Raw genomic sequence first — 252,595 nt, forward strand, 5'->3', positions numbered from 1 at the left:
TCCCAACCCGGTCGGAGGCTGAGGCCTGTGAAAGTTGGAGCACGAAGAGCTCGGGTTAGAGAATAAAGCACCCGGCAGGGCCTGGTTGACTGAACTGAAGAACTCTGAGGGAACACTTGTGATGCTAGGGGTCATAACTGCAAGCGCTGGCTTCCGGGACCTCGCAATTTTGAAGGCTTACCTGCAGCTGGGACCCTTCAGGGCGGTCTGGGAGCGGGGAGGTCTCCACCAATTGGATCGGGCCCGTTCCCCGCGAGCGACCAATAGGCGCGTGAGGGCGGGCCTTTCCCGGGGTGGGCGGTCCCCGGAGGGCACTGGATCTGGTGCACGGCCTCGGGCTCCAGGAGAAGACGCTGCGATGACCGCCCTGAGCGGTAGCGAGCCAGTGGAGGCGGACAGGTAAGGGAGGCGTCCCGGAGCTCCGGGTTCCGGAGGCTACGGTGAGGGGCAGGGCGGCTCTGGGAGCGCCGCGCCTGGGTGCCTTCTGCCTGCGGGCTGGGTACTTCCCAACTGCAGAAATTTCGGCTCCGGGCAAGCCGCGCAGAGGGGACCCTGCGCCTCCGCCAGACTGAGGTGTGCGAGTCCGGTGCGACGTGTCCGAGGGTCAGTCTTGGTGGCTTCAGGCGAGCGGAAGGCACGCTCCTGGGGTCACCTCTGGTCAGCCACCCCCGCGGTCCATTCATTCGTGTTTTCATTCATTTCTCACCATGACGACCCTCCTGTCCCGCTTCCCCGGTCCCGGTTGTCTCCACACCGGGTCTGGTGCTCCCCTGTGGGCCCCTGCAAAATCAGCTTCTCTCCTCTTCCAGTGGGATCTACTCTAGGGGCACACTCAGCTGCCTCGGAGGCAATGTGGAGCTGTCCCAGCACGACTCGGCCGCACCCGCGCGCCAGGCCCGGGCGGGCTGGGGCTGGTCTCCAAAACCAGAGAGCCCGTTCAAAGTCAACTTGGGAGGAAAGGAAAGTTCTTGCAAGTAGTGGAGAGTAAGAGGGAGCCGGTAGAGAAGACAGGAGGCAGCATGGCAGATGACATCAAGAATGGGAGCTGGGAGTGTAGTGTTTACCTAACGTACATAAGGCCGTGGATTTGGACCTCAGCACCGCATATACACGTTGGTGATACACAACTACAATCCCAGCACCATATCCAAGATGGTGCATGTTTGCTAGCTCCTGGGAAGCTTACATGAGCTGAGACTCAGGGCCATCTTGGACCACATAATGATTTCAGGTCCAGCCCTGGGGAGTTAGGGAATTTAACTTTGGAAGTAGTGTGGATGAGATTATTTGGGGGAAAATGCAGCCCACTGATGAAACTAAATTCTTACTCCCGCCCAGTCACAAGCCTGCCCAATTGTACATCCCTGGCCATCCAGGATGGATTGAGGTGGGGCAAATGTGATCTTGTTCCCACATCAACCTTGGTACATAGGGGTGGGGGGGTCCAGCCTTTCAGTCCTCTGAGGGGGTGGGTTGTCGAGCTGTTATCAGCTCTTGTCTCTGTGTTTGCCTGTCTTTTCAACATACATAGCTGGTTGTGCAAAGGTGCCCTTCTACTCCTAAAGCCGTAAAGACAAAGGTATTGCCAGAAGAGATGGGTATCTCTTACCCTGTGTACTGCTCCTCAGTCTCCTCATAGGGCCTCATAGGCCAGGACTGGAGCATAGGACACTCCTCTTAGGGTAAAAGGCCATTAAGAGTGTTCTCTGTGGGCTCTTAATGGCTGACCAGAGGTGACCCCAGGAGCGTCAGGAGACTGGCTGTTCCTGAGCACTCAAGAGCTTTCTGCTGGGGCCAAAGAGAAGTTTTTCTCATCTTCCCAGAAAGTAAGAAGTTTCTTAAGTAGTCTGGAGAGGTCAGCCTGAGCCCCATCCAGGACTTACTGTTGGTGCTTTTTAAAAAATTTCTGCGCTCAGGTTGGTCCTCAACTTTATTTGGTACTAGAAGTGCCTGTATGCTAATTCATTCACTGGGGATGTTCTGGTGACCCCGCTAGGGGTGAGGACAGAGTATTCAGGATGGTTTATGCCTGCTAGCCTCCAGGGAACTAGCTCTCCCTAGATCTGCTAGTGCCTGTCAAGGTGACTCCACCCAGCCCTTAAGCTGGCTAAGCTGTTGCTTTGGCTGTTGAGAGACATGTTCCCTATTTATAAGACTGTCGTGAACAGCTTCACCCCGAGTCACAGATGAAGTCAAATGCTTTTCCCATTTTGCTGCAACTTGGAACAAATCACTTCTGTCTCTTTACCATAAAATAAGAAGAGATGTGACTTTGGCCCCCTAAAGGCCACTGCTCCACACAGTGGTTCTAACTAACGAGTTTCCACTTCTGGAGGTGTCTTGGTTCTTTTCCTATTTTTCCCTTTGCTGTGATATGTCTTGGAAGCTCATCAAATCACGAAGGGTGTAGCGTTCCACTTCTGTGTCTAGTATCTGAGTCTAGATACTGGAAAATGGTGGTTTCATCCTTCTCTGAGAAAAGGAGAGTTTCCCTTAATTCTGTAACCATCTTTGATGCAGTTATGACCTTGAGAGAGGTCAGGCTTGGCCTCTGTACCTCTTCATGTAGACTGTAGGACATCACTCTCGGCTTCTATCCGCTAGCCTGTAAGCTATGATTAATCCTCCTGTTTACTTATGTAGGGAGGATGGGGATTAGGACACATAGCCCCAAGAATGAGTTTCCTGGGGCTGGGGGGATGGCACAGTACATAGCAATGTTACAGCTTAAACTCGAGGGCCTGAGTTCCAGCAGGTGTGGCCACTTGTACGTGTAACCCCAGCACTACAGGAAGGAGAGACCGAGGCTGACTGCCAGCCTCGCTCCCAGAGACCCCATGTCAAGGGAATGAAGAGAATGGTAGAACAGGACACCAGAGGTCCTCTGGTCTCCTTGGTGTCCCCTACAGAGTTCCTGCCTGTGAGTTATTCTCAAGCGCATAGGCTTCAAAGGGACAAACTCTTTCCCCTTCCCTCTTCCTCCCACATCTGCACATTTTTGTTATTTGAGAAATACTTGTTTAGAATTTAGACTTAGTTTAAATAACTTGTAGTAACTGAATTGACCTTTGTTTTTTTTTTCTTTTAAGATTTATTTTATGTATATGAGTACACTGTAACTGTCTTCAGACACACCAAAGAGGTCATCAGATCTTAATTGCTGAGCCATCTCTCCACCCCCTGAAACCTTTAAATCCGTAATTAGTTAATTAAATCTAAATTAGTATTTCCTCAATGATATTTAAAATTACATTAGGCTATCTCCCAACCAACCTATCTACCTCTCTTGCAGCTCCAGGGCTTGGCTCCAGGGCCTGGCAAATACACTACCATTAAGCCACATCCCCAACTCTTTCAGAGTTGTTTAAGAAAGTATATTTTATTATTCATTATTGATTTTTCAGATAGGACCTTATGTCGCCATGGCTAGTCTCATACTTCATATGGAGCTAAAAATAACCTTGAGCTTTTTTTTTTTTTTTTTAAGAATTTTTGGGCTGGACAGATGGCTCAGTGGTTAAGAGCACTGACTGCTCTTCCAGAGGTCCTGAGTTCAAATCCCAGCAACCACGTGGTGGCTCACAACCATCTGTGATGAGATCTGGTGCCCTCTTCTGGTGTGTCTGAAAACAGCTACAGTGTACTCATTAATACAAAAAAAAATTTTTTAAGATTTTTATTTATTTTATGTATGTAAGTACACTGCTGCTGTCTTCAGACACACCAGAAGAGGGCATCAGGTCTCATTACAGATGGCGGTGAGCCACCATGTGGTTGCTGGGATTTGAACTCAGGACCTCTGGAAGAGCAGTCGGTGTTCTTAACCACTGAGCCATCTCTCCAGCCAAACTTTTCTTTTTTCTTTTTAAGTGTAAATAAAAAGCACTTAAAGAATTGGTTTAAATCTTGAGTGAATTGCTTTCCTTCTTCATGTGCTGACACAGCCTATCAAAGGCTTATCAAATAGTTGTCAAAACCCCTTCTGGTATTTCATTTCATCAGCTCCCTTTTTCTCTGACTGTGGGTCAGTGGCAGCCTTGGCTTGCCTGGACAAATGACTGTCTTTGGTCATAAGACTGTTCCTCTATATTTTCAACTATGTCTGAATTAACCAGAATGACTCAAGGCTTTGCCAGTGATCACCCAGGCCACAGAAAACACTATTTACAATATTGTCATTATCGGGCCTTTTTGCTTCTTTTTGGTGGTGCCGGAGAATTTGAATCAGGGACTCATACACACTCAGCAGTCATTCACTCAACTACTAAACTGCATCCCAAGCTCCAAAAATAACTTTTGAACCTTGAAGGGCTACTCAGAAACTTGATTTCATGGTAAGTCAGTGACATTCAGAATTACAAGGCTTCCTTTGTTACTAAAGAAATTGAGATTTTTTTTTTTGTGTTTAATTTTGTTTTTTAATTTTTATTTAAGAGTGTGTGTATATGAGAGAGAGATGGGGAGGGAAGACAGACAGACAGACAGACACATGCACACAGAGGTGGGTATCACTTATCTCTGTAGCCCAGGTTGTCCTGAAATGGATTTTTATGGGGATCCTCTTGTCTCAGCCACCCAAACACTGAGATTACAGATGTGAGTCACAATGCCTTCCTCCCACTCTGGGGGTGGTGGTTAAAATCAATAGTGCCGATAAGTTTGCTCAGAGTACTAGCTGTTGTTCCAGAGGCCTCAGGCTTGCTCCCAGCACCAAAGCGGTGGCTCACAACCATCTGTAACTCCAGTTGCAGAAGATCTGACACCATCTTCTTGCGTCTACAGGCACCAGGCTTGCAAGGAGTGCATAGACAGACAAACATACATACAAGCAAAACTTCTCAGACCCCTGGAAGACAGATCTAGATCTCTGGTCAAATAGGAAGGGTATTCTACACTTCAGGGGGAAAAAAACCAATGTTTGGTTCTATCTCTTTGGGTCATGTGAATAACCCCTGATGATTATGTCATCTAGACTCATTCCATTATGGACCAAAAGGATCATAAATCTAATTCTGCAAGTCTTTATTTGCCAGGTGGATTCTTTTCTTTCAAAGAAGCATCCCTCTATGGGTATCTGGCTGCTCTTGGGATAGCTACTACTGGGCAGACACAATTAATACTAGGCTCTCTCTCTTGATTCACTAGTTTTCAGGGGCTGGAGATATGGCTCAGTGGTAAAAGCACTGGCTGCTCTTCCAGAGGTCCTGAGTTCAATTCCCAGCAACCACATGATGGCTCAGAACCATCTGTATCTCCAGTTCCAGGGGATCAGACACCCTCACACAGACATACGTGCAGGTAAAGCACTAATTCACATAATATAAAAATAAACAAATCGGGCTGGAGAAATGGCTCAGCAGTTAAGAGCACTGACTGCTCTCCCAGAGGTCCTGAGTTCAAATCCCAGCAACTACATGGTGGCTCACAACCATCTGTAATAAGACCTGATGCCCTCTTCTGATGTGTCTGAAAATAGCTACAGTGTACTTATATATAATAAATAAATAAATCTTAAAAATAGACAAATCATTAAAATAAATAAAATCTCAAAAAATTATCTACTACTTTTCAAAATTATGAGATGGGTCTCTAGTGGTCACCAGTGATTTGTATTATTTTGGCCTCATAGATTTCAGCAAAGTGGGTATGTAGTCCACTGTAAGTAGCATTCTGATTGATATATTGTAGTCCACTGTAAGTAGCATTCTGATTGATATATTGTAGTCCACTGTAAGTAGCATTCTGATTGATATATTGTAGTCCACTGTAAGTAGCATTCTGATTGATATTCAGACTTTCAAGGCTGTGGATGAGACTTTTGGGCCATGACTATAGTTTTGATGCCTCCCTCTGTGTTTTCGAGTAGGATCAGATGGTTTAGGTTTATTTGTGCATTTCCTTCTTTGGATTTAGAATCAGCCACACGCTGTTCCTTTTCCTAGGAAGGGCACTCAGAGACCACAGTTGAAGCCAAGTGTTTAGTCTTAGTATTTAGTTGTTTGTCATAATCAGTTTTGGGGGCCTGCATTTGAATCCATTTTACTGATGATGAGGTTTGAGGATACTTTGTCCTAGAATTCACTGCACTACAACCTGTGTCTGTCCCAGAGGGGTGTGGTTTACATCAGACCAGCGGTCCTCAGCCTGGGGGTCGGGACCCATTTGGTGGTCAACAAGCTCTTTCACGGGGGTCACACATCAGATGTCCTGCAGATCAGATATTTGCATTTTCACTCATAACAGTAGCAAAATTACAGTTATGAAGTAGCAAAGACCATAAGTATATGGCCGGGGGGGGGGGTCACCACAAGAAGAGGAACTGAATTGAAGGGCGGCAGCATTAGAAAGGTTGAGATCCACTGTGTTAGCCTGTCACCTGGGGTCTGTACTGTGGGAAGAGACCTTGGAGGAGCAGAAAGTGAGAAGGCTATGTGGTGGGGGTGGGGTATGGCCTTGACTGCACCCATCAGACTAGGAATGATTACGTGTAGTCAGAGAATGAGCAGAATGACCGGGCTGTTGTGGGTGAGGGGTCACTAGGGAATGTTCCGTGTGGGTTTTAGGATCATGGCTGAGGTCACGTGCCTGAGGATGAAACGATTGAACAGGACCATGTTTTGTTTTAAATCCAACTCCCATCTTCCTACTCACTTCTTTTGCTTTTGCGTTAGTTCTGCAGATTGTATCTGGGGTCTCATAGTCGGCCACAATTCTTACCACTCATCTGTGTCCATGCCCTGAGCTGTGTGCGTGTGTGCAACACACACGCGCACACACACACATGATCCCAGCACTCAGGAGGCAGAGGCAGGCAGATCTTTGAGTTGGAGACTAGCCTGGTCTACAGAGTGAGTTCCAGGACAGCCAGGACTACAGAGAGAAACCCTCAAACAAAAGGGGAGGGGAGCAGGGAGAGAGAGGATTTGGGGTTGCTTTGTTTTTCGTTCCTTTTTTTTTTTTTTAAATGTCATCTCTAGGTAGTCAGTAATGCCATACAAGTAATCCAAGTTTTCAGAGGAATCTGGGTCTGAGGTCCTACTCTACAAGATTCCCCTCCGATCTCCCACTCACCATCTGTTAGACATTAGCTGGGTCTTTGTCAGAGATCCCCGCTGCCTGGAGCTGACAGAGTGCTCACCGAAAGGCATCTTCTTCAGAGTGCCTCCAGCTCAGACGATCTCAGATGATTCAGAATCAGCTCTGAGAACTTCCTCTGTCTTCTTAAGGTGTGAAGTTCATTTTACTTAAGTTTTTGCAGTGCTCAGGATAAACCTAAGACATTGCACAAGCTAGACAAACACTCTACTGTTAAGCTACACCCCCAGGTCTTAGGGTTCTGCGGCTGCGGCGAAATACCATGACCAAAAATAACTTGGAGAGGAGAGGATTTGTTTTAGCTCACAGCTCTCAGGTCCTGCTCCACCACTGGGGGAAGTGTGGGCAGGAACGCAAGGCAGAAACCTAGAGACAGGAGCTGAGGCAGAAACCGTGGAGGAACGCTGCTGACTGGCTTGCTCCTCATAGCTGGCTCAGCCTGCTTAGTTAAGGTAGACTCACCTAAAAGGGCCTGGGCCCTCCCGCCTCAATCACTAATTAAGAAAGTCCTTGGCTGGAGATATGGCTCAGTGGTTAAGAGCACTGACTGCTCTTCCGAAGGTCCCAAGTTCAATTCCTAGTAACTAACTACATGGTGGTTCACAACCATCTGATATGGGATCCGATGCCTTCTTTGGCTGTGTCTTATGGAGGCAATTTTTTCAGTCATGACTCCCTCTCAGATAGCTCTGGCTCTGGAGCTTGTCTAAAGTAAAGCAGACAGACAAACGCGAAACAGCAACAAACTAGGACACCAGATTAAAGTTTATTATTGCTTATGTATTTTGAAACAGTGTTTCTCTCCATACTCCAGGCTGTCCTGGAACTTACTCTGCATGCCAGGCTGACTTTGAACAGGCAGATATCCACCTGCCTCTGCCTCCCAAGTGCTGGGATAAAAGGCATAGGACACCAACTGTCTGTCTGTGTGTGTGTGTGTGTGTGTGTGTGTGTGTGTGTGTGTGTGTATGGAAGGTGTGCACTTGTACGTAGGTGTTTTCAAAGACTAGAGACATTGGATCCCTTGAGCTGGTGTTAGAGGTGTGAATGATCAAACTGACATGGGGACTCAGGCCTGAAATCCACCGCTTCAGCCCAAAGTTAATTCTTCTTTTTTTTAAAGGATTTTATTTATTTATATAAGTACACCGTAGCTGTCTTCAGACACACCAGAAGAGAGCATCAGATCTCATTACAGATGGTTGTGAGCCACCATGTGGTTTCTGGGATTTGAACTCAGGACCTCTGGAACAGCAATCAGTGCTCTTAACCACTGAGCCATCTCTCCAGCCCAGTTTAACATTTCTTATGCAACTAAAAACTTTATTATTGTAGCTGGGAACTTGGAGCGGCTGGAGGTGGGCAGAGGCAGATGGATCTCTGTGAGTTTGAGGCCAGCCTGGTCTACAGAGCAAGTTCCAGGACAGCCATCGCTACTACACAAAGAAACCCTGTCTCAAAAAACCAAAAGGGGGTGCTTTCGTATTGTAAAGCTATATATAGGTGTATGTGTGTCTGCATATATATTTGTGTCTGCCCAAAGTAGGGCAGAAGTGTATGCTCCCTTGGGGCTGGTGTTGCAGACAGTTGTGAGCCACCATATGGGTATTGGGAATAAAATATGGGTCCTCTGGCAGATCAGCTAGTGTGCAGAACCACTAAGCCACCCCTGCAGCACCTTATACAGTTAAATCTATGTTTTCTATTTTGTACCTTACTCGGGAAACTCTTCTGATATTAAAAAAAAGTTTTTATTTTATTCTAATTCTTTATAAATTTAGACTTACAGGTATTTGGCTGGGTGTGATGATGTGTGCCTGTAAATCCCAGCACTCAGAAAGCTGATGCAGGAGGATTGACATGAGTTCAGGACCCTGTCTCATTTAACCAAAAAGTTAGAGATATGCAGATGTTTACTGTGCCTGGGGTATAGTTTTGTGAGTGGTGTGAGATAGTCCATGTCCTTTCACACTCATTAGACAATTTGTTTTCTCTTCCTCAAAATATTTTTCATTATACACTCAGAATTCTTATATCCAGAGTTCACTTGCTGGCCTCTCTGTTTCTCATTGATCTATTACTCTTTTTGTGAATAACACCTTTGTAATTTGTTCTAACATTTTGCTAGGTGAAGCCTCCATATTTTCTTTTCAAATTTTTTTTGTCTGTTTTCAAACATATAGTCTTCCAGATCAAATAAAATATACGACCATTTAGAGTCAACTTAGAAGAGTTTACTTCTACCCCAACCCTCCAGTTATATAACCTAGGTGGGACTCTAACTTAGCCTCACGATCCTCCTGCCTCAGCCTCATGAATGCTGTGACCACCACACCCAGCTATAGGTTTTTTTGTTGCTCTTGTCACAGTTAGAATAGTAATAAAATCTTAGGGTTAGGGATGTAGTTGGGGGGGGGATGGTAGAATCCTTGCCTAGTGTGTACTAAGCATCCCTCAGTGGGCTCGGGGCATTTCTTACGGTGTTATACATGGTCTAGATGGTCAAGGTGTTACAGTTTCTCTGTCTCTCTCTGTGCCTGTGCCTACTTGCTCTTGCTTACTTGATTCAGAGGTCAAGTGTCTGCCTCAATTGCTCTCAGCATTAAATTAAACCCCTCATTCTTGCATGACAAGTGTTCTTGCCCAACTCGGCCCTCTCACCAACCCCCTGGGTTTTTCTTATGTCAAATAACAGTTTCTTTTAAGTAGATAAATCTTTATAATCCCCACCTTTGTACAATATCTACAGCCTCCAAGGGTTGAATTAACAGCGGTGAGAACTGGCGCTCCCTAGGAGTTTTTATCAATTACGTAGTCTTGGGTGCTCCCTGGGGAAGAGGCCCCTGGACCCAGAAAGCTGCTCAAGGCTGATCTTTGGTCAGGAATCTGCCTGGGGAGCCACGTTGTCGCGAGCCTGCGGCAGGGTGTGGACTCCAGCCCTGCCAGGGGTGTGCACAGTTGCGGCCAGCTGCCAGCTCTGGTCCTGGGCACCACTCCAGGAGCCCAGCGCGGGCTCAGCATCCCTGGAAGCCGGTTGGTGGGGGCGCTGCTCCTTGCCTTCACGTCAGGTCTCCCGATTGTGCTACCAGCTCAGCAGCTGGCAGAGGGCCGGGCCGCGCCATACTGACGCGATCCTTGTCGCTGCCGGCGCCGCCTTGGGAACCGCTAAGTGTGGTACTGGAATTCTGGGTGTGGCTGCCACCAGGGACCGAGGGACCTTGGTCTTTCTGGTCCTTTCCAGGGAAGGTTTAGCCAAGAAACTGGTTGATGCGTCCTTGGGGTGGAGGAGCTGCAGGTGAGATTGGCTAAAGGGTGGGTGCGATGCGCAGTGAGGCAGCACTTGGTCTCCAAAGAACGCGCTCAACAACCTTTTAGGACCAGAGGAAAAGTGTGTAGCCCTGCCCAGCCGCCGCAGCCACGCCATCTCTTACTGGAAGTGAGGAGAGGCAATCATCCCAGGCTGTTGTGGTACTGAGCTGGCTGGTGGCCCGGTTTCCTCACATGTGGTCAGAGGCTCACTGTCCCTCCCAGTCACCAGTCTGGGAGGAAGGAAGGAGGAGCCAGGCCCATCACAGCACCAAAGTGTCCTTGCTAAGGTTACCCATCCACACCCACGTGTCCAAACTCAAGGTCTGTCCTCCACTTTTGCTATTTATTACTCAGCCTCAGCAAACCTCCGCACTGTTTGGCCTGATGCTCACCCAGTCCTCCTTCGGAAATGCTTCCTTGTTTTCACAGCAACCTCCACACCTGAAATTTTATATTTTCCTATTTGTTTTGTCTTGTTTTTCCAGACAGTGTTTCTCTGTGTAGCCATGGCTGTTCTGGAACTCACACGGTAGACCAGGCTGGCCTCGAACTCAGAGATCTCTCCTGTCCCTGCCTCCTGAGCGCCAGGATTAAAGGCAACTGACACCGCCCATTTCTTAGGCCACTATTTATAACCTAATTTGGGGGGGGGGACTACCCTTCTCTTTTTCTTCTACGCAATCTGTAAGCCCTGGATCTTCCTTCTTTCCTCCTTTTTGCCACTTTTACATTGAGATAGAATTCATACACCATAAAATTCATGTTGGTTTGCTTTTTTATTCAGTGCTAGAGATGCAATTAGGGCCGTATACATGCTATGTACTGCACAGAGACCTGCGGCCTGCCCAGTTCAGTGATGTTTATAATGTTCATACAGTTGTGTGACCAAGACCACTGTTTAATTCCAGAATATTTGCCCTGCAAAGAAGCTTAATGTATCCTTAGATGTCACTACCGGTTTGCCCATTCCCTGCCCCCCAGGAACTACCAGTCTGCTTTTTGTCTGGGTATTGATCTGCCTGTTTTGCATTTTTTTTTTTACATATGTAACCATAGATTAAGTGGTCTTGTGTGCCTGGCTTCTTTCATTAACAGTATTGTAAAGACCCTTTTATGGGGGCTGGAGAGATGGCTCAGTAGTTTAGAGCATCCAGGTTGGGTTCCCAGCCCTGCTTCAGTTGGCTTCCAACTACCTGTGACTCCATCCAGCTCCAGGGGATCTGACATTCTCTTCCGGCCTCTGCAGTCAACCACCGCTTCCTACACCGCTGCGTGAGTTTTTCAAAACAGATCCATTTCAGATTAGCGCATGTCAGTGCTTTGTTTGTTGGGTCTTTTTCTTGATAGTTAAAGAGAAATATTTTGTTTATCTGTTCGGCATTTGGGCTGTTTTCATCTTCCTGCTTGGCTTTTCTGAATAATGTTGCTGTGAGAATTTATGCTTGGCATTCTGTGCGGACACGCACTTTTGTTTATTGTTTTATTATTTTAATTATTTAACTGGGGGCCGAAGAGATGTCTGTGTGTGAGAATGTGCACGTGAAGTACCCACCGAGGCCTAGAGATTTTCCAGGAGCTGGAGTTGCAGGTGCTGGTGAACTGTCTTCCAGGGGGCATGGAGTGGCATGCTTTGTGGCTTCGACTCTCTTTCCCTGGTGATGAATGTTGTCAATGGCCTTTTTACACACTTCCTGGACAGTTAGTATCTTCTCTTGAGAAATGTTGCTTCAAATATGTGCCATTCTTTAATAGAACTATCTGTCTTTTTATTGAGTTGTTAGGGTTCTTTTTTAAATTGTCAAGTTAGATGTAGTAGCATATTCACTTGGGAGGCAGAGCAAGCTGATTTCTGTGAGACATCTCGAAACCCTTCCTCAAAATGAATGAATGAATGAATGAATGAATGCAGTATGATTTATGAAATCTATATAACATAAAACTTAGCATCTTAACCATTTTAAAGATACAGTTTAGTGTTAAGATCCAGCATGGCGGTTTAACAAGTCTAATTCAATCCCTGGAAACCACATGGTGGAAAGAAAGAACCAACTGTCTGAAGTTATGTTCTGACCTCCATGGGCACATAGGCACCCACAACCGTACACATAAATAATTTAATAAAATAAATTCATCTTAAAAAAACAAAGTCAATAGTATTCTTCCTTCTTTCAAATCCCTTCTCGGGTTACCCATTGCTTGTAGGTAGTAACTCACACTGAGGCTCACAGGGTCTGTATCATCCAGCTGTGGCCACCTCTGGCCTTACCACTCACCACCTTACTGCTCAGCAGTACAGCTCACAGAGCCTCTGTTATGTGCCTCATACAGTCCCACACCTCTAACCTCCTGCCCTTTGACCTCTAATGACCCCTCTGCAGCCACCATCTGGTGAACATCCAATAGAGATCAGCTGCAGGGTCTTTGTTGCTTTGGAAGAGTCGCCCTTGCCGGTCTACAGGTGAGCCACACCCCCTGATAGAATTTCTCCTGACTCCAGTGATTTTCCTCAGGGCATGCATTATAGACTTATAATTATGTACTGGTTTATGTAAATATTTGTTTTATGTCTGCCTCTCTGAGCAGGCGTGTTGCGGGTAGTACCTTGCCTTTCTTTCCTGGAACACACAGCACTTGCCCAAAGTGGAACAGCAAGCATTCATTTTTCAGTTGGTATCTGTAGAAAGAAGGCAGAAGGGAGGGGAGCTGGCAGTCCCCTGAGCACACTGCCAGCCCTTTTGGGACAGGAATCCTTCTAACAGAGGGCAGGGTAGGTCACCTAGCTTCCTGGTGTCTGCGTTTTACCTCCTAAGTGGAGACTTTCTTGTCCCAGAAAGCAGCAGTGGCAGAGGTTGTGGTTCCTGGCTTGCCTCCCTGTCTCTCCCAGGACCCTAGGCCCTCACAGTTGCCTATGGTTCTGAGCAGAATCTGGTGCATCCACAGGGCCATGGGGATTCTGAGATGGGCATCCTCAGATGCTAGAGTGGCTTCTGCTGGACAGTATCCATGGGTAAACAGCTAACTTGTCATTGAAGACTAGCCACACCCCTGGCAGCTTGAGTGGGGGGATCTGTGTGGCCAAGGTTGTCTGTGTACCTCCCTTCAGAAGAGTAACCACTGGGAGTACAGGGGTGTTCTGTTTCTGACTGAATGCAAGTCTGTTTTTAGACCTGAATGACCAGCTTCTTGTGTGGAGATGGCCAGGGCCCAAGGAGCCTGCCAAAAAAAAGTGGTCTGTCATCGGGTCCAGGAGGGCCAGCTTAACAGATGCTGCCCAGGGCTTGTTGCCAGCCAGGCAGTTTGCAGAACCCACTACCTGCCCTGATGTGGCCCAGGCTCTGTAGGAAAGCCTGGGTGTCCCATAAGGGGAGCTCCTGGATTTCGCCTGTTTGTCCCTGTCTCCCTAGTGACTGTTTTCACTCTGCAGACATTTGTGCTCTATGCAGGACAGAAACAGCAATGGCTGTCCGAAAACTTCCTGTAGAGGAGGGAAGGACAGTGAAGATGGCTTCTGGGCGTGGCTAGGTCCAAGGGAGTTGTGTCTGTCCTGGTCAGCAGATGGGAGCCCATTGCTGGTGCAGCCTAGGAACCAGAATGCCTTTTCTGCAGGCTCTTGCTTTCTTGTGTCATAGGCCAAAGAGAAGATTTAGGCATTCAAGGCAAGCATGGGGCTTTGTGGGTGCACATGAGGCACAGTTGTATTCCTATGTTGTTAATTCTGTGGGGAGGGAGCCATACCTTTATGTGTCCTTTAAGGAGTGTGGTGGGACCTGGGGCTACAGCTCTCACTGTGCTGATAAGGGATTAGAAGCCCAAAGGCCCCCCCACCCCCTTCAGATTGCACTTTGACCCCTTCCAGATCATCATACAGCACCTAAGCAAGAGGATTTCATGTACTTTTATTTTGTAGAGGCTCTGAAACAGTAACAGAGGCTTAAGGTTCAACCAGAGACTGCTGTCACCTTAGGCTTCTGTCTGTATCTTTTAAAAAAATATGTATTATATATAAGCGCACTGTTGCTGTCTTTGGACACACCAGAAGAGGGCATTAGATCTCACTACAGATGGTTGTGAGCCACCAGGTGGTTGATGAGAATTGAACTCAGGACCTCTGAAAGAGCAGTCAGTGCTCTTAAATGCTAAGCCATCTCTCCAGCCTTATGTCTCTATCTTGAAAGCCCTCCATTTCTGAACAAACTGCACACAGAAAGGAGCCCTTCAGCTGGGAGTGTTTGTTTAGCCCTTGGAGTATTATTGAGCACTTACTTTATACATGAAACTGGGCAAGTCCCTGGAATGTGAGAGACTTGAGTGGTGAGACTCAGCTTAGACATGGTTACATAAGCAGGCCACGCAGCCCAGGACGTCTCAGGGCAGGATGGAGGTCACCTCTACCCCTGGACGCAGGTGCAGCTTAGGGAGGAGAGGTGCTAAAGGACAGGGCCAAGATGGCAGAGCACAGCCAGGCTATGGCTGAGAGGAGCAGCTTATCAGCCGCCCCCTCTTCTCCAGGGCAAGGCCATCTGAACACCCTGCTGTGACCTCTGTTTCACAAGGAACTATATTCCCTCCCTCGACAGGCTGAGAGCCCAGACTTGGGTTTGGAGGTCAGGACACAGGAGAAAAGAGTTTGGACCACTAGGGGTGGTCCAGTCACCCAAGCAATGAAGAACTTGGGGGCAGGGCAGATCTGGGCTGAAGTAAGAGACACAGGCAAATAAATATTTTGGCTGCCACAGTAAGAAGATGGAGTCAGCCTTGCTCTCAGTTCTCACTGTGTAGGAAGACAGGTTTCTGAGCTCCCTGAAGGGAGGAGAAAGTCCTGATAGGGTTAGAATCCATTCTTGTTCTGCTCTCTCCTAGACTGGAGGTCTAGCCTGTGACCCGCCGGGTCTGTACTCTGTAGTCTCTTGCTTAGCTCTAGATCTTCCTATAGATCATCTGCACAGCCCACCATTGGACTCACTGGAGAGGGAACGTGAGGGGTTACTACCTCTCTGCTCTCAGGAAGCTCCTGGCCAAGTGCAGATGGCGTTGCTTGGGTCTGGAGTATACACGTGCTTTGGCTGCTGTGTTGTGATCTTTCTATAGTCTCCAGATGAAGATCCTCTGCCCACCACCTACCTGTTTCATCTCAAAGCTTCCCTAACCAATAAAAGGAAACCGTCCATTCCTAGTCTAGGTGGCTCAGACCCGTCTCTGGGCAGAGCTTGTGACTTGACAGTGTGACAAGTGCAGCTCTTCTGAGACACTTTCCAGGGTTGCTGAGTTGGGGCGATGGGACCTGGCAAGGGACCTCCTGCCCCACTGCACCAGTGTGAAGTTTATCTGTGGGATTCTCCAGTCTCTGTCCCCTCCCGCTTCTAGTCAGCAGGCGGGCTTAGCCATTTTCTTAATACAACATGTTGTCTAGGTGTGGCCTCAAGATAGCAACCACAGGGGGCTGGAGGGATGGCTCAGCGGTGCATCGGCTGCTCTTCCAGAGGTCCTGAGTTCAATTGCTGGCAACCACATGATGGCTCACAACCATCTGTAATGGGATTTGATTCCCTCTTCTGGTGTGTCTGAAGAGAGTGACAGTGTGCTCGCATACATAAAATAAACAAATACATCTTTAAAAAGAAAAGATAGCAACTACAAAATTATTTTTGCACAAGAAAGAAACCCTTTTTATCCTCACATTTTAGCATATTAGTAACTCTATATGTGTTGTCCTTTTTGTCCTCAGGGGACTCTTGCCAGCCAAATAATTTTGTGTTATTCTTCCAATGATGCCAAACTAGCTTGTGCCACATGATAAAAGCCAACCTGTAACTCTTTCTTGGCAGAACACAGGAAATGGGCTTCATGACCTTAGCAGACAAGGGAGCCACCACATTGTCTGGTTGCAATGTGCCTGAAACTTGGTATGGTCAGGACCCTAGATTCTTGGTCCAGGCAGGCCAATTAGCCTTTGAAAGAAGGAGACATGTTCTTCCTGTGCGCCCTTGTTTAGAGGACAAGGTGGGCAGGATTCTTCCAGTGGCATCTTAACTCTGGCTGCCAATTTTAGTTCACCTTGGAGCATTTGAAAGCCAGAAGCTTGTTACCTGCCTTGTGACCCAGCAATGCTGCTGCTGAGTGCTTACCCACAGGAGTGGATGACTTGTGTGCACAAGGCTGGCACCAGAGTTTTCCTTGCTTTCATAACAAGCCAAACCTGGAAACTGCCCAAGCCTGTCACTAGTAAAAGGGAAACAATAGTCATGGTATATCCATACAATGGGATTGCTAGTGAAAATTTACTTTACGGATACAATCCAACCTGTGCCAGAGACAGAACTCCTTGGAAGAGTACCAGCCTGACACATTAGCACAAGGTTTTGTGTTCAGTCCCTAACAGTGTATGAACTGGGCATGGTGGCATTGGCCTGTAATCCTAGCATGTGGAAGATGGGGTAGGGAAGATCAGAAGTTCAAGGTCATCCTCAGCTACATAGCAAGTTCCAAGCCAACACGGGCTACAGGAGACTGTCTCAAAAAACAAAACCAAAAATTTGAGACCCAACCAGATACACACAGCACTGTGGGTGTGCCTTTTGGTCTCTCAAATGCACTGGGAGACTGATGATGTGGTCCCACTCTGCCAGACAGGAAGCACGGGCAGTCAGTCACCTGTCAGACGTCAGGGTGATGCCTCTTCCTGGCATGGTAGGGGCAAAGCCAGAAGGCGCAGGAAGGGGATCTGGGCTGGTGTCCAGGTGTGATGTTTAAATGTGTCGATCTGCAGATGGTGATTCACACCTTCTATCCTCCTGCTCCGGAGACAGAGGCAGGTGTGTATCTCTGTGAGTTCAGAGCCAGCCTGATTTAGTTGGCGAGATCCAGACAGCCACAGCAATAAAGAAAGACCCTATCTCGGGGGGTTGGGGGGAGGGAGGGAGGAAGGAAGGGAGGGAGGGAGAGAAGAAGGAAGGAAGGAAGGAAGGAAGGAAGGGAAAGTAAAGTACTGGACAATACAACTCTTACCTTGTCCTACCTTGTTTGAGGCAGGCTCTTTCTTTTCTTTCCCTTTCTTTTTAAAATTTATTTAATTTTTATTTTCACTTTTGTGCTCTACCGCTGTTGTGAGCCAGGCCAGCTGGTCCTCAAGCTACAGATGGTCTCTTGTCTCGGGCTCTCCCAGCTTGGTTCTCAGAGCACTGAAGTGACAGTAAGCTCTGCTTGGGCCCCGGGGATTTGAACTCAGATCCTCATGCTTGAGTGGCAAATGCTTTACTCACTGGGCTATCTTCCCAGGCACATTTATTTTTTAAACATAACTCAGACTGTCCTCAAACATACTATATATTGTAGGATGGCTTTGACCAAGGCTCACTCAGTGTTGGCTTTGGAAGTTCTACCCTGGCCAGAAGTCTACCCAGCTTCCTGTCCCATGTGGCTGCTTCCACATCTTTTGGGTTTGTCTTGTCAGAGGCCCGCATGGTGATGTGGCCTGTGTCTGAGGAGAGCAGTGTTGTTGACAGTTCTCTCCTTGGAGACCACAGAGGCTTAGTGTCTTGGCTGGCTATGAAGGTGGCATTGGCACTGGGCCTTGCTTTGAGAAGAGTTGGAAGCACCCACAAGGAGCTCCGCTATCTCAGAAGTCCACAAGAAGTCAACCTGGGAGAGTGTAGGTACCTTCCTAGGGGAGAAGTCACCCAGGGGACCACTCCCGTGGGAGCTGTAGGACCCTGCTACTTCCAGGGTTCAGATGAGACCTAGAGGGAGAGAGCTCTGCTCTGAGGTTGGGAAGGCCTAAGGCTGGGAAGGGGCTAGTAAACTTGGGGGGCTTTGTCAAGGGGCACAGCCAGGCCTGGAGGAGTGCAGCCTAGTACAATGGAGGCTACAGGACTTGCCTGTGTTTTCAGCACAATAGATATGTCATATGGTCTTGTGATGGCCCTCTTCTCCGAATTCCCTTCTTCTCCTCCCATTCCTTCTTGATAGGTTATTTCTCCACTGGTGAAATGAGTCAGTTCAAATCAGATTAGATTTTATTAAATGCAGGTTTATTAGGAAGCTGCTCTCAGGCGAGTTCACTGGCCCCGAGAGGCCAGGGACGTTAACCGGGAGAGAGATGTGGGGGGCGGCGGGGAGAAAGAGAGAAAGGGCGTATGTACAGAGAGAAAGTGAAGGAGAGAGAGGGAGAGGGACCAAAATGTTTGGATTCTATAGGGAAGGGCTTCCTGGGGAACAGCAGTGCAGCCCCTGGCTGGGTAGTTCACCCGTTAGGCGTAGGGTGAGCCAGGTAGGGACTGAGGGATGCTGGGAGAACCTGGTTTGTAAACTATGCACCTCAGCCCTTTGTCCCAGGGTCTGAAACCAAACACTTCTTTTCCTTCCTTTTTTCCTCCCTCTCCTCTTCCTACCTGTCTCCTTTCTCTCTCCTTCCTGTCTCCCCCTTATTCTCTCTTCTCTTTCCTATTTTAGAGACAGCCTCTTATATCCCGGCTGGCCTGCGTAGACAGGATGACCATGAATCCTGATCCTGATGCCTCCTCCCATCTCCCAAGTACAGGATTGCAGACGTGTGCACCACACCTGGTTGTCACACACTTTATGCTTCTATGTGGCATCTGTGTCCCTCTTGATCAGTCAGTCAAGGGAGGTTGTGAGTCCCTGGTGCTAGGCCAGGACTACCTGCCTCCCCCACAAACCAGGGCTCCTGAAAAGAAGGATCCAGTGTGAGTAAGCTTGCCAGCTTCAGTTGTTCCTCTGTCCATCTGCCCATCTCTCCTCCTTTTCCACTAGACATCACTTATTTCTGACTTATTCTTCCTACTTTATCCTCTGCTTCTCTTCCCTCTTTTGTGGTCAAGAAGCATTCATATTCTGTGTGTGTGTGTGTGTGTGTGTATTGTGTGTGTGTGTATGTGTGTGTGTGTGTATGTGCGTGCCCTCTCTTCCTTCAGCACTGAGTGTTGATGTGTGAGAGATGCAAAGCCTGGAGTCACCTGTGGAAGGAAGACCTTAAACAGAGCAGGGGCAGGAGCACAGAGAGGAGAGGGAGCCAGTGAGGGAAATGGGAGAGGTGCACACATTCCACAAAGGGGGTGGGGTGGGGAGGCATTGAAACTCAAAGAAGACCAGGAACTCTCCAGGTAGATGAGCAGGGGAAGAAAGCTCCACTGAGGGGCTCTGTCAAGGAATGTGAGTGCCTGAGGTAAACTCTAATTCCAGCATGACGAGGCAGAGACAGGTGGGTGGGTGTCTCTGAGATCCAGCTTGGTCTACATCTATCCGGGGACAACCCGGGCTTCACAGCCCGTCTCAAAACAAAACTGCATAGAGGGGGTGGAGAGAAACTGGAGACAGGAGAGTGGATCACTGGTGAGAAAGGCTGGGGCAGAGCTGGGCTGCAGATGACTAGAGAGAGCTGAGGAGAGTGAGGGTGAGGCCAGAGCCGCTCGGCCAGAAGAGGTTGCCAGAGTTCAAGGGGGAGGGGGGATGGCAATAGTGGCCTTGCCTGATGTATCTTCTATGGCGAAATAGACATTGCAATTAAGAGGCGGTCAGGCTTTCAGAACCACGGTGGGGGCGGGGAAGGTTGGTGAGGAAGGATTCTGGATGCAGCTAACTGTGGAGGGGTCGAACCCTCATGTGGACACTGGAGCCCAGGAGGAAATGAGTTGTCCAGGTTAGAGATGTAGATTTGGGAGTGTCTGTCCCTGGAGGATATTGACCCACGGGTCCTGTCTGTGATGTCTGTGGGGGGCAGTTAGACTTGAATCCCTGCTCCCGACTCCCTGGCCTTTCTTTCCTCTTACACCATTACTTCTTGGACTCTCCCTTTGCTACTGCCCAGCCCACTCTGTTGCCCATGGTAGACCCCAGACCAGGAGCAGTGATAACCTCAGTGGTTATCCAGGAAGGCAGGCAGGCAGGCAGGGAGGGAGGGGGCAGAGCAGTTCTGTATCCTCCAAGGACTCCAGAGCTGCTGCAGACCCCTGCTGTGCCCCTCCCCTAGGCTCAGCTCTGGAGAGGACCTTGTTTTGAGTTTTCTAGTTCCTGGTCCTCCTTTTACTGTTGAAAGATGTTGCCATTTCCCCATTCCATCCCTTTCATTATTGTGGTTTTGAATGAAGAAATGCAGTTCGGGCTCAGTGGTTAGGAGCATGCCCCGCTCTTGCAGAGGACCTGGGTTTGTTACCCAGCGCTCATGTCAGGCAGCTGGGTCACATGTAGCTGTAGATCCAGGGAATCCACCATCTCTGGCTGCGGAGAGCACACACTGTAATAATGCATTACATACTTAGGTATACGTATCTACACATGAAATAGAAATGAGTTTTTAAATATATAAAAATGACAGATTTCAGGATCCTACACCCTAATCTTAACTCCACATTTGGAACACAGGGTTGGGATGGGGACTGAAGGTAGTAGGCATTACTTATGACCTGTGGGCTATTCGAAACTGCTTTCAGGAAAAATCGGTGGCAGAGGCGTGGGCACCAGCTGCAAGCAGAGTAGGCAGAGAGGGCTGAGCACCACGTTCCTAATGTGCCTTTCTGATCCTCTGGGTCAAAGTCCAAGTAGCTATCAGGCGCCCCAAGGCCTGACTGGACTTTGTATGGCAATTAATTTTTATTAATTTGTTTATTTTGTGTATTTATGTGCACATGCAATTCACTTATATAACACACACATCATGCTTAAGATTAAGAAAATGGGTAAAGGAAGGACTTGAATAGAACTCTCCTCCTCCCCCTCCTCTTTCACCTCTTTGAAAGAGTTCACATTATGGAGTTCAGGCTGACCTCAAACTCACGACCTCCTATAGGCCACTACCAACTGAACCGCAAACTCAGCCCCTCTTAGGGAATTCTTTGTTTGTTTGTTTGTTTGTAGACAGGGTTTCTTTGTGTAGTAGCAATGGCTGTCCTGGAACTACTCTGTAGACTAGGCTGGCCTTGAACTCACAGAGATGCACCTGCTTCTGCCTCCTGAGTGTTGGGATCCAAGGTGTGTGCTAGCACTCCATAGCAATTAGGGAGTTTTGTAACGAATGGATGAGTTCACTCATTTATAAATGCTTTATTCTTAGCACATTCTCTACAGCAAACACACAAAGAAGGAAAACAAACCTCTGTGAAGTGGAAACTGATAAAACCAGACACAACCAGCCAGAAACTAACCTTAGGACTTGAGGGTCGAATCACCAATACAACCTGTCACTTCATTCCGTACATATAGTCATGTCCCATCTCACTACAGAGAAATATTCTGAGAATTGCCTCTTGAGTAGATTCTGCTGTTGTGCAAACATGGCGGAGTATGCCTATAACATCACTGGGTGGGGTGATCTTGAGGAGCTAGATATGAGTTGCCTATCACGGGCTGAAACGGCATGCAGTGTATACCTATATATGGTGATGCATGTGTCAAACCCTTTGTGAGGTTGAGTACAGAGGTCACCGGGTCACATGTGACTAGGGCAATTTTATGAGTGAGGTTGCCTGTACCTTTACAAGGTAACCTGTCCCTCGTTGGGGTTAAGTTTCCTGACATGTGTTGTGGTTGGAAGATGTCAGAGTGGAAAAACTCCAAGGGTCCAGGGAGACAATGGGCTAAGTCTGTAATGTTAGAGAAGTCAAGATTTTTGTTTGCATGGCAGTCACACACACATGTGGAAGCCAAAGATCAGCCTTGAGTGGTGGTCCTGAGGAGCTGGCCTTGCTTTTTTGAGACAGTCTTTCATGGGCCTGGAGCTTTCCTAGTAGGTTTGGCTGGCTTCCCACTGCGCCCACTGCCTACCTCTGCTTCCCCAGTCCAGGGTTACAGTGTGTGCCCCATGCCTGTTGTTTGTAGGTGGGTTCTCAGATTTGATTTTGCATGGAAATACTTTAGAGACTGAGCTCTCTCTCCAGCCTGAAAAAAGGGAGCTTTAGTCCAGTCATGGCACGGAGAGGAACTGAGCCGTCGGGATTCTCAGGCTCTGGCTGTTTAATCTGGCCATTTACACGCAGCAGGACCGACACACAGGACCTTGCTACGCATTCTAGATGTAGCCACCTTTCTTCCTTAAGAATTCAGTTGGGGCTATGCTGAAAGCTCAGGCTTTACTGAGGAAAAGCAGGAAGGGCAGGGATCCTAGTCTATGGAACTGCTGGGTGGAGGTGGGACCTCAGAGGCTGGGGGGGGGGGGCACCTACCCAGGGGAAGGACATTTTCTTCCACCTGAGTTGAGACATTTTTGAAATAGTTTGGCTGTTATGGCTGAGGCACTCCAGCTGTCTGAAGGTGACTAAGGCCATCACTTCCTAGTCTAGGGCAGCCCTACCCATCCCAGCTACACTCCCGGGTGGGCAGACTGGAATCCACCTTCCATATCTCTAATATTTGATGAAGGAGCCTGTGCACTGCAGCCTTTCTTGGAACCCGGTAATTTACAGTAGCTGCCGGGCACCTTTGAGGCTTTTACTTTCAGCCTGAACACAGTCTGTCCTTCCTCCAGGCTGGGGCGAGAGGCTCCGCTCTGCCTGGACTAGCAGTTGCCTAGGAGTTGGAAGGTTGGCACACTGATTTTCCTCCTGGACCAGGCATTAACTGAGCTTTAGGTTTCTAGGCAAATGTGCTATGGGAAACACCCATCGGTGACAAAATGACAAAATGCAAATGAAGATGACACAGTTTTTGCCTATCAGGTTGGCAGAGGTGAGAAAAGCCTAATATACCCAGAGTAGTGTTGATGTGGAGAAATGAGTTCCCTCTGACTGCCAGTCACTTGGTTAACAGGAACAGGGTTTGAAGGTGTCTCCACTTTACCCTGTGTATCAAAGGGAGGGGCCAGAGCAGCCACCCTGGACACAGTGGGGCTAATAGGAAAAGATGCCTCAAATTTCCCTTTCCAACATGGGCACATTTCCTTCTAGCAAGCAACAAATGCATGGGAAGATGGCGCCTCTGAAGAGCCATGTGTCCTGCATGGAGAAACCAGGAAAGGTCCAGGAGCCCCCAGACCATAGGTGAGGCCCCAGCCCTATCAGTGATAAGTCCAGACTGGGAAGGGTGGGAATTGTCAGGATATAACCAAGGGGACCTTAAGGGGCTGAGAAGATGCCTCAGTCACCAAAGTACTTGCCTGTCCAAGAAAGAAGACCTGAATTCAATCCCAGCACCCATGTGAAAAGAAAAAGGCAGGTTATGCTTCTATGTGCTTGTGATCCTGGTGCTGGGGAGGAGAAACAGGCTTACTGGACAGCCAGTCTAGCCTAATTGGACTGGTGAGAGATAGATGCCTCAAAAGAGGTGGATGGCTTTTCTAAGGTCAAACACACACACACACACACACACACACACATACACACAAAAGTATATACACACACACACACACAAGTATATATACACACACTCACACAACAACAGTCACACACACACGAGTATAAATACATACACTCACACACACAACACACACACACACACAAAAGTATATATATACACTCACACACAACACTAACACACAAGTATATATACACACATTCACACACACAACACACATACACACACAAAAGTATATATACATGCACTCACACACACAATACTCACACACATACAAGTATATATACACACATTCACACACACATACACACACATACACACACAAAAGTATATATACACATACAAGCATACACACATACACAGCATACAATGAGAGAGTCAGGCAGGATTCTTTAGCATGCCTTTGTAGGTGGGACAGACTGCTGAGGCCTCTTCCTCCCACCCTCCAGCCTGTCCCTGTGGACCTAGCAGGGGCTTCTCAAGTTACTAGTCTCCAACCTGCCCACCTGTCCTTGGGCCAACCTGGCCAGGGCAAAGCTTTGTATCTCATCGAGTTCTTTCCTGATTGGTAGCCTCAGTAAGTCAGTTGAGTGTCTCAGTGAGGAACTGCAGGCTGCCCAAGGAGGCTTCAAGGAGAGCAGATTTGTCCAGACCATGGCCCTAAAGCTGAGTCTAATGTTTTCATCTTGAATACCCCCAAACTGTGCTCCCTGAATCCACACTGTTTGTGCCTCTGGATACTCCTTGGCTAGAGAGATTGGAGTGTCTTTGCTACTCAGCATCTTGGGAGACTGGTGCTCGTGCCAAGCATACCTTTGTGGGTGTGGCACTCAGTCTGCTTGAGAAGGGGCCTTATGAGGCCCTTCCCAGAGAGGAGCCGTGTGCTTGCAGTTCTTATCAGTTTACTGTGTTTCTTAGAGAAGGGCCTTAGTCTCCAATCTCTGCTCCAATCTCCTGGGTCAAAGCCAGGGCAGAATTAGTACTGAGGACTCATTGGCAGGACTCAAGGGTTTCTTGTGCCTGGAAAGGAATGTCTCCTTTGCAGTCTACACTGGTCAGAAGGCTCAAAAGGTGAAGAGATAAAGAAGTTTGGCCGGGAAGGGGTAAGTGTGTGTGCTGCTCACTGAGGGGAGCGCCCTGGGATGCCCAAACTCACGGTTGGCCCCTTGGCCACAAGCCTGTTACAGCAGGAACCCAGGGGACCTGAGTGCCCTTGCCTTGGTGGGGATAATGTGTCCCCTCTAGCCACTGGCGCCCTGCCAGGACTCAACATTAACAGGTGATGAGCTAGGTAAACTTCATACCTGTTTACCAGAGGCTTCAGACAAAGTGGGGGGGGGGCATTATCTCCTGGTGGCTGGGTCTCTAGCCTCACAGAGCTGGGGCTTTACATTTGCAGACTCTACTGAATAAGTACAACCAGCAATACCACAAGCTGTTTAAAGATATCCCCGTGGAGGAGACGGTTCTCAAAGGTGAGCTGTTTCCAGCACATGATTGGTGAGCACCCAGGTCACCTACTTGGGATACCTTTATGCTTAATTTGTTACAGGGACAATTTAGATGCACTCGGTCCTTTCTTTCTTCAAAAGCTTGAGGAATCGGGGTGGTTTGGGATGTGGAGTTGAGTTATGCAGGTTTGCTTGACAAAAGGTGAGCCTGCCATCTTTCTGTTCCCCTCAAATCAGTGAGTGTTGTCCCCTGCCCAGGCCTCTCCCTGATCACAGAAGGACATTTGCACAAGCTAGACCCCCTTCTCAGGGCAGGGTAAAGCCTCATCCGGAGGTAACAGAAATCCACTGCTAGAGACCTGGGCTGGAAGTCGTTCAGACCTCGTGGGTACTGGAGAAAGAGAAAACATCTAGCAGTCTGGTGTGATAGGGTGGGACACTCGGGATTCTCAGAGGGGTCCTTTGAGTGCTTGTGGATAGATTGTTTGGGATGGGGACAGGAGAGGTTGAGGACAGGTGAAATGGTGGGTTCTCTGGGGTAACCTTATTCATGGCTGTCATTTCTCCTGTGACTTCCTAGTGTGTTCCTGTGCCCTTCAGAGAGACTTCCTCATCCACGGTCGGCTCTACATCTCGCACAACTGGCTTTGCTTCCATGCCAGCCTCTTTGGCAAGGATATCAAGGTAGTAATGAGCAGTAAGGGTTGCTGTTACTCAGGAAGGCCCCTGCCCTGGACCAGGGAAGGGACAGTCTTTTGTCCTGTGGGCATGCCTCAAGCCATTCCTGTCCCTCTGTGTGCTCAGCACATGGTGAGGTTTCTCACTGGTTGGATGAGCAGTATTGAGGTATCTCATCCCATGTTCAGAGAAGTCATTGTTCTGAAACACAGGCCTGATCTTGACCTGTTGTAGTAAATACTAAAAAAAAAAAAGGTTTCTCTCTTTATCGGCCCTCAGGTCTCACTCCTCAGGCCCAACCCTGATACGGAACCTCGAGAACCTCTGGCGCCCGGTCTGAGCCGCCACCACGGCCCAACTTGTCTGCACAATTCCCTTCCCTGGCAGTTTTCTACTGCCTGTTCTCTGCCTCTGTCCTGGGGCATTTCTGTACCCCAAAATCCCACATATATTCAACTCTACAACCCGATAGCTTTTTACACAGGTTTATGTATTCAACTCTCAATCCACAAACCCTCTACACAACAAGATTATCTCAAATAGACAAAGATACAAACTACCCTTCTATATGAGATATTAGACCTATAAAATCCTTAATGTTCATAGCTATTTAATGCCAATCAATCCCACCTGGGTCTGGCTGGTTCTTGGGAACCTCCATCTTGCCACAATCTTTACCCTCTGTCCTCTGACCTTGTCACTAGCTTTCCTTTATTTTACTAATTAAAATGGAAAGGTTCCGTTGGAGTCATGTGACTAGGCAGCCTTCTTGGGGAAGTGGAATTACCATTAAAATACAAACAGCTTCAGGACAATCTACATTGACTATACAGCTAAGTTATGGTAGCTTCAACTATCTCAGAAATGTTTTCAGAGTCCAAGGGTAGTGTCATTTTAAAGGGGGAGTCACTAAAAGCCAGCTCAGGGGACTTGGAATCTGAAGCAGTGACTTATAAAGGTTGGCAAGGAGGGAGAGATAGTTGGAAGGGCACCCTGAATGAGAAACTGAAAGGTCTAGGTGCCCTCTGCTACCACATACAAACATGGCTTCACCAGGGTGAGCATTATTGGCTGATTTCTAGCTGTGGAGATCCAGTAGAGAGAGCTAAGGGTCTGTGTTCTTATGAGGTAAGTCCTAAGAGAAGCTTGCCTCTCTCTCTCTCTCTCTCTCTCTCTCTCTCTCTCTCTCTCTCTCTCTCTCTCTCTCTCTCTCAGGTGGTCATTCCTGTGGTATCTGTGCAGTTGATTAAAAAACACAAGATGGCACGGCTCCTTCCCAACGGACTGGCTATCACCACAAACACCAGCCAGAAGGTCTGTGAGTCTCTGGGCTAACATCTGTCCTTTCCCCATCCCCCAAACCCCCATAGCTCCAGAAATTCAGGGCCTGATACTGGCCTTCTCCCAGCCCCTCACTTGTCTCTGCCAGGTAGCTTTTCAGCAGATGTTTCAGGATAATGAGCTAGGAGAAACATTCCTCGGGGCTTACCCCCCAACCCATGGAATAAGAAGTCCCATCCTCACCCTTGTGCTTTCTGTTTTCTCTTCATGTCCTAGTATGTCTTTGTATCTCTGCTTTCCCGGGACAGTGTATATGATATGCTGAGGAGGGTCTGCACTCACCTACAGGTATGGAACCCAGAGGCCAGGTTGAGCTAGGAGACTGCACCCAGGTCTTGGGAGAAGACAGTTAGGGGAGATTAGCCTGTCTCTCTATCTCTATCCTGTGGAATGCGAGCCAGTTGGGGGGCGGGAAGAGGACCAAATAGGGCTCAGAGCGCCAGAGGATGTATTTGGACTGTGCATCACTGAGCATCTTTTACTTTGCCCTTGTGTGTGTTCATATGAACATTTGCCCTCACCTATGCCTTCTTAGTGTATGGATAAACAGGAACATATGGCTGCTTTTCAATATGTCCTCTGGCCAAGGTGAAGACGGAAAAGTAGGGATGACGCAGGGGCATAGGAAATGAGTTAGCTGCCCGGGGTTCGCCCCTCTACAGTGGTACAAAATACCCCCTAACTATCCACCATACACAAACTGCTGTGACCTGGGCTTTGCCTGAAACCAGGCAGCTTATTTACATGGGCCTCCCTGTGTTTGATCTTGCCTGTTCCCTTTTCTCCCCAGCCTTCCAGCAAGAAGAGTCTGAGTATAAGGAAATATACGGAGGAAGCTGAGTTCAAGTCCTCGGTGAGAGCTCAGGCTGGGAGCAAGGGCCTAAGAGTGAGCGGGTCTTCAAAACTTTGGGACCACTATGAAGAATTAGGGCACCATGTTTTAGAGTCAGTGACCACAGTGTGCTAGAGGGTGTCCTAGACTACATGCCATGTGGACCACATGGGTCCTTAGCAGACTAGCTCTCTCTGAACCAAAGCCTGTCCTGAACACTAGCCAGGTTGAATCCCATACAGAATGGACGCAGAGCCAGTTTTCCATTCTTTCTTTTGGTGGAGGAAAGAGGACCCTCAAAGCCACAGACACATCCTTAGAGAGGAACTCCAAGGCCAGAGGCTACAGATGTGGCTCAATGGTTAATAGCATTCAGTGGTTAAGAGCGGTTGCTGCTCTTGCAGAGGACCTGAGTTCAATTCCCAGCATCTATAACCATCTGTAACTCCAACTCTAGGGGATCCAACACCCTCTTTCTGCTTCTCCTAAGCTAGCTGAATACATGTGGTTACACAAACATACAAGCAGACAATGCCCCACAAAACCATTTTAAAGGAACCTCAAGGCTGTTACTGACAACCCAGACTCCCAGCTCACTGACACTCCAGCAGTTTCCTCTGGGAGCTGAGGCCCTGGAGGAGGGAAAGCTGAGTTTGAGGGCAGAGATGGGGTGACAGAGGCCTCAAGGTGTTTGGCACCTCTTCAGTAACTATTAAGCATTTAGCCAAGCATGGAGCATACAGAACACCACGCAACGGGTAGAAGGCGATGTTCTCTGTTGTACTGATAGGAACTGTAAGTCACCTCTGCCAAGGTCAGTGACTGGTTCACAGTTAAGAGCCTGGATGTACTGTCCGGGGCCATCGTGAACTCAGATCTGAGCATGTAGCAGATTGTCTGACCTGACATAACCACTGTACTGCTTCACTGTGGACTTCAAAGATGTTGTTTTGGAGGAGGGGTTCTTATTTTCTTTGGTGGTTTAACTATGCTAGTTGCCCATGATTATAGGAGGAACTCTAATAAAACTCAGTGGATCAAAAACAACAATGAAAATATAGCAAACATGAAAGTTGGAGGGGGACTAGTTGGAAAGACAAAAAGGATTGTCTGGTTGGGAAGGAAAGTCTTAAGAGAAGGTAATGGGATTCATCTGGTCATGATGCATTGTATATTTGTTTGAAATTATTATTTTTAAGATTTATTTATTCATTTTATGTATGTGAGCATACTGTCACTGTCTTCAGACACACCATGAGAGGGCATTGGATCCCATTACAGATGATTGTGAGCCACCATGTGGTTGCTTGGAATTGAACTCAGGACCTCTGGAAGAGCAGCCAGTGCTCTTAGCCACTGAGCCATCTCTCCAACCCATGTTTGAAATAATTTTAAGTGATACAAAATTCAGCCAAATGTCATTTTAGTAATAATACTGAACAATATAATTACAGTTATTAATATGTAAAAGTTTTGTTTGTTTGTTTTTTGCAGAGGGAGGCCACAACCAGAGAGTAGCTAGGAGAGATGTGTTGTTGCTATATTCTACCCCTGAGTAGGCTTCTGGATCGGGACTAGCTGGGGAAAACATTGATAACCCTGGAGTGGGCTCCGTAGGAAAGAGACACTCACGTCCTGTCTTCTCTGCAGGATGTCCTTATCCCTGAGATGAAGTGGAGAAAAGCATGCTCAGCCTCCCTCTCCCTGTCACTCTCAGACAACATCTCTTGTGTCTCTCGGATACCCACAGACTCCACAGATAGTGGCTTCTCCTCCATGAAGCCTCCAGGGTCTGGTGAGTTCAGGATCTTGTCTGTGGCAACTGCTTGCAGAGGCTTAACCCTTTCTCTTCTATGCAAAGGGCCCAGTGTGGCTAGCCAGGCTTCTGAGACCTGTTTCTTTCTTTGTCCAAATCCATATGGAAAATCCAAGAGCTTCAGCACATGAAGGGAGGGGGAGGTGCCCCACTCTGGCTGGGGTCCCTCACACCCCAGGAAGATGACTAGCTGCTCTTCCATTGCAGAGGCCGTCTGTGAGAACAATGCACTGGAGGAAGAGCCCACCACGGACCAGGAATTGAGGCTGTGGGACTCCAGGCTCCTCAAAGTCATCTTTGTGATGTAGGTGTTTACACTGGGTGGGAATTAGGTGTTTGAAATCAGGGGTTAGCGGGTGGAGTGGTTATTACGTAGACCCAAGGGAATGTCCCAAGTCAACTTCAAGCTCTTGGGTGGTTTCTGAAGGTCTCAAGGCTCATCCTTCCAGCTTTATTTCTGAGTTCCTGTATTTAGAATTCAGGCAGTGTAAACTGTTGAGAAAAGGACCAGTTGCCTCCCTGGCTTGGGGAGAGAAGGGGTTAACAGAATTAAGGAGCCCATCAGATCAGGGAAACACACTTCTCTCACTGCCTACTCTCAGGACAGTTTTCAGGACTCCTGGCTTGTCTACATCCCTCTCCTGTTTTATTTCTATTTTTTAACATGTATATGCATATGATGTATACATGTTCAAATGTATGCGAGTGCATGTCTATGCATGTACACATGAAAGCCATAGGTTAACATTAGGTGTCTTTACTGACTGCTCTTCAACTTACGTATTGAGACAGGGTTTCTCATTTGAATCAGCAAGGGAGAAGGAGAGAGACTATGGTTATTCCCAAAGTCGTCCAGGGTCAGAGAGAGTAGCCGGAGGGATGAGCCTGATTTGCAGAAGAGAGCATCCCGTGCTTCTGGAAATCAGGTGAAAAAGCCAAAGGATTCCTAGAGTTATGGAGGGGGCCTGGTCTGGGACACCCACAAGATATCAGCCAGGCCTTCCTTCCAGCAATTTGTGGTGGGTGCAGTTCAGTAGAGAGTTGGCAAGAGCCTCTGCTCTTGATTTTGGCAGATAGTAAAGAGGGCAGGAGAGAAGGAAGGCAGATAAAAGACCCAAATTCATTTACTTTGGCGGACTAAAAACTCAGAAGTTTCAACTTGAGATTGGTGGCTGTTAAACCCTAGCAAGCTTGGCAAGAGGCCATGTGCTCAGTGGTATGGGTCTCGGACAAGATTGAGGTGGGTAAGGGGAGATTGGAAAGGTCACCCGGGGGGGGGGGGCTGGGATGTGGGATCCCAAAACTCCTTCCTGGTTTTGGCACTGAATGTTAGATGGCGTTGATGGAGATGATATGGGAGAAGGGGGTAGGAGATGGGCACCTCCAAAATAGAGTTCTTTAATCAGAGCAGCTAAAGGGCCTCAGGCTCTGTGGAAGTGAGACTGTGTGGTGTGGGGGTTTGGGGGCTGAATAGGATAGAAAAGGGAGACTTTGGGGATGGAAGAATCTTTCAGGTCAGTTTCCCTGCAGTCTGGAAGCGGCCGACACTAGTGGGTTTAGTATGTGGTACTCAGAAGTTTCCACAGGTGTTGAATCAACTTTCCTATCCAGACCTTCTCAGTCCACCCAAGGATTTTAGGTAGTTAACCCTTCATCATCCATTTCTGTCTCTGCCGCTAGGTTTGATTTATGACATTGGCCCCTCTAGGAGAATGGGTCTGCTGCCTTAGAAATATCTTCATGGCCTCTGGAAGGAGGGTAGGAAGAACCTGAGTGGCTAGGAAGAGGGCAAGTAGGATAAAAGCTTTGGTTTTCTGGCTATGGCTTCCTCCATGGCTCTGCTGAAGGGTCCTGAATTCCTGCTCACTGTAAGGGCATTTCTGAGAAGACAAGCCTTAGGCTGTAAGAAGGATATGGCCAGGGTCTGCCTGTTCAGTGAGCAGGAGCAAAGGACTCTTTAAACTCTCCAATTTGAGGATCAGGATAGTTCTGGTGCTATTTCTGGCATGCCTCTGGAGACCGATGCCCTTTCTTCTAGAGAAAGGTCCAACTCCTAGCCAGGTCTGTGATGTACATGGCTCTAACATGAGGCTAAGGCAGGAGGATCATGGATTTGAGGTCAGTCTGGACCACTTAGAAAGTTCCAGGCCAGGCTGAGCTGTATATTCAGACCATCTCAAAACTAAACTAAGCTAAACTAAAACAGTAGCTGGAGTTGTGACTCAGTCATAGAGTGTTGGCCGATCCTGCATAAAACCCTGGGTCTGGTCCCCGGCACTGTATAAACAGACAAGATTGCACGTGGCTATAATCCTAGCAGCTGGGAGGTGGAAGCAGAAGGCTCAGTATTTCAAGGCCATCTTTGACTATGTATCCTGTCTGGGGTCAGCCTGGGGTCAGCCTGGGCCGTGTGCAACCTTGTCTCAACAAAACAAAATTGGGCTGGAGAGATGGCTCAGCAGTTAAGTCTGCACAGGAGTTCTGCCTCCTTGCAGCCGAATCAGACAGTTCACAACCTCCTGTAACTCCAGGTATAGGTGATCTGATGACGCCCTCTTCTGGCCTCTGTGAGCACACACACAAATACAAGTAAATATTTAAATCAAAACAAAACCAGACAATCAAGAACAGGACAAGAGTTGAGCCCCCGTTGTCCGTTTCTCTAGGATCTGCTTTCTAGTCCTGTCTTCATCCTATCTGGCATTCCGAATCTCCCGGCTGGAACAGCAGCTATGTTCCCTGAACTGGGGCAGCCCACTCCCAAGGGACAGGTAAGGCCCTTTCTCTTCCTAATCTCCCTAATATCTTTGGCCAGGTTGCCACTGATTGAATTTGGCCCTAAGCGGGGTTGGATATGTGTGCAGGGTACACAGACCTCTCTCTGGAACTCTTGAGAGGAGCAGGATCTCCAGGCCTTTCTTCTAATCTAAGCATCTTTCTTGTGTGCAGGTAACAGTCTGGGTCTTCATTCCCACACCTTAACCAAGGATGCTCTAGGTGCTGTCTCCACCAAGGATTCCTGGGGTTTATACTGCAGCTGTGCTGAGACTGAGTATAAAGAACATATTCTAGATCCTTCCTCCAGACCCCTCCCCCAACACTTCTTCCCTCAGTGAGGACCTGAAGTACCTGTTTACAGATTAACTGGCTTCTACAATTTTTGGACTCAAACAAAATGTTAGACTGTTTTTGTGTTTTAACCAGCTGAAGAGTTCTGTACACTAAGCTTCAGCAACCACTTAAGTGGTAGAAAGCATGTTGTTTCATTGTAAGCAATGGTTCTGGCACACTGACAGAGCCCTGGGGGGCCACCTCTGGGGACAAAGGATACCTGGATTGCTGCTTGCTGTCACATGACACACTAGTGAGTGCAGAGGAGTTGGGGAGGGGTTGGAGAAACAGAAGCACAAGCCGCCTCTGTGGGCTCTGCTGTCTCCCAGCACTCCGTGGTCTCACCGTGGCCCCTCAGAGTCTTTGTTCTGGAACCCATGGGACCTTCTCCGCAGGGAGCCAGGCAATGGGACCTCTGAGAAGGTTGGGATGTGGAGAAGAAAGCTCATGGCAGGGCTTATCAAGAGACCAATCTTAGTGTTCTGAGCTGAACTGGGCGACTCTAGGCTGGCCCTGTAAGAGCTATCTAGCTGAATTTGGGAAGATACCACCTGCAGGAGAGGAAGGGTATGGGGATGAGATTGGAGGTCCCAGAACTTCCATTCTGGAGCAGCCCCCTCTTTGGTAGGACAGGGGAACAGGTACTTTGGTATTTGGTAGTAGGTCTATCCCCATTGGTCACAGACATTCCCAAGGTCCTAGACATTAGCAATAGGAAGGCAGGGAATTGGATTTAAGGTCTAGTGGTTGGTATACTTCCTGCATGGCCAACTACACCTGTCAGGGTGGTTTGACTGGGCAGTGGGATCCAGCACTGTTGGGTCCTTCTTGGCAGAGCTCACCCATGCCATGGACCTGCAGTTCATATGTTTTAGGACACTCTGTAGGATTCAAGTAATCGTAGTAAGGTAGAAGTGTCCCAGATGGGATAGGTTCAATGCAGAGACCAAGTAAAGAGATCCCTGACTCCCTTGGTGGTGAGATCGGTGCCACTGATGGTTTTGCCATAGAGAATCTTCCCCATGCACTTTTCTCCTAAGAAGAACTCTTGTTCATCTCCTCAGGACTCTCATCTGCCAAGACGGTGCCTTTGAAGGTTCTAAAAGGGTCTTAGGGATCAAGGAAAGGCTCGGGTGGCGGGTAGAGTGGGGCTGGCAACAGCCACTGTTACCCCCTCTTGTGCTTGAGGTTAAATGGGGAAGAAACCCCAGTGGAAATGATTGCAGGGCTATGGTTGTCTCATTCAGGACAGATCCAAGCAGGACCGGGGAGAGGGACGGTGGGTGAGAACTTCCTGAGCTTACACTGGAGGTCTCGCCATCGTCCCCCTATTCTAGTTCCTGGGATTGAACATGGAGCCCAGCCTTGTATGTTGTTTGTACCAAATCTTTACATCTCAGGTGAAACCCGGTGTCCATTTGATCCTCCTTCTGGGGCCATACTATCAAATACCCGCCCTCCAGTGCCCACCCTCCGATGCCCACCCCCGGTGCCCACCCTCTGGTGCCCACCCTCCAATGCCCACCCTCCGATGCCCACCCTTTTAATGCCCATCCATCCTTTTGTCTTAATCATGCTCCATCAGTCTTTTCCGTCATATTATCATGGAAACAATCCTCTTTGTCCCAGTGTTTTCCTTCCCTGGTTCCTGCTGGGACATGAGAGTACAGACCCATTCTCTGAGCCTTGCAAGGTTGAGCCAGGGTTCATGAGAGGTGCCAACATACAAGTGGCTGTGCCAACATGCTGTGGAAAGCGCATTCTCCAATCAAGGCTGAGAGAGGGCAGGAGGTAGGCTGTAGGGCAGCTCGCTGACTTTGGAGGTAGAGCTTTGAGTGATACGGGCGTGTCCGTGCCTCTGGACGTCCTCTCTCTGCTCCTCCCCGTGCTCCCTTCCTGCTCCCCTGGAGCTGTGTAACAGTTGTGATTGTTCATCATCTGTGAGTATTTATACATTCCTATGCACTGGCTAATGCTCCTCCAGTTCTCTGAGGGTTTGGTTCAACAAGAGTGGGTTGTTCCACTGTGGCATTAGCCTTTGAAATTTTAAAAAATGGGTTAATTCCCAGGTACTGAAAAATGTTTTTTAAAAAATAAAAATTTTGATTTTTCTAGTGTCCTGTGGTGTGGAAGTTCACTGTGTGAGTGTTTGTGTGTGTATGAGTGTGTGTGCATGTGTGTGTGTGTACATGTGTATGTGTGTGTGTGCATGTATGTGTGTGTGAGTGTGTATGTATATGTATGTGTGAGTGTGAGTATATGTGTGTGTATGTGTAAGTATATGTGTGTTAGTGTGTGCATATGTATGTGTATGTGACTGTGTGTGTATGTATATGTGTGTGTGAGTGTGTGTAAGTATGTGTGTGTATGTGAGTGTGTGTATGTGAATGTGTATGTGTGTATATGTGTGTGAGTATGTGTGCATGAGTGCATGTTTGAGGACAGCTTTTGGGTCTTGTTCTTCCGGCACGATCCATCTTGAGACAGGGTCTCTCTTTTTATTGATTCTTTTGAATTTCACATCATACATCCCAACCCCACTTGTTTCCCTATCCCTCTGTATCTGCCTTCTATAATTGCGACCTCCCCACCAAAGAAAAAAGAGAAATGAAGAATTTAACAAATGTCTCCATGGAAACTGCATGTCCCACAGGGTGCCCTTTTGTCCATGCAGCTTTACTTGCAGTGAGTCACTGGTCTGGTTGGAGGCCTCTGGCTTCTGCTGCACCATCAATCCTCACCCGGACTCCTCTCCTGTTGTTGCTCAGATCCGGCAGGACTGACCCCTTCACGTGCTCCAGTGGAATAGAGGCGGGTGGGCCAGCGTGGGTTTCTCAGTGGTTGGACTGAGATGAAGTGGGCTAGATTGGCCCAGTCAGCCCCAGTGGATCCGGTTTCCACCTTCCCAGTGCTACAGCCATAACCGTGTCCCGCCATACCTGGCTTTTGTATGTGGTAGGATAAACTCAGGCTGTCACGTGTGTGGTTAGCACTCCACTGAGCCATCTCTCCAGTCCCAATTGTTTTAAAGATTTATTTATTTATTCTATATGAGTAGACTGTAGCTGTCTTCAGACACACCAGAAGAGGGCATCAGATCCCATTACAGATGGTTGCGAGCCACCATGTGGTTCTGAGATTTGAACTCAGGACCTCTGGAAGAGCAGTCAGTGCTCTCAACCACTGAGCCATCTCTCCAGCCCCAACAGTCCCCATTTTTATCTCAATTTTTATTTATTTTTTTAAATGTTTGCTTGATGTCCATCCATGAACCACATGTATACAGCACCCACAGAGGCCAGAGGAGAGCATTGGGTCCTCCGGAACCAGAGTGACAGAAGGTGTTCAATAGTAGTTGGGACCTGAATCCAAGTCTTCAAGAAGAGCAACCACATATGTAGGCCAAAGACCAATACATTATAAAATCACTTTTTATTTATTTTGGTAGGAGACGACTCAGTAAAGTACCTAATGTGAACATAAGGACCTGAGATCAGTTCCGCAGTAAACGTGAAAGCTGGGCATGCATTTGGTCACCCAGCATGGAGGAGAACAGAGAGAGATACTCTCTGGAGCTCACAGAACAGCCAGCCTGGCCAAATCAATGAACTCTAGGTTTGCAGAGACCATGTTCCAAGGTGGAAGGCTGAAGAGATGGCTCAGGGCTTAAGACTACTTGCTCCTTTTGCAGAGGACCCAGGTTGAGTTCTCAGCCTCCACAACACACAGTTCACAGCCATCTGTATCTAATTCCAGGGTAGCTGATGCCCTCTTTTGGCCTCCAAGAGCACTAGGCACACATATGCTTGTGCTCTGGCTTAAACACACACACACACACACACACACACACACAGGCCAGAACTTGCCACCTGTTTTATCTACAAACGTGTGTGTGTGTGTGTGTGTGTGTGTGTGTGTGTGTGTGTGTATTTGGTGGATGGGGCAGAGCCCAAACAGCCATGATTATTTTTTTTCTCAGCCTTTTTATACCTTCTTAGACAAAAGTTCTTTATAAAGTTATCTCACAGATAAAATGTTACACAAAAGGAAGTTGATACTATGCACAAAGCAGTGTTTCACTCCATAAGCTCACTATACATTCAAAGCAACAGTTTCACACGGCCGGCTTTATCATGTGCACACCTGTGCTCAAGTTGACCTTTTGAAAATGAAAACTTTATTTAAATCTTTTTTTTTTTTTGCAAATTCATGTATATGAATGTGGATGTTCATGGCCATGCGGTATATGGTATACAGAGATCAGGGGACAGCCTCGGGGTCAGATCTTTTATCCCATCTTGTTTGAGACAGTGACAGGGTTGCTTTGTTGTTTTTCTGTCTCTTGTACCAAGCTGGCTGGCCCATAGGCTTCTAGGGATTCTCCTGTCTCTGGGGGCTGGGGGACTGGGGTTGCAGACATCCACACTGCCACGTCTGCCTTTCACAGGGTTCTGATGATCTGTGCTTGCATACCAAGCACTTCTGTCCCCTAAGCCATCTCCCCACCCCTCTTAAAGTGTCCTTTGATCTGGGATCTTTGCCTAGGCTGCCCTTGAACTCTGTCTTCCTGCAGTGACCTCCTGCACGCTGACATTTCGGGTATGTGCTACCATGCCAGCATAACATTTGTAGTTTAATCATAATTTTAAAGTTATGTTATGTGTACATTCTGGGGATGGACCTCCAGTTGACTTGTGCAGTAAGCACTTCACTCTCACTGGACCAAATCAACCTTTCCTCCAACAGTGCACACTTCTAGCAGATACTCACTCGGTAAGTGTTGAATCCACACTGTGTCAACATGCCAAGCACTGGAGCTATAGCAGTGCCCGTGTCAGGTCACATCTGTGTCCTAAAGGGGCTTAACCTCAATTTCACATAAAGATGGAGCTCCACTTACAGGTGAGTTCTAATAAATATGTGCACAGCTGAGTAATGTAGCTTGTGATTGGGCTCCATAGAAGAAAAACTGTGATGTAAGATAAGGAGGGAGCTGGAGAGATGGCTCAGTGGTTAAGAGCACTGACTGCTCTTCCAGAGGTCCTGAGTTCAAATCCCAGCAACCACATGGTGGCTCACAGCCATCTGTAATGGGATCTGATGCCTTCTTCTGGTGTTTCTGAAGACAGCTACAGTGTACTTATATATAACAAACAAACAAACATAAATCTATTTTAAAAAGGAGGAAACTGGCTTCAGACAGGTAATCAAGAAAGTCCTCTAACATGACACATAGCTGGAATAAGAGCCATTTCTGCAAGAGGGCTCAGTGAGTGCAGACGTTGGGAAAGGACATTTATGTTTCAGAAACAGAACTATCTACATGACTCTAGAATTCCAGTTAAGTGGGATGGGGGTAAGAAGAAGAGTTTGAGGGGTTGAGGCTCAGTAGGTAAATGTGCTTGCTGCATAAACCTTAAGAATTTGCATTTGAATTCTGGGACCCATGTGAAGTTGGAAGGAGAGAACTTACTCCACAAAATTGTGCTCTGATCTTCATACATATGCACTCACCCTAATCCCTTGTATCAAGTACACACACTCACAATAATAATAAGTAAATAAAATACTTTACAAAATGAGGCTGGAGGGCTGGGCATATACCTCAGTGGGCAAATCATTTGTCGCACATGTCTGACTACTTGAGTTTGAGCACAGGGAACTGACTCCATAAAGTTGCCCTCTGACCTCCACACACATACCGTGGCATTCATGTGCCTACGCACACACTATACACAACAACAATAATACAACAATAAACAAAACTAAATCTAAAGAGGCTAGCTAGAGAAGTGAACAGCAAAAACAACACGCCTTTCATCCCACCACTCAGGAGGCAGAGGTCTCTGTAAGTTCCATGACAGCCTTTTATGCAGGCTTCTAGGACAGCCAGAACTACACAGAGAAACCCTGTCTCAGACAATCAACAACAACAACAACAAATCAAACCAAACCAAACCAAAAAAACACCACTGTAGGCTTAGATTTTTCAAAAGCTACTTTGATAAGAGTTCTTAAGTGCTTCAGCCTCCTTTCTAGTCCACTGACTGGGGAGAAGAAAGATTAATGGGAAATGGGGAGTATGGACCGACTTAGAAGTAGTTCTTTGGGGCGATTCCAAACACAGACCAGTAGTGGCCGTCCAGTCTGATCAGCAAACACCAAACACAGATCAGTAGCAGCAGCTCGATCCAGAAAACCCGAGGCTCTGCCGAAGCGGCAGGAGTCTGTGGCAGCGACAAGAAGCAGCTGGAATACAACAAGAAGTTTTTTGGTGCTTTCTCTCTACGAAGTCACAACAAGTGAAGATCAGCAGAGACCAGCAAAGTGTTGCGAGGCGAACCGATGAGCATCCTTCACCGTTGGGTTCTATGTATAGTCCTTCCAAACATCACATGTCCCCTCACATGTCTACCTCTGCAACTGAGTCTCCAAAGAAACCGAAAATTTCCACTTCATACCTCCACCACAACAAAACCAACAACAACAAAACCGACCAACCAACCACCACAACAAAACCAACAACAACAAAACCAACCAACCACCACCACCACCACCACCAACAAAACCAACCAACCAACCACCACCACCACCACCAACAAAACCAACCAACCAACCACCACCACCACCACCAACAAAACCAACCAACCAACCACCACCACCACCACCACCAACAAAACCAACCAACCAACCACCACCACCACCAACAACAACAAAACCAACCAACCAACCACCACCACCAACAACAACAAAACCAACCAACCAACCACAACAAAACCAACAACAACAAAACCAACCAACCAACCAACCACCACCACCAACAACAACAACAAAACCAACCAACCAACCACCACCACCAACAACAACAACAAAACCAACCAACCAACCACCACCACCAACAACAACAAAACCAACCAACCAACCAACCACCACCACCACCAACAACAACAAAACCAACCAACCAACCACCACCACCACCACCAACAACAAAACCAACCAACCAACCACCACCACCAACAACAACAACAAAACCAACCAACCAACCACCACCACCAACAACAACAAAACCAACCAACCAACCAACCACCACCACCAACAACAACAAAACCAACCAACCAACCAACCACCACCACCACCAACAACAAAACCAACCAACCAACCAACCACCACCACCACCAACAACAAAACCAACCAACCAACCAACCACCACCACCACCAACAACAACAAAACCAACCAACCAACCACCACCACCACCAACAACAACAACAAAACCAACCAACCAACCACCACCACCACCACCACCAACAAAACCAACCAACCAACCACCACCACCACCACCAACAACAAAACCAACCAACCACCACCACCAACAACAACAACAAAACCAACCAACCAACCACCACCACCAACAACAACAAAACCAACCAATCAACCACCACCAACAACAACAACAAAACCAACCAACCAACCACCACCACCACCACCAACAACAACAACAACAAAACCAACCAACCAACCACCACCAACAACAACAACAAAACCAACCAACCACCACCACCAACAACAACAACAAAACCAACCAACCAACCACCACCACCACCAACAACAACAACAACAAAAACAACAAATAAGCCAATTGGAAAATAGCCAGAGGATTTTTTAGAAAATAGTCAATACCCAATAAAAAACTGGCCAACATTTCTACTCAAGTTAAAACCATGGGGAGGCTGTCACAGTGGTTAGGATGGTGCCGTCAAACAGGAAATTGCAAGTGTTGGTGATGCATGGACTTCTGCTGCACTGATGGGAAGGAGGGTACATGGCTTGTGGCTGGGGTAGAACAGGTGTGGCTTGCTCAAGGCCCTGCACTCCTTCCTGGCACCAAGGGGAGGAAGGCCAAAGCTGCTGTGACTGAGATGAATGATTTTTGCCTGAAGTAAAAAATTATAAATAGATATTGTAGCCATTTCATGTTGGGATACTGTCTTAGTAGGTTTTATTGCTACAAAGAGACACTGTGACCACCATGGCAACTCTCATAAAGGAACACTTTTCACTGTGGTTGGCCTACAGTTTCAGAGGTGTAGTCCATTACCATCTCCGTAGGAAGCATGGCAGTGTGCAGTAGAGAGCTGAGCATTCTTAGATGCTCAAACTAAGACCTCAAAGCCTCCCCTGCCCCATAGTAACACACCTCCTCCAGTAAGGCCACACCTCCTAATAGTGCCTATGGTCAAACATTCAAACACATGAATCTATGGGGCCATTCCTTCTCAAATTAGCACAAATATGTACTCAAAAGAGTTGGAAGTTTGGGGTGGTCGGTTGTTTAGTGGTTGCTGAAGCCAAATGCTTCTTGTGGCTAGAAGAAACATTTGGAGGTAACTGGAAAATATGGCCGAATAGCTGCAGACTTCTGAAGAACCTAGGGAAAGTCCAAGAAACCTGTTCAAACTACACTCCCACTTCTCATCCCAAGAAACAGCAGCATCACAGATAAGGCACACAATCCCATCTTTCTCGGTTTTTGTTGAAATGAACTAATCTTACTAGCAGAAACCACGAGATGAATATCTGTACTAGTGCTTGAGTAGAGGAGACATGGGTCCCAGAGGGAGAGGAATTCTAGTGGAAAGAGCTCTCAGGAGTGAAGGGTGCATCTCAGTCTAGCCAAGATATCACGAGACTAAGAATCCCACCTGAGGTCCCACGCAGTCAGCATGGCCCTCGAAACTGACTACTGTATCCCTCGGACACACACCATGTAGCCAAGTAGATGAGCCCCCCACAGCTGTTCTGCCTCGGAAGTAAGAAGACAGGATGAAGAGAAATTTCTTCCAGGAGGATGGAAGACCACTTCAACACTCCCGCGAGATGGAGAGAGAACGCAAATGCCCCACTAGGTGGCAGCAAAGAGCAACAAGAGGACGTCATTTTCAGCAAAAGTCCCTCCCCGTTTATCTCCTTGCTGGGTGAAATCTGGCCCAGGCTTCTGGTTTGTAATGGAAGAACAGACTCTTCAGGCAGGCGGTGGGGCCATCTCCTCCCAATAGAAATAGCTCAAACCCCTGCCCCCTCATCGCCTCCTGCCTGCCTGCTCCCAGCATGGAGAAAGCGGGGCAAGCACTTTCAAGGAGCCTCTAGATCTTCTAAAGGTTTGGCTGACAAGAAGGCGGGCTGGTTGGTGTGGAGAGCAGGTGTGTCTGAATAGCATGGTGGAGTGCCAAGGGTGGGGAGCTTAGTTTCTACGGACATAGGACCCGGGCTCCCTGCTCCCGTCCACTCTTGTTAATAGCATCCTCTCTTTGGGCACAGAATGAGAGAAATCTGGCTTCAGTTAAGTGTGAACCAAGATGTCAACAGCACCCTCCTACTTTACAGAGGGTGATTTGACATGTGACTTTTGCATATGCTTTGTCCACCAATGGTGTGCGAGAGGGGGAAGCATTTAAGCCTCTGAATCAATAACCAGAGAAACAGGAGTTCTTCCCCTTGCATGACTGATCTCCAGATGAGCAGCACCTGGTGCCCAGCGGGGGCCCTGCTTACTGGGCCCCTTCATGTGAGCAGGGCTCCCTGACTCCCTGGAATGTGTTCCTTCTTGTTTGGCACTCAGCACCTGGCACCCAGCCAAACCTGGAGCTGCTTGGAATGTGATGCCCCCACTTGCTGCTCTCACAGGATCTGGGACAAGGCTCTCTCTTCTGCCTGGGGGAGAGGCCAGGTCTGTGTGACGCCTCATCCCACTGGTGTGACTTCTCCTTTCTAAGGACCTCGAACTCTGCTGTGACTGAACACAGAGGCACTTGGGTGGGGAAAGAGGGGCACACTGCAGAACTGGGTCCCCAGCAGAGCAGGGACTGTGCTATATTGATGTCTTACCCCCTTGGCAGCCTTCTAAATTGGGCTGGAGTGGGCCAAGAGTTACTCACAAGCTGTTCATTAACTTGCTAAATGCAGAAAGGTTGGCTTGGGCACCGCTTTGGGAAAATGTGACACCCACTGCTCCTAGATTCAGTGGAGCATGAAGGCGTATTAATTGGTGTAGGATTTCTGATGGAAGATTTTCTTTGCTGCAAGTTCCAAATAGCAGGCCAATTGGAATGCTATGCTCTCTCCAACACATAGAACTATATGTGAGCGGTTTATTAGCTCCGAATGTATGCTTCTGTAGGGGGTAGGGTACTGACTATCATTTTCTGAACATCTGACAGCACATCACGTCCTATACAAGGCACTTTTATGCCCAGTGTCTCATACGACTCTTCACACAGCCACAAAGCTTTCACATTTGACTGTCAAAACTAAGATTAAGTCTGAGATATGGCATGGCTCCCTTGAGTTTAGTGAGGGGCAAGCTAGAGGCATGAGCTAACTCTGGGACTCATGGGTAAGACTGAGTCAGCGGATGGATGTGCTGCATGTGTGGGCTTCAAAGCCTGGGTGAGATTTGGAGGAGAGTCATGAGCTTGTGGGGTACGGTCGGAAAAGGATGGCGCTGGGAAGGAAGGCAGGTGAGCCCTGCAGAGAGGCCGGTTCCTGCAAGAGCTCCCAGGACCCGATGTTGCAGTGAAGACGAGAGACTTCCTCCAGTCTCTCCAAGCTGCTGGAGTGACTGCAGTTGAGAAATGATGAATAAACTGATGGTTTCAAGAGTCTCACAGAATAGTCTAGATAAATCACATATTGGCCTTTTATCTAGGACCAAATGAAGAGTCTAGATTGTGTCCCAGTGTCAGTAGCACTTGTGTTTTGGGCTGAATAATTCTTCTTTACAGGGGGTTGTCTTGTGTTAAGATGCTTAGGCATATCCTCGGCTTCTGACCACCTGATGCTGACCCCTTACCTCTGATTGTGACAACCCAAACTACCCCTTGACATTGCCAAGGATCTTTTGTAGAAAGGACAAAACTGTCTCCAATTGAAAATCACTAATCTGGATGGGCAGGAGTTAAAGCTTTACCTCAGTACCTATGCAGCAGAGGATAGCATTTTCTGACACCAATGGGAGGAGAGGCCTTGGTCCAGTGAAGGCTTGTTTTCCCAGTGTAGGGGAATGCCAAGGTGCTGAGGTGGGAGAGGGTGGTTGGGAGAGGGAGCACCTTCATGGAAGCAAGGGGAGGGGGAGGAGGGGATGGGATTTCGGGAAAGGGAATAACATCTGAAATGTAAATGCAGAGAATTTCCAATAAAAAAATTGGGAAAAAAAAGCTTTACCTCAGAATATTGACAGGTTTTAAAACTTGTTGCTGTGTGTGTGTGTGTGTGTGGTGCTGGGGAGTGAACCAAGGATCTTGTGCTATACTACTGAATACACCCAGCCCTTGAGGAACAACACCCAGCTCAGCAGGTATTTTCTTAGCACTTTGATCAAGTCTATTGACTTTTGGAATAGCTGATAAAGTAAAATCATTTCCTTGCCACAGAAAATCTGTGGATGCTGAGGAATTTCTGGGCATAAGAGGTTTCAGAAGTAGGTTGTTCTGGACATCAGAACATTTCAGAACATAGAATGTTATGATAGATAAAGTCCTGAAGATAAGAGAGCAGCTGAAAGCAGGATTCACTTCCTACCCAACCTACACCCAGCCCATCTGACGCAAGGGCCACTTTGACTAAGGAATGCCCAAAGTGACCGAAAGTGGAGACAGACGGAATGGGCTGATCTTGCACATGTTCTGAATGTGAGAGCGTCCGTCAGACCAGAGATAGGGCATTGCAGGAGGTAAGTGTGACTTCGTGAGTGTGGGGACAGATTGCAAATGTAGAGTTCCAGGCAGGTGAGATGGCTCAGGGGCAAAGACTACCAAGCCTGAGGGGCTCAGTTAAACCACAGCGACACATGGGTTGGGAGGAGAGAGCCCACTCCTTGAGTTGTCATCTGACCGCACCCCCACTGATTAAAGAAATACACATGAAAAGAAAGGACCGTGATGAACATGCTAATCTCATACAAACATGCTAATCTCACACAAACATGCTAATCTCACACAAACATGCTAATCTCATACAAACATGCTAATCTCACACAAACATGCTAATCTCACACAAGTTCTAGCCGAGTGAGGATGTGAAATGAGCGATGAGCTAGGAAGCCTGCAGGGGAGGACCCAGGAGATGTCTTTCCTGGATTTTTGTTTAGGAGACAGAGTCTCACTATGTAGGACCGACTGGCCTGAATCTCACAGAGGTCTAGCTTCTGCCTCTCAAGTATCTTGTCTTTTATCCTGTAGCTCACCACTGAGTTGTCTCGATTATCTTGGGACTCATGGCAATCCCTCTGCCTCAGTGTCCCAAGTGCTAGCATTACAGTTGTGAGCCACTATACCCTGGCCAGCCATAGGAATCCGTAAGTGGATGACACTGGATGAGCCAAGGGAATGAAGATGTTAATAGATGGACTGATGCTGTGTCACTGACGGCTCATTCAAACGCTGGCTCAGACACTAGGTCCGATGCTAGCCAATTTAGTTCATTTTACTGCTCTGTTTCAACAAATGCTTTTTGTTGCTGTTGTTGAATAGGTTCTTATAGCTTAGATAGTAATGGTGCGCATCTTTAATCCCCACATTCGGGAGGCAGAGGCAGGCAGATCTCTGAGTTTAAGGCTAGCCTGGTCTACACAGTGAGTTCCAGGACAGCCAGATCTACACAGAGAAACCTTGTCTCAAAAAACCAAAATAAATAAGTAAATAAATTGGCTTTTATTCTGTAGCTCAAGCTGTCCTAGAACTCACTGTGTAGCCCAAACTGGCCTCCAAGATGGGATTATAAGAATTACAGGCAGGTGCACTCATGATTATTTTTTAAAATTTGGAATTAACTAAGAAGCTTCCAGTCTGGGACCTCCAATATTTTACTACTCACAGTCAGCGTTTCTTTCTCACCCCTCCCCACCCCTGCCCTCTCTCCCTCTTCCTTTTCTTTGCTTTTTGAGACAAAATTTTGCTACATAGGCCAGACTGTCTTGGGCTTTCACTTCTGTTTCAGTGTCCTACATGCTGGGATCACAGAAATGCAGCACTGCATTCAGCCCTACACGTTATTCCTGAAGGAAGCCCCGGTTCTCAGTCTTCCAAGGCTTTCCAAGGCTGCCTCTGGTTTTCTGGGTCAGACCATGCCTGCCTGTGGTCTCCCCTTCCTTGGCTGTGGCCTTTCTGCTTCATGCTTTCTGCCACTCTTTACCCTCCATCTTCTGAATGGTCCATGGAGTCGAAGTGCAGGAGAGGTTGAGGAGTGTTCAACTCAGGGTCCTTGGGCCACATGCCACCCCTGTGGCAAAGAAAGGCCACGAGTGCAGTTCAATACAAAAGTTGTGAATGTACTTAAGACATTGTGAGATCTGGCAGTTGGAGGTTTATTTGTCATGTGTGTGTGCGTGTGTGATGGTATCTGTGCAGCAGTCAGGAGTAGTGGGCGGCAGGCTCATGGAGTCAGGGTGGTCTCGAGGCCCACTCAGTCTTCAGGCTTGATGAGCAGGCACTTTTGTTTGCTGAGCCATTTAATTTCTCCCTCTTTTTTCTTCAAATCAGTTGCGCAGTTCCCCACTGTGAACTTTGTAAATGATTTCATCACATTGCAATGTCAAAAGGTTGGGCATGCCTGATAGACTTAGCAAAATGCTGCAGCGCGTAGCAGAAAGCTATGCAGATGTCTGACGGGAGGAACTGGACAGCCTCTCTCTACCGTAGTTAGCCATTTCTCAATAGCTGTGCGCTGCGAAGCCCCCACCTTGTCTTCTGCCCTGCTCCTAGGATGTTTTCATCCTCCATGATGGCTTTCTGTTCTAGGCCTCATTCAGTTTCCTTAAGATATCCATTGAAAACTCCAAATTTCTTTTCTTTCATTATTTGTAGGAATTGCTCTGTCTTGTATCCTCCTGGCCCACATATAACTAATCCTTTTTAAAATATATTTTTTTGCTTTACCTTTACATGTATAAGAGACTTCTTTGTTATGTGTGTATTTTACTTGCATGCATATGTGTTCACCATTTACATGTATGATTCCCAAAAAGGTCAGAAGAAGGACCTGATCCTTTGGAACAGACAGTTGTGAGCTGCCATGTGGGAGCTGGGAATCAAACTCAAGCTTCTGTAAGAGCAGCCAGTGCTCTAACCACTGAGTCATCTTTCTAGCCCCTCCTTTTAAAACTAATTAGTTAATTAGTTAATTTTGATTTTCAAGACATGGTTTCTTTGGGTAGCCCTGGCTGTCCTGGAACACCCTCTGTAGATAAGGCTGGGCTTAAACCCAGAGATCCACCTGTCTCTGCCTCCAGTGCTGGGATTAAAGGAGTGTACCCCCACCCTTGGAAACTAGGGAGGCCACATCCAGTTTTTGTTTTTAATAGTATTTTTCCCTCTCTACTGAATAAAACAGTAGCATATGTTGATTAAGAAACATAAATTCTGGTTGAGCTTGGGTCACATACCTATAATCCTAGCACTGGAGGGGAAGGAAGGCAGAATCAGGAGTTCAAGGTCATCCTTCGCTACAGAGTAAGTTTAACGCCATCCTGGGCTGGGCTCCACTAGACAAATTAACTCTCCCTCCTCCCTTGTCCTCTTTTCCAAAAAAAGAATGAAATTGTGCAGGTTGAGTCTGAAGAGACAGCTCAGGGGTTGTGATCACCTGATGCTCTTCCAGAGGACCCTAGCTCAGTTCTCTGCACTCCCAGCAGACAGCTCACAGCTGCCTGGAACCTCAGCTCCAGAGGATTTGATGCTTCTGGCATCTGTGGGCACTGTCCGCCACATGCACACAGCCACACCCACAAACAATTAAAGATAATAAAACATTGTGCAGGTTGAGCCTCTAATTCAAAATCCAACAGGCTCCCAAATCTGACTTTTTGGGCACAGTATGAGGTGAGAAATAAAAAAACCCTAATAGAGCTATCTAACCCTAGCTTCCCTTTCAGGTTAACAGTGACTATCATACAAGAAAATTCATGCCACATCCTCAGAAGTTCCTGGGATGTAGAAGGGACTAAACAAACGTTAGTTATATGAGATGTGAGCCGTGTGTGACAGTGCGCACCAGTGGTTCGACCACTCAGGAGGTGGGAGGGCTGCCTCAGGTTTGAAGACTGTCCTGGCCTATATAGCAAGTTGCAGGTTGACCAGGGTTACATAGTATGTCTCAAAAATAAATAAACAAATATAAAACTTGTTACCGGCAGAGCTATATACAGAGCTCGAGGTAGTTTTATACTATACAATAGTCCATACTGATTTTTAAGATGATTTTGGGTGTCTATATGAAAGAACATAACTTGTACATATACTTTGATGACTTTTTTGCTGGAATTGGGCAAGGACATTGAGACAAGATTTCATGAGGCTGAGACTAGGTCTTGAATTCCTGATCCTCCAGCTTCTATTTCCCAAGATCTGAATTATAGTCAGTGTTTTACCTGCCTTGCTCTGGCATGGTTTTTAACTGACACATAGTAACTATACCTACTTCAGAGTGCTTCTTGTATGTCTGAGCCATACTTTTTTATTCCTTGAGGGAATTTTTTGATTCTTAAATATTTTACCTAACGTATTTTTAAGTATGTGCACCTGGAGAGACTGGAGAACAACTTGTAGGAGCTGTTTTTCTTCTGCCATGTGAATCTCTAAGGTCTGAGCTCAGGTGCAGGACTTGGCAGCCTTTACCCACAGAGCCATCTCCCTGGCCTTGAAGGGGAAACATTGAAAAGAAAGTTACTGAAGGACCGCTATCCCACTGAAATTCCTAAGAGCCTGAAGTCAGAACCAACTAAAAGCCCAACAGCAGGAAAAAACACGGCTTAGAAAATTACTCTATTAGCCTGGTATAAGTAACTCCCTGTTACCTTTAAAATGGTGCTTGCACATGGGTTGGAATTAGGTAAAATGTGAAACACCCGAGAAAGCATAGGCCAGTTGAAAAGTTGTCCATAGCTAGATTGGCCAGTTTGGTGGGTTCCTTATTTTCTGTCAGTTTACTTAAGTTCATCGACTCCTCCCCCCATAACTCGATCTTAAGCAAGCACGCAAAGTCACAAAGATTAGTGTCGCATTTGATTTCTGTGGCTGTGCCACGAGAGGAAGATGGGCTTCCTTTTTCCTTTGATAAATAGCTTCTATATTCTCATTTATCCACTTAGCAAACCGTAAGGAGCAATTTTGGGGTGTCTCTCTTACAACTTAGTAGGAGAGACACAATACTAAAAAAACGATAGGTGGTTTGGACCCACTGAGAGGACTTCCGGTTCTGGGACTAAACAAGGGAAGCAGACTGGTCTGGGGCAGCAGAGAGGATTCACCTGAGGGGGTCATCAGAGGCTGGTGCGCATTTCCCCGCCTGTCTCCCCTCTTCCTATCCTAGGCCTTATGTGTGTTAGGTAGACAAGCACTCGAGCACGGAGCCAAATCAAGTCCTGTGTGAGAGGTTTGGGGGAAAGAATGTGTGTGTTGATAAAAATAAGGGCAGAGGAGTCTAAGGTAAGAATGAGGGTCTGGTGAAGAGGCGAGGCGAGTAGGGGAACCAAATTCTCCAGCGCTCCCTTGAGGGCGCCGGCAGAAGTCAGAGAGGGATAGAGTCTGGGAGCATGAGAGGCCCGGAAGATACTTTAGATGTTCACACTGAGTGGCTGTCTTCTCAGTTTTCTGTCTTTTCCAGACGGGGCGCCATTCTGTTGTCATCTGAACTACAGGCCTGGGGTTCACTGTGGAGAGCAGGCTCAAACTTTCAGTGTCCCTCCCACCTCTGCTTGCCAAGGGCTGGGGTGACAGGTGCTCATCCCCGTACCTGGTGTGAGTGGTTGTTTGCAATGACGCAGAGGGACAGAAACAGACCGAAGAACATGACTTAGAGGATATTGGCACGTAGAATCAACAGAAGTAGAAAGCAGTGGAGTATGTGAGAGAAAAGGTCGAGGATGAATCCAAGGATGCCTCTGGAAACAACGGGAGGTACAGGGTGGACGGGGAAGGATGAGCTGAGCTTTGGGATTTGGTGCACGTGAGGACAACAGGGAATCCCCATGTGAAGATGAGCAGCAGGCACGTGGTTGAACAGGTTGAACCTGGGAGAAGAGTATTTATTGGTCTGATGAGCCAAAATCTGTCATCGCTCTTGGTAGTGTCCAGTGAGAATAGAGCTGTGGTACTAAACTCTGAGAATCTGGCAAGTAAGAAAGTGACAGGAGAAAGAAAACGGGGTCTTGCATCAGTTAAAGGAAGAATGGTTTGATAAGAAGGATTTAATGCTATGTACTCTCTAATAAAATAAGTACAGAGAGGGTCATTTGTGGAGCAACCGTGACAGAATCCAGATTAAAGCGAGTTGAGAATCAGGCGGGAGGAGAGCAGTTACAAAGCCCGGTACAGACTCCTTGGGTGAGGCCCTGGGGAGGAGGAAGTTACCAGCTGGTATTTAGAGGGAGACAAACCTTCATGGATTTTGAAAGAAAGAGTTCACACATTTAAAGCTGTTGGCCAGAACGGAGTGGAGGCCAATGATGCATGTATGAAGGAACTGTTTGCACAGATGGAGAGGGTATCCCTCAGAGGTGGAGACAGACGGTGGGACACAGAAGGCAGAGGTGAGGAGCACACGGGTTGAGGGTGTGAGCAGAGTGCAAGCTGGCTGGGAGAGCAGAGTCTGGGTCAGAACTGCGTCAGAAATCCTGTCTGAGCTTGCTTGGGAAAAGGGCCCGCCCTCCACAGGACTACTAGTTACTAGTATGTGAAGAAGATCCAGAGAGCTGCCCTTCTCTTGTCTTTTAACACAAACAGAAGGATTTAAGAGTAATTTTGTTTTCCAGCATGAAAGAATACCCTTATTGTGGGCACTGAAGACAGCAGCCATGTCTTACACAGACATGCTAACTGCCTCTTACCCAAGAACATTTTTATTTTACTTATAAGAATATATTTTGCCTGTATTTATGTGTACCTTATGTGTGTCTGGTTTCAGCAGACTTCACAGAGTTTCAAATCCTTGGAACTGGAGTTACCAATGGTTGTGAGCCACCATGTATGTGTGCTGGGAATTAAACCTGAGTCCTCTGCAAGAAGAGTAAGTCCTTTCAACCACTGAGCCCTCACTCTGGCCATAAGAACATTCTATTTAAGTACATTTAACACTTCACCTTCCTTAGTGGAAGTTCAGCCTCATGTTGGAACTTGGTGACTAATTTCCTTACATTGTGGAGAATTGCTTTATCTTTGCTTAGTACTGATTTTTTTGACACCTTAAGTCCCCTTCCCGTTTTCAATAGATCATCCAGATGTCTGCTCTTGTTTCATTCTCCATCTTTCATATGTAAGAATATGAAGGGCCATTTAAAATAGGAAGTGCACTGTAGGGCTTTTTCCAGAACATTAGATCAGTACATCGACATCAGGAGTTAGTCCAGAGATGACCTAATGTATAAAACAAAGCCAGTAACTCTTCAGGTTCTGCTGCCTAAAAGTTCCAGGGAAGTTATCGCTGCTTTCTGCAGTGAACCAGCAGAACATGTTCAATTCAGAAAGGAGAGCAGGATTGCATTAGAAAATGTTCAAGCAAGAACTACTTGGTATTGGTTTCTGGGATCAGGGGAGGAAGAGATGCTAGGAGGAGACAGAGGTCGTATGACTGGCATTGCGTTTATTTATTATAAAATGGAAATAAGACCACTTGGAGAAATGTGAGAATAAATGAGATTAGCCAGGAGTGGTGGCATATACTCGGAATCTCATTCCTCCAGAGTTGGAGGTCTGAGGATCTAAAGTAGTTCAAGATGTGACTACCTATCAAGTTGTAAGCCAGCCTGGGCTGAGAGACTGTCTCAATTCCTCTACCCCTGGGGGAAAACAATAAAAAAATGACTATATATCTATAAAACCTTTATAGTGTTATCTAGTACTTTAAAATATAGCAATATGTGCACATTTTTATGGGTACCTAAAGTATTTAACTGCACAACACAGAATGGTCTACAAAGTGAGTTCCAGGGCTACACAGAAAAACTCTTTCTCAAAAAACCCAAACCAAACCAAAACCACAAAATCAAAAAATAAAAAATAGGGCTGAGGTGTAGAGAATACATATATATTACTACTAGCTAATGTTGCATTTAAATATGGTAACTTCTCAATTCCATATTGAGAACCAGGTTAGACATATTCAAATATATTTATGGGGCAGCAAATAGGATATTTGAAATCAAAATACATTAATAGTATTATTAATGTACTTATATTATTAGTATGGTATTATTAGTATTACATTAATGGTGTATGGTCAAGCAGGATATAGCTTATGGACTATCCTAGTATCTAGTGAAATACTACATGTTAGCTCAAAATCTGTTATTTTACAATGTCAACATTTTCAAATGAGGCACTCAAGATTTTCTTACACTTATATATATTGTGAGTGGTTACAAGTGTGCCAAGTGGGAGACAGAGGACTACTTACAAGGAGCTAATTCTCTCATCCTACTAAGTAGGACCTGGGGTCAAATCAGGTTTGATGGCAAGTGTCTTAACCCTCCGGGCTGTCTCACAAAGCCTACTCAACATATTTTAAAAAGACTAACTTGGGGCTTGATTTCAAAAACGTTCTGTATTTGGAAAAAGATTGTATATTTTTATATTTTAAAATAAAGACGATAGTTTAGTTAAAAAAACCAATTCTGAAACAAACAGTGGGGAATTAGAAAAGACTGCTCTCACATGCATTGGTTTTTAAAGGAGACAGGCTAATGTTTAAGTAAACAAGCATACTTTGTGTTATCAGAAAGATCACCTTCCCGGGAGGGCAGATGGTCTAGATCAGCTGCCTAAGTCAACAGTCACTGAAATGACACTGCTTGCTGCTTTTATCTGCACTGGTGGCCCATCTGAACAGTGATACTTGCTGTCCCTGTTCTGTTTCATTGCCAGTTTCTAACATTTTCCTAGGTCTTTAACATTTCATTAGGTCTTTTGGTTTGAAACAGACTAACTTGCATTGACCCTCCTGCCCCCTCCCCCCGGGTTTTGCTTTTCTAACTTGTTTCAGATCCCATACATGGAAGCCGCTTATGCAGCCTGTACTTTTACACTTTTACCATCTTCCCCTTCCTGGCTCCAGGGAACTGAGTAGCCACCTCTGTACTGCTGACTGGAGAAGTTATTTTGGGTCATGAAGGCCAGGGTCAGTGTTAGAGTGGAGAAGTAGCTGAAGTCAGTTTCAGTGGGTGGATCACATCTTTGGGTTTTATATCCCATATGCATTGTTATCGGGGTCTAATTAAAGTGTGTCAACTTTTTGTATAAATTATTTGAAACAACTAAAAAAATGTATCCATAGTTTTCTGGTGGATAGTATTTCTTTTTAGTCTTGGTTCCGTATTTTAAAATTATGGATTAAATTTGAGAAAGGTGACTTTTTCTTCCTTTATATTTAAAAAATAACTGCCTCTGTTTTAGGTCATTAATACAATGGAGATTACCACAACATGACTGAAAACAGTTCTGCTAGATTAATGTCAAAGCTATCGGTACCAAAAGTAGAAACATGTCTGAAATAACAGCTATTCTTGGTTAGTTATCAACTGTGAGTTTTAGAGCCAAAGCATGTTAGATAAAGGCAGGGACTATGTACATGTAAAAGACAAGGCAAAGAAAAGTCATGATCATCTAGAGCTGAGTCATTCACTCACTGAAGGAAATGAGATGCACCACACGCCAGCAGGTGGGTTTTTTTTTTTTTTTGTTTGTTTGTTTTGTGTTTTTAATTGACTGAAACTGAGTTCAAGGCATTCAGCACACCACAGCAGGCGCTCTTCCTCAAAGTTGTGTTCCCAGCCCACAGCCATGGATTTTAATGAAGTTCCATGTACTTAAAGCATTCCAGGAAATAGATAAAGATGAGCTCAAGTCATCTTTATTAAGTATTTGCAGACGGGGAAGCCTCTGCACCAGAGAATGCTCATTTTTATAAATCAAAGGCCCTGAGCGGAGCTGGGTAATGGCCGACTCCCAGCAGGGTGCCTCTGCTATGGCTGTGAAGCAGAGGCGATGCTTCTTCTGCTGTGTTCCTTGCACAAGTCTTCAGATTACACGTTTGCTTCAGAACATCTTTTTCTTTGGAATAAGCCAACAAGGAAGGGAGGCCAAAACGGAAAAGAAGACTCTTATGTGAAACTGTGTAATGAGGTTTCTGTTTGTTTGCTTTGTTTTTAAGGTTTTGGTACGTAAGTTCAAGACATTTTCACAAAATGTACTGCTCTGCTCAAGGTTACAGTGAAACTTCCCATTCAGAGAACGCAGAGGATGACATTCTTTCAGAACAATAAAAAAGCAGGAATAGTAAACTTTCATCTACTAGTGTTTTCCCCTCAGGCACTGAGGCTGTCACCATAGAGAAAGGCAGAAAGACCAGACTTCAGACATCACAAGCATTCTTCAGTAGCTACTTCGCTTTTTTAGCAAGTCTGGCAATTAGATCTTTCCATTCTCCCCTCTTCTTTGTGATGTATGTCGGGGTGAGTAGCTGCAATGGGGACTCTGGCTGTCGTCTAAAGAGATTCTGACACAAGGCCTCGGTGTTACATATCACGTACATCCCACAGTCATAGCTGTTCTGTTGCGCTGGGGCTTTCTCTTCCACAAAGACCAGTTTGTCTGCTTTGCTCCCTAAGAAAGCCTTCAGTTTCTCTGCTACCTGCTTTGCATGGATTGAGTTGCTCCTGCTATGGGAATCATAATGAAAGAAGCTATTTTTATCTTGGAGATAAACCAACAAACTCCAGTGGGTACCTCCGGCTGCCTTGTTAGAGTTATCATTGATGGCTAAAAATACCACTCTTTTGTGGGGAAGATCCAGGGGTTCAAGGAACATGGCAATCTCTGCAGGGCTGCTGGTGCACTTAATGAACTGGGTGACTTCAGGGCTGATGAAGCAGACATGGTCTGAGCAATCATGAAACTGACTGTTGGCAAAGTACTCAAAGGCAAAGCCAATAATGTGGTCATTGAGCCAGCCCGGAGGGTCCAATAGTGAGACGTCTGATTGTCGCAATAAACTGTCCATATAGCTCAAGACCACAGGGTCCATCTTGTGTTGAGCGGGGCTTCTCAGAAATTCCAGAAGCTGTAGGAGAGTCAGAAGACAGTATTTACTTCTGAATGTGATATTGGGTTATAAATAGTAGCTATTCTTACAGGATTGGGGTAAATATGACAGTTTTACACCTTTAATCCCAGCACTTGGGAGGCAGAAGCAGGTGGGTCTCTGAGTTAGAGGCCAGCCTGGTCTACAGAGTTGAGTTCCAGGACAGTTAGGGATACATAGAGAAACCCTGTTTTAAAAAACCAAAATAAATAAAGAAAACAAACAAACAAACAAACAAAAACACTCAAAAAAGTTTAGCTTATGTACTGGACATGAATAATTAAAATGAAAATAATATAATTCAGAGACAATATTGAATTTTAATTTTATATTTAAATATAGAGACTGGTTAGAATTATAACTGATGTTCTGCTAAAATCCATAGCAGTAAACACATTCTAACTCTTACAAATATGTATAGTCAGGCCTGGTGGGTGCATGCCTGTAACCCCTACATTTGGGAGGGAGGGGCAGGAGGATCAGGAGTTTATGGTCAATCTTAGCTACATAGTGAGTCTGAGGTCTGCTTGAACTACCCGAGACTGTCTCAAAATGATAACAATGGACATGAGATCTTGTCCATTGAAGAATAATAGGAAAATGTATGATAACCCCAGCAAATTATCTTTATACTAAAGGTGAATGAAATACTTTCCATTACAGCATTAATTTTAAATTAATGTCTGTCTCCCGAGTGCTGGGATTAAAGGAATGCATCAAATAAGTGCAGAACTCAGAGTTAAAAAGCTATATATCTAATGCTCATGCTTTCAACTAGATGACACCCTAGCTCCAATCAGAAAATCCTACTAGCACTATAAACCAGTTAAAGCACATGGGGGCTGGAAACAAAATACTCACCCATAATTCACTTTTTAAAATAACAGGTTGGTTAACTTAGAGGAAACACCGGCAAGGTGTCTCTGGGATTAATATGCATGTGAACAGCCAAGGCTGTGCTAACAAGGCAAATCTGCAGTGTAGAAGATGGCTTACTTGACCCTACACACTCAACTGAGGCAGTGGTCAACTGCTGTGCACTGACTTGGCCACTCAGCAGTACTTCTAAAACCACAGAGCAGAAAAAGGGTCACACACACACACACACACACACACACACACTCACACAAAGAAAAAGGGTCACAGGCAGATCGAAAGAAAAAAACCAAAGCATAAGAACACAGAATTATGACACCAATCTAACCAATCCTAATCATTAGATCAAGTATTTTTACCATTTGGTTATACTTCAAAAAGCTATACAAGTTTGATATAACCAATTCCATGTAACCAAAACCATACAAAACCATAAACAAAGCTGAGCAGTGGTGGTGTATACCGCTAGCTCACAGCACTTGGTTGGCAAGGCAGGTGGATCTCTGAGTTTGACACCAGCCTGGTCTACGGAACCAGTTCCAGGAAAGCCAGGGCTGCACAGAGAAACCTTGTCTGATAAACCAAACCAAAACCACAAAACGATGTATACAAAAGATATCTTTCAAAAAAATTTTAAAGTAAAATGAGGCGATTAATGATATCAGTATCTTATAAAGTACAATGAGGTGATGACAGGCTTATATACACACAGCATGTGATAAACTGAAAAACTTCAAAAACAACATGAGGCTGCTCATGAGAGACTAAATATAGTTTTGAATACATAGAATGTCATAAATTAAGAGATTAAACATTTTGAGGGCTGGAGAGATGGCTCAGTAGTTAAGAGCACTGACTGCTCGCTCTTCCAGAGGTTCTGAGTTTAATTCCAAGTACAAATTAAGTTTTTATTAAAAAAAAAATAACAGTGCTAGGAGAGCAGCTCAGTGGTAGTTCATTCGCCTGTCATGTGCAAGGCCCTGGGCTCTACACCCAGTGCGAAAGCACGAGAACTGGGGGTGGGGATGAAGAGGAAAGAATAACCAGAGTTCAGACAAACGAGTCTAGAGTGAAGTCAATGAGGCAGAGAACACAGTGGTTCTGGGTAAGCTATGGCTCAAAGCTTTTTGGCAGCTAATCAGAGTTAAGTTAAATATTCACAATGTCCATCAGGTAAAAAGAAAATGCTTACTCAGGAGATGTAACAGTGTCCTTTGTATTAATATCTAATAGTTTTGTTGTCTGTGTTTTGAGCCAGGGTCTAACACTGTAGCCCAGGATGGCCTGGGACTTGCTATGCGGCCTGTGCTGGCTTCTATCTCACAGTGACTGTCTTAGCCTCCTAAGAGTTGACTGTCAGCATGAGCTATCACTTCAGGCTTTTGACATTTTTTTCTCAAGAGATATTCATAAAAGAAAACATGTTATACCATATTTTATATGTTCTTTATGACAGATGTAAAAGTTGAAATAAGATTGATTAGAAAATGATCCTATTAATATTAAGGCTGAAGACAAATGACAGTGGTCAGTTTGTCAGTGCAGGTGGAGCCTAGGTGCTTGGACTTGATATGAGATTATCTGACTATAAAGGGAATGGTTAGTCATATGTGTCAAGTGACACGTCACAGTCTTCCTTTATACCGGAGATTCTCAATCTGTGGGTTGCAACTCATTTGGGAGTTGAATATCAGATATCTTGCATATCAGATACTTATATTACAATTACTAACAACAAAATTATAGTTTTGAAATAGCAAAGAAACAATCTTATGGTTGGGGGTCACCAAACATGAGGAACTGGATTAAAGGGTCACAGCATTAGGAAGGTTGTGAACCACTGTTTTATACCATCAACAACTATAGAATAAGGGTGAATGTCAGGATATACAACCTAGGAAATATCTGAGCTGTTAGCTCTCTACAACCCCAGCTTAGTAGCCAGTTACAGATATAAAAAAGCCTGTAAGACAAGTACCCAAAACAGTTTGCCTCACCTTGGAGGAAGTGATACAAGACTTCACATGGTGTTGGTCTGTCACCACCTACCATCTACATAACTTTTAACCTGTGTCTGTTGACACTCCGTCTATTCCAGTTATACTCTACATACTGGAAAGCATTTTCTCCTATTTATTTACTCACTTACAAGGTTCCATTTAGTCTAACACTGCTCCTAACCTAGGGTGATTCTCCTGAGTGAGTCACCATTATGCTCAGATTTTATTCAAATAGTTTTTGTGGATAGCTCAGTGGGAGAACATTTGCCTAGCATGTACATGGCCCTGTGTCTGATCCCCAGTACCTGAAAGCGGGAAAAGTTTTGTGTTTTTTTCTGAGTTTTAAAATTCACAAATGGGGGTTGGACAGATGGCTCAGCAGTTAAGAGTGCTCACTGTTCTCTTGGGCAGATCACAGAAATCTTTACCTCCAAAGGGTCTGACGCTCACATTTCTGTACCTGTGCACACACACAGAGAGACACACACAGACCTATATAGACACAAATTTTTAAAAATCAAGTATATAGATCAAAGATTGATTTGACTTTACATAGTATGACCATGAAGGTTCAACAGCCTGAATTCCAAATGAAAAACAGAACTAACTAGGCCAAACGCTCTGGCCAGGAAAAGAACTCTAAACTTCCATCTTACATGTTTACAGGTTTGTTCTGTGTCACTGTGTGAAACAGAAATTACTTTCATTAAGTCACAATTTCCTCTTCTTTCAGGTGACACTATTAGTGTACAGCTTTTATCATAGGGTAAATGTCAGTATAAAATGAAGAAATATCAGTGAGATAAAGATTGAGGCATAAGGTTATAATAGATTCCTATTATGTCATCAAAAGTTTTACATCCAGAGATGGGGAGATGGTTCAAAAGTAACTTTAATCCCCAGCAGTCAGGAGGCAGAGGCTGGAGAATCTGAGTTTTAGGCTAATCTGGTCTACAGAGTGAGTTTCAGGGCAGGCAAGGCTACCCAGAGAAACCCTGTCTCAAAAAAAAAAAAAAAAAAAAAAAAGCTCAATCTTTGTTTTTATTTCCCCCAGTATTAGATATTTCCTCTAAATGGAACCCTAAAACATTGGAGATTTGTATAAGGTAGTAGGTGAGTAAAAATTACCAAAGTTCTATACAACTCTCATAACCACAGAGATTAGATTTTATTGAGTCGTATATTTTTAAAATGCTTCACAAACTGGAGAGATTTAATAAGTAGATATTTTTACCTAAGTAAAATACAGAATTCTATTCTGTAAATTTCTTAAAAACACAAAACTATTACAAAGGAAATTTTCTTGTTTTGTTTTGAAACAGGGGTTCTCTGTGTAATCTTGCTCTCTTGGAACTAACTCTGTAGACCAGGCTGGCCTCAGTGTCAGAGATGTATGCCTGCCTCTGTCTCCTGAGTGATGGGATTAAAGGGGTGCTCCACCATGCTGGGCCTTCACTCTTAACTTATTTAAAATTATTATTTAGTGTATGTTTGAGGTTATACATGGCATAGCATATATATGGAAGTCAGGGGAAGACAAATTTTGGAAGTTGGTTCTTCTTTTCACCAAGTGAGACTTTTGTGGATTGAACTCAGTCAGGATTGGAGGCAAGTGCTTTTATCTACCGAGCCATCTTGCTTGCCCTTTGTTATGCTTTGGATCAGGGATACAGACCAGATGATCCTTTGAAATTTATTCTAACACGAACATTTTCTTGCTATTTCATAACTAGAAGTAGCTACCAGTGGCTAAAATAGCCTGGGCCTGTCAGGCCTGGTGGTACAGTACAGACCTCTAATCCCTTCTGGTGCATGGAAGCTGGGCAAGAGGTAAATTAAAGGCCTGCCTTAATTGCAGAGAAAGTTCAAGGCAAGCTTAGGCAGTTTAGCAATTCTAATTTTATATAGCTATTTTATATAGCTATAGGCTTCTTGGAATATGAAAAATTAATGTAGGAACAATTTTACGGGCTGGAGAGATGGCTCAGCAGTTGAGAGCACTGACTGCTCTTCCAGAGGTCCGAAGTTTAAATCCCAGCACCCACACGGTGGCTCACAACCATCTGTAATGAGATCTGATGCCCTCTTCTGGTGTGTCTGAAGACAGCTACAGTGTACTTATATATAATAAATAAATATTTAAAAAAAAGAATTTTATATTTAAGAAAGTAAGATTATGCAGTAAGAAGCCTTTTGTGTGTGTTGTATATAGGAGTGTTTGTATGTGAGTTTTTCATGTCCTGGTATGTGTGTGCTCATTTGTGTGTGTGTAGGTAGAGGGCAGAGGCCAATGTTGGGTGTTTTCCTTAATGGCTGACCACCTACTTTTTAGAGTGGATCTCTAAGCCTAGATTTCCCTGACTTGGCTAGACTGGCTGGCTAGCAAGAACTAGAGACCCTCTTAACTTTGTACCAAGAGGTAGACTATAGTGCCCACCACGCCTGCTGTTGGATGCTGCTGTTAATGATGTGAACTCAGGTACTTGTGTTTCTGTGGCATGTGCTTTACTGAGCAATCGCTCCAGCCCAAATGCCATTCTTTATCAGTTTGAGATGTAAATGGGTCTGTAAGGGTGATGAAGAAGATAAACTTGGACTTCAAATGATTAAAAATGAGTTCTCAGCCGATGTGTGTGGTAGCACATGCCTATAATTCTAACACCGAGGATGCATAGGCAGGAAGATCATGAGTTCAGCTCTAGTCTAGGTTCATGATGACTTACTTCTTTAGCCCCCCAAAAACTTAAAAGTTTCAACTGTGAAAAACCGAAAGTTAAAATATTAAGTTCTAAAAGTATTGCTTATGTTAGTCGCCTTCCTCCTGTTGTGATGAGCCAGCATTCTTATGGAAGAATTTCCTTACGGCATAGTTTCAGGGAGTTAGCTGAGACCTCCGTGCCATGTCATCAGGTGCCAGGACCATGGCAGGGAGCATGGCAACAGGGAGGGAGCATGGTACGGAGCAGTCGCTGAGAGCTATGCGGTATAACCACAGGGAGAGAGAGAGCTAACTGGGAATGACACAGGCTTTTTAAACCCAAAGTCCACCCCCAGAGACATTCCTCCTCCAAGGCCACATTTCCTAACCCTTTTCAAACAGTTTCCCCAACAGGGAACCAAGTATTCAAATATCGAGCCTCTGGGTACCATTCCCATTCAAACCAACACAACAATGATAATTTTCATTCTTGTAGAAGAGGCCTTCCATGTAAGTAAAAAAAACACATAAACCCATAACTATAAAGTAGAATGACAGATATACCTGCAAAAGTGTAAGACAGACATAAAAATATAGCATAAACAAATCTTTAAAGTCAAGTGATAAAGACAGATAATATTTGCCATGTATCTGCAATGTTTATAAGGAAATAACATAATATAAACCATGTATCTGCAATGTTTATAAGGAAATAGTTCTTAAGAAGGAAAAATGAAAAGACAAAAATTAACAAAACAGATCTAAGTTATAAAGATACAATAGAAAGAAAAGATACAATAGAGAAAAAAATAAAATTAAGAAAATGCCAGTAGGCTTTCCATTTTCATCACTGAAGAGAATGGGGTTAAAATACAAGGCCAGGGAGAATGGCTCAGCAGTTAAGAGGTCTGACTGCTCTTCTAGAGGATCTGGGTTTGATTCCCAGTACCTACAATGCAGCTTATAAACTCCAGTTCCAGGGGACCTGACACCCTCTGCTTGCCTCTGTGGGCACCGCATGCACATGGTATATAGACATACAGGCAAAACACCTGTACGCATGAAACAAAAACATACATCTCATTTTTCCTGTTGGGGTGATAGTTTACCCTATGGGGAGAAACATACATACTACCAATAATCTCTACTACAGGGAAAATGTGTAAGGAAACTGTACTGGTGGAGAAATTATAACTCTTTTAGAAAAGAACTTTAAGCAGAAGCTCTTAAACTTTTCAAGTATATACATCCTTAAGACCAGCAATTCTACACTGAAGATTTTCTCCTAGAGAAAGGTTCACCAAAGTAAATAAGAGAATATTTGTAGCTGAGCATAGTGCCCATGCCTGTAATCCCAAATCTGAGGCGATTTAGCAAACTGTTTCAAGACAAAACAGAACAAAAACAAAAGGCTGGGATATAGCACAGTGGTCAAGCATTTGCAAAGCATGCACAGGACACTAAATGCACAAACACACACACACACACATAAAATGCTATGAACCATGAAAGGAATTTTATTCACCACTTGGCATTTTGACTTCAAGAGTACAGTTTATGATTGTCATGCTCTTCCTTGCCTTTAATGTAAACTTAGCATGTATAAAGTACTATTAAATCCTTTGTTGGGGGTCAGAATCTCATGTAGCCCAAACTGGCCTTCAATTTGCAGAGGGGCTTAAGATGACCTTGAACTGACTGTCCTGCTGTACCATTTAGGTGGTAGCATTGTAGTCAGATGCCATCATGCCTGGGTCTTTTTTTCTTTGAGACAGGGTTTCTCCGTTTATTCCTGGTTGCCTTAGACTCTCTAGATAACCAGGCTTACTTTGAATTCATAGAGATTAAAGGTGTGCACCACCATGCCTGGGATATCTTTTAATGTTATTTTTCTGTAAAACTCAAAGCCTGGTAGAGAGGAGGTAACTAATTACTGGAGTTACACAGCACATAGTAGGGCCTCGGTAAATAGCTAATGAATAATAGAAATTATGTTTTTGTGTTAAAATAAGGACTCTAATGGGATCTAGTCATGATATCTAGGACTTTCTGCCTTAGCAATTTGTCTTTAAATGTTAACACTTGGGAGGTAAAGGCAAGAGGATCAGCAATTCAAGGTCAGTTTCAGGTACACAGTGAATTCAAGGCCAGTTTGGGATACAAATGAGACTCTGCCTTACAAACAAACACAACCAGGCTGGAGAGATGGCTCAGTGGTTAAGAGCACTAACTGCTCTTCCAGAGGTCCTGAGTTCAATTCCCAGCACATGGTGGCTCACAACCATCTGTAATGAGAGCTGATACCCTCTTCTGGTGTGTCTGAAGAGAGCTACAGTGTATTCACATACATAAAATAAAATAAATAAAATCTTTAAACAAACACAACCAACTACCAGAAAACAACAACTACAACAAAACCCCCAAATGAACAAAAAAAACACAACACCACCACCAAACCAGACAACCTCCACCAACCAGCCACTTACACAGTATTGGGCCAAGGTTGGATCATATATGGAGTAGGGCTAGCTATTTTGAGTTATTTGGTTGCTAATGTAAAAACACTTGTGAGAAAAAGAGCTAAGGGTAGAATTCCCTAGCCTCTGTTTTGTAGGAACTGAGTTATCAGACCCCACTGAGAGTTTTATTCATTGGCCACCAGAGAAGGTAGGACTTTTGAACCTATAATACATATTCTCAAGGTAATAGCTATAATTGAGACACAACTGAGGGTTTCTCGGTGTCCAAAGTATGATATAACCTTTAGAACAGATAATTATGATATAACCTTTAGAACAGATAATTATGGAAGAGGTAGCCATTTAATTGGAAGCTAGAGAAAGGACCTTACAGAGACTTTTCTGTAAGTAATGAAATTCTTAAAAAGGCTTCACTAACTTTTAGTATTATTTCCAATGTAAGACAGTCTTGTTCCCATCCCCCACCTTCCCAAGGGGACGAACATCGGAACCTCACACTTTACAGAGCTTCAGGTTTTAGTCTTCGTTGAACAGAGAGTCAGTACAAGCAAGTTATGCTAAAGAAGATGGCTTCTCAGAAAACCTGGCTTTGGAAGTTAAGGAACTTTACTTACTGATTGATTAGTCGTTCTGAAACCCCGAATTCACATTTTAACTATACTTAATAAGCACATAATTGGGACTTAAGTAGTAAGTTGGTACACTCATTGGTGTCTGAAGGAGATGGTTATCTGGGCCTTGAGGATCTTTTCGTTAATTAGTTTTACTCCTTTTAGGGGTTGAAAGGATTGGTGAGAGAAGTGTTCTTCCACCTTAGTAAATAACAAGGTTTGGTCTTGCTTCGATTCTGAAACCAGATGAGATCAGGTTTGTGGAGGGCAGTAGGGCTTTAGATGAGAACAAGTGTCTTGACTTCAAGTCCAACATGTATACACACATGTATAGATGTAATCTGATCAAGAAACTTATTCATATCTTTGAGCATGTGGTTAACGTGGTTATTAATCTTTGAGCATGTGGTTATTAATATCTTTGCTTGGCACAAGTACTAGCCATACGGAAGAACTAGTAATACTAAAGGCCGGGCTTACCTCTCGGTCACACAAGATACCAGGTGACGAATACTGGGGATGTGTGTGCTTTTTCCAACCGAGGTTTCGTCTGGTGTTGTTTTGTTTATTTGAGATGGAGTCTCACAACAGCCTCAAGCTCTCTGGGATCCTCCAGCTTTACCCTCTCAAGTGCTGGGAGTACAGATAGATAATACCCTATTGAGCCTCAAGTGTCAATACACTTTTTCACAATTAGTTTATTAGCCAGTCATTTGATTTCTACCTCACCACCCCAGACAGGGTCTTGTATCCCTAGTTGTCTTGAAGTTGCTTTATAGAACAGACTGGTCTTGAACTCAGAGATCCACCTACCTTTGCCTCCTCAGTGCTGGCATCAAGAGTCTTTGCCATGACACCAACTCTATCTTCTCTTTTTGACAACTAAGGCATTATTCTGCATTAACTTTTTCAAATAGAACTGTAATCATATTCTTCCAAAACTTTAACATTTCATTATCTTTCAGATGAAGCAGAAGTTACAGCTTGTCATACGTATTTTCTAACAATGGCTCCAATTTTCCTTCATGGATTATTTTCTAGAATAGCCAAAAGGCTATTGCCGATGAAAAGTTCTGGCTATTAGGGAACAGAAAAGTGACCACGTCTCTATCCTCACCCCAACAATCATCATTCCCAAATTCAGGTCTACTATGCCACATTTTTGCTAAAACTATCACACTGGGGGGTTCTGAATGGGGATCCATAGAGCTGGGTGTGATTACAATTCAATGGTTTTAAGAGCTTGGACTGGGGAAAAAACCTTATTTACAATTCATCCTGGCTCAGAGGTAGCATTTTCTTCAATAATTGTAGGCAATCAATGTAGTATTAACGGTCTTTGTCGCTAAAAATCTGATATTTTCACATCATATTACGTTGCTGCAGGTTATCTCAATATAATTTATATTCATTACTCTTTTCACATTGTATAATTAGGCCTGTTGCTGCATGCTACTTAACGTGCAAAGAAGTACATCTGTAAGTATGCTACATATCTTAAGGTGCTTAAGTACTTAACGTTGGTTTTTTTACTTCTATGTATTTTATTGTATACATTTAAGTGAATTTTCTGAGAGCAGGCTGACAAACCAAACTTCCAAAGGCATCTAGACTGTAAGAGGTTGAGAGATTTTTGCCATTTATATTTTTTAATTGCTTAGAGTAGATAATTTAGGTCCGGTAACAAGGATTTCAAGGCTCCTCATAATATATTCACATTTTATCACCTTCATCTTTTTCCCACCCCTACTCTTCCTCCAAACTAAGCCTTATCAGACAGTGCTCTTATCTGGAGGCAGACAGACAGGTTTTCTGATTAACCCTAGTTAACACATAGCTGCTATGCTTTCCTCAGCGTCACCGTGGACAGCTTTCTGTTAAGTGAATTATTCTTTGTTTAGAAGCCCGTTTTCCCCAATGTTGTGTGACTGTAAGAGGATTGTTTTGAACATCTTTGTATCTTGCTCTTGAGCTAATAAATGAGCAAGACACAATTGTCAAGGCAGAGTGTTGAGGAATGTCGGGGGAGTGGCTGTTGGACATAGAATCTCATAATTGGCTCATCTCTGTTTTGGGGGAGGGGATAAAAATGTAGATGGTTCTTGAGCTCTGCCTGGACATACAGCTTATAAAACTGGGTTCCCAGGAAGAGGAAGGGTCAGTAGCTGAGATGGATCTGATCAGGACTGGAGATGGGAAGCAGAACTGGGAGCCGATGTAAAGAGGATCCGAAAGCTTACGGTCTAAAAACCAAAAGCAAGAGCAAAAAAAGCGCAAAGAAGCTGGGGATAGAGTTCAGAGGTAGAGCACTGCGCGAAGCACTAGGTGCAGACTTCCTGCCCTCCTCTCCCACGCACGTGGAAGCGGCTTTCCTTCTCCCAGTTCTTTCAATATTCTGCTCAAGCTTCTCATCTTATCTTCAATTCTGTGTTGTCAAAGGATTCCAACTTCTAAGCCTGTGAAATCAACTCCCGCAGCTTCTTGTCTGTTCCCACCACTCCTCACGCCATTCCGTGTCCTTTGACGGACTCTACCCTTTTCATCCCAGGTGATTCTAATGGACAGACAAGCTCGTGTTCTCCTGCTGTTCTCCCCCAGCCCTCGCCCCCAAGTCAGGACTAACCCAGAGCCCAGAATCTAGTGGTTGTTCTACTCACTGAGCTAAACTACTCTTTAATCTTTGAGGCAGTTTTCACTATGTATCCCCTGCAGGCCTGAAACTCTATGCAGACCAGGCTGGCTTGCCTCTGCTCCCAAATGTAGACATTAAAGGCGTGTACCACCAGATATGCCTTTTTCCCCCCTTTGGATTGGCTCAGACTGGCTTCCCATTTGGCGATCTAGCTGCCTTCTTTCAGGAGCTAACAGGCCAGCAAACTCAGGCAATCGGTCGTCTTTAAAAACAGCTTTGCACCTGCATCGGGTTTTCTTTCACTCGTTATAGTGAGTTTTACCCCTTGTGATCAAGATTTTGCTATTTACTCCAGGTTGGCCTTAATTAAACTCACTCGCCACATAGTCTGTTTGTTTCAAACGGAAGTCTACCTATGCGGTTTCTACTAGGTGTATTGCCAATCCTCCAGCTTTTTACTCTTCTAGGTCGCTGTCACATGCTTCCGTATGAGCCATTCCCTACTTCTCCCATTTTCTTTCTGACCAGTTACGGCTCACCGGGGTTCTAACACAAGTTCTCCACAGGCCTGAGAGTCATTTGGGAAAAGTCCTCTTTTACAATCAAGGACTCCCAGTTTGTGTTCAGACCATCCCGTGTTATTTTACTGTGTTACAATCGCGGATTCTTTGTTTTCTACATCACAGCGCATCGGACAGCGGAGATTATTCCATTTTCCTCTAATATTTTGGGTTTTACAGCACAGAAACAACTCAGTGAAAAGTCTGTGGAATGAATGGAAAGAAATACTTGGACACGGGGGCGGGAACAATTGGGGGGAGGGGCGTGCGTGTGTGGACAAGGGGCGGCGCTGGGAACCCAGCCACAGAATGGGGAAGGGGCTCCGATACGCTAGTGTCTGCGTGGACCGCAAAACGATCCACAGCTTCCACAAACTGAGACAAACCCAAGTAGGGAGGAGGCTTCTTACCTATTCCTCAGGCCTCACCAACCCAACCAGCCTTCAGGGATCTCTGTACTGGCCAGAAAGTGAGGCCGAAGGTCGTAAACCGAGAGTTTGCCTCTCCGGCTTTACGACGTTCCTATCTCGCAGTAGAGACTCTAACAGAGAGCTCCGCACAGCCGTAAAGTGAGGAAGAAACGGGAAGGCGGAGCCACCGGAGGGTGGAGGAAACTGGGCGTGTCCGCGCAAGCGCACGCAGCCCGCTCCGGCGGCATCACGTGCGGAGGCGGGGCCAGGCGGGGCTGTCCCGGGCTTGGCAGCAGGGGGCGTGGGAGGTAAGTACGCGCGCGCCTGCTCGGCTGATGCTGGAGAGTCGCGCGGGGCGGGGCCGCGTGAGCGGGGTCGGGGGCGCGCAGGCCCAGGCGGACTGGGGACGCGGAGGCAGTTGGCGGTGGCTGTCGGAAAGTCCTGGCAGGACTGGGAGGGACTGCGGCGGAGATACGGGTCCCACGGGCAAAAGCAGAGACCGCGGGTTAGGCGGCCGTTCCAACGCGTGCTCTCTGGGCGGGGTGCGGCGGGGGATGTGCCTGCCCAGGCCGGGCGGAGTCTCTCTGACAGGGCGGGGGATGCGCGGCCGCCGCTCTCTCGGACCCTGAGGCGGCTGGGCCCACCCTCGAGGAACCATCCTACCCTCCGGCGGCAGCGGCCTCTGCTTTCTCCGGCCTGACCCTGGAAACCGAAGGGGGAGGGAGCGGCTACCGCCGAAGAGGAAGGGGCTGTGGTGGCCACCGCGGCGCAGCCAGAGGTAAGACCCGCCCCAGCGCCCAGCGGCCCTGCCGCCTGGCCTGGCCCGGCCCACGTCTCCCGCTCGGCTCTTTGGCTCCCGGAGGGCTGCCCCGCCCCGCCCCGGCGGAGCCGCCCCGCCAGCAGCTCTGCCCCTAAAGCCTGGTGAACGCCGGAGTACTGCCCGGATTCCATCCCCAGACTCTACTCTCCCATACCTTTCATTGGCCAGACACCATTCTGTCCACCAGCGGCCGTGGCGGTTCTGTCACCGGCTCCCTTCCACCTCCTGCTAGAACCCCTTTAGACTCTCTTAAGACTCTTGACTGGGAGCCTCTAGACACCGTTATGTCTGAGCCGATCCTAGTCCGGGAGCCGAGGCCACTACTGGTTTCCAATTCATTGCTACGTCCCAGATCTTTGGATCTCCTACGAATCATCGCTACCCGAGCCTTCATAGGGGTCCAGCCGGGTTTGCTAGGTTTCCCTCCTACCCACACAAGCTTTCAGATAGCCCCAATGTCATTATGCTCTTACCTAGTAGGTCTCTGGTCAGACCTTCAAATCACCGTCAGAGTGCTGGATCGCCTCCCTGCCCTGGTGTAGCTTCTCTAGAAGACCTGTTCTTCTTAAGCAGACCTTGTTACCTGTTTTCTACCCAGTCGGGATCCAGTTGAAAGGAAATTTCCAGGAAAACTTGAAGGGATTATTTACTTAGTCTAGTGTATTCACTCCATTGGGTTTTAAGGAGTCAAGACCGAGACCCGTGTTTGGAGCCTCGGGGCTGGATGCAGAAAGGGAAAGAGAGGAAAAAGTGTGGAAACCCAGAGAGGAGGGCATGTGTGCTGTTACAAGGGCAAACTGCTTGCTCCTCATCTTGTCTCTTCAGTAAAACGAAAGAACCAGTCTAAATCTTGACACTTCTGGGGCTTCTGTAAGGATTAAGTTGCATTACACCAACGAAGATAAGTAACTCTTCATGCAGTATTTGTCTCAACACTTTGTAGATTTATACAGATACATAGGTTTTTAACCAGAGTTTAGGATTTACTGTTTCTGAACTTGTTAGAAAAACAGAATTTATAGCTTCTTAATCCCTGAAAGCTAATGTTTTTAGTAATTTTTACCACCCAGTGCTGCTGTCTTCTCCAAGGACCAAGTATACATGCCATTCAGTACTGAAGTCATTATTAACAGCTTTCTCAGTAGTAATAAAATGTTGAATAAAACGTTTGTTGAAATTGTACTCCTGAGATGTCAAGAAGGAAACATAATGTTAAGTATATAATTTTAATATTTATATAAGGGTTGAGGATAATATTTTTGTAGTTAGTATTTAAGTTTTTTAACATTTTCAGTGTGTACGAGTGTGGGTAATCTAGGGAGAAAAACCAAATTATGTTATAAATACTAATGAGACACAATTTAGAAGTCAAAATGGTTAGAAGAATAGTGTAGTAAAAAGTCTCTCTTCAGTCTCCAGCAATTCATTTTCTATTTTTCAGCTTCTGTAACTGGTATGATGTGACATTTCCAGCGTTTATAAGCTTATAGCTGCTGACATTTTAAAGACACACAAACTATACACAAGTGGTTTCATTTTCACGTAATAGTGCTAAGTCCTAGAGATCATTCAGCAATAGTATTCATGGAAGAGCCTCATTAACTGGTTGGATAGTATTCCTTTTTGATGGACTTGGATTTATTTTTAGTTCTTTTTCTAAAAATTACTGCAAGTTTTTATTCTAAATGTATCAGATATTATATGCATAAGTGATTTTCATGATTTGAAAAAATTCTGATAATTCTATTTGTATTGAACCTATACAAAGAATTGTATCTAAAGTAAAATTCTCATGGACTCTCTTAAGCTACAGCTGTGTGACTAGTTTTGATTGTAATTATATTTATCATATAAATTGTTAAAAGATTTGAAGCAAGGGACCAAATGTTCAGTTTGTATTTTTAAAAGTCACTTTAGAAGCAGATTAAAAAGTAGAATAAAGCTAAAGCCAGAAATATATTAGAAGGGTGATAATTGTTCTGAATTTGGATATTGGTAGTTGACAAGTCTTCGTGGTTTGATGGAAAAGGATACAGAGAGGACAAAACCGTAGACATTGTGCCAGTCTTTCCCCTCATGTGATGTTCCATATGATGAAGAATTTAATTTTTAGTTGTGACATGTTAAATGCTACTAGGTAGATGAATTTGTGGCAGAAATTCATAACATCAAGTTCTATGTCAGTAGTAAATTTTCAAGGCAAAGATGTATAGCTAGAAGGAAAAGATTTCAGGCAGAAACTCATTATTTAAAGCACATAAATATCTAGATTGAGTTTTCTTCAAAAGTTATTAGTAGTGAAAAAAAATCACAATCTACTGTGTTGTTTTTACTACTACTGTTACTATTTTAAAATTTTATTTTTGTTTACTAGAGTATCTGTGTGTGCTTATGTGTATTTGAGTGTGTTGTTTGTGGAGGCCAAAAGAGCATACCCAAATTACCTGAGCTGGAGACAGCTGGACATAGGTTCTGGGAACCTTAGGGTCCTCTACAAGAGCAGGTTGAGCTCTTAACCTCTGAACAACCTCTTCACCACCACTATCATTACATTTTGTAACAGGGTCGAGAGACCCTCAAGCTGACCTCAAAACTCTCTATGTAGCCCAGGCTGGCCTTGAACTCCTTACTTAACTTTAACCTCTGGAATGCTGGGATATCATGAATGTGCTACCATGTCTGTTTAATGGAGTGCTGGGGATTGAACCAAGGACTTTGTATGTACCTAGGCAGATACTTCTTATCAGTTGAGCTATGTCTGCAGTCTTATTATTTTTTGAGATAGTGTTTTCTCATTTAGCTTAGTTGTTCTAGAATTCTCGTTAGCTTTGTTTGGTCTCAAAGTCTTGAGCATATTAAATTCTCAGATTATAGGTGTTACCACAGAGGGCTAATGGCGTTTAAACACTTTTTTCTTTAGTTAATTTAGTAGTATATAGTTTCTGAGGAGATGGTATAAATTAAATGTTTTTGTTTTACTCTGTTTTTTAACTTGATGATGATCTTGATGCGTTGTACATGGCTATTGGTGTGTTTTGAACTCCTGGGCTCAGTTGATCTTGCTTAGGAGACCTAATTGAAGACCTGGAACTGCAGATGTGTGTCATTATGTTCAGCTAAATTTTACATGTTTTAAAAGAAATATAACTATGGTAGAAATTAGTAATATAACCCTGCATCTCTTTAAATCATTTGCAATTATATAGATATTTGTTCAATCTTTAATATTTTCAAAGAAGTGCAGAACGTTTGGGATAAGGTTGACCAAGAATTTTAATATTTTTTCAAATTTGAACGATTGAATTTCTTAGGTATATCAGCAGTTTAAAGAAAACAGTCTTTTCAGATATTTTAAAAATACATCAACTTGAATCAAGCATGGTATTATACGACTTGTAGAACCCTTGTCTTTGCTTTACACCTCTGTAAACCACTTGGTAATAGACCACATACATGCTGTCATATTTTGTAAGTACTCCAATCCAAAAATACAGAACTGTCTCTGTCTCTCTTCCCCACAAAACTAGGAACAGAGTAGACAGAAACTGCAACTCAGTTGATTTTGATTTCTGATGTTGATGAATGGCAATGGCACCTTCCTGTTCTCATGAAGTTTCAGGAACCCATGAAAATCATCTTTTACTCTATTCTGTCTGTCCAGTTTGTCATTATGCCTTGTACCTTCTTTATCATGATAAATATTTTACATCTTTGTTGTTCCTCTTCTCCTGTATTCGCTTTAGTTTAAATGAAATCAAATGCCTTACTTAGGCTTCTGTGATGGGTTCCAAGTGGTCTTGTTTTCTACCTTCTGATGTTGGTTTCACCATATTTTCAAGTATATTCTTTTCTCAGCTGTCAAAATAAGTGTTCTAAAATATTTTAAGACTCATTCAGTTGCAAGGAGGAGACTCAGGTTATCTTAAGTAGTTAAGGAGTGCTTTTGGAAAACAAACATGCACATGTGAGAGGGAACCCAAGAAAAATGAAACAAGTTGACGTAAGAAAAGGACCTGTGAAGTTAGAAGCAGAAGACATTTAACTTTAATTTATGGCAGTGCTGTGAGTAGGACCTAGGATTTGTGCCTGTTACTAGCCACACTAAGACCTACATTTTACGTTAGTTTAGTTGTTGCATTATTATTAGTTTTTACACAATCTTTTCCTCTTCTGTCTTATAGCTTCCATTTATTTCCCATTTCTGTCTTTTGTAACTACCATGCCATTACCATGCCAACACCTTGCTTTCTGATCTTGAGCAAAGTCTTTTGCAGTCTAGGATTTTTTTGATTTGAATGCTCACAAAACAGTTTCTTCGACTCAGTTCTTTTGCTTGCCTTCCCTCCCTCCATTTCTCTTTCCAATGGCTGCTAGCAAGATTGAATGACTATTTCTGGCCATTTGGTATTGGTTATGTAGTATTTGTACATGTGTGCATAGGATAGAACCATGGTTCAAAGTATAGAGTAGGATTCAGGATAGTTCTGTAAAATGGAATGGTCAGCATTGGCGGTACCATTGACCTGGGTAATACCCATAATTGTCCTTCCAGTTGAAAGGTCTACAGGGCTTTCTTGTTGCTTTCAGGGTAGAGTTTGAGCTGTAACATGGGGTGTCATAACTCACATTTTCTCTTGCCTAGTTTGTTTGAGACAGGGTCTGTCCTGAAATTTCTTATGTATACCAGGGTGGTTTTGGAGTCACAGAGATCTGCCTGTCTCTGTGTCCTGAGTGCTGCAATTCTGGATTTTGAGATGTACCCTAGGCTAACCTTGAATATAGACCTGTCCTACCTCAGCCTTTTAAGCTTTTCTTCCTTTGCTGTCTCCCTTGAATTCTTTAATGCATTTTTACTGAATTTAGTTTCCTTGCTTTCATGCTCTGTTTCCTTTCAGCTCTTTCCTTGCTTGGCTAGTTCCTGTTTGACCTCCAGGACTCAGTTCAGGTATATTTTTTTTCCAGGAAACTTTTTAAACTCCTGGGTTAAAGTGTAAGTGTTTTGTCTGAAACAACCTCTGTGGGATTACTTGTCTACTTTCCTTTTTAGGTTTTACTGTTTTTGGTAAAGGGGAAGTATAAGTGCTATAGATAACACAGGCTTTAGATTGTAGGTTCTGTTTATTGTGTGTATGTATGCCTGTGGGCACACATGGGCCTTGTGTAGGTCATGGCACAACTTAAAGGAGTCAGTTCTTTTCTTCCACTATGTAGGTTTCTGGGGTTGGAACTCAGGTCATCAGGCATGGTAGCAAATGAGCCCATCTTACTAACTCTATTTTCTTGTACGTATGTATGTATTCATTTCAAGACAGGGTTAATGAGTAGTGAAAACTATCTTCCAAATCTCAGTGATTTTTTTCATTTTAGTCTCTAGTGCTAGAATTATAGGCTGCATTTACTTGCATACTTTAAATTTCCCATGAAATTACAATATTTTAATAAAGCATTGTAAGTTAAAAATATATTTAACACAACTAAACTGGGTAATACCATCGGTTAGAGACACAGTTCTGCTTTTGTACCATGAAGAAAGCTCAACTGTTAGAAATTGACAACCATCTATCTTTGTATAAATAGTACATAAAAAATAAATGTACAGCTCAGTGAATTTTCATCACATGTAAATATTTATGTAACAGTATTTGGTATCTCAAAACAAAATATTTCTAGAATTCCCCAAACTACCTTATGCCTTCTAATCCTAATCCATTTCATAGAGGATTTAATTTTAAATGTAATAACTCTTAACGTACAGTTTTTCTCTCTGTTTTGTTAGTTAGTTTGTTTTCCAAGACTGGGTTTCTCTGTAGCTCTGACTGTCCTTAAACTGGGTTTGTAGACCAAGTTGGTCTTGAATTCAGAGATTTGACTGACTTTGCCTCCCAAATGCTGGCATTAAATTTTTGATTGCTTGTTTGTTTTTGAGACAAGGTCCACTTGCTTCTGGCTTTTGAGTACTGAGATTACAGATGTATTCCACCACACTCAGCTTTTGAGTATATCTTTAAATAGGCATGGTAAGTGGGAGTTTGATTTTGTACAGAGACCATATATAACTTATATTAAAAAAAAAACACAGTTGCTTTATTTTTATGCAATAGACAATTGAAAATCACATTATACTGAAATAATTGTATAGAAGGTTTGTATTTGGAAGGATTTATTGGAGTAGGGTGGTATAAAAGATTAGATAAATTGAAGTATATTTAGTGAAAGTAACATTAATTTTTGATGGTGGACATAGAATAGGTACAGTAATACAAAGTATTTTCAGAATTGTGTTTGGTGTTTGGGTTTTAATATGAATTATGTTGCTGTGCATTGTCGTCCAGGAGGCAACTGGAGTGTAATTTTCCTCAGAGTGAGGAAAGTACTAGTTCTGTGTCATAGCTAAATTTGGAAAAAAATTGCTTCTTTTTCACTACTAGCAATAATTGTTACTTTTTTAAGCCATAAGGTATATATAGTTCTTTGAATCTCTAGGTGTTCTTTTAAACATACTTTTCTCTCTTTCTGTTAATCTTAAATCCATTTTGTCTAATTAAATAAAAATCTGGGTTTTTTTCTTTTTCTTTCTTTCTTTTTTTTTTTCTTTTTTGAGACAGTGTTTCTTTGTGTAGAAACCTGTCTGTCCTAGAATTGTAACTCAGAGATCCACTGTCCCCCTCCCCAACCCCTAAGCTAAAAGTATGGACTCTTCAACCTAGATTTTCAACAGATTTGGATTCAAATTCCAGTCACATCACTTAACTGAACACATGAGAGGTTCAGGATTTATGTTTATTTCCTGTAGTTGGTAATATTTTTTCCTCACATGGTTTTTAAGGCTTTTCTGTTTTCGGAGGTGGGTTTTTTTTGTTTTTGTTTTTTTGTTTTTCTTTTGTTTTTAGTCCTTGCTATCCTGGAACACACTCTGTAGACTAGGCTGGCCTTGAACTCACAGAGATCCACCTGCTGTGTCTCCTGAGTGCTGGAATTCAAGGTATGGGCCACTACCAATAGGCTGGAAGTGGGGTATTGATAAGTTTTTGGCAAGGCTGTTTACAAACTTCCTGGACCTTAGCAGTTGAGATTACCGGCAAGTGTCACAGAGCTGAATGTGTAAGAGCACGGTGCTATGCATCTCTATTCCCAGCACTTGGCAGAAGGATTGTTGCAGGTTTGAATCAGCCCGGTCTACCCAGTTTGTTCCAGGCTAGCCAGGGCTGCTATGAAGTGAGATTCCTGGTAAAACCGGGGACTTTTCTTGTTATCTCAGTATGTAGTGTTACTGGATATTAGAATGTATTTTGGTGAGGTTATCATTACAGGGTGTATTCAGTTTGGCAATGACAGACATTCCTTAAATCATTGACAGATTTTAGTACTATTGCTGTTTGTAGTGTGTTAAGTATTTGTTTGAGATCAGCTTACTTTTATTGATCATCTGATAGTGGGCTGAATAATCTCTCTTTTTAATGTAAGGAAGTTCACCAGGAGACTGTAGATATCTTTATAAGTGATTCTTTAATCATTATTTTTTTCTGAATGTTTGCAACTTTATTTTCTTTTACTTCAGCCTCCCACCCCACCTTTTAGAATTATAAAATCTGCTCACATTGAAAAGTTAAAAGGAGAGAATTAAAAGGTCGAACATACTTGCAGTCTATATTCAAAGTTAGTACTGTTTGGCTTCCATAGCTTTGTGGTGCTGTGATTTACTGGATTGTTATGTGTGTGTGTATTTTGCTGAATAACTTCTGTTACTTGTTGCTGTTGTTCTTCTGCTCCTCCTCTTCTCCTGCTGTTTTCTTCTTTTTCTTTTCTGGAGACAGGGTTTCTCTATGTAACTGTAGCCATTCTGGAACTCACTCTGTAGACTAGGCTGGCCTTGTACTCAGAGGCTTCAGGCGTGTACCATTACCACCCTGCTGCTAAACTTCTAGAAAGTAAATGACGAATATCCTGACAAATTTGCTTCAGAATACTTTGAAAAATATTTTTAAAAAACCCTTATTTTTGTACATATATATGTGTAGGTAGGTGGGGATGTCAGAGGAAACTTATGGGAGTTGATTTTCTTTTACCATGTGGGGATGGAACTAATGAAGCCTTCCTTTGTTCCAAGCACCTTTATCTACTAAGCCATTTCACTGGCCCAGAAAATATTTGTTAAAAAATAGATATTTTTACATCACTGATAGTTTTACCGTTGCCAATACTTCTCCATAAGTTAATTTACTGTGTTTGTGCTCCATGATGTGCATGTGGAAGTGACTTCCCACTGAGCCATCTTGCAGAATATCCCAGTAAAAAATTTAATTTTTAGTCTGTATTTCAAAATGTCTAGTTTCCAGTTATCCCTTAAAATAAGATCTCAAATTACTATTCACTTGCATTTCATTTATCTTTTACATTTGAGAATAGTTCTTTCTCATAAAGTACTGAAATGTTCTTTTCCCTAAGATACTTTAATTGCTTTGAAAAGAGCAGATCATTTTGAAGATTGGCTTGTTTTCTAGAGTTTTCTAATTGTTTCTTGGTGCGGTTGTATAGTTTGTTCTTTTCTGGTCTTTATTTTGAATTGGAGGCTATTTCTTTTATTGGATATTTTCTTTATTTACATTTCAAATGTTATCCCCTTCGGAATGCCCCTATCCCACCTCCCCTCTCCCTTTATAAGAGTGCTTCCCCCTGTCCCCCACTCCTTCCCATTTCCCAGCCCTGGCTTCCCCTACACTGGTGTATTGAGCCTTCACAGGGCCAAGGGCCTCTCCTCTCATTGAAGAGGGCATCAGATCCTGTTACAGATGGTTGTAAGGAATCTAACTTAGGATCTCTGGAAGAGCAATCAGTGCTCTTAACCACTGAGCTATCGCACCAGCCCCGAGGCTATGTTTTTAAAGACTTTGCTTAATGTGTTAATTTTTTTGGCAAAATCTTTTATAGGTAATGGAATATATCATTTATGATATCTGTATATCGTCTAGGCTGCAGACCATGTATGAAGATAGCTATGACTTCAGTCCAACCAAAAATGTAAACATTTGGAAATTGTCTTAGTCAGGGTTTTTATTCCTGCACAAACATCATGACCAAGAAGCAAGTTGGGGAGGAAAGGGTTTATTCAGCTTACACTTCCACATTGCTGTTCATCACCAGAGGAAGTCAGGACTGGAACTTAAGCAGGTCAGGAAGCAGGAGCTGATGCAGAGGCCATGGAGGGATGTCACTTACTGGCTTGCTTCCCCTGGCTTGCTCAGCCTGCTTTCTTATAGTACTCAGGTCTACCAGCCCAGGGATGGCACCACCCACAATGGGCTGGGCCCTCCCCCTTGATCACTAGTTGAGAAAATGCCTTACAGCTGGATCTCATGAGGCATTTCCTCAACTGAGGTTCCTTTCTCTGTAGTAATTCCAGCTTGTGTCAAGTTGGCACACAAAACTGGCCAGTACAGAAACTTTCTTTAGGAGACTCTACTGAAAGGTTCTCAAGCATGAACTTCGTAGTTGACAGCATTACATAGCAAAACATTGCAGTGTTTTAAGAGGTTGGACAAGGTGGAGTGGTGGTCTATGATGTCAGGTGTCCCACAATTAGTGATACAAGGTTTAAGGTGGTGGTATTTGTTAGGACTTTGTATAAAAATTACTTTTTTTTTTGCTCCCATAATTAATTATGCTAACTTAATGGGAGTTATACTTTGACAGTGTTCTTTAGTGCTTTAATAATTGTCTATTCTTTGTACTTTCAAAATAAAGTACTCATTAAAATTTAAATTTCTTTTTCTTTTGTTAGAGTGTATTTTAGTAATGATATATTTATTGTTTGGATACACAGTACTGTTTATTTTCTTGGTGTGATTGGTGCCAGTTTGATATGTATTAGTGTCTGGTTTTTATTTTAGGATTATTTTTCCTTATTGATTTAATTCTGTTGTTTGAATATGTAAAATAGATGCATAGTACAAAAGAAGAAATTATATGCTAAGATAAACCTGGGAATCTCCTTTATGTATGTAGTATTTTTTTTCTTTCAAATTTTCCATTTATACACCCAAATTAGCATATTGTATGTATTGCTTTGTACTTGATTTAAAAAATATTATTCATTGTGTTTTCTGGAGACCATTTCTTACTGACACATAAAGATTATCTTTATTGTTATTTTTTTTTCTTTTTCTTTTCTGTTACACAGGGTATTTTTACATAGCCCTTGCTGTCCTGGAGCTCATTCTGTAGATCAGGTTGGTCTTGAAATTCAAGAGAGATCCCCCAGTCTCTGCCTCTATCTTAAAGTACACGAATTCTTTTTTTTTCTTTTCAATTTTAATGCACTCCTTTTGTCTTAAATCTTTCAGATTATAGAGTTGAAGCAGTCAGTACATGCCTACTTAGAATATAGTAAAACCTCTCAGATGCACTCTGAATAAGGAGTGAGAGATCAGAAACATACTGTGAAGGGAGAGGGAAGGGAAACAGGATACAAGTGATTCCAACTTTAACATTATGGACTTGGTGTTGGAAATTAGGGAACGAAACCCTTCAGACTCCATTTGTCTTTTACTCTAGTAATCAGCACTTGTGGAGAATGTGAAAAATTACATACTGGTGCCAGTTTTTAAAAAAGTGTATACTAAGTTGGTTGGTAATGGTGTATAGCCTGTTCTACAGAGTGTGTTCCAGAACAGCCAGGGCTAAACAGAGAAACCCCATCCCCTAGCTCAACCCCAAACCAACCAACTAACCAAACCAAAATTGTATACTAAGTATCAGACTAGTTGTATTACTTTAATAAACTATAGTGAGGTGAGGGTGCTGGGGAGATAGTTGTCAGTAAAGTACTTACCATGCAAACTACCTGAGTTTGATTCTCCATTTATGTAACAAAAAATGTGTGCACTTGTAATTCCAGCACTGGAGAGGTGGAGTCATGCAAATTCTCATGGTGTTCTGGCCATGTAGAATACTTTACTGGCCTAATTGACAAGCCTAAGGCCACTAAGAAATCTGTTTTTAAAGCTTTTCTTTTTATTTTTTAAATTACATTTTTTTCTATATATTTTATTATTTTTATTTTGTCTTATTTTTTTGAGACAGTGTCTCACTATGCAGCTCTGGCTGTTCTGGAGATTAATCTGGCCTCGAATTCATAGAGATCCACCTTACTCTGCCTCCTGAGTGCTGAGATTAAAGATGTGTGTGAATATGCTCAGCTGTAAAATATATTTTACTTATTTTTTTCATTCTGAAACACCCTCACATTCTTCCCAGTTTTATTTCCTTTTTTTCAAAAAACTAGCAGGCAAACAAAAACTCAGAGCAAGAAACACACCTCAAGAATGAAAATCAAAAACAGATAAAAGACCAACAAGACAATACTTCAAAACAAATAAAACAATCCCCAAACCAAAAACAAATGAAAAAATCAAAACAAAGCAAAATGAAACAAAAACTCCACAGACATACTATTGAGTTAATTTTATGTTGGCTAACTACTCCTGGGCATAGGTTCTGCCCTGGAGTGTTGGTTGATATATCCACTGACTTTCAGTTGGAGAAAATTGATTTTCCCTTTGCTAGTGGATATCAGCTCCAGATAGCTTCTTCATTATGGGTAGAAGCTATTTTCCCCTTTCAATACTAGGATCCCCATCTGACTTAAACCAATTTAGTGTTCTGTCACACAGCTCAGCCTTGTGAGTTCATATGTGCATCTGTTTATTTTTTTTAAAGATGGGTAGGAGGTAGGTAGTGGTGGTTCATGCCTTTAATTCCAAATCTCAGGAGGTAGAAACTGGTGAGTCTCTGAGTTCAAAGCCAGCCTGGTCTGTAGAATGAGTTTCAGGACATCCAGGACTATACAGTGAAACGCTGTCCCAAAACCTGGAAAAAAGAAGACGGGTAGGATTAGCTCCCCCCAGATTTTGTCTTTTGTTGTTTGACCTTTGATGTCCACATGCATGCACTCTACAAACCTGTACCCGTACACACATGTATATACGTACTCACAAATTATCTTAGTAGTCACGTGCAATTACTTTTTTCCATTCACATATATGTATGTGAATATTTGAGACTGTATGAGAAACATACATGGTTTAAGCATTTTTGATGTATTTATGTGTCATAAATACACCAGCAAATCAAAGTATCCCTTTCCTATCTCTACTTTGTCAATATATGTTCTTTGTAGGAGCTTTTGTCCTAATGTACAAATGTAATCTTGTTTTGTTGCTTCTTTTTTTTATCTTTTTTAGTACAGAATAGAGTTTGTTCAGGTCATGGGGGAGTTAAGAGGGTAGTAGAGGCAGAGAGAGAGAAGAGAGGAATAGAGGAGTAAAAGCCAGCCATGAGCATGTGGAGAGAGGGGGGGAAGGGAAGGGAGAGAGGAGGGGTAAGGGGGAGAGCAAGAAGAGAGAGGAGGGCAAGAGTGAAAGAGAAGCAAGAGTCTTTTTTTCTCTTTCTTGGTGGGAAAGAATGAACTTAAAACTTAAACCCTGTGCTTGATCTCTGGTTGGATACTTTGCTACTGCTACTTCATGGTTTTAAATGCCAGTAGTATATTCTTAAATACTGTATTCTACTTATTTTAAAACATATAAGCCGAATAACTCTGTATATTTTATGTGATAGAATTGAGTTCATCATAGTAATTGCAAAGTTAATTACAGGTTATTGTAGTCATAATTTATTAGATTATTTCATTGTAGCAAATCTGTCCATTAGATTATATTCCAATTGCCATTCTAGTTTTGATGAACATTTGAATTGATTTTAATTTCTTGCTCTTATATAAGACAAATGATAGAATGGTGTGTTTGCTTATATCTAATAATAGCACACTTGCAGATATTTTTGAAAATTTGTGTGAGCATAATTGCTTGATCACAAGAGAAGATAGGTCATAAAGGATGCACAAATTAAAACTTAGATGATGACAAAGAGGTTTTAGTTTTTACTTTTACCAACACAGCATATGAGAATTTTCCTTGGACCAGATCTACCTCAACAGTAGATATTTGTAGATTTAAGTATTTTTGTTAACTGATAGTATCTCATGATTTAAATTATTGAAACTGGGCATCTTTTTTACCCTTTCCTTTTCTTTCCTTTTATCTGTCTATCTTTCTCTGTCTGTTTTTCTTTGTTTCTGTTTTTGTTTTTTTAGATAGTCTTGTGTAGTTCAGGGTGAACTAAAGTTGGCTTTGAACCCTAGATTGGTTTAGAACTCCGGATCCTCCTGCCTCAGCTTCTTGAGTGCTGAGGTACAGGTCTATACCTCATTGTTTGAATTTCTTTTTGTAAATTATGTGTTCAGGTAGTTTACTTAATTTTTTTTCTATTAAGGGTTTTGTCTTTATTTTACATATTGTTAGTAATTGTGTTAGATATTAATTCTTCTATATCTATATAGTTATATCTGAAGCAAGTTATTTGTTTCTGCCCCTCCTCCCAGATAGCTCAGGCTAGCCTCAGACTTCCTGTGTTGTTGAGGATGGCCTTGACTTAAGTAAGATCTTCTGCCTCTACCACTGGAGTCCTTATCTGTCTCTTGTTTCAGATGCTTATTGCCCTGACAAGCTTTATTTTGGTTCTGGAGATCTGAATTTATGAATGTAGTCAATGCTAACCCTCTGAATCACATTTTTGGATCCAGTTAGAAATAGCTATATCTTCAAAATACAACTTTCCAATTATATAAAAGTAATGTCCTTTATATTTTTTAAAATTATAGAATTATAGGTTATCTGGGATTCTTTGGGTTTCATGCAAATTTTATTTCTATTGGGATGAGTATGGTGGCACAGGCCTTTAATCCCAGCACTCAGGGGGCAGAGGCAGGTGGATCTCTGTGAGTTGGAGGTCAGCCTGGTCTAGGACAGCCAGGGTTGGTGTGTGGCTGAGTGTGCAGGGAACAAGAAAGCCAAAAGAGTGTCAGATACTCTTTTGTACTGTATCTTTTGTATCCTCCAAAGTTGTGGTTAGACTGTAAGGCACCTGACCTGGGTGCTGGGAACTGAATTTGGGTTCTCCGCAGGAGCAGCAAGCACTCTTAACTGCTAAGCTATCTGTCCAGCCCTAAATCTTAAAAAATTTGAGAGTCCAATGTTGAAATGTAGTTTTATTTTCTCTTACAAGTTTGTTGGCCTCAAATCTGAGGTAGTCCTCAGTTTCAGCCTCCCAGATGCTGTTTTTGTTTCCTTCCTTCCATCTTTCCTTCCTTCTTCCCATCCTCCCTTCTTGCCTTTTTGCCTTTCTCTCTCTCTCTTTCTCTGTGTCTGCCTCTTTCTTTTATCTGTCTTTCTCTCTTCCTTTCCTTTCCTTGCCTTTCTTTGCCTTGCCTTTGACTTTGCCTTTCCCCCTCCCCTTCCCTTTCCCTTTCCCAGTCTGATATAGTCTTAATTGTTCATTGCTGAGGATCAAACCCAGGGCTTCATTCACACTCTGCAAAATTACCAGTTGAGCTATACTCCCAACCTACTTTACAAGTTTTGAGGAAACATAGTTTAGGGATATATGTGGACTTACCGTCAGTAGCAAAGTCTAGAAAATAAAACACAATACAAGATATGTTTTCCCTAGAGAAAGCCATAATAGAATTTAAAAGATTAAAAATTCTTACTGTAAATAAAATGATAAAAGTTAAATTCTTCATAAAAGAATTAAAGGAGGAAAGGGCGAGCATGGATGGTTAGGGATTTTGTTGTTGTTGTTGGTTTTTGTTGTCTCAAACTCAGATCAGAGATCCTCCCCTTTCTGCCTCTCAAGTTCTGGGATTAAGGTGTGCCCTCCCCCCAGTTTTTTAAATGTCTTTGACATAATAACATATACTAGTAATTTTTAACATAATTAGTTACACAAATTGGTATTTTTTCTTGCATATTTTTGAAATATTGACTGCTACCTGATGCTGTGTTACAACTTCACTATTAAAATAGTCACTGAGGTGACAGCCGCTGCAGTAGGGTCTTTAGTTGTTTGTTTATTATTTTTTTTAAGATTGTTAGCTGAGCGATGGCAATCCTGTTTCTCGTTGTTGCTGAAATGGAGTCATTGGCAACCTAAGAATTAGTAACAAGTACTTGTTCTTTGGGCAGTCACTGTTGAGCAATTTGAAATTTTGTTAGGTGCAGAAATATTTACAGATAAAGATCTACCTTTGATGCTAAAATATGAAAAGGCTATTTACCCTTAAAGATTTATAAAACAAGTTGAAAATTCTCTTCAAATTCTGAAGCCTATATTTAGAATACACTGTAAAGATGGGAGTGTGGAGCACACCTTTAAGGGAAGAAGAGGTAGGTGGGTCTCTGAGTTAGAGGCTGGCATGGTCTATAGAATAAGTTCCAGGACAGCCAGGGATACAAAGAGAAATCCTGTGTTGAAACAAACAAGTAAACAAACACACCACCAACAGAAAAAAGCCCAAAACAAAATACCCAAAAATTTCAAACTAAAAATATTATAAAACCTAGAATGTATAGTCAATATAGAAAGAACTACTTTGTTTCAGATGCAGATTAACATTATGGGTTAGGCTGTCCCTCTTACCCTTTTGTCCTGTTTTGTTCCTTCTGAGTTGGTTTCCCATATTATTTCTGTACTGATATCATGTCCAGTAATTTTATTGCTGTAAAAATCCATGTTTCATCTTTTCATTTTTTTACTTTTTCTTTTTTGGTAACCACTAATCATTTTGATTTCTATAACTGAGGAAACCAAAGTTCCGTTTTGTAAATTCTTAGCTTTGTCAATACAATAATTCAGAAATGGACTCTGAAGAAAGTTCAAGGGCCATTTATTAGTTTTGGAGAAAAACAACAGGGCAGGTAAGTTGAAAATCATAACATTTGCTTTGAGGGAAGTGGAGAGAAAGAAAGTAAGCCTTTTTAGGTGTGGAGTTCAAAAAAGCAGTGAGAAAAAACATAGCATTTGAGAGAAAACATGCTTATACCATGGGTCAGTATCAGAAAAAGAGATAAAAATGGAAAAGCAAAAGCATGCTTTGTGGTAGGTTGTAGACCTGTGTGTTCAGAGGACTCTTGTGGTATAAATGACTGTACCCTGGGTACAGATAATTAGAAATAGAAATAACAGTTTACTAACAAAGAGACAGTACTCCTGAGAACAGGAGTAAAGCCCCCAAAGCCTTTAGGGCTCAAGGAGCCTGACCATTTTCAGGACCTTTCCATAATGTCTGCCTTTTTTACTTTATATATCTGGGCTTTCTTCACACATACTCTGCTAGATGAAGCTCATATAAGAAAGGGTTTCTGCCCACTGGCTTCTTTGTTAATCTTGATGCTGTAGTCTCTAATGTTCACTCCTGCTATATCACCATTGCATTGCCTTTTCATTCATGTTATGTAATTGGGATCATACAGTATATAAATATTTCAGATTGGGTTCTTTCACTTAGCAGTGTATATTTAGAGATACTGTGTGTGTGTCCCACAGGGTTTCTCTGTGTAGCTTTGGCTGGCCTTGAACTCACAGAAAGCCTCCTGCCTCTGCCTCCTGTGTGCTGGGATTAAACCCCAGCACAATAACTGCATCCCCCAAACCCCTAGCAACTGTATCTTTTTATGACTAATTTCTTTTTATCCTGGAATATTCTATGTATTACTACTAGTTTTTGAAGGATACTCCTCTTCCTCCTCCCTCCTCCTTTTCCCTCCTCCTCCTCCTCCCCCCTCCTCCCTTCTTCTGTGGTAGGGATTGTTGAGTCTAGAGTCCTTTAACAGTGCTACTCAATATGTCAGTGAATTATACTTCCAGACTTGCATTTTTTCATTATTCTTTTTTTCTGTTTGAGATGGTCTTGTTATATTGTTTGGGTTCCTTTAGACTTGCTATGTTGTCCATATGCACATTAAACTTCCCACCACAGGTTCCCAGGTAACTGGAATTACAGTTAGTTTCTGTAGGCCCTGTCTTGCTGAGGTATTGATTGGGATTATATTGAATCTATAGATCAATTTGTGTTGTAAGGATACTTATCTTTCTGTATATATCTACATTTGTTGGTATTTAAGAATTTCTTTTAAGAAAGTTTTATAGTTTTCAGTTTGGAGGTTTTCTGTATCTTTTTGATAGTTTTACTGCTAAATACTCTTTAAGATCTTTTGTCAGATACTGCTTTTCAAGTTTCACTTTTCATTGTTAAAAAATTTATTTTTAGTACATAGACTTGTGTCCTTTGAACTCTGAGGATTCATTTGTCAATTTTACATGTTTGTGTTTTCTTTTGGGTCTTTTATATATAACATATAGTCTGAGACTAAAGGTAATTTTTATTTTTCCCTTATGACTTCAGGTTTACTTTCTTTCTTTTCTTTTTTTTTTTTTTGCATCTTGACATGTGTCACCTCTATTAATTACAGTAGTGAATGGAAATCATGAGAGTAGATAACAGCTGTCAGGTTTTTAATATTCTAGTATATTTCTTCTTTCAGATTTAGAATTCTGTTTGACAAAATTTTCTTTCTGTTATTAATGAACTAAAATTCTTTTTTACAATTCATGGATTTTTATGTCTATTTGTATTGATTCTCTTGGCTTTTGTTTGTCTGAAAATAAACATTTTAATCTAAATACATAAAGGATATTTTAAAACTGGGTGGTGGTAGAACACACCTTTAATTCCATCACTCAGGAGGTAGAGGGAGGTGGATCTCTGAGTTGGAGGACTGTCAGAACTACACAGAGAGCATGTCTGGAAAACCAAAAACAGCAACAAAACCCACCAAACTGAAGAAAAGGATACTTTTAAAGTTTAGATTTCTATGTTTGCCAATTGTTTCTTTTAGAAATTTAAGTGTTGTGATGATTTGTATATACTTGGCTCAGGGTGTGGCACTATTAAAAGGTGTGTCCTTGTTGAAGTAGGTGTGTCACTATGTGAGTAGGCTTAAGGCCCCCATTTTAGCTACTTGGAAGCCAGTATTCTGCTAACAGTCTTGAGATAAAGATGTTATCATCTTTATCTCAGCTCATCCTGCACCTTGCCTGCCTGGACCTTGTCGTGTTCCTGCTTTGATACTAGACTGAATCTCTGAACCTGTAAGCCAGCCCCAACTAAATGTTGTTTTGATAAGAGTTGTCTTGGTTTTGGTATCTGTTCACATCAGTATAACCCTAACTAAGACAGATGTTATCTCCTATTTTCTAGCTTCCATTACTTTTTATGTAAAACAGCTGTTAGTATTCTTGTTTCTCTCAAAGTAGTGTGTTGTTTTTCTTTGGATACATTAAATTATATTTAAAATTTTTTTATATGTATGGGTGTTTTGCTTACATGTATTTGTGTATACCACATTTATTCCTGGTGCTTGCAGAGACCAGAAGAAGATATTTGATCCTCTGGAACTGCAAGTACAGACAGGTCTGAGTCTCCATGTGGGTACTGGGAATCAAACTCAGGTCCTCCAGAAGAGCATCCAGGGCTCTTTACTGCTGAGCCATCTCTCAGCTCTCATTTTCTTTTTTAACCTTTGATTTCTCACAGAAAAGTAAAGTTTGCTAATTTGTTTTGTTTTATTTAGCTGAGTTTTGGACCTGTGGGTTTATGTATGAATTTTGGAAAAGTTTTACTTCAGTCTTCTGTGCTGCTCTATTTCCTTTATTGTTCCCTTTCAGTTGGTTTGGAATTGTTTCACTGGGCTGACTCTGATCCTTATTCCTTTTTCTTTTTCTTTCTCTCTCTGTGTTTATTTTAGATACTGTGCATTTATCTTTTTCAATCTGAATTTACAATTTATGTGTATGTATGTGTGTATTAAACCTATTCAGTAACCGTTTTCAGTAATTTTTTCATCTTAAATTTTATTGTTTTTATTTTTTGAGATAGGGTCTCTATGTAGTTCTAGAACTTGCTAAGTAGTGGAACAGGCTCACCTTAAATATTATATATATATATTTTGCTGAGTCTTACTCTTTGGGTCTTTATTTTTTATTTATTTTTTTTTTATTGAAGAACTTTATTTTAAAAAAACAAAGATAAATGTATAAATTTTAAGCATTTTTGCATAAAAGTATACGAATACATTTTTGTCATTGCTTGGCTTTTTTTTTTAATAAGGTTTGATAGTGTGTGTTAAGATCTTACTAGTTACAATGAGCATAAAGTACACATAAAACAGAATGTAACCTGGAATTAGTCAAGGTTTTCTTGGTGTGTAAGGAGTAAACATAATGGTTATTCTTTTCTTTCTTTTATTTTCTTGAACTTTACACAGTCTGAGAGTTGTCTGGGGTGTTCAGAGCTTTCTGGGGTTAGTATTCAATTATCAGTGACTACAATTATGTCTGTTCTTTTGTGACTGGGTTATCTTGCTCAGGATGATATTCTCTAGATGCATCCATTTTCTTAAGAATTTCATAAGGTCATTTTTTTTCTGATAGCTGAGTAGTACTCCATTGTGTAAATGTACCACAATTTTTGTATCCATTCATCTACCGAAGGACATCTGGGTTCTTTCCAGCTTCTGGCTATTATAAATAGAGCTGCTATGAACATTGTGGTGCATGTGTCTTTGTTGTATGTTGGAGCGTCTCTGGGGTAAATGCCCAGAAGTGGAATAACTGGGTCTTCAGGTAGTACTATGTCCAATTTTCTGAGGAGTCGCCAGACTGATTTCCAGAGTGGTTGTACCAGTTTACAACCCCACCAAGAGTGGAGAAGTGTTCCTCTTTCTCCACATCCTCGCTAACATCTGCTCTCATCTGAATTTTTGATCTTGGCCAATCTGGTGTGAGGTGGAATCTCAGGGTTGTTTTGATTTGCATTTCCCTGATGGCTAATGATGTCGAGCACATCCTTAGATGCTTCTCAGCCATTCGATATTCCTCAATTGAGAACTTTTTGTTTAGCTCTGTACCCCATTGGGTCTTTACTTTAAATTTAAACATCTTGGCCAAAATATCTTAAATCATTTCCCCTCCCTACTGGTATATAACATATGTTTTTATGAGATTTTATGAGATTTTAAATGACTTTAAAAATAAAGTCATTCCATTTGAGTAACCAGTGGTTTTGTCTTTTTCTTGTTTCTGCATCACTTTCATGATTCCTTAGGTATATTAATATTATAGGCACTAAGAACACTAAGTGAAATTTCTAACTGCTGCTTCTTGGAAAAAGACATGTTAATTCAGTTAAAAGGGTTTTAAGCTAATGTATTTTTTTCTGACCTGGAATTTAATTATGGGTAGGCTACAACTATAGTTTGGATTTTAATTTATTTTGTGTAGATTCATTTTCCATGTTGTAACAAAATGTGCTATCTAAGTTGAGCTAGTTTCTCTGTATCTTTGCTTTATGTTATACCTCTGTTCTTTGCTTTTCAGTCCAGGACACTTACTTTGTCTTCCTCCTCTGCTCTTTGATTAGTACACAGTGATTTATGTTCCATCCAAGTACTAGCCTGGCCTGACTATGCTTAGCTTCCAAGGTCAGACAGTATGGAATCAGTTTAAGGCTACTGACTGACTGCTGCATTGCAAAGACTTTAGCTTGTGTTGGGGTAGCTTTGCTTCTGAATCTCCTGAATTTCAATCTGTCATGTCATTCTGAGGATTGATTGTTTGCCCTTTTGCTCATCTTGAGTTTAAGAGTTGAATTATACTCTTTGCTGTTTACTTAGAAAGCAGGTATTTCTGCTTGGAATTGAACCTGTTTAAGTTTTTGTTTTTTGTTTATATTTTTTGTTTTTGTATTCTAGCTGTCAGATGAGTTTTACAGTTTTGATTTTATAGTTTATTCAGCCCCCCCTTTTTATTATACTGAGAGATTTTGTTGTGACTTATATTCAGACTAGAATGAAAATTCTCAGTATTTCATTTTATTAGTTTCTTAATTTGTAAAGATTCAGAAGCTATTGTCATGCCCTTAATAACTGATAGATTTGCTGGAATAATGGGGTGGCTTAAGTATTCTGTTTTTTTTTTTTTTCTGATTTCCACAGAAAATGGTTGAAGCTATAGGAGTTTATGATTATTTTTTTTATTGTTATTGAAGTGCAATAATAATGCTTTGTCAAACCTCCCTTTTCATATTTTTTTCTCATGATAATTCAGCTTCTAAATAGTGATATGAAGGAAAGGTTTTTTTTTTTTTTTTGTAATTTTACGATTTACAGAGTATTACTGCAACTAGAAATTTGTATGCAAATAAGTTTTTGTTTATAGCTACTTTTATACTGTATAGGCAGACTGAGTAATTAGGATAGAGACCACATGATCAGCAAAAACATATTTACTGTATGAACTTTATACACACATATACACAAACTTAATGAATTTGAATTAGACTTTGATCAAATAACAGTGAATAGCATTTCAAGTTAATTAAGTGCTTCACATTACAGTTACTGCTTTTTAACCTATCTTCCCAAAAATTTCATGGAGTGTCTTTGAATTATTAAACTGTAATAATGAGTTCTCCCTCTCCCTCTCAGTGTTGTCGTTTCTTGTTTCTTTTGATTAGTACCCAGCTCAGTTCTACTTGTAAAAGTTGTCTAAATAGGGAAGGATTTCTGAATGTAAGGGCTTTGCTTTGAAATCATTGCCATGTCAAGCATTGCTAACTGACCAGTTCTATCTACACTTCCGTGCTCCTGTCAGTGAGTAGCTTTTCCTAATCTGTATTTTCTTTTAGTAGCTTAGTTTGTGCTTATAATCCTCCAAAAGAGTCTCATGATGAGTCCTGTAATTGTTATAGTCATGTACCATTCGTTCCTCCTGGCTTCAGATCAGTTCTGCAGAGGTTATCTACATTATCTACTCACTGTGTTTTAAGGTAGATTCTATTAGACATGAGTAAAAGGATATGTAGGCTCAGTGAACAAATTCACTACAACAGGATATATAAGATGTATTGGTTATAGTGCCAGATGTATTATTTATGATTTTTTTTGTTCATAGATACAGATAATCATGGTGATAGTTAATTGAGATAGTTGTGCTTTTTGACTTATTCTTGTTATAGGATCATATAAATGATTTTTAATTATCCTGGAAATGTATGGGTCTTGGTATAAGTTTTAGAGTCTTTAGTGCTAAAATGATTAATATAAAGTCATACTTGAGCTTTACCCACAACTGTCCCCCCACCCCAACTTTAATCTAGTATCATTCAAGCAATTAGAGTATCTTGGTTATCTGAGCATAGACATTGGTGTGTGTTTGTACATACATGTATGCAGTATCTTGGTTATCTGAGCATACACATTGGTGTGTTTGTACACACAGTGTGTGTGTGTGTGTGTGTATGTGTATTTGTACTTTTGTGTGGAGGCCAGAGATGTTTTCCTCAGTTGTTTTCCACCTAATTTTACTTAAAAGATTTATTTAGCTAAAACACTCTTACATATAAACCAAAATAAAAATATTTCTTATAGCCTGGCAGTGGTGGTGCACACCTTTAATCCCAGCACTCAGAGGCAGAGGCAGGTGGATCTCTTAATTTGAGGTCAGCCTGGTTTACATAGTGAATTCCAGGACAGCCAGAACACAGAGAAACCCTGTCTCAAAAAACAAAAAGGAACAAAACAAAACAATAAAAGATCCAGCTATTTATATTTTGTATGTGTGTGAGAATGATTTGCCTGTGTGAATGTCTGCATATTATTTGTGTGCTCAGTGCACATGAGGGTTATAACGCAGAGGGTGCTAGACTCCTAGAACTGGAGTTCTAGGCCCTTTCTATCCACCATATGGATGCTGGAGCTGAATCTCTGGAAGGGCATCCAGTGCTCTTAATTGCTGAGCCATCTTACCAGCCCCTCTACCTTATTTTTGAGACAGGGTTTTTCACAGAACTTGGAGACCACTATTTTAGTTATGCTGGTTGACTAACAAGGCTCAGGGATCCCCTTTTTCTTACCTTTCTAGTTGGGGGGGGAAACTATAGGTTTTTAAAATATTTGTCTGGGAATCCCAATTCAGATTTTTAGTTTGTAAGGAAAAACACTTAGAACAAGTCATCTTCTCAGTTCCCAACTGAATATTTTTTTTTAAAACTGGCTATCATTATTATCATTTTTAAAAATTAAAGTCTTATGCATATGACTATTTTGCCTGCATGTATGTCTGTGTACCATATACATTCTTGGGTAGCCTGCAGAAGGCAGAATTGTGGATCAGATACTGTACACAGCTGGAGTTACATGTGGTTGTGAGCTGCTCAGTTCTGGGACTTGAACCCTGGTCCCCATGGAAGAACAGTAAGTACTTAATTTGAGGCCATCTCTCTAGGCTCTGTTACAGCTGTGTGAATGGTTGTGCATGCCTGTAATCCTGTACTTGTGAAATGGGGGCAAGAGGATCAGAAATTCAGGACAGTCCATTTGAGATAGTCTGGGATACATGAAACTGCCTTAAAAAATAAACAAAATCAGAAAAACAAAAACAAACACAAAAACCAGAGATGCAGGGACTTTCATTTTATTTATTTTTAATTTTATTTATTTATTTTAAGTATGAATGTAGAAGAGACCATTAGATTTTGTAACAGATGGTTGTGAGCCACCATGTGGTTGCTGGGAATTGAACTCAGGACCTCTGGAAGAACAGCTAGTGCTCTTAACCACTGAGACATCTCTCCAGCCCCAGGACTTTTCTTTTACATTTATTTCTTTAAACATGTATGTGTGTGTGTGTGTGTGTGTGTGTGTGTGTGTGTGCACACTTGCATTCGGGTGCACATGCCCAGAGCTCAGAGGACAACTTAAAGGATCTTTCTACCATCTGGGTCTCATCTTGAGGCATCTTCTTGGTATCTTCTTTTGCATTTAGAAGGGAATCCCAGACTACAAAGTACTGTATAATGTGATCTTTTTGTGTGCCTGTCCTCATGTTTTACTATTCTTCTCCTTGGCTTGAACTACAGTGATTTCATTTTTCAAAAGTTCCAAATTTGTTCTTGATTGAGACATTTTGCCTTCTTTACTTCTTGTAGCTTGAAGTATCTCTCCCAGTTCATATAATTGCCTTGGAGAAACTACGGAATGCCTCTGATAAAGAAAAGAACATGCTTTGATCCACCTGGACTTGAGCTTTGTACAAGGAGATAAGGATTGATTTGCATTCTTCTGCATGCTGACTGCCAGTTGAACCAGCACCATTTGTTGAGGAGCCTGTCCCTTTTTCCATTGAATGTTTTTAGCTCCTTTGTCAAAGATCAAATGACCATAGGTGTGTGGGTTCATTTCTGGTTCTTCAATTCTATTCCATTGATCTACCTGCCTGTCTCTGTACCAATACCATGCAGTTTTTTATCACGATTGGTCTGTATGTAATACAGCTTGAGGTCAGGGATGGTGATTCCCCCAGAAGTTTTTTTATTGCTGAGAATGGTTTTTGCTATCCTGGGTTTTTTTTTTTCTATCATTCCATATGAATTTGCAAATTGCTCTTTCTAACTCTATGAAGAATTGAGTTAGAATTTTGATGGGGATTTCATTGAATCTGTAGAACTTATGGAGCTCAAAGAGAAGGAAGGCCAGAAAGTAGATGCCCCAGTCTTTCTTAGAAGGAAGAACAAAACATTCATGGGAGGAAATAAAGTGACAAATAGAGGAGCAGGGATAGGAGAAAAGATCATCTAGAGACTGCCTCACCTGGGGATATACCCCATATGTGCCCAATAAATGCAAGCACTATTGCTGATGCCAAGTAGTGCTTACTGGCAAGAACTTCATATGAATGCCTCCTCAGAGGCTCTGCCAGAGCCATACTGATACAGAGGAGGATGCTTGCAGCTAACCATCAGACTGAACTCAAGGAATCCAATGAAGGAGCTAGAGAAAGGACTGAATGTGCTGAAAGGGTCTACAATCCCATGGGAAGAACAGGGACTAAAACACCAACCAATGAGTTTGAATGGAAAGACCCATGGCCCGAGGTACATATGCAGCAGAGGATAGCATTTTCTGACATCGATGGGAGGAGAGGCCTTTGGTCCAGTGAAGGCTCATTTTCCCAGTGTAGGGGAATGCCAAAGTGCTGAGGTGGGAGAGGGAGCACCTTCATGGAGGCAATGGGAAGGGAGTGGCAAGAAATGGGATTGTGGAAAAGGGATAACATCTAAAATGTAAATGCAGAAAGTTTCCAATAAAAGAAAAAAAAAGTAAAAAAAAAAAAAAAAAAAAAAAAGAAGCGTGCTGGAGCTCTTTAGTATAGTGATAGGCAAACTGTTGCCCACAAGCCAAACCCTGATCTGATGGCGGCCTATTTACTATTTATCTTTTTCCTTACAGAAAAGGACTTTATGAGATTACTTTGTTAATTTCTTTCCTAGCTTTGTCTGTCACCTTATTCTCCATGCTTTCTTGTTGAGTCTTGGAATGTTGATGGTGTGACAGAATTGAGGGGAAATATATATATGCAGTTGAAGCAGTTGAAAGATCAGAAGAGCAAGTGATAAAAATGATAGTTGATACTTCTTCCAAAATAGACAAAGGTAGTTTGTTAGACAATCAGCTCATATGACTGAACACATCTCATAGTTATATATATTAAAAGTGCAAATGTGAGTCTATAACGTATATCTGTTAAATTGTTGAACTGATTAATAGTATACATATTTGAAAAGTCAGTCCCATTGTGGAAGTTGAAAGATGTCATTCCAAATAAGTGCTATAACATAATGAAGAATACATTTAGTACAACTTTAAAAATTTCATACTTGGGGGCTCGAGAGATGGCTCAGTAGTTAGGAGCACCGACTGCTCTTCCAGAGGTCCTGAGTTCAGTTCTCAGCAATCACATGGTGGCTCACAACCATCTGTAATGGTATCTGATGCCCTCTTCTGGTGTGTCTGAAGATAACTACACATTGTACTCATACACATAAAATAAATAATTCCTTAAAAAAAATTCCGTAGTCTTTCAGTCTATCTTAATACTGTTTCAAAGTCCAAAGTTTAAAATCTCTTCTCAGCAATCTCTTAACTGTAGTCCTTTATAAAAGCAACTCACATGCTTTCTTCATACAGTGACATAGATTGTGTAATATCATTCTAAAGCAGAGACATTGGGAATAGTGGGGAAGTACTCTGTTAAAGCAAGATGGAAACCCAGTGAAACAAACTCCAAATTCTGCAATTCTGTTGCTAAACTTCTCCTCAAGGTTACCTGAAACCCAGACATGCTTCTACCAAAATTCACTCAAAGGAACCAATTAATTTGTTGGGCTTCCTGAAAAAGCCTGGTGAAGGGTTACTTACAGGGGTGTGGGTACTCCTCCCCAAATTTGCCACACCTAAAAAGTCTTTACAGAGCAGGGAGGAAGGCTTTTCTGTAGCTGCCTAGATGGATCCCTTATTCTAGTCTGCCCTAAACTATTATGTACTCTTAACTCCTCCTTCAGGTCATGTGCAGCATTGCCAGGTGGTAGGGAGCAGCTGGATTCAGGAGAAAAAAATTCTCAGGCCTTACTTGATGCCTCTATGCCTGGGTGTGTACTGTTAGCTAGCTCAGCAAGGGGCACAGATGAATTCCTCCCGATGGCTATGACTTGTCTTGGAGGACAGTCATTCACAACATAAACTTCATGTCTGACGTCAGAGAGATGGCACTGCCTTTTTGGTTTTGCTGCTTGTCACAAAGTTCTCTCTCTTGGGTTGTTTCCGTGCCCTGTGTGCATCTCTCCATGACTCTGGTACCTTTGACATCTTGGAGTTTCTGATTTAATCCATGATTTTCACAGCTTCACACAACAGCCTCTCAGGGCCTCAGTTCAGGGTCTCCCCTAGCCATGTGCCTGGCATCAGTGACTTTCTTTAACCATGGAAGAAGATTCTACAACCCCTCTGTATTTCTGTTTCAAAAATAATATTTTATTTTTGTGCATATGAATGTTTTGTTTGCATGTATGTATGTGTGCAGTGTGCATGCCTGGTGCCTGCAGAGGCCAGAAAAGGGCATTGGATTTTCTAGAATTGGAGTTATAGATGGTTTTGAGCCACTGTGTGAGTGTTGGGTACTGAACCCAGGTTCTTTGCGGAAGCAACAAATGCTCTTAACAGCTGAGCCATCTTCTTTTGCTCTCACATATGTTTTGAGGTGTTAATACTCTCTTACCTTCTAATGGACATGCCAGACTTAATAACAAAAACCTCAAATAAAAACAATTCCAAGTTTAGATTGTGTATTAAGTTCTCTGATTAAAAAGTAAGTAAATGGTTAAGAACACTGGCTGGCTTATCTTCCTGAGGTCCTGAGTTCAATTCCCATCAACCACATGGTGTCTCACAACCATCTGTAATGGGAACAGTATGCTTCTGGTGTGTCTGAAGACAGTTGTTGTATACCCGCATACATAAAGTAAATAAATAAATCTTTTTAAAAAGTAAGTAAATCAGGGAAAGGGGTGATACAGATAGTGAAATGCACATTAAAGGATTATTTTGATTAAAAATTGGTTTTCTTTCTTTCTATAGGGCTATTTTAGAATAAGGGTAAGCTTTGTTTTAGGGATTTCTATTTGAGCAGAATCCACAGTGGGTGAAAGTTAAAGGACAGAACTGGGTGGCAGTCCTTGCTTTCCCATTGTCTGAGACAGCGTTTCTTGTTCACTCCTAAGTCTATTGCCAGCTGAGCTTTTGTTGATTGCTGTCTCCAACTCTCCTCTTGCCATAGGAGTGCTGGACTCCAAGTGAGTGTCAGTGTGTCTGCCTTTATGTGGGTCTGGAGGGTCGAAGGCAGGTTCCTTATGCTTGTATGCTAAGAGCTTTTCCACTCATTTCCCCACTTCTAATATTAGGTTTTGAACACCATTTTCCCATAATCATGAATCTAAAATAAGTTCAAAATGTTTAATAGCTCATTCCCCATATTTACAATAGTAGGCAAATCATTTGTATTTTCTTAAACAGTCTTACCTCAATAGTATAGTTTTTTTTTTCTTTAATATTTGTAAGGCTAGAATTAACTAGCCTGTGCTACTGTATCCTACCATATTCTAATTTTTTAAAAGTTGTATACACTTGCCTGGTTTATTTCTTCTGTTTATACTGTACAAAAATGTATGAATTGGCCTACTAACATATGCCAGTAAATATCTGTGATAGGAACTAGAGAAATGCTCATTTAAGCAGTTAAGAGCATTTATTGTTATTTTGGAGAATTCAGGTTTGATTTCTTAGCAGCCACATGACAGCTTCCAACTGTCTGTATTTCCAGTTCTAGAACTGACATCTAGAGGTTTCAGTCCCACATGGTAGTATATATACATACATGCAGGCGTAACCTCAAAAGTTCTTTTAAAAAATAAGATTCCTTGCTAGGAGGTGGTGGTGCATACTTTTAATCCCAGCACTCAAGTCAAAAACAGGTGGATCTGAGTTTGAGGCCAGCGTGGTCTACAGAATGAGTTTCATGACAGCCATTGCTACATGGAGAAGCCCTGTCTAAAATACACAGAGACAGACAGACAGACAGATATACACACCCCTATAATAAAAAATGTATAGAAAGTATGAGAAATATATAAAGAAAAAGATAAAAGGATAAAAAAGATTTTTTTTTCTTGATAGCAAATGCAATATAACAAATCTCTTGATTTTGGGGGCACAGACTTACTGTTGCATTAAAGTCAATTTTAATTTTTAAATAAAATTATAATTTAAGGAAATTGTATTCCCTATCTGCATGTTGCTCCTCCCCTAGCTTCTCGCTCTTCTAAGTCTGGTTAGAGGAACATCATAAGCCAGTTCTAAAACTGTTACTGATTGACCACAGCAACAGTCACCTTATTGTGTGTGTTAGTGTTGTGTGTCCCTGTCCCTTGTCTACCCCCCACCCGCTCCTGTGTGTGTGTTTGTGCGCGTGTGTGCATACACGTAGCCTTGGATATCTTTGATCTGTGATTCTTGTATTTCTACTCCCAAGGTTTTAAAAAGGTATTGCTTTATCACATGTGAATAATTAGTTAAATTTTCTTCCATTTGTATGCATACAAATAATTGTTGAACACTGATCTGAATTACTATAGTAAATCAATTAATTTATTTATTTACTTTATATAATTACTCGAATAAATTTCTATCTTTGCTTAAGCTTAGAATATATTTAGCATTGTACAGTTTTGTGAATTCTGTTGCTTTAAAGCAAAATGTATGATCTCATAAAAAGTATATTCCCATTATGTTTTAAGGAACAGTATTTACTGTCTGTTAAGAAAAATTCCTTTCAATTATAGTAGCAGTTTCCAAAACTAAATTATGTTTCTCAAAGTTTATTTTTTGCAAAGTGAAAATTAGTTTAATATATTTGCTTAAAGTTGTTTTACGACTTCTTTGAGAATTGTTATAATTTTTTTAAAACAGTAGTGACATTACATTAATAAACCATTTGAAATAATTTAGTTACCTTCAAATGCTGCTTTGAAGTTTATTTCACTTACTGTGAATTCATTAGTTTCTGGAACAAAAAGCACCTTAATGGAAGACTGACTTTATCTAAGTTTCATGGTGAAGGAGGCATGGCAGCTGAGAATCTGTTAATAGTGATGAGAGCTTCTAGTACACATGTTAATATCCGGAAGCAGAGGTTTTGGCCAGAAGAGGTTCCTGCCAATGTTACCCACCAGTGATCCACCACCTAACGATTCCACATTCTTTCCAAACAGTGCTGCTGCCTGTGAGCAAGTGAGTGAACCACATGAGCCTGTGGTGGATGTTTCCCATTCAAATTTGTAATTCTAACTCTCACCCCCTTAGGCTCTTAGCTAGCTATCTCATGATGCAAAATACATTTGAATTCATCCTCAGTCAAGTTTTTAGAATACAGATACATCCAGATTATTTGCCAGAACATAATTTGAGTGGTCTCTAGTCCAGTTTCCTACAGTTCTTTTTCCTCTCTGAAACCATGTTTGCACTTCCATTAAAAACAGGAAACAATATTATATATAATTTATAGAAACTTATTCAGGTAATAAACATGTTCAACCTAATACCAACCTCAAGATGGTGGTTTTGTTCCAAACTTGTTGCATTTGAGCCATGGATATATGGCTACCTTTTATTTAACTATTTAGAGGCCCTCTAGGATAAAAGTAGAAATAATTTTTGGTCAGAGGTCTTTGCAAAGTATGTGGTAGCACAAAATTAAGGTAACAGAATTTTTTATGTTTTAGAAAAGAGTATATTAGGGACTAGAGAAATTGCTCAGTGGTCAAGAGTACTTGCTGTCCTGCCAGAGGAACCCAGTTAATTTTCATTACCCAGACTGGTAGTACACAGCTGTTTATGATTCGGTGTTCAAGGGATTCAGTGCTGTCTTCTGAATCCCAGAGGCAGGAGAACCAGGAGCTCAGGGTATCCTTATTAATATACACAGTGATTTCAAGGCTAATTTGGCTGTATGAGATCATGTTTCCAGCAGAATTTTTTAAAAAGCTCCCCCCTTTTATGTTAAAGGATGAAATAAGTAAAACCAGAAAGAATATTCTTGTAGTGCGTGCGTGCGTGCGTGCGTGTTTGTAGGTGAGGACAGAGGTCCAGTTGATGGGAGTCTTCCTTGTCTTTCTCTACCTTATTTTCCATACAGGGTCTGTCAGAACCTGAGCTCACTGATTTGGTTAGAAAGGGTGGAGTCAAGTTGATAATAGTAGATCCAGTAGCATTGAAGGACAGAGTAGGGTTAGAATAAAATTTGTAATAAAATTTGTAATTGTTTGATCTTGTCAACTTGGCTCAACAAGTTAAGGCTATGGTCTTTGAGTCGATCCTGTTAAATCCCCTCTTTTTCTTGACCATGAGGAAGGGAGCAGAGGCCCAAGAATTCACTGAAAATGTTTAAACAGTAGGCTTCTGATTGTTTTCTTTAAAACCTTAATTTCTATTTTCCCCTTCATCTTCTGTTTTAGTGAGTTTCACAAAACATTTGTTTCATTGTGTTACTGTTGAATAGTAAAATAGTGCCACATATTTTTGCATATTGATGTTTCTAAAAAGTATCCTGACATGGACAATAAAACTTAATGTTATATGGTTTCAATGAGACTATTTTCAATACTTATTATGTTCCCTGCCCCTTGGAAAGAAGATCTCAGTAACTCTGGCTGACCACAAAGTTACCAGATACTCAAGGATAGATTAGAACTCTTTAATTGTATTGCCTCTCTACGTGTGCCACCATATTTGGCTTAATACTTGTTCTTATACAGTGAGTTATGGGTTTATGTTCAGAAGGCTGCAGTCAATGTGGTTGTTAAGGTTTTCATTTTTGGATACAGAAAACAATATTCAATGTGACTGCTCATGGTTTCTATCTTTTGTGTTTCAGTTCTTTTGCCAAGAAAATGGTTCGCCCAGTCCTGAACACATACTGTCCTTTCTGATGGGACAAGATCCAATATGAATGTAAGTGATGGAGGAAGACGACGCTTTGAGGATAATGAACACACATTGCGAATATATCCTGGGACAATTTCAGAAGGAACAATTTACTGTCCAATTCCTGCCAGAAAAAACTCCACAGCAGCTGAGGTGATTGACTCCCTTATAAACAGACTTCACCTAGACAAGACAAAATGCTACGTTTTAGCAGAGGTAAAAGAATTTGGTGGAGAAGAATGGATTCTCAATCCAACCGATTGTCCAGTTCAGCGAATGATGTTGTGGCCCCGAATGGCTTTGGAAAATCGCTTGAGTGGAGAGGATTACCGCTTTCTTCTGAGAGAAAAAAACCTTGATGGATCAATTCATTATGGTAGCCTCCAGTCATGGCTACGGGTAACCGAAGAACGACGCAGGATGATGGAGCGGGGCTTTCTTCCACAGCCTCAGCAGAAAGACTTTGATGATTTATGTAGCTTGCCTGATTTGAACGAGAAAACTCTCTTAGAAAACCTAAGGAATCGCTTTAAGCATGAAAAAATTTATACTTATGTTGGCAGTATTCTAATAGCTATTAACCCATTCAAATTTCTTCCTATTTATAACCCCAAATATGTCAAAATGTATGATAACCACCAGTTGGGAAAACTTGAGCCCCACATATATGCTGTGGCAGATGCAGCTTATCATGCTATGCTTCAGCGCAAAAAGAATCAGTGTATTGTGATTTCAGGAGAGAGTGGTTCTGGGAAGACTCAAAGCACAAACTTTCTTATTCACCACCTTACTGCCCTCAGTCAGAAAGGATTTGCCAGTGGAGTAGAACAGATTATTCTTGGAGCTGGACCAGTACTTGAGGTAAGGTATATATAGAAATAATTTTTTCTTTCTTGCCACCCACCCCCAAATCAGACTGGCCCTGAACTTACAGAGATCCACATATCTCTGCCTCCTTAGTGCTGGGATTAAAGTCATGTGCCACCATACTCAACTAGAAATAATTTTCTTAAATTTAAAAGATTGGTAAATCTGAGAATGCAATGAAATTACTAGAATAGACATAATTTTTAGAGACCAAGGGAAGCTCAAAGTAGCAAAAAAACAAAACAAAACAAAACAAAACATGGCGGGTATAATACTAATGATTTATTTTTATAGGATTCTTATAGGAGTTAGGATTGTAGCTCAGTGATAAGAGCAGTATTTGATTTGTGCAAGCCATGGATTCTAATACCAGCACTATCAAAAGAAAACTAAAAAGAGTTTCTTTTGAGTCACTGGAATAGTAGCCTATCTCTTTACAAAGAAGCAGGGCATAATTCTATTTGTATTTGGCTCGACAAAGAAGATGAAAGCTAGAATTTAATATAATGTGATACTTCTGGTAATAACATTTCTCCAGGAAGAGTGATTATTAGTTTGTAACTCCTCTTTGGTTGTTTCATGACTTATACTGTACTATTTTTTACATGGGATTATATAATTCTCCATTTTTTTTGTCGTTATTATTGAATGGGAACGTTTAAAGATACCCACACATATTAATGCTCTCAGGTTTTCCTTTGAAGTTTTGTATGCTCATTGAAGCAGTCTTTTCACCCTTAATCTGATATCAACTTCATTTTCTCTTTTATTTTCAGCTGTCATAAAGCTTCAGATTCAAACACAAGTCTGAGCTCTTTCCTGAGTATATACATATTCCTTGACATTTGCAAACATCTTGCATGCACATGGCTTTCTACATGTATAGCAATCTTTAATACCCTTAAAATTTTTTATATTGTTATTTTATGTATACGAATGAGTGTTTTGTCTGCATGCATGTTTACTTGTGGCCAGAAGAGGGAATTGAATCTCCAGGAGCTGAAGTTCTCAGTGGATATTAGCCTCATTAGAATTGAATCCTGGTTCTTTCAAAGAATAATCAGTGCTTTTAACTGCCAAGTCACCTTTCCAGCCCCTCTTTCATGTCTTTCAAGCCCATATTATACATGTAATTATGAGGTTTCCTCAACCCCTACTTTATTATTACCACTTTAGGTATTTTCAGTGCTTAAACAATTGCCTCTGATTGTTTTATAGAAACAAACATGGTGGTAATGGGTATGGAGAGGCTGTTTTCCGTGAGTGATCAGTAAGTCAGTTTAGATAAAGACAACCTTTAGAAATGAGATTTTTCCTGGGAAATGGTAGACAGGTTAGATCGTGATGACCAGAGCTGTGAAAGAATTTTAGCCTTATTTTAGTGGTATCAGCATTGCTTGCCAGTATCCCCTTACTTGGTATACACTTTGGGTCATGGTACAGAGAACATATAGTTGTTTTATCATCTGTACAGTAAATGGCTTTGTTTTAAATAGATAATTATATTGTCTTAATAGAATTTCATTTATGTACTTATGTATGTACTTATGTTCATTTATGTAGAATGATCAGTTTATATATAATTATTTCTTAGCCTTTTCAGCTTTGCAAAATGCTTTAGTATAAACTTAAGAAATGTGTTAGGAACAAAAACCATGTTTTTGTTTGTTTGTTTGTTGTTTTTGTTTTTCTAGACAGGGTTTGGTTTCTCTGTGTAGCCTTGGTTGACCTGGAACAATCTGTAGATCAGGCTGGCCTCAAACTCAACAGAAATCCATCTGTGTGTGCTTCCTGAGGGCTGGGATTAAAGACATGGGATTGGCAAAGAAATATATTTTCACATTATTAATTTTGTGTATGTATGAGTGTGTTATATGCACATGTGTATGTGGGTGGAGGTACTCGTAGATGTAGAAGTAGAAACGAGACAGCACATTGTTCTGGACTGTCAACTGTCTCTCATCATTCCTTGGAGGTAGGTCTCTCACTAAATCTGCAACTAGTTGAATGGCCAGCAAGTCTCGACCTTTGTCCTCTCTGTCTGCTTACTGTGTTGGCATTACAGGTGTGCATCTTTACACTGGACTTTTTACAGGAGTGTTATAATCTGAATTCACATCACACTTGCACAGCAAGTGCTCTTAAGAGCTGAGCTTTTTTTCTTCAGTCCTGTATAGTAAATTTTAAAGATTGAGATTCATTTTCCTGACTTAGAATAAGGTGAAAATCAATGGGTTTTGTTCAACTTTCCATTCTTCTATTCGAGCTCACATGTGCCTTACTGCGTTTTCATTAGTCTGAAGACTAAAGAATGCTTAAAAATTATTTTTAAATAAAAACAACTTATTTTTACAGGCCTTTGGAAATGCAAAGACAGCTCATAATAACAATTCAAGTCGTTTTGGCAAGTTTATTCAAGTAAACTACCAAGAAACAGGCACTGTACTTGGGTAAGTACTGCTATTTAGAAGCACACACACATGCACACATGCTTGGTACGTATACATGTACATATATTAAAATCTATTTTATTTTCAGTTTATGTATATGCCACATAAATTCAGTGTCCTTGGAGGATAGAAGGGTCATCAGATCCCTTGGAACTGGTGTAACAGATGGTTGTTAGCTGCCTTGTGAGAGCTAGGAATTTTACCCAGATTTTTTGAAAGGGCAGCCAGTGCTCTTAATTGCTGAGTTATTTCTCCAGATCCTGGAGCATATTTGTATTTTAGTTATTACTAGTTTCATAAGCTATGAATTATGACATTGGTATCTGCATAAAATTTTTTTGGTGGACTCAAACTGAGAAAGTTCTAAGACTAATTATAATTCTTAACATATTTATACTTGTTAACTGTTAACAGTTATAAATTTTCAAAAATTTATTTTAAGTTAGAAATGACTTTTTAATTATTTTATTTCTGAAGATATTCACACTTTTCTACATATCCAAATTAGTATTCTCCCAATCAAGGGATTTTCATTTTCTGTGAGTCATCTGATTGTTCTAGCAATGTTCTAGAGTATTCTTTAGACTAGTTTTAGATTCATAGTTGAAGGAAATCCTATGCATAGCTTCCTTTGTTATAAATATCTTGTGTTGTGCTCTGTTTGTTAAAGTTGATGAACAGTGTCCTTGCTGCATTTTTATTAATTGTGAAATCCATAACTTGTATTAAAGTGTGCTCATTTGGTTTTACATTCTTTGGCTTTTAGAAGTGCAGAGATGCTATTTATAGTTTCCGTTTTAGTATGGGCAACATAATTTTACTGTGTTAAAAATCTTTTGTGTTTGGCTTATTCTGCCTTGTTACTGTCCTGGTCTTGGTAACAAGTGATCTTTTGATCTTTTCCTATCTCCATACCATTTTTTTTCAAAATGTAGAGATAGAATCATATTGTATGCAGCCTTTTCAGGTTGGATTCTTTAAGGTAACTGTGTACTAAAGGAGTTTCTATAGCTGTTACTTTTCTTGGTTTAACATTTAATTTTGTGATAATTTTAGAGATGATTACATCTTTGTACTTTTTAGAAGTACTTTTTTGTATATTTGAGTTTATTGTTAAGTATTTTATTGAGTGTGGTTTTTCTCTTGCATTATGGTTTCTTACTGCTTATTGTTTGTGTGGGTGAATCTATTGATTATTATAGTTTTACATCTAGTGTTTTGATATATTGTTTGTACTTTACTGTTTGTCTTGATTGTTCAAGGAATATTATACTTGTAAAAAGAAAAGTAGCTCACTTGGGCCTGGCCTTTGGGTTATATCCCAGTCCCATTCTTGGCCTTAGCTCTCTGTCTCTGGTTCTGCCGAGAATAGGAACAAACTGCTCTAAGCTCCCACTCTGAGCTAAGCCATTCTGCCATGATGGGCTGTCTCCTGAACCATGAGCTAAAATGAAATCTTTCTTTCATAGGTTTTTTTTCTGTTTGGTATCTGCCTCAGCAATGAGAAAATGTAACTAACACAGCCAGCTTTTCAGTGCTATGACAAAATACCAGAGAGAAAAGAGGAAAGATTTTATTTAGGTTCATACTTGCAGAAGTATAAGTCCATGGCTGTGTTGTTTGTGGTTCTGAGGCAGGCAAGAGTATCATTGCTGGGATTGTGGGATAGACCATATGGTGATAATCACATTGTGCCTAGAAAGCAAGCAAAGGAGAGAAAGGTAGAGGAAGATGCCAGTATTCCCTACAAGGGCACACTTTAATTACCTAATTTTCTTCCACCAAGGCTCTCTCCTTCTTACTAGTAGTATAGGCTGCTGGTTCAGTCTTTAGCCTATGGGCCTTTGTAGAGGATATTTAAAAGCCAGGCTATTACAAATACCACTATAATGTTATTTTTCCCTTTTATGTCTATTTCTCCATTAAGTAAAACTCAAGCTAAAGAACTTTTATTGTATTAACTAATTAAACATTGATTTTAATTGTCTTGAGTTTATGTTAATTTTGCATATTAAATTTCATCTAAGTTGTTTTTAGGATCTATATAGATAAACATGTCTTCCTTCTGAGATACATTGATATTGTGCTCTTTTTCTAATATTAAACTATTTTGCATTTCAGGGAAATTTGTCAGTACAAACACACACACACACACACTTGTATATATACCATACATATAAATTATTATTTTTATATTTGATGGTTATTATTATGATTTTTATATCCCTATTAATAAGTAGATGATAGCTTATTTTTTATGCTATTTGAATTATATCTCAGTCTTATGTACTTTTGCATTAAAAAAAAAAGCATACCAAAACTACTGTGTATATAACGTTTTGGCCCATCTGTGAAGAACCTAAAACCAATGTTATGAACAACCACAAAAGTCCACCGGAGATGTTCAATAGCTTTTTCATAGCTCGTTTCTTTTCTCGACTCTTAAGACTTACCAGTTTACAAAGGCTCTGTTGGTACTTTTTCTCTTAAAAGTGGGATTATTTCAAGGAGTTAGGCTTATAGTTGGGTTTCAGAAGAGAATAGTAATAGGTAAAGTCATGTATATTGCTTTTTTTCTTTTTAATCCAGAAGACACTTTATTCAATCAGATTAGCAAATCTAAAAATGTGGATAATTTTCAGCTGGGTAATGATGTTACATACCTTGGAGGCAGAGGCAAGCAGACCTCTGTGACTTTGAGGACAGCCAAAGCTAAACAGAGAAACCTTGACTCAACAGCAACAATTTTCTTAATATATACCACTTATCAAAGTCAAATCAAGACTAAATAATTTTAAAAGACCTATAATCCCTAATGAAATGGAAGAAGTAATTAAAAATTTCCTAACAAAAATAAGTCCATTGCCAGATGGTTTTAAGCTCAGAATTCTGCCAGTCTTTTTTTTTTTTTTATTTAAAACCTTTCTTGTAACACTATTCTTTTTTATCCTTTTTATTAGATACTCAGTATTTACTTTTGAGATGTTATCCCTTTACCCCGCCCCACTCCCATCCCTCAATGTATATTGCTTTTAACTTCAAATGTAATAGTAATCTCCATTGATTAAGATAGTTATGTGAATTAGGAAATAAATGTCCAGTTTCCTTTATTGAAGGAAATGCAGGAGCTTCTATTGATTACGTAAAAAAGGTAAATTTTTTTATAGTGAACAAAAACTGAGTAAACAACATATTTGGGTTGAACATTGTTATTAATTCATGTTTTATTTATTAAGCATAGATTTGTGGGGTGCATTTTGAATATCAAGCATTGTTCTAGATATTGAAGATTTAAAAACCCATGTAAACATGTTTTTTGCCTGTGACGTTTTCGTTGTCTTTTGGGGAAACAGATGCTCATAAGTTGATTATAGTAAATGATAAGTTGATTGAGATATGTTTCTGGAGGTCTTATCTAAAACATCGCTGTTTATGTTGAGTATTAAAAATTTGCCAAGTGGAAGAATTAGGAAATAATTTTATGAAGATACTTTGTTTAAGAAGTCAAATGTATACAAAATAGAGAAAAAACAGAGAAAGGACATCCTAGGTAGATTCAGTAATGATTAAGTCTTACCATATTCAATTCATCTGTCTCTTCTTTTTCTATGCTGGTTTTAAATAGAATCTCAAACACATGTGATGTGCTTTGCGCTTTTGTGAGCAGATAAATGTGTAGGCATAATATGACTACCTCATTCTCTGAATTGATAATTTTTGTTTTAGTAGAACTCATGGATTAGAATAGAAGAAAAAGAGATTTTTCTAGGAAATAGTAAATTTGAGTGATTTAATTTGTAGTAAAATTAGACATGGGCTCATAATCATGGTGATTATGTTACTGATTACTAGTGGATGCTTCTGTTTTATTTTTATTTTTGAAACAGGGTTTCATTGTGTATTTGCTCTTGATATGTTCACCTACTTATTTTACTAGCCATTTGATGACTGAGGATGTTGAGAATTTAACATGGATAAAGCTAATATGTATAACAGTTATAATGGTGAATGTGCTACTGTCACCTGGAAAATCATCCTTATAGATTTCAACTATAAACAAATAAAATCTACATTTATTTAACTTTATTATTTATTTAAATTAATTATTATTTCAACCTATTTTTTTTTTTCACCAGGGCCTATGTTGAAAAATATCTTCTGGAAAAATCCAGACTTGTTTATCAAGAGCATAATGAACGGTATATATTTTTAATTTATACAGTTAGATTTGCAGCATCACACAGATTCCCTTCATTTATTTGTATACTGTGACCCTTAATTCACTGTATATTATGTATAGATTTTATATTTATACTAACTACTCTTTCTTTTTTGGGTAGAATGCTATATTTTTAAATTCAGTTGGAAATTTTTATTGGATATGCAGAATTGTTATTCTTTCTTCTTTCTAGATAAATTTAGGACAGGAAAGTAGTTTTTCAGGTGATAGCTCATTTTCTTGAGCCATCTGTGTAGCAGTACCCAGTAAGATACTCAAATTGATCCCAGCAGTGGGAGGTACGTTCCTTACTGCCTGCCCCAACGTTCTGGGTTTCTGAATGAAAGACACATACACACAGCCTTTATTATATTTTGATAATATAATATTATCCTTAAACAGTTCAATGGTTGGGCCACTTCCTAATGTCCACAAGGCTAATCCACCTCCCTCTGATATTCCCAACTCATTACTTACTAAAATTTATATTACATTTTAGCTGCCCTAGACCCAGTTGGGTAGCTCTCCTGGGACCACTCTTCCCCAGCTTCTACATTGCGACTGTGCTCTTGGTGCTGCACAGGCTCAGAGTCTTGGTTCTCCCTTTCCCAGCATGGCAGATCTCCTCCTTCCTTCTCTTTCCTCTGTCCCTTGCCTGGAAATCCTAAAAGTCCCGCCTCTGTCTTCCTTGCCCAGCCATTTGCAGCTGGCAACTTTATTTACCAATCAAAGTCAACTTGGGGCAGGGTTCTCTCAGTATCTTACATGTGATCGAGTAGATTCTAGTGCAATTTTAGGGACCCAAATTAACGTAATACAAGCTGCCTTAGACCAAACCTGCAATATTCCCTCCTTTTGTCCAGTTAAAAAGACTCTCAGATATAAATTGAGCACAATTATAACAATTATGTAAATTCTATACCTTATAATGTCCAGATTTAAGAAAGCGAACTTTAGCATTTGTTATTCAGTCTGTATGCTTAAAAAGTTCAGGGCTTCACTGATGTTTTTACTGGATCTGTCTGAAAGTCTGGATGAACTGAGGTCATCAGGAATCAGCAGCTATTTCTGAAGTTGTTCTGGGAGCAAGTCTCTGAAAACAGCATCAGGTGAGGCAGAATTAGGCAGGGAGCTGGGACAGCAGGTCTTTTCAGCATCCTCGAGGATGAATCTTGTCAGAGGTACATCTTTGTATTTCATTCTGTAATATATGAATCTTATAACCAGATTTTTAGTGCTATAAAGATATTCGCATGAATTGTGTAAGATGTACAGATCAGTTTTAAGGATGAATTTTTGCTCCTTGTTTGAGCAGCTGAAAGAAACTGTCTTTTTATGACAAAACAAAATAAAAAAATAACTAGAATCAGTCATGTTCATTATATTCTTTGTTCCCAACAGGAACTATCATGTATTCTATTACCTCCTCGCAGGAGCAAGTGAAGAGGAGAGGTTAGCATTCCACCTTAAACAGCCTGAGGAGTATCATTTTCTCAACCAGGTAAGAATTTATGAAACACATTTTGAAATGTAGGGAATAATTAAACTTTAATTACTGAGAAAGTTTTGCCTTTATGTAGACAGTTTAAAAGGTGTGGTATACCTTCCAAATTTAAGGATTATCTACTTCATACAGTCTTAAAAATTATGTTTTATGTGCATTTTGTGTGATTCCCTTAAGAATATTAAGCTGCGTACTTTATTATCATAAAAATGTTATATTCTTTTTGTCATGACTGACTATTACATACCCCAGGATATTAAGTTTAACTATTGATTAGTGCTTATGAATTGCAGAGAGATTGCTTTGAACTTGATTTGCATGTTTTGCATCCTAATGCACATATGTCTGCATGCTATGATACTGGCATAGAGTATCACTGTATGATTTAATAAACAGTCCTCTAAACACTCTATAGGAACCCAGGCATAATGTCTCATCCCTGTAATTCTGTCGTTTGGGAAGCTGGTTGATGCTATAGGATTACCATGCTTGCTCTGCGTAATGAGTTCCAGGGCTGCTTGTGCTCCATTGTCATTTCTTATGGTAAAAACAAAACAAAATAGAACAAAGCATCAGTATAAAATTTCTCAAAGGCAAATGATTTAGAGAATGTAGTTTTTCTTTAAAATTCAGAATTCAGGTTTAAACTTTCATATTGAAGAATGATCTTCACACATTTTTCAGAATATAGATTTCTCTGTTTTTTTAATTTATTTTAAAATTCTAAATCCAGTTATTAGTGGAATTGCCACTATATTATATCACTTAAAGAATAAAATAATCCCTCATTTTTTGCTTGAGGGAAAATCTATTAATGGGAAAAAGTTCTGTATGACAATGAAAAATACCCTTAGGATTTTTTAAAATTTTAATTACACTTGAGTAAATAAAATATTATCTATTAAATATTATGAAGGTAACACAGTGGACTCTTCCTCAAATGTGCAATATACTCTACCTGGTGCTTTTTAACTTTACAACTTCATATTAATATAAACCACCTTAACTCTATGTTAGCAGCTCCAGAACTTAGAAATTACATCACTTTCTGTTTGAATGCTGTAATTTTTTTAACTATACAAAATTAAGTGTTTTTTTAAAAAGAACTAATTCAGCCCCTGAGTAATTTTTTTTTTACAAAGTTATAAGCCCTTATCAATGAGATAATTTACTGACTCAGTATTTTGCATATTTTACAGTTCTTCTGACTATCTGTGATGAGTGGCTATGGCATACATGCATAGTATCAGTACGTATAGGATAAGGAACTTAGTGACTAATACAAATATCAGAGCCACTGGGCAATGACATGTATAAGTTAAACAGAACAATAATATACAATCTCTCAGAATCTGAATATTTATCTAGTTTTTATTAGAGTATCTTGCTATGCAAAATAACTATTCTTTGGATGGTCGTCTTGCTTTCTGAATATTGCATCTCAGAGATGATTACAGAAGTATAATTCCACTCTAATAACTTCTACCTAACTAATGTGCCTTACTTTCAGATAACAAAGAAACCCCTCAGACAGAGCTGGGATGATTATTGCTATGATTCTGAGCCGGTCAGTACAAGAACCTAAATATTTTTTGTCCCTTTTAAAGGGACTTCACATTGCTCATTCACATTCATCTTCATCCAGCAGTGTGAGGAAATAGGATCACTAGTTTTATTACTTCGAGTGCTTGGTTTGCATGTAATAGTTTGTTGCTAGATCAATTTACTATTTTTTTAAATATATTTAGCCTAATGTTTAATCTTCATTTAACATTCACTTTCATGAACAGTAAATTGACTGTAATATCTGATGGCCAGCATGGAAGTGACTATTTCAACTCCAGTAATTCCCCTTCCCTCTTGAGGGTTTTATTTTGTTTTAGTGCAGTGTGACCACTAGCTACACTCTTTACCATTAAGCTTTATCCTTAGTTTAATACTTTTTAGAATTATTTTTTAATGGGCTAAAGAGATAGCTTAGTGGTTAAGAGTGCTTGCTGCTTTTCTAGAGAATGAAAATTTTGTTCCAAGCACCCAGTGTCAAAACAACTGTCTGTAATTCCAGCTTCAGGTGTTCTAATGTGCCCTCTGGCCTCTGAGAACACACACCCACATTCATATGTACACACACATATATGAATCAAATAAAAATAAATCTTTAGAAAAGTGACATCACTTTTAGGAACTAGGGAGAAAACTCATTGGAGGAAATTGTACAAACACGAACACTGGAGTTCACATTCCTGTTACCCATATAAAAGGGGTGTGGTGCAGGGCTGTACTTCCGTACTCCACAGCTGAGGGTGTAGGGTGTACAAAGACAGAACCCAGGAACTCTTTGGCTAGATGTTCTAATCGAAATAATAAGTTACAAGTTTGAGAGACCTTGTAGCAAATAAATTAGGTGGAGAGTGATAAAGGATGCCACCTTAGTCAGCTTCTGCCTTCCACATGTATTGGGTATTAATCTTTTTCATATAGTCAATGTTTATAATAAAGTCTCTCTCTCTCTCTCTCTTTCTCTCTCTCTCTCTCTCTCTCTCTCTCTCTCTCTCTCTCTCTTTCTCTCTCTCTCTAACATGTAAGAGAAACTCCTACAAAACTTTTGCATTGCAGGGAATAAGTGCCATTAATTCCGGCACTAGGGAGGCAGAGACAGGTGGATCTCTCTGAGTTTGAGGCCAGCTTGGTCTACAGAGGGAGTTCCAGGGTACCTAGGACTACACAGAGAAACCCCGTCTTAAAAAACTGAAAAGCAAGCAACCTTCTGCCGTAATTGCCAGCAAATTATTGACATTCTTATAAGCAGGGTTATCTTATGGGGCTAGAGAGATGGCTCAGTAAAGAGCATTGATGCTCCTTCACAGAACCTGGGTTCAGTCCCCAGCTCCCACATGGCAGCTCACAACTGTCTGTAACTCCAAGATCCAACACCCTCACTCAGACATGCATGCAGGCAAAACACCAGTGCATATTTAAAAAAAGGCTATTTTATGGAACTAGAAAGATGGCTCAGAGGTTAAGAGCACTTTCTGCTACTGCAGAGGACCATGGCCTAGTTCCTAGCACTCATGTCTGACACCTGTTACTCGAGTTTGAGGGATTCTGTGTCCTGTTTTGGTATCTGAAGGCACCTACATTCATGTGTATATGCTTATACATAGACACATGTACATTACACAGAAGTAAAAATCTTAAAATATTATTGAGTCTTTAACTGAGTTATATAAAGATATATGTGGTAGAAAATGACTATGTGTAACTGTGGTACATTTCAGATTTGTAACCATAAAGTCATGACAAAAATGCCTTTCTTTCACACAGTTAGGTCACTCATAAAGGACGAGAACATAGATAACATGTAGCTATATTTACTAACAAATGAATTAGGTTTAAAATTATTCTTTCCATGAACATAGCATGTCTCAATCTTTGCTTTCTCGGCTTTCTCATTGCATGTCATTATAAACAATACTAATTGCAGAGTTTGCCTATGCCACTTGGGAAGCATCAGCAAGTGTGGGTGCTAGGTTTTTCCTCCAAAGTGTACTTTCATCACCATTTCATAATCAAGAATGTATTGGTTTAAGACAACATTTTGGGAAATAGATATTTCAGTTTATATATTATTGATGAATTATAATATAAAACATATAAATTATTTTACTCCAAAGAAGCTCTTCTGGTCTATCTTTTATTTATCACATCAAATGAATCATGCCCCTTTGGAAAGAAGGTAGGCCACTGTAAACTCTCTGCAAATATGATTGATTACTTGTTCATAGTTTGCTACGGAACTGTGGTTTGGTCTGCATTTGTTTGAAGTTAAAGTAATGTTTAAGAATTTGATGAGAGAATACCAACTCAGCCATTTACTGATGTTGAGACCTTCAGAAGATCATTTAATTTTTTTCTTTGAATTTTTTTTTTTTTTTTTTTTTTTTTAGTTAATCCTTTTATTTCTGCCTGCTGTTTCAGAGTACAGTGATCTTTGGTTACTTCAGGATGCATGTGTTCTTGCACTTTGGAACATGTAGTAAGACTCTGTCTCAAAAAGACCAAAAAGCTATAGGCCTGTAATCTAGCACTCAGAAAGGCTGAGGCAGGAATATGTCAGTTTTAAATCAGCCTATGCTACTTAACAGATGTGAGGCCAGTTTGAGCTAAATAGTGAAATTTTCTTAAAAAAAAAGAGAGAGAAAAAAATCTTCAAAAATGGTCTTCAGAGTTTGCATTAAATTTGATAATATGTATGAAGAATTTGATAGAAAACTGAATGCTAAAGTGCTAGGAAAAAAATGTTTTAACTTCTACATTTGCTGCCATTATTTAAATAAGAGTTCGTCTTTTCTATTTAAAGGAACTTTTTAGCCATGATTTCCTATTTTTTGTGTGTGTGTGTGTGTGTGTGTGTGCGCGCGCGTGCGTGCATGCGTGCGTGCGCCATATGTAGGAGCTAGAGAACGATTTTGTTGTTCTCAGGTGCTGTCCACATTTGTCTGTTTATTTTAAGACCATGCTTTCCACTGGCTTGCGGTTTGGAAGTAGGCTAGACTGGTTGGCCAGCAAGACCCACTTGTCTGCATTTCCCTAGTGACACTTGCCACCATGCCCAGCTTTTAAAAATTGGGCCCTTGATTAAACTCAGACTTGCAGAGCAGGTATTTTACCTGCTGGAATACTGCCCCAGCCCATGATTTCCTGTTCTTAATACTACTTTTAGCAAATTACACTTTTCAAATAATTAGAACCAGACTATTATTATCTCTCTATTTAGTCCTAGCTGTCTTAGAACTTGGTCTGTAATGTAACTTTAAAAAATTTTCTGTTTATTTTCAAGATTAATTGGCTTCTGGCATTGTTTATGAGGGATTGTCTTGAATGTTAGTTGATTGTTAATTATTATAGAAAGATCTAGTCCATTGGAAGTGGTGCCATTCCATAATTTTGAGCCCTTTCCTGTATATATAAGGATAGAGAGTACTAGGTGAGCACTATAGTAAGCAACCAAACTCAAGGATGCATGCATTTGTTTTCTCTCTGCTCCTGACTGACAGTGTGATGCTTTAAGTTCCTGCCTTGACTTCACTGAAATGGTGGGTTTTGTCCTGGAACTGTAAGCTCAATAGTGTACACACACACACACACACACACACACACACACACACACACACACACACACACACACACACACACACTATAGCTGTCTTCAGACACACCAGAAGAGATCCCATTACAGATGGCTGTGATCCACCATGTGGTTGCTGGAAATTGATCTCAGGACCTCTGGAAGAGCAGCCAGTGCTCTAACCACTGATCCATCTCTCTAGCCCCTAAGTTGTTTTTCATCAGGATGTTTAGGCTATCTTTGTCACATTTTAGTTTTTCCTTCCCTAGTTGTTTTGAGTGTTGGTGTGTTTAAAGACTGGCTCCTGGAAGAGTGTCGTGTAAGATAAGGACAGTTTCAGTCTAGGAAATTTAGTCTGTCCTTGCCTTTTCTCTGCAACTGTCATTACAGAACAGTTAAGGAAATAAAGATTGTTTAAAAAGATTAACTTTGATTTTGGTGTTTCCTGAGACCATATTATACTTGTGAGTAAAAAATATTTGATTGAGGATGACTGCAAATATGAAAGATTTTTCTTCCAGCATTGTTTTTACTTCACCTCACCAGTATGTTAGGTTCTTGTTTCACTCACTTTTGTAGCAAATAAGAACCAAATCAGCTGTAAGACTCACTGCTGTATATGTTGCATTTATATAAACATGTTTATGCTCTCTGTCATACTATTTAAAATGTGTCACATACTTCAAATTGAATAAATGGAGGTCTTTGGTTAAATTAAAAAAAAACCTTAAATATGTTTTACTGTTTAAATATGTTCACTAAGTGCTTTGTTCTTTCAACTCAGTGGTTCTCAACTTTCCTAATACTTTAACCCTGTAATACAGTTCCTCATGTTGTTGAGGTCTTGGGTTAAAAAAAAATACACAATTTTTTGTTGCTGCTTCATAACTGTAATTTTGCTACTGTTATGAGTTGTAGTATTAATACCTGATAAGCAGGATGGTCTTAGGTGAGCCCTGTGAAAGGGTCATTCAATCCTCCAAAGACATCCTGACCTACAGCTTTATAATTGCTATTGTAGCAAATAATAGTAGTGGTTTTCCTACTGCTCCAAACCTGTCTAGTCTTAGTTTCTTAGCCACTTTAACTGTGTCAGTGGTCTCCAGCTCATGAAATGGGTCTTAAACCCACTCAGGAAGTGGTTGGTCACTCCCATAACTTCGAGCTACTAGTTCATCAGTGTACCTTGCAGCCCGTTCACTGGTGAGGATTGCAGGACTTGTACTGGGTAATACTGGTGCTTCTCTTCTCTTGAGTATGCAAAGTAGCACCTTCCAGCACATGAACTGAAGCCTATAGTGGGCATGAGCTTAATTTTTCCATATTTTGATGATGTAAGTAAGTGATGTCTTCAGCAATAGGGCTTTGCTGCTAGGTTGTGGAGTATAATCAATATCTTTGACTATAGCCTGTGATATTTGTGAGGAAATTCTATTGGACCTCTTTTGCAGGCTCAGTAAGATGTGACCCATTCCTAGAACTAAGGGCTTTACTTGGTGGCTTAAGATGTCTAGTTGGGGTATTGTTTCATCTATTATGTGGTTTCTTTATTTAAATTCATTTTTATGTATATATTTTAAGAAGTTTCTACAGTTGTAGGGTTCTATATGGCATTTCAAAGGGCTTTCAGTGTTAGTTGCTCATTCCCATATTCTCTTCTTTGCCCTGGCCTCTTGTTTCCCTCCCCATTTAACCCTCCTCTTCTAGTTTCCTTGTTAACTCCTTATAACATTATATTCTGTTTCCCTTACTTGGGAGATTAGTCTTCCCTCCTGGTTCATTACTAGGTACCCAACCTCTGAGGTTACTGTAAATGAACCATTTCTGTCTAAATCTTAAATGTAGTATCCACATGTAAGAACGTGTACATTGTCCCTTTAAAAACAACAAAGCACAAATAAACAAGATTGTATTTCAGGCCAAAGGAAATTACTTAAACATGTATAACTCCCACAATTTAGTGCATTAGTGTTCTCAACTCAAATCATGGATTTTAGACTTTATTTCAAGATGTAATCATGAAATTATAATACCTAGTATGTTTTTGAATACTTTATAGATACTCTAAATATGTTTGAAAAATGAGGAAGCACTTTATTTCCCAATCTCGCTCACTTTAGTGTGTGGTTCAGTGATTGTGCATGAAGTTTTGGGAGTGAAAGTCTTTATAGACCAGAATAGACACAGAAAAGATTTATTGAGGAAAATGGTTTGCTGTAAGAGACAGTCTTTATAGGAGAACTGTCTTGGGAGAGCGTGGGAACTATCTGTTAGTAGATAGACACATCCTACTGTCGTGTTAAACAGTAAGCTTTACTTGTCTGTCATTTTCCAATTTCTGTCTGTGGTAATGGTCTAGGTCATTAGCAGCTGTGTTTCCGAGGTCCCTGGAATCGGGTCCCATGTAGTCAGGGTCTGATTGTTTGGCAGTTTTTGTTTTTATTTTCAACCTTTTTGTTCATATTTATTTCAGTAATTTGGTCTCAGCACTGACTCAATGCTTGGATCTGTGGTTAACAAAACAGATGAGGTCTTTTGTGTGTTGAATAATTAATGTAACATTTCCTAGGAAGGTAGGCATTAGAAAGTAAATAGAAGTTTAAGATGTTTTAGACAACCTCTATAAACTGTTTCTTTGAGCTGAAATGCTAAAGTTACACTAAAAACATTCTTTGATTAGTTGTTTTATTTTATAGTTTTGGGATGGGATCATGCTCTGCAATCCAGGCTGGCTAGAGTTTGTAATCCCCCTGCCTCTGTATCTAGACTGTTGGGATTATAGGGATATGCTAACACACACACACACACACACACACACACACACTTTAAAAGTTTTATGAGTTTTTTTGTGTTCATGTGCATATGTGGTTTGCCTCTTTGTACATTTGAGTACCTGCAAAAGTCCGAAGGCATCGGATTCGCTTGAGGTGGAGTTAGTGAATTATGAGCGGTCCAGTGTGAGTGCTGTTAGCATCAGCTCCCCAGCTTGTCAAATGTTAATATAAATATAGTGCTCAGTAGCCATTTTCTTTTTTTCTATTTGGCCTTAAACTCTGTGTAGCTGAGGCTACCCTCACATTCCTCATTTTCTTCCTCCAACCTAATTACTGCTAGGGTTACAGCAGTGCTCTCTCTTTGGAGTCTGTGCCTACTTTAAAATAGAATTTAAAACTATTGGTGTCTGTCCATATGTGTGGGTGTGCGTGTTTGTGTGTGCCATCGTGCACATGCCACTGTATGGGAGTGCAGGGCAAAGATCAGCTTGTGGGATTAGTTCTTCCATTTCACCGTGTGTATCCTGCTGATCACACTTGGAGCATCAGGCTGGTCACTAGGGGCCCTTAATCTGCAGAGTCATTATGCCAGCTGAAGCTATTTTTAAAAAGTTTATCATTATTTCATGTATGTTTGATGTGTGTGTGTGTGTGGATACACAGGTGTCAGGCATGTATGTTGGGTATTTTGAAGTCACCAGTTTTTACTTTTTTGTGGTTTCTTGGGATTGATCTCAGGTTTGTTAGACTTGAATGATAAGTGCTTTTCCTGTTGAATTATCTTGCCATCCCATAACAAGTAAAAAATACTTATTTTTATTTTATTTATATGTATATATGTGTGTGCTTGTTTATGTGAATATGTGCCAAATGTATGCCTGTGCCAATAAAGGCCAGAAAGGGGCATCAGGTACCTTGGAGCTGGAGTTAAAGGTGATTGTTAGACACCTGATGTCAGTACAAGAACTAACTTGCATATTCTGGAAAAACTGCAAATTTTCTTAAGTGATCTTTTTAGCCCATGAATAACTTTTTATTGATTTATGTGATGTGGTTTTTGAGGGGTCTTCTATTTTGAAATAATGCCTCCCTCCCCCATGATCATTATGGTATGTGTGTGTGTTTATTTATTTTTGATATTCTTATTTTTTTCTTTATATACCCACTATAACACCAAATGGTTGAAATTATGTAAATCTAGCTTCACTTCTCAACTATATACTATCCTAATTTTTTTGTGTGTTTAATTCAAGATCTTACATATGATACTTTTTGGTGCTATTAAAATCAAACTTGGTAATCCACATATTTTATAAATACTGCTAGCTTTCATTTCCATTTTAAAATTAGATACTCTCTGTATTTACATATGAAATGTTATCCCTTTCCCTCACCCCTCTCCCATCCCCCTCCCCTCCACTTGTCTTCCCAAAGTTGCACTCGATCCTAATCACCCTCTCCATCCCATTGCCTTGGCTTCCCCTACACTGGGAAAACATGCCCTCCATGGACCAAAGGTCTCTTCTCACATTGATGCCAGACACTGACTGCTATCTTCAGCTACATATGCTTCTGAAGCTACTGCTAGCTTCCTAACTTGTTCTTTTTGATATCCTGTGCTGGTTATTGTTAAGGGAAGATAATATGTTCTATTAGGTATACTCAGAAAAGAGGTTTAATGGGTCTGATTGTATTTAAATATTCTGTTACATTTACTTTGCATTTACACAGAGGTCTACTTAAATTAATGAGTGGCTTACATTGTTTTTAACAAGTAATCTTGATATATATTTTCTTCCAACTCTTGCCTTAAGCAGGATTGCTTCACAGTGGAGGGAGAAGATTTGAGACATGATTTTGAACGCTTACAGTTGGCCATGGAAATGGTAGGATTTCTTCCCAAGACACGAAGACAGTGAGTTTTAAAATTTTTATTCATTTATTGTAGTTTTACAATTTCCAGTAGTACGTAAAACATGCATCTTTAAGAGAACTCCATCTTAGTTCTTTGACAGTTCCTACATGTGTCCATCTTTATTATGTCATCTTCAGCTTGTCTTCCTTTTCCTGTCTATAACCAACGAATAGAATTAGTGTTGCTTGCATAGGCATGAGATCTACCTGCAGTCACAGCCATAAAGAAAAATGACTTCCTCTCCCCAAGTAGCCACCAACTGCCAGTAACTGTTTTGCTAGGGACGGAGCCTCTCGAGCACTGTCATAGCCGTGCTGAGATTAGTCACTGGCTTGGTTTCACTCGGGTTGTTTGCAGGTTACCATGAATTCTCTGAGTTGGTAAGTTCAGCGACCATGTAATGTTCAGAAGACCGCATCTTGCAGCATTCCTCTCTATTCTTGTGTTGTGTATTTTGAGCATTATGGGATTTATACACCAGTTTCCCTAGGACAGAATACTCGACAGTCACTTATTCTTAACACTTTGACCAGTTATGAGTCTCTGCATTGACTGTCACTCACTGCTTCGCTGGTAAATGCTGAAAGTGGTGCTGATCTATGGGCAGGCCGTTTGACAGAAGTCTTTAGCAGAATATGGTAGTGGCTCCCTCTCCTGGGGCTGTGACTGCTTAGTCACCTGGCCTTTGGCCATGGTTACAGTATTGGCCATGCATTTCTTTCTGTGGAGCAAGCTCTGATCCATTTAAAAAATTGTTGGCTATCTTCTTAATAGTCATGCCGCTTTCTTTGGTGCTTTTGAGCAGTTTTATAAATGGCATCACTATTGCCTTAGTCACATTAAGGTTAGAGTGCCATCCTGCTCCCTATATAGTCTTTGAGAAGCTGATGAAAGCAAAAGTACTTTGGTAAGATGTATGTTCATGAACATTTGCATATAATTTGAGGACTTCCTGAAGCTTCCTCAAGCTCTATATAGTAGACATATTTTTAAAACTATTTTTTTGTAACAGCCTTTTCATTTTCTAAACCAGAGATTTTTAGTGTTAGATTATACATGTCCATATGTAATATTACATGCATATTTGCATGTTTGCTTTTATTTTAAAATCCCTTGATATGTGACTGTAGCTCCACAATAGAAGTGTTTGTAACATAAAACCATAAACTCAATCCCTGGCATCAGCACCTCAAAAATCAAACAATAAAACAAAACAGAAAAACCACAAAGGTTTTATACATGGCAGTATATGCAGAATATAAAAAACTTTTGATAGGGTTGAAGAGATGGCTCCTTGCATGAAGTGGTTTCTATGGAAACATGAGAGATTGAGTTCAAAGCCTCAAAATTCACATTAGAAAAAAGCCAGGGAGGCACAATGATCCTAGTGGATAAGGAAGCAAAGAGAGGGAATTCCTAGAGTCAGCTGGATAGTCAGGATAAACAAAATGGCAAGCTCTGGTTCAGCAAGAGACCTTACCTTACTATATGCCTCAAGGTGTAGAGATTTTTCTACTCACACCTGTGAATTGGAGAGATGGCTCAGAAGTTAGTTCATCCTGCTCTTCAATTCCCAACACACTTATGATTCCTCACCACCAGTTCCAGGGGATCTGCTGCCCTCTCCTGGCCTTTGTAGGCACTACATGAAAGCATTACACAGATATACTTGTAGGCATACACAAAATAATAAATAAGTTAAACTAAAAACGTATATAAAAGACACCCAATGTCTTATTTGGGCCTCCGCATGCATTCACATGCATATGCTCTTTTTATTCTTACACTCATATGTACAGCACAGTACAGCAACACACACACACATACCAAAACCCATTTATTTTAGAAAATGAAGTAATTTATTATTTAAGCAAACTATTAAAAATTAAAGCTACAACCTTGTCCTTTACCAGAGAAATAACTTTTATCTGTTTAGTTTTTGAGACAGGGTCTTACTTTTATGCATTATTTAGACCACTTGAAAGATCTGAGTGTAACGGCCTGCCTTAGCCTCCAAAGTAATTCAAACTACAGACAGACACTTTTGTATCAGAGTGTGTGGGATTAATGTTACATGCAATTTGTTTAATAAAGTTTAAATAATAACGTTTGATTAAAATTACTCTTGTGAAGATAAAATATTTCATACTTTGAACTGGTGAATTTGTTTTGGATACTAGAGTGAATGAGCTTTGAGAATGCACACTGCAAACTAACCTGCTTTTATTTTCATAGGATCTTCTCTTTGCTCTCAGCAATACTACATCTGGGTAATATCTCATATAAAAAGAAGACCTATCGGGACGACTCTATTGATATCTGTAATCCTGAAGTACTGCCTATTGTCTCAGAGTTATTAGAAGTGAGTCATTTGTTTTCGATCCTTATTCTAGATACTGGGTAATGTCTTATTTCTTAATATATCTTTTAATTTTTAAGTGGGTTTATTTAGTTAAAAATTAATTTATTTGACACCATTTAAAAATAGTGTTTACAGAAGCTGGAATCCTTTCTAGATCCCTGCCTTACTTGTGAGTGTGCCATGATCCTTAGGTCTGTGTTTTTTTTCCTTGCCTTCACTTGCTCCCAATGCATATAACCCCTCAGATTTTGGATTAGGATGAATGTTTCCACTCTAGATTGTATAATGTGGTCACATGCCAGCATTGCTCTACCCATCTGCGTTTTCAGTGACACTGTGGTTAGGTGATTTTACTTGAAGATAGGTATCTCAGTGAGGAGAGAGAAGAGGTGCAGCTATCGATTTCTTTTCTTCGGTGCTTGAGAGGGACTTGAATATCAGGCCCCATGCTTCTTTTACATCAGGCTCTTTCCACTGTTGTTCTCCTCAGAGTTAGGGTATGTGGTAATTTCCAGCTAACTCTTCATCTTGCCAAATTTACCCCCATCAGATTAGTGTTGTTTTTTAGGCTGTTTCATCTGACAGATCAAGAGAATATATGAGTGTATTTTAACTGTGTATAAAAATTTTCATATGTAATCATTTGTAGCTATATAAAACTAATTATTTTATACCTATGCCTGTAAATCCATTTTCATACTATTGTTTAAATTTTTTGTCTTGCACGTGTGTAAACTCCCACTCTAACAGGGAGAACCCTTTTCATCCTCTGTCACCTCTCTACTTCTCACCAACAGGATTCATTTTATAACTGTATAGAATTAATACCTGTTTCCTTATGTTGGTCGATTTTAAATTAGAAACCAGTTCTCACAGGTGTTCTTTTGGCTTTAGTTGTGAATTACATTTGTGTCCAGTGTTGCTTCGCTGGCCATCCTTCTTCCTCTTTCCTCCATTGAGATCGGTTCATATGTTTGTTACATAGCTGGGCCTCATCATGGCCTATACTTCTGGACCTTTCTGCCTTAAGTAATTTGTAAAAATTTTTATAAGGTAGTGCCCACTTTTTGTCCTGAATGGGTTTTGACAATGTATGAAGTCATGTATCCACTATTACAGTCTTACACAGAATCTTTTCACTGCTCTAAAACTCCTCTTCATGTTAATTTATATTTTCCACATATAATTGTAATTATAGAGTTATTAGTATTTTTGGAATGACTTATTTTACTTGGTAGCATGCATTTAAGATGTATTCTTTAAGGCTAGGTAGTAGAGGTGGCAGTGGCAGCGGCACAACATGTATGCCGTTAATCCCAGCACTTGGGAGGCAGAGGCAGGTAGATCTCTGTTAGTTCAATGCCAGCCTCCTCTACATAGTAAGTTCCAGGACAGCCAGTCTGGGCTACAAAGTGAGCCCCTGTCATAAATAAACAGGATATGGTTAACTTCTGGGGTATGAGTGAAAACAAGGAATCATCATCTCAAAGTTTAATAGTCATGTATAAAATATGATCATGTATCTTTCTGGAATATAAGTATCACCAGGAGTGTTCCTCAGACCTAAGGAGTGCACTTATCCTTCAGTCTGTCTCATCTTTACATTGTGAGATCTAGAAAAGCATGTGTGTAGATACATGCTTATATTACACATACATACATACGTGTGATGTCTGTGTGTGATGCTGGTGAGAACACAGTGACATTTTATGTGCTAGACAAGCTCTTTAAGAGTTAAACACTCACTCGGAAGCATACCTTGAAAAGAAACCATTTGTTAACTTTTTTTCTATTTTAGGTGGAGGAATCACAGTCAGTGGTATGCTCAAATTCCACCTTAGTCATTAACTGTTAGATTACCTATACATTTTCTTTGCATTTAGTTACATTCATTGCATATTTCTGACTTTCATTAAAGTTTTTTTTCTATACTTAGCTTTTCAATATAATTCATTCTCTGTCATAAATCTTAATATTGAATATGCCATTCTCCTTTCTAGGTTAAAGAAGAGATGCTGTTTGAAGCTTTAGTTACAAGGAAGACGGTGACAGTGGGAGAAAAGCTTATTTTACCATACAAACTGGCAGAGGTGTGATTTTCTTTTCTCAAAAGTATTTTCAGTACTCTAGAAAATAGGGTTTGTAGGGTTTTTTTCCTTTCCCCCCTTTCTAATTGAAGATGACATTAAGTAAAATGTATTAATTGAAATATTTTCTAACAAAAACTTAAGTATTTTCCATCTATTTGGAAGCTTACAGTTAAGTGTGGTTTTATATTTATTTATATTTATTTATATATTGAAATGTAATAAGCCAAAACAAAAATTGTCACATTGATGTTGCACACAACAAACCAAACAAGGAAAAGAGCCCAAGAGAAGGTTTAAAAACCAGAGACCCACTCATTTGCATACCCAATAATCCAACAAAAACACTAAACCCAAAGCCACAGAGGACCTGGTGCAGGCCCCGTGTGTGCTGCGGCTTCAGTCTCTGAGTCCATGTGAGCTTTGCTTATGTTGTTTGGAGAACCTTGTTGTCTTCATTCCCATTGGCTCTTGCAGTTTCTGCCTCCTCTTCCAAGGGGCTTGCTGAGCTGTGTGGGGAGAGACTTGATGAAGACATGTCATTTAAGGCCGAGTGTTCTAAGGTCTGTATTTACCTCCATCTCCTGCAGAAGGAGGCTGATGATGGCTGAATAAGGCACTGATCTGTGAGCGTAGCAGAATGTAATTAGGATTCATTTCATTTTGTTTTGTTTTTTAAGACCAGTATATTTGGTTTTACTCTAAGTTCCTAGGCTCTTTAGCCTCTGGTTCTTGATCATTCATACAGGGCTAGGTATGGGTTCTACCTTGTGGATTAGGTCTTAAGTCAAATCAAATATTGTTGGTTATTTCCACAAGCTTTGCACCACCATTGCCCTACTATGTCTTGCAAGCAGGATAGCAGTGTAGATCAGAGATCAGAGGGTTTCTGGCTAGCTTGGTGTTTATGGTTCTCCTTTGGTAATGTGCAGTGTACCTTCCTGTACCAGAAACTTGGTGTGGTTTTAAATTGTAAGCTTTCATTTTTCCTCAAGGATCTTTGATAAAAAAGACTTACTAATTTATGTGTATGGGTGTTTTGTCTGCATTGATGTCTTAGTAACATATGTGTGCAGTGCCTATGGAGGCCAGAGTTAGAGACACACGTGAGCTGCCTTGTAGATGCCGGGAACTGAACCCAGGCCCTCTAGAAAAGGAGTCAGTGCTCTTAACTGCTGAGCAGTCTTTCTAGCCCCTCTTCAGGGATTTTAATTTCTGCTTATATTTCCACCCCATTGAACTGTGTGGATCTGGTATATATTAGGTAAGTGTTCTACCACAGAACTAAATCCCCAGCGTGGTAGATAGCATTATAGATGAGAGCACTGTTTCACCACAGTGATTATTTCTTCTGTATTACTTTTCTTCAGTCATTTACTGCTCATCATACTTTGCCTTCTTATCTTTTATTTTTAAATTGCTGGCCAGTCTTTTAAAGTTTACTTTACATCCTTTTTGTTTCTTACTAAATTCTTTTTCTTTTTTTTTCTGAAGAACAAACAAACAATCAAATGAAAAACCTGGAACCCATGGTGGGACAGAGCTATTTGTGGCAGCTAAGAATTAGTGCACACAACAAGAAAGGACTAGGGCAAGATGTAATCCCCAAGACACACACTCCAGTGACACACTTTCTCCATTTGGCACCTTTTATAGTTCTTCCACTTCTCATTAATCTGTGAGTGGAATTAATTATTGATTCCATTAAAGTTCTATAATATTATTCTGCATATGCCCTTGTAGACACATATAGAGGTGTAAATTTCTAATCTCTTAGTCATCTTAAGACCAGTCAAATTAGTAGTCAATATTAACTATCACAAGGGTGTCAGTAGGGAATAGGATATTTGAGGGCCATGTTGGTCACTGAAGGTAAGGTGAGTTTAGAAGCTATGACAATCAGAAGATGTTTGCTTTGTGTAGAGTGGTGACATGCTAATAAAAGGAAAAATAAATGTCATCTGATCTGATCAGTAGACGGAATAACAACTTATGTAATGGGAGACAGGGTAGAAATAGAAATGGTAGGCCAGACTGCATTACACAGGGAATGACTAGAGTATAGAACAGGGTAGAAGTTAGAGCACTATAAATATAGGCTAATTGGGTATATGTGAATTTTTAAAAATACATTTTAAGATTTGTTTATATATATGAGTACTCTGTTGTACTACAGTCATGACTATATGACAGAAGAGGGCACCAGATCCCATTACAGATGGTTGTGAGCCACCACGTGGTTTCTGGAAATTGAACTCAGGATCTCTGGAAGAACAGTCAGTGCTCTTAACTGCTGAGCCATCTCTCCGGCCTCTGTTATTGTATTTTAGTGAAATTATTAATTTTCTTTGTGTATTGTAGGCTGTGACTGTGAGAAACTCCATGGCTAAGTCTTTATACAGTGCTCTGTTTGACTGGATAGTGTTTCGTATTAATCATGCACTTCTGAATAGTAAAGATTTGGAACAAGATACTAAGGTAAAGATATGTTGTATTATTTTTACTTGAAAACTGTTTAATAATCTGGTGAGTACTTGAACTTTTAAGCAATAGAATTATTTATCAGCTTAGTTACTTATTTCTTTATACAGGTTAACCATTTTGTGTGTCTTTCCATACCAGTTCTCTATATATTTACATGCTATGAACATTATATATAGAGTTGTGTATTAAAAGTGGAAATAGAAACAGAATCAGATTTTCTATTGTTCCAGTGTTTGTGTTCTATATAAATCTTTTCAAATAGATTTCTGTAAAAATATACTATTTTAATATAAGCTTTATTGGTCTATATCATTACATATTTTTAATAATTGTGTAATACTAGTTGGGCATGATGGCTCACACTTTTAATCCCAGCACTTGGAAGACAGAGGGCAAGTTGATCTCTGGGTTTGAGGCCAGCCAGCCCGTCAACTGACAGAGAGTTCAGGATAATGAGGACTACACAGAGAAAGCCTATGTGGTGTGTGTGTGTGTGTGTGTGTGTGTGTGTGTGTGTGTGTGTGTATGTTTGTGTGTGATTATAATACTTAATGTGCTTTGTACCTCAGATGATCTAATGAGAGAAACTATCTTTCTGTTCCATTTGTTGCCCTTCTTCTTGGGAATGAAAGCCGAACACATGTCATGCTTTTCTTAGTCTTGTTTCTCCTCTGCATTGTTTCTTTATGTCTCAGCTGTATTTTATTTTATCTTTCTACTGTTTTTTTTTTTTTTTTTTGATGCGCTATTGTAAACATTTTGGAGATTTTGTTTGATGTATACTGTTTTCTCTCTTAGTTACTTTTCAAATATTTATTCGTGCTATAAGTTTTATCTGTTTCTGTCATTGTACCATGTTTCACTTGTGCATTTACTTACGTAAGAGGCTTCTTGTAACCCAAGTTTATAAAATATTTACTATTATATTTTTAGAATTTATTTTATATTGGAACTTTTTTTTTTTTTTTTTTTTTTTTGCTATTTTTTGAAACAGGTTCTTTCCACATAGTTTTAGATGTCTGGGAGCTCACTGTGTAAGCCAGACTGGTCTCAAACTAACAGATCTACTGTTTTTACCTCCTGAGTGCTGGGAGTAAAGGCGCGTGTCATCATGCCTGCCTTTTATTTGTTTGACTTTTTAAGTAAAGATACTGCACTTCAGGCATGACTTGACCAGTCTCCTGCTTCTCCCTCTGAGTGGTGGAATTACAGATATATGCTACCCCTCCTGCCTTTGGACCGCTTTTTAATGTGATGGATTATATACCTATAGCTTTAATAATTTCAGGTCCATTTTAATTTAATAGACTTATTGCCCAGTTTGCTTAGCATGCTTAATATGTTACCTTTATTGTTTAATCCTACTGGCTGAAGGTAAAATTATTCTTACATTAAAAAAAAAGATTTATTTTATGTATACAACTACAAGGTTGCTGTCTTCATCAGAAGAGGGCACTGGAAATTATCACAGTTTGTTGTGAGCCACCATGTGGTTGCTGGGATTGAACTTAAGGCCTCTAGGAGAGCAGTTAGTGCTCTTAACCTCTGAGCCATCTCTCCAGCTTCTCTTCTTAAATTTTTTTATAGTTCAAGTAGTTCCATAGTTACAAAATTAAATCTCAGTCTTATTATTCAATGAACTTATTTGTGAAGAACATTTATTTTCCTCTATGTATGTAGATTTTTCAGTAGTCAGAATTAAGTAAAACTCTTGATACATTTTCAGAGTGTCCTTTATGTTCATCATACTAGTTTGCTTACTGTGTCTGTCAGCACCAGCTGTGATGCGGTAGGGTGGGGTGAGGTGGGTTAAGGGTTTAATTAATTCTCTTTTAGAGCTAATGAGGGTTTTCAACATTATTTATGTTTTTGACATAGTGTCCCTGTGATGATTATGTTGGCTTTGACTCACATTCCTCTTGCCTCTGATCCTAGAGTGTTTTTTTTTTCTTTATGTTGATTGACTGACTGACTGACTGACTGATTGATTGTGTCTGCCTGGAGTTCAGAGGCCAACTTCTTGGAGCCAGTTCTCTCTTTATATTAGGTGGATTCTGCAGCTAGAATTCAGGTTGTCAAGTTTGGTGTCAACTACAGTAAAGACCTGCTGAGGTATCTTGTGTACCTGCTAATTTTCTACTGATTGCAAAATTAATTGTTGTTGATATCAAATTAAGAAGAATTGTATAGTTTTCTTCTCATAACCAGAAATACTTTTATCCCGCTGTTTTTTAGCTTATGTAACTTTGATTTTCTCATACCTGTTGTTTCTGTTCCCTCATAGGACTTAAGAATGTTTGAGTTTATTTGGGATTTCTTGGCTTTCTCAAATTAAGATAATAGCTCACCCTGTACTTTGTGTATTTTGATACCGTACTGCAGAAATTACATATGTTCAAATTTGTATTATTAAAGAAATATTTATAGCGGAAACAAAGCTTACTTCAGGTTAATTTGCCTCTTGTCTTTAAGACCCTAAATTATGAGTTCTGAGATAGTTGAAGACTTACGGCACACTGCTGTTGATTAGTTAAGGTGGTGATGTCTCCGTTGTCTCCCTTACCTCTAAACATTTAATCTCTTTAATCAGTTCTTGACAACTAATTCTTACTTTAAAATTTGAGAAAAGCTGTTAAACACTGATAAATTATCATATGATAATCACTGTGACAGGAAAATAAAATTTGATCTGATTGCTATTTTTCATATTTTACCATCTGTTAATAAGTTACTTTCCCAAAAAATTCAGTTTTAAGTCCAATGATTTATAAATATCCATATATTTAAAAATATTTCTAACATTATATGGGTATCATTGCAGTTAGTATTTCTAAACTTAATAATTATTTTTAAGTTACATATGCATGTATGTATGTGTATGGGAGGTGGGTGTGCATTCAGTGCCCACAAAGGCCTGATGTATCAGATTCCCTGAAGCTTTGGTCACTATGATTTTTGGTAAAGAACGTGGGTCCTTTGCAAAAGCAGTATGTTTTCTTAATCACTGAGTCATCTCTCTTGCCCCCAGATATGCTTGTAAAATTAGAAGGAAGTATATTTTTCTGTTACAGTGGTTTTATTGGTGACTTGAATTAGTGATTAACAGATTACTCTGTATTTTATTTGAATATTGGACAGAACCAGAACTGTTGTTGAAAGGAATATTTTATTACTTGTAATGTAAGTAAATTTGAGACTTCTTTTTAAATTAAATTTCTCTTGTTTTACAGACTTTATCCATTGGTGTTCTAGATATTTTTGGGTTTGAAGATTATGAAAACAATAGTTTTGAACAGTTTTGTATTAATTTTGCTAATGAACGTTTACAGCACTACTTTAATCAGCATATCTTTAAGTTGGAGCAAGTGAGTATGGAGATATTTAGTTACCTTCCTGCTTAAACTTTTGAGTTATTTTCATAACTGTTTTATAGTCTGCATTTTGATTGAGACAGTGTGGTGGTCACATTAGTGTAAGCAGATGACAAGCCGGAGCAGCTCACAAATGCAGGGGGTTCCATGATCGTGAGTTAGCAGAAGGAATACTGGTGTCAGAAGTGCAGACACCATCATCCACTCCTCACAAAAGGAAGAGCAAAAGACCCCAAGTAGCCATAATGGTTCTGATCATAAAAAATGATGCAGAAGATACCACTATACCTGATTTCAAGTTAGAGTAAAGAGTCATAATAACAAAAACTGTGGTACTTGTACGGAGACAGACATGTTGGTCAGTATAATCCATCAGTTGATTCAGATAAAACCACATGTAGCTGCAGCCTACTTGAAACTTTGTCAGATGCTATTATTTTCTGCAAGATAAATAAGTTGATATTTCCTTTTTTTTCCAGGAAGAATATAGAACTGAGGGAATCAGTTGGCACAACATAGATTATATTGATAATACTTGTTGTATAAATCTTATTAGCAAAAAACCAACAGGACTCCTCCATCTTTTGGATGAAGAAAGCAAGTGAGTATAGTGCTTTTCAGTTTCATATTTGACCATTGTGCTTTTTGAGTGCTTCACCTTTGTTTGTGACAGAGCTTCACTGTGTAACTGTGGCCAGGTTGGAACTAGGACTGCTACTGCCCCAGGGTAGTCTCAGACTCACAGCGGTTCTTATTCTTAGACTCCTCAGTGCTAGCTTTAGAAGCATGCACCACCGTCCAGCTTATATCTAAGTAAGGGTAAGTATTCTTTCTAATAAAGATTTATGGGATTACTGTATGTGTCTGGAGAAAATAATACATTTTCTGTAATAGATTGTGTTTTACTCTTGAACAATTATTTCCCAGATTACTCTTACAAAATTTGATGTTAAATCTTTTGATAAGCATTTCTTTATTCTTGAGAATTTCATACATATATGCAATGAAATATGCTCACATCTACCCTTCTTTCCCTTCCAACTCTTTCCAACAGTCCAAATTTCATGTCCTGTCCTCTTCCACTTTTTTTTTCGTTGGCATGGAAGATCCACTGCCTCTGTCTCCCAGGTGCTGGAATCATAGGAGCATACACTTAGCTATTGTTCTGTTTTCATTATCCACTAAGTCTAAGTAATTCGGCCCAAATATGCATGGATGTAGATCCACCCACTGGATAATGGGAAACTTGACACTGGCCACATCCTGATTCACATTTTTAAAAAAGACTTCCCCCACCCCCGCCCTGCAGCTTTTCCTTTTTTGTACCCCTTAGACAGGGTCTTGTTACATAGTCTGGTCTGCTCTTGAAGTTGAGATCTTCATGCCCTTGCTTCCTGAGTGCTGGCAGTGTAGGGATGCAATAATTCACTCAGCCTTTAATTTGAGTTGTATTTATTCATTTTATCTGAAGGTGAAGTGTGTGTGTGTTGCACATTTGTGTTTATATGGAGATCAAAGGATAATATGAAGGCTTGGAAGCAGATACTTTTTACCCACTGAATGATCTTATATCTTAGCCTTTGAATTAAGGTTTATAAAGGAAATATACTTGATTTAAAATGAATAATAATTTCAGAAACACCTTTTTAACAGTTCCCCCTATAACCCAAAACAACAATAACAACAACACATATGTATGTGTGTATTTTCAAAAAAGATGTGTTTACTTATTTTATGTATAGGAGTTCTCTACTCCATGTATGTGACATGAGGGCATTAAGTCACATTACAGATGGCTGTGAGCCACCATGTGGTTTCTGGGAATTGAACTCAGGACCTCTGGAAGAGCAGCCAGTGCTCTAACCACTGAGCAACCTCTAGCCCTGTGTTAGTGTTTGTTGAATACAGGACCTTGGAGGAGCCTTTTTACTTATATCTACCTCACTTTTTTAGAATCTTTTTCTCCTTTTCAAAGAAAGAAAAATTTATCATACTTTTAAATTATCCTGAAGGTTAAGAAGTAAATAAATGGTTACTTAAGACAGTAAGATGACTGTCTTACTAGGAGAGCAGAACATTCTACGTGAGCTGTAGTTTGCAAATGCTGGTTTTCATAGGCTGGAGTTTGGAATTGCTCACTATTCCCACCTTCATTATCTATATGGTTTTCTAAATAGGATCACCACACAAAACACTGTTTAAAGGGAATTTTATTGTGATAAATAGGCTTTGTGACTTGAAACAAGCAGGATTAGAATTGGTGACAGTAGTGTAGAGCCATGGCTGCTTCTTCAGACAGTCAGAATTTATAATCCTGTCTAGAGTTTTGGAGTGAGCCTATATGTTTCTAGGACAGGATAGTATTTTACATATAGTGTTCAGGACAAGTACAGGATCAACATTTCCATTCAGAAGGGAAAGATGAGAACATAGGAGGAGAGTCCAGGCCAAGCTGAAACTGGAACCCACTAGGGCAACATTAAAATTTGCACATTCATATATATTAACCAAGTCACATGGTGGTATAATCTGAACTCTCATGTGCTTGAGCATCTCTACCTTTATGGCATTCCTTGGAGATCTTTCATGTTTTTGGCATCTCCAGATTCCTAGATTCTCCATTGCAGCTTGGGCCCACTTATAGCCCTCTGTACGTTTCTGACTCTGCATGGTCTCCCTGGCCTCCCTAACCTTCTGGTAGAATCTCTCACAATCCTACAATTCGTGTTTTGTATGTTTGCAAAACCTTTGTTATGTGGGTGACACTAAAAACTGCATTTGGTGCAAACTTTCCTGTTGGAAAGTTTCCTCTTATCCTTGGCTGTAGTACTTGGACAGCAGTCATGGGCAAATGATTCTTGAGGAAACAGTTTTGTAGGAAGCCCTGTTTGAATAAGGCATTATGACCTCTTCTACACTCTTGAGCCTCAGTGTCCTGGAAGCTAACCAGTTCCTGCAATGCCCAGTTATCTCCAGGTAATCCACTTGGAGCCAAATATTTCTTTGCTTTAACTTGAAATGTGATTTTTTTTTTTTTTTTTTTTTTTTTGCCTGAATTACACATTTATCAAATCTGTCTGGTCTGATTTTTATTTTATTTTATTTTATTTTTTTGGTGCTGATTCTCACTCTGAGTATGAGAAAAAAGTTATCAACAGTATCTATCAACAATCTGAATCAGTGTTTTGTAATGTCCTCCCAGATAAATTAACCTATGGTCTTTAAACTCAGCTTTATAGGAAGTTTCTGGGCATGAAAATTATTTTTTTAACTTAAGAAAAATTATTAAACCCAGTTTCCAGTAGAGGTCCTCATTTCCATGGGAAACTATTCAACATTCTGATTTTCTGAGTTCCACTAAAATCTCTAAGTATGTTTTCAGCATTTTAACACAGTAATTGATATTGATAAGAAAGTTATTCCTTATTAATGTATGAGAAAATAAGAACAATAGTATGTACTTTAAGGATTTAGTGAAGAACCAGCGATTATTTCCTTTTTGAAAGATCATTGACCCCAAAGAATATGTATGATTTTGGTTTTCATTTTTCTTTGGGCTGTCCAGTATTTCTGCACAGTGTAACTTATTCCCAAGTGACTTGAGCTAATTCCTCAGGCTAACTGTAAAGTCTTGACTCCTCATCTATAGAATAGGAACCTCAGTTGTTTAGCTTGCTACAAGAGTTTGATATTACTTGGGTATGGTAGCACATACCTTTAAACTCAGTACTCAGGAGACAGAGGCAGGTGGATCCCTGGGAGTTCATGGCCAGCCTGGTCTACCTTCCAAGTTTCAGACCAGCCAAGGCTACACAGTAAGCCTCACTCCAATCAATCTCATCCCCCACCCCTGCCAAAAAAAGAAAGGACTCTGATTAGATACTGTTGGTAAAAGCTCTTCCTTACTGTATAGTATATTAGACAGCATAATGCACTTTAATATTATGCTTTTAGTAAAGACTACATCTTTCTCATAATTTATTTTCTTCAATTCAGCTTTCCACAGGCTACAAATCAAACATTACTTGACAAATTTAAACATCAACATGAAGAGAATTCTTACATTGAATTTCCAGCTGTGATGGAGCCTGCTTTTATCATAAAACATTATGCTGGAAAAGTAAAATATGGAGTAAAGGTCAGTGCATTTCTTATCCAATATGGCTCTAGAGAAGAAGTATGTATTATAAAAATTTGTTGTTCTTTGACAGTTCTGTGCATGTAAACATTGTTTTCGGACCTATACCCCCAGCTCTTCCCCGAGATGTATCATTACTGTCTATGGCATACTTTCTTGTAGTTTTTGGAGGCTATGGAGACCTTTTGTAAGGATAGAACTATAATTGAGATCTACTTCTCAGTGTATTACCATTTTAGATAATATTTCTGCTGGTTTCCTTCTGTAGATAGATCTGTTAGGCTATTTTAGTGAACTTTTAAAATCTAGAGCAGATAGTGTCTGTGTGTCTCAAACTCATTGTTTATCCTCATAATTCATTTGTTTTCCTTTAATGACACTCATAACAGTCTTTTAGAAGCTTCTGTACGGAGCACCATTAGACAGTGTGAGGTGTCATTCTTACTTGGTGTATTAATATTAACTCTTCCATGTATTTTATGTAACTGATGAGATGGTTAACTCTTAAATCGTGGGAAGTTTAAACTTGCCACTTAGGATACTTAGTTTCCTTGTAATGTAGTAATGAAATGATATAAAAAAGTTAATGACTCATTGACTTTTGTTTTTTGTTTTTGAGACAGTTTCATGTAGCTTACTTAAGACAGTCTCAGATTTTCTGTGTAGCAGAGGATGTCCTTGAAATCCTAATTCTCCTGCCTCTTATCTGAAGTGCCTAGGATTACACAGATGTGTCACTGTGTCTAGCTGTGGTAGATGCCCTAATTAATTATTTAAACATTTACTGATTCATTTTTAAATAATTATTTATTAAATACCATGTCAGTTCCCTGTTCAATATTTGCAATTATATAGTGATAAAGTTAGACAGATTTGTAAGTATATATATATCATATGCATATCATATATTTCTAGGTATGTACTATAAATTTTTCTGTGAGTTAAAGTAATCAAGTAATTACCTTATAATTTGTATATTTACAAGGACTTTTATTTTAAGAGGAACTAAAGGAAATGTTACACTGGTGAGTTGAGATAGTGAATTCTAGGCTATAAAGTAAGAAAGGAGTTAAATATGTTGAGTTAGTGTATGAAAGGTCAGTGAGATAAGACTATTAAGGACGAGTGAGATGTTTAGTGAATTCCAAGAGCAGACAGCAGGGTAAGTCTGAAGGATTTCTAGGCCACATTAAAGGAGCTTAGGTGTTTTGTTTTTAATAGAATTCAGGAGTTCCTGTACAAGCCATACAGTTAGTGAAGTTACCGTAGTGTGTCTAACTTCTGTTAGAGTGTTTAAGTTACAGGTGTCTACTACCAACCTCACTACTGGAGTGTAGGTTTTTGTTGAAATTATTATAGGAACCGTGAAACTATAAAAGCAGATTGTGTTTTTAAGGACAGCAGAGAGGGCAAGCTGGTGTCTTAGTCGGGGTTTCTATTCCTGAACAAACATCATGACCAAGAAGCAAGTTGGGGAGGAAAGGATTTATTCAGCTTTCACTTCCACATCACTGTTCATCACCAGAGGAAGTCAGGAGCTTGATGCAGAGGAACTCAAGCAGGTCAGGAAGCAGGAGCTGATGCAGAGGCCATGGAGGGATGTTACTTACTGGCTTGCTTCCCCTGGCATGCTCAGCCTGCTTTCTTATAGAACCCAGGTCTCCCAACCCAGGGATGGCACCACCCACAATGGGCTGGGCCCTCCCCCCTTGATCACTAGTTGAGAAAATGCCTTACAGCTGGATCTCATGGAGGCATTTCCTCAACTGAGACTCCTTTCTCTGTGATAACTCCAGCTTGTGTCAGGTTGACACAAAAACCAGCCAGTATAACTGGATTCTTAGAATTTATCAACTCTCCTTCTTAAAGCCCTTCTCCTTTTAAATCGAGGTGAAATGTTAAATTGAGCCACAAGAGTAGCAATAGAAAGGGGGAAGATTTTATATAAGGTATAGTGTGGAGATCTCCATATACTTTATAGGTGTTATAAATTAATATTTTATGGTGGCAAGTAATTGAATCTATTTGAGGTACCATATCTGAGATGGAATACACAGGTGAGAAGCAGATTTTAGATAAAATTTATAAAGTAAAACAAAGCAGAAATCTTTTTTTATTAATCATCACATTCATTTACATCTCACATGATATCCCACTTCCCAGTCACCCACAAGCCTCTCATCGCACATCCACCCTCTCCTCTCCTCCCTCCCCTTTGCCTCTATGAGGGTGCTCATCTACCCACCCACCTTCTCCCACCCCACCTCTCCAGCATCTTCCTACCCTGGGGCATCAGACTTTCACAGGAAACAAGGGCCTCCACTCCCACTGATGTCAGACATAGCCATCCTCTGCTACGTAGGCAGCTGGGGCCATGGGTCCTTCCCTGTATACTCCTTGGTCTTGAGCCTGTTGTTAGATGATGTTGTAGTTACTCTTCTAGTGTGCTAGTAAAACACCATGATCAAGACAATTTATAGAAGAAAAAGTTTATTCGGTCTTACCATTCTTGAAGAGTCAAAGTCCATTATGGTAGGAAAGAAGCTGAGATGCTCACATCTTGAATTCTAAACACAAAGCAGAGTGTTGGAACAAGGAATGGAGTGAGTCTTTAAACTCACAACCTGACTACATTGGTATACTTCAGCAAGACCATACCTCTTCAACCTACCCAAACAGCATCACCAAGTGGGAACCAGGTATACAAATGCCCAGGACTTTTTACCATATAGTATACACATCTGTTTCTGTGATGTTTATGTATGTTATCAAGTAGATTTAAATTAAAGGTGACTAAAATGTGAAATTATATGCTCATTAAAGAAACTAGATAAATTCTAGAGATATTACTGAAGATAAAAAGGATATTTTGCAATGAAATATACGTCCAGTTGATAAAAAGTAATCCAAAAGTTATTTATACCCAGTAACTTTGATTCAGACTATATCGAGCAGAAAGAGACAAAAAGTAGGTGTGGAATTGAGATTGGAGTTGTGGTATTGTGCTCATCTAGTGTGTGATGCTCTAAGTGACTCCAGAAGCTGTAACTAAATGAAAGTAGCTATAGCCAAATCTACTTGCTGTGCTACAGGGCACACACCATAGGGTATGTATTTAAACGTTAAGCTAAACTCTTCCAATTAGTTGATGAATCAATCCAGAAAAAAAATCACAACTAAAACTACTTGTCATTCTAATAAGGCGTATTTTCAACTGAACAGTTAAGACCCAAGTATTTTAAAGTTTGTAAAATCCAGTTAAATCATTTAAGACAAATGCTTGAGAAGAAATTAGGATTTCATCTCAAGAAACTTGTAATAGTGCAAATTGAACTTAAATGAATGAGAAGGACATGCTAAAAATTAGAAGTCAACACCATAAAAAGAACCATAAAGAAACCCCAAAAGCTTCTGGGAGTGGTGGCACATTTTTTCAATCTCAGTGCTTCCCAAGGCAGAAGGGTTGGGATCTGTGTAATTTTAAGGCCAACCTTACTCTACACCATACATTCTGGGACCAGCCAGGGCCACATAGTGATACCTTGTCTCAAAACGAAAGAAATCCTGCCAAAATTGAAACAAAATCAACTAAGTCTAATGTTCTGCTTTATTTCAAAACAATATAAATGAAGTGTATTAGAAAGTAGCTGATAATAGAAAACTATAAATTATAGGTATCAAAAACAACAAAGGTACTTCATTTTTGTGTACCATTCTTTTTTTGTGCAGGGTCTAATATTTATATACCAACTGGCTAGTATTCAGTTCTTTTACATTTCTAACTTTTTTATCATTGAATGAGACAAAGTAAAACCAAGCTCTACCTTAACTATGATATTTGCCTATTTTCCTTCCACCTGCAGTTTTTGCCAGTATGTTCTATCCCCAGCTTTACTGCTTTTCGTCTAACCTGTCCACTGATCACAATCAAGAACAAGTGAGGTGCTCTTTTTTCCTGTTTTTTTTCAAGGCTATCTTACCATTTTACCAAATACCCCTTTAAATTAATTGTCTAGTAATCCATAATAAAATTAGAGTATTCACTATTTACATAAAGTCGTTTTAGAATTAGCTGGCACGTTTTAGAAGGTACCTGGCCCAAATAACTGCTCAGAATAGAATTCAGTTCTATAATCTCTATCCACCCACCATTCAAATCTACTATCTTCTTGATTTTAAAAGTCTTTTTCAGAAATAACATTGGCACTTTTTTAATAGGATTTTCGGGAAAAAAATACAGATCATATGCGTCCAGACATTGTGGCTCTTCTGAGAAGTAGCAGGAATGCTTTTGTTTCTGGGATGACTGGCATTGATCCTGTAGCTGTTTTCCGATGGGCAGTTCTCCGAGCATTTTTCAGAGCTGTGGTTGCTTTCAGGGAAGCTGGGAAAAGACATATTCAGAGAAAAAGTGGTAAGCCAATCTTGCTAGTATTCTTCCACGATAATGCTTTTTATTCTGTTCTATTTACTTGTCATACTCTGTAATCATGTTTCATAGCTGATAAATCACACACTCCTTTAAGTGTCTGTTTCTATATGTATGTGGGCGTATGTTGCTATATTTTCATTAATAGATATTGATAAGAATAACAAGTGTCTTAGTTAAGGTCACTATTGTGTGATGAAGCACCATGACCAAGGCTATTTAGAAAGGTGAACATTTAATTGGGGGTTGTTTACAGTTTTGGAGGTTAATCCATGGTCATTATGGTGTAGGCAAGTATGGTGCTTGGAGCAATATCTGAGTGCTAACATCTGATCTGAAAGATTCAGGCAGACAGTGAAACTGGGCCTGGCAAGAGTTTTTCAAACCTCAGAAGTCCAGCCCCAGTGATACCTCTTCCAAAAAGGTCACACCTACTAATTCTTCTCAGATAATTCCATCAACTGTAGACCAAGTATTCAAATATATGAGCATACAGGGCCTACTCTCATTAAAATAATCACAGTGTGATTAAATTATGAATAATAATGCAAGCTGGTAATCATATAATGATTCAGAATTTGATTTTAATATTTTCTCCATCTGTATATTTTTTTCTATAAATTCAATCATAATTTAATACAAAAAAGCAAATTAGGAAACAAAAATGTTTGGGTCAGGCTTTGTAATAAGATAGAGTCTCCTGCCCCCATCACCTTATCTGTTGACCAGTTTTGTAAGTCAGAGCACTTTTTTTTTCCTGTTAAAGAATGTTCTGTTCATTCAGGTTTTGTTTTGTTTTTCTTAACTTGATAACTCGGTTTATTGAGTTTCTAGTTTGAAATTTATAATTTTTTTGGTACTTCTTTCTTTAAACCACGAGAGACTTCATTTTATATTGTGCAAGAGGTCAAATTCATAGGCACACGTGGTCATTTGGAATGTGTATAGTTAGAATCTTCTAATTTATATGTAATTGAGACATGCCTTTCAGTAGGATTATACAAGTGCCTCCTTGTTCTTCTGTGGATCCAAATTAACTTGTATGTGGTAGGAGTAAACAAATCTTCAAAGTCAGCTTTTAAACTTTAGTTCTTACTTTTCACCTGACTTTTCCAGGCCAGTTTAGTCTACATAGTGAGTTCCAGGAGAACCAGGGCTATTTAGAGACTGTTTCAAACACAAAACAAAATATCCCAACAACAAAAGCAAAAAGAAGTCCTAGGAAACCACAAGTAACTTGATTTTTAGTAGACTTTCCCACTGTCTTAGTCAAAGTTCTAATGCTGTGAAGAGACACCATGACCACAACAATTCTTATAAAGGACACCCTTTAATTGGGGTTGGCTTCAGAGGTTTAGTTCATTGTTGTTATGGCTGGATTCGGGCAGTAAGCAGGCAGACATATTCCAGGAAGTTAGGTAAGAGTTCCACATCCAGATGGACAGGCAGTAGGAAGACAGAAACACTGGGCCTAACTTGAACATTTGAAACTGGAGAGTCCCTCTCCTATCAATGACATACTCCTCTAACCAGGCCACATGTACTTATACAAGACCACACCTCCTAAACCCTGTCAAGTAGCCCAATCCCCTAATGACAAGCATTCAAACATATGAACCTATGGGGACTATTCCTGTGCAAACTACCACACCCCCCATGGGAAATATGAAAGGGAGTTATTGTGGTTGAAATGGTTACTATGATAGTATTGGCCTGGAAAGGTGACTCAGCAGTTAAGTGCACTGGCTGCTTTTCCTGGAGAGGTGACTCTGCAGTTAAGTGCACTGGCTGCTTTTCAAGAGGACCTGAGTTCAGTTCCCAGTGTCCATGTTAAGTGGCTCACAAGCACTGGCAGCTCACACTCTAGGGGAAAATTAGATATCCTCTTCTCCCTAGAATTGCACTAAAGTGTTCACATACACACAGAAATAGGTAATACACACAAACACATTTTTAAAAAGGGTAATAGAAACATCAGGGAAGAAATAAAGAGCTCCATTATAGTTAACTACAAAAAGATGGATAAGTGTAATTTTTACATTTTCTAGCACTTCAATTTGAGAGACAGATGCTTAAAAGTAATAACTCTCATTCTATGCTGATGGTCATACTGTTTAAAAGATAAAACCTGTTTAATAGTAACAGTGTAAAGAAAGTGATAAGTGTCACTTTTTGAGCAGTTGAAATAGTTTTTTAACTTAGACTAGTTATAAATTACTACGTTAATTATAATTTTCATATAAAATGTTTACTAATTAAAACATTTTTGATATAAAAGAAGGTAGTGTTTGAAAGAAAAGAAAACTAATAATGTCTTAATATGCAGAAAGCAAATAACATACTTCCATATAACAAGGAGTTCAAGAAAGAAATCACTAGAAAAGATAGAGGAAACTCTGAGTTGGAGATTAGAACGAACAAGCACAGTCTCTACTAATTAATCCCAGCTTGGTCAGTTTATATTCTTTCAAGCTCTGTTTATGGGCCAGAGGACCATAGCAGTTTTGCCTGAAAATGGACATTGGTTACATGGTAATGATATAGTTGTTTTATACACTACTAGGAGAAAACCAAACAGTATGTCACAACGTATAGAAGATAGCTCAGAAAGTGCTTTTAGACAGGTGTGTAGCTTTCAGAACACCTGCATTATATATCCAAATGTCTAGCAATTAGCCCAGTGTTCTACTGTTTCTAAGGGGCTTGGACAAAAGGATTAATACAACACAAGCAGGGCATTGTGGATTAGATTGGACATAAATGAGGACAGTAAAAACCAAGCAAACCCAAACAGTATTATCAATTGGTTGAGTGGATTATAAGTATAGTTCACATCAAGACAGTATTGTCCACTTTACCTGACTGCCCATGTGCAGGCTGGTCTGATACCTGGTCATCAGGGGTAAATTATTGGTAATAATGAAAATAGAGTATTTCCTATTAAAGTTTATGTGACAGTGAAGTGATGTTAAGCTATTGTTCTATAAAAATTTAAATATTTCTAATTATTAATTATTATCTTGGCTAAATGATCCATTTAAAAAACAGTTACTTTTTTATTATCAGCTGGTTAAAATGTTTGAAATGGATCTTTTAAGTCTGAGATTTTTATGTATTATCTATTATAAGATTACACTTTCTCTCTTAAATGATGCTTTTTATTTTTATTTTTATTTATTTTTTTATTGAAAAACTTTATTTTAAAAAACAAAGATAAATGTACAAATTTTTAAGCCTTTTTGCATAGAAGTATATGAATACTTTTTTAAGGTTGTAATTAAGTATTTGTGGGTACATATACATACACATATGTATATATGTAACAATAATATAAGAAAAGAGGGTATTAATTTGAGGGGATAGGAGAGAAACTGGGAGGGGCTGTAGGAAGGAAAGGGGGATGTGATACAGTTCTATTTTAATTAAAATATATTCTTTTTTTTTTCTTGAACTTCACACAGTCTGTGAGTTGTTTCTGGGGTGTTCAGAGCTTTCTTGGGTTAGTATCCCATTATTAGTGACTGCATATTATGTCTGTTCTTTTGTGACTGGGTTATCTCACTCAGGATGATATTCTCCAGATGCATCCATTTTCTTAAGAATTTCGTTAAGCCATTGTTTCTGATAGCTGAGTAGTATTCCATTGTGTAAAAATGATGCTTTTTTAAAATAACCTTTTTTGATTTTTATTTAATTATTGTATATATGTGAGTACACTGTAGCTGTCTTCAGACACACCAGAAGAGGGCATCAGATCCCATGACAGATGGTTGTGAGCCACCATTTGGCTGCTGGGAATTGAACTCAAGACCTCTGGAAGAGCAGCCAGTGCTATTAACTGCTGAGCCATCTCTCCAGCCTGGTTATGTTTGATTTTAAGGCAGAGTCTCATTTGTATCTCAGACTAGTCTTGAATACACTCTTAACTGCTGAGCCATTTCTCCAGCCCAATGACGCTTTTTTAAAAACTTAACATTTTAGTTTTTATCAGTTTGATAAAATTCTTGAAGTAGATTTTCTCTTTTTAAAAAGACTGCTACTTTTCTGTACAATCTTATGATTAATAGAGTGTGTTTTCTCTTATAAGTGTAGATAATATTTTTTAAATTTAGAAATCTAGGTTAGGAAATTTCAATGAGATGGAAGATTTTTAAAAACATTTTGAATTAGTCTTTCTTTGAACTTTAAAATTACTATCTTAGAAATATTTGTAATTTATAACACCGAGACCCATTCCTAACTGCACAATAAAGTGTACTAGTGGCGCTCAGTTCATTCTGTGTCACTTAATTAGTCTGTAGATTATACTGTTGTCATTTTTAGGAGCAAAATTGTTAAATGTAGCCATTCCTCCCTTACTCTTAAGGTAATCTGAGAGAATGACATTCAAGAGTTCATCTCTTCTGAAATATGGAAACTCTACTCTACCTTAAATCATCTTCTGGCTCATAGTTATGGTATTGAAATTGTCTATCCCCATGCCTTACTGCTCAAATGTCTCACTTAGTACTCATCTGAGTGCTTTGGTCTTTACTCTCGTCTCTTCTCTTTCCTGCTCGTAATTCACTTACCTCCTTTCCCAGCACTGAGGTGTGAGTTCTCCAGCTATTTCTCAGATTATGAATGTCTAGTGCTGCTCAGGCTCCCCTCAGTGCTGTGCTCTGACTTATTCTTAGCACATACTCCACAGACACTCACAAGACATGTGTGCTTCATTGCCAGATTTGTAAAAGATGGTACATTTTTCATAATTGTTTGGGTATAATTTCTCTCAGATTCTATCAATGTTGCCAACTATATGCTAAAGATATTTCAGAAAGGAATAATTTTCCAAGAACAACCAGATGATACTACTTGTTTAAAATGTTCCTTATATTTTAATCTAGAAATTTTAATATAGCATTAACTCAGAATACATGGATTAATAAAATAGCTGTTTGGCATATTTGAAGAGAATATTTGTATTTTTAATAGTTGGAGAGAATTCTTTATGTTATTTAATATTTAAATATATATCAAGGCAGTTGGCATCATTATGTTTGATTCTCTTACTGGTTTGGGCTTACATAATGTCTTTTTCTTTTTTTCATTTTGTATTTTGTTTTGCTTCTTAAGGACATGATGATACAACACCATGTGCGATTTTGAAAAGTATGGATAGTTTTAGCTTTCTCCAACATCCAGTCCACCAGAGGAGCTTAGAGATTCTGCAGAGGTGCAAGGAAGAGAAGTACAGTAAGGCTTCAAATCCTCTTAACCCTGTGTTGTCATATCCATTCGTAAATGGAAATCAAGAGCATTCATGAGTGTAGCATGGAGGTTGTGTAGGACATGCCCTCCACAATCCTTTATGCAGACTCTATTGCTTTCTCTTGAAATGCCAACATACCTGTTCTTTAATGTGGGTGATTTTGACTGTCCCATTTGCTCTGCACCACATTGTTAATTATCTAGGATGCCATCACTGAATTGGTTTCCAGTTTTGTCTTGCAAATATCTGACTAATTGCATAGAAATAAGCAGCAATTATTCTCTTACTTGCTTTTTGAATGTTTTAGTGAAATGTAATTAAAGTAAAACAAGAGAACAATTTGGTAAGTTAACACAGAGATTATGATATTAATCACTTCCCAAAGCTTCCTCATATCTGGCTAAATTTTGTAGTTGCTTATGTTTGATTCCTGCATTAGCAGTGTTATAATTGTGAATCTCTAGAGGATGCATTTAAGTTGATTTTAACCCTTGACTCAGACTTTTTGTGTCTGATGTAAGAGAACTCACCACATCAGAATTTTGCATAAAAAGTAACATTTTGAATACATATCTGTTTATTATTTAGAACTGATATAAAAGATGCACTTGATCTTCATTTCTTCCTTGCCTTTTTGTTAGTCTATATGAACTAGGTTCCTTGGTCTGCTGTGTAGTTAGAGTAATTGGCTATACTCCTAATGCAATAATAAATGAGTTTTTCAGAAAATTAAGTCATTTGTTTATAGTGGGCCAAATTTACTCAAGATCTGCATTGTACATTTAATAAATTGCCACACATTTACTTTACAGCTTTTACTAGAGTTTTCTAGTTGAAACTCCATAATATTTTACTTAATAGAAGAAGAATTTAAGTAGATATGCTTAAAAATAAATTCAGTGAGTTCTTTTTCACTCTGTTGGTATAAGAAAATATATTATTTACTTGAATATATATATATATACACACACACATATATATGAAGAATAAAGGTAAGTCATTTTAAAAAGATGCCTTTAGAATTTATTTTTAATTATTAAAATTATTTCTACGGATACATAGTCCTCATTCTGATTGTTCATTTTTATTTTTTTAAGGATAAAGTGGAAAGTTACTAATTTTTTCCAAGATACAGGTTTTTATTGGGTAGCTGAGGCTATCCTAGAATTCACTGTGCAGATCAGACTAGCCTCAAACTCATAGAGATCCACTTGCCTCTGCCTCTGGAGTGCTGGGACTAAAGACATGGGCCACTATGTTAGGCTAACAGTAAAATACAGAGTCAGATGCTCTCAACCAACCATTGAACTGAAAACAGGGTCCCCAATGAGGAATTAGAGGAAGGACTGAAGAAGATGAAAGGGTTTCAACCTATAGGAAGAACAACAGTATCAACCACCCAGACACCCCAGAGCTCCTAGGGACTAAACCACCAACCAAAGAGTACGCATGATGGGACCCATGGCTCTAGCGCATAAGTTAACAGAGGATGGCATTAATAGGAGGAAAGGCCCTTGGTCCTGTGAAGGCTCCTTTCCCCAGTGTCCTCAGTTTCTTAAAGTTTGCATGAAAATCCTAGAGCAGACTTTCTCCAAATACTTAGAATCAAGGCAAAGATGTTTCATGTACCCACTTTGATACAACAGAGAGATAGAAAAAGAATTAAAAGTGAAGAATTAATGTGAATGGCAAAAAATCTAAAAAAAGTTTTAGAACTAAAACTTGAACTCAGTAGTATTGTAGAGTATCTAATATTTATACAAAATTTATTTTTAGCCCTAAATACTTGGAAAATGAAGTTTATAAATGCCTTTGAGGCAGCCAGTTCATTCCTAAATTTTACAAGTGTGGGACTGTGTGACAAAAGAACTTGGCAGGTGTGTCACTTCTAATATTATTAGAAAAAATTGCCATTCTTATTTTGGTATGCCTTTATTTGGTAGGCACTGTATGTATTCTGAGCAGCTCCATTCAATGTTCCAACAGAGCTCCCAGCCAAAAGGTAACAAGGACTGGGTTTCCTCAGCAACTTGTCTGGAGGACCTGAGAGTGACTCTTCCTTCTTTCTAGTCTCAGGAGGACATGGTCTTGCTTGCCAGCTTGAGTACAAGCCTAAGTAGAGACCATGACTGAGAATGATCTAATAGGCAACTCCTAATTCTCAGTCTTTTGGAAACTTGTATAGATGAGCCTGGTAGCAGACTTAAAATGTCATCTTCCTGTGGAGAGTGGCCCAGTGGTAAGGCTCTTTTTGTATAGCATACTCAAAGCCTTGGATTTAACACATGGTATCGCAAAAAGGGAGGGAAATGGAAGGAAAGGAACAGAGGAGAGATGGAATTCTGTGAACCAAATAAGAAGTACAGGAATGGATTCATGTAAACATGGTGCTGAGATAGTTTAGTGGAATAAAGAATTAGCTCAACAAACTAATGGCATTGAACACCTTGGTATTTATTTGTTAAAAGGGAACTCTTTGTCAAGTTCCCTTGAAATGATTCATGCTGTTTTGAAGATCAAAGCCATTAAATTTGTAAGAAAACTTAAGGTATATAATCATCAACTAAAAGTAGAAGAAAGTGATGTTAGAGTTGAAAACTTAATGCTTTTCAAATAATGATAAGAGAACTGTAAGTTGGCTATAAGCATCTGTATCTGTCTCAGTCATTGGCTGGGTAGAACCCTCAAAGGACAGCCACACTAGGCTTCTGTCTGCAAGGACAACACAGCATCAGTGATAGTATTAGGGTATGATGCCTGCCCATGGGATGGATCCCAAGTTGGGATGGATTCCAAGTTGGACTGGTTACTGGACAGCCTTTCCTTCAGACTCTGCTCCATTTTTTCCCCTGCATTTCTTTTAGACAGAAACAATTCTGGGTCAGAATTTTGAAGGTGGTTTGGTGACCCCATTCCTCCACTGGGCCCTGTCTATCTACTGGAGGTGGTCTCTTCAGGATCCCTCTTCACATTGTTGGACATTTGGGCTAAGGTCAGCCCATTGTGTCCTGGGAGCATCTCACATTCCAGGTCTCTGGGACTTTCTAGAGGTCCCCCCCTTCCCCAGCCCCAGAGGCTCTTTATTTCTACTCATTCTCCTGGCCCTATGGGCTTTACTCCTGTTTCTCTCCCATACCGGATCCTGTCCCCTTCCCCCATGTTCCTCCCTCCCTCTCATCTCCCACAATTATTTTGTTCCCCCTTCAAAGTGTGATTGAAGCACCCTCACTTGGGCCTTCTTTCTTGTTAAACTTCTTTGTGGGTTGTATCATGGGTATTCTATACTTTTGACTAATATCCACTCACCAGTGAGTAAATACCATGTCTTTTTGGGTCTGGGTTACCTCACTCAGGATGATAACCCTATGGAAGTGTTAGGGAAAGGATTGAAGGAACTGAAGGGGATGGCATCCCCATAGGGAGACCAATAGTGTCAACTAACCCAGACCCCTGGGAGCTCCCAGAGACTAAGCCAATAACCAAAGAGCATACATAGGCTGGTACTGGCTGGTCTGAGGCCCCTGGCTACATATGTAGCAGAGGACTGCCTTGTCTGGTCTCAGTTGGAGAGGATCCGCCTGATCCTGTAGAGACTTGTGTTCCTAGGGAAATGGATGCCTGGGGAGGGGTGTAGGGAGAGGAGGATGCTCTCTCAGAGGCAAATAGGAGGGGGAATGAGATGAAGAATTCCAGGAAAAGGAATCAGGAGGGAGGGCAACCTCTGGAATATAAATAATTAATAATGGAAATATATATATATATATATATTACAGAAAAAAAGAGACTAAACACCATATCACAGCCTCAGAAACAGCATCTTTAGTGGTTTATTATTCCAATACCCAACAGTATACTTAGAAGAAAATATAATACAAAGATTTATACCTGTAGAATAATTTAAGAAGTATCATTTTCTTGAAAATGTATTTTATAGCTATGAGCATGGGTATCATTTCATTGATTTGACCCTTGATTTCTTTTAGTGATATTTATAATTTTCAGTGTAGACATCTTGACTTACTCTGTTAAGTTTATATTGTTTTGATTTTATGAATGGAATAACTAGTCTTTGATCATTCACTACATTTTTATAGTTTTATAGAGTTGATTTCTACATACCAATTTTATTTTTTGTATTTTTGGTGAATGTATTAGTTATAAAAGATTTTTATAGATTCTCTTTAGGATTTTCTTTGTATGATTGTGTCATTTTTCATAAAGGTCTTCAATAAAGATGTAGGACTTTTTCCTTTCCAATGAATTTTAAATGTTTGTGTGTATCTATACATTATGAAATTGATGACATTGTATTTACTGAGCCTGCAAGAAAATTGTTTTTAGATATTCTGTTTTAAATATTTTAAATATCTGTAAGGAAAAACATTCTTTGGCTTTCTGTCTTTATTTGTAAGTTCAATAGATCTCTAAAGTATATATACATATCAGCAATGTATTGATTGCTAAGAAGTGATACAAAGAGGTCATGTCAGACATGTTTTGAGTATCAAAATAGGTGAATTATAGATACATGTAGTTTTCAGCATGCTTACTTTTATATTTCTTAATGTTAATGCCTAAATGAAATAAATAAGAATTTTTTTGTTGAATTTCCTATTTGGCTTCAGTTAATCAAGTTCTGGTGGTGATAGTTACAGAACTTTTCTTAGTATCTCACATTTATCAAATGTTTAAAGCTTAGTTTATTAATTCTTTAGAAATATTTTTCTTTAGTATTTTAAAAGTACACTAATTTGTTCAAATTTTCTAATTTTGTTTTCTTTTGTTAGGTATAACTCGAAAAAACCCAAGAACACCTCTTTCTGATCTTCAAGGGATGAATGCTCTAAATGAAAAAAACCAACAGTAAGTTCGGTATATGTTTACAAGGCAGTATGAAATTAATAACTGTCTTCTGTTTTTTGGACATTGCTATATAACCTGGCATCCTGTGATTTTCTTGCCTCAGGCCAAGTGCTAGGATTATAGATGTGTGCCACCACACTCAGATTTATGTTTTTGCATATTTGTGAGAATGTGTTGTGGGCATGTTTGTGTGTGTAAGGGTGAATGTATCATGGCATATGTGTGATGCTCAGAAGATAGCCTGGGATGTTAGTCCTGTGTTTTATCTTTTTTGAGGTGGCTGGATCTCTTTGTTGTTCACTACTGTGAGGCTATCTGGCTCACAGGTTTCTGGAGATTGTCCTGTCTTCGCTTTGTGTCTTATCATAGGAGTTCTGGGTTTATTGATGTGTCATGGCATCCAGCTTTCACCGGTATGTTCTCCATAAATTACCTATCCATTCCTCCTACCCCCTGCTTCTATAAGGGTGCTCTCCCACTGACCCACCCTCTCCTGCCTCCCCATACTAGCAGTCCCCTACACTGGGGCATGGACCTTTGGCAGGACCAAGGGCTTCTCCTCCATTGATGCCCAACAAGGCCATCCTCTGCTACATGTGCAGCTGGAGCCAAGGATCAGTCTATATGTACTCTTTGAATAGTGATTTAGTCCCTGGAATCTCTGGTTGGTTGGTATTGTTGTTCTTATGGGGTAACAAATCCCTTCAGCTCCTTCAATCCTTTCTCTAACTCCTCCATTAGGGACCTTGTTCTTAGTTCAGTGGTTGGCCGCAAGCATCTGCCTCTGTATTTGTCATGCTCTGGCAGAGCCTCTCAGGAGACAGCTGTATCAGACAGCATGCATTTCTTGGCATCAGCAATATTGTCTTTGTTTGGTGGCTGTATATGGGATGTATCTCAAGGTGGGGCAGTCTCTGGATGGCCTTTCCTTCAGTCTTTGCTCTAAACTTTGTCTCCATATTTTTGTTCCCTCTTCTACGAAGTTGCCATGTATTTTAAACTAATGAATAAATATATTCTACATGTTCATATGTTACTAATGTGCATGATTTTCAAAAGTTTCAAGTTTTCCTTTTCCGTATTTATAGGATTCTTTCCTTTTTCTTAAGAATATTACTTGTAACCCCTTTTCCCTCATACCTAGATAGTTTTCTTCCTAGATTTTTTGCTGCTTGTTTATATTTGTTTTAATTTTGTGTTTTGAGACAGGATCTCTGTAGCTTTGGGTGTGCTGGAACCTCACTATGAATAGTCTGGGTCCAAACTCCCAGAGATCCCTCTGCCCCTTCCTCCAGAGGGCTGGAACCACCTTGCCTGGCCTCCTTTAAGTTTTTTTTTTTTTTTTGTTTTGATTGTTTTGGCTTTTTTTTCATGCTAGGTGCTTTCCTTGGATGTCTAGTGAATATTGGTCACCTTTTCATGTTTAAGGTTGACTAGCAATAAGGGTATGGGAAGTCATCTCCTGAAACCTTAGTATGTTTCCCTCTCCCTTGGCAAAATTGTCCCCCACAGTGTATGCCAACTGGCAACTTAGATTATATAACGGCAGTTGTTCTCAGTCTTAGAAAAGTTGGATAAAAAGACTGAGTACCTCTATTTTCAATATTGCCCACAGGTGTGTGTATTATTACTGTCCTCCTCACCTGTGCATACTGTTGTTCAGATTACAGACTTTCTTCTTCCACCCCTTGTCCACAGAAAGAACAAAACCTGAAAAATTAATGTCACCCACATTGCAAAGATTGTTCTCAGCTTATTTTCTCTGTTCTTAAGTATTAATACCTTTGACATATTATTTGTAATTTTTAATGGCTTCTGTAGAGATTTATATGTGCTATCTTCACTGGAAAGCCCTTCATTAATTACAGTGCTATAATTACTGGACATTTGTTCATTCCTCTGCCTCTAGTGCTGATAATAGCACTCAGTCTTTAGCACTTAATGTATTTGGTTGATGTATCAGGAGCATGTGTGTTTATGATTAAGATGTTTCAGAAAGAAATTGGTACTGCATAGATTCATGTGACCTATTAGTATTATAAATCCCAGTGGGAGCTTTTGAAAGTTCTAGTAGAAAAGAAAGGCATCACATGTTAAAGCATACAACTCACATATACCACTATATTAATGATGTCACCTATATGATGTATTCATTTACCTGTACATTTGTATATGAATGTGTCTGAATGTGCTAAAACTTTTTTCTGGTGGTCATTGTAATAAAACTTTTGTGCTGTTTAGCATCTATTAATGTTCCATTTCTATAATATATTATACTTTATATTACTAGAATAATTAATATAAATAGAATAATTCAGCAAATTATACTTTTTTTTTCAGTGATACATTTGATATTGCCTGGAATGTCAGAACTGGCATTCGCCAAAGCAGACTACCAACTAGCAATACGTCCTTGCTTGATAAAGATGGTATATTTGCTAATGCAGCAAGCAGCAAACTCCTGGAAAGAGCACATGGAATTCTCACGTCAGTATTGGTTATTAATAGACTTTTTAAAGGAGTATTTTACTAAATTTTCTTACTGAACAAATAATGAGAGATTAAGTATTATTTTCATGGATATAATTTTGATTGTAAAAGACTTAAATGTACTTAGTTTGTAGAACTGTGAGTCTAGTGCATTATAGGTGTCATTGCTTTGTTTTCTGATTCAGTTTAAGTTAAAAAGGGTTACATTATTAACTGCAGAGAATGAATATTGTTACTTTCTTCTAGAGAAACAAAAAACGTAGCTCTTTTAGGATTTCCTGTCATTTTTGCAATTATTCTTCAGATCTAGCACTTGGACAGGAGAATGGCAGCTTGTACAGTGTCATCTCATCTCACCTTTCCCTCCTGATGAGGACCAGTTAGACATGGAGATAAGTAGGCACTGTGTTCTGTTGACTCAAATATATTTTAGTTGACAGCATTAATGTATTTTAGGAATTTTTCCACCATTTATTTTTAATGTGTCATAAACTAGATCTATACCTGAATTGGTGTCCTGAATCTTTATGGAAGTAATTGCATAATAGTAAATTACACAAGTCTTGTTCTACTCTGGGAATGTGTCCTAACTCACCTAATTCTCTCATAGATGCTACGAAACACATGGTTTCCCTTTCTTCCCTTTACAGTCTATCATAGTAAAACCAGGGGGTAGAGAAATTCTACTTTGGTAGGTGGGAAACTATTCATGACGTCCTTTATAAACGCCTCAGCCAGTGTTCTAAGCATTGAACTGTATTTGCTTTTTCTGAACCCTTACTAAAAGTTCACCTTCATTTATGAGTAGGTATAATGAATAGAAATAAACTTCAGTTTTTAAAATGAAAGATATTTTACTGAAATGTATATTTTTAACTATTTATGAAATTTAGGCATATCTTAAAAATCTTAATATGGTAGGTGTTAGAAAGTACAGCCTACCTAGATACAAGATATCAAAACTTACGGTCAGAGGCACCCCCACATCACTAACCTTCAGGTTCTGGTACAGTGCTGGTGCTCCCTCCATGTCTCGTCTTCTCTTACTTTTTTCTCAGTGCTTAATGGAGTCAGATAAGGTTCTGTACAGAGGCCCACATTCTTCAAAGGAGGAGTTTAGTTGCCCTGAGAAACTCCTTTATCACTCATTTATACTGTAGGTTTTTTATTTTTCTCCTTCTAATCAATGTTTTGTCTTTATAGGAGAAACAAACATTTCAGGTCAAAACCTGTTCTTCCAAAGGTGAGTATTTCCAACATAAGACTTATGTACTTAGTTGAATCCATTTTAAAACTTAGAAAGTTTGTGAAAAAATGGAGACGCCTAATAGTTCAGGTAGATCGTTACTTGTGACAAATATCATTCTCTAGTTTCTATAAAAGCTCTGAATATGCAAGTTCTGTTTTATAATTGTTATTTTTCATTTGTCTTGAGCCAGCTTAAAGTGAAAAAAATCTGAGTTTTGAGACCATTTTTAGTTAGCCATTGTGTAACTCATTTATTACAGGTATCACACAGCATTTCTATAGAGTTAAATAGTACGTTGTCAATACTTAAGTTGACTGTCATAGGATAAGCACAATTTGAGATAATGTGAAGCTGAACAAGGATGTCCACATGCTGGTTAAACTTTGTTTATGAACCCTGATATTGAATTTCATATACATTTTTATATTAAAAACAATGAGAAGTTTTTTTAAAAAGTCGGTGGTAAGGTGCTGGATTGGTCTCAGATTTAGTCGCATTATAGATGGGTAAACTGGGAGCCTTATGAGAGTGCATATACACTGCGTCTTTCCCCTTATTTGTTCCGAAGACAAGGTCAGGTTTTGAATATCTCTTGAACACATTCATTTGTACAGTGGATCTCACACTTGTACTGCGCTCACCCAAAGGAAGAACTTCTCAGTTCCCTACTTCTGGGAAGTGATGCTTTTTTATGCCACTCCTAATAAGACCAAAGAAATTAGGCAATAAAAAGAAACAAAAGCTTCTTTTTAAAAAGAAACAAAAGTCACCTTGTAAAGGAAGCAGTGAAATCATCTCTGTTAGTTTGTAACATGTTATTAGAGCAATCTCTAAAGATCCTCTAAATAAACTGTTAGAAATAATGCATGAATTCAGTAAAGTGTGAGAACACAAATGCAATGTAAAAAAATTACACTTAAATAGACTAACTGACATCTGAAAAAATTATAAAAGCAATTCTGTTTATAATAGCACCATAAAATAGAATACTTAATAGTAAAATTAATATGGAAGTGAAAGTTCTGTCTATAGAAAATTGTAAAATATTGATGAGACAAATTGAATACAACACAGTGAATGGAAAGTGAGCTTTCCAATTCATGGCTTAGAAAAAAATACAAAGATAATCTCTAGAAGTATTGTGACTGATAGATTTAAATATGGGTTGCAGTCCCTATAATATTCATGTCACTTTCCACAAGTGGGAAGAGTAGTTTTAACACAAGTACACGGAGTTCCCCAATAGTCAGAGCAGTGCTGGATAAAAAGAATGAACTCGAGATGCCATGCTGTTTGTGCTACTCACAGAGCCGCAGCAGTCAGATGAGTTCAAGAGCTGTAGCAGCCAAAGTTGCACTAAATACCATTTTTAAAAACAATAAAAGTGCTTGTTGCATAAGCCCTAAGTTTAAATCCCAAGAGCCTACCTATGATTGGATATAGTCAGTAGCATGCGTCTGTATTTCTAATGTTTATGCAGCAAGATGGGAAGTAGACACAGAAGAATCTCCAGAAGCTCATGGTCTGTTTGCATGTGTAGTAGCAGAATAAGGAACTGTTTCAAACAAGGTGGAAGTTGAAGGGTATGCCAGAACCCAGATCTAGCAAGTCATCACCTTTGCTAAAATGGCTTCTTTGTTATTTATCCTACATGTAGGTGGTGTCTCGTTTCATTGATGAGTGGTGGGCTTCACACATGACTGATTGATCAATACAGGAAAAGGGCGAGAGCCCTTTTTAGACTAAGCACTTTTGATGGAAAAAACATTTCTCACAATTGGAAATAATAAAAACTGTCTGATGTTTTGTTTTATTTTATATTATATTACACACACACAATCTATATAATGTTTATTATCCCTTGTCTTTAGCACTTGCTGGAGGTAAATTCTTTGAAGCATCTGACAAGACTGACCCTTCAGGACCGAATTACCAAATCTCTTCTTCATTTGCACAAGAAGAAGAAACCTCCCAGTATCAGCGCCCAGTTTCAGGTTATTACCTATTTTACTCATGCCAGAAAGTCTGTTTCTTTTTTCTAAATTGTTGTTGAAGGATCAAAGTGAATCTCAAGATCGGTGATATATGATTCATATGCCTAAGAAGCCATAGTATTGAGTCCTTTTATGAGAAAGGGAGTTAGGTTTTATGTCCAAGAATCAAAGGTTTTTCTTCAATAAAATAGGGAGTGTAAAATATATTAAACCCAAAGCAGATAGAAGGAAAAAAATCATAAATATAATTCTGTGAAGCTATAAGCAGAAGAGGGGCTGGAGAGATGGCTTTGCAGTTAGAGTGCAAGTGTTCTTGAGGAGTTTTTGAGTTGGGCTCCTGGCATCCACGTAAGGTGACTCACCTTAGTTCACCTCCTGGGGACCAGATGCTTTGGGTCTTTGTGGGCAGCGGCACTGTAGTTCATAGACACACAGACACCCCCCCCCCCACACACACACGTAATTAAAAATACAATAAATCTTAAAAAGTTTTCAAGAGAAAACAATACCCAAAGCCTGTTGGATGTATATAAAACCACTATAGAAGAGAGAGCATCACTACATCCTCTGAAAACAGTACAATTAAATTAAGATAGTTCTTCTTTTCCGGATGTCTTTAAATACTGGTCAGAATGGAGGAAAATCAGTGTTGACACGGTCACGTGTGCCCTAATCCCAGCACACCGAAGGCTGACATAGGAACTTCAAAGCTAAGGGCAGTGAGCTACAGAGCTTGTTATAGGCAGGTCAGCCTCGAACAAATAGAAAGGTCCTGTCTTAAAACAGAGAAAGGAGTGGGAACAAAATTACCCAAAATGTGCATTTGAACAAAGTTAGTGACGTGAAAACTATTCAGAAATGTACTTGCAGTGACTACTGCCTACTGCCAGAGTATCTGTCTAAGATTAACATTAAACTGTCTTCCTTGTCCTTAGCAATTCTTGATTTAACCAGAATGGGAATATACACAATTTCCTTTTCAGAAACAAATTCTCTTACCTATGTTTAGAACGTTTTTGTACATTTTCCACACAGTTGTTTGTATTTATAAGTTACTTGTTATTAACTCTTGAGTAAAAGAGCATTCTAATGACCTAACTTTGATTGCAGGCTTCCTTAAGCAAGCTGATGGAGACACTCGGTCAAGCAGAACCCTATTTTGTAAAATGCATTCGCTCAAATGCTGAGAAGGTAAAAGTATTGTATACATGACAGCACATCATTCAGGTTACTTCAGAATAAAGTCTGAACAGGGAGGAACTGTGTGTACTTTTTGTACAGAAAACAGTACTCCATAAATATTATCTATAGTTAGTCTTTTTATTTCCACACTTACACATCTGTAAGTTATTTGTGGATTTGATTCAGTATATACTAGAATCTGAGAGGCAAGTATTATTACCCCTTGAAATTCCATGAGGAAAAAAAAAGATTTTTTCCTATGGAAATTTTATATACTCTTAAAGGCAAATTCATCTCCTCTTTGGATATAGTCTATGTCTCTTGCTTAGAAATTTTTGCCCATGCCATTTCTATTGCAGTACCTTTAATTAGCACTTGTTAAAATATAATGTATAAATATGTTATACATTTTTATTCTCATTAAAGGGGGCATAGGATAGGGGAATTCTGGAGGGGAAATCAGGAAAGGAGATAACATTTGAAATTTAAGTAAAGAAAATATCCAATGGGGGAAAAAAAAAAAGAAAAAAGAAGAAGAAAAGGAAGAGTTTGTATCTAAAAAGCTTAAATACAGTAGATCTTAAGTTCATTTATCTTGATTATTTATTTGCATGCGTGTGTGCATGTGTACATGTCCTCACAGTACATGGGTACAGGTCAGAGGACAGCTTGTAGGAATTATCAGTTATATTTACTTCATTTTTAAATAAACAGTCTGTATTCCTGCTGTTTAAACGCTTTGTGTTGGGGCTCAGCAAATAAAGGCTCTTGAGCCAAGCCTTACAACCTTTTTGTTCTCAGAACTCACATGGTAGGAGGAGACTGGCTCTCTCATAAGTTGTTCTCTGACTTATGTGCTGTGGCACACGCACACCTGCGTGCACACACATAAAAAATTTTGAGTTTCACAATGTGATTAAATTTACTGGAACATGTTAGCTCTCATTATTTAACATGAATCATTCATTTGATTTTATTCCCCATTTGGGATTGACTTAGAGGATTATTAAAAATTATATTATGAGACTGACCTGAAAGTAATAGAAGAGGCTACAAATATATCTCTTTAGAAAGTTTAGAAATGTAGCTTCTGAGATACCTAGGTGTGAGCCTCTTTCCTGTCGGTGCCTATGTAAATAAAGGAGTTTAACATTCCTAGGACTTCAAGGAATTTCCCCCTCTTTATCTGTGCTTGATGCCTATGTTGTAAACAAAACTATCACAGAAATAAACAGTTTTTTGCTTTTTATTAGGAGAATTTTGTCAGTTCTAAGCCAAGGTAACAGGTAAGTTATTTTCTTAGTGATAGTACCAGATAAACATCTTGATGAAACACAAAATTCTAAACAACCCTTAGTTAAAAGCATCAGTTCTATTAGTTTGTAGTGACTGAGTTGTGAGGCCTTTGGACATTGACATTTCTACTGAGTATTGCTGGTCCTTTGCCTTTATGACTAGAGGAGCCTAGAAGGTTGATTTCTTCCTTATTACGTTAGGGCAGGCAGTTGTCTTCTCTTAAGTTACCAGTTAGGAGGAGAGCTTGTCAATTCTACAACTGCATCTTAATCCCTTAGTTCCTGCTACTTAATGTTCAGTTGTACTTTTAAGGCAAATCTGAATTTGGAGATAGACTAACCCATTCTCTTTGTTTGTTTAGCTGCCCTTAAGATTCAGTGATGCCTTGGTACTAAGACAGCTACGGTACACTGGGATGCTGGAGACAGTCAGAATTCGCCAATCTGGATATAGCTCCAAATATTCTTTCCAGGTTATATGCTTCTATAATATACTTAAATATACATACATATATATTCACATAATATAAATAGTTTCTATATGTCTTGCTTTATGTATCTATAGACACAGATATCTTTGGGACTCATTTACCTCTTTTAATTTTACTATTTCTATACAAAGTTGTAAAAACATTAATAAGAGATGTCTCAGTTTTTTGGAAGAACAGCTGCTCTGTTGAACAAATGTCATGACAGAGTATAGTACTTGGCTATTCCCCTTTGATCTGAATGTTAGCCAATATTAAGTTTAACCATAATATAGCAGTTTTCACACTGATTTTTTTCAAATTATTGAAATAATTCAATGAGAATTATCTTGTCAGATAAAGTTTCATTTGGTTTTCCCTGAAGTTTTCTTAGTAAGATATCTATGAAGCTATAGAATGTTATTCATCAATCTGCTCTCTGTGTAAAAATGATATTGGAACCTTCCAGGAATTGAGCAATTTTTGCCGTATGGAAAGAGAAAATATGATTCTCAGTTGTATGTTCCAATATCTGCTGTATTTTCTATCACCCCCTTAATAAGATTTCAGGTTCTTGCTAAATAACTTTTCTTTGGTCTTTGGTATGGCTTTTTCAAAAGAATAACTAATAACAACTTATGCCCTCCCTTTTTTTATAATTCAGTTTCCATTTGGTAGCATAATGTTTCAAACTTGGTGTCTTTTACTGGCTTTAAAACTATATTTTTAAAAGATTTCTTCAGTTTTATGTTTATGGATGTTTTGCCTGCATGTGTAACTATGTGCAATGTGACCATGCCTTTGAACGGCAGAGGCAAGTGTCACATTCTTCCCAACAAGTTACAGAGTGTTGTTAGCAGGCTTCTGGACACTTGAACTATAACTCAGACCTTGGAAGAGTGTCCAGTGCTCTTAATCAGTGAGCCATCTTTTCTGCCCCTCTGTTTTGTTTACTTTTTTATTAATGTTTTGTTCTTTGACAGTTTCCTACAGGTCTATAATTAATTCTGGTTACTTTCATACCCACTCTCTTAGCAGTTTCTACTCCTGCCACTTTACCTTCTACTTTTGAAAGAATGAGAAAACAGGCCCTAGATACCTTCACTCACGTGTGTGGCTCACTGCTCTCTCACGGTGTGTTTTGATTTTTTTCCCCATTGACTCGCATTAAGTTTTATTTTTACTGAAAGGCTGAGAAACCCATGAATAAAGGGATAGTCCATTTAGGGCATAGTACTCATCTAGTTACTTTGTGATCTGATACCATTTTCTTTTTATTTTTCAGGATTTTGTGAGCCACTTTCATGTACTTCTTCCCCAACATATTATCCCATCTAAATTTAACATTCAAGATTTCTTCAGAAAAATAAATATTAATCCTGATAATTATCAAGTTGGAAAAACCATGGTAAGTACATATGGTCTTAGTAAAAATTGAGTGCATTTAATAATACCCATCTTTGTTTGTGACTTATATGTAAAAATAATTTGCACCAAGTTATAACAAGGAAATTGATTAAGCTAGATGGTTTTTTGTTCACGTCTGTCTGTCTGTCTGTCTATCTATCTATCATCTACCTACCTATCTGCTTATTTACCTATCTCTCTGTGTGTATGGGCCATGGTGCAGGTGTAGAAGTCAGAGGAAAACATGTGGGATCACTTCTCTTCCTTTATCATGTGAGTCCTACGGATGAGACTCAAGGTTTTAGTCTTGGTGGCAAGTGCCTTTACCCATCCTGCTATCTTGTTTGCTCTATTATTATTATTGTTGTTGTTATTATTATTATTATTATATTTGCATATGGATAATGTGTAAATACTAGTACACCCATGGAAGAAAAATTTCAGGAATTGCTTCTCCTTTTGTTTTTTTGAAAAAATTGTTTTATTGGATATTCTCTGTATTTACATTTCAAATGTTATCCCCTTCCCTTTCCCCTCCACTTGTTTCCATGAAGGTGCTCTCTCTTCCAATCACCCTCTCCACCTCAGCACCTTGGTTGTTCCCTACACTGGGAAAACAAGCCTTCACTGGACCAAAGGTCTCTTTTCCCTTTGATGCCAGACAACTGGAGCCATGGGTCTCTCCATGTGTGCTCAGTGGTTGGTGTTTTAGTCCATGGGGGTTGTGGATGGTTTGGTTGGTTGATAATTTTGTTCTTTCCATAGAGTTGCAGACCCTTGCAGCTCCTTCAGTCCTTTCTCTAGCTCCTTCATGGAGTCCCTGTGTTCAGTCTGATGGTTAGCTGCAAGCATGCTCAGCTGTATCTGTATGGCTCTGGCAGAGCTCCTGAGGAGGCATTCCTACCTGGTTCCTGCCAAATAAGCACTTCTTGGCATCAGCAATAGTGTGTGGGTTTATATGGGGTGGATCCCCAGGTGAGGCAGTCTCTGATTGATCTTTTCTTCAATTCCTGCTCCTCTATTTGGCCTTGTATTTCCTCCCATGAGTGTTTTGTTCTCCTTTTTAAGAAGGACTGAGGCATCCACCTTCTGGCCTTCCTTCTTTTTGAGCTTCATAAGGTCTGTTTCTTGGGTATTCAGAGCTTTTTGGGGCTAGTATCCACTTATCAGTGAGTACATGCCATGTGTGTTCTTTTGTGACTGGGTTATCTCACTCAGGATGATAGTTTCTAGTTCCATCCATTTGCCTAGAAATTTCATAAAGTCATTTTTCATAGCTGCGTAGTACTCCACTGTGTAAATTTACCACAAGTTCTGTATCCATTTCTCTGTTGAAGAACATTTGGGTTCTTTCCAGCTTCTGGCTATTATAAATAAGGCTGCAATGAACATGGTTGAGCATGTGTCCTTGTTAGATGTTGTTCTCCTTTATTCTTTTTATTTATTTGTTATTCTTTTTATGGCTTAGCAATAAAGGTGCTTGCTGTCAAGACTGATAACCTGAGTTCAATCCCAGAACTCATATGATAGGTAAAACAGAACTGACTTCTATAGCTGTTACCTGACCTATACATACAACCTAAAATGAAGTGTAAGTAGTATTAGTAGTCATTAGAATTTCTGACCAGTGTCCTGACTACAGCATCATCTGTAATTCAGACCATGTCTAAGATATTCTACTGTAATGACCAACTTAACCTGTCTACAGTAACATTATCCAGATTCCTCTACTGCTGTTTTCAACTATTTTCTTTATTACCTTTTATTTATATTTTTTCTTCCTCTTCCTCTTCTTTTGCTTCCTCTTCCTCCTCCTCCTTCTTTTCCAGTTTTCAAGGAGAAAGCCATAATCATCTTGGGCTTATCATGTGATTTAATCCTTTTGTAAATTTTTTTTCTTAAAAATGATTCTTATATCTCAGCCTGTTTCTCTATTCTTGATTCCATTTTGTTGTTGCTCCTTAGCTTGTTTCCTTTGTATTAGTTTGACAATATTAAAGTGCTGGTTTTGGTCTATTTTATTTATTCTGTTTAACTCATTCTACCCATTTATTAAAATCAATTAAATATGCTGCTTTCTTTATATTGACCTCATGCTCAATTATAATCCCAGTAGTCTCCACATTAAATTTACATATGTTCTTCTTGTGCACTGACTGGTTCTTCTTCTTGGGGGCGATAGAACTGCACACCTACAATCTAAACCCTAGAAAGCAGTGCCAGGAAAATCACTTACTCATGACCATTCCTAGCTGCAGAGACATTCAAGGCCAGCCTGGGCTACATAAGCATTTGTCACCAAACATATGACAAAATAGCCCCCACTGCCAAACTGTTGCATCATAATATCTAACAGTACTTGTGAAGATTAATTATTGAGTTGTTTTAGTTTTCTTAACTTCTTATGTTGCTCAGTTAAGATCTCTATCTCCAATCCTTAGTAGTTTACTCTTTGACTCTGCCTGCTCCTAAAATTGAACCATCCTTCTGTTTCCAAAGAGACATGTCTAACTTATACTTTGTTTATACCTGCTTTTGCCTGTAGGAAATAAGAAGTTTTTAGTGCACATCACTTTTTAAGATCTGTGGTTTTTAGTTTTCTCCTTAATCTAACATTTTCAAAAATTGTGACATACTATCCAAAGGTATCCTGATCTTTTACAGTAACCTTTTTTTTTCCAGATGAGAGGCAGTAATATAGTATAATGTTTGACAGTTGAAACTTGGTGCTTTTCCCATTTTCCCATTTCCTCTCTCATGTACAAGTATCTTTTTTTTCAGTTTGAGGATGATTATTTTAGTCTAGGTGATAGAACCATTTATCAGTACTTTCTTTGCATTTCTACCATTATGTGTGTTCTTCTCTGAAAGCTTACCACAGAAATAATAATACATGAATAATTTTCATTTTTTAAGCTTTATTTCTTGTCTGTCTTCCTTCTCATAGGTTTTTCTAAAGGAGCATGAACGACAGCACTTACAAGACCTGCTTCATCAGGAAGTGCTTCGCAGAATCGTACTGTTGCAACGGTGGTTTAGGGTCTTGTTGTCTAGGCAACAGTTCCTTCATTTGAGACAGGCATCTATTATTATTCAGGTGGGATGAGAAAGGGATTCTCTGTAATGAAAGAGACTTTGTTTCACCTTCATTTATTAATCAGAAGCATTTTACTGTGGAATATTTAAATAATAACGAAACTTGAGTGATGAGAATGAACCATGCTTTTTTTTTTCCTTTTAACTTATTTTTCTCTCATATATTACATCCCAACCGAAGTTTCCCTTCTCTTCCCCACCTCCTCCTTCTCCCAAATCCACCTGCCCCCACCCTTAACCTCCCCTCAGATAAGAGTCAGGGACATCAACCAAATATGGCATAACAAGCTATAAATAGGATCAAGGCTGGATGAGGCATCCCAGTAGGAGGAAAAGAATCCCAAAGGCAGACAAAAGAGTCAGAGACTGACCCTGCTCCCACTGTTAGGAATCTCACACATATATACAGAGAGCATTTAGGTCAGACCCACACAGGCTCCCTGATGTCTGTGAGCCCACTTGAGTCCTAGTCAGTTCATTCTGAAGGTTGTGTTTTTGTGGTGTTCTTGATCCCCAGTCCTTACTCCCCATCCTTTATGGGATTCCCCCTAGGCTTCATCTATTATTTGGCTGTGAGACTCTGCATCTGTTCCCATCAGTTTCTGGATGAAGTCTCTCTAATGATGATTTTGCTAAGCTCAGCACATCCCGCAAGCATGGTAAACTGTAGGTTGGAGGGTTTGTGGCCTGGTTGGTGTCCCAATCCCTCACTTGACACCTTGCTTAGTTATAGAGGGTGGCTGGTTCAGGCTCTTTATACCCTATCACTAGGAGTCTTTGCTAGTGTCATCCTCATAGATTCTGTGGAGTTTCTATTTGTACTGGATTTTTACCTCACTCCCAAATTGCTCCCCAATTCTAGTCATCTCTTTCACTATTCTCCCTCTCCAACCCTCCACCTGATTTCTCTGTTCCCATTGTCATCTGCCCCCAGTCCACCCTTGAAATTTCTTTTCTATTGCCCCTTCCCAGGTACATCCTTGTGTTCCCCCTTAACCCTTCCTTATTACTTGTTCTCTCTGGGTCTGTGGAATGTAGCATGATTATGCTTTACTTCACAGCTAATGTTTACTTCTAAGCATGTATATGCTATGTTTGTCTTTCTGGCCCTGAGTTACCTCATTCAGGATGATTTTTTTTTTCTAGTTCCATTCATTTGCCTGCAAATTTCATGATGTTATATTTTTTTTAGCAGCTGAGTTTCTATTCTGGTTGAGGGACATCTAGGTTGTTTTGTTTCCAGCTTTTATGAATATAGCTTTTATGAACATACTTGAGCAAGTGTCCTTGTGGTAGGATAAGGCATCTTTTAGATATATGCCCAAGAGTGGTATAGCTGGGTCTTGAGATAAATTGATTGCCAATTTTTAAAGGAAGGGGTATATTGATTTCTATAGGGGCTGTATAAATTTGCAGTCCAACCAGCAATGGAGGAGTATTCTCCTTTTTCCACATCCTCACCAGCATGAGCTGGTGTTTTTGATCTTAACCTTCTGACAGGTACAGTAGTAAGATGGAACCTCAAAGTAGTTTTGATGTGCATTTCAATGATGGTTAAGGATGTTGGACATTTCTTTAAGTGTTTTTTAGCCATTTGAGATTCCTCTGTTGAGAACTCTGTTTAGCTCTTTGTAGCTTTTAAAAATTGGCTTATTTGGTTTGTTGATATTTAATTTCTTGAGTTCTTTATGAATTCTGTCAGATATGGGGCTGGTGAAGATCTTCTCCTTCTATAGGCTGCTGTCTTGTCCTTTACCTTACAGAGGCCTTTAGAGGATGAAACTTATTAGTTGTTGATCTTGGTGCCTGTGCTGCTTGAGAAAATTGTCTCCTGAGCCTGTGTGTCCAGAGCTGCTTAGATTTCCTTTATGTTACACCCTTGAAGTTTAAAGCCAGCCTGCCAGCCTGTCTACATGTATCTCTAGTACTCAGAGTACAGGAGAGACACCATGTAAAAATAAATAAGAAAGAAAGAAAGAAAATAGAGCTTGTTAGTTTATATAATAAAATATGAAAACATCTAAAATTTTAAGTTATATAATTAAATTCAACTAGGTTATTTGAAATACCAATTTTAATAAGCAAAGAAAGCTTTTATTTTTTTTCTCTAAAGAGCCAAGTTTGTACTTATTATCTTATATTTGAAGTGTCCTTGGATAAAAGCCAGACCTGTGGGTTTTGTTTGTTTTTGTTTTGCCATAGTCCTTAACCACTACTTTATGGAATTTTTCCTCCGAGGAATCTTTTTAGAGTCCCATCCATTCTCTTAGTTTCTTGGTGTTATCAACTTTAGTAAGGTTGATTTAGTGCACACCATGAAGGGCCTCCATTTTCACGGCACATAGGCTCCTCGGTTGGGTGCAAGTCCACACTATTGGTATGGCAGTTGCTTAAGGCTTTGGCAGTTTTGTGGATCTCATCTTTTAAGGTATTTGGTCTTAGAAGAGGTGATCTTTAGCACCTCCTGTAAAGTAGTCATTTCCATCACACCTACAGCTGCAGTGCCTTCTGAGGACATAGCCAAAGCATCAACACAACTCAGTGGCAGTACAGAAGGGCCTAATGTTGTTGTTGTTATTATTTTAACCACCAACAAGTTATCTATATATACTTTAAAAGTGTAGACATAGAAATTTAGCCTGTTTTACCTTTTCTATGAAATGAGTGGTAACATGACAGCGGTTTTCTCTTTTCCTTTTTCTTAGCGATTCTGGAGGAATTACCTAAATCAGAAGCAAATCAGAAGTGCAGCTGTGGAGAAAGATGCTTTCATAATGGCTAGTGCAGCTTCCCTTCTTCAAGCGTCCTGGCGTGCTCACTTAGAGAGGCAGCGGTACTTGGAGTTACGAACTGCGGCTGTCATTATCCAGCAGCGATGGAGGGAATGCTATAGGTGTAGACATAGGGCTGCTACCTGTATACAGTCAAGATGGAGGGGCTACAGGCAAAGTAAGAAGTACAAAGAACAAAGGAATAAAATTATCCTGTTGCAGTCAATCTATAGAGGATTCAGAGCACGACAAAGGTAATCTTATTTTAATGAAGCAGTTGTTCCTTCTGTTTTCATAGTTCCTTTGTTTAAACCTCTGCTTTAATACTTTTTTTTTATTATTATTATGTTTTTCTCACTAGACTGTGATGAAACTCTACCTAACTTTAGCTAAAGCCCAGACAACACATATTATAACTGGTAAATGTTCATTAAATTAAATCAGGTTGGAAACCTCTATGCCCTACAGTCATAACTGCTAAGAAAAAAACTTACACATAGTCAATTTTTTTCAATTTGAAGAACATTGATCTCTATTGTATTAATGGATTTTTAGTACATTTAACATTTTGTCTAGGCTATCTAGTTAGGAATTATTTACATAAAGAATTAAACGAGTACATCCAAGTTAGCTCACATACTAGTCCTAGCTAAATAAGGGGCAGAGGCAGGAGGATTACTTTACCTGAAGTTTAATGCCACCTTTGAACATAGTTAAGGATAGCCAAGTCTCCACTTCCAAAAAGTATTTGTAATAAAAATTATAGTAGATGTAGTTGTCTTTATTGGTAACCAAGAACTATCTGTAACCCATTTTGTCTATTTTTACATAGATATAAAGCTTTAAAGGAGGAAAGGCTGAGAGAAACAAAACTAGCGCATGGATTGGTGCAGATCAAGACATGTGGACCTCTAGAAATCCAGGGTTCAGACCCTTCTGAGTGGGAGGATTGTTCCTTTGCCAACAGAGTGAAAGCCATAGAAGAATGTAAATCTGTGATCGAGAGTAATCGAATTAGCCGGGAGAGCTCAATGGACTTCTCAAAGGAGTCTCCAGATAAGCAACAAGAAAGAGGCAGAAGCCAAAGTGGTACAGATTTACTGGGAGATGTGATTGTAAGACAGAGGCCCAAGTCCTTGGAGGATCTACAGCAGAAAAAAGTAGGTCGGGCCAAAAGAGAAAGTCGAAGAATGAGAGAATTAGAACAAGCTATATTTAGCTTAGAATTGCTGAAAGTCCGTTCTCTTGGTGGCATGTCTCCTTCAGAGGAACGTAGATGGTCTACAGAATTGATGCCTGAAGGCCTTCAGTCTCCTCAGGGTACACCTGATAGTGAGAGTTCTCAAGGCAGCTTAGAACTTTTGACCTGTGATGAGAACCAAAAGAGCAAAACAGAGTCTCTCATTGTAGATGGTGGAGAATTGAAAATCTCATCACCCAGTACATTTACCCATCCAAAATTTGATTCACAAGATAATGCCCTTAGTGCCTCAAGTGAGACAAGCTCTACATTAGCTGCAAAAGAAACATCCTGTGACTCGGAGCATTTGAAGAATGGAACTGCAAAGGAAAAGCTTGTCTGTAGTTCTGAACCTATAACTTGTAAACCCCAGCTGAGAGACTCTTTTGTTTCAAGTAGTCTGCCTACATTTTTTTATATTCCTCATCAAGAACCTCTAAAAACAAGTTCCCAACTAGATACAAGTATCCCAAAAAACAAACTAGCAGAAAGAGAAGCCACTCTGAAGACAACTCTTACTCTGGATATTAACAGAGAAGCCAGGAAGTGTCAGTTCTCAGGAGATCAGGTGACTCCTTTGAATACAGATTCTTCCTGTACTGTGCTTAAGAAGTTAGAAAAGCTGAATATTGAAAAGGAGAAAAGGCAAAAGCAGTTACAGCAGCAGAATGAAAAAGAAATGATGGAACAGATTCGTCAGCAGACAGATATTTTAGAGAAGGAACGTAAGGCCTTCAAGACAATTGAACAGTCACGGACTGAGGCCTCTGTCTTGGCACCATCCTTTTACCAGTCAAGACAAAGAGTAGAGAGACCATCTTCTCTGCATATCCAGAATACTCCAACTAAGGGAGAAGCTGGTGTACTAGGTTCCCCATCAGCAGCCACTAAAAGAGATGCAACTCTTACCACAAAAGACAGTCCCCCCGTTCATATGTCCCCAAAAGACCGACCTGTCACCCTGTTCTTTGAAAGAAAAGGAAGCCCATGCCAACCTAGAACTGTCAAGGAATTATCGAAGACAGAAAGAATGGGCACCCAACATGATGCTGCCTGTAAACTCTCTAACAATCGCAATACAGAAAGAGAACACTTTAAGTCAACTCACCCTTACAGCCACAGATCTGATGACTCTTCCAGAGAGGGAAGTTCGAGATCCATTTTCTTCACACCAAAAGACACTATGACCACTCCCCTGTAAGTGAAATTGGTATTTTGTGTTAACTGGGAGTTTCTTACAGTAGTTTGTTGAAGTGCTTTGTGTTCTGCTCTGTGTACATGAATGCTGCTCTGATTTCCCCTTCTGTGTAGAGTATTATATCCTAGGAATCTTTGTATATAGATAACACACTTTTTTAGTATTCTTCCTTATTAATTGAAAAATCATTTGTAAAGGGCAATTTTGTACTTGTAAGTATACATTCAGCATTCAGGCATTCAGCCTGTTCTGGTTGCTAGAGAGCTATGGAGTGTAGTGATCCAAACTGGTTATTTTGAGACTTTTCAGAACTTAGCATAGTTTCTTACAGCTGCTGACCTATTTATGGTCTTCACTAATGTCTTTATGTTTTTTATGTGATAATCACATAAAGTTTAGTATCATAAAATTTACATGTATAGTAACTATAATAGCAGTTGTTTTATATATAAATTGTTATACAACATGTCTTTTTCATCTTGCACTAGTGAAATGTACTCACTCAACAGCTCTTATTTTTCCTCTCTTCAGTTGCTGGCAAGTACCTTTTACTTTATGGTTAATGTGTTTTTGTGTTTTTGAAACAGGGTCTTTTACCATGTAGCCCTTGCTGGCCTGGAACTTGCTATGTAGATCAGGCTGATCTTGAACTCATAGAGACCTGCCTGTGTCTCTGCCAACTAAAGGCATGTGCCACCCATGTCCAAATCTGTCTTATGTTTCTAAGAGTTGAACTGCTTTATACCTCTATTGTAAGTGGAGATTCTTTTTTTGTTTTTATAATTAACCACAGAAACATTTTAACTCACAGAGGTCATGAGGAGCTGTTTTTTGGTTTTGGTTGTTTATTTGTTTGAAATTCTGATGTTTGGGATCAAACCTGGGACGTCATGCTCATGCGTGTTTATCAGGCACCAGGCTTTCACAGCTGGCACTCACTGAAGCACTCCCCAGTCCAAGATAGCCTCTTATAACCCTTGACTTCATTGATGAAAGTTAAGTAAGAGATTTCTAGTGGAAAACAATTAACGTATCAACTAGTGTTGCATGTTATTGTCTAGTTTGAACTAGTCTGATGCTAGTAGTTAAATCATGACTCCTAAGGAGTTTGTAGTCCAAGAAGGAATTTCAAAACTCATAAAACTCATAATACTAAATTAAAGTAATTAGTGCCACGAAAATCTAGGTACTGTTCAAATTTTCATCAGATTATTACAGTATTTCTACATAGAAATTTGATGATAAAACAGTCTTGCCACTGATTTTTTTTTTTTTTTAAGACAAAATTAAACTTTCCCAACCCAGTACTATAGTATCTGCATTGTTTGGAGCACATTTCATTTTGCTTAATAATAATTTTTATTCTGCCATTAGTATTAGCCTCAAGTTTTAAAAATAAGATAGAGGTTAGAGTTAGAGACTTAGAAGAGTTCAGAAAGTGATTTTTTTTTTGTAACCAGTAAGAACCATCCCAAAGTAAAACAAGATTGTCATTACTATCATATATTTCATGATTATATGAAAAGCCTGTTTAAGACGAGAATTCCAAAGATGGAATGGATTTAGAATTTTATTTTCTTATTATTGAGTTGACTTTGGATATATGTTAAAATTTTTTATTTAATTTTGTTTTCTGTGCATTGATGTCTTGCCTGCATGTAGGTTTATGTGAAGGTGTCAGATCATGGAGTTACTGACAATTGTGAGCTGCCGTGTGGGTGTTGGGATTTGAACCTGGGTCTTCTGGAAGAGCAGACAGTGCTCTCAACCACCAAGCCATCCCGTCTGGCCCCTTGACTTTGATTCTTAACTAATTTTGCTGCCACCTCTCTTAAACTTATGCCACCATATGCCTCTATGAATTTAACATGTATGTAGATTCTTGATTATTCTGTTGGTTGGATAAGAAGAATAAATCTGGCAACTTGGGAGGTGACTCAGAGCCAAGAGCACTGTTATACAAGCATGAAGAGATGAGTTTGGATCTCCAGCACCCTTATTGAAGCTGAGTGTGGTGTACACTTCTGTAACCCTAGGTCTGTGACAGGTGGTGACAGGAACACTACTGGATATTTCTGGCCAGTCATCCTAGCCAAAGAAAAGAAAAAAAGGAGTTCACTCCAGGTTCAGTGAGGGATCCTATCTAATGGAGACAGGCAGATAATAACACGGCAGGACACCCAGTGTTGTCCTCTGGATTCCACAGAATAATACACAGACACTTGCAACTTCCTATTTATATGCATGTGTGCATGCCTGCATATACACATGTATACAAATAATATGAGAATAAATATAACAAATCAGATTTTGAGATTGACTAAGATTTGAAATTATTTATAGAATTTGCTAGGCTTCTTTGACTTATCTTGTTCTGTTAAATTATAATTCCTAGCAGGGTGTGGTGGCATATGCCTTTAATCCCAACACTCAGGAGGCAGAGACAAGTAGATTTCTAAGCCCAAGTCTAGATCTACTTGGTGAATTCTGGGAGAGCCGGGTTACATAAAGAGACACTGTCTCAAAAAACAAAAACAAAATTATAATTCATGCTGTACTTTAGGAATATCTACTAGGAATTGAAACACAATCCTGTTCATTTTGTTTAAAGTGTACACAGTGGAAATCCTCAAGTTCACAAACAAGATGAACCAACACAAACTTGGAAACCTAAGTTAGCAGGGCCGGGGCAACGAGAGGTAAGTATTGGACCTTGTTTATCTTTTCATTAGAATAGGTGCACATTATTTTGGAATTGACTATTTTTATAGGTAGAACACCATATCTACCCATTTATTTATTTATTTAAAAAAAAACAAGCTATAGGCTAAGACTTTTATAATTAGGAAGGTGTATACTAATTGGTACCTTAAAAGTACAAATTATATTACAAACAGAAGTTGCTAAGGCAAAAAAAGGACAGTTGGTTCAGGTGATTTTGGTGTGACTTGTGGTACTGAAAGGTGATTTAGTTCACTAAGAAGAATAGTGTAGACTTGGATCTTATCTGTTGTTCACACTAATGAGTATGGGTTCTTTTTGGTCCTCCCTGTTACTTCTGCTAATAGATAGGACATAGGGCATGGTGGGGTGGAGGGAAGTTCCCAGACATTCATGAGCCCTCTTTCATTGGCTTCTTCTCCCAAATTACAAAAACAAAAATTGTTGTGTTATTTGTTTTATCATTTGGTCAAGCAGGTTGCCAGACCGGCCCATAAAAAGAAAGCTCGAATGGCGCGGACGCGCTCCGATTTCTTGACTAGAGGTACTTTTGCCGATGGGGAGGGGGATACAGAGGAAGATGATTATGATGACATTATCGAGCCCCTTCTCTCCCTTGACCAAGCTTCTCACTCTGAGATAGGGCCTGTATCCAGCCTGGGTCAGGCCTCTCACAGTGACTCCGAAATGGTAATTTTTACATCAATAAGAAAAAACAGCAAGCAGATCTGCTGGAGTAGTCTTTGCTAATCTACAGCTAACCTTCACAGCTCTTCCATGTGATGGCTTGTACATGAGAAGCCTCAGTGAACACAGCAACAAAAGCTAAGTCTAATTAAATGGAACTCAAATAAGGGGCACTTTAATTTATATAGCAAATGATAAATTAGGCAAAAATAAGGCTATTTAAATTAGCATTGATGTAGAAATGTTGACTATTTTACCTATAAAGGTCTAGAGTAGAAATTGTAAATTTTTTTTAATTTTTATTTTTGTAAAAGGCCAGATAATGAATATTTTAGACTTTGTAGATCATGGTTTTAGTTGCATGAAGCTACTTAATCTTGACCACTGCCATGTGAAAGCAGTCATAGACAGTAAGAAGAAAATGGGCATGGTGTTTTAATACATATGCAGAACTAGGCAAAGGACTTTATATAATTTATGGGTTAGAGTTTTCTGACCTGGTATATAGAGTAAGATACCTGAACAATTGGGGGTAATTTTTCACCTAAAATTATAAAAATTATAAGATTATTAAGTAATTTTTTCACTTAAAAATTAGGGGTAGGGGAAGCTTTAAAGTTCCTACCTTCTCCTTTCTGTTAAGTAATAGGAAAAAAACCCATGAATTTTGTATAATGTAACTGGGCATAGTGGAACACAGTTATCTCAAGTTCAAGGCCAGCTTTAACTATACAGTGAAACCATGTCTCCCAAAGACTAAAATAGATAGGATCACACATTTAGAAGGCTGGGGCAGGAAGATTGCCAAGTTTTGATACCAACATGAATGAGCTTCATAGCTGAAGGCCAGACTGCAAAAGAAAGCAAAGCCCTATCTTAAAAACACTAGTGGAAACAAGCATGTGCATGCAAGCCTCTGGTCTGATCTCTAGCAAAGTACAGACACATGTAATTTAATGAGCAAAATGGGTCATCCTGGACCAACCCAACCTAATAGGTTATGTTTAGTATGAATGTATATTTAGTTTTAAACAGAAATTAAAGCATTTTGGTTAGTTTGAATAAACCCATATTCATTTTGCCTAAGAATATAACTTCATTATCATCTAAACCAAAATTAGGGCAACATATTACATGCATGATTGTATTTATAGTTATCCTAGGGTGAAGAGTTTAATTCTTGGGGCTGAGATAGTTACTTAGGAGGTAAAGTGCTTGCTGGTCAAGGTCCTGAGTTTAGACTCTCTACTGCTCATGTGAAAACGCAAGCATGCTAGTATGAGCCCTTAATCTCAAAGCTTAGAGACAGAGAGAGAAGAATTCCAGGGGTCCTGTGGCTAGTCTGCTTTACCAAATAGCCAAGCTCCAGATTCAGCGAGAACCTCTGTCTCAAAAACAACCTAGAAGCCAGGCATGTGACATGTGCCTTTAATACTAGTGCTTGGCATTTTAGTGGCAGAGGCTACCTTGGTCCACATATTGTCAAGCCAGACTATCCAGGATACATAGTGAAAAAAAGTAGAGTGATAGAGGAGCGCACGCACACACTTTATTCTATGATTGGTCTAGGAAATGACTGTATAACGACCCCAATAAACTAAGTCTAATAGGAACTAAAACAATTATGGTTGATGAAACAGTTTTTATTTCTCTATATAAATTGACTCTCTAGTCTTTAATAAGTCTGTTTACTGTAGAAGATTTTTACGATGATCTTTGAGTCATTACATATTTGAGGTTTAAACTGTTAGGTTTGAATTATATGTAGGCCAAGTTAGAATTTTTCTAGATTCTCAAATATTCTAATTGTATTCATCTCTTATGGAAGGCTAGACTCAGTTTTTAAGTAGTAATGTTGATATTCTGTGGAGAACCCCAAAAAATGCAGGACATGCTTCCTGATAAAACAAAATAAATGAGTTATAGACTTGAAAAATGCAGAAGTTGGAAATAATTTGTATTCTTCTGTTAATGTGTGTAAAGTAGAGCTCAGAGCTCTTGACAGCAGAATTAAGTAACTTATGAATGAAGGTGCCCTATATTTGAGTCATAATAGTGGAGATATATACATGTATATATCTCCACACATACATACATATATAGTGAATAATATATATATAGTTAAAATCTTATATGAAACAAATTTTACTGAAAATGTAGTTTTATCTAGTCTGTATAGATTTACTGTTTATGGAAGAACTTAGCACTTTATAACTGCTGCTTTGTTCCTGGGAGTTTCTTTTGTAACAATCCTTAGCCCTTTCAGTGGTAGAATACTGTTCTCACTGGGAACAACCAGGAAGTTAGGCTTTCTGCTTGGAGCTTTTGGCTCCTTTTGATGCCGTGGTCTCTGTTCACCTGCTTGACAGTCACTGCATGCCGTAGTTGTAGAGCACCTTCCTGCACAGTGTGTCGGTCACCTCTAGCTTTCCTACTGTCCTGTTTAGCTTGTTTTAGGACCAGGTGGTGGTGCTGGTTTCTGGTGGATGCTTGCATGAGGAAGCTTTGCTTTGTAGAATAAGCTAGTAGATATTTACTGGAGTGGGGGTGTAGGGGGAAGGGAAGAAATGGTTTTAAAATGTGTTCCTTTGATTCTGAAAATGTGTCATATATTCTAACTCTGATACTGTGATGATGAATCTTACTGTGAATTTATTGCGTTCTCAAAATGCATATATTTTGCAAAAGTGGATTTGAGTTTATTGGGCACATGAATTTCTAAAAAATGGATTTTTTTTTCCTGGGCAAAATGGTGTTATTGACCAATATTTGCTAACTAGGCAGCATGGTATTAGTTCTTAGCAGAAATGGTTATCTGCTCTTTTTAGTTTTAAAGTCACTGATCTTACAGGATTAAAAACAATTGCAAATTAATCACCTAAAGAGAATTTGAAATAAACACAATACCTGAAGATGGTTAATTAATAATCATTGATGTTATAGTGTAGGCAAGGGTTACAGTTTCCCATTGCTGTGACTTTTACGCTTTTTTGAAAGCTTCTGTTTCAAACTGCAGTTTAAATACTCTGTATGCTGTTCTCCCTTGGATTGTGTGTCTGCCATATTGATATTTACCCAAGAAGAACAAAAGAGTATTCTGCTAAGCTACATTTTAAAAATAACTTTGTTTTAGTGTTTAGTTTTTCAGCATATCTTCTAGATGATGAATTAGTAAAATTGTTTATCTTTCTTATCTGTGAGATTAGTTTAGGAAACATACATTTCTACACATAGATTTCTTTCCTGCCATTACCCAGATTTAAAACCACCTAAAATCGTGTTGTTATGGCATAGTTCCTTGCTAATTTTTTTCCTTTAAAGAACTTGGTTTTTAAAGCATATTTCTTAATGCATTACAGCTTGGTAAACTTCACTTTTTGTTGTTTATAAAGTTATTGGTTTCATCTGACTTTAAATACTTATTTACATAGGAGTCTGGAGCATGGTTTTTTTATGATTAAAAAACAAGTCCCTGTATTTGATTACTCCTCTCCCCTTGTTTTTAAGATAGTGTCTCACTATAGCCTGGCTGGGCTGAAACTTGGTATAGTAGACCATGCTAGCCTAGAACTCTTAGAAATCCTATATTAAATTACATGTTCTGACAAGAAAAAAAAAATAGCTCTGCTTCCCAAGTGCTGGTGATAAAGGTCTGTGTCACCACACCTACTTGACTATTTTTTTATTTATAGTTTTGTGTTGATTTTTAAGTTAGCTGTGTTCTAGATTTCTATAACAAAATTAGTTGAAGTAACAACATAAATGATAGGCACAGTCACATGGTTGCTTTGGTTCTGTGAAGAAACTGTATATCCTTTGCTGTGGCCAAAGGGGTGTACCTGCCCAATGCACAGCCAGAACCTAGTTCTTTCCACTAGTAGCTGTCTGTCTCATCTTTACCAAAGGGGGAAATTTTATTTATTATGCTTATTTTTCCATTTTCTACTTCATTGGCTTCTGCTTTTAAATACTTATATATAATCAATGTTTCATAAATAGTATGAAGTTTCAAAATACACCCAAAATCTCACCTCTTCCGTATGCTGTCCTTGCTATATCATTATGCTTTGTACACTGCTCTGTCTCAGGCTGACAATGGTAAGGTACATAAGTTCTCTATTCCTCCTTAATTCTAGCTTTTATTATTTAAAGACGCACTCTTGTCACATTTTAATGCTATTTATTTTTGGTTCTTGTTAAAAATCTCTCCGATTCTCTTTCCTTATCACTTCCATTTAGTTGATATGCCTTTGCTTAGCCCTTTATTTTATCTTCACTTAAATGTTTTGTATAAAGAAGTGTCCTACTTTGAATAGGATGGAAGGTATTTTTCTTTCATGGTTGAGTCAGATCTTTATCGATAGGTCTGTTATAACTCTTTATATTTTTCCCTTTTTTATTGGATATTTTCTTTATTTACATTTCAAACGTTATCCCCTTTCTCATTTCCCTTCTGGAATCCCCCCTCCCACCCCTGCCTCTCTGAGACTCTCTGAGAGTGCTCCTCCACCCACTCCCCACCTGACATTCCTCTACACCTAGGGACATTGAGCCTTCACAAGGCCAAGGGCCTCTCCTCTGCTACATATGTGACTGGGGCCATGGGTCCTCTCATGTGTACTCTTTGGATGGTGGTTTAGTTCCTGGGGGCTCTGAGGGGTGTGGTTGGTTGATATTGTTGTTCTTCCTATGGGGTTGCAAACCCCTTCAGCTCCTTCAGTCCTTTCTCTAATTTCTCTATTGGGAACCCTGTTCTCAGTCCTCTGTATTTGTCAGGCTCTGGCAGAGCCTCTCAGGAGACAGCTGTATCAGGCTCCTGTCAGCATACACTTCTTGGCAACTCTTTATTTTTTTGAAGAGCTGTATCACAACCATACCTTAGTAAGTTTTTAATAGTAACACCTAATTAATTTGCATCTATAACATAACTATCAGTCATTCTGATCTTTTGTCTTCTTTAAATCTGTTCTTGAAGCCTTTCTTCTTTGTCAGAATGTATTTTTTTTGCTCTAAGTCCCAACTTTGTGTTCATCTTTGATGTACTAAATTTGAAGTTCTTCTAGCAGTCAGAGGTTACTCAGTTATTTTTAAGTCATAACTCAGTTACGGAAATCTAGAACACCGTAAACTTATCTGACTTTTTTCTGTTGTCTTGATATTTTCGGAACCATCTTGACTACATTAAATCATGATTTAGAGGCTGTAGAAAAGGCTCAGTGGTTAAGAGTCCTGGTTGCTCTTGTACCTGTGTGGCAGTTTACAATCATCCCGAGAATCCTACAAGCATGCACATTGTCATGCATACAAGCAAAACATTTACATACATAGAGTAAAATAACTAATAAAATAAATAAATATGATTAACATTTTAAGTGGTTCATCATTGCTATGCTTAGATTTTTTGAAAATGCTGTTTTATATATCGCTTCATTCGGTATTGTCTTTTGCCATTCTAATTCTCTGTTGTTTGTGATTTAGTTGGTCTTTTAGTTTGGAGTGTTCAGAGTCTTGTTTCAGGTGTAGGATATAATTTCAAGTTGGTCATTTTCTAGTCCTCATCCATTATACCTACTAGATTCAATATTCCTATGTAAATTCTTGTCTTAGTTTTGTCTTTGGAGAAATTATCTTTATATTTACTATTATTTTGTGTCTCTTGTTTAGGAACTTCAGGTATTAGAAACAGTGATTTTTTGTTTGTCTTTGTCTTGTTTCTGACAGTTTTTGCTTTTTTATCTTTTATTATTTTTCCCAATTAAAATTTTGGGTTTTTCTTTCCCTCTTTTGGTACCTTGTAAGTTATTTTCAAGTTAATTTTACTTTATTGATTACATTTTTTTGATAGTTGATACCTGTTTATTCTCAGTCCCTCTTCACCTCCATCCCCACCTTCTACCTCACAGACTTTTCCTATATTCACACCTTTTGGTTTGGTTCTGTGCTCACCAATTTAACAAACCATGTAGCCCCATGTTTGGAACTATTTTGTACCAAAGACAGTGACTGCTGCTTTCTTAGGACCTATCAGTTGCCAGTGGTTTATCATGGAGGGATTGAGTCCTGCAAGCCCCTCCAGCCTAACAGGCTCAGTGCAGGCAACTCCTGCTAACTTAAAAAAAAAAAAAGATTTGTTTGTTTATTTATTTATTCTATATGAGTACACTGTAGCTGTCTTCAGACACACTAGAAGATGGCATCAGATCCCATTACAGATGATTGTGAGCCACCATGTAGTTGTCGAGATTTGAACTCCGGACCTCTGGAAGAGCAGTCAGTGAGTGCTCTTAACTGCTGAGCCATTTTTCCAGCTCCCAACTCCTGCTGCCTTATGATCATGTTTGTAGTTGCGGCATGCCTTATATGCTATGCTGCTCCATCTTAGATGTTCCGTGAACCTTAGATGGGATGGTATAAATGGCCTGTTCAGGGTTGAGTTGTCAATTCTCATTTATTCTAAGCCTCTTGAATGGCAAGGAGACACTTTAATCACTGCTCATCACTGCAAAGAGAAGCTTCTTTGGTTAAGGATAAGAATATCATTTGTCTATGGAAATAAATATAAACAGTGGAGTATTCTCAATGCCTTGTCAGTTTAGCTGAAAGACAGTAGTGAGGTCTTCACCCACCTGTGACCTCAGCCAGTGTTTTGAGACAGGTTTTTAATATATAGATAGGGCTGTACTGTAACTTTTTAGACCAGGTTGGCCTTAAACTCACAGAGATCCTCTTGCCTCTGCCTCCCAGCCATGGGTTTCTTGACCAGATTTACAATATCAGATTCTACTTTCTCCCGTGGAGTAGCAAGCTGTCTCCCTGCTAGCTAGCTTTCATAGTATTTGAAGGCACTGTTATCCAGCTGGGAACCCCAAGCACAACACCACCAGTGGCAGAAAGAATGTGTCCACTGGTGTAGCACTGACACACCTGCTACAGGTTGTAATGACTAAGTTGTTTCGATCCTTACTTTGGTTCTGACTTGATGATCTGTTTCTTAATTACTGCATCTTTGTATAGGTGTTGTATGTTTTAATTTATTCATTTTGTGCATTTGGTTTATAAAATTAACAAATTAAGGATGTCTTCTCTAACAGTGTAACAAAATATAGTTTCTTTATGGAAAGCGTGTTCTCTTTTTGATGATAAAGCAACGCTTCATTCCCCTTTCTCTTAACTTTTTGATTCTGGATTTTGAGTTCCTTTTCTTTATAATAACAGGCTCCAAAGAGAGTTTTTCCCTGTCCTTTTACAAATTTACTTTTCTCTAGAAGCGATGGCTTTAGCAAGTTCAGGTCTTTACCTTTCTGAGACTGAAGTTTCACTCTGTATTGAAGGCTGGTCAAATTCACAGCAGTTTTCAATGTTGACTTTTCAAAAACTGGGATTTCAGGTCTGAGCTACCATGTTGAGCTTCTCTTTTGTGTTTCCTGCTTCAGGTGGACCTTTTCCTTCTGCCATTTGCTTCAGTCAGTCAAGGCACTGACAGTTTTACCCTCTGTTCTCCTATAGTTTTCTTAGTCTGGCTTTATTCTTGGTGAAAGTTTGTTCTGGAATTACAAGAATTTCTGGGATTATGTTTTACTATGTGTCTGCAAGTATTTTCAAGTTTGCATGCACTCTTACTTGTAATAGTTTACTAGGTTTTGTTTTCATTCTTGTTTGATAGTTTTTGAGAATGTCACTATGTATTCAAGCTATTTGAGTTTATAGATTGAATAGCTTAAGTATTCCTTTTTTTCTGCCTCTAAGCAATTTACTTGTTTGGGAATATAGGGTTATTTTATCTTGTTGACTTTCCTCTACATTGCTAGAATTTACTAATTGCAACCTTATGTCATTATTTAAAATAGCATTTACCAGATAACAGAGATATCCGAGGGGACCAGGAGTAGTGCACATCTCTAATCCTAGCACTCGGGAAGCAGAGGTAGCTGGATTTTTGAGTTCCATACCAGCCTGGCCTGTGTAGTGTGTTCCATGCCAGCAATGACTATATAGTGAGACCCTGACTTAACAAGGGAGCTGGAAAGACACCTCAATAGTTTTGTTCTGGTCTTTCAGAGGAGCCATGTTCAGTCAACTCTCCATGATTCTGACTACAGTTCCAGGAGCATCTGACACATCCCCACACACTATAATCTATGCTCACACACATTCAATTAAAAATAAAAATGAAAAAAAAAAAAGATTGGGAGTATGTGTGTGCCAGCATCGTCTATGGCCAGCTCCAAAAGTGGCTTGGTGGATACGGTTTCCATATAAAAGGCCTTTGTGGTAGGGCCTCACCCTCTCAAAAGGTGTCGGTGGGACCCTAATACAAAGGTCATCAGAGTCTACCTTGATGAAATCTCTAGGCAGTTTTACTATTTTTAATTTATGGCAACATTCTGGGCCACTTCCTCTTCTTTCTTTTGCAGAGAAAGAAAATAGAGTTCATGTATCAGAAGAAAAAAGGCTTTCTCAATCCAAAGTATAGTTCTGCTCTGGTCTGATTTCCTACCATAAAATTCATGCTTCCCTGGATCCTCCTAAAGCCATGGAGCACAGTCATTGTACCTTACCAAATAGCCATACAGCTGTCTTTAGGAACAGCAAAGTCTCAGTCTTCCCAGTACTCTACTGCTTTTTTTGTGTTTGTGTGTTTAATACATGAGTGCATATATGTGCACTTGCATGGAGCTTAGCCATTAATTCTTGGTGGTGTTCTTCAGTTATAGACTACATTAGTTTTTGGGTGAAAGAGACTTTCATTGAGGTGGAAACTGAGCAATTTGGTGGGGCTTGCTGCTCAACAAACACCAGGGATCAGCCTGTCTCTGCCTTCCCAGTGCTAGAATTACAAGTGTGCACCACCCTGCCTGCTCCTCCTCCTCAGTCATCATCACCATCACCATCAAATATTTACATTCTGGGGCTAGAGCTTAGGTATTCATGCTCTCATGCTTGCCTAAACACTCTATGGACTGAGGATCTCTAAGGCTTACACTTTTTTATTTTCCTTCTGAAATCTTGATTCACCTCCAGTCTCTGTATCCCATAATCAGTCATCTTCAGTTTTATTCTGTAGCTATGCCAACATGTATATTCTGTGTCCTAGCAAAGATAAACAGCAAGCCAGCTGATTTGAACCAGTTTCAATAAATTTGAACCAAAATCAAAACCTCTACATTTTTCCAATGTTGACCTTTCAAACACACACACATGCATACACACACACCCCCATGGAAGGGGGGGGGGAGATAAATGCCCATGTAAACCTAGAGTTGGATTAATATTTGATTTTAATGTTTTTTTGAGGAACATAGTTTATAGATAGTGAATATATTCTTTTGAATCACAATGTTATATCTTTCATCCTGAATGTATTATTGCATTGCTATTGACTTGATAATTACTTTATTAACCGTTCATAAATGAGGTCTAGTATAGATACTGACATGACAGATCTTCATTTGACAGTTCACTCTTAGAGGAATATGTATATAACTGTGAAATGTATGTTTCAAGTATTAAGATTTATGTAACATCGGTGATTTCCTCATGTTTCTACTCAGTTTCCTCCTTCACTCTATTCTAGAACTTCATAGAATTAGACAATATTTAGAAGGAAGAATTTTTTAAAAAATGTATATTGAGGTGGTATCTCTGGAAATTGTATCTTCTACATAAATTTTTGTTCTCCATCCATGTAAAGTACAATTATAATTACTATTTATTATCCTTCTAAGTGAACAATTCAGCCAATCTAAATGGCTTGCTTTTCTTCTTGTTAAATATTATATATTCTTATTTACTTCTCTTTTTTAAAACTATATAGTTTACATTGTGATTTTTTTTTTTTTTTCTGGTTAGTTGAAGGACTTTTCCCCTTCCAATTAATTTTCTGTATGGATTTCTGGTAATACTCCAGATCTGAAATATAACTGTTTGATTCTTTTAGGCCTTTCAAAATCACTAGACCCAAAGAATACAAGTAGTTCAAGGGTGATTATTTTGACTACTGAGGCAAGTTTACTTGTGTACTGTGGTAGCCCTTGCAGCAGAGTTGAGTAACAGCATCATTACTAACCTTACCTTTAATCATTTCAGATCTATTCTTGGTGTTGGGTTATTTTCACATACAACAGTATTGATTAGTACTAATCCAAATACAAGAGGGAATCTTTTCTAGATCTCCAGATTTCTTCTGTTATGCATCTCTCTCCCTTTTCCAAAATACCAGTCACTAGGTACTTTGATTGCCATGAGGTTTTATCTGCATGTGTTCAGCTCAAGGAGTCTAAAAATTTACCTGGGCATCCCATCTCTGTGTCATAACACAGAAACTAGTAATATCTTGAGTCAGTAAGCTGAAACAAGGATAAGCTACCTACTTCTTTTCTTACCAGTTGTCTTAAAAACTGTTTAGTCTGACTGTTCTTAGGCATTTAGATACAGATTTCCTGTACGCTATATTGGCCACAGATATCAGTCTATGACAGCTCTGCGTATTTTCTGTTTTTGTGCCATAGCCAAGCATATCAAAAGGCTAAAGGATACTTTAGCAGATGAAATGTAAGAAAATTACTTGAATAACGAGAATTCTCGAAGTGAATTGTCCTTTGAGGAGGAAACATTACTTGCCAAATGAAATTGAAGAGCTTGTTTGATAACATAAATTGTTTATAATTTAGAACATAGGTGATGTTTTGGTTTTTCTTCTGTATAGCCTAGTTTTTTAAAACTTTGACTGGATATAACAATAATCTATAACCAATATAAAGAATGCCCTCAGGGTGCAAAAACAAAGGCACAAAGCATAATACTCAGTGTTGTGTTATTTCTCAGATTTGGATTCTTTTGCATTTGTCTTTGGATGGTTTTGACTGTTTTTCTGACTGGCTGTACTGTCAATAGTGTGACAGTATTAGAACTGATGATTACTGCGTGGAAGTCGGTCACATTAACATGTGTTTACTTGATTTTAAGTCTTTGCTATGTGTAATTCCTACAGACATCACAGCGATTTTCTTCAGTTGATGAGCAAGCAAAGCTCCATAAGGCTATGTCTCAAGGAGAGATTACAAAACGGGCAGTAAGACAGAAGTCTTCAGATTTGGACATAAGGTATGAGGTATATAAGAAATAATAGAAGTTTCTTTTAAAATTTTTTTAAAGAAGTATTTAATTTTATAGGCAGTGATGTTTTGCTGCCTGAATGTGTGTTTCTGTGAGGGTGTCAGACCCCCGGAACTGGAGTTACAGACAGCTGTGAGCTGCCATGCGGGTGCTGGACAACAACTGGGCCCTCTGGGAGAGCAGCCAGTGCTCTCAAGCCCTGAGTAATGTAATAATGCCAGTGACTTTATTTCATAATTTATATACTGAGCAATTTGCTTTTAAGAAAAACACTTCACAGTCTGTGTCCTTCCATTTCCTTTGTACCCTAAGTCTTGAATTTATAGGCCATGGGCTTCAGCAACTAACCTTTCTGTTTGTTCTCGTGCAGTGCACTTCTCTTGGTAGAGCAGTGGAGCTTTAGATATTTTGGTTTCATTTTGTCTTGTTTCCCGGTCATTTCCCTTCACCTGTTAAAGGGAGCTGTCTCGTGCTTAACAGGCATCTTTCTCTAAAAGAGGCCTGCCCTTATCTTGCTTGTTTATGATGATGCCCTTGGTATGCTGGGTGTTGTTCTGTAAAGGAATGCCACTTGTGAGGCATTCTTTTCTTAACAGTGCTCACTGCCTTGATGTCTACACTGTCTTCCTTTATAGATTTGCATGTATGTGGCCAAAGGAACACCTCCATGTTTCCTTAAAGGCACAGAGTGCAGATAGTAGGTGCCGCTCCTTTTTCCTTTGTGTTTTATCATTTTGGCAAGTTACTGGAAGATGGCTGCCATGGCTTTGCTTTAATTTTTAAGAACTAAATAATAGTATTGCTAATACATTATTATGCTGATACACACACACACACACACACACACACACAGAGCTTTATCTTCTTAAGTGTATACCAGTGTGATTTGGGAGAGGTTTCTTAATCATTATGTGACTTATAATACAGGTTTGTAAAAGGCAAGAGATTAAAAAGGATGAAATTCATATTTTTTAGTTTTAGGACTGAAATATATGTAATATATTCTGCACTAAATTGTTTTAGGAAAATACTTTCGAGTTCAGCCAACCACAGCTGGTATACAGAGAAACACTGTCTCTCAACATGCCCCCTCCCCAGAAGGCACAAAAGGAAATAGTTTCAGAAAATAACTTTATTTTAAGTTGTTTGTGGGGGAGGGGGAGTTAGGGTGAAGCTGCAGCAGCCATGAGTGTTGCTGGCAGAGTAAGGCCTCTACTAAGTGCTCCATAAAGGATGGGGCTGGAGAGACAGCTTAGCAGTTACAAGCACTTAGTGCTCTTTTAGAGCACCTGTGTTCAGTTCCCATACAGTGGCTCACAATTGTTTGTTAAATTAATTCGAGACTCCTATTCTGGCCTCCAGGGACACTAGGCATTCTGGTGGTGCAAACACAAACATATAGGACAGGCTTTTAAAACACTCCCTACACTGTGGAGGGAACAGACAGAAGCATCACTAGGGTTGGCTCTAGGTTCAAGGAACTAGAGAGTGGTAGTTCCTCGGCCTCTAGCACACATAGGATGTTTATCAGTATGCATAGGCATGTGTACGCCCAAACACACAGAGAGTTCATGTCATTTTTATTTTTGAAGTATTTGGGCCCTTAATGAAGATGTCAAGGCATGTTAAAAAATATTTTTTTTTCTTTTTAGTTGTAAACCACTTTTTATAGACTTAAAGGGATTTACAAAGAACTTAAATCTAGAAAAGATTATAGCACAAGTCAGAATTGGCAAAGATATGTACATAATAATATAATAGACTAAAGCACATATCATTGGAGACAGTTAAATATGTAAATTTAAATTCCACTTTATTTGCCCAAATGACCAATCCCATAAATGATGAAACAGACAAAATCAAAATGTAAAACTGAGAAGGAAAGGTACATGGAGCCAACTGGCCGTCTGTATTCTTAGCAGAAAATAATAATAAACTTATTTTCAGAAAAAGATAAAAATAGAAGATCTCTAGACTTAATTTTATCCAATATCCACCCTTCCCCACACACTCCCCCAAATACAGGATTTCTCTAGCCCTGGCTGTCTTGGACCTTGCTCTGTGGACCAGACTGACTTCATATTCACAGAGATCCACTTCCCTCTGCTTCCCAGGTATTGGGGTTAAAGGCACACACTACCACCACCTACCTGGCAAGTTTGCCAATATTTTTAATGTGTGGGCCACATTTTTAAATTAAATAATTTTTTACTTATTCATTTTACAACCCACTCACTGTCCCCTTCCTGGTCACCCTCTCCCACAATACTTCCCCCATATCCCCTTTCCTTCTCCTCTGAACAGGTTGGGCCCCCTCTTGGTTATATCCCTAACCCTGGCACTTCCTCTCCCCCTGAGGCCAGACAAGGCAGCCCATCTAGAAAAACATATCCTACATTGGTAACGGCTTTTGAGATCCCCCCCCCACTCCAGTTGTTCAGGACGTTTTGTTTTTTTCCCCTTCAAATATGTATGTGTAGTGCAGGTACATGTATGTAGAGGTCAAAGATCAACCTCATCCAGGTGCTGGCCACTGTTTCGTGAGACAGGTTTGTTACTGAGTTCTTGGGCTTTTTGATTTGGCTAGGTTGACAAGTCAGCAGCTAGCTCCAGGAACCTACCTGTCTCCACCTTTCTAGTACTGGAATTAAAAGCCTGTCATACCATAACCATAGGCTCTGGGGACTAAACTTGGGTTTTATGTTTGTGTAGCAAATACTTTACCTATTAACCTACCCCCAGTAGTTAGTTACTTTTATACTTCTCAGCTCTTTTCTTTTGCTCAGTTAATACATTTTTTACGTCTTTTGAGCTGATGGTTCAAAGAATCTTTGGGACTTTGTTTATTTATTGAGGAAAGATTAGAAGAGGTTTCCTTGCAAAATTGTCCAGCCAGGTAACCCTATGAGGAAGACTGTAGTTTAGAAGCTCCGCTGTGCATACTAGAGCTTCTAAGCAATACTTTAAGCTCAACAGAAATCATAATTAGATGTCAACGATTGCCATGTATTTGAGAGAACACTATATTGGAGGACCCAAAGCTAAACAATAAAACTCTAATATAAAGGAAATACACAAGATAGAAAACTTAGAGACCAGTAAATACAATTAACAATGAAAGTTCTACACAATGAATATGACTGAAAGCAAAGTTTATGAAAAAGAAAACATAATAGAAATAATAATTTTAATTTTGGAAAATTAAAAATAATGGTGCTGAGGGTAACAGCTTATTGGATAAAAAAAATGCTTACTAAGCATGCATGAGGACCTGAGTTCAGATCTCTGTCACATAAAATTCCAGGTATGAAGTTATGCCTGTAACTTTAGTGGTTGAATCAAGAGACAGGTAGATCCCTTGACCTTACTGCCTAGCCAGGTTAGTGAAATTGGTAAACTTCAAGGTCAACGAGAGACTTCATTTCAGGAAGTTAAAGAATAATTGAGAAGAGACCACTTGGCAATATACAAACACACCAATACTAGTAATAATAATAATGTAAAAGTAATAAGGAGGAAAAAAGTGAATATATCTCAGAATGTTGTATAAAAAGAAAAGTAGATGGATAAGGAAATTCTAGAACCAATTTAAAATATCAGTTCCTCAATGTAAAGAAAAATGTAGAGGATCAAACTACTGCAGGAACAATTCTGGGTGGGTGTGAAGACACATTGACCCAGCACTGCAGAAAAGAGGGTTGAAAGTTGGAGGTCAACCTGGACAACACAGTCAGACTCTGCCTCCAAAACCTAACAAAACAAGGCAAGCAAATGTTATGCAGCTGAAGCCCCACCAAGGATCGAACAGCATATTGGATTAAAATAGACTTGTACTTTATAAGAATGAAAGTAGACTTCTTCGTCGTTTTTCTCTCTCTCATATATTACATCCCAACTGCAGTTTACCTCCTTCGCTCCTGTCGGACCATCCCTTACCCCTCTCTTCCACTTCCCTTCAGAAAAAGGCAGGCTTCCTAAGGCATATGGCATATCAAGTTACAGTAAGACTAGGAATCTCCCTCATATTAAGGCTGGATGAGGGGATCTAGTGGGAGGAAAAGGGTCCCCAAAGCCGGTAAAAATGTCAGAGACAGCCCCTGCTCCTACTGTTAGGAGTCCCATAAGCCCAGACTACACAACTGTAACACATATGCAGATGTCCTAAGTCAGTCCCAGGCATATTATCATTAGGCATCATTTCATTCTATCCAGCCTCTGGTTCCTGGTCTACCAGGCAGTGCCAAGGAGCGCTTCCTTTTTTTGGTTGGGGTCTCAATCTGGATGAGTTGCTGGTTAGCCACTCCCAATTTCTGTACCACAGAACATTTTCTAGGGAGGACAGATTGTAGGTTGAAAGTTTTGAGGCTGGGGTTTGGTGTTCAAATTCTTCCACTGGACGTCTTCCCTGATCACAGGGGGATTGTCAGTTCAGGTTCCGTATCTCTACCACCTACCGCCCCCCCCCCCTTTTAAGTCATCCTCGTAGATTCCTGATTGATTAGGAATATTGATTAGGTTTCTTTCTGCCCTTGAAATGCCCCCCTGATTCCAGTTGTCCGCCCAGAACTCCTGCCCTCCATCTTTGCCACTTCTAATCCCTCTTGTTAATGTCCTCACTGGCCTGTAGCCTACCCATGATCTCTGTTCTGTTTCCACTTCTTAGGAAGATTCTTGCCATCCTCCATGCCCAAGTCCTCCTTGTTATTTAACTGTCTGGGTCTGTGAATTGTAGCTTGATTATCCTTTACTTTACAGCTAATATCCACTTACAGGTGAGTACATACCGTGTTTGTCTTATTGGACCTGTATTACCTTACCCAAGATGATTTTTTTTTCTTGTTCTATCCAGTTGCTTGCAAATTTCATGACGTTATTTTTTAACAGCTGAGTAATATAACTCCTAAGGAAATAGAAGTTGTTACTAAATGTCTCCTATTAATCCCTCCACCAAACGCCTAGGGCCAGACAGTTTTAGTCCAGAATACTACGAGACTTTCAAAGGAAAGCTAATACCAATCAGTACTCCTCAAATTATTCCACAAAATAGAAACAGAAAGAACATTGCCAAATTCAGTTTTTGAGGTCTTTTACAATGATACCCAAACCACATAAAAATGCAAAAAAGAAAGCATTGCAGACCAAGTTTTTGTAAAGCTTAATATAAAAATGTTCAATAAAGTACCTGCAAACTGAATCCAAGAACTCATCCATCAGGATTGGGTAGGCTGTATCACAGAGAGGCATATAAGCCAAATGAAAGAGTAAAACCACACGATCATCTCATTAGATGCTTAAAAAAGTTTGTGACAAAATTTAACGTCCCTTCATGATAAAAGTCTTGGAGAGATTAGGATACAAGGGACATAACCTAAACATAACAGAGTCAATTTATGGCAAGCTGATGGCCAACATCAAATTAAATGGAGAGAAACTCAAAGCAATTTCACTAAAATCTAGAACAAGACATAGACTTGTTACCTAGTAGGCATTGAAAAATTTCAAATTTAATCTGTATGTTCATTCACAAATTAATATACAAATTAGTGATGCCCTTTCCCCAGTGCAAAGTTAGAATACGTAAGTAGTACATGGTTATTGAGCTGCTGTTATTTTAATGTACTTAATTAATCTTCATGAAATAAGAAATTGTATGTATCACTAAAACGAAACATGATAGTGTAGCAAACTGCTCAGCCAGGTGTCACTATTAATCCCAGTTACCTGAAGAAGAGATAGGATGGACAAAAGATGAAGGCATGCCTGAACCTACAGTTTAAAGTCAGCCCGGGATGTTGTCTCAAAACAAAATAACAAAAGAGCAACAAAGGTAGAGCTCCGTGTTGCATTACTTTCCTGCTGCTGTAATAGGGCACCGTGATTGGGGCAGTTTATGGAAGGAAAAGGTTATGTTGGCTTACAGTTCCAAAGGGATACAAGTCCATCATGGAAGGGAGAGGAGGCATGGCAGCTTGATCAGGAAAGTTCTTATCTTTTTTTTAAGATTTATTTATTTCATGTATGTGAGTACACTGTAGCTGTCTTCAGACACAGCAGAAGTGGGCATCAGATCTCATTACAGATGGTTGTGAGCCACCATGTGGTTGCTGGGATTTGAACTCAGGACCTCTAGAAGAGCGGTCAGTGCTCTTAACCGCTGAGCCATCTCTCCAGCCCAAGGTCTTACTTACATCTTTAAACAGCAAGCAGGAAGCAGAGAATGGGTAGGAAGTGGTGTAAAACAATAAACAAAGTTTTCTTTATTCTAAGTTACATGTGAGATATAAAAATAAAAAGATGGCAGTTTGCCATCAGTAAGCTTAAGCTAGAATCTTTGAGGCTGCTTTATCAAATGATTTAAAATTTCAGAGTGCTGTATTTTATATTCAAGATGAATTAGGAGTTTGGCTCCAGCAGGGTACTCCCCAATACACACCAAAGTTAAAATAGATAACTACATATGAAAAGTGTATAAAGCTTTAAAAGTATGTAAAAATGTAAAGGAGGATATAAAGTATTACTGTGACATCTGATTTCTATCTTGCCTTTATTTTGTTTTAAAAACAGACCCCAGAGAGCGAAGATGAGATTCTGGGCCAAAGGGAAACAAGGCGAGAAGAAGACTACTAGAGTAAAACCTGCTCCCCAGTCGGAGGCCTCGTCACTCTTTGCTGGCTCAGATGTGACACCTGCTCATCCATTTTCTGATGGTAAAAATGGACAAAGGGTGGAGTTTCATAATTTGTTACTCATTCTCAAAGTGTACTGTGCCTTTCTTCTTCAGAAAGACATTCCTGTTGGAATGATATTTTTATAAGATAGGACTAGTATTGGTAAGTGCTGCCCTAATAAAACAAGGCACACTCCACTTGTATGAGATGCTCCAAGAACACCTGGCATAGAACTGTGAAGCACAACCACTTACTTCAGCCTTTTTTGTAAATTGTAAAGGTAAATCTATAATATTCACAGTAGTTCATAACATTAGCTTATTACTCAGTGCTAAGAAACACTGTGATAAACATGTTATATATATGTTAAATCTATTGATTTCAAGAACATTTTTATGGTATTTGTATGATTATTATTCATGGTTTATAGGTGAGACACCAAAGTATAATAAATTATCTATTTATAGATATTGAAATCAGAAGATCTAAGATTTGGATTTGAGTCCAGGCATTTAAACTCCAGACTTGACATTGGTTTTTGTTACTGTTGTTTGGTTTGTTTTAAGATAAGGTCTCTCTGTAGCTTTGGCTGTCTTGGAACTATGTAGACCTTTCTTTTTTTTTAAGTTTTTATTGGTTCTTTGTGAGTTTCACATCATGCATCCCAGTCTCGCTCCTCTCTCCATCCCCTCATATTCTTCGTTTTCCCTTGCAACCCTCCCAAATAAAAACATGTAAACAAAGCATAGACAGTATCTCATCATGGATGGTGTTGTGTGTCATAGTGAATCCTACAGTTTATCCCCTGTCCACACATTTTACTTGCAAATGTTTACTGCAGTGAGTCATTGCTTTGATTCATGTTCTCTGGCTTCTGTGACACCATCAATATTTGATCATCAACAAGACTCCTGATTACTCTGTTGTTGCTCTGTGTCATGGAGATTCTGCAACACTGGCCCTTTTACACATCCCATCCATTTCCAGATGATACAGATTTTAAGATGGGCCAACTCAAAGAGCCCTGCTTCTGGGCCTGGTAGGTGGCTGAGCTGGTAAGGGTGTTGGCTCTTCCTTATCCACACTGCGAGGATGAGCTAGCTCTTCAGCATTGCTCTTGCTAGTCCACTCAATGCGGTGATCATCAAGAGGCAGGGTCAGCACTCCTGCTCATGTTCTCAGCCACACCCACATCTCCAGATCCTGCTCAAGATATGTGGCCCACTCTTCCAAGTGCTTCAGTTTATGAGAGGCTGGGATAACTCTTCTGTCTCACCCCGTCAGGGCTGGCTCACCCGCTGGAGCCTTCACCACTGGGGTCTGGCCTTGAATTTGAGACAATCCTGCCCCAGCTTCATGGGTGCTGAGACTGTATGCATGAGCTACCATGCTTGGTGCAGAGTCCCCATTCTTAGCCATTGTAATACACATCAGGTATTTACCTTCCTCATTGCTATGGCAAAATATTTTATCAATGCAATTTAATTTTGGCTCATAGTTTCAGGGCTTTGTACGTCTAATCTGTTTTGGAACTGTAATGTGAACAAATACAAAAAAAAAGTGTGGTGCTTTTTGCTGTAGTGTACATTACCTGCCCGGTTCCCTTTTAATGCAGTCTTGGACCCTAGCCCATGGAATGGTAACTGCCTGTATTTAATTTGATAGTGGTCTTCCTACTCAACCTAATCTCAATAGTCATTTTAGAGATTGTCTCCAAAGTGATTTTAGATCCTGTCAAGTTAACAGTATCAACTGTCACATCTACTGCACATTAATGGCTTGCATTTCATAAGGTAGCCATTTTTCTTTTTTTACTTTTAAGATGTGGCAACTAGCACTTGAAAGAATGGTAGAGATGAAATTAACCCCTCATTTTGAACCTCGAGCCTTTGTTCATGTCAGCTGACCAACTGATACAGATAATGATGATGATGATTATAATGATAATAATAATAATTATTATTCTGTGGTTATCTAACCCTAATCTAACTGTGAGATTAGAAAAACTTAAGTTTCCCCATTGCATCACTCAAGTATTCATTTTATTAATTATCTAATTGACAATGATCATTCTAAATTTATTGTTTTCAGTAATTATATTCTAATATAATTTCCAAAAATAGTCATAAGGTTCATTACTTGAAAGTATACATTTTAAGCAGATGTCATTATATAAGGACCTTCATAAAAGTTAGGATCACGACTTTTATTTATGTTTGAATAAAAATTCAGTAAGACAGACTTTGTTTTTAATGCTAAAATGAAATTATAACTTATTGAAAACGTTATTTCATTCTAAGAAGGATAATGACTTTGTAAAATGAAGTAATTACTTAATAAGTTAAAATGAAGTCAGTTTATACCAATATTCTCCTCAGGCTTCAGACAGGGCTTTGCAAGTCTAATCTAGTTTTGTTCTAGATTGTAATGGTTTGCATAGAGTTTTATTCCCTAGTGTGAACAAATACAAAACATGGTACTTTTTTTCTAGTATGTACTTCTTGTTTACTCCACAAATCCTATGAGAATTTAAACAGTTTAAGGAGTTTAAATAAAACCCTAAATAAAATATTAAACCAAAAGCAAGCCAGGTGAGCTACTTGACTCCCTAAGAAGTTGTTCACTATCAACAGGATCACTGATGTAAACTACAGTAAAAATTGTAATTATCAAATTCTCCTTGTTAGTTGGTTAGATTTAGATATAACTGGACATTCCTTCATACAAGTATAACAAAGTTACAACTGTATGAACATTTAATATTGCTAGTTTGTTGCTTATTCTTCTTGTTCATCTTTGGGACTGAGGTTTACTAAGTATATCTTTTTACTTTTTAGAGTTAACTCAGTACCACCCAACGCCTCCTTTGAGTCCAGAACTGCCTGGGAGTTGTCAAAAAGAGTTCAAAGAGAATAAGGAACCTTCTCCAAAAGCAAAGCGCAAGAGAGGTGTGAAAATCAGCAGTGTGGCCTTGGACTCCATGCACTGGCAACATGACTCTGTCCAAATCATAGCAAGTGCCAACGATTTAAAAAGTATGGATGAGTTTCTTCTGAAAAAGGTACACGTTGCTTGCTGAGTTAGCCTCTGAGATTTGACTAAAGAGTGTTTATTATAGGAGCTGTTATAATAAGAGGCTAAACTTTAGTTATTCAAGCAGTAGGGTTTTTTTTTTTTTTTTTTTAATTAGAAGCTCAGACAGTAAGATACTCAGAACTGAGACAGGATTTGAAGTTTTAGCCTCATCTGTGACTCATAAGTGTCATATATGAAGGTGAGGCTTATTGCACAATTGTGGCTGTTCTGGCATCAGAACTGTAGAGTCAAATGTTAAAAGAGAACTTAGATGTAATTAAGTGTACTGTCTTTTTCTTAAGTCCTGTAATGCTCAATGGCTTGTACTTTTAGAATACTCATTGCTTAAGAGACATTTCAGCCATTGCATTTGAATTTTTTGATGAATAATTAAGTATAACATTACTTTTTTGTGGCCTGACCCTAGATAAATGACCTAGATAATGAAGACAGCAAGAAGGATACATTAGTGGATGTTGTGTTTAAAAAAGCCCTGAAAGAATTTCGGCAGAATATCTTCAGCTCTTACTCATCTGCATTAGCGGTAAGCTTAGTCCATGTTAGCAGATACTTTGCAAAATGGTGTACAATCTTTATAATACCAGGCTCAATGGAACAGTTCTTATGACTTAACTATTATATCACTTCAACTGTTATGTCTTTAGATACTAATACTTAATAGATTTATCCTGCCTACACTTACCTATGATGGGATTTTGCAAATGCTAGATAATGCCTTGACTTGGCTCATTATAAGCTATATTAAGATCATAGTCTATATTCCCCATTACAAGTTGACTCGGTCTTTAAAGAATGTTTCCATAAAACTTACCAGTTTTTTTTTTTTTTTTTTCTTCTCATTAGATGGATGATGGGAAAAGCATTCGTTATAAAGATCTGTATGCGCTATTTGAGCAGATTCTGGAAAAGACCATGAGGTTTGAGCAACTTGATTGGAATGAATCTCCAGTGAGAGTTTGGGTTAACACTTTTAAGGTGTTTTTAGATGAATACATGAATGAATTCAAGACTTTGGATAGCACAGCCCCAAAGGTAAATAGGTTAGATTTCTAGAAGTATTAAATAAATTATGAATTCTTTGTAAGGAATCTGTTTAGGAGACATTTTTTAAAATTAGTATTAGTAGTAGGGTCATTCATTGTTCACCACCAGCCTAGACTGTGACTGAAACAGTGTATCTCAGCAAAGTAGCAGAGGCTATGCCAGTTCCATACTTCAGATCCTCTGAGCTCCGTCCATAAGGCTGCCATGTATTTTCTCAGAATTTGCTTCATTGAACATGTCCTTCACAATTAAAACATAATAGTGTGCCCTCAGTATTATACTTTCAGTTTTAGTTGAGATTAATGTATAAATTGACTTCTGAAAAATAATGGTTAAAGGTTAAATGTACCTAAAACCTATAAATTAGATCTCTCTTGAATCAGTTTTTAGGAAAAGTGAGCACATCAGTAATATTAACCTTCACTTTCTGACCCTATTTTATTTAGAGCTGAGAATTGTACTTGATATTTTTTAATTAAATCTTGCTTTAAAGCTATCAAATATATTGTAGTTGGTTAGGAGTTAGGAACATAGCCCAATTGCTGGAGAGCTTGCCAAATATTCATATAGCCCAGATCTGAGCTCTAGTACCATATAAGATGCAGTGATACACGCCATCTTCCCAGCATTCTGGAAATAGAAGCAGAATGATCAGTTCAGGCTCATCCTTGGCAACACAGTGGGTTCGAGGCCAGCCTGGGAAACACTATATCCTTTTAAGTTGAGTGTGGTGGTACACACTTTTAATCCCATCACTCTGGAGACTTGAGACAGGAGGATAGAGTGATTAAAAACATCCTGTTTTATATAAAGAAATTCTAGCTAAAAAAAAAAATCTAAACAAAAATGTGGGTGTGTCTGTGTGTGTTTTAAAAGAGACAACTGTCTAAGCAATGTATATTTTCATTACAACAGGTGTAACACTTTATTATTTGTTCAGGAATATCTTAATGTTGATTATGCTTTGTTTTATATTTACTTACTCTATCTGATGAATTAAAATTTTAAACCATTTCAAATCACTTGTAAGTAAACAAGTTCTAGAAATGGTTGTGTTGCAGGTGTCAGGCTTGTGTTCTTATGCAGATGATTCTTCCTAGATTTATGCTACTGCTTCGAAAGTGATGTTGTTAAAGAGTGGGTTTGAGCTGCTCTGCTCCACATTGCCCCCTTATATACCAATCCTTTATTTATTATAGTTGACCAATTGAATAATGATTAAAATGTCTAATTATGTGTGGTCCATTTAGAACTGACATTTAAAAAGAAATCAGCCTCTAAAAAGTTCATTCATTCTTCTGTCTTTGTTAGTCATTTTACCAAATGTAAAATATTTTTTTAAATTTACTTCAGCTCTGCACAGTTCCTCTTGAAGAATAAAGAACTTTTTTATTATCTGTTGAAGCTCTTCAAACATTTTCAAAGAAGAGAATTTGTTAGTCTTTGTAATCTTAATTTATGTTTCTCCTCACCTCCTGCCAGGTGCTTAAAACAGAAAGAAAGAAAAGGAGGAAAAAGGAAACTGATTTGGTAAGTTACACCATTGGTATTCTACTTTCCAGCTCAGTGGCTTGAAGCAGATCTTTTATTGCCATTTAGTAGTAAGTTATCCAGATCCACAGGGCGTGCTCACATGTCTTGAAGAAAGTTAGAATAAAGATGGACCTGAAATCTTATGAACATGTACCTTGAATAGTGCTTTTCTAAAATGGAATTTCTCAAAATGGTGGAAATTACTGTTTCTAAAGTGCTTACTACTTCTATAGCTTAACTTTTTGTGAGCATCTCACAAAATTGGAATTGTACAATTCCTTGTTTTTGCATATGGTTTCTTAGCATAATGTTCTTGAGATTTATCCATAATGTTATATCAGTGGTCAGGTACAGTGAGTATTCAGTAGAATTACTGTTAATTAGAATTGTAGAAATATCACTTCGTAGGGGATTATGCTAAGGATCTTAGGCTAGGTAATTATTCTACCACTGAGTTGTAGCCCTAACCTTTTTCTTCACATTCTATTTACAGTTTGATAAGATTTTGGGTTGATTTATGGATACCTGCTGTAATTTCTATTTTGTATAATAATCTTCAAGGTATAATTTTGGGTCATATGATTTTAACTTTAGCTAAAATTTCAGAATCTGCTAATGTGTTTTCCAAGTAAGAAATGCTACCTATAATGTGGAGAGAGTTCTAATCTCAACATTTTTACCACCCTGTGTTACTTTGCATCTTTTTGTTATAGTCTTTTGGTTGTGTAGCCTTATGGTGATTTTAATTTGTATTTCCCTCATGTCTAATGATGTTTAACAGTTTTTCATATATCTGCTAGTCATTTGTACTTCATTGATGGGATGTTGAGCATTTACATATTTTTAACTTTGTTTTCCTTAATGAGTTATAACTTTAATATATTAGAATGGTGTTAAGAAAGGTAGTATTCTACATGAAAAGAATGAAACTATATTCTCTGCATAAAAATGAACTCCTAAACCTGATGTTTACCTTCAGCAAAGTGGCTGGACGTAAAAATTAGCTCATACAAATCAGCCTTCCTGTACTCAAAGGATAAACAGGCTGAGAAAGAAATTAGGGAAACAACACACTTCACAATAGTCACAAACAATATAAAATACCTTGATGTGACTCTAACCAAGGAAGTGAAAGAGCTGTATGACAAGAACTTCAAGTCTCTGAAAAATAAAATCGAAGATCTCAGAAGATAGAAAGATCTCCCATGCTCATGGATTTGAAGGATTAATATAGTAAAAATGGCCATCATGCCAAAAGCAATCTACAGATTCAGTACAGTCCCCATTAAAATTACAACTCAACTTTTCATAGAGTTAGGAAGAGCAATTTGTATATTTATTTGGAATAACAAAAAACCAAGGATAGCAAAAGCTATTCAACAATAAAAGAACTTCTAGGGGAAACACAATCTCCAATCTCAAGAAGTATTACAGAGTAATTGTGATAGAAACTGTATGCTATTGGTACAGACACAGGCAAGTAGATGAATGGAATAGAATTAAAACCCAGAAATGAACCCACATACCTATGGTCATTCAATCTTTGATAAAGGAGCTAAAAAGACAGATAAAGTGGGGAAAAGACAGCATTTTCAACAAATGGTGCTGGTTCAACTGAAGGTCAGCATGTATTTTTAAAGTTAAAAATGCAAATTGATCCATTTTTATAACCATGTACAAAGCTCAAGTCCAAGTGGATCAAGGACCTCTACAAAAAACCCCATACACTGAGAAAATGGGGAAGAACCTCGAACATATAGGTAAGGGGAATATTTCCTGAACATAACACCGATGGCTTATGCTCTTAAGATCATGAATCAACAAATGGGACCTTATAAAATTGCAAAGCTTCTGTAAGGCAAAGGACACTGTCGATAGGACAATATGGAAACCAACAGATTAGGAAAAGATCTTTACCAATCCTACATCTGATAGGAGGCTAATAATATCCAGTATAAACAAAGAACTCAAGAAGTTAGACTCCAGAGAATCAAATAACCCTATTAAAAAATGGGGGACAGAGCTAAAAAAAGAATTCTCAACTAAAGAACATCCAGTGGCTGAAAAGCGCCTAAAGAAATGATCAACATCCTTAGTCATCAGGGAGATACAAATCAAAACAATCCTGAGATACCACCTCATACCAGTCAGAATGGCTAAGATCAAAAACTCAGGTGACAGCAGGTGCTGGTAAGGATGTGGAGAAAGAGGAATACTCCTCCATTGTTAGTCAGATTGCAGGCTGGTACAACCACTGGGAATCAGTCTGGTGGGGTTCCTCAGAAAATTGGACATAGTACTACCTGAAGACCCAGCTATATACCCGTAGCTCCTGGACATATACCCAAAAGCTGCTCCAACATTTAACAAGGATACATGTTCCACCATGTTCATAGCAGCCTTATTTATAATAGCCAGAAGGTGGAAAGAACCCAGATGTCCTTCAACAGAGGAATGGGTACAGAAAATTTGGTACATTTATACAATGGAGTACTACTCAGCTATTAAAAACAATTGACTTTTTTTATGAACTAAACAAAAGAACACATGTGGTATGCACTTGCTGATAAGTGGATATTAACCCAAAAGCTTGGAATACCCAAGATATAGTCCACAGACCACATGAAGCTCAAGAAGAAGGAAGACCAAAGAAAGAATGCTTCAGTCCTTTTTAGAAGGGGGAACAAAATATTCACAGGAGGAAATACAGAGACAGAGTACAGCAAAAACTGAAGGAAATGTCATCCGTAGACTGTTCCACCCAGGGATTCATCCCATATACAGTCACCAAACCCAGACAATATTGTGCATGCCAAGAGGTGCATGTTGACAGGAGCCTGAAAGGCTTTGCTAGAGCCTGACAAATACAGAGGCGGATGCTCTCAACAAACCATTGGACTAAGGACAGGGTCCCCATTGGAGACGTTAAAAAAAGGACTGAAGGAGCTGAAGGGTTTTTATCTCCATAGGAAGAACAACAATATCAACCAACTAGAAACCCCAGAGCTCCCAGAGACTAAACCATCAACCGAAGAGTACACATGGAGGGACCCATGGCTCCAGCCACATAAGTAGCAGAGGATGGCTTAGTGGGCATCAATGAGAGGAGAGGTCCTTGGCCCTGTGAAGGCTCAATGCCCCAGAGTGGGGGAATGCCAGGGTGGGGAGGTGGGAGGGAGTAGGTGGGTAGGTGAGGGAACACTCTCATAGAGGCAGGGGGAGGGGGGCTGGGATAGGGGGATTCCAGAGGACATACTAGGAAAGGGGATAACATTCGAAATGTAAGTAAAGAAAATATCCAAAAAAAAAAAAAAAAACCCAAAAAACCAAAACCAAAAAAACTCCAGATGAAGCAAAGACCTTAGCATTAGGTCTGAAATGTTTTGAGAAAAAACTCTTCAAGATGTGGGCATGTGTAAGGACTCTGCATAAAGAGAAGGTCAACAATCGAGAGAATCCTGTAAAATCGAAAAGTTCCTGTGCTGCAAGAAAACAAATATCCCAGTCAAAAAATGTTCTGGACATAGAGTTCTCAGCAGCAGAAACTTTAAAAAGCATCAACATCCTTAGTCATCAGGAAAATGTAAGCTATAACTACTCAGATACCAAGAAACAAGTCTTTCAGTAAAGTAAAATTAAAGAGCAGATTGACACGCTACTCAGTATCATCAAATCTTTGGAACTAGTATTGCCCCGACACTAAAACCACATACGGACACAACAGTAGTGAAAGTGTAGCTCAGTCGGCGTTCTTGAACACTGACACAAAACTTCTCAATACAACACTTGAAAACAGAATTCAAGAACTTAGTAAGAAGATCATGTGCCATGAATGAATATAAGGATAGTTTGACATATGCAAATCAGTAACTAATAAAACTCATAAATATATTTAAGGACCCAGATTAGATTGTATCAGTAGCTACAGAAAAGGTCTTTGCCAGAGTTCAACAACCCTTCATGATAAAACCTTAAACGAATCAGAAGGTACCTCAACATAATAAATGAGTTATATGATACATGAGCACCAACATTGTATTAAATAGGGAAAACCCTGAAAGCATTTCTTCTAAAACCAGACAAACAGTCATGCCTATTCTCTATCTTATTCCACACCGTATTCATAATCTTAGAGCAATAAAACAAGGGGATAAAAATAAAAGGAGTACAAATTAATAAAAAAGTCAGATTATCCCAAGACTATCCTATACTCACAAAGCCCTAAAACCACTACCAAAAAACCTTGCTATATGTTGTAAACACTTCATGCATTATGACAAGATAAGGATTAACATAAAATTGTTTTTATTACCAGTAATGAACTTGCTAATAAAAAAAAATCTTACTCATATTAGTTTACCAAAAAAAAAAAAAAAAAAAAAAAAAAAAAAAAAAAAAACCCTCCAACAAACAAAACAATGGCAACAACAAAAAAGACCTTATCCAGGAGGAAGATGATAGAGCATGGAAATAGAACTCCCATGCTTATGCAGTGATGGCGGTAATATTGTGAAAACAAGACCATACGACCAAAGACTGTCTACACAGTAAATGCAGTTCACTTCAAAATTTAATGACTTATTTTTTAGAACTAGGGGGAAAAAAAAAAGAGTAAGATTTGAATGGAAGCACAAAACAGCTGGAAGCTAGAGCCATCCTGAGGAGAAAGAACAACACTGGAGAAGTTGTAACACTTGTGCTCACACTGTGCTACCGAGCCACAGAAACCAAATAAAATGGGGCCAATGCAGAAATAGGTGTGTTAGGTCAATAGAATTATCAATAATAATGTCTGTTGCCTCGAACAGAGGTCAATTCAAAATGGATCAAAGACCTTCATATAAAATTTGAAAGTATGAAGCTGCTAGAAGAAATCATAGGTAAAACACTACAAGATTACAAGCATAGGGAAGGACATTCTAACAGTGACTCATAGCACAGGAAATAATCCCAAGAATTTAAAAATGGAGTTGCACAAAATAAAAAAGCTACACAACACAAAGAAAACATCATAAATGAAGACAAAGGGAGACATGCCAACTATACATCTGATAGACTCAGTAATTATTTCAAAATTATTTCAAAAATTACAAACCAAAGCAAGATATTTTCAAATTAATAGTCAACCGAAATTTCTCAAAAACAACAATAACAAAAAAAGGCGGGGGGAAGTAAATAGGTTAACACAGAGAAAACATTCAATACCCTTATTCATCAGGGAAATACAGATTAAAAGTACTTTGATATTCTACTTCAGCCCATTCAGAATGGCTGTCATTAAGTGAGCATATGTACAAAGAGGAGGACCCTTGTTCACTGCTTGTAAACAGCCATGATGGAAATCAGCATGGTAGCTCCTCAAAAGGAGCTATATCCCAGTTCAGGTTTTATTGCTATAAAGAGACACCATGACCATGGCAACTCTTAAGTGAGACTGACTTAGTTTCAGAGGTTTAGTCCATTATCTTCATGGCAAGAAACAGTGATGTGCAGGCAGACCTGGTGTTGGAGAAGGATCCACAGGCAGCAGAAAGAGACTGTATATACCACATTGGGCATAGCTTGAGCATAGGAAATTTCAAAGCCTGCTTCCAGAGTGACATACTTCCTCCAACAGGGCCTCACCTCCTAATAAGTGCCATTTTTTTATGGGTCAAGCATTCAAACACATGAGTCTATGAGAGCCATACATTTTCAAATCACTACACCATATAATCTGTCTTCGCCTCTTTTGGGTATATAATCAAAATCTTTAATCTGGCATACCACAGAGATACTTGCCCAGCCATGATTATGATTCACGATTTTAAGATATGAAGTCACATGTTCAACAGACAGACTAATGCTAAAGAAAATGCTACATACATATCATGAAATATTTTATACGATTGAAAATAATGACATTTGTAATCAGGTGGATGGGCCTGTCATACTAAGTGAATGGGTCTGAAACTAGTATCACAGGTTTTATTTGATGTAGCCTACAGATTTAAATGTTTGTATATGTAAATATATATGTACAACATGAAAGTAAAAAGTGAACTTTGAGAATGACGTTCAGAGTTGGGAGGAACAAGAGAGGGTGATGTATGTGTCATGAGAGCGAGACAGAGTTCAGTGGAAGGACAGTGGCGAAAGCAGTAAGAGGGATGAACAGAAAGTAAGAGACAGAAACAGGGATGTGCCAGGTTCTTGGGAAACACAGAAAAGTGGGTCTCAGAGTTCAAGGTCAGCCTGGTCTGCACAGGGGTTTCCAGGTCAACCAGGGCTACATACTGAGGCCCTGTCTAAAACAAATAAGCAAAGATATCTTTGTACTGATAATGTCACAATGAAACCATTTTCTTTTTTATGGTAAACAAAAAAGTTGATTAGAAGAAAGAAAAAACACAAAATTATTATTTATGTTAATACTTAATGTGCTTATTTTTTTCAGCTTTAATTTCTAAATAGCAATATGTATAATTCATGAAAATAGAAGCTTTTTGGGGTTATGGTGACTGTCAATAGTCTAAAACATTCCTGGAGGTGAAGAACAAACAATTTAGAACTGCTGCTGTCCCTTGTAAACTGAGTCACAGATAGCTGTCACATGCTTATTGAGTTGCATTGTTTTTGATACTGTTAATATTTTTAGTTAAATTTAGGACAGATTATTTTATTTTCATTATATTTTGGAGGATCATCATGCTCTACCTGGAATAGCTACCTAGTGAAGTCTTAGCAAAAGGTTGGAGGATTCCCTATTTACCAACTATGTTAGGGAAGCATTTACTTCATTGGCTACAGTATAAATAGTGAACTTTCTTCATTCAGGTGGAAGAGCACAATGGTCACATCTTTAAGGCCACCCAGTACAGCATCCCTACATACTGTGAATACTGTTCTTCCTTGATATGGATAATGGACAGAGCCTCTGTTTGCAAATGTGAGTATCAAACATCTTTGAGGGAAAAGCTTTCATTGCCCTCAGTGTGTTCACTTGTCTGCAAAAACCCACTTAGAATAAGAGTTAAGCTCTCTGGAACTCTAATTGCAGTACTTCGTAGTGCTTCAGTGGCTGGATTTTGGAAAACACTTAGCTAGTTGGCCCTTTGTGAGTTATGATTTATACCCTTGTTTTAATGTAGTCTTTTAAATGAATTGTAGTTTTATGCCAAGGTCTTTTTGTCCATACCTATGTGTCCCTTGTCATTATAAAACTTGCTAAATGTAGCCATCAATAACCACACTACAACCTGAATGTTACGTTCTCTTGAAATTTCTCCCACTACATTACTTAGCCCTTTAATTCAGCCTCACTCAGATTTTCAGAACCTAGTTCAATGTAGATAACTTTCTTTGCCAGAAAATATAAATGACCTCTAGTCCACTTGTCTGTAGGGTCATTGTTCCCATGTGAAGCATATGAGACTGGCCCTCTACTGTCATTCTTCTTAGCAGTCTAGTTTCCCAGCCTCCTTCCACAGTATTCCATCAAGGTCTGTTTGCAGCACTCTAGGACTAGGGCTTTTTTACCCTGAAATTTCACACTTTTCCATAGCCTTCTCCCAGATCAGTTTCAAAGGCTTAAAAATGAATGTGTCAAGTTTATTCATGACAACAACTCCAGTTCTCTGTATTAATTTTGTGCTGGGGTGACCACAGTGCCTGATAGAAATGACTTAAGGAAAGAAAGATTTGTTTTGGCTCATGTCTTTAGAGTTCTTAGTTTTTATTACCAGTGGGCTGTGGTAGAGGCAAACAAAAAAGCAGGGATTCTGATCCACATTAGGGGCAGGTATAACCTTCAAATGCCCACACCTCTAGTGACCTACTTCAACCAGTGTGTCTCCACTGTGTTAGGATTCCTCAGGCTTCCCAAAATAGTGCCATCAGATGGTAAAGTAATAACCCTGTGGAGATTTCAGATTCAAATTTGAATGAAGCAAGAACTTCCTTTTACTTTTTTATCAGTGGTCTTAAAGAGTATAATAATAGTGATACTGGGAAATAATCTGAAATGTACCTAATTCAAACACTATGGTTTTAGGCCAAGCAGTGGTTCTCAAACTTTTCTAAAGCTGTGACCACCTACCACAAAAATTGTTTTTGTTGCTACTTCATAACTGTAATTTTGCTACTGTTAGGAATTATAATGTGAATATTTGATAGCAGGATATGTGATACCCAAGGGGTTGAGAACCACTGATTTAGAGAATTTGCTTTTGGTTTTTTTTTTTTTTTTTTTTTGCCAAACTAGATTTATATTGATTTCTTTATAGAACTGTTTTATGACTGTCCTGCCATTATTATAGCAAGGCCTCTGTTACTTGGTATAGCTTTGAAAGCATAGAAGACTAGAAGTTGAAGAAAGAAGATTTTGTTAGTTTGCAAGAACTGGTATAACAGAATGACAGAACTCGCCTTGATCTCAGCATCCCTCTATTCAAATGTTTTTTCTCACCAGCCATCTATCTGGCTGCCTTGTTACTGGGCATTTTGTAAAGTTTGTTTGTTTTGTCTTTGAGACAGGGTTTCTTTCTTTATGTAGCCCTGGCTGGCCTCAATCTCTCAAGAGATCTGCCTACCTTTGCCTCCCAAGCCTAAAAATTATTTTTGCTCTGAATTTTTTTAACCTTATGTTCTCTACTATAATACTCTGCTTATATTATTTTTTCTAAGAGTTCTATTCTGGTCCTTTGGGGATAATAAATAAGCCCTTTCCTATTTTTTAAATGTACTGCCAATTTCAATTTATTTCAGTAAGCATTTCTTGGCATTAATCCCTTTGCCCATAGTTCTAATTCTTAGTTTTGATTTCTGAAACTTTAACAGGTTTTAGAGCACTTGGGAGGGCATACATACAAATTTGTGAATCAAACTATAAAGATAGATAAGTAACCTGTTGGAATTTGAGTATGTGGGTGGGAGACATGGGCTTGTTCATTGACACTGACTGAAAATGTTAGGCACGTTTTCAACATTTCCTTTAACAGAGGTTAGCATAGAACAAAATGTGTTTAATTACCTTAAGGCAGAGTCAGCTCCAAAAACAAGAAGTTGTGAACTTGGTAAGTTCTTGCCATTGATTTGCAAACTGATGTTGCTGTATGCTTAACCTGTTTTCCAGTGTGTAAGTACGCTTGCCATAAGAAGTGCTGTCTGAAAACCACAGCCAAGTGTTCTAAGAAGGTAAGGCATTGCTGCGCCTTATTACAGTGTATCTGCAGGACTTTTCCTTTTTCTTTTTCTTTTTTTTTTTTTTTTTGCCCTTTGTAAAGTAGTTGGGGCTTCTTTAGTAGCTTTATAATACAGTGTGGTTTTCAAATTTTATGATCTCAAATCACATTAAGAAGTGTATTTTATGTCACAATTCAATATACATGTGTGGAGATGTATGTATATAACTGAAGTAATTTTCTTGAAAACTTTTATCTTGACTTTATGTAAGCTGCTTAATTGATTCACAGATTACAGTTTGAAAAAAAACTGCTTCTACTGAGTTAAACAAACATTCATAGGTACTTTTGAGAAATTATCTTTAATGCTCACTATTATCATTTAACCATGAACAACATCAGTATATACTAAGAGAGAGCTGGTATTTTCGAATACCCATTTATATTTGTGTGCGTATATTGAGATAAATATGAAAATGGAAGGGTTAACCTTTCATTGCCCCTGCAGCGGTCTCACTCCTCGACACTGTTCTAGCGCAGAGCCGAGCACACACATTCTGACCCCAAACCACTTACACCACTTGGCGTTCCAGGCTGCCTCTAAAAACTCGGGCTTGGTTCACTCCGCCGCCTCTGTTGCTTCTGTCCCAGGTGGATACGACCGCCCCCGAGTGTTTTGTTCCTCCACTGCCCAGCACAAACATGACTTTCAAGCAGGTTTATATATTAAATTCTCAATCCACAAACCCTCTACACAATAAGATTACATCCAATGGACAAAGATACAACTGCTCTTCTATATGAGATAAAAAGACCTATAGAATCCCTTAGAAATATTCATAACTACCTATTGCCAATTACGGCCACCTGGCTCTAGATCCTCCTTCTCCAGCTCCATCTTGATTTATCTGGAATCTCCCTTCCACCTCCTGCCTCCACTTCCGCGCTCCTCAGTCTTTCTCCACCTGTCTCTCTCCTGTCCAGTCATGTATCACCTTAACATAAATCTACATACTTAAGTCTAACAAGTACTGAGCATGTATCTTCAAGGAAACAACCTAACAACCTTTTTGTTGTTTTTGGTTTTGGTTTTTTGAGACAGGGTCTTTCTATTATTAATCACTGGCTGGCTGGCTTAGAACTCACAGGATCCACCTGCCTCTGCCTCTGGTATGCCAGGATTAAACCCACCATGCCAGGCCATTTTTAAATAATTGTTAGTGACTAGTAATGGAAAGGCCCAGCTCACCTTGAGAGGGGCTAACCCTGGGGAGGTAGTGTCCTGAGTTTTGTTATAAAGCAGGCTGAACAAGCCATGAGAGAAGCAAGCCAGTAAGCATTGTTTCTCCATTACTTCTGCCTCAGATCCTGCCTTGAATTCTTGCCATCATTTATTTTGATGGTGAGCTGTGATGTGGAAGTTTAGACAAAATAAACACTTTCTCCACTAGTTTCTTTGACATGGTGTTTTATCACAGTAATAGAAACCTAATGAAGAAAACAACCACTAAAGAGTATTCTGTGTAGAGATCTTATGTACAAAAGTCAGAGAAGATGAAGTTCTAGCAATTTCTTAGGACTATAGAAGGTAGGAAAGAGTTCCATACTGTCATGATTTGAACCACCATGGTTTGTTCATTAAAGGAAAAAGCCTCAATTTAGAAATATATAAGTCTAAATTTAGAAATATTTTACTTCAGGACTATATTTTTTTTTAACTTCCAAGCTATTTAACATAGATGGCTAAGAAGCTAATTAGAATAGGATTTTCCAGAGTCAGTGCTTCGGAGGGAAAAGAAACTTTAAAATTTTAGGATTAGTAATCAAAGAGAAATCAGTTTGCTAGACTCTCATTGAGAACCATCTCAAGAAATACACCCTATGAATGGGAGTGAGTCCTTGCTAGACTGAGCTTAACTAATTTACCAGTTAGCTTTTAATCAGATTATGGTGGTGCTTCCTTCTGAACACCAACAAAAGAGAAGGAAAGAGCCTCTCCAAAGAGAAAGACCATGACTTGGCACCATTATAATTTTTTTCAAATATTGTACCAGACACAAGGAATTAGACTGCATAGTAAGTAGTCAATGAAATAGATTTTGTAGTTATGAAGTATTAGGTATATAGCTTTAAATTTGAATGGATATGTTTAAATACTAGATAAAAAGATGGAATTCACCAATGAACTATAAAATATATTAAGAATAGATTTTAACAGTATCCAGTGGAGATTATAGAGAAAAGTACAGTTGAAATTTGAAACTCGATGTTGTTTAGCAGCCTATACAAAAGGGAAGGTTAGTGAACTAAAAAGTGCGCGTGGGCGCTCGCGCGAGCACACACACACACATCCAGCCTGGGAGAATAGTAAAAAGAACGGGAAAATATTTTTAACTAATGATAACACTCTGACATAGAGTAAATAGTGAGGAAATTATATAGCTTTACATCTGTACATTAAAAATATAGTTAGAAGTGACTAAACTTTCATCTCATGGAGGAAAATGTAAAAGCTCAGCAAATTATACTCAAAAGGAGAAGAAATAATAATAAAGAGAAATCAAAGCTGTCCATACAATATAAAACCTACAAAACAAAATTTTGGCTTCTGGAAAGACTCAGATAAATAGATAAACTTTAGCAAAATAATAAAGAAAACAATAATTATTAAAATGTAGCTTTTGTTCTTACATTTACTCACCGTGGGGGTGCAGCCTGTTTCACACGCTGTTACCCGTGTGTAAGTCAGAACAGTGTGCATGTGCCAGCACTAGTTTAACTGAGGTTCAGGTTAGCGAGTGCCTTTCCCCTGTGCCCTCTTGCAAGCCCCCAGGGTGCTGAGAGGTTTGGGCATGTTTGTCTCAGGTTACCCGAGTTCAAGCCAAGCTGCACTTCCAGTTGTTGTTTGTAGCCTCAACTGTTTTCTAGTTCTTCTGTCACAGTTTTCAGCTTTTTACTTTCTGTTGCTGTAGGAAGAGCCTTTACATATTAAAAGATGATAAGTATATTTATGATGCATATCATAATGTGTCATATCAATAGCAAAGCTTTTGGTTCATGTGTATTTTTGCTTAAATCATGTCAGTAATCATCATTATCTTTCTTTATTATTATTACTTGCTCCACACCAGGATGTACCATGCCACATATACTTAGAAACGAAGTAGAATGTAATAGTTTATTGCAAAAGTTTAGCCAAGTTGATAGAGTGAAAGTACTAACATTTAATAGGCATTCTTTAAATATTCTAAATATTCTGCCTTAGACCTAGTATTAGTATTAGTAACAATTAATTACTACTTAGACTAGTAGTATTTGATACTGGCTTAACATCCTTCAAATTAAATTGGGAATTAATTTCTGAGACTTAACTGCTGACATGCAAAATGTATAGATAGACGGTAGCAGAAAACTGGCTCTTGTCGTGGGTGTGTCAGGTTCTCTAGTGTCTCATAGCTGTCGGAATAAAGGCCAAGTGCACTTGATAGCCTTCGCCTGGCTTTTAGTGTAGCTTTTATCAGTCTTAGTGTAGCCATACCAAATGACTTAGTATCACAGATTCCACTGTTCTGTGTTTCCTGAGCCTCTCTTGCTTTCTTAGGTTTCATTTGCTTCCTAACCACAGTGTTACGCATCAGTCTTTTTTGAGATTCTTAGTTGCTATTTTGTTGATGGTGGGTTTGGGTGGTTGGTTTTCATTTGGGTTTGGTTTTTATGAGATAGAGTCTCATGTATCTCAGACTGGTCTGGAACTTTGTATGGCCTAGGATGAATTGGAACTTCAGATTCTCCTGCTTCTTCCTCGAAGGTGCTGGGGATCAAACATAGGGCCACAAGCAAGCTAGGCCAGTGCTCTGACAATTGAGCTACAGCCAAGCCCAGACCTTCCTGTTTCATATCTTGTATTTCTAGAATTACCCAGTCAATCTGTCATTTTACTTATTTCCACAGTATCTTAGCATTAATGTAGGGGAGATGCTATCTCTTCCTTTTGTTTCCCTGGTATCTGGTCATAATGACAAATTAAGATGAAAAATCAAAATCAATTCAAGGCCTTAATTTTCAGTCTCAACAATGCATTGCTTCACTTGTGTCTATATGTTTGCTGATGGTAAGGGAGATACATATAGGATATGTTAAAGGAGGGGAAAACCCATATGGGGAGACTAGTCTTGATACTGGGATGAAGGTTGACGGCAGTTGATAGGGAAGGAAAGAAAGGTTTAGATAAACAGTTCCTAGAGATCTAGACGTTGGCATTTCCGTGTGTGACTGAAATGTTCTCAATGATGAAATGGTTGAATTGTAGACACTTGAACTAGTGAGTCACTTGTATTACATACACCAATAGAGTGAGGGAAGGAATGTTAACTCTGATTGTGGGCCAGTCGTGAGTCTTTGCTTAAAAAGTAGCTGCAAGTAAGTTTTTTGTTGTTTATTTTGTTTTTTTAAATAAAGTTTAATCCTTGAAATGGCAAAATATTCTTGTGTTTCAGAAATTACCAACAAGTTAATTCATTAAAAAATTTCAATGGACTTTCCAAAGTACATGCTAAATATTCAAGATTTTTGTTTTGTTTTGTTTTTAACATACAAAACTAAACATCCTTCTCCTACACCCAACATCAGCTTTTGTTGGAATTGATTTTTGATAGGAGGAAGCAGCAGCCCATTGCCACTGCCTCTAGTCTTCTTCACTGTGTGGGTTTTTAACAGAAGATGATTGAAACTATTAGCTCATCAATTTGTACTTTTTAAACCATGATTCCCTTTTCTCCCAGTTCCTAGGGTAATCTGCATAACACTAGGGAAATAAAATTGGCTAAGCATGTTCTATAGTGTTTGAATGCATTTAGAACCAAAATTTATCTTTTATTTAGTATGATCCTGAGCTGTCATCTCGGCAGTTTGGAGTTGAGCTATCTCGTTTGACTAGTGAAGACCGAGCTGTCCCTTTAGTGGTAGAGAAGCTCATAAACTACATTGAAATGCATGGACTTTATACCGAAGGTATTTACCGAAAGTCTGGTTCAACTAATAAAATCAAGGAGCTTCGACAAGGTCTAGATACAGGTAAGAGAATGTGCTTCAAATCAAGATGTAATACTTTCATTTTAAAACTTATTTCAGTTTTATTATAAACTGCTTCTCTAAATGTAGGGCCAGAACTTTTGGGGGGTACTGACACTATCAATTATAGAAGGTATTGTTAGGTACTTGAAAAAGATCTTAATTTATTTAACAGGCTAATTAGATGCTGACATCCTTAATTTATGAGGAGGAAAAGGTAGGCTCAAGGAAAGGAATAGGATGTTGATCCAAGGCAACAAAGATTTTCAGAAACAGTTTTGAGAACTCAAGGACATCATTTCTCTGCATTTACAGATAAGGAATCAGGTGACAGAAGAGTTCATCTAACTACTTATCACCAACCAGTGACCATGTTGGAATTTAATTTTGTATTCTCTGAATCCGTAATTTAAAGTGCTGCCTGTTGGGTCTCCACTGTTCTGACCACAGTCTGGATTCTTTGCAGTAGATTTTCCTGCCTGAGGATTTAGTTATTGAAATAGTGGATTGAGTACTTAATGAGTGTAAAGCTTAGTCCCAGAGTACATACAAGGGTTAGCCTTTGGTTTCGTTAACAAAATATAGTCTTTATCATTGTTAGAAGAAAATAGTTCTTTTTAAACAAAACTTAGATACAAAAGTTGTCTTTGTGTGACTAAGAACCCCAGTGATTTTTCTCACTATCAGTGAGAAATGAATTATTATGAAAATAACAGGAAATGCCTGAAAAATCTTGATAAATTCTGACTGAAAGAACTTTGTATACGATAGTTTGGGGCATTTGTCAGGTTTGGCTTACTTTTAAACTATGCAGCAGTAAAACAGGATGAAGATGTTTCCATTGAATTTTCCTGCTTTCTCATCTATAAGAATGACTTAGTCAGCCTCGCATTTAGTCCCCTTGGACTTCTGAAGCATTGGTACTCAAGGGTGTGGTACATAGGCCAATCTACAAGACGGAGACAAAAAGCAAGAGTGAGCAAATAGGTATTTCTGCAGCAGCTTGATTCTTCCCTCATAAAACACCAGCATTATTCCTTCAGAGTTAGAAGTGGCAATTCTACGCATAGAGGGAAACTGTAGAAAGTATACATTAGTTTAATTAAGAAACATGAAGGTTTCTTTTACTAGGTTTACTTTGTGAAGTGTATTGTTTAAATTTTTTGCATGTTTACTTTGTTATCTAACTCTGGTCTCTAAATAGATGCTGAAAGTGTAAACCTAGATGACTATAACATACATGTCATTGCAAGTGTATTCAAACAATGGCTTCGTGATTTGCCCAATCCACTTATGACTTTTGAACTCTATGAGGAATTCCTTCGAGCTATGGGTAAGCACAAGCTTCTTGGGTTTAAAGGAAAGGCCTATACTTGATAAAGCAATGCCATGTGTTATATTCATTATTAAGGCCTACTATAGTGGATTAGCCTTTATGGTTCCTAAGTACAAGACTGCCAGTGTCTTATTACCTATTCAGATGTTGACTTTAAGTAGACTCTTCTAAAAGTTTCTGAATAAGCCACAAGTAACTGGGAAGATTTGGGCATCAAAAGAGTATCAAGCAGGAGATTTTACATTTATTCAGGTTAAAACATTCATTCAGTTGTAAATCGTAGCAAGAACTGCATCTGAAGCTGTCTTGTCCGTTTTATACCTGATGGGCTTAGTGCTTTAGTTGTATAGTATATTAGCAAAAGTTTGCCTAAAGGCACTTAGGAACCATGGATTTCTATAGAATGATTGGTTAATTTTAATGAGAAACTAGTCTGTCACATAATGGCTAAAATACTAGATAGAATACCTGTGTCCTTGCTATTACCAAAGGCTGTTTGGGGAACAAACTCAACTTTGGGACTTCAAATACAGGGAACCACATAGCTTAGAGCCACAGTTATGCCTCCCCAAGCTGGAGCTCTCATTCTCTGCTGTAGAGTTTCCATCCAGGAAGAAGATACAGCCTGTAACAGGGATATTCAGTATAACTTGCGATTTTTACCATTTTTCTTAGGCCTTCAGGAAAGAAAGGAGACAATCCGTGGTGTGTACTCTGTAATTGATCAGCTCTCCCGAACTCATCTCAATACACTGGAACGCCTTATCTTTCATCTAGTTAGGTAATTTATTCAAGACAGGTTCTCGATATGTATCTTTGACTGTCTTGGAATTCACTGTCCAGACAGGCTAGACTTGAACTCACATCTATCTTCCTGCCTCTACTTCTCAAGTGCTGGGACTAAAGATATGTACCAATATGCCTGGTCTTTTAGGGATTGTGGTCAGGATTCTATTTAAATTAAGAACTTGATTATATAAGACATTGCCTTGCCTAGGAATGTAGTTTAACTGTAGAGTGCTTAACTAGCATGCACAAAGCACTTGTTTGGTCTTTAAAAATCAACCCCTTTCAAAACCTCCATTGAAAAAATAACTTTCTGCCTTTCTCAGCTTTGTACAGTAAATAGGGGGTTAGAATTCCTTCAAGCAGAAATCTGCTAAATTGAGTAATGCATAGAACAGCTCACACCTCATGGTGGCACCAAGCAACAGCTATTTTGACATTTGAACTAGAAGAGTTTTTGTCTCTGGACGTAACCTACTTTATGAGAGCTACGTTCAGATTATACTCAGGAATTGACTGACAAGAGGCTTCAGGAGTAGATTTCTTTCCCTGTGTAAATTTTTGAAGTGGTTGGGAATACAATCCTCTTTCTGGTCAGATGTGGGGTATGTTTGGAAATGCCTTAAAATATCTATTCTAGGGGTTAGAGAAATGGTTCAGAGGTTAATTGTATTGGCTGCTCTTCCAGAGAACATGGATTCATTTCCAGGTACCTGCCCAGTAGCTCAAAGCAGTCGATAACTCTAGTTCCAGGGGGATCAGACAGTGCCACACATACAGACAGACATACATGCATATAAAATAGATCATTTTTTAAAAAATTAAGAAAAACCCACACAACTCTGCATCTGCAGACACATTATGATGTTGGGCTTAAGCAGCAGGTTACAGACTTCTCTTAATATGCTATACGTTGACCTATGATGTCCCAGACTGTTTCAGGGAATAGTAAAAGTCCATTTTTTCAGGTAGAGGGATAGCTCTGGGGAAGTCTACAGTGTCTTCCTTAGGCTTAGGTGGTTATCTATGCAGTAATATGGGTAATGGCATATTGTCCTCTCTTCCATACCTTCCCACTAGTATGTTATTTTATCTTCTCACTTGTGTTGGTTTTGCTTTATTCCTTAGGATTGCTCTACAGGAAGACACTAATAGAATGTCTGCTAATGCTTTGGCCATTGTGTTTGCACCTTGCATTCTCCGTTGCCCTGACACTACTGACCCACTACAAAGTGTACAAGACATCAGTAAGACTACCACGTAAGGCCAGCCACATTCACCTCTATAGGACCTTAGTTGGTATAGTCTGTTTTATCCAACTATCAAACATAGTAAATAATTTCATAAGTTCTAGTGCACTTAAGCAGATTCTTGGTTATTCTAAGGCTTGTTTCAATTTAGGATTGTTTACCGTTTTTAAATGTACTTGTTTTGTCAAGTTATATATCTATGTCTGTCTGTCTCCCTCCCTATAAAGCTTGTAGTTTAATCATGACCTTATCACTCAATCCCTTTGGTTGTAATAAGTTCAGTATTTCTATATTTCATCCTCAACTTTTTTTTTTAGCTTCTGTTTATTTTCAGTCTGACTAGAGCAGGAACTTTTGGAAAATGTAAGGGCTTGAGCCCCATCCCCAGATTCATCAATTGATTTATTAATTGATCTGGTATTATAAGCCTGAATGTTAGGATTTGTAACTATTTTTGGTTGGTTTCTCAAATGCAGACAGTTGTCAACTGCCATTCTAAATTTTCTTGGAGCTGATAAAGGATGTTTTCTTCATCCCAAAATTATCTAGGACACTTAGTTACAAGGGAGTCTAGAGATAGAACACTTCATTTGATTTACTTCTGCTTGTAACAGTTTTTTTCTTTCTTCCTGTTTCAGATGTGTGGAGCTGATAGTTGTAGAACAAATGAATAAATATAAGGCTCGTCTCAAAGACATCAGTAGCCTGGAATTTGCTGAAAATAAAGCAAAGACCAGACTCTCACTGATTCGTAGATCAATGGTAAGATGCAAAACATGGAACAAAGTGAAAAGGTGGGAGAGGGAGGCTTCTTGTGACTTTTTAAGTATGTGTTTGTGACATTTATGGATTATGCACAGAAGAAACGAAGGTGCTATGAATATCTGATGATGATTAAATTATTTTAGCTATGTGTACAAAGCATATGTTATGTGCAGTATTTTCAAATACTTTGAATAAAAAGTTAGTAGCTTATAATCTTCCCTGCTTACCTTGCCTATCCATGACATGAAAACTTAACTTTATCTTAACTTTTTCTATACATCCTTCTGTTATCTTTTCCTACTCTGAGCCATATCATTTTTGGTGATCCTTCCAAGATTCCTGGTGGTAAAGAACTTAATCATTTGGAATTTAATGTGAACTAAAATGCTTGATTCATACAGAAGCAGAATTCCATTTAAGAGTCTTCTATGATCAAATAAAGATTTTACTTAGGATTTGTTGTTGGGTTTTGTGATGAGCCTACTAAGTGATAATTTATTTTTTTCATTTACTGACTTTTGTGTTTAGTATCTTCTGTTGAAACTAGTGACCAGCAATTATGTAGATAACTCCAGTTACCATGAAATGAGAATCAGTAGGATCTGAGGTTCTGGTAAACAGCTGATGTATTAAAGTCTAACCTTTACCTCCTTGTTACTCCTCCTCTCTGTTGTAAGATGACGTTATCACAACAGGCACTTGCTTCAGATCCCCAGCAAATCTCTAAAAACACCAGCTTCCCAGTTTCTTTACTCAGATTTTCTAGAGCCCAGAAGTGCTTCTTCCATGCCATTATAATCTGTATTTAGACTGACGCTGAAATAACTCTGCTTCTTCCTTTCCTATTCAAGCTTCCATGCACAGAGCAGATGTTCCACAGAGGTCTGTTGGGAGGGTTAGTGGAGGATCTCTAAAGACAAGCATAAGCATAACCTCTCCACGGCATTAAATAAAGCTCATTGTTTTAGTTGGGATTCCCATTACTATGATTTAAAAACAAACAAACAAAAAACCCCATGACATAAGCAAATTGGTGGGGGAAGGGTGTATTTCAGGTGTATTCAGATTTTCTGGTCCGTTATTCCAGGAAGTTGGGAGAAACCTAAAGGCAGAAGCAAAAGAAAAGTGCTACTTACAGGCTCACCTCTTATGGCTTGTTCAGCCTGCTTAGCCACAAAGCTGGGCCCTCACACGTAGTCATCAGTCCCAAGAAATGTACCACAGGCTTGCCCACAGACCAATATGATGAGGGCATTTTTCTCTATAGAGATGCTGTCTTTGAAATTACTTGGGCTTGTGTCTAGTTGACATAAAACTACCTAGCACACTCATCACAGGAAACTATCTAAATTGATTCCCATAGCATTAGAAATGAAAACCTACTTAAAGTGAAATGTGGGCTTAAGAGGTTACATTAGATGGTAGAGTGCTTGTCTTTAAGACAAGGTTGATCCCTGAGACTGTGAACAAACATTTTCTGTATTAAGAATTTAGCTCAGTCTTCCAAGGTCTAATTTATTAGTACCCCTAGGAAGGAAAGAAGAGCTTCTTTACTGCAGAACTTTATTTCAGAGCAAATGGAGAAGCTGTGCATCCCTACTTCTCAGTACTGGAAAAAAAAAAAAAAAAAGGATACATTCATTCCACTGCAAGATTTAGCCTTCTCTTTTAATGGACAATGACGTGTACGTTCTAACCTTCTGCTTTCCTTTCCATGTCCTTCCTAATCCAGAAACCTGTACTAATTGCAGTTAGATTTATGAGCATTACCCGCAGTTCAGTCTCGGTATGTATTAATATTGCAATGTGTCACAGTCACCTCACATCATGTGTCTCATTCATCAGGAATTGTCCGTGCCTGTCTGCCTTACATGTTCAAACTTTGTTCAGGGCCCACTTTTTGATCAGCCTTCACTTGCCTTTTTCTTAATCTTTTTTCTTTAGGTCCTTCACTTTCCTTTCTTGTGTTATGCAGGTGAACAGTGTTCATTGGAAAATGTTTTTTCTTGTCAGATAATCCTTTTTTAGAGTTTCTGTTTTGGTTGAATCTTTAAAGGTTGGGGTCATAGATACTGAGGTATCGAGTTCATTTTGCTCTATGACCTATATTCCAAGCAAATTCACTTTATTATTTGAAATACCTGTTACGGTTTTCAGTAGCTATCATGAATAACTGTGACTCTGGTGGTATCTTCAAAGATGTAGAACTATGGCTCTTAGATACTTATGTTTGTCAGACAGGATTTTGTTTTTGCTGCCTCTTTATAAGCAATGTTTATGCAAAGGAGAAATGGAAAGGTAGAAAAAGCTAAAACGCTAACCTATGTGGAAACTAATTTTGTAATACTTGTCTGTGTGTACTTGTTGACCTATAAGTACAAATACTATTCAGAAATAACTAGTAACTGTAGTAGCTGTCAGTTCTCTTATAAAGCTTTCCTTTCCCATGGAATATCAGCCTAGCAACATGTCACTATTATGCAATCTTTCCAATAATCTGTCCCTGTTATGATGAAGAATACTTTATATATTCAAATTTCAGTCATAACCTTGATATCCTGTATTCTTCTCTTTTTCTTAGAGACTACACGCACTTTCTTTTAATCATCAGAAAGTATAACTTCTCATATACCTTTAACTGGGGAGATATAAGGTAAACTTCCTTGCAAGGTAGACTAGACCTATATCTAGAACTGTAGGCTAAACAAAATTCTACATTACTGTTCCATTTTTGGGTGGCAGTTCTGTTTGGCTGTTTTATACTATTGTTCTGTCACTAAAGATGAGTGGTAGCTCCAATTTCACTTTCCTGACAGTCAGTCCAGACCTAACATCTCCCCTACATTGTTAGTATTTAAGCTAACCATTTAAAGCAGTGGTTCTCAACTTTCCTAATGCTGTGACACTTTAATACAGTTCTTCATGTGGTGGTGACCTCCAACCATAAAACGATTTTGTTGCTGCTCTATAACTGTAATTTCGCTACTGTTAAGAATCATAATGTAATATTTTTGGAGATTGAGGTTTGTTAAAGGGGTTGGGATTCACATATCCAGAACCACTGGCTTAAGATGAGACAGTATCTTCTGTCTGAATTTTGATTTATGGCATTGATGTGATATGGGAAGCTGTCAGGGCAGTTAGAAGTTTTCCAGAATTTTTCCAAAACTCTAATAGTTTCTTAGAAAGCTTAAGTGTTATCACCAACAAAAATAAGGGCACTTGAAATAATGGGCTCCTTTTAATAGGGTCAGACAAAATCTGTGCACATAATGTCATGCATATGTGAGTAGTTAAACTTGGACACATGTCCCAGTGTCTGAAGATAAAAGCATCTAAGTTGTCCGGCTTGTTATTCAGGTAGTTACACAAACACTGGTTTATTGGGACAACCCTCAGCACGTTGCAATTGTCATTTTATCATAACCAAATAAAAACAATTGCATGACTTAACTGATGCTCAAAATGAATTTTTACCTGTGAATACATGGTATTAAAGACTGTAAAGGACAGTCATACTAGCAGTATGGTTTTGTACCATTACCTTGATCATGTGGAGGTGTCAACAGTTTGTTTTTACCCACTATTGCTTTAATTAATTAATGTAAATGTTAGTAGGTAGAAAGGGCGAATGACTTCTTAGCACTATTATGAAAGCAGTGCCCATACTGTAGATCCCTTGGGAGTGCTTCCACACCTCTACTGGAAACTTATGAAGTGAGTACGGAACCAAGGCTAGACATACAACTTGGTGGTAGAGTGCTTGCCTTGATCACGCTTGAGGCTCAAGGTTCAAGTCTCAGCTGGAGTGGGAGGAATAGCATGGCTGGTTTACTGTACTACACACAAAGTCTGAAGATACATGGCAGCATCCAGTTCACGTCTATCCCCTCTCACTGTGGGTGAAGTGGAGTTGCAGGTGCTGGTGTACAACTTCTGAATCAGCCTCCAAACCTACTGCTGTAGATGGTTCATTCTATGTCATACAAAAAACACGGGCCGTATGCAAGACCATCATGCAGGACTGATAGAAAAAGTGTAGGTAAAGGACCTTTTCTTTCTACAAAAGAAGATCCCTCAGACATAGTCTGAGAATTCGGTTCCTTCCTGTTTTTGCGGCTCAATGAATGGCAACAGTGATCTTTTACCTTCCCTACTTGGGATAAATTTTCTAAGATTTGTGCTTCCACTACTTACGTCTAGTTCTATCCGGATGTTACACAGCTCTTCTTTTGATATATTCACCCTACAGACAAACCCCCTACTACACGTATTTTCTTTGACTCATCAGAGAGGATAACTCCTCATGTGGGAAGTGTCTTCCTACATGCTCAGAATCCATATTTTATTATCATTCTTCAAATATATAGGTTGACAATATTGAGTTTATATCATGTGTTCTTCTTTCTCTTCCTTACTGTGTCTTTTATCATTATGAACTTTAGCAGACTCTCTTCATAGGCCATAACCATTTTAGCACTGTAGTATACTTTCTATTCATCTTCACCATTACATACATAAATCTTAAGGAAAAAATGGTACTGTTGGTAAACTTTCACTTAGGATCCTTCACATTAAAGCGTTTGGACCACAGTGTTTTTGTTAGTTTTAGAAACTAACTATGGGATAGCCTTGTAGCATTTTCTTGGGTGGTTTAACTTCTTTCCTAATCCTTTCTGAATCCTGCATATAATTTTTTGATCAGTTATTTCTGTTGAAAGCTTCTTCCACTCTATGGTTTGATTTTTCTACTCTCTTAAAAGTGTCTTTCAAGCCAGGCCTGGTGGCACATGCAAACAATCATAGCACTTAGAAGTAGTGGCTAGATGATTACCAGTTGAAGCCCAGCCTGGCTTTCAAAACCTTTCATTACAAGTCTCTACCTCAAAACAAAAGTAAGTAAATGAAACTGTCTTGATGGACAGAGGTTAATTTTAGTGTAATATGGTTGTAAGCATTTTACTAACTAAGGTTGTAATCATTTTTATCTTCTCAAAGCTTCATTATTTTGTCTATACGTCCGGTGTGTTTTAAGGTGCCTCATATTGACTATCATATTGACAGCACCACTACTATACTCAAGCTTTTAAAGTAGCTTTTAAAGTATTGTATGTGTGGTGTAGACGAGGCATTGGTATGTGTCGTGTGTGTGGTGTAGACGAGGCGTTGGTATGCTACAGCATGTGTATGAAAGTCAGAGGACTTTGGGGAACCTTGTGTTGAGACAGGGTCTTTCCTTTTGTCATGTTGCTTATTCCAGACTAGCTTCCCAACAGTTCTGTCTCTGCCTCTTACCTCACCATAGGAATGCTGCAATTCTAGATGCAAGCAAGCCACCGAATCTGGTTTACATCTGGCTTTTTAATGTGCATTTTGGGGATCAAACTCAGGATACTAACCTTGTGTAGCAAATGCTTTTACCCACGGAGCCACCTTGTTGGCCCATTTACCTCAACTTTTAAATAAACTGGTTTAAAGAATCATCCTATCTTCAGTTTTTACTCCTTGGGACTCATTATCATACAAAATGTGAAGTCAACCTTCACAAAAACACCCTGGGGGTTTTGTTTGTGCATTTGTCTTTTGAGATTGCTCTGTCGTGTTTTAGCAGTATTGATTTTCCTACCCATGAACATAATCTCTCCATATATGTCATTAGTTCTTTTAAGTGTTTTTTATTTTATATGTTGAGATCTTATCTTTAATTTTAGTAATTATCATATAACATTTTAAAATATACTTTATTTTTTAAAGTTTTACTTTTCGTTGCTTGTTACATAAAATACCCAATTTACTTTGATGTTTTCATCTTACATGTAGTGGCTTTGCTGAAGTCATCTTAACTGTCCTTTTGGTTTCCTAACTCTATCATTTAAAAATATAGTTTTATTTGTCCCTTTACAGTCCTTGAACCTCTTTTTCTTTTTTGTTAATCACAGCTTGTACTGGTGTTGAAAAGGTTCATAAGCCATACAGAGAAAAGTTGATAGCAGTTAGCTCTCAAATTCCTGAGAGGAGAGAGTTACAAGAATCCTTTTTGTCTCTTCTGTATGCATGTATGGATATATTTCTAGGTACAGTTGACGTTTAAAATCAGAAAAATATCAGTACAACTTACTGTCTTTAAAAAAAATACTAAAGCAGGTTGCTGTTCACATGCGGCTCTCTAAGTTGTTTTGCTGTGGGGTGTGTTTGGATTGCACGCCTGGGCAGTATCTGTTCTTATTGCTGCAGTGTATGGAGACACCACTGTTTATCATCCTTTCTATACTGAGAAGCATTTTTTTGTCGTCATTTCTATCAATGCTTCCATAAAGATGATCACACAAATCGTTTTTATATAATCTGTAGGAAATTTACAGAGCCTCTTTGTTTTTCTAAAGGAAAGAAACTAGAACCTTTAGTACAGTGTTGGTTGAAACGGCGGTGGTGATCGCTCTAAGCATGTTCTACCGCCACTAAGTGTGATGTTTGCTGCAGAATTTTTATTTTTTATATTAAGCATGTTCATTTGATTCCTAGTTTGAGTTTTATTATGGTGTAATGCTAACTTTTATGTTTTTAATATATCCACATTGAAATATTTCATACCATTTTGAGGCATTTCACATCGCAGTACAAACTAGCCTAGAGCCTGCAGTGATCAGGAGTACAATGTTACAGGCTGTTACCATGCCTGACTTTAGGGTATTGTGAATTTTACTGATGTTAAATACTCACATCTCAAGATTTTTTTGCTGTTTACATGTAAAATTGTCCTATAACGTCCTTCCATTAAATGACCTTACTCGGGGCGTGGTAGCATATACCTTTAATCCTTCAGAATTGGGGAGGCAGAGGCAGCCTTGTCTATATAATGAGTTCCAGGCTAACCAGGGCTACATACTCAAAACCTTCCAAACCAGCCAACAAACAAATAAGTAAATTGGGATGTAGTTGTGGAAGAGTGTCTGTTAGATCTCTTACACTTTACTATGCATACACAATCCCTTGGTGCTGACTACTGTGTCTTTCTCTATGTCTTTACTTCTGCTGCTGATTTACTTCAGATCTTTTGAAGCCGTAAGAAATGGATATAAATTGGAAATACTATAATCTTTATAATTTTGGCTTTAGTCACTATGAAATATACTTGTATTATAAATGGCACTTTTGACTTTATGCTAAGTCTTTGATGTTTAGTTTTTTTTATTTTTTTTTTTTTTTGTGATAAGGTCCTGGCACTCACCCTGTAGACCGGACAGAGCTGGCATCAAAACCACAGCTTCCTCTGTCTGTCTTCCAAGTGCTGGAGTGCTGAGATTACAGAGTACATGCCCTACAGCTTTTCATTATTTATTTTTAACTGTTTTTGCTTGAGACATAATATCAATCTGTAAACCTGGCCTGTAACTCGTTATGAAGTCTAGGATTGCTTTAGACTACTCAAGTACTGGGATTCCAGAGGAGCCACCACACCACCCAGCTGCTTTCAACCATCTTGAATAATAGTTTATACATAGCCCTTAAATATCATGTTTCTGACAAGTTTTCCAATTTTAACAGGAGCATCTGATCTATCTATATACATTTTGTTGATAATATATTTGGCTATTTTAAGGTTAAAAAATATGTATGAGTATTTTGCCTGCATGTACATCTGTGTACCACAAGGCATGCCTAGTATCTGAGGAGGCCAAAAGGTGTCTGATGCACTGAAACCAAAGTTACAATGGTTGTGAGCCACTATGTAGATTCTGGAACTGAACCCAGGTCCTTTGCCAGAGCAGCCAGTGTTCTTTTTTATTATTATTTTATTGGATATTCTCTGTATTTACATTTCAAATGTTATCCCCTCCCCCTCAACTTGTCTCCATTAAGGTGCTCCCTCTCCCAAACACCCTCTCCACCTCAGTGCCTTGGCATTCCCCTACATTGGGAAAACATGCCCTCACTGGACCAAAGGCCTCTTCTCACATTGATGCCAGACACTGCTGTTCTCTGCTACATATGCAACGGGAGCCATGGGTCTCTCCATGCAGCCAGTGTTCTTAACCACTGAACCATACCCAGCCCTGTTAATATAAGTAAATGCTTATAGTTTATATCTGTTTTATTGTACAGGTTTTGTTTTGCCTGGCATGTGTTCCCTTTTCCCTTCTGGCTACCTTTGTTCTTTATTTTCCTTGCCTCCCTGTTGGTAGTATCTCAATTTTCATTCTGTTAGAGGTCTTAGATTCCTTTAGTCTGAAGATCAATCACATCATTAGCTCTTTCAGTGCCCATTAATACAGACCATCATATAGTCTAACATACATTGTCATTGTGTTTTCATTCTGCATCTCTAACTCTTCTTTCTTGCCGTTGAGAACTTCCTTTAGCTTAGGACTGAATATCAATGTCTATACTGTCTCTTTGCATCCTGTTTGCCTAGTATTTAAACATATTCTGGACTGTTTTTTTTACTGTTTCTCTTTTCTCATCGCTTACGAATTTTTTCTTCTGCATTCGTTTCTCCTGGCTTGATTCTGGAATTTCTTAAGATATAACTTCCGTTCTGCTTAATGAAATTATGTTTTCCCACCTGCTTGAGCAGATTATTTTTAAATGTTTCTGATAGCCACAGTCTTTGAAGAAATTGGTTTTCTCTGCTTTATCCAGTTTTCATTTGCACGGTCTTTTTTTTATTCCTGGTTACTTTTGATTTGAAAATGATTTATAGAAAGTATTTTGAGGTCTGAGATGATATTGCTTACCTACAATGAATAATTTTATTTTTCTGACAGATCCTTAGGCACTAGCAGTTGGATCATTTTAATCCAGTCTTAGAAATTTAAATTTTTATACCAAATACACACACACACACACACCCTTCTGATGACTTGAAGCTAGACTACTTCATCTTTAAGAACTGTGGTAATTTCAGTTTACCTTGCTGTCTAGAATTCAAAAGTTTGAGATCCCAGTGTTAGGCATGAAGGTTCTGTGGGGGCAGCAACTCCTGTCCTTCTGTTCTGTACTTCAGGGTTTGGCAAGTTTTTTCTCTGAAGGTCATAGAGTAAATATATTAGATATTGTAAGCCATAAAACCTGAACAGCCATAGAAACCCATTAATAATAATGAGTTTATTCTAATAAAGACTTAGACTGTATGCAGTCTAGATGTAGTTCCACACATACCATAGCTGACAACTATAAAACGTTCTGCTCAGACTCTGCCACCTCAGCAGTGACTGCTGCGCCAGCCTCTCCTGCTCCTTCACTATCCAGTATCTACAAGTATGTGTTCATTTTTATACTGGTCTAGGTGTTCTTGGCAGAAGATTTAATCTGTTGAACTTAGTTGGTTCTTGCCAGAAACTAAAGGTATAAGTAAGGTAACCAATTTAAAACAATTGTGAGATTTTTTTTTTCCCCTTCCTCATTTCAAGAATAGAAAGTTCTTGAGAAAGCATATTACAGTAGCAGTCTCTTATATGACTTTTTCCTCCAAAACTTGAGTTTCAGGGCATTTTTTTTTAATCTTCCCAGAAAGATTGTCCTGACAAGGTTGAAGCTGTTATGCATTGTCAGAATTTCTTATGGCTTTGAAAATAGTATGAACCTTCAGTGTTTGTGTGGTGACCACTATCTACCTGTGGCTCTTGAGCACCTGAAATTGGCTCCTGTGATCACAGAATTCAGTTTTAATTGGCTTGAAGCTATTTAGTATACATCTTAGATTAAAAGAAGATTCTCATCTCAGGACAGTGATTCTTAGTACCCAGAGCTGGAAATGTGTCTTTTTGGGGGGGGGGGGTGTTCTTGATAGAATTCTTTTAACCTAATTTGTTGGATTTTTTGATATCTTGCTAAATATCCTATGCCTGTTCAGTCCTGTCATTCTCATGACATGATGGAAGGACACTTGTTATCCAAAGTGATCAACATAAAACTTGACAACTTAGTTTACGTTCTAAAATGAATGCTCTCTACAGGGAAAGGGGCGTATGTATCGAGGAAACTATCCAAGCCCATCCTCCCCTGTTATAGTCCGATTGCCTTCCATGTCTGATGTCCCAGAAGAGACCTTGACTAGTGAGACAGCCATGGAAACGGACATCACAGACCAGCAGCAAGCAGCAATGCAGCAGGAGGAAAAAGTACTGACTGAGCAGATTGAGAACCTACAGAAAGAAAAGTAAGTGCCCAGAGAGGGTACAGCTGTTTTATTTCCTTCCTTCTACCCTTTATTCTTCCTGGTTCGTTAAATATCTCTTGTGTCAAGACTGTGTTGGATGCCCAGGGGATGTGGGATTGACAGCGACTTGTTGCCTCTACTAAGGGTAAGTACAGAAGTTTTCATCTCAGGGAAGGGAATTTAGTGGTGTAGGAATCTTGGTGCTGAGCAGTACTAGAATAAAGAGGGAAGACATATACAGGGTATGCCAGTCTTAGTCCAGGATGAGGTATTATAGTCCTGACAGGTCGGGGACCAGCTTCCCTGAACATACGGGTTTTGCAAGAAGAGTAAGAGTCCTTTGACTAAGTAAGTCCTCTTCAAGCACAGGCATTAGTTACAGTTTCACAAATGAATGTTATTGTTTAAAAATCCATGTGAACATGGCCTTAACAACTAGATAGAACAAGGCAGCACCTGGAGTACTGGGTAGAGAAACCTGTTACTTAAAAGAGAAAGTCAAGAAATTGTGTTATCTCCATCATCACTCTGGAAGGAGTGGGTTGCCACTATTCCTTAGGAATATGAATATCCATGGTTCTCCCTGAAGGTACAGTATACTAGTTCTCATCGATACTGATTACTCTAAGAATTTTTAAAGGTCTTCTTGAGTCCCTTGAGTTCATCTTTTAAACCTGAGAACTTGATTCTGTTCTTTAGGGCAATTGAAAAGCAGCAAAGACTCAGCTGTGGGAAAGTGAGGCAGTAGTTACTAACCAGGGGCTGAAAAGATGACCTGATACTGAAGATACAGAGGGATAAAAGGAGATTGTCAGGAAGGAGAAAGTACCGAAGTATAGGCATACGTTTCAAAGACATGACTGCTTTTGGAAATAATGAGCTACTGGGAAGGCTGTCCTTGGAAAGATGGTCTGTGGATTTCAGGCTATTTAAAGAGGAGAAATAATTAGATCCAGAGCTGGCTTATTTCTAGCAATTGACAAGCTGTCTGATCCATTCACTGGAGGAAGTTCATCATGTAGAGGAAAAATATTGGAGACATAAAGATATTTCAGTACTAGGATTTTGAAGTGAAGTTTTTTTGTTTTTTTTTTTTTTTTGTTTTTTTGTTTTTTTTAAGGTACTAACTGAAATTTATCAAACTGTGGCCAGGGCCCTAGTTAAGAAAATAAGGTGAGAAGCCAAATCTTAGTAAGTGCAAACTCTGAAGGGACAGTACTGACACAGGTGGGTTCCTGATAAACCAGAGGCACTGTAGCCAGAGCTGATGCAGGCTTCACATGTCAGAAAACCTTGATAATGGTGAAGGGAGAAGAAAGAGTCTGTGTTTAGTAAGTAAACACAGCTTCATCTGAAAATAGTTTTTAAGAGCCAAAAAGAAATTTGGAGAAGTTTGTTTTCTGGACGAGGAAGCTGAAGTCCAGAAATTAATGAATTTGGAAACTCAGTCCAGAGTTCATCTCAGCAGTTATAGGAACCTGCCTTACCTACCCACCCCAGCTCGTGCTTACTCACACACTTGTTTTCATTTTGTGCTTTTCACCCATTGCTTTACCTATAAATACATCCTCATCATCACCGTGGTGGGACCATAAGAAATGCCTTTGCTTTTTTTAATCTTTTTTTGGTTTCATGGAAGGTCTTTCTGTCATCTTTCTCCTATCATGCTAATGGATTTGTTGATTGTGCCTTCTAGGGAAGAACTAACATTTGAGATGCTTGTATTGGAACCTCGTGCCTCTGATGATGAAACCCTTGAGTCTGAAGCTTCTATTGGGACTGCTGATAGCTCGGAAAATTTGAATATGGATTCAGAAGGTACAAGTTTTTAGATATCCAATATATGAATATATTAGACTAGAGATACATTTTGTTTTGTAAAGAATGAATATGAATTCACTGGATGCTCTTTTCAGAAGAGCTGGGTTCAATTCCCAGTACCTGCATGGTAGTTAATAATTATTTGTAACTCTAGTCCCAGGAAATCTGATGCCCTTTTTTGGCCTCTCTGAGGGTACCAGGCATGTTCTTGTACATACATACATGCAGGTAAAGCATCCACAGACATAAAATATCTAATTTTTAAATGTTTTTTTAAAAAAGCTTTCTCAGGTTTGGTCTGGTGGTGCATACCTTTAATCTCAGAGCTCAAGAGACAGACATATCTCTCTATCTCTGCATGTTTGAGGCCAGCTCCAAGACAGCCTTTAAAATAATGATTCTGCACAAAATAGATCAACTAGCCCCTTGATACTTTCACTCTTTGAGTTTTACATGTGAACAGTAGCTTCTATTCATTACATGATGTTGCATAGGTGGACACTTGTCGTGTACAACGTTATTTTCTGTTTTTAGAGAGAAGCTTAGCTCTCAGCTCCCTGAAAGCAGCTGGCAAGTCGGAGCCTTCAAGCAAGTTGCGAAAGCAGCTAAGAAAGCAGCCAGACTCTTTGGACTCGGTCAGCTCCCCTGTCTCTTCATGTCTGTCAAACACTACATCATCTCATGCCACTAGAAAGCGATTTCAGATTTATTCCAAGTCTCCATTTTACCGAGCTGCCTCGGCTTGTGAGGCACAGGGAACGGAAGGACCACTAGGCCAAGCCAAATCCCTAGAAGACAGACCTCAGTTCATCAGCCGAGGAACCTTCAACCCTGAAAAGGGCAAACAAAAACTAAAGAATGTGAAAAACTCACCTCAGAAAACCAAAGAGACCCCAGAGGGGACAGTTGCATCTGGCCGAAAGAAAACTGTGGACTCAGACTGCAGCTCCACACAGCAACTGCCACTGTTTGGAAATAGTGAGTTTATGGTCTAAAAAGAAGTGTCTCCACATCTCATCTCTGGGGCCTCTTTGATCACCTTGTTTGTAACAGTCAGTTTGAAACAGTTCTTGTTTCAGCAGACAGTTTTGTGAGCTGGATCACTGAGTTTCTGGCAGAAGTGGCCTCTATGAAGTTTGCCAGGGATGGGCCAGCTGTGCCTTGGCTGCTGTGTTTGATTTGAGATTCCACTAAACAAAGCCGCCACCTGCGACCTGGGGGATTTTGGCCAACAGTAGTTGCTTTTTGCCCACCTATTTTTTTTTTTCCCCTTCCCACAGACAGTTGTTGAACTAGGAGGCTACTGTAATTCTGAGGAATGCTCTTATTTCTAGCATTTCAAGAAAACATACAAACCTCTGTTAACCATGAAAACGAAAGCTTTTGCATTTGAATTAGGATAGTTAGCACTGTTATAGATATAAAAATTTCCCCAAGGATTTATAAGCAAAATGCCTAAACCTTCTATTTTAAATTTAATTATAAAATACTCAATGTTATATTTTGGAAATGTAAACAGATTTCCATTAAGCCCAGAGGGTCTCAGCTATCTGGTCATATTGTGAAGAAACCACACTTTGTCTCTTGTTATATTTGGTATTATAATCAGTGCTGGTTTAACTCCTGGTTAATTCCTGCAAATGTATTTCATGGGATAATGTTCTGGTAGCCATACTGTACTGGTATGCCCTGCTTATTAGATCAGACTCCTCTAGGTTTTTGTTTGTTTGTAGTATGTCACAGACACATTGAGGTAATTCCTGTGTGAAGACATCATCCTGATTGGTCAGGCTTTTCTGTTTGTCTAGACTAAAGACTGTATCCGAGCCTGTGCATCTGCTGGTGGAGTCCCAGCATAGGTGCGGCCATCCCATCACTGCTCTCTGAGTACTCACATACAGCTCTGCATGAGTGTCACAGAAAAGACGCCAAAAGAAGCTTAGAAAGCTTCAATATGATCTATTTAATTTTTGTCTTCTTTTTCTCAGACCATCAGTATTAGATGAAAATATCAAGGACTACTTGAAGCTATTTTTGTTAATATTCTTGTTCCTGAAGTTTACTGTAAATACACATGTATAGTATGCCTAGTGTTTAACCTTGTGCTTCCCCTTCTTCCCATGGAGTTTCCTCCTACAGATAAGAGGCCATTAGACAAGTGGTGAGAACCTGTCGCCCCTAGGGTGAGGGATAAGTAAGGGCATCTTCTTCATTACTGGTAGTTTCCATAAGTTATGTCAGAAGCATTGTGTACTAGCAGTTGTGGGAGTAGAACTCTGTGTTTGCTATTTATAATGTTATGTGAAGTGAAACATGAGACCATTTCTTAAGTTTGTGAAATGTTTTTTTAAAGTCACTAAATACATTTTGTCTAACTACCACATGCACTGTTACAAGAAGAGCCTTTACTATCTGTAACCTGAATTTTGGTTTTCTTCTTCTTCCTCTTTTTCTTTTTGGTTTGAAGTTATGGAAATAGAAGTCTTTTCTTAAGGCAAGGTCTCTCCTACACAACGCTGAACCTCATGCCACTGCGCAGTGGTCATTGGTGGCTCTAGAGATGTGACTTGTAGCATTACTTTGCACAGCAGCTCATGGTGGCTGAAGTCTTCCCTCTCCCTGGTATGGGTTCAGCATTGAGACACATGAAGGAAGCTTTGAAAATCTCCCCAGTGATGATGGTCATCCAGTAAATGTTAACTTTTATATCCCTCGAGCATTAACAGTGAGAATGTTGGAAACTGTTTTTTAAGGAAGCCAGCATGACTGTGGTGGGTGCTGCTTTGGGCCTTTCTGGCTACACAGTCTGTTTTATTTGGGGATGGTCGCTGCTAGTGGGTGATAACTGTTGCTCTCCACTTGGCTCAAAACAATTTCCTTTGTTTTAGAGGAATGGTCTGGAACCCAGCACTTGATGCACATTCTCCCACCTAAAGTTTTACAGCTCAGTTTTTTTATTATTATTATTGCTATAAAGTAAATTTGGGGCTGAGAAAAAAAATACTACCTACATAGGTCACTTTGTAGGAATGAGGTAATCAATATTAAAGACTTTATAATTTTTCTCAGGGACCTAAAACCTGAATTTGAATAAAGTTAAATAAAAACTTTTTCAGTTGCTAGATTTGTGGAACTTTTAATCATTTAACAAGCCGCCAGGATGGGGTGGGTGGAAATCCACACAATCGTAAGAATGTCTCAGTCTCAGCAAAGTGTAGGCCCCTTTGAGGAAAAGAAGGCTGTTGTTGGGTTAGCAGGCACTATTGGTCGGATAGAGACAAAGCCATAACTCAATACTGTCAGATGCTCTGCTCCCCAGTTCTCAGCCTGATTCACCACACACGACACCGGTGTGTCACTCAAGATACAGACCCACATCCGGTTCACTGTTATGTCTGCCCAGCTGCTTTTCTTCAATCTTAAAATGCACCAAAAGAAACTCTCTGGCAGCAGAATGCTTCACATGTGTAACCTCTAGTTAGGTCACATACTTCAAGTCCACAATAACTCCCACATTTTTCCTACCCATTGATATGTGTCTGTAGCTGTGTATCAGACAATGTAGCAGAAGCAGATACATTTTTCATCACAGATGGAAGTAAATTACGAGTGCGGGCAGGATTCAGGGAGGTGACGTGCTCAATTTGGATGTATTTGTACTTCCTGCCATTTTGTTTATCTGACCACTGTGGGCCATATACACAAATGGAGATGGTTGTTGCTAGGAGAGACAAAAGGATGTGAGTTCGGGCACAGGTCATTAGGACCAACTCTCAGGCTTTAGAAACCTATCAGTCTTACCTTGCATAGGGTGTGAAGACTGTTCTGTGTCTCACAATCAAAGACAGTATCACAGAAGTGTGTTGACATCGAGGCTGTATTGTTCCACCTCTGTGCCTGTGAGCTGTGTTTTCAACTGTAACTAACAAGCTGGAGAGAAGGAAGGATTCTCAAGTGTGTGGAGTTGAGAGCTGTAACTACAGGAAGGAGTTGTCCAATGGCTTTCTCACTCTTTAAAATTCTTGGTGGGGAAATGGATGTGGGACCTGCATTCTTCTGTACTGAATGGTGTGTCATGTTCACCCACACATGTGTGATAACTTCCCAGCACTGTGCCCCAACACCATGCTGGCCTTAGTAGTAAAAAAATTTAGGTATTTGTAGAAGACCTGACTTTCTGCATCCCTAGGGTACTTGACACCACGTTTCTCTGGAACATTCTCACACTTTTGGTGTTAAGTGTGTGATCTCCAGGGTATTAGATCTTACTGACCTTCTGTTTAAGCTTCCAAAGAGCCCTAGCAATGGTTCTGTCACCTTGTCACCCATCCACTCTTAATGCCTATTTATCAGCCCTGTTAGGTCATATAAAAGTTGCACCTCTTGAACCAAGTACTTGTATTTACTAGGGGAAAGGTGTGAACTACAGATTAGTATTATATTATTTTAATGGATTCAAAGTAATTTATAAGTATGGTGAGTGTAAAATTTTAAAATACTGTGTATTATAAAAGGACACATCCTGTGAAATATGCCACTTTACTGTTTAAGAATTCTATAAGAATGACTTATTCATAGAACTGATTACATTCTTGATGAAATCAGGGGCACTTTGTAATTTCCTTTTCTCCCCCCCCCTTTTTGGAAGGGGGAGGGGCATTTGTATAAAGTGCCATTTGCGTCACTCAGAGTATGCACTGTATCGCTACACAAAAGCAGCCTGCTGAACAAATCACTCCATGGCTCATTAAAGAACAAAGCTTCCAGAAGTAAGTGCAACACGTGTGGTTTGTTTTCTGGCTTTAGTCGGACTCATAACCCAAAGGAACTGCACTGCTTCTTATACTAACTTCTTATAAAGGAAAGGATCCAGTTCCCAAATGATGCATGCAGAAATGACAGCAGTTAGGACCCAACTGAAGAGCAAGCCAAAGTCAAGACATTTTAGGGGGATTGCAAGATGGAGAACTAGAGGCACCTAGCAGCCACTTCCTATGAAGAAAGGAAAAAAAAAAAAAACCCAAAACAACAAATATATAGTTGGATTTTCAGGTGAGGGATAGTTGAAAGTAGTACATCAGAACCTTGTAAGATTCAGTGGCCTGGACAAAGTTATAATAAAAATCAAAATATTCTCACACCTGCAAACCCTGCTTCATAACAGGGAAGTACACCTGCAGAGATGCAGGGGAAAGTCTCAGCTCACACAGCCAGCGTGGGTGCTGGCAATCCCAGCTGTTGGAATGGTTCACAGTCCACAACAGTTTAGATAGCTCATCTAAAGTCTGCTTAGTAGCTTTACATTGAAAACAATGTTTACATCATTTTCCTGTGAGCCCTCAGTGCTATAGCTAGGAGCTACCTAAGAAGAGAACTTCTGTTTTAATCTAGATGGCTCCATGGTGAAAACCCTACATGTTCCTGTCTCTGAGAATCCACAAATATATTGTACTGGCTCATCAGCTGGCTGCCCTGTAGTCCAAACTTTGCCCAAGAAGTACCTCTGAGTAAATGCACTATTGAGTACACAGTACACTGGGGTTGGAAGTAGAGGATGTTGCCTATAGCGTCACGATGGGGGTAGAGGCATATTGCTCTATCCGAACACGGCTATTCGGCAGTCCCTTCAGTGGTAATAGGCCTGAGTTCTAGAGGTTCACAAGCTAGGCTTCTAGATCCAGATGCTTAGCTCTCTTAAGTCTTGAGGACTACTAGGAGCTTATGGTTCTAAACCTTCAAGGCTTTGGCTGTTCAAGGAAGAAGCTTACTGCTCTGGGCTTATGAGAAGCAACATCTAGTGGCGAGAATTCTAGCTCTCAAGTGCTGTTAGAACCCTTGGCTCTTGAACCCTTCTCAGCTCTCTCCAGAGAATTTTAGTGAGTGGGATGTACAGTCCTTGTAGACTCAGCTCCCATATTAAGCTTCTTCATCCATAGTCACAGTTTCTCCACCTTCAGAACCTCCACCATACTTTATAGTTAGGTTCTTGCTCTCTGGAATTCTTAGCCAACTCTTGATATTATAGCTGTGGGTTTCCTGAGGGTATTAGAGCCTTCAGAGTTCTGGAACTCTTCACCTGCCTTCTCACTGTGCCACCCAGGTTGTTGTCCGTTTTTCATGCCACATGTAGGCAAAAGACCACAAGATATTTTTATTAGGGCCTAATGATGATGCAATACTGAATAGTGCACAAGGTAGAAGGAGCTTCCCAAGTTAGCCCAAGGAGTGGAGAATAGCCTGCTTTATACAGCAAGAAGACTGTGGCATGCTTATGCACAGATTATAATTTTACCAGTCACAGCTATGCATGTGATTCTGGTTCTACCACTCACGAGCTTTGCTGCACGAGTCATGTTTTGCTGAGTCACTGGAGTTCTTAGTCATGTCTTCACACCTCAGCTCTGAGCTTTCTGAGAGAATGAGAGCCCTCAGTTCCTGATGACTGAAACTCCAGCCGCCTCCTCCATTCCTGAGTGAGAATAGCTTCAAGGGAATTTGGATGATCTGAAGCTCACAAAGGCTTGTTTTGCCTAGAGTGGCATCTTTTACAGTTGGTGCATGTTGCCTGGAGCCGGGCTTTTGGACTCAAGACTGGTGAGTTCAGTAGTGGGTACCTGCAGTTGTCCCAGCAACTGCAATGACTTTCCTCAAAGTGTTGAAAAGAGGCAGTCTGCCTGGTTTACCAAAGAAAGGGCTTAGGGGTTGGCAAGATGCTTGGTGGGTAAAGGCACTTGCAGCCAAGGCTGATGAACTAACTCTTCTAGGACTCACATGGTGGAAAGAAATAACTGACTCCCACACGTTGTTTTCTGATCTCCCTAAGCACACTACCATGTGCACCTAAACATATACAAACATGCCAGTCAATAAATGAGGATCACAGCCCTAGTAATAAATCTCAAGAAAACAGGAATTGATAGGATGTTGTTTTAAGGCTCAGTAAAGTTGAAAAGAATACTACCATTTAAATAACCACACATGACAAGATGGGATATGAATGAGGTACTCTGCAAAGGAAAAAAAATTAAACTATAAAAGTAAGGGATCCATAATGTATTAACTAAAAAGTTTGGTTGAGAGCTTCAACAACAGACTAGATTGGGTGGAAGAAAAATGTGTATGCTTGAAGACAAGTCTTTAACTCATTTGTGGGGAGAAAAAGATAGGAAGAGAGTACACAGATCTGTGGCATACTATTAAATCACTAAACGTTCATGAATTACCCAAAGGAGACAAAGATTTTTCAGTATGGAGAAATTCTCAAATGAAACAATAGTGGACAGCTTTCCTAATCATGGACAAGATGTGGGCATCCATATGCAAGGGGCTTATAGACATGACCAGAAAAGACCTTCACCATAATATAAAACTATCAAAAATATAAAGAATTTAAAAATTACAAGAAAAAGTGAACAAGACATCTAAGTGAAACCTCACTGCACCTACAGTAGATGTTCCAGAAGAAACCCTATAGAATACCAGGAAATGGAATGCCACTCTCCATGTTCTGAAAGAAAATTACTGCCAATCAAGATTATTATACCCAGAAAGGCTGTCCTTCAGAAGTAAAGATAAGGAGAAGCTGGGGAAACTCATGACTGCAGAACTTAAGGAGGTACTGCATCTAGAACTGAAAGAAGGGGAACTGCCACCACAAAGGCATGTGAAAATGTGAGCTCCACTGGAAAAATAGACACACAAAAATAAAGTCAGACTACCTGATACAGCAAACTGCAAAAATGAATAAGATGAGGAAAAGTGATGCTTTGAATGACTAGAAAAATCAAGACAGGCATAAGTTCTTACATTTCAATAATAACCTTGAATACAGATGAACTAAATTATTCAATTGAAAGCTATAATCACCATGACTTTATTCAATCAAAAGCTATAGTTTGACCAGATAGGCTTTTTTTTTTTTTTTTTTTTTTTTTTTTTTTTTTTTTTTTTTAGAAGCCAGATGTTCTGACACTTTAATCCCAGCACTCATCTGGCTGCAACGAAAAGATCACCATGACCTTAAGACTAGCCTGGGCTACATAGTGGATACCAGACCATGCATGTCTCAAAAACCAAATTAAGAATTAAAAATATGCTGTGTTTAAGAAACTTAGTTCATCAGTAAAGTCACTGGGAATAGCCTGGAAATGAAAGGCTGGGAAATATTTCCAGCAAATGGGATCCTAAAGTAAGAAGTAGTAGTTGTACTCTTACCTGAGAAACTAGACTAAGGGAAGAAGGTGCCAAAAGAGACAAAGAAGGTAGATAACACTGTCTAAGGGATCAGTTCATCAAAATGGAGAAATGACTGGGACTTGCTGGCTGCCAACCTAGGCAAAAGTCACAAGCTGTGGGTTCAAGAGATTTACAGAACAACACCAGGAATAACAGAAGACACCTGGCACCCTCCTCGGGTCATCAGACATGTATAAGTGTGTAAGTGCACACCATCAGCACACACACATACAATGTACACACATAAATCACACACACAGACATGGGGTCATCAGAGTGGTTGGCAGGTAGTCATTTGCTGACAAGTCTGATGACCTGACTTCCAGGATCTACGTGGTGAAGAAGAGAACCAACTCCTGCAGGCTGCCCTCTGACCTCTACATGCTCACTGGCACACATATATGCCCATTCACACACACAAACAAAAATGTAATGTAAAATTAGAAATTTAAAGTATATGATTGTAAATACATGCACATAATACTAGAGCCCCTAAGTTTAGAAAATAAATACTGAAGAGGTAGAGAGGAAATTCAGTAAGCCACCTTCATCAACAGACATCATCTAGACAAGAAAAATCAAGCAGCGTCTGAGTCAAACTATTCTATATATGAGATGGACCTCACAGACATGTGTAGAACGTTCTATATAGAGGCTGCAGAATGCACATTCTCAGTGCATAAAATATTTTGGATATTCCAAATGTTAAAGGCCATAGAACAAATCCTAACAAATCACAGGCATTGAAATACCCGTCTTTGATCACAATAGAATGGCATCACCATTCAAGGAGAGAAACCTTAAAAAATACGCAAGTTCATGGAGAACAAACAACAATGTTATTGAGGAAGTTAGAAAAAAAAAGTTTAAATTTATGGAAACACACGGATGGAAATGAAAATCCAGCATGCCAGAGCCTGAGGTGCGGCCACGCACACAGCTATAGAAGTGGGAAGTGTCTAACAGTGAATTTGCACCTTTAAAGAAGAACGGGAAAGGTTTTTGAACAACCTAATGGTGCATTGCAAAGACTTAGAGAAGCAAGACAAACCCAGAATTAATAGGAGAAAGGTGATACGGATGAGAGCCTAGCTGAGTGTGGTGCACAAGCCCTTAGTTCCAGCATTCGGGAGGGCAGGGTCAGGCAGATCTGTGTGAGTGCTAGACCAACTGGATCTACAGATCGAGTTCCAGGACAGCCAGGGCTACAGAGAAACCCTGTCTCCAAAGAGGAGAAAAGCCCATGTGGAAATAAAATATAGACTAAAAAGTCAGTATCAAGGATGAATAAGTCAAGGAATTATTGTGTTGAAAAGATAAACAGAATTAACAAACTTTTAGCTTAACTAATCAAGACAGGTCATTTTTCTCAAGACAGGAAAAGAAGACTAGAGATGAGAAAGACACTTCAAGTAACACCACAGACCTAGGATTACTAGGGACTGTTTTGAAGAGTTGATATGCTATAGAACTGGAAAAATCTATAAGAAATGAAAAAATATCTGGAGACATATGACCTATCAAAACTGAACCAAGAGGTTCTGAATCTGAACAGACCTATAACTGAGGAGCTTGAATCAACCTTTTTCCAAGAAAGAAAATTACAGAACCAAACAGCTTCACTGCTAAATTTCACCAAGCTTTTAGAGTTCTCGAATGCTATTACTCCACAGCTTTAGAAGAGAGGAAATCCTTCCAAACTGGCTCTGTCAGATCATCAGGTTCTGCGGGGACACAGATGCAAAAGCCCTCAACAAAAGGAGGGTGAATGAAATTCAACAGAGCAACAAAACAATCCTACAACAAAAAGGTAAGCAGGGTGGTGCACACTGGGACCCCAGCCCTGTAGGCTGAAGCAGAGAGATCAAGGTTTGACATAGGCCTTGGTACATAGTGAGGTCCAGGCCAGTCTGGGGCCCATCATGAAGCCCTGTCTCAAGCAAAGATCATACACATTATCAAGTTAATTTCATTCCAGAAACGCAAAATGACTCCATGTATGCAAATGAATATGGCATGCAAACAGTGAAGAATCAAGTCGATGCAGAAAAATAGTTGACAAAAGTTAAAGTTTCTTTATGATTAAAAGAAAAACAGATCTTACTGGTCAGTGGTGGTACATGCCTTTAATCTCAGCACTCAGGATGCAGAGGCAGGATTACTGAGTTCAAGGCCAACCTGGTCTACAAAGTAAGCTCTAGGACAGCCAGGGCTACACAGAGAACCCCTGACTTGGGTGGAGGTGGATTTGTAGAATAAATCCACAGCCATCATCATACTAAATTGGGAGAGATGATGGCGTACTGCCTATAAGGATGGAGACAAAGTGGTCTGTCCACTTTCACTGATCTTATTCAGCACAGTACTAGACATTTTGGCCATGGCTATTAGGCAAGAAAAAGAAAGAAAAAAAGATATGCAGATGGGAAAGAAGCAAAGTGTCCATTCACAGATGAACATTTCTATCCATTGAAGAATCACAAAGTCCACCAAAAGATGATTAGAAATGAAAATATACAGTAAACTATCAGAATACATATTTTTAAGACCTCAGCATATCAAATCAAATGCTTTTCCATATGTCAATAATAAATTTGCTGAGAAAGAAATCATGAAATCACTCTTATTCACAATAGCCATATAAACAAAGCTAAGGAAGTAGAGATTTCTATAATGAGACCAGCAAAGCTGACAGAAGAAACAGAAGAACACATTTAAAAAGACTCCCTTAGAATGAGAGGCTTACATCATTAACATTATTCAATTACATCATATACAATGTGACCTATAGAGTCAACGTCATTCCCATGAGTGTCAAAACAGATCCCAAAATTCATATGGAAGCAGAAACGATTCCAGATAGCCAAAGCCATCTTGAGTAAAAACCAGCAAGATGTTGGAGGCCTCATAATACCCGATTTCAAGACATTTTACAGAGCCACAGTCAGTAAGACAGTATGGCTTGGACATACAGACACTTGGACCAACAGGACAGAATCCTATCCCAGACAGACCTGGGCATTCAAATTCAGTGGACTGGATCTCAAGGAAAATGTCAAATAGAAAAAAATGGCACTGGAGACACTGGACATTCTCAAGCCAGAGACGAACTCCACCCAGGTTCCTCACTTCGTACAGCAGTCCATCAAAATGTGTCTATCCAAAGCCCACATTTGAAATCTAAAATTTTGAAACTTCTGGGAGAAAACATGGAGGAAGTATTTCAACATACTGGCACAGCCAATGATGTTCCTGGACAGGATTCCAAAGCACAGGAAGTTAAACCTGACTGACTGAAATAAACTTCAAAGGCTGCATGCACCTCACCAGGAACAGAGCAGCGGCCCCTCCAGCCTGGGACGCAACCCTGTGCTGTAGTGACTTGTGCAGGTACAAGACTTCCATGTTGGTTGCCAACACTCAAAAACCCCAACAAAACAGACACCCTCCACTGCAAAAGGAAACCCCATACAGAAATGGGAGAAAATATCTGCCAGCCACTTATCTGACTGGTATTAATAGTATTAATAGCTAGAAAATGTTTTGGGGAAAAAAATTATGTTTTAAAGCCCGTCTAACCCAGTTTTAAAATCAGCAAAACAGACGACACCTCTCAACTCGGAATGTTAACAGTAAATAAATGCAAAATGCTCAAGATCATTTGTCTTGTGGAAAATGCAAATCTAAACTATAGAGATATCTTATCCCAGTTAGAATGGCTGTCATTACATAAATGGAGACTAGTGATAATGTGGACCAGAAGAATCTACTATATGTGAGAGATGAGAGAGAGAGAGAGAGAGAAGGAGGGAGGGAGGGAGGGAGGGAGAGAGAGAGAGAGAGAGAGAGAGAGAGAGAGAGAGAGAGAGAGAGAGAGAGAGAGAGAGGTGTCACCCTGGAAGTACATGGATGATGACTGGGGACCACTGAGAGGCCGGAAGAAGGCAAGGGTAGACAGAGGGTGCAGTGAAGACAGTTCTAGTTTGGTCTCCCTTGCTGTAACCAAAGCCAAGCCAGAATGGAAGGGTTTGTTTCTGCTCGAAGTTTGCAGACTATTTCTAAGGAAAGCCGAGGCAGGAATGCAAGGCAGGAGGACCTTGAGGCAGAAACCACGGAGGACATCTCTTGCTTGCTCAGTTCCTTATTCAGTCCAGGCCCACCTGCCCCCGGGACTGCTCCACCCACAATGCACTGGCCCTCCTCCAGCAGGTAGCAATCAAGACAATGGCTACACAGACATGCGCACAGGTGAATCTAACGGAGGCAACTCCGCGGTAGTGGTTCCTTCTTTCCAAGTGACCAGGGGTCGTGCCAAATTGACAGTAAGTGTGTCTTTAATGCAAAGTCAGTGCTCCCCGCGTTAAATGGCCATCTCACGATGCAGGACTCCAGACTTCAGTGAGACGAATTTTATTTTCCCTGAATGGCAGAGTAGCGCGTAGCTATGGGAAGAACTCAGTCCTGCGTTGTCGTTTCTGCTGCCCTATTGTGTCACATCAGGGAAAGTCATTTGCCCTCCTTGAGTGTCAGTTGTCCTATCAGGGCATTTATTATCTTCCCCAGCTGTCCCCTGCTAACTAATTCCATGTTAAGGACAGTGGCTCTAGGACTTGTCTTCTGCCCCCTTCAACTGGGTCTGCTGTCTCCAGTTCTCACTAAGCTGCTAGGGTTAAGATCATCACTCAACAGGTGTCAGCCTCCCGGGAGAAGAATTTCCTGTCTTGGGTCCTTTGGCTGGGCACTTTCATCCTGAATGAGAAGGCTTGATTGGGACCAAGCCAGGTCTGAGGTGAAATGCAAAGCAAAGCAACAACAAAAAAAAGCGAATTTGTCTTTGATCTTTAAGATCCTGGCCGGCCTTTTCCTGCTTCAGGAAAAAGAAGAGTGAGCGTTGTTTCTTACACTGTCGGTAACTGGCCAAATTACACCGAGAAATGACAGTTTTAAGACTTGCCCGGAGATAACGGAGTTTACAAAAGCCCTTTCTGGTTCCAGTGCCCCGAGAGCAGAAAGGTGTGAGAAAGGTGTGAGAGGACCTTACAGGCAGATCACATGGGGGTTGTTTTCCTTTTGAAGATTCTTTCCCTAGGTTGGCTGGTACACCCAGGAACGTTTATTTGGCGAAGTCTTACTTAGCTGTCCAATCCCGTGGGCATCGATGACTGTGTGGCTTCAGGCTCCAGGTGGCTACTTCCCAAGCAAACTCAAACCACCCACCCCCAGCACCCTTGCTCAGAGCAGGCACAACAAAGGTCCCCAGCCCATACTGAGCACATAGCCTGGTGACAAAGTCCAAGGACACCCACGGAGGCAGGACAGCTGTCTTAGGCCTGGCTTTCACTCTCTGGTTTTAGTTTCTAATTTTAATTTTTCTGGTCATCTTGAAGTCTTTCCTGGCCCTTCCTGCTTAGAATGCCTGGGTGGGAAATGGAGGAGAAACATTGTCGTTGTAAGAACCTGATAATGAAGTTTCCCGTAGTAAAGGCCTGGATAAGCCAAACAGCTGAGCACACTTCAGGCACTGAGGGCAGAAGCCAAACCAAACCAACAGTCTCTCAGAAAGGACCCAAAAGAAAGCCATTACCACCAACATGTGTCCGTCAGTGTATTAGTGTGATAAAATACCAAATTCAGTTCCTAGCACCCATTTTGGGCAGCTCACACCTGCCTGTAATTCCAGCTCCAGGGATCTAAAACCTCCGAGTTCTACAGTCACCTACACCAAGAGCGACACACAGGCACACCACGTTAAAACAACTCTTTTTGTTAAAAATAGAAAGAAAGAAAGGTTTTGGCTCACAGTTTCATCCACGGTTGACAGGTCCGTTGCTTTCACTTGGCAGGGGAAGAGGCAGCTGGTCAGGTGTTCTGAGGACAAAGTGCTAGAGGAGGAGCCAGCGCCTGCAGATGCCTCCCACCTCCCTTCCGAACAGAACCGCCTCTTAAAGGTTGCACCTGCGCCCCTCCGTGCCCACGGACTGGGTGGTGCCCACGCTTCTCACACCTCCGAGACACATTTAAGATCCAACCCAAAACACATTTCCCCCTCCTTCTGGTGTTTCTGCAGCAAGGGAAAGCCCTTGGAGGAGCATCTGGCTATGAAGCCAGGCAGAGGGAGATGTCTCCGCTTAGATATTAGTTCTCCAAGACTTCCGCCTGGGAAACCCCAGAGTTCTTTGCCAGAGAACTTAAGCCGGCCACCTTTGCACTCTTACTGTAATCAAAAAGCCAGATTGTAAGCTAAACGACCTGGGTAGATGCGGCCTGTTTTGACCATGTTTTCTCATCGGACATCCTTACTCCTGATGTGAAATTAGGGTGTGTAATAGCGATTCACTCATGAGACAACCCAATAACAGGCCAGGCTGCTGCTTTTCTATTCATTTATTTATTTCTGCACGTGTGTGGATGGGCACACACATGTCACAGTGGACACACGTGGAGGTCAGAGGGACAACCTGTAGAAGTCGGTTTTCTCTTACCACCACATGGGAGACCAAGCTTGGTGACCACTGTTTTCCCACTGAGTCATCCTGCTAACCACAGGCTGATGCTTTTAGAAGACACAATCCCAATTATTTGACCTGCTCTGGTGAGAAGGTCTTTCACCCGGCAGTGTTTGCCAAACTCTTTCATCTCTTAGCCCAGCCCACCTTTCCCCACTTCCTGTGCAGAGAGTTTGTCTTTGCAGCTATGGTATTAAAATGAAAGTCAAAAGCCAGGGAATCCCTAGTCGTTTTGTGGCTTTCTCACAGTACTTTTCTTTCAGAACAAGTTTCTTCTCTGATGACAGGAAATGAAACAGAATGCTCTAGCTGATCTCGGAGGGGAGGGGAGGGGAGGGGAGGGGAGGAGAGGGGAGGGGAGGGGAGGGGAGGGGAGAAGCAACAGCAGCAAAGCTAAGCAGCTAGTATCCGGATGACACTGGGCGTGCACAAAGCCTTAGTGTGCTCACAGAGTGTGGACTGACCCTCCGTGGCGTTAGGTGGGGATTGGACAACACAACCCGAGTGTCCAGCTCACTACTGCTGTACACCTGGCCTGACATCTGCAAACCCCGTGTGTCTGGGTGCTGCTGGGAACCTAAACCAGAGCTTCATACATGTTAAAAGCAAGGGCTCGTTGCTGGACCACAGCCAGCTGGTATGTTAACCTTTATACTGATTTTCCAGGTCTCAAGGACTTGCCTGGGTTTCTCTTTGTAAAAGAGGGTTTGTTGAGCCAGGTGTTTCCATGGGGAACTAAGGATGATAAGAGTTCACACAGACACACACACACACACATCCCACACCACACTACACACACACCTGCAATTGTCTTGCTCCAAGACGGTGCTTTACAGGAGGAAGATCCTGTGGGAAACTGTCCAGAGCCTGAATTCATGGCACCTGGACTCTGACTTGGAAGGAGCCCAGACAAAACTCAAAAGACCTTGTGTTCATGTCTTCCATGTCTTCAAACAGAGCTGGGGCAGTTTTCTGGTTTTATTTTAACTAAGGTCAAACAAAATGTAGCGGAGTGCATGGATTTTAAGTGCTCAATGAGCTTTAATGACTGTGGACTTATCATCGGGATCCAAATAAAGGGCGTTCCTCCTGCAGGAGGCCATTTCCCTCCCTGCTCCCACTCAGAGCTGACTCTGGCTTTCTCTCTATCAGTCTATTCTGGTTTTTCTTTTTCCTTTCACATTTCCTTTTCTTTTCATTCCCACCTCCTTCCCTTCTCCTCCCTGACCCTGGTCTTGAACACAGGATAAACATGCCTGGCTTTTGTTCCACTTCTAGCCTATGAAATGTCTTCCATGTTTCGTGAACCCCCTGTTCATTTTATTTTTATTTTTGCCACAGCTGTTTCTTCTATGAATATAACAGCATATCCATGCCTTCCACTGTCCAAACACGGTTAGGGGTATTAATACTAAGGCGGCTATGAATATGCCAATAATATATCTGGGGAGGAATTTCTGCCAGGTACAAATACCTTCACGTGGAATTACTGATGAGAAAGGCTGGAAACTATTTAGCTTCAGAGATGTGTTGCCCAGGTGCCTGTGAGCCCTTGGCACTCCCTCTAGGTTTTGAACATATCACACAGGAGCTTCTCCATTGGAGTGTTCCCTATGGTCTTTCGGAAGAAGAGGAGCTCAATTCGCTCAGCGGTGATGAACCTCAGAGATGGGAGCAGGAGGAGCAATTTCCCAAACCTGAGCAGGAGAAAGGAAGCTGTCAGGCCAGCCTCTGAGCAAGGCAGCGGGGGAGGGGAGCGGAGAGAGCTGCCCAGGGCCAGCCAGGGGGTCTGGATGCAGGGAAGGCTCCTGCATTAGAGGACTCCTTTCCACCTTCCATTGGTTAGAAGCAGGATGAAAACAGGGACTCAGTCTTGTTCATTATGTGTCAAGATTATAAAGTGAGAGTGTTTCTTTGCACATGCATGGTGTGTGTGTGTGTGTCTGTCTGTGTGCCCTAAGTGTGTAGTGTTTAGGTGGAAGTTGAGGACAAGTATCTTCCTCTGGCTAGTCCACCAGCTACCTCGTCCCAGGGACCCCTGTGTCAGTTTCCTGGGTGCTACAGCTGCAGGCCTGCCATGTCCACCAGCTTTGGTGCGGGTTCCAAGGATCTGAGCTCCAGTCTCCATACTTGTACAGCCAACTCCCAGCCTATGAGACCTTGGAAGCAATTCTGTTTGGATGCTCACTGATGGCGCGTGCTATAATTTAAGTCACATTAGTTTTACACCTTTGATGACAGGAACTACTACTGAAAATATTCTGAGGTCAAGGGAGATTTTAGTTAGCTGAAATACATCCAGAAAAAAAGAATCCGTCCTAGTTTCAAGTAAGAACCATTTGCTGAAGCAGCTGTCCCCAGTACTCAAAAAAAAAAAAAAAAAAAAAAAAAAAAACCAGAACCATATGACCTTGGGGAAGGCCTAAGGCCCACCCCCTTCTGTACCTAGAGAGCTATGAGAAACCAGCTATTCACTCTCTGAACTAGTGAGTGGCTTTGCCCAGATAAAATCCTTCCTCTTGTGAGCAGTGAGCAGTCACCCCCTGCCTCACCCCCACCCCACCTTCCCTTCTCCTGTCTTACTGACCCAGGGAGTGGGAAGAAGTCCAGTGAAGTCCACTGGAGAATCGCTGCATACTTCGGGAACGGACCCACCCAGTAGGTAATGGTGGGGAACGCATCACAAGTAGACTTTCAAAGGTAAAATAAGCAGAGGCTGAGCATATAGTTCATTTGGAAGAGTCCGTGCTCAGCAGGCACCGGACCACATGTGGCTGCATCTGCCCGTTTTTCTCCCAGTGCTCTGGAAGTGGAGGCTGGAAGCTCAGCCTATCCCCAGTGGCACAGTGCGTTCAGGCTTAGCTTGGACTCCGTGGAACTTAGTCTCAAAACAGTGTATCGGGGCAAAGCACACAAACCGTAGGAGGATGGGTATAGTCAGTGGGACTGTGCTTCTGTATCTATCTCCCTGTGGCTCGGTTACATTGAACTGGAGACTGGAAACCCACCTCCATGACACTCAGCCCTGCAGAGGTGACTTGGGGAGTCTGTGCGGAGAGCCAGAGGTCATCTTCTTCAATCATTACCCATTTTAGTGAGTGTGTGTGCATGTGCGTGTGTGTGCATGTGTGTGCGTATGCTGGATCCCCCACCTTCCTACCAGCAAGAATCTTTCAAACCTTCCGTACCGGACTCCTGTCATAGTTATGAGCTTTCTCTTCTGTTTAGGTCCTATCATGTTGTGAACACACACAATCCCTGTCAAAGGCTGGTAGGGTACACCTGTAAGCCTACCACTGAATCTGAGACCAGTCCAGACTACACACTGAGCTCCTATCTTTAAAAAGTAAGTTTTTGCTTGTTTATTTGGTTTTTGAGACAGGATTTCTTTGTATAGCCTTGGCTGTCCTGAAACTTGCTCTGTAGACCAGGCTGGACTTGAACTCAGAGAGATCCTCCTGCCTCTGCCTCCTGAGTGCTAGGATTCACAGCATGCACCACCACCACCTCCCTGCCCAAAAAGTAAAAATGTAAAGCCTGCCATTTACTACCCTTTCAGACACAAGTCACTCTCCACACCTGGCCACGATGATTCTTGTCTTTCATGTGGCTACCATGATGACCATCCCCATAGGCTTTGTCTCTTGGTGTCTTCCTGGGCCTGGCACAGAGCCTGGTCCACAGGAGATGTTGGATAGCCATGGTTGACCAAGCCCTTTATCCTGTCTAAGCAGGGAAGCCCCGAGATGGTGTAGGAGAGGTAGGTAGGAGGAAGGAGGCAAATGGGGAGGGCAGGTGGGTCACTGCTGTCACCTCACAGGCTGGCTGGGGTGGTGAGCCTTGCTGTGCTGGCTCAGCATCACCTGGGACTGGTCCTGCAAAGCCTCCACATGTTCAGGATCCTTCAAGCCTCGTGTTTCTGGGAGAAAAACAGCACCAGCGACTTTTAGAAGTCAGCCTCACCCCACACCCCCAAAAGTATTCTGTTAGACCACATCTTTTTTTCCTGCTTCCCCTCTTGCAGCAAGAAGACTGTCCCTCTACACCCAGGTGGGTTTACGGGGAGCCTAGCGGACAGAAGTGACCATAAGTCTGCTTCCCCCACCCCCTTTTTATTCATAACTATGTCTTTGGAAGGATTGAGTCAAGGCTCAGTACCAGGTTTGAAGAGGACCAGGGCCTTCAGGCAGGCAAACTCTGTGGGGTCCACCGCCAGAGCACGGAACCGGGAGATGGTTTCCTGCAGGAAGCGCATCTCTGCGCTGGCCAAGGCCAGTCTGCCTTGAGAGCTGCCAGAGGTCTCGGGCGGTGCCAGCAGTGGGCAGCTGTCCAGGGGCAGAGACCACTGAATGGCTCCAAGGAGGAAAAGCTCGCTCCATGCCTCTTCCAGCAAGATCACCTGTGATCAGAGAGGGTGACCAAGTGTCAGCATAGGTACACAGCTCCCAGTGCTCCTGGCCTGCCACCTTCTCCAGGAGCAGAAGAGCCCCTCACAGGCGCCTACAGCTTTACTCCTAACCTCTGCCTACACTGCCTCTGGCTCAGCTATCCAGGTTTGCAGATGCTTCATAGATTTGATCCAGAGCTGTAGCCAGGCTATTCAGGATAAGTCAAGGCATGCTAGGTGAACCCAGGAGTGTCACACTGAGAGAGCTCAATGGACTGGCTGACTCCTGCAAGCACACAGCCCTACTGAGGGCTCAGAAACTCTGGCCAGCCACGCCACTCTCTTCTGGACCACTGTGAGATCTCTGCCAGCCTATTAGAAGCTTGGAGCGCTCTCTTAGATGTGGAAAGGCTAAGGGGACACTCAGACGTGAATTCACAGGGAGCCTGTGCTCTAAAGAACTCACAGTCAGCCACTTTGTTGTCCTGGGTATGTAGATTGCTGACTCATAGAATGGCTACAAGCAGGTCAGTTTGCACAGAAGAAAAGGCAATGAACCCAGAGAGCCACCGTCCAGGCTCTGTGCATCTCTGGCTAGGATCCTTCCCTCAGAGAGTTACAGATTTCCACGGACACTGCTCTAACCATCCCCAGCTCAGAGACACAAGTACCCCGAGGTCACCATCCAAACTGTGTAAGTCTCCATCCCTCACCAGCCCAGGAGTATATGTTCCCCAAAGCTGGCTGGCCTCTGACTGCCTGCCCCAACTCCAGCAGGCCAGCTGTGTTGTGTACCTGGTCCCGGAAAGGCAGGTTGGAAAACACCGGCAAGTTCTTGGCCCACTTGACAGCCATGAAGAGCAGGCGAGCGGATGTCTCGTGGATGCCATCCAGACTGCAGGGGGATGCGGGGAATTCGGGGTCATTGCTGGTGACGTCAATGTTCTCTTCAGCTATAAAGGAGGTGGTTTGGACCTTAGTGCCTGCTCTGTGAAGGTGGGGTGTGAGGGTCCATGCCCGCTGTTCTCCCACTTACCATCCTCTGGTTCCAGCTTAGCACAAGTTTCAGCGGTGATGAGGCTGGCCATAAAATGGTGGCCCATGGCTCTGGTTGCAGACACGGATGTGGGGCCCCGGGGACTGGGCCCTGCCAGGGCGGGAGAGGCCGCCACCGGTTCCGGTCGGGGATCACCGCCTGTTTCTATGCCATCCAGGTGGACCTGAGCCATGCTGCGGGGCTGCCGTTCATTCTGCACAGCTTGGAGGGCAGAGAGACTCAGGACACACACCCCTGCCCTCGGCAGTGACCCCGCTTGCCCTCTCGCCCTTCCCACCTCACTGTGCCCACCACTCACCATCTTGGTTCATGCCTGCTTGTAAGCACTTCTTCAGCCGGCAGGCCTGGCACTGGTTTCTATGGGCCTTATCCACTGGGCACATTCCTGCCCCGACTTGGCACCTGCAGAGGACACGAGGTCCTGGGGGCCAGTGTCATGCCCTGACTCCAGGCCTTGAATTGGGGGACATGTTTGCCCTGGTCTCATCTTCTGCTTTCCCTGAGCCTCCCATCCCCATCCGTGCGAGGCACCGGGGCTGGTGGTACCTGTAGATGAGCCTCCGTCTCACACTCCTCTTGAAGAAGCCACTGCAGCCATTGCAGGCGTAGATGCCATAATGCTTCCCACTGCTGCTGTCCCCACACACTCGGCACTGGAGCGAGGGGCCCGCACCTGAGCAGGGAGGCAGAGCGGGACTGAGATGGTTCTACATTCCCTCCCCTGGTCACCCTTTTCCTGGGTCCGTAGGTTCCCACGTCCCCCAAACTAGATCCGCTCATGTGACGCCCACCGGAAGTAGCCGCTTCCTCGCTGTAGCATCCTAACCTCTACTCGCACCCCTTCCCCGCTCTTCTCCCTCCATGGGCTCTTTCCAGTCAGATATCCATGCTGCCTCCACGTCCCCGGCCCCATTCCTCTCCTGTGAGTGACTGCAGCCTTTCACGAGCCCTGTCACGAGGATCTCTGTGTTTCAAGCGCACCCATCTCCTTACTCGGCAGCGCCATTGTTGGGTCCTGCTCTTCTGGCCCCTGAGTTTCTAGGACTGTGGGGCTGTTAGCAGAGCAGGACCTGCTCTGGGCTTGCTCACGGCCCCGGGGCTGGGGCTAAATGGCTCAAGCTCCCTCATGGCTCCCTGAACCGACTGCTTGTACGCTCTTCCCCAAAGGCCCAGAGCTCATCTCCAGGAAAAAAAAAAAAAAAAAAAAATCATACCTGTTGGGTCCTCTCCGAGGCCCCACCTACCCGGAGACTCCTTCTTGGAGGCCGTCACAGCCATGGGCACAGCGGAGGCTGTCACTGTAGAGCTCATTGGATATGGATGGTGCCAAGGGTAGCCTGCCTGCTAGAAGTTGCTGGGCCCAGCCTATGCATCCATTGTCTGTCTGTCTGTCTATCTGTGCCTGTCTCTCCTCTACTTCCCTTCCCTTGTAAGTTAGGAGCGCTTCCTCCTTCTGGAGCTTTCTCACCACCTTGCCTCTGGGTCCAGACTTCTTTCAGCACGCGCTGCACGGCGCCGGACACAGTGTATGATCCTCTTAATCTTTACTGTCTCCACAGGGGATCAACTGGCCACACCTGCGGCATTACCCAGGTGCCCCTGGGAGCCAGTCAGCCCTGCTGCCGCCACACTGACTCCTAGGTTACCTAACGTGCCTGGGGTCGGTCCATCCTTTGCTGTCCTTACACACTTCGTGGGAGCAAGGAGCTTGGCTGAGTGCGCATGCTCTCAGCTGCCTGTCATCCAGTGACAAATCTTATGGGGGAAGAGTGTTATATATCCCACCTCCCCAAGGACTTCAGATGTTTTTGTGACATTCGCCATGTATTCGAGACATGCGTGGCTGTGTATGTATCAGTGTGTCTGTGTAGGTTTCTGCATCTGGTTGCTTGTTCCCGTTGAATCCTGGGAAGCCCACCCTCTATCCTGGTGGTTCTCATCCGAGTCTCTTGATAAAGGACTGCTTAGGGCCAGTGGTTTAAGAACTTGCCCCCACGGAAGACTCACATCTCCGGATGTCTCTGCGATCAGGTCCAACAGAGGGTGTTGGGCAGGCTGGGTGCAGAGGAGGGCATTTTCCCATGGGGCAATGGGGTGGGATGGCTCCCAGGGGAAGAGAGGCTAGGGCCGGGGCAGATCCACCTCCATGTATGTATGGTGCTTTGTCATGGGCCTTGCATCCCCAAGCAGGTGACTTTGCCTCTCTGAACCTGTTTTCTCCTCTTGGTGTGATACAATGCCTGTCTTAGGGTGTAGCTGGGAAAATGCAGGTAGGTGGTTCCCAGAATGCATTTTGGTGCCTGGCATTAAGAAGATTGAAGCAGCACCGGAGAACATCCTTTCCTGTCCCTGCCCCTTGCCATCCTTTTCCCAGGCCCCAAGTGGACGGGAAATAGTGTGTTAGGGCACAGGGAGGGATGCCTGTCCTCACAGACTGGGAGAGGACAATTGTGTCCCGAATTAGAGCCAGGGAGCATCTAGAGGGATCATGGAGTTAGGAGGACAGAAGGGTGGGGCATGGCCTCCTAAGTGGGGTTAACCCTCACTATGACAGGGAAGCGCTATTGGGGATTTGGAAAGTCAGCTCAGGGGCTTTGCAGGGTGATCCGCTGAGGACAGGAGCCTCTCATATGTCCCGTCTGTCCCTGCTCCTACCCTCACCCCCCTCAGGAGCCTTCATGGACAAGACCTGAAGCTCCACCTAGCAGCTGAGTCGGGGCGTCAGAGCAAGGCTGTGCTTTAGACACACCATCTGCTCCACACATCCCACTCACCCCTTGCAAACTCTGTGGGCCATCTTGGAAGACACCCACGGCCTCAGTGACAGCTTCTGTCCTCACCTAAGATCTATGCCCCAAAACCACACTCATCTCCAACTGACCTGCACAGACATGTGAGCAGGGCCCAAGAACTTGGGGGAGGGGGTGCGATCATGTACGAGGGTAGAACAGGCCAGGCAGAGCTGGGGATTGATCTGGACCAGTGCAGAGGGAAATGGAGAACCTATAGGTGTGGAAGAGAGGGTGGGGAGGAGGAGTCAAAGGTGGAGTCTCAGCAGCGAAGTGCTCTGGGAAAGAGTTCAGAGCCTCCTCACACAAACCACCACTGCCATACACCTCACAGCGACCCTACTGTCACTATGAGCCTTGCAGCTGGGAGACCGAGAGTCAGAGAGTCCCAGAGTGGGGAGGTAAGTTGCCTCATGCTGCACAGCTATGGAGCAGTAAGGAGGCAGGGATGGAGCTGATGTGTCTCCAGGGAGACACCTGAGTGAGCCTATGCCAGGAGGAGGGGCCAGATAAAGACAGGACCTGGGGCTGCACCTAGCCTGGCATTTTCTTTGCTGGGCTCTGTGCATTTCTGTTTCTTTATCTCTAAAGCAGGCGGATGTGTTCAGGGGCGGGGGGATGGGAGATATACTGTAAAGGGTAGGGTAGAGGGAGGAGGCGGGGTGGGGTCGTTTTCTTCTTCCCCAGGTGGACTTGGGCCTCATTTGGGGCTGACAGTAGAGAGGAAGGAGTAAGGAGGGGAGAAAGTCCTAGGGTAGCTCCACGTCCCCCCCCTCCCGGCCTCAGAGAGGCTTTGTGTCAAATTGAGCCAGGAGACTTGACCCCACCAGATGTGTGTTCTGGGCAGGTGCTGGGAGAATCTGACTACAGGACACGGGACAGACACAATCCCTTCCCCATGGGGCACTGCCTCTGGTTAAGCCCTGAAAAATGCCCTGAAGGCAGAGCAAACAAGTAGAGGGGCTAAGGGAGAGCCCCTCCTGCTCCCCTGCTTTATCCCCGACCACCCATCGAGACCTCTCTCACCCCACCTGTTCCCTACTGCTAAATCTTGTCCAGGCCCAGGCTGTGCCCTTAATGTCGAAGCTTTCTCCAGGTATACTTCCTCCCCTCTGTCCAGATGGAAGATCTCAGAAATGGGGTTAGAGTTTAGCTTAACACCTGATCAGAAGGCAGAGGGTCCCTTCCCGAATCTGTGTCGAATCTGTGTCCTGACATTCTCGTCTTTGGCATATTGGGTTCTCCCAGGACTGAGCCCTGTGCTGGTGATAACGGTGACAGCTCAGTGGTTAGTGACGGGGGATATACTGTGCAGGGGTTAGCTGAGCTGGTGTGTGTGTGTGTGTGTGTGTTCCCCCAGCCTGTGACTGCCAGCTGCTGGGGCAGACGCCAAAGGATTACTCAACTCAAAGCTTTGAAACTGCTGACAAAGCCACCAGAGGCCACCTTACTAATGCAATTATTCCTCTAGGGGACAGGTCAGCAGCTTCCTCTGACTCCCCAGAGGCCTGGGGTGTGTGGTATGAATAACAGGGACAGCACTGACCTCCTTAGGACTGGGGCCTGTAAAATCCCTAGTCTGGGTCTGTCTGGGGCCCAGGCCCGAGTCTTGACCTGCCAGGATTCTGCCTAACAGAGGAGGTGGCCCCTACCCGGCTGGGATGATGGTTACTGCCTACAAGCTGTTGACTGGTTTGCATTCCAGAAGTTGCTCTACAAGATATAGGCCTGACAACAGCTTGGGGGCCCTGGGACAGATCTTCTCCCAGGGGTCATTACTTGGCAGGGTATCCTTTACTCAAGGCTAGCCTCAAACTCACTATGTAGCTGAGGATAACCTTGAGCTCTGTCTCCCTTTTAAAACTTGTCTTTTAAAAAAACCTTTTATTTTGTTCTTTGAAAGTTTTATACATGTATAAGGTTCTCTCTGATTATTATATACCTCCCAAGCCCCTCCCACCTGCATCACACCCCTCCCCTTCCTTTCTACAAACTGTCTTCAAACAAACACATTTTGACTTTGTGGAGTTTTTGTTTTAAGTGAGTTTGACTGGGAATGCCTATGTGACAATGGATTTGAACCATGGGCTGGAGGATTCCTCCGTGGTATGCAATGGCTGCTTCTCCTTCAGAATCTATTGGTAGTGGGAGAGAAAGGCCCCTTAAGCTCCTTCCTGATCCACGTTTGGTTGCCGATAGGTCTTGTTGTAGGCAGCCACGGCCAGTCTGAGATCAGCCTTGAATTTCTGATCCTCTCGCCTCTGCCTCCTTAGTGCTGGTATTCCAAGGGCAAGCCACCTGGTCTGTGTGGTTCTGGGAATGGAATCTCACACATGCCAGGCAAGCTCTCTGCCAACCAAGCTGCACCCTGAGGTAGCCTCACTCTTTGAAGAGATTCGGTTGCCTGTGAGTTCTTCTAGAGGCTCGGCAACGTCACTCCCCAAACCTAACCGACAGGAAATTTCCAGAACTTTGGGTCCTGCTACACTTGTAGTAAAACACCCGCTTGTGGAAGCTGTCTTTGTGCCATGGAACCTTACACAACCACTACAAATGGTGAGAATATCTGCTGCTCTTGCCACTTCACACCATATGAACAGTGTTTCTAGCTTGGTTTCCTGGGAGACTGAGGGTCACAGGGTGCCGGGCGTCTTGGCCTGGCCTGGCCTACCTGAATCGATGGCTTCTTTTTCTAGGACGGGCGGAGTACAGGTCAGAACCCAGAGACACCAGCAGTTTCTCAACAAAGGCTCTTTATCCTGGTTCCTAGATAACGTTTAGAGGTAATCAGATTTCTCCTGCCAAGCTGCCCAGCCATCAATAGAGAAGTCTTTGCCCTTAAGCATTTTAAAGACCCGAACAGACCTAGAACCCTGTCCTGGGCTCCAACTGTAGGGAAGGCTCTTTCTTCTTTCACTTGAGGTGACCGGCAATGATCATACCTGGGTCAGTTCCTCCCTCCTGCCAGGCCCTCTGAAAGCTGGGCTTCTTTCTCTGTTCTCTAGCAGGACAGTGTGTGTGTATATGTGTATGCATGCATACATGTGTGTGAATATGCATGTATCTGTATATATATATGTGTGTGCATGTCTGTATATATGAGTGTGTATATGTGTATGTCTGTGTATGTATATGTGTCTGTGTATATATGTGTGTCTGTGTATGTATATATGTGCATGTGTATGTCTGTATGTATATATGTGGCATGTGTGTCTGTGTATGCATATATGTGGTATGTGTATGCATATATGTGGTATGTGTGTGTCTGTGTATGCATATATGTGGTGTGTATGCATATATGTGGTATGTGTGTGTCTGTGTATGCATATGTGGTATTCGTGTGTACATATGTGCATATGGTGAAGGAGGACAGAGGTATCTTGCCTCACCTTATTCCCTTGAGATAGTTTCTCACAGAAGCACCCCAGTAGAGTGAGGCTGGCTCAGTAATGAGCCCCCGGATCTGCCCTCTTCTGCCCCCAGCACTGGGATTCCAGGCACATACAGCTATGCCCTACTTTTATGTATTGGTATGAATTTGAACTCAGGTCCCTGGGCTCACACAGTAAGCACTTTACTCACTGAGCTTCCTCCAACCCTTTACTAGAAGAACATTCTAGAATCATCATGGCTGAACTTCCCATTAGAAGGGAAAACTTTTTTTTTTTTTTTTTTTTTTTAACATTTCCTAATATGTATTACAGTTGGAATTGAAAGTGCTTTCAGTTTTGGAAATCAGGGAGTGGGTGGGAAATCCTATTACCTGGAGTTATACTAACAAGAAACACTTGTGGACAGATTAAGTGTAGGGTGGGCACGCTGAATCTGCTCTAACTTCATTAACCTATAATGCTCGCACTTCAACATCAGGGCCGGTCTCTGCCGAGAAGAGCTGTAGCCTGCAGCAACCCATCCAGAGTTCCCACCCACCCCACACCTGCTGAACTGGCTTGTAAACCAGTTCATTGCTGGGTCACAGATCAGATCTTGGGGCGGAGGCATCTCAGCAGGGGTTGGGGGAAAGGACAGAAGAATTTGAAAACCAGTATAAAAGTATTTTTAAAATTGTATTTTTTGCTAGGGTCCAGCCTGAGTCCCAGCCTCCGAATTAACAGTGCTGATCAACACGTCTGTTAAAATGTATCAACAGGCCCAGTCACGCCCACGCACAGGGAAAGTGAAGGGATTTCTCTACGGGAATCCTCTTGCCTTCCATGCTAGCTTCCAGTCCGGAGAATGTTTCTGGAACTTCAAGGGTATGTTGGAGAATTAACAAAGCTGTGTATGTGTGGACGTGCAGGAATGCACACATGGGGGTGAGGAGAGGCCACATGTGACATGTGCTGAGTTGGCACAGAACATCACTGCGCACCTCATCTTATGCTCTTGGAAACCATCACAATGACAGCTGCGAGGATTACAGAGAATCCCCAGAGGAGCTGTGCAGAGGGACATGTGCTCGAACGTGACACTGTGTCATTTCCTAGGTGACTTTTGATATTGCCCTCCTTCTTGACACTGTCTTAGCTATATTTTCCCATTTGTCAAAACTGCTAGGGGCTGGAGAGATGGCTCGGTGGTTAAGAGCGCTGACTGCTCTTCCAGAGGTCCTGAGTTCAAATACCAGCAACCACATGGTGGCTCACAACCATCTGCAATGAGATCTGATGCTGGTGTGTCTGAAGAAAGTGACAGTGTACGCATATATAACAAATAAATCTTTTTTTTTTAAACCTGCTAAACTGAGGCTCTCCTGCAGGGAGATGAAAGAGCCATTCCTTAGACAGGCATTTTAGGAAATACACAAGCTCAAAGCAATTCTCCACACAAGGAAAAAGTTCCAGGAGGATCCTGGGTAGGAATGGTGTTTTCCTATCTTTATACCCTGTACTGCCCAGACCTGACTCCAACTCCTGGCCCCTACACAGAACATGTGTGTGCCTATGCATGTGGTGTGTGTGTGTGCATGTGCATGTGGTATGTGTGTGCATGTGGTATGTGTGTGCATGTGGTATGTGTGTGCATGTGCACAAGTACACATGGGGAAGCCCAACACTGACGTTGGGGGAAATCCTCCACTGTGGTGTGTTCTGTAAGATGGGGTCTCCCAGTCAAAACTGGAGCTCATCAATTAGGCTAGCTATCTAGATCTGGGGACCCCATCCTCACTTTTGGAGGCTGGAGTTACAGGCAGTCTGCCACACCCACCTGGCATTTACAGGGACTTTTAGGGATCCAGGCTCAGGTCCTCATGCTTGCAAAGCCTGCTCTTTAACCATGGAGCCACATCCTCAGCTCCCCTGGAGTCCTCTGTCCATGACGTCTGTCAGGCTTTCTTACATGCACAGGGTCACAGCCCACCAAGATGGAGTCTCCGGTCACCAACCCCTCTACACGAAGAAGCCTAGTTTGTTCCACTGTTCCGTCATGACATTTGTCTCCCCTCCCTATGCTCATCTCTTTTGTGATACTAAGGATCGAACTCAGAACCTTGGCACTCGGGGCAAGCCCTCTGCCCTGAGTGATATCCACAGTCCAACCATGGCAGGTTTCCAAGGTACTGAAAGGTTTCCAAGGTACTGAAAAGGATGATGTATAGGAAGAAAGAGAGAGCAAGTTACAAAACATCACAAAACCAAAAGTCACAGTAAACCAAAGGCAACCTGATGGATATTAAATCTGTTTAAACACATTATTCTGTGTAATGTAGTACTTAATACTAGCCTTGTAATTTTACTGATCTTTTCTATTTCCTCAGTAGATGAAATATATTTCTGAGAGTCTATTTTTAACTTCTACATTAGGCCGAGATTGACTGTTGAATGATTGAATGCATAAAATACCAAAGCAATGCTTTTGGAAGCCTGTGCTGTGAAAAGAAAACATTTAAAACAGGAGCAACCACTGGAGTTATACTAACAAGAAACACTTGTGGACAGATTAAGTGTAGGGTGGGCACGCTGATTCTGCTCTAACTTCATTAACCTATAATGCTCGCACTTCAACTTCAGGGCCGGTCTCTGCCGAGAAGAGCTGTAGCCTGCAGCAACCCATCCAGAGTTCCCACCCACCCCACACCTGCTGAACTGGCTTGTAAACCAGTTCATTGCTGGGGTGGGGGGCTGGGTGTGGTTGCTTGTGCTTTTAATCCCAGCACTGAGGAAGCAGAGGCAGGTGGATCCTTGTGAGTTTGAGGCCAGCCTGGTCTATGTAGTGAGTTCCAGGACAGCCAGGGATACACAGGGAAACCCTGTCTCAAAACAACAGCAACCGCCACTAAGGAGGTGGGGGTGCGGTTTGCCCTGCCCGCGGCATCGGGGTTATATTGAGTAAAACAGCCGAGTCTGTTAGAAACCTGGTTTGCAGTGTCTAGATTTGCTTGCTTCTGAAACTTTCAACAAAACAACATAAAAGTCTTAATTATTATTATTACTGCCTGTATGTTTATGTGTTGGAGGATGACTTTCAGAAATCAGTTCTCCTCTACCTTGGGGACTGAACTCTATCTACTCAGGCTTGGTAGTGACACCTTCACCTGCTTAGCCACCTCACCTGCCAAAATTAAAATTTTTTTTCTTTAAAAATAAATTAGTGAGGACTGGGTGTATTCCCAGAGGTCGAGGCCCTTGCACAGTGTGCACAGATTTGGGGTTCGATCCTGTACGTGCCCAAACAGAATAAAAGAAAAGCGCGGCTGAGCCTGCCATGTTT

At 40.4% G+C, this 252,595-nt stretch overlaps 4 protein-coding genes across 6 annotated transcripts; 2 read left to right on the forward strand and 2 right to left on the reverse strand.

Moving 5' to 3' along the window:
* Positions 1-358: 358 nt before the first annotated feature.
* GRAMD2A (GRAM domain containing 2A) lies at positions 359-32,596 on the forward strand (the record flags this gene model as incomplete). 2 transcript variants are annotated; one of them, XM_080930687.1, is made up of 11 exons in its annotated part: positions 359-399; positions 23,298-23,390; positions 24,749-24,806; positions 25,103-25,178; positions 25,735-25,838; positions 27,048-27,146; positions 27,390-27,461; positions 27,964-28,059; positions 29,656-29,800; positions 30,029-30,125; positions 32,488-32,596. In XM_080930687.1, the coding sequence occupies 11 exons, from the start codon at positions 359-361 to the stop codon at positions 32,594-32,596; spliced, it is 990 nt and encodes a 329-aa protein (XP_080786813.1). The 2 variants fall into 2 exon arrangements, with proteins under 2 accessions (XP_080786813.1, XP_080786814.1); XM_080930688.1 differs by having other exon boundaries at positions 27,964-28,026.
* A 20,999-nt stretch (positions 32,597-53,595) lies between these two features.
* SENP8 (SUMO peptidase family member, NEDD8 specific) lies at positions 53,596-67,368 on the reverse strand. 2 transcript variants are annotated; one of them, XM_080930298.1, is made up of 3 exons: positions 67,323-67,368; positions 64,201-64,353; positions 53,596-55,034 (listed from the first exon to the last, which is right to left on the reverse strand). In XM_080930298.1, the coding sequence occupies exon 3, from the start codon at positions 54,996-54,998 to the stop codon at positions 54,354-54,356; it is 645 nt and encodes a 214-aa protein (XP_080786424.1). In that variant the 5' UTR covers positions 54,999-55,034; positions 64,201-64,353; positions 67,323-67,368; the 3' UTR covers positions 53,596-54,353. The 2 variants fall into 2 exon arrangements, with proteins under 2 accessions (XP_080786424.1, XP_080786425.1); XM_080930299.1 differs by lacking the exon at positions 64,201-64,353 and having other exon boundaries at positions 67,323-67,341.
* A 611-nt stretch (positions 67,369-67,979) lies between these two features.
* MYO9A (myosin IXA) lies at positions 67,980-226,294 on the forward strand. Its single transcript, XM_080929818.1, has 44 exons — positions 67,980-68,100; positions 99,418-100,328; positions 102,690-102,784; positions 106,921-106,983; positions 108,405-108,504; positions 110,018-110,074; positions 118,227-118,324; positions 120,560-120,686; positions 122,687-122,776; positions 125,135-125,251; positions 128,488-128,622; positions 129,108-129,229; positions 132,625-132,766; positions 136,985-137,180; positions 142,311-142,430; positions 147,234-147,309; positions 149,650-149,796; positions 151,003-151,042; positions 152,920-153,042; positions 154,153-154,233; positions 155,882-155,992; positions 157,272-157,394; positions 160,341-160,490; positions 163,195-163,514; positions 164,093-165,697; positions 168,310-168,397; positions 168,897-169,109; positions 180,097-180,209; positions 186,786-186,928; positions 189,727-189,950; positions 190,392-190,508; positions 190,829-191,017; positions 192,512-192,559; positions 199,379-199,490; positions 201,675-201,736; positions 206,604-206,796; positions 207,998-208,126; positions 208,805-208,910; positions 210,044-210,175; positions 210,804-210,927; positions 212,663-212,716; positions 220,887-221,089; positions 222,786-222,907; positions 223,445-226,294. Exons 2-44 carry the CDS (start codon positions 99,489-99,491, stop codon positions 223,903-223,905), a joined length of 7,911 nt encoding a protein of 2,636 aa, XP_080785944.1. The 5' UTR covers positions 67,980-68,100; positions 99,418-99,488; the 3' UTR covers positions 223,906-226,294.
* A 15,166-nt stretch (positions 226,295-241,460) lies between these two features.
* Positions 241,461-244,406, reverse strand: NR2E3 (nuclear receptor subfamily 2 group E member 3; the record flags this gene model as incomplete). The annotated part of the gene is made up of 7 exons (XM_080929711.1): positions 241,461-241,570; positions 241,810-242,050; positions 242,834-242,991; positions 243,075-243,296; positions 243,394-243,497; positions 243,642-243,768; positions 244,310-244,406. 7 exons carry the CDS (start codon positions 244,404-244,406, stop codon positions 241,461-241,463), a joined length of 1,059 nt encoding a protein of 352 aa, XP_080785837.1.
* Positions 244,407-252,595: the final 8,189 nt, after the last annotated feature.

The sequence above is a fragment of the Micromys minutus genome (genome assembly GCF_963924665.1).
Source record: "Micromys minutus genome assembly, chromosome: 16".
In the NCBI taxonomy this organism is placed as follows: domain Eukaryota; kingdom Metazoa; phylum Chordata; class Mammalia; order Rodentia; family Muridae; genus Micromys; species Micromys minutus.

Bases quoted from the DNA above. Each gene is read 5' to 3' on its own strand.
- SENP8 (XM_080930298.1), bottom strand. From the start codon at position 54,998: ATGGACCCTGTGGTCTTGAGCTATATGGACAGTTTATTGCGACAATCA.
- MYO9A (XM_080929818.1), top strand. From the start codon at position 99,489: ATGAATGTAAGTGATGGAGGAAGACGACGCTTTGAGGATAATGAACAC. The intron at 168,398-168,896 runs GTAAGTATTGGA...TTGGTCAAGCAG, and splicing joins CAGGGCCGGGGCAACGAGAG to GTTGCCAGACCGGCCCATAA. The intron at 212,717-220,886 runs GTATGTATTAAT...TGCTCTCTACAG, and splicing joins TTACCCGCAGTTCAGTCTCG to GGAAAGGGGCGTATGTATCG.